The sequence below is a fragment of the Odontesthes bonariensis genome, chromosome 21, assembly GCF_027942865.1.
Source record: "Odontesthes bonariensis isolate fOdoBon6 chromosome 21, fOdoBon6.hap1, whole genome shotgun sequence".
NCBI lineage: Eukaryota > Metazoa > Chordata > Actinopteri > Atheriniformes > Atherinopsidae > Odontesthes > Odontesthes bonariensis.
Genome location: NC_134526.1, coordinates 30740077 through 30980023, shown reverse-complemented (window position 1 = coordinate 30980023; position 239947 = coordinate 30740077). Strand labels below are relative to the sequence as shown.

At 40.9% G+C, this 239947-nt stretch overlaps 2 protein-coding genes and 1 pseudogene across 7 annotated transcripts in view; 2 read left to right on the top strand and 1 right to left on the bottom strand.

Moving 5' to 3' along the window:
• The first annotated feature begins 38656 nt into the window (after positions 1 to 38656).
• On the top strand, positions 38657 to 220314 carry LOC142371619 (voltage-gated potassium channel KCNC1-like). 6 transcript variants are annotated; one of them, XM_075454327.1, is made up of 6 exons: positions 38657 to 39429; positions 108176 to 108307; positions 116546 to 117407; positions 119520 to 119630; positions 145853 to 146065; positions 214199 to 220314. In XM_075454327.1, exons 1-6 carry the CDS (start codon positions 38887 to 38889, stop codon positions 214210 to 214212), a joined length of 1875 nt encoding a protein of 624 aa, XP_075310442.1. In that variant the 5' UTR covers positions 38657 to 38886; the 3' UTR covers positions 214213 to 220314. The 6 variants fall into 6 exon arrangements, 5 of the variants coding, with proteins under 5 accessions (XP_075310442.1, XP_075310441.1, XP_075310439.1 ...); XM_075454326.1 differs by lacking the exon at positions 214199 to 220314 and adding an exon at positions 205667 to 206308; XM_075454324.1 differs by lacking the exon at positions 214199 to 220314 and adding an exon at positions 205664 to 206308.
• LOC142371836 (uncharacterized) lies at positions 111379 to 114343 on the bottom strand (annotated as a pseudogene).
• Positions 220315 to 231557: 11243 nt separating the features above from the next.
• The window catches only part of rras (RAS related), a 36666-nt gene continuing 28276 nt past the window's right edge, over positions 231558 to 239947 (top strand). The window contains exons 1-3 of the mRNA XM_075454170.1: positions 231558 to 231749; positions 231950 to 232049; positions 233208 to 233295. Of these exons, the coding sequence (XP_075310285.1) occupies positions 231963 to 232049; positions 233208 to 233295 (175 nt within the window). The 5' untranslated portion in view covers positions 231558 to 231749; positions 231950 to 231962. The remainder of the gene's footprint in view (positions 231750 to 231949; positions 232050 to 233207; positions 233296 to 239947) is intronic.

Below are 239947 nucleotides of genomic sequence, written 5' to 3'. Positions count from 1 at the left end.
TGGAGTTTGTAGTTCTCCCTGTGTATATGTGGGTTCTCTCCGGGTACTCCGGCTTCCTCCCACTGTCACAGGAAGAAAACCTCTGGAAGAACCAGACTAAAGCTGGATTTACAGTTTATGTGTCGCTCACGGTGGTGGCGGCCCGTGACGTCAAAATGACGTTTCAGGCCTGGCGCTTGCCTTGAATAGACGGCGCAGCGCGTTGTCGTGCACCAGTCGATTTTTGTAACTTGGCTGCGCCGAGAACGACAAACCGGATGGACCGATGTGAGACCAGTCTCAGTCAGGAGCTGGAGTCATCAACACCGCTCACGCTAGCCGACGCGACAACCATGCTAGAGGCTTAAGGAAGGGTGGCCATCCGCCTTAAACAGCGGGAGTTTGGGAGGACAGGAATGAGGAGACAACAAATACCATAACACCAGCACAGGGACACCTGCTGAGAAAGAGAAACACAAGTTAATGACAACAATGTTTTTCGTACATACAGAAAAAAAAAGAGCAGAGTGGGAGATGGTGTATCATAGGAGGCCCCCCAGCAGTCTGGGCCTATAGCAGCTTAACTATGGGATGTTTCAGGGTCACCTGAGCCATCCCTAACTATAAGCTTTGTCAAAAAGGAAAGTTTTCAGCCTAATCTTAAAGCAATACAATGTAACTTCTCAAAAAGCCCATTATGGAGCTCCCCCTACAGGCTTGGAGGTAATGTACGGTTACACTGTCGTAAATACAACACCCTTTCGCTTTCACGTTTCACGTTTGTTGACGAACCGGCGAGGAGTCAGAAGGTGCAAGCTATGTCGACCGAGAAGGTAAGAGTAATCAAATGTACCTGGGAGCATGAGAGGGGTCTATTTGTTTTTGCGGTAGGTGTGCCAGAAAGCAAGTCGAAGTACTTCCGCTCAGCTCCCGGGCCGGTCCAGCAAAGTTACATGGCGCAGTTATTCCAACTCAGACCCCCGAAGGGCATAGGAGACAGGCCAATCGTAATATTAAAACTCATTCTAGCCGCACAATTTTTTTCAAGCTGTTATTTTAAGGTAGGAATGTTACATAGTATTGCTTTAAAGTTAGAGAGGGTGTCTGCTACCCGGACATTTACTGGCAGCTGGTTTCATAAGAGAGAGGGGCCTGATAACTGAAGGCTCTGCCTCCCATTCTACTTTTAGAAACTCTGGGAACCTCAAGTAAACCTGCAGTTTGAGTGCAAAGTGCTCTATTAGGAAAATTTGAGATCTTTACAGTATGATGGAGCTTGGTCATTAAGAGCTTTATCTGTGAGGAGACTGTGATAGAAGAAAAAAAAGTGAGAATTTTCAGCCTACACAAAAATACACTGTGTAATTATAAACACTATCTCCATCCCAGGACAAGAGGTGGAGGTGATTGAGGAATACAGATACCTGGGGGTTTACTTGAACAGCAGACTGGATAAAAAATGCAACATTGTGGTTGTCTGCAAGAAAGGACATAACGGATTGTACTTCTTGAGGAAGCTAAGTCTGCAGCAAAATTTGATGTACAGTGACGTCCATAATGTTTGGGACAAGGTCCCATTTTTCTTTGAGTTACCCCTCTGGATATTGTGTAAAATTCAAAATCAAACAATTCAGACGTGATTGAATAGAATAGAATACAATAAGATAAAAAATACTTTATTCATTCCCTGTGAGGGAAATTTAAATTTTCATATAGCTTAATTAACATATTTACAATGATTGTTTGTTAGAACAAAAATAATGATAATAATAAATAAATACATTTGAGAAGAACATGTCAGCAGTCACTGTTAAAAAGCCTTATGGCTGTGGGAACAAAGGACCTCCTGAACCTGTTTATTGTTCACCATCATAGAATATAACTTCCTCCTCATCCGTTTCTCCACCACAGTTCTGAGAGGGTCCAGCTCCCTGCCTATCCCAGAACCAGCCTTTTTAACCAGTTTGTCCAGGCGCCTACAGTTTCTGTCTGTAGTGCAACTCCCCCAGCAGACAGCAGCATAGAACAGTGCACTCTCAGTGATAGTGTGATAAAACATGCACAGCATATCACTGCAGACATTGAAGGACCTGAGCCGTCTCATGAGGAAGAGATGGCTCTACCTGTACACAGTAAGTATGTTGGCAGACCACTCCAGTTTATTGTCCTACCACGCCCAGGTATTTGTAGGTCTGCTCAGTCTCTATCTCCTCTTCCCTAATGCAGACTGACTGGCATGGAGTTTTAGATCTCCTGAAGTCCACCACAAGCTCCATGGACTTGGTGGTGTTCAGGAGAAGACAGTTCTTTTTGGTCCAGTCAGTAAAGTATGTATGAATTGTAGGAACTTTGTGTGACGGGGGTAGTGGGTAATTAAGGCCAGGTGTGTCTAATTCCCAAGACACAAGCTAGTAGGAGCTGTGCTGCACAGCCAGCGAGGTGTGTTGGTGCCCTGCAGACATCAAGGTGTGTGGTTGTCCTTTATTCTCTGGTGAGCAGAAAAGCCACGAGCCAAGGTGACGGAGCCGTATTGTACCGTCAGACAGAGGCGACAGCAGGAGTGGCCACCACACATTTGGGAGTTGTTTTAGTAATGTTTTCTTTGGTTTTATTGATTTTATTTAGCAACTGTAACCCTGAGCCAAAGCAACTCGTAGCCGTGGTGGTAGTATCGGGAGACAGAGGCTGGGCACGTGGACTTTTATTTGCATGGTTTTACTGACAGTGTTTTAATTGCATGTGTGTCATCTGGTGTTTTTTTTTATTGTCCTACTGCTCAGTTGTCTGGTTTAGGTTCTGCCAACCACCTACAGAATGTTAACGCTGTTGTAAATAAAACAAAAACATCACAAATTAGCAGGTGCTACATATTGGCGTTGTCGACAGGACCACTAGCCCATAAGGTTAGAGAGGTTTTTTTTGGCATGCTTTGGTGATGGTGTGTGCTGAGTTTTTTTAGGGGTATTAGACAACGGCTGGCAACCTGAAGAGGACCACGGAGGGAGGAGCAGGATTATCTGCAGAGGTCTGACTGGGGCTGAAAAGGTCCTCAACGTTTGAACTGTTTAAGACTTTTCTGGACACCCCAGACACCCCAGAGACCGTAAATGCTCTAAATTCTCTGCTGCTCATGTTAAAGGTTATTCAGGGCTCTCAAGTTTTCAAGTTTGCTTGGAGTGAGATTCGGGCGGGACAGGGGCCGGGCCATGTGCGTGGGGGGGTTTCTTTCGGGTTTTTTTGGGGGGGGGGGGTCCCTTGCAGTATCCCATCGCCATAAACTAGCTACTTAAAGAACAAAGAAATTGTTTTATTTATACCAAAATCACAAATCTTCACTTTTACACTAAATTCTGCTATATTTTAAAATAAATTGTTTTAGGTATGCAAAGTCTTAACAAACAAAAAAAACAGACAAATTAAATTAAGAAAAACAAACATAACCCCAAATGGGCCCCTTGAGCAGTTCCTCTCTGTGTGTGTTTGTTTATGAGTGTTGGAAGTGTTTGTGGCAGATTTTGATGCTTGATGACTGATATTGGGGGCTCCCATTTAAAGCACTGTGGCTCAATGTCAGCCATTTTCACAGTCATGATGGATGACAGAGTTCCATTCAGAAACAAAGTGTTCCTGGTCTTGGTTTTATTGAGCCCCACCATGGAAAAAACCCTCTCTGCATCAGCATTTCAGTGCGGCAGAACTAATACCAGTTTGGCAATTGTAGATAGCCTTATTGGGAATCTGTTCATACCAGTCACCTTTGAAAAAAATTAACCACGGAAGCCTAATTACACTCCTATATATTTTTCATTTTTCATTAAGTTGCTCATGTCAAAGGGTGTGTGCTGAATATTTAGACCTACTACTCCAACGAACACTTTAATCGGCATGTATTGGTCTTTTACAAGGAGTAGGAAAACTATAGTAACTAATAAAAGATTCAAATAAATGAAGATATGACCTGCTGATGATCCTGACGGTTCTCTTCCACCTCCAGCTCGTCTACAACTTCTGCATGCATTCAAAGCATAATAGGCTATGTCCGCTGTGCATTCATGGGACGCGTGCTTGCAGCTGAAAGCTATTTCACACCCGGCAACAAGAAATTCTGTTTTCTGATTGGCTGAGAAATTCTATTTTGTGATTTGCCGATGGGTTGCTAAATCAAGACAGCTGTACCAGAGCTATAGTTCTGAGCTGTACGAGCGCACAGTAACCTGCCATTGACTCGTTTATAGTATCGGCCATTAGAATTTCTGTGCGACGAAGTTGATCATTTCTCAGCGTGAGAAATGGCATGTGTGGCGTGTGAGCGTGTGAACTTGTTGAAATGCGTGTGTCTCACGCTCATTGCGTGAGACTTGAGAGCCCTGGGTTATTTGAGTTTAGAAGAATGGGTTGAAGAGGTTGAAGCCTGTATAAGGGGCAGACACATGTCAACTGTAGATAAAGCATTGTTTGTACATGATCATTTGGACATATTTGAGATCAAATATAGGTCTAATACTGTGAGAGAAGACCCAGAGGAGATTTTCAAGGCATTGAGAGAAGTCTATGCACGTTCACAATCCTTTGTAACATTGCAACCAAAGTTCTTTGACAGGAAGCAACAGGAGGGTGAGTCTTTACAAGAATTTTCTCATGCATTGATGGCTATAATGGACCAAATTTCACAGGTTAGACCATCGGGCGTGCCAAGACCCCAGGATGTGTTAAGAGACCAGTTTTGTGAAAATGTGCGTGACCAGGGCCTGCGTCGAGAGCTTATGAAGCTGGTGCGATAAGATGGAGGTCTGTCCCTCCTTTATGTTCGCCGCGAAGCTCTTCGATGGGTTGAGGTGACCAACCTGCCCCGGAAAGGTACACCTGACATGCCGTTCGGACCTGTGAAGCTAGAAGTCACAGCCAAACTGTCTGATTTAACAGAACTTAAAGCCCTCGTACTAAAACAACAGGCCCAACTAGACCAGTTACTGAAGGCTACGCATTTTACCAACCACTTCACTCCCAGCTATAGTCAAGAGACTAGGCAGCTGAAAGGGAGTAATCGGTATAAACGCAAGCCCAATGGTCAACCTATTTGTCTGAAATGCAATCAACCAGGCCATATTGCTCGTTATTGTGAAAGGACTCACCCTCCACCGAACAGTTATCGCCAATCCAATGTAAAGTCTTCACAATCTCATTATTGGCAGCCCCAGGTTAACTCTCTGCAAGCAGATGTTGATCATGATTTTAATCAAACATCACCGAGTTACTCAAGGGTAAATGGGGAGCCAAGTAACCTGACTCAAGTGATACAAAATAACCAGCCGGAAAAGTAGAGCCCTCCAGTGGGTCGAGTCGCACATTGGAAGGGGGAACTGTAGGCTCTGAAGAATTTTTGAAGTTGGTTGGCACATGCCCGACAGTAAATGTGAAGATGAATGGTGTAAATGTGGCTTGCCTGCTAGACTCTGGTTCAATGGTTACTACCATCACAGAAAGTTTTTTTCTTTTCACATTTTGCTAACAAAGGGACCAGGGGTCTCAGGGATTGCAATTGGTTGGGGCTCACAGCTGCAAATGGGTTGGAGCTACCATATTTAGGTTACCTTGAAGTAGATATTGAGGTTCTTGAGAAAATTGTACCTAAACGTGACATCCTGATTGTTAAAGATCCTGTTAGTACAGTTCTAAATTAACAAAAAACGCATGTCCCGTATTGGGCATGAATGTCATCACATATTGCTTTAAAGAACTGTATGAAGAATATGGTCCCAAACTTTTCCAGTCCCCTCAGGTGCTAGCAGCCGGCCCAACATGGCAGCAAGCCCTGCGTGCAGGTGAAAAGATGGATGCTGTCGTCACTGCCCCATCACCCTTTCCAATTCGAATACAAGGGGAGTCCCAGATAAGGGTTTCAGCAGGTACGTTATCCTGGATTCCAGTGACCTGTCCCCAAGTACCCTATGTGACCCAGTTTGTTGGCTGCTTGAGCCACTTGGACCTGATGGAGGAGTTCTCCCTGGTGGCCTTTTAGTGTCCCCTTGCCTCGTAACAGCAACTGAAGGTGGCCTGTTTGCCCCAGTCACCAACGTAGGCACTACTGATGTCACCTTACACCCACAAACTCTGTAACCACCGCTCCAGAACCCAGAGAGACATGCCCACAACATTTGGCATTGGTTTCATCACAGTTAGCAGAACAAGTCACCTTTACATTGCCTGACTCTGAGGGTATCTCTGACGCAGAGACAACGGAAGCTAAAGCTCTTCTCTTAAAGTATCAGTCCCTGTTTTCTAAGGGGGAGGGAGACTTGGGATGTACTAATCTGATCACACACGAAATCTCTTTGACCGAACACACACCAGTAAGACAGCCCTATCGAAGACTTCCACCCTCCCAGTATGAGACTGAAAACTCATATTAAACAACTCCTTGATTCTAAGATAATCACAGAAAGTAGCAGTCCATACTCATCACCGATAGTGGTTGTAATGAAGAAAGACGGAACACTGAGACTATGTGTAGACTACCGCCAGTTAAATGCCAAAACGCGCAGGGATGCTTATCCGCTTCCAAGAATCGAAGAGTCTCTGGATGCTCTCAGTGGTGCAAAGCACTTTTCCACACTTGATTTAGCCAGTGGATACATCCAAGTGGCAGTGGACAAAACGACAAGGCTAAGACCGCTTTTTGCACCCCATTCGGCCTTTTCGAATGGAATAGGATGCCATTCGGTTTGTGTAACGCCCGTTGCACATTCCAGCGTTTAATGGAAAGGATGTTTGGAGACCAGAGAAACCAGTCTGTCTTGTTGTACCTAGATGACGTAATTGTGTTCTCTTCGACAGTGCAGTAGCATCTTCAGAGATTGGAGGAGGTTTTCTCCCGGCTTCATGGACAGGGATTGAAAGTCAAACTCTCAAAATGTCATTTTTTTCAGAAAAGAGTTAAATACCTGGGCCATGTTGTCAGCGAGGAAGGAGCGTCCACAGATCCTGACAAAGTGGCAGCTGTGCAGGAGTGGCAGCGTCCCAAAAATCTAGCAGAGCTGAAATCCTTCCTAGGATTCGCTAGTTATTATAGGAGATTTGTCGACGGATTCGCAAAGGTGCCAGCCCCACTGAACCGTCTGGCAACGCAAGTGAGCGGCTCAGAAAGAAAACACCACTACATCTTCTGTGGACTGAAGAGTGCGAATCAGCTTTTCAATCTCTGAAAATAGCACTGATCAACTCACCTGTTTTAGCATATGCAGATTTTCAGAAACCGTTTGTCCTGGAGGTGGACGCTAGCCATGCAGGCTTGGGAGCAGTGTTATCACAGGAGATGGATGGTAAGCTTTGCCCCATAGCCTTTGCTAGCTGGAGTTTGAGGCCTACAGAAAAAAATATGGACAACTACAGTTCCTTTAAGCTAGAGTTTTTGGCCCTTAAATGGGCAGTGGCGGAGAAGTTTAGAGAATATCTCTTGGGACATTCTTTTGTGGTGTACACCGATAACAACCCTTTAAGTCACCTCCAGACTGCTAAGCTTGGGGCAGTAGAACAACGTTGGGCCTCACAGCTGGTGGCCTTTGACTTCACAAGTCTCTCCAGACAGTACTTGGATAGAGTAGCAGCAGGGACAGAGGTACCACAGGACCTGAGAAGCAGTGGTGCCACACCACAGCCCACCATAACAGTGCTACACAACAAAATTTCAGCATTGTCTGGACGCACACAGGCTGACCTGGGACTGCTGCAAAAGAAGGACTCCGTCCTTGGCCCTGTCTGGGAGGCATGGAGCCTCGGCCACACACCAAATCCTGAAGAGAGAGCCAAGCTGTCTGCCCCGTGCAAAAAGGTGCTCAGTCAGTGGGAGAGCCTGGTAGAGCAAAACAGGGCCCTCTATCAATCCAGTCGTCACCCTGGAACTAACAGGGAAATATTCCAGCTATTGCTGCCCCATACATTGCCCGGACATTGCAACTCACACACAGCCGCTGCTACTGGCCAGGTATGGCAAAAGACATTGAAGCATGGTGTCGTAATTGTGAGAGATGTATTCTTGCTAAAGCTATACAGCCTAAAGTGCGCTCTTACTTTGGCAGTATCCAGGCCTCCCGGCCCCATGAAATATTGGCCATTGATTTTACTGTGATGGAATCGGCAAATGATGGTAAGGAAAATGTGTTATTCCTTACTGATATTTTCTCCAAGTATACCCAGGGCCATCATTCAGGTGACCCTGAAACATCCCATAGTTAAGCTGCTATAGGCCCAGACTGCTGGGAGGCCTCATCTGTCACACCTTTCCTCACTTTGCTCCCTTTTCCCCCGTTTAATTTCTCAAATGATATTATGTACATGTGACATTATTGTGGTTATTAACTCGTGTTTCCCTGTTCCAACAGGTATTCTTTGAATGGTGCTACAGTGTTTGTTGACCCCTCTTTTCTGTCTTCTCAAACCCCAGCTGGTCAAAGTGGATGTCCTCCCTTCCTGGTTCTGGTTCTGCCAGAGGTTTCTTCCTGTTAAAAGGGAGTCGTTCTTCTCCACAGTTGCCTCAGGCGAGCTCAGGACTGAAGACAAGTTTCGGTGCAATCTGTTGGTTTCCTTAGCTAGGAAATTGTTTTTGAATTGGCTCTATATGAACGAATTGCATAATTTTGAAATGAATTAATTGGATTTCATTGGATTACAATTTACAATGAATTGAACTCCAATTGCCTGGAATTGGACTATATTATTTAAGTGCCTTGAGATGACATTTGTTTTAATTTGGCACTATATAGATAAAAATGAATTGAAATGAGCAACCAGGGGAAATAATACACTTGATCATGTTTATTCAAATCCAGGGGGGCAATTTTTGCCTGCAACTCTTAAAAAAAGCATACCCAAAGTAAATTGAAAGCTGTTCTTGAACCACTTGGAGTAGAGGGTTGGTTGAGTTCTCTTTTGAAAGAGAACACTCTGAATTTTCACCCACCACAGTCAGAATCTCGGTAAGTACTTCTGTCACATAGTAAAATGAGCTTGAATACAGTGAAAGAGATGGATTTTTGAAAACATTTCTTCCCAAATATGTGTCTTAAAAGTGACTTTAGCATGCGGACTGACTTTAAATTTGACTGTAATACAAGAAAAACTGAGTATTTTGGACAGGTTTTTCTAAGGATAGAACCAGGCGTGCCAAAGCTGTGCCAAAGTTGTGCCATTTGGAGACCCTTGGGAACAAAGGCTGCCATTCCTGAACGCTTCAACACGCAGTCATGAATTTGGGCTCAAATGAAAGGTTTGTCAGTATAACTGACAAAGAGTAACGGAAGCACAAACACATTTTGTCTATAACCAGAGTTTTGTGCATAGAGTAGGAAGTCCAAACAAATAGTATGGTCTAAATGCAATTAGTTTATATACATAAATAATGAAAGAGCAAACAACACTGAACACTATTCACAATTTGTATTGACATTTTTTGCTGTTGGCAACATGCTAATTATTGTAGCAGTCTCTGCCTGGCACAAAGCAGAGAGGCACATCACATGTGGCACACTTCACAGGAGTCTTAATCTGGCAGTGTCTGCACATCAAGCATCCAGCTGTGCTGCGTCCTGATATGTGCACAGGTTTGTTTTAACTGGCAAGAAATGGCCCAGGCTCAACTGAGGTGTTAGACCCCGTCTCTGCCAACTCCAAGGCTAAGGTCTCCCTGAATGCCTTCTGGTGCAAAGGAGCCTCACCTCTGCTTCCGCCATGTTCTTTGTGCAAGATGCATTCACAAAAGCAACCTCCATGAAGTGGAAGAAGAAGGTCTACTTCTGTGTTTTGTGCAAGACCTTCAAGTATCTTATCAGGCCATCTGATAGGTCAACTCCCCACATGTACCTAAAAGGGCAGTTGGAAAAACAAAAAAGATCAAAATATGTCCAGCACACAAATCATTCAATTTCAAAAGGCAGAAAATACCCCCCCGTCTCCCCGAACAACCCCACCGTTCTCCCTCAACCTCGTGCTTTTGACCTTTTCCAGGAGAGGGGGGATGGGGCTCCTCTAAACTTTTGTTTTGTACCACTCTGTTTTTAGAGAAAATAGCACATGGGACCCCCCCTTCACCCACTTCAGACGAAGTATCTATCTATCTATCTATCTATCTATCTATCTATCTATCTATCTATCTATAATAATATTAAGTAAAATAACAATAACATATAAATAATACTCACTTGTCGACAGCATGTTTCCCTCTTCAGATGCTTCGTGCACTCATTACTGTCCCCATATGACGTCAGATGCATCACTGTCCTGTTGTAAACAAACCTCTGAGGCTTCCTGCTTACTGTATTTTGTTTTTGACGTCCGTTTAGCCATGTTGTAGAAAAATAAACGAATAAACTGCAGAATCTGAAATTTTGCACGACAATGCGTAATTTGCAAATCAAGAAGCTAGACTATTTCTCTGTGACGCTTTTTACGCGTTAAGTTTGCCATATATGGAAGAAGAGACCACCCCTCAACCGGCATACCATTGTTTTCAGAATTTCATGAGCTATTCAATGCGCCACTCCAAAGTAAAATCTGTCGCAACTGGTTCAAGCCGCACACATAAGAATAGGGGCAGATACTTTTGACGCATCAGTGAGTAATTAACTATTGTGCCCCAGCAGACAGGGTAAACAGTCATCTATTGGAGCAAGTCAGATGTCAATCAAAAGTGTAAAGACCAGAGCTGTTTCGGTATCACAGTGTGGCTAATACATGCATGCTAACTGAAGTTATGATCAAGAATGTGCGGTAAAATATGCATCTGACAGAAAATTTTGAAAATTTGCTGCCGCAGACTTTGTGTCTTTGTGGACGTAAGACTTGTTGAAGACTAACTATTTTACTGGAGTACATTCATTGGACCCATGCCAACGTAACAGGACCATTTATGTTGGAGTTGTATCTTTTCTTAGAATACTGTGAGGCTTTATAGGTGACTTTGACACTTTTTTGTATTTGCGACTGGTTTTACATAAGTGATTACTGTGTCCACATTTCTGATTGTGTCCTGCAATGCTATACATCATTGGAATTGCAAGACCCTTAGCTTTCCAACGGTATATAACATATTTAGACACATATAAAGGGGGTCTGAGGAAAACCCCAGATTTGCCCATAAGTATGCAACGTCCTGCCGGCGGGACGTAAAAACCTTAAGAATAGAATAGACTAGAATAGAATAGAAAAATACTTTATTCATCCCCCAATGGGGGAAATTAAAATTAGTCAAGTAGCTCAAAAAAAATTATAAATATTTGCAATGACTGTATATTAACAACAACAATAATAATACCAATTCTAGTAAAAATACTACTACTAACTAATAATTATAATAAATGACTAAATAAACAAATAAATAAATAAATCAATTTGAGAAGAACTCAGCAGTCCCTGTTAAAAAGCCTTCTGGCTGTGGGGACAAAGGACCTCCTGAAGCTCTCAGTCCTGCAGCTTCTCACTGCAGCTGCTCCTCTGTCCTGCAGGATACAGTGGAGAGGATGTTTATTGTTCTCCAAAACAGAATACAATTTCCTCCTCATCCGTTGCTCCACCACAGCACTGAGAGGGTCCAGCCTTCTGCCTACAACAGAACCAGCCTTTTTCACCAGTTTGTCCAGGCGCCTACAGTTTTTGTCTGTCGTGCAACTCCCCCAGCAGACAGCAGCATAGAACAGTGCACCACTCCAGTTTATTATCCAGCACCACCCCCAGGTATTTGCAGGTCTGAACAGTCTCTATCTCCCCTCCATCAATGCAGACTGACTGGTATGGGGTTTTAGATCTCCTGAAGTCCACCACCAGCTCTTTGGTCTTGGTGGTGTTCAGGAGCAAACAGTTATTTTTGCTCCAGTCAGTAAAGGCCTCCACAAGGTCCCTGTACTCTTTCTCCTGTCCACCGCGCACACATGCCACAACAGCCGTATCATCAGAATACTTCTGAATGTGGTAGGACTCTGAGTTGTACCTGAAGTCTGATGTGTACAGGGTGAAAAGAAAAGGAGCCAAAACAGTACCCTGCGGAGCCCCAGTACTGCATTCCAGTGTTCCAGAAACACATTTCCCCATCCTGACATACTGTGGTCTGGCAGACAAATAGTCTATAATCCATGATGTCAGGGAGGGGGCCACACCCATACCGAGCAGCTTGTCTTTCAGTATGGGAGGCCGTATGGTGTTGAAGGCACTGGAGAAGTCAAAGAACATGATTCTCACATATGAACCAGGCACATCCAGATAAGCATATGCCCGATGCAACATGTACAGAATCTCGTCTTCCACTCCTATGTGTTTCTGGTAGGCAAACTGGAGGGGGTCAAGAGCCTCAGCAACCTGCAATCTCATGCGACGAACAAGAAGTCTCTCCAAGGTCTTCATGATATGAGATGTCAGAGCCACCGGTCTGTAGTCATCCAGCTCCACCGGTTGCCCTAATTATGAGACAAGAAGTTTTCCACAGTACTGGGACTTTTTCCATCTGAATGCTCATATTGAAAAGCCTCTGAAGAGGGACTGCTAGTTGACCAGCACAGTCCCTCAGAAGCCTTGGACAGACTCCATCTGGGCCTGAAGCCCTCCCTGACTGAAGTCTCCTGAGCTCAGCTCCAACCTCCTCTATAGTTAGACACAGAGGTTGTAGCAGAGGGATGGCGACAGGAGTGATGTTGCTATCAATCATAGAGATGGGGGTGGGGGTGCAGCTGGACAGAGGAGGGCTAGTGGTGGGATCAGCCACAGATGTGGAGATGCAGCTGTGCTCAGGATGCCTGGTGGTGAAAGCTGCCGCAGAGGTGGAGGTGCAGCTTGGCTCAGGAGACCAGGCGGTGTAAGTTGCCGTAGAGGTGGAGGTACAGCTGTCATCTATGGGTGAAGACAAGGAACATAAAACAAAATCTAACAGAGGACTTAAAGGAGAATTCCGGCCATTTTACAAACATATCCCATCTGTTGGAGACCCAGGGAAGTTGACCAAAGGGAAAACCGCGAGAAATTTTCATGCCCGCTGCACAAAGTTGTCCAATTGCGCTGATTTCCATGAAAGCGGGCTCTTTCGGGCAAGCGATCTTCCTTCCCTCACCCCCCAGCTGTCCACACCACCCACACCTGTCGCTCTCCCACTCCTCCCTCCCTACCACCTTCTCCCTCACCTCCCTCTCTGTCCCACTTCTCTCCCCTCTCTGCAAATGAGGTCCTTCACCTTGTAACATCCAGCCACCCCACCACATGTTCCCTTGACCCAGTCCCTTCCCCTCTCCTTCATTCTGCTGCACCTGATCTTCTTCCTTACCTGACCCACCTCATTAACACATCTTTGACATCAGGCTCTTTTCCTTCTGCTTTAAGGACTGCCAGAGTCACTCCTCTTCTAAAGAAACCAGCTCTTGACCCTTCAATTCAATTCAATTCATTTTTATTTATATAGCACCAAATACAACAAATGTAATCTCAAGGCACTTAGAGAGTAAGTCCAATTCAAGCCAATTGGAATTCAATTAATTGTAATCATAATTATTCATAAAATAATCCAATTCGTTCATATAGAGCCAATTCAAAAACAATTTCCTAGCTAAGGAAACCAACAGATTGCACTGAAAACTTTTTCTTTTTCGGTCCAATCTCCCGGCCTGAGCGTGCCTGAGGCGACTGTGGAGAGAAACGACTCCCTTTTAACAGGAAGAAACCTCTGGCAGAACCAGACTCAGGAAGGGTGGCCATCCGCCTCGACCAGCTGGGGTTTGAGAAGACAGAAAGGGGGGGGGGGGGGGCCGCGGCGGCATTGTAACACCATTCAAAGGATATCTGTTGGCACAGGGAAACACGAGTTAATGACCACAATAATATCACATATACATAAAGAGAGTAAAGTGAGGAAAGGTGTGACAGATGAGGCCCCCCAGAAGTCTGGACCTATAGCAGCTTAACTATGGGATGTTTCAGGATCACCTGAGCCATCCCTAACTATAAGCTTTATCAGAAAGGAAAGCTTTAAGCCTGGTCTTAAAAGTGGAAAGGGTGTCTGCTTCCCGGACATTTACTGGCAGCTTATTCCACAATAGAGGGGCCTGATAACTGAAGGCTCTGCCTCCCATTCTACTTTTAGAAACTCTGGGAACCTCAAGTAAACCTGCAGTTTGGGAACAAAGTGCTCTGTTAGGAAAATATCTTACAATGAGATCTTTAAGATATGATGGAGCTCGGTCATTAAGAGCTTTATATGTAAGGAGAAGAATCTTAAATTCTATTCTGAATTTAACAGGGAGCCAATGAAGAGAAGCTAAAACTGGAGAAATATGATCTCTCCTGTTAGTTCTCATCAAAACTCTGGCTGCAGCATTTTGGATCAACTGAAGGCTTTTCAGAGAATATGTGGGACAGCCCAATAATAAAGAATTACAGTAGTCCAATCCTGAAGTAACAAATGCATGGACTAGTTTTTCTGCATCACTCTTAGACAGGATGTTCCTGATTTTAACAATATTACGAAGATGAAAGAAGGCAGTTCTAGAAACCTGTTTTATATGCGAGTCAAATGATAAGTTCTGGTCAAAAATAACTCCAAGGTTCCTCACTGTAGAACTAGAAGCCAAGGAAATACCATCTAGAGTAACTATATAGCTAGACAATTTCTCCCTGAAACGCTCAGGTCCAAAGATAACGACTTCAGTTTTGTCTGAATTTAGAAGCAGACAGTTCTGAGTCATCCAGGTCTTCATGTCTTTAAGACATGCTTGTAGTCTGACCAACCTATTGGGTTCACCTGGTTTTATAGATAAGTACAACTGGGTATCATAAGCATAGCAATGGAAATTTATGCCATGCTGTCTAATAATGTTACCCAATGGAAGCATGTATAAAGTGAAAAGAATCGGTCCAAGCACAGAACCCTGAGGAACTCCATGACTTACTCTGGTGTGTGAGGAAGATTCTTCATTTACAAGAACAAACTGAAATCTATCAGATAAATATGACTTAAACCAGCCTAATGCAGTTCCTTTAATCCCAATAACATGTTCAAGTCTCTGTAATAAGATACTGTGATCGACCGTATCAAATGCAGCACTGAGATCCAACAGGACAAGCACAGACACAAGTCCGCTATCAGAGGCTAAGAGGAGATCATTGGTAACTTTCAGCAGTGCTGTTTCTGTGCTATGATGCACTCTGAATCCTGACTGAAACTCTTCAAACAGATTATTTCTGTGTAAGTGATCACAAAGCTGAGCTGCAACTATTTTTTCAAGAACTTTAGACATAAAAGGGAGATTGGATATAGGTCTATAATGAGCCAACACTTCTGAATCAAGAGTAGGTTTTTTAAGTAAAGGTTTAATTACAGCAACCTTAAAAGTCTGAGGTACATATCCTGTCAACAAAGACAGATTGATCAAATCCAATATGGAAGTGTCAATTAATGGGAAAACCTCCTTGAACAGTCTGGTTGGGATTGGGTCTAAAACACAAGTTGATGGTTTAGAAGAGACTATTGCTGTTGTTAGTTCAGAGAGATCAACTGGACAGAAGCCGTCTAAATACAAATCAGGTTCTAAAGATACTTCTAAAGCTGCTGTACTTGATGATACATCACTGATAATAGTGGGAAGGACTCCATCAATCTTCTCTCTGATAGAAACAATTTTATTGATAAAGAAGCTCATGAAATCATCACTGCTGAGAGTTAAAGGAATAACTGGCTCAGCAGAGCTCGGACTCTTAGTCAGACTGGCTACAGTGCTGAAAAGAAACCTGGGATTATTCTTATTCTCTTCTATCAATGATGAATAATAAGCAGTTCTAGCTTTATGAAGGGTTTTCTTATATGTTATTAAACTATCTTTCCAGACTAACTGAGACTCTTCTAAATTAGAGGAACGCCACTGTCTCTCCAGCTTTCTTGCAGTCTGCTTTAAAGCACGCAGCTGTGAATTATACCAAGGAGCCAACCTCTTCTGACTGATTACCTTCCTTTTCAGAGGGGCAACATTGTCCAGTGCTGTACGCATTAAAACTATAGTGCTGTCAACAAGAGAGTCAAGTGTTGCTGGAGTAAAGTTTAGGTAGTCGTCCTCTGTCATATCTGCACATGGCAGTGAAGAAAAGGATGATGGAATTAATTCTTTAAATCTGGTTACAGCATCCTCTGATAGACACCTTCTATATGTAAATTTCTTCTCAGAAACTGTATAGTCAAGTAATGTAAACTCAAAGGTTATCAGAAAATGGTCAGATAAGACAGAGTTATGAGGGAACACTGTTAACTGTTCACTCTCAATGCCATAAGTCAGCACAAGATCAAGGGTGTGATTAAGGCAGTGAGTCGGTCTGTGTACACTCTGAGAAAATCCAATAGAGTCCAAAATAGAATTAAAGTTCATATTCAGGCTGTCATTTTCAACATCTTCAATTCAATTCAATTCAATTCAATTCATTTTTATTTATATAGCACCAAATACAACAAATGTAATCTCAAGGCACTTAGATAGTAAGTCCAATTTAAGCCAATTGGAATTCAATTAATTGTAATCATAATTATTCATAATCCAATTCGTTCATATAGAGCCAATTCAAAAACAATTTCCTAGCTAAGGAAACCAACAGATTGCACTGAAAACTTTTTCTTTTTCGGTCCAATCTCCCGGCCTGAGCGTGCCTGAGGCGACTGTGGAGAGAAACGACTCCCTTTTTACAGGAAGAAACCTCTGGCAGAACCAGACTCAGGAAGGGTGGCCATCCGCCTCCACCAGCTGGGGTTTGAGAAGACAGAAAGGGAGGGAGGGGGCCGCGGCGGCACTGTAACACCATTCAAAGGATATCTGTTGGAACAGGGAAACACGAGTTAATGACCACAATAATATCACATATACATAAAGAGAGTAAAGTGAGGAAAGGTGTGACAGATGAGGCCCCCCAGCAGTCTGGACCTATAGCAGCTTAACTATGGGATGTTTCAGGATCACCTGAGCCATCCCTAACTATAAGCTTTATCAGAAAGGAAAGTTTTAAGCCTGGTCTTAAAAGTGGAAAGGGTGTCTGCTTCCCGGACATTTACTGGCAGCTTATTCCACAAGAGAGGGGCCTGATAACTGAAGGCTCTGCCTCCCATTCTACTTTTAGAAACTCTGGGAACCTCAAGTAAACCTGCAGTTTGGGAACGAAGTGCTCTGTTAGGAAAATATCTTACAATGAGATCTTTAAGATATGATGGAGCTCGGTCATTAAGAGCTTTATATGTGAGGAGAAGAATCTTCATCTACATGAATATTAAAGTCACCCACTACAATGGCTTTATCTGTACTCAGCACTAACTGGGATAAAAACTCTGAGAATTCAGACAGAAACTCAGAATAAGGGCCAGGTGGACGATACACAACAACAAACACAAGAGGTTTCTGTGATTTCCACTTTGCGTGGGAAAAACTGAGAATCACAGATTCAAAAGAGCTCAAACTAATCTTGGGTCTGGGACTGATTAGTAACCCTGATCTGAAAATAGCTGCCACTCCTCCTCCTCTGCCTGTGGTTCCAGGAACATGAACATTTAAACAGTCAGAGGGAGTTGCTTCATTAATGCTAACATGATCCTCCTGCTGCAGCCAGGTTTCTGTAAGACAAAATATTGGTATTGGAAGGAAATGCACTTATGATTTCTTGTGACCTGAAGTTCTTTTGCCTACCGATGTTGAACGCACTTATTGTAAGTCGCTTTGGTTAAAAGCGTCTGCAAAATGACCGTAATGTAATGTAATGTAAAGACTAATTCCTGTTTTAACGTCATCCCCTTTGGGTAAATGAATCAGTAAAGTATCTGCTGTCTAAAACGTTGTAGGAAAGTTGAGCGCTGATGGAAAAAAGCTGGCTTGCATGTTCATTTGCTTCATTTAAAAGACCTTTCAGTTTCTTTTAAAAAAACCAGTTAGACATCTGAGGGCTGCATACTTCTCAAACCTGGTTTCAAAGAGCAGAGGTAATCCTAAAGTGCTATTCAACACTATTAATGATATCGTTAGTCATAGTCTTCCTGCTGTCCCAATTTTCCTCAAATGAGGATTGTGAAAAACTTCTCACTTTTTTATATTAGAAAAATACAGGAATTTGTGAAGCAATACTTCTACCTCAGCTTCTTTAATGTCTTTTTCCAGTCCAGCTCAGCCTGAAAATTAAACTTTTTTTTTTTTTTTTACTTGAGCTGGTCAGATTAAGTGAAAGCATCATCCTGTTCTCTTGATATTTTACCTACATCCCTACAGTCCATTGGTCCCTGTGTGATCACTATAATTAACTCTTCACTGGTGTCTGGTCAAGTCCCTGTTTATTTCAAGAATGCTGTCATCCACCCACTCTTAAAAAACCCAAGCTTGATCCTTTTCTTTTTAGCAGCTACTTTCAAAGTGACTTTTTTTTTGGCCAAGATTTTAGAAAAGATTGTGGCTAAACAATTTACAGCTGTTTTAGAAAAATACACCAATCTTGATGATTTTTAGTCTGGTTTTCGTATTGCCCATTCCAATGAAAAAGCCCTTCTTAGAATCCACAATGACATCCTGATGCGTAGTGATGCAGGTGAATGTTCTGTGTTGCAGATGTTGGACTTTGGACCTTTGATACTGTTGACCATCACATCATGCTCGATAGGCTGAAATACTGTGTTGGTATTTCAGAATCTGCTTTGGAATGGTTTTCCTCATATCTATCTGGACGATCATTTTCTGTGGCTGCTCCTAAATTCAGATCCTCTTCTTCATTCCTTACCTATGGTGTGCCTGTTTTGGGGCCTTTATTGTTTATTTTATATCTGCTCCCTCTTCAGCATATCTTAAGTTATTTTAAGAACATTTCTTATCACTGCTATGCAGATGATATTCAGTTACATATTTCCTTTAAACCCTATGATGTTGTTAAAGGTGGGGTATGAGATGTTTTCTGGAGCATTTTTTATTGTATTGTCTGAAAACCTCCTCACGACCCCATTGCACCCACTAAAATAGAATGTTTGGGGAAAAAAAATAACATTTTAGTCCATTGTAGAGGGTGTAGCAAGAGGAAATGTCTGACCCATAGAAGTAATGATGAGAGTTACTTCTATTGGATTCTGACACCGTCAGCCCCCCTCGCCCCTCCCCCCTGCGCGTTCACAGACTCGTGACTCGTTCATGTGTTTTGAAGGCGTGGTTTCGAGGGGTGGGCTGAAGGGAGAGGCAAGGTTGTGTATTTTCAAAAATATAGCTTGCAGGAACCGTTTTTCCAAGATCTCATACCCCACCTTTAAGGTACAAAAATTGCTCAGGAGCTTCGATTCTTACTATTTTCATTACTATTACTAGTACACTACTATTATTATTATTATTATTATTATTATTATTATTATTATTAATAATATTATCTTTATACGGGTGCTGGTGTTGGGTGTTTTCCACTTTTGTCTCTTTTGTACATTTCTGTATATAACAGTGCTGAGCGTGAGTGAGATGGAAATTTCAATTTCCCTGAGTGAACCTCCCAAAGGGATTAAGAAAGTTGTCTATCTATCTATCTATCTATCTATCTATCTATCTATCTATCTATCTATCTATCTGAAGTTGGATGGCTGACAATTTTCTTCAACTTAATGATAAGAAAACTGAAACTGTTAAACCCTCAGTAAGGATCCTCGGGGTAACTCTTGACTCAGCGTTGACTTTGAATGCTCATGTTCACTCTTGTTTTTATCATTTAAAATATTGTAAAGCTAAGTCCCATTGTGTCACATTCTGAGATGGAAATGATCACACATACTTTTATTTCATCATGTCTAGATTTTGTAATTCTATATTCAACTTGTTTTGTTATTATTATGTTTTTATTTTTTATTTGTCATGTTTCCTGCATTTCATTGTGAAGCACTTTGTCATTTTTATCTTGAAAGATGCTATATGAATATAATTTTACTTACTTACTTACTTACACTGACCCCCCCAAAGAGACTGTTCTCAGTAGAGGTTGTAAATACAGAGCGAAGAGAACGGCCACCGTGCATAAACCAACAAATATATTGACAGAAGCTTGTCGAGTGCATCTCAATAAGACCTTGTGTCAAATTGTGAAATAAAGAACACGATATGTCACCTTTACCTTATGTCAGAAGGTATCGATACTGTATTCCATCACTTCTTAAATACGCAAACACACACTCCGTGGGCAAATTTTGCTCTGTTATGTGACAATGTGCATTGATCAGAGTACTTTTGCCATTTGGTTTAGTAACTGGTTGTGGCCTAGAAGCTAAGCAGCTACGACATGCATGGCTGTTCCTGAAGTGTGCATAAAGTCATGCAAATGAAATTTGCATGAACTTAAACCAAGACAAGAATTTATATATGATAAAGATTTTTCATGTATATATGTGCATTTTCCTGTTATGTTAAAGGGAAGAGCAGAGAATTTATTTTAAGTTGTTAAGTGTTCCGTGGTTAATCAAAATTTTACGAACCATGACGCCAAAGACACTAATTATAACTATATTGTACACTTGTGTGCAGGCTTTGTTTCTTCGATAGTTGTTTTCTCCTGGAAGAAGTCCCTTCTGGGCATTGCATTTCATTTCCAGTTGGACTGTCATTTCTGATTGTAAATTTTTGCCATTTACCCAATTTGTTGGCTCAAAAAGGATTTATGACATCTGTCTTATGCCAACCTCAACTTTGACCGGTTGCTTATTTCTCTTCTAAGCTTGATCCTGTCACTGCTGGTCTCCCTCATTTTTTGAGGGTAGTAGCAGCAGCCTCATCTGAACCTTTTTTCTCTCTGTCCAATCTGTTATCTGTACCAATTGACCTCAGCCCATGTGGTCATGCTCAGGGGCAACCTTTTAAGGATGGAGTTTGGATTGGCTCTGACAGTAAACCTTGTTTGCCAGGGGCCCTCTTTCATACATATGCTAAGCTGAGTCATGGTAAAGATCATGTGGGGAAAAATAGAATATAGGCTGCTAAAAATGCTAACTGGTATGCTAAAGGTTTTTCAATATCTAATGTTGATTTTTGCAAAAGATGTGAGCGATCAAAGTGTGATGTGAGCAAGGTCATGAAATTTCACAATATTTGGGTTTTAACATTAAGCATCATTGTTCTTATCATCCACAGTCAGCCCTCCCACTAGTGCTTTTCCACTCAGGAAAAGCACTAGTGGGAGGCCCAGGACGGTGCGCCGTACGCGATGGTCGCACTGACGATGGCTCCGTCAACAGCGTTAAGTTATTTGTTTATTTATATATGTATAGTCTCTTCTTTTGTAAATATGGCACTGTCGCTCATTCACTATGACCGACAAGCACTTTTGGCGATCCGTTCACTACTGGATACGGACTTTTTAAACACTCCACAGTGCGCGAGCTGGGATCCCTTTGTCCTGCCGTTCCTACCTGGACGCCGGAGAAGAAGAAAGAAAAGAGGAAAACGGGCCGGTATCCTCTGCAGATCCCGATCGCACCGCAACAACCCGCCACTCCCGAGCATTTTGCTGGCCAATGTTCAATCCCTGGACAATAAATTGGACGAACTACACGCGAGGATCTCCTTTCAGCGTGATATTTCCAGCTGCTGTGTGCTGGCGTTCACAGAAACATGGCTGGATTCTTCGGTGCCGGATTGCGCCGTCTCCCCGACTGGATTTACTACCTTTCGTCAGGACAGGACGTCGGAATCAGGCAAAAGCAGAGGTGGGGGTGTGTGTATTATGGTTAATTCACGCTGGAGTACGGATGTAGCAGTTTTAACAACATACTGCTCACCAGATCTGGAGCTATTGTCTGTAAAAGCGCGCCCTTTCTACCTCCCACGAGAATTCAGCTGCGCCATCATAACAGCTGTTTACATACCCCCCCTGGCGGACAAAGGCAGCGCGCTTGAGGACCTGCATAGGATTATAACTGGACTTGAGAATGCTCATCCTGAGGCAGCTTTTATTGTGGTAGGCGACTACAATAGAGCTATGATGAGGAAAGTTTTGCCTAAATATCACCAGCACATTAACTTTCCAACTCGCGGTGACCAGACTCTCGACCATTGTTACTCCCTACTGCGGGGCAGCTACAAACCCCTCCCCCGCCCTGCCTTTGGAAAGTCAGACCACATTTCCATACTGCTTCTCCCCGCCTATAGACAACGCCTCAAACAAGAGAAACCGGTTACTCGAGTAGTTCAACGCTGGAGTGAAGAATCGACCTCCATCCTCCAGGACTGCTTTGAGACTACAGACTGGCAGATGTTCTGTGATGCAGCCGATGGAGACATCGACGAATATACAGACTCTGTCTCTGCCTACATCTCCAAGTGCATTGATGATGTCGTTCCGAAGGTCACCGTCAGGTGTTTCCCCAACCAGAAACCATGGGTAAACGGCAAAGTACGTGCCAAACTTCTGGCACGGTCGTCTGCCTACAGCTCAGGAGACCTGGAGGCCTTGAGGAGATCCAGATACGACCTCCAGAAGACCATCAGAGATGCCAAAAGAGCCTACAGGGACAAGCTGGAGTCTGTCTACCACAACCCTGACCCCAGACGCATGTGGAATGGACTACGCACCATCACAGGCTACAGAGGAAGGAATAGCAGTGATGCCCCGCCCGCCGCCTCTCTCCCAGACGAGCTCAACACCTTCTACGCTCGGTTTGAGGCGAGCAACGACACCCCTGCAGTGAGGCTAGCTGAGGACCAGGACGACCGCACTCTGACCCTGTCCACGACCGACGTGAGGAGAGCCTTCAAAAGAGTTAACCCACAGAAGGCAGCAGGGCCGGATGGCATCCCAGGCCGAGTCCTCAGAGCGTGCGCCGACCAGCTAGGGGGGATATTCACCTCCATCTTCAACCTCTCCCTGAGTCTGTCTGTGGTTCCCACCAGCTTCAAACAGACCACCATTGTTCCTGTCCCCAAGCAACCCTCCATCTCCTGCCTGAATGACTACCGTCCTGTAGCACTGACCTCTACCATCATGAAGTGCTTCGAGCGGCTAGTCAGGACACACATCTGCTCCTCCCTCCCCGACACCCTGGACCCTCTTCAATTCGCCTACAGGCGAAACAGATCAACCGATGACGCCATCGCACTGACGGTGCACACCGCCCTCTCCCACTTGGATAAAGTGGGCACATACGTGAGGATGCTGTTTGTGGATTATAGCTCTGCATTCAACACGATTGTGCCTGCCAAGCTCGTCCCCAAGCTCAAGATCCTGGGTATTAACAACTCCATCTGCAACTGGATCCTGAACTTCCTGACGGGCAGGCCCCAAGTGGTGAGAATGGGGAACCTCACCTCCTCCGAACTTACCCTGAGCACTGGAGCCCCCCAAGGCTGTGTGCTCAGCCCCCTCCTCTACACCCTGTTCACACATGACTGTGTGGCCACTTTAAGCTCCAACGTCATCATCAAATTTGCTGATGACACCACCGTCCTGGGTCTCATCTCCAACAACGACGAGACTGCCTACAGGGAGGAGGTCAGTACCTTAGCTACCTGGTGCCAAGAGAACAACCTCTCTCTCAACGTCAGCAAGACGAAGGAGATGATTGTGGACTACAGGAAACAGCAGGAGGGGCACGCCCCAATTCACATCAACGGGGCTGAGGTGGAGAGGGTTTCCCACTTCAAATTCCTCGGTGTGCACATCAGCGATGACCTAACCTGGAGTAGACATTCTGACATGACAGTGAAAACTGCCCAGAAGCGCCTTTATTTCCTGAGGAGACTCAAGAAGTTTGGCATGTCTACAAAAACCCTCACTAACTTTTATAGATGCACCATCGAGAGCATCCTCTCTGGCTGCATCACTGCATGGTTCGGCAGCTGCTCTGCTGAAAACCGTAAGGCCCTCCAGAGGGTGGTGAAGACAGCCGAGCGCATCACCAGCTCCTCCCTCCCCCCCGTGCAAGGCATCTACCACACAAGATGCCTGAGAAAAGCACGGAAAATCACCAAGGACCATAGCCACCCCTCATATGGACTGTTCAACCTTCTGCCATCTGGTAGACGCTACCGGAGCATCCGGGCTCGGACTAGCAGACTAAAGAACAGTTTCTTCCCCCAGGCCATCAGGCTACTCAACCAGTAACTCATTGGCACTCAGCCACTTTAGTTATGTACATATTCTCACATGTGTATATATATATATAGTTGCACATTTCACTTTTTTTTTTTATTTTTTTTTTTTATGCACAGTTATACTTGTTTTGTCTTTTTTATGCACAATTTTTCTACTTATCTTTATTTAATGCTGTTGGCGACGCCTTGTCACCAAGAATTTCAATGCACAGCATGACCCAGTGTCTCTCTGTACAAATGACAATAAATCTTGAATCTAGTGGGACTCAGGTCAGCTGGTCCAGTCCAGAGTCCAGACTAAACATAGAGAAGCAGCATTTAGCTGTTATGCTGCAAACAAGTGGAACAAACTGCCAGTGGAGATTAAACTTTCACCAAATGTAGACATTTTTAAATCCAGGTTAAAAACATTTCTTTTCTCATGTGTCTATGCATGAAATCTGCACGATATCTTTGAATTCATCTAGACTGTTGCTTGTTCCACGACAGGTGTGAATTTGTACATAATAAGGGATCTTCCTTCTCTCACCCCCCAGCTGTCCACACCACCCACACTTGTCACTCTCCCACCCCTCCCTCTCTACCACCTTCTCCCTCACCTCCCTCTCTGTCCCACTTCTCTCCCCTCTCTGCAAATGAGGTCCTTCACTTTGTAACATCTAGTCGCCCCACCACATGTTCCCTTGACCCAGTCCCTTCCGCTCTACTTCATTCTGCTGCACCTAATGTTCTTCCTTACCTGACTCACCTCATTAACACGTCTTTGACATCAGGCTCTTTTCCTTCTGCTTTCAGGACTGCCAGAGTCACTCCCCTTCTAAAGAAATCAACACTTGACTCTTCAGAGATCAAGAACTACAGACTGGTATCCCTTCTACCCTTTCTGTCCAAAACTCTTGAACGTGCTGTCTTTAAACAACTGTCCTCTTACCTCCACCAGAACAACCTCTTGGATCCCTACCAGACAGATCGCTCCTACCAGGTCACACTGAGAGGGTCTGTGTCGAAACCACGTAGGCTCACCACGTAGGCTCACCACTGGGGTTCCCCAAGGTTCGGTCCTGGGTCCTCTTCTTTTCTCCCTCTACACATCATCTCTTGGTTCTATCATCCACTCCCATAACTTTTCCTACCACTGCTATGCAGATGACACGCAGCTGATTCTGTCTTTTACCCCTTCTGACACCCAAGTGGAAGCACGCATTGCTGCGTGCCTGGCAGACATCTCGGGGTGGATGTCGATGCACCACCTTAAGCTCAACCTGGACAAGACTGAACTGGTGTTTCTCCCGGGGAAGGGCTGCCCGTTCCGAGATCTGGCCATCACCATGGATGACTCTGTGGTGACGTCAACTCGGACTGCGAGGAATCTGGGTGTGACCCTGGACGACCAACTGTCGTTCTCTGCAAACATCACATCAGTGACCCGTTCCTGCCGATCCTGCCTCCTCTACAACATCCGGAGGATTCGCCCCTTCCTCACGACAAGGCAGCGCAGGTGCTCATCCAGGCTCTTGTCATCTCCCGCCTGGACTACTGCAACTCCCTCCTTGCTGGCGCTCCGGCTTCTGCCATCAGACCTCTGGAGCTGGTTCAGAAAGCTGCTGCTCGTCTGGTGTTCAACCTCCCCAAGTTCTCCCACACCACTCCCCTTCTCCGCTCTCTACACTGGCTCCCTATAGCTGCAGCATCCAGTTTAAGACTCTGGTGCTGGCCTACAGGGCAGTGGAAGGAACAGCTCCTTCATACCTCCAGGCTATGGTCAAGCCCTACACCCCCGCCCGACCACTTCGCTCTGCGGCCTCCAGGCGGCTTGCTGCCCCGTCACTCGTGACGTGAGGGAAGTTGCGCAGGTTACCAGTTGAGCCTGCTTGACGTCAGCTGTAGCTTGCTTTTAAACCTGTTCATTGAACTCATCATGTTGACAACATCTTTACCCTAAATTTAATTCATTGAGCTCGCCAGTGAGATAAATCTAAAACCCACTGGTGGTCCTGTAGCTTTGTATGGTAATCCACATGTTTTGAAAGCCTCAGGAAGTCCTTGATTTCAGGCAGCAGCTCCGTAAATGTGGCCAAAAATTTACCTCTGCTTAACCACCTGACATCCGTGTGAAGCAGCAGGTCTGTGTGCTCAGCATCATTCTCCTCCAAGTGAGCTTGGAAAAGCCTTCTCTGCAGACTCCTGGCATGAACTGAAGACACAATCTTCATCGCAATATCCATCACTTCTTTCATATTTAAAATCTTTCCACACAACCCTTGTTGGTGAATTATACAATGATAATTCAGGAAATCCGGGAAAGATTCACTGTCTTTGCACAGTGCAATGAACCCACTGGTGCGGCCCAACATAACAGTTGTGATGGAGATCAGCTTGAAGAGCAGCAGTTTTGTCTCACTAACAAATCCCATGAAGGCATTGCAAATATCCTCCCCCCTGGTGTGTCCTTTTAATGGCAAAATGGTGTCGCTCATCGTTTGGTGCTCATGTCTTCAAAAACCATCCTGATGAAAACACACAATTGTGCCACATCCACCATATCAGTCGACTCGTCAAATTGGAGTGAAAAGCACTCACACGCGCCAATATTCTTCCTCAGTTGCTCCTCCAAATCCACAGCCATTCCCTCACATTGCCTTGTGGTAGTATTGCTCTCTGTTTTATTTTTAAAGTCATCAAAAAGGCTATCCGCTGCCTCGAGAAAGGCTTAGCAAGGACGTGACTGACGCTATAGGAAGCAATAGTCAATAGCAATAGCAATAGCCTTACCCTGGGTCTTCGGTTTGGTAAAGACTGACTGTCGTGCTGCAAGCTGTGCTCTCAAATCCCGCACTTCTTTGGCACATAAAGGCGTTTTTGCAGGGAAATCCCTCTCGTAGCTCCCGTGTACCGTTTTAAAATGCTGCTCCAGATTGCCTTTCTTTGCCAATGCCTGCATTGCAGATCAAACAAACAGGCTTTCAATGAGAATAAACAAAAGTATTTTACTCCCATTCTGGGTGAAAATGGTAGGTCTTGACTCGTTTCTCCTCAGCCATGTTAACGTTTAGGAGTGCGTAACTGCTCTGATCGCTAGCTGCTTGCTACTGTTGACAGCTTTCAACTTTCTGTCATGCATGTTGCGCGCTACCGTAGGTCAAACGTGACCCACTTTTTTCTTTTTCTATTTTTTCACTACTTTTTTTGTGGACGTGTCCACAACGCATAACGACAACAAAACAAAACATACAGATACACATAAAAAAAACTTTATTTTTGACATTTTTCCTACAAGACGATCAGACCGCGATCAACTGGTTGGGCACTTCTGTGTTAAAAGAACCGCAACTGCATTGGTGACAATGGAACATCAAGACCAACCCGATTAGTACCCTCTTCCAGACTGGATTCCTCCGTATTCTGAGACCTATGATAGTGATGATAACTCGGAAAAAAGTTTTTAATAACAGTTCCTACTTGTTCTATGTAGAGCCAATGATGCAATGTATTGAATCTTTGTGAATTTACATTGCTGAAGTTTTTGCTCCTCACTTATTATTCTGCAAAAGATAAATCAGTCGTTTAGTTGTCAAAATGACAAAAGGGAGGATTGTAATGGGAAATTAGGTTTTTTTGTTCAGGTGTTGTAAAACACTTGGTTTTCCCTGAACTATTATACAAACAGAACTGCATGAACTGCTTTAGCAAATAATGTTTAACGTCATATGGTTGATTTTCCAACGTGCTCTGTACTTAAGATGGAATTTGAACTGTCTGGACAAATATGTGTACGTGGTCAAGACTATATAAAAGGACCGATCGTACCATCAGTGGGTTGTCCAGACTCTTGAGACCCCTGTGGTTTAAAGAAGCTGTGCCCTATTCCGCTGAATAGTGAGACTTGGTCTCTGGTTTGATGATTATTTCTGACTATTGCTGGTTGTTCATTCTAGTTTGATTTATTATTCTTTAATAAATTCCTTAAATCTTAGGAGACTTTTTGTTGTCTTTGCTTCCTCACCATTAAGGAAACAGTTTTTGCCTCTACAGTAACAGTTGGGGATAAGGTGCTTGTTGGCACCATCAGGTGGATTTGTCTCTTGGAGGAGACGTTTCTTCATCCCAGTTATTGGACTGTTGGCTAAGGGTTTCTGTCTGTGTTGTCTGAGACAGTTAATTTGTGTTGTCTTCCAATGCTGTGTGCAACATTTCAACAGCTAATTGTGGCTGAGCTACAAAAAACCCACACTTATCCATCCATGAAGATTTGAACTATGCCTGTAACATACTTTAACTTTCCAAGTTTGTCAACTGATTTTCATTTTATTTCTATGTGTACTTATTTTGTTATAGATTTTTTTTTTCATTTTTGCTCAATGTTTTATACAACAGTAGTATAATTTCCCTTGAGTGATTAAATTTAATTGAACTGAAAAGAAAAAAAAAAAAAGTTTCTGTGCAATCTGTTGGTTTCCTTAGCTAGGAAATTGTTTTTGAATTGGCTCTATATGAACGAATTGGATTATTTTATGAATAATTATGATTACAATTAATTGAATTCCAATTGGCTTGAATTGGACTTTATTATCTAAGTGCCTTGAGATGACATTTGTTGTATTTGGCGCTATATAAATAAAAATGAATTGAATTGAATTGAACTGAAATGGCCCAAGGTGAAAGAACAGTCTTCAGTTATCAGGTACCTCTCTTATGAAACCAGTTGTCAGTATGCATCCAGGATGCAGACACCCTCTCTACATATGAAAACTTGTCTTTTTGATAATGCTTATGGTAAGGGATGGCTCAGATGAAACATCCCATAGTCACGCTGCTATAGGTTTAGGCTGCTAAAGGATCTCCTGTTATGGACCTTTCCTCGCTGCTCTCTTTTAATCTCCATGTACATATGACATAATTGTTGTCATTAATTTGTGTTTCTCTTTCTCAGCAGGTATCCCTGGCCTGGTGTTGTGGTGCTTGTTGTTCCCTCTTGTCCTCTCAGCCCCCATTCGGTTGGGACAGATGGCTGCCGTTCCTGAGTCTCGCTCTGCTGGACCTTTCTTCCTCCATTCCTCCATTTTTTCTTTTAATCATTGCCTTGCGCATGGTTAGGATGGGGTATGGAATCAAAGAGCAGTTTTCATGCTGTCTATTGGTTTCTTTAGCTCGGCAACTTTTTTTAAATTGCCTTTGTATGAGTTTAACTAATATGGAATTGAATTAATTTGAATTGATTGGATTATGACTGTTACAGTCAGAATTGGATTGTAATTATGAAGTGAATTGAATTATAATTGGCTTGAATTGGATTGTGTCTTTCAAGTGCCTTGAGATGACATTTGTTGTGATTTGACGCTATATAAATAAAACTGAACTAAATTATACTGAAAGTATTTTGACAGTAATAAGAAATGTCATGTAAAGTGCTTTAATGATCAACAAAATTATTGTCAATTTTATATAAATTGACTTAACAAACATTTGGTCAGCTGTCCTTATACAAATATTTGGGTATAATTGAAAACAAAAAATCTTAGTAAAGTATCTTTTCAAATTGTGTGTGTCATAGTGTAGTCCCATGCCTTTTGATAAGTATGTTGCACACAGTTAGCATACGCAGCTAAAAGGATACAGTTCTGTTATGTCTTTACCATCTGGCTGTCTTATTGAATTGTATAGCCTATGTTGTGTTGTGTTTCTAGTATTGTGTACTACTTTAAATATTATGGTTTGCAGAGCATTAGCATTAACAAGACATGGTAATTATGAAGAGCAGCTATGTTATTTTAACTGACTCTCTAGTGCAGAGGTCTTCAACAGGGGGTCCGCGGAGGTACTGCAGGGGGGTCGCGAAATCTTTGGTTGATTAGATGATTTTTAATATTTCTTTTTTTTTCTCACAAATTGTGTGCAAACGTGTGCCATCCACAGATGGTTTGAGGATTCATTGTCCCATCTACATGCATGTGGATTATTTGAATAGCTCAGTGTTGTATGCAAGATGTTTGTTTATAAATGTCAGTGGCATGGCCACCCTGTACCTTGCACATGTTTAAAATAAAAACATGAATATATTAACCTGTGTATTATTTGAATAGCTTAGTATTGAATGTACAATAACAGAGTAGCTATTTTTATACACGGCACTAGGCCCCGTTAAATATGAAACACAATTGTATGCCATATAAATAGTAGGGGGGTCCCTGCTCCAACTCTCCATCAGTTTGGGGGTCCCTGGCCTGAAAAACGTTGAAGACCCCTGCTCTAGTGTATGTTATGAGTGGCTATATCCAGGTGTGAAAAACATAATAATGACGACAAAGTAAACATTAATTTCAATGATTGGATTGGGGCATGTGTGGTTTTCTTGCCTCACCTGCATACAGTTTCCTACTCTGGCATTTAAACCAGAATGAGGAGTGCCCCAATGCTTTTATGGAGCAAGGAGCATGGGATGTACCAGGAGTAGGACACTGCATAGCCTAGTGTTGTTGCAAGAATACTCTTGGAAGATTTAGAAATGTAGGAAATCTGAATATCTTGTCATGACAATTTTATTTGTGATTTTAAATTCATGTAAATGCTTTGTGTATAAGTGTGCTTGTGTTGTATGAATGACTGTTAATGTTGGTTTGTCTTGTAGGAAGGGCTCCCAGTACAAAGCCGGGAGTAAAATGTCCTTGTAAGGGATGTGTGCAGCTTAGGCCAGGAAAGACAGCGCTGGAGCCTGTAGCTAAGGACCTAGTGTTTATCGTGTAATTGATAGTTCTAGTTGGTTCTTTTTGGAGACTTTTGTAGTTAGTTAACTTTGTTTTTTTCTATTTGTTATTTTTCCTCTACAATGCACCTTTACACAACTGCACATGTCACTTTATTGGTAAAAAAAAAAAAAATCAGTACCAGGTGAAGTCTTGAGTTAAGCCTCAGAATGCAGGTGTTATCGCTGTTACCTCACATCTAAAATGTTCCTGGTTTGAACCATGGTGGTGTAGAGTTTGCAATGTCTCCCTGTGCCTGAGTGAGTTTTAGTCAGGAAATCTGGTTTCCACCAATCCAGATACATGCATGTTAATTTAATCTGGAAATCTAAAGTAGTTACAGGTTAGTGTTAAAGGTAGGGTAGGAGATCCTGGATTTTGAGTCCAGCGAAGCTGCATTTTGAAAATACACAGGTCAAAAGTCCCAACCCCTTTCTTCAGACTTTCTCCCTGAAGCCACGCCTCTAGAGTACATGAACGCGCAATGCTTGTTCACGAGCACGAAGGTGCACGAGCGCTGTTCTGACAGCAAGCATCGATCGTTGCCGTATTTAGTATTTAGTATTTAGTATTTAGTATATGCTAACTATACGTTTAATAACGCTAGGTGCTAGCCAAGCTGGCTCTAGTTTAGGTTCCTGCCAAGCTTCTGGACGCGTAATTCGTTCACGAAGAAGGGTACGCGCACAGGGGGAAGGAGGGGGAGGGGGAGGGAGGAGCAGATTGCAGTTTGATAGACGCATCAGAATCCAATCATCGTTAACAGTCCGTTCAGTATGATTGGATAGTGTTTTTCCTAGATTGCACGTTCTAGAGGCCACTAAAACTTTTCATTTTTGTGTCAAAACTTTTAATTAATTGGTTGCAATGGGGGTGTGAAGAGTATTTCAAGCAATATGTAAAAAAATGCTCCAGAAAAAGAACCCATACCCCACCTTTAAGTGTAAGCATACATAGTTGTATTTCACTATGTGCTAGCCCTGTGATGGACTAGTAATGGAAAAGTAGATAAATGGATTTTTTATTGTTTCCATTGAATAACTAGACATATCATTTAGTTTTTTAAATGCGGTGGTTGAGTGAACCTACTTTGTTATATTCCACTGGGGGCTATTATTTCTATTTATTATAAAATTGTTTTTTCCATACACAATTTATTGAGCTCTGTATACTCTGAGTCAGACTGGTTGTCTTAATAGGTCATGTTCTGATGAAATTTAGTCTGATTATTAATAGGCATAGGTGCATGTGGTTGGTTAAGGGTATTCATTCACTGAGGCTATGGAAATGTAACATGTGTATATGTGCGTGCTTCAGTAACGTTGGAATGGACTCGCAGTGTACAGTGTGGAGTGCAGTACTGCAGACTGTTCTCAATAGGCTAACACAGCACATTTGCTCTGCACCAGAGAGAGAAGGTGGGGAGGGGGGACAAGCAGTGAAGATGATGAGGAGAGATGGAGAGGAAATGGAGAAAATGGAGAGAATAGCCTGTGTGAGAGAAAGAGTGAGAAAATGGGAGAGCACTAATGATCTGATGGTCTGCAGTATTTTCTCCCTTTTCTGTGGAGCTCAGCGAATACTTGTTCTGCTTCTGGTTTCCCCCTCTTTTCTTTAATTGTTGGTAAAGGTCCTATCTTGGAAAGGAAGCGAGAGAGAAAGAGAGCAAGAATGTGTGGTGGGCATGAAACACAGTACCATATCCTTTTTGCCTTGATCCAATTAAGTCAAGTGTTTTAGTAAATTGAAAGACTGTATTGAGAAACAGAATGATGCTGAGAAGAGAAAGGAGGATGAAGGTTTTTAAGGAGACTGATTTGGAAGCAGAAAACAAAGCCAAATGTTAATTATAATACTGTAATGTCTAACTTCTGTATCTCTACATAAACAGATTCACGTTTTTTATCACCTATGACATAAGAAATAAAAACTGCTGACAAATAACTACAGCTGTCAACCATTCACCAGAATGAGCAGCTTTAATGTTAGCTACAGTACTTCTAAAGTTCTGCTTCTCATTTCTTAGAACATATTCTTGTAGCATTGCTTATAAATAATTTTTTTTGTTTGTATCTCTGTCTTTTCCTCTCATTCCCCAACCATTGAAGGCAGATGGATGCCCTTCCTCCAGGAGATGGAAGAGACCTCCAGAAGGGTGTTTAGGATAACATATAATTGAACATGAAGCAATACAGTTATTTCCGCAGAGCTTTGATGTGTCTTTTCCTCTTTTGAATTGGTTTCTAATCATAAATCATTTTCAACACACTTCAGCTTAATTGTGGGAACAATAAATGAATGTGCATAATGGCCTTGGAAGACATAACCAAAAATTAATATTTCTTAGAGGGAAGTGAAAACCCATCCATCCATAATTGGAATGGGGATCCCTAGGCCGTCCTCTTCTTAGCCATCTCCAACACCTCTTCATGGGAGACACCGAGGAATTCCCAAACCAGCCAGCAAGTCCTGGGTCCACACCAAGGCTGCACTCCAATTTGAGTTTGCTGTTTCATACCACTTCTAAATCAGTACTGAAATCTCTTGATGAAATTGTTTTCCAGTGTAATGAGAGAAGGGAGACCCTTAAAGAACTGCAGGTCAACCTGAAGGATTGGTTATTTAAATCACTGAACCCAGAATCAAAGACAAAATTACAAACTGGAGACACCATCAAGTTTCTTAAGACTTGATCCGTTAACTTTGTATATCCATGAAAGAGTGCAAGCCAAAGACCCTCAAAGAAGCAGAAAAAAATAGTGGAGACCTTCTTAGCTGCTCACTATCCATCAAAAGACCACTTCTAACTCAAGTCCTAATGTTCCACACCTTGTAACAAAGTCAAATGGTAGTTATTGTCTATAGAGTTAAGCACATAAGGGTTTCTAGCCCACAGATCACAGCTGGGGACTCGGACTCGTGACTCGGACTCGAGTTGCACTTACGTCGCACTAAACTGTGACGTTAGACTTGACTCAGACTCAACCCCAAAAGACTTCAGACTTGACTTCGACTCGATTCTCAAGACTCGCCCAAGACTATTGAAAAAACGTTATTTCATGTTATTCTTTTTATTCTTGTTATTTAGCTGTCATTCGTCTTTTCCATTTGTGTTTAAAGTCCAACGGGAGTGCCTTGGATCAGTACGTTTGCATATAATGCCTTCAGGCAGTAAGCCAACAAGCTAACAGCAGTGTGCAAAGAGTGAAGCATAAAGATACACAGTCATGGTTCAACTACATCAAACTTCATCCAGCATCTGAAAACCCACCCAGACAGGTTAGTCACTTGCTAACGTGAAAAACGTTAAAATTAGCGATTAGCCAGTAAACTAGCCACAACAAACTGTGTGCTAATGCTGTGAACAGGCAGATTGCATAGCCCATTTTCTGTTGGCCATATGATGTGGAAGAATTTGGGTTAACATTTCATCAGTTCTAGCATGTGTCAGAAGATAAGTCTATGCCATTGTCTTAAGTTACAGTCTCCATAGTGTTGACCCAATCTGTAAAAGGGTGTTTAGCCAAGGATGACTTATCATGCGTATCCCCACCGTGCAGGTCTGTCAGCAAAGACACTATCGAATTTGATGTTTCTGAAATGTAAAAAAAGAAGATTTTCCAGGAAGGTGAAAGGGGTTTTCAGAGAGCCAGTTTTTTTATTTTTAAGTTAGCAATTTAAGTTAGTACAACTTCTCATTTTCTTGCACTATGGTTGGTGTGTTTAGTTCATTTTGTTGTACTTTACATTGTTAAAATACAGTTATGAAATTGAAATACTTCTTTCTTAAAATCACATTGCAGGAAATTCTATTTACTGAACCTACAATTGGTCTATTTTTGTACTGTCCAATATGGAGGATTGTGGACAGGACTTGGAATTGACCCTCAAAGACTTGAGACTTGACTTGGACTTGCAAAAAAATTACTTGTGAACACCTCTGCCACAATTCAATTCAATTCAATTCATTTTTATTTATATAGCGCCAAATACAACAAATGTCATCTCAAGGCACTTAGATAATAAAGTCCAATTCAAGCTAATTGGAATTCAATTAATTGTAATCATAATTATTCATAAAATAATCCAATTCGTTCATATAGAGCCAATTCAAAAACAATTTCCTAGCTAAGGAAAACAACAGATTGCACTGAAACTTTTATTTTATTTTATTTTTTCGGTCCAGTCTCCCGTCCTGAGCGTGCCTGAGGCGATCTGAGGCATAGATTCCACTAAATTTGAGTCCATAAACAAAGTCCTCAAACCTACTCATTTATGTGGCTAGGCTCGTCGTGTTAAAGCAGAGTCCTTCATAAGTACATGTCAGTGACGTTAAGAGGGAAGTTGTCTTTGAGTGTCAACAGAGGGAGCTATCAATAGACAGCTTTCTATGCAACGTCATCAGTGAGGTGCACGTGAAACTAAGACGAAGAAAGCTGTGCCCTTTGGGCAGAGCTTAACTCCTAAACAGATACAAGAAGGCAGTTAACTGTACCAATCACCCCCAAAAAGGGATAATAAAAATGTCATATAAAAAGTTGAAATTCGAAGGCAGAGTCCCAAGGGGACCACAACAATTTGGAATGAGCAGAAGAAGACTGTGGAACATTTTGTACATCAAGGCCAGTAGAAGAGAAGACAGCAGTAGAAGTTTCACGATACTCAACGGCATTAAAGTCTCTGCAATATTCATTTGTGTTTATCAGTGTACAACTCTGATCCCGTGTCATATGGCCTTTCTCTTATACACAGAGAATATAGATATCTAAGGTTTTACCTGCACACAGGAATCTTGTACCAAATATGCAGAGAAATTGCGAGTTCCTGATATTATTACTGACAATGAAAAATTGTATGTGTCTTATACAGAAGGTGTCAGGTTGTAAAGTATTACTTATCGTGAACAGTATTACATATTCATCCCAGTGAAAGTAATGTTACTATCATGCTGCTATTATGGTCAAATAAGGAAGACAAAAACACAACTAAAATTAAAAAGACAGGTGAGATGATTCAGAAACATCATCAGCTTACATCTTCCATGAGTCCATAGCAGTGGTTCCCAAACTTTTTGTGCCCAAGGCACACCAAAGGACAAGTAAAAATCTAAAGGCACACCTATTGTGCAAAATAGCCCTTATAACACGTGTTATCACTCATATCATGTCAAATATCTGTAAATGTGCATAATTATTTACTAATGCCAAATAAAATGTAACAAAGACAACTATATTACTCATGAAATATTTATTAACGAAATATTTCAAAAAATAATTTGAAACTTTATCAAATTAGCCTTCATCAAAGCAGCAACACACTCATATAAACCAGACTAAATTAAAAATGAGGCAAAGGAAACTCAGCACAGAGAACTGTCGATGGCCCTAAACTACAAATTAGAAATGCAACATTTCAGCAATCAGCATTGAAACATGTGCTATTGTAAATATTTTGCCTACTTACAAATTAGTGAGATACATGTCCCTGTCAGATTTTTTTAAATCTTCGGTGGCACTGAGCAGAGGGCCACTCACAAGTCCTGTTCAACAGAGAGCCGTGCCCTCCTGTTGTTCTTCATGTGAACCAGAGCAGAGAACGCCAACTCACACAGGCAGGTAGTGGGGAAAGGAAAAAGTTGCTCGATCACGTGGTTGGAAATGCTTGGGTACTACGATGCAGAAGCATTAGCTCACTAGCAGTTAAGTTAGCATTAGCTAACTTCTCCCGACAGGACGCACTCGGGCTGAGGATTGTTGACACCCCCGGTCCAACTGAAGCCATAAGACGGTAACTTTCATGATACTGTCAGCTGGCAGTTTTTTCCTCTTTTCTTTCGGTGGTGGGTTGTCGGCAGTCTCTGCTCTGGTGGTTGGTGGTTTGCTCTGCACCAGAAAGCGCTCCATTTCCCCTCTTTCTCTGTTTTAATTTTGTCCTTCAGCCTTTGACGTGTCACGGTCTCATAATTCCCACCTGCTTAACTAAGTTAAGAGCAAAATATGGGGTTCTCTGAGGATTTAAAAAAAAAAAAAAGGTTTTTAGGTATAGATTTTTTGCATCTGTATTATGAAATGATTGCATACAAAGTACTGATAAGGTAAATGAAAAAATAAGTGTGTGCCGTGGGCTTTTTTACTTTCGTATCACTGCATGCTGTGTAGAGCGTGCAGACCGAAGTGCAGAGCGAGCAGAGCGAGCAGTCCCCTGCTTCCGAGCAGCAAACACCGTAACAGGCGCGGCTGTCGGCAGGCGGCAGCAGGCAGTGATACGAAGGGAGAGAAAATAGGGCCAAGCGATTGTGAGGTCTGAGTTTTTCTGGATGAATGATTTTGTGATGCAAATGTATTACTCTTTTGAACGCATATTGTTTTGAGAAGCAAAACGCTTTATTTTTTAAGCCCCAGCCAACTAGCCGGACTACCTTCGTCAACGCTAAAACGAGGCTGGAACTCTGCTCACAGGACGCAGCAGGGGGTAAGAAAATGTTCATAAATGATGTTGCTAGTATGGGATGTCATACAGCTTCATGTCAGAAGGGGCGAACTATCCCTTTAAGATGTTGGTTCATTTTCTCTGGCTCTGGCTTTTTTTAGACTTTTTGATATTCATGTTCTGCATGTGTTGGCCAGACTTCCTGTTTTCTTATATTTTTTTTTATTAATTTTCCTTTATTTTTCCTTTTTGTTTTCTGGCCTGCTTACTTCTTAGCTGGTTTCACTCATTTGATTGTCACCATTTCTTTTGTCCATCAAGCACAAACTTAGAATTTGGACTGGAGTGGTACACACCATATGAGCTATTGTAATGGATTTGCTATATCGTAATCTCCAGACTCGTGACATTACTTCAATATAGAAAGATACTGCAAAAATGGGAAGACTTCAACTCAATAAAGCACAAGTTTACTGGGTGCACAATTCCATATGCAGCCTGAAAAGAAAGAAAAGACAAAAAAGTCGATATCCAACTCCTCAATTGTCACTGAATAATTTGCTCTCTGTCTTTAACATCCATGCCTTGTGTAATCTGGAACATGCGAGGTATAATGGTATACTACATTTGAACGAGTATGCATGATGAAAAGTTCGAGCTCCCATTGGATATCATATTAACCGTGTGTACAGTGATGATATGTGGAAACCCTAAAACCCAGAGGAGGCTGTAACAGCACAGCATTAATGAAAATGGTTCGGTTGTCATATAAGAGTGAGGTGCTTTACATAAAATAAAAGCATTGCAGCAGGGAGTGTAAGAAGCATTAAAATACATAAAAGAATATAAAGAGAAACAAATAAAATCATTTAAATTAATTTAAAAACAAGCAACAGTCCAGATAAATTAAAAGATATCGTGCAGATTTCATGCATAGACACATGAGAACAGAAATGTTTTTAACCTGGATTTAAAAATGTCTCCATTTGGTGAAAGTTTAATCTCCACTGGCAGTTTGTTCCACTTGTTGGCAGCATAACAGCTAAATGCTGCTTCTCCATGTTTAGTCTGGACTCTGGACTGGACCAGCTGACCTGAGTCCTTGGATCTAAGAGCTCTGCTGGCTTTATATTCTCTGAACATATCACAGATGTATTTTGGGCCTAACCCGTTCTGGGATTTGTAAACCAGATGTCTAATTGTCCTTCGTTTTCACTTTTCAGTACATCTTAATTCTTGCACTACAGTCCAAAAATGACTGAGAGAAGAAAGAAATATGCGTAGATAGTCAGAAGAAGCCGCTATTCTTCGATTTGTTAAGCAATAGATGTAAATTTGACCTTAACATCATAAAATGTCAAGGTCAAATTTGACCTTTGAAATTCCATCAGTCAGTGTGTTGTTATCGTCCAACTTACTGATTCTGAAAGTACCAATCTCATTCTCTCTCTGCCGTCCTCCTCTTTCTCTCTCTCTCCTCCACAAACACACGGGCAGACTCCTCCTTCCCATCCTCTCCTCTCCTCCGCTCTCCTAGCCCTGTGACTCCTTGATGAGATTAACAGTCTACCGAGCAGCTCCTGGTAGTGGATGGGGAAGAGCGGCGGCCACAGCATCAGTTGCGAGCACCGAGCGAAGCATGCCCCAGCGCAGCCATGACTTGCTCGGCGTCAGATAGCGAGAAGATCGTAATCAACTGCGGGGGGATTCGACACGAGACCTACCGGAGCACTTTGAAGACATTGCCAGGGACACGGTTGTCTTGGCTGACCGAGCCCGACGCGTACAGCAACTTTGATTACGACCCCAAGTCCGACGAGTTCTTCTTTGACCGCCACCCCGCCACCTTCGCCTTCATCCTGAACTACTACCGCACCGGGAAGCTGCACTGTCCCAACGATGTGTGCGGGCCGCTGTTCGAGGAGGAGCTCGCTTTCTGGGGCATCGACGAGACGGACGTGGAGGCATGCTGCTGGATGAACTACAGACAGCACCGCGACGCAGAGGAAGCCCTGGACAGCTTTGAGACGCCTGAGCCGGACGCACCGGAGGACGACCCGGCGCTCACCGGCGGAGCGGACGGCGACCTGAAGCGGCTGTGCATGCAGGAGGACGGCCGCAGGGTGACATGTTGGCAAGTGTGGCAGCCCTGGATGTGGGCGCTGTTCGAGGACCCGTACTCCTCCAAATACGCCCGGGTGAGTGGCCGGAGCGATGTGTAATCTTCTGTGAAATCTTGCGCCTGCATTCTGTCATCATGTGCCTTTCTTGTCTTCGGTTTCGCCACTGCGCACTTTTATGCGTAAATTGACCCCTTTAACAGTGGAAGCAATGGAATGATATCAAGCCCCTCGATGTGTTTCCTCAGAAAGTAGACAAACCACCTCGATGAGCTCCTGATCTCACCTTCTTATTTTATTTTATGGGGATTTGGCCAGTTCTGGTGCTGATTTGTCCGTGTGGGCTACATCTGTCCTTCCTTTTCCTTCTCACTCTGGTGTCACCATTGGTGCACCATGTAGGAAAACATTAAAGGTTTCCAAGGTAATCTAATCAGGTTATGCCCTCATTTGGAATACAGATGTAGGGATTAATGAATTATTGCGGTGAGTCTCTTAGAATTTGTCTCTTTGATTAAAAAAAACAAACAAACACATTTCTGGATTTTGAATTATTAATGACAGAAATGATAGAAATAAAAGCAAAAATAATCTGAGCTCTGAGCCGGAATATCACCTTCATTTGCAGGAAGACAGGTTTATGTGTGAACCAGTCAAACAAAATGTACTCAACTAATAATGTGGAATTCTGTTTTGTTCATTAAATGAATAGATGCAGCTAAAACTTTAGCTTCAAACATTTACCACATTGGCCTGGCAACATGCCCTGTGACTGTTACCACAATCTTACTTCCAATTTATGACATTCTGACGGTTGATCAGGAGCCTATTAGCTAATCCTTTAACTGTGTTTCTCTGATGCAGAGAGAGCAGCTCTACAGCCGCATATAGCTGCTGTTCCTTCAGTGCAGTAAGTGACGCACTGGGTGTACCAACAGTAAACCAGTCAAACCTTGAGACTGCTGCTCTTATTTTTTGGCTTTTATTTAAAGTCCACGGATCTCATTTATCAGCCATGTCTATGCACAGAAAACGTGTCGTTAGTGTGTAAGAACGTGCCCATGTAAAATATGGAATTGGCCAACGTTTTTTTCGGAATGCGTGTAAATAAGCACAGCAACCTTGTGCAAAGGGAAACGATGGCTCGGGTGCTCGCGTGCAGTCTCAACATCCACATTTGTTCTTTCTTTCCTCAAATGAAGAAATTGTGTTTAGTGGGAAACAGACATGTACCCTAACTGGTGTGAACAACTTTGAAACTGGTGTCAAAAATGTGAAAAATATGTCAAGGCTGATCTTGCTGTTTGAGAAGATTTTGCAACCCATGCGCTCTGCAGTGTGCTTATTTTCAGAGTGTGCTGGTCTGCTTGCTGAGAGGACAGAGTGGCCTCTCAGCAGATACTACTTTTCAAAATACATACTGTTAGATTTATACCATCATTTAGGACATGTGTTATAGAGACATACTAATAGTTATTCTAAACTAGTTTGAGTTGTCCTCTGTGTGCCTCTTTTTGCAGATATGTCTTGTTTGTGCACCATGACATGTTGTTTTGGAAGTGAGTTTGCTATTAAACCATTTCTTTCTTATTTCTGATGGTAATCTCTCTTCTGATCCTACAGAATCGGATCAACAGCATTTTTTCTTGTGCGAGTAACCCATATTTTTACACAGTATATTGTATGAGTGCACTGTTGAATAATATGTATTATCTGCCCATGCACTTCATAAGTGTGCTCCAAATGTGTTTTTCTTTCTATTTTCATTTGTGTAAAGTACATTGTGTTGCCTTATGCATTAAATATGCTCTATAAATAGACAGATGTTCACTTGACTGATCTGAGGAAAGTAAGCAGTGCCTTATAGTTGGATTTTACCTCAGCAACAAGTAATTTAATCTCCTTTTCAGCTAATTTTTTATTTATTTTTTTGCAATTTGGGCTATTATATTAGGGAGGAACATGAACAATTTATTTGTTTTTTTTTAAAAGGACATTTTGTTGCCAAATATGGTCAATTTAGGGTTTTTCAGAAATGACTACCAACTGGGTTAGGGTGGTTTGGAGCATGTGGGGATTATCAAGAGTTGTTTCTTTACTAATGTGCATAAGAATGGCATGGAAATGATTATTTGTTTGCAATGTAGAACATTTTCGATGAAAGATTAATGTAATAAGGGCAGGGTTCTTTATGTAGACATTCTTTTATTTTCTTCTACTGCTATACGACTGTGCTGCTCCTTAAAATGACTTTGTTAAGGTTAGATAATCAAAGTACTTGGTTAAGATGATGAAAATCTCATGATCAAGTGCTCACATACACAAAATACATTTTATTGTCCAAAACTTCTGCAATATTTCCCATGGTGCGATGACAAAACGCACAGCAATTATTACAATTCCAGCTCAGGTGACCCATCCAGGTAAGTGAGACTAACTTTATTTCTGGTTCAAGTATTACCTTTATGCCGGATTGTTTCATTTGACTCAACATACTACGTTAAATTAACTGTATTTCTGGGTTATTATGACACAAAAACAGTCATTTTTCTCTACAGGTTTATGTAGTGTAGTTATTCAAATAGTACAGCTACTGCTAATCCTACTGGAACTACTATTATTTTACATTCCATTTTTAAAAAATAATAGAAATGTAGAATAGCAAACATACAAACATATGCAACATAAAATATATAATGAAATGTTTGCAATCGGAATACATAAAATTCACATAAACTCACAATATCACATAAAATAACATAGCTATAACACATCCATTAAATACAGCATAGACAACAAAATTGAGCTTTTTTTTTCAGATTTTGTAATCTCTAAATGGTGGCACCTTTTTTAAGATTGAAGTATTTCAGAAGTCAGAGTAGATCATCTGATATCTTTAATTTTGTCATCTCTTGAAGTTCTACACGTCACTGGTTTGTAAGTTCAAATAAACTCCTTTCAAATATACCAAACTGGTCAAGCTTTTCCCTGTAAGTTGGTCTTGTGACATATCTGTTCTGGAAAGTGATGCAGAGCCTTGCTGCCTTACCTTCTAATCGACCATTGTTCCGCGTGTAGTTATGCATCACACTGCAGAGTTGGCCCGAACAGCAAAGACTTTATTCTGATGTTTAAGGATTCAGTTATGGTTAGTCAGCTAGCTCAGCTGGTCCAGCAGGTGCTCCATGTACAGAGGCTACAGCCCCTCTCTGCAGCCGGTCCAGGTTCCAGTCCAGGTTCCAGGTTCCAGTCCTGGCTCTGGTCCTGTGATACATGCCATTCTGCCACTCTCTGTGCCCCCATTTTCTGTCAAGCAACTTTGCATAAAAACCACTAGTGCCAAAAAGATCTTTCCCCAAAAAGAAAAAAATCTGCCACAGGCTCCTGTAAAGACACTTTGATACAGGTAGCTGATGTTCTTTTTTTTTTTAGGACATCCAACATAATCAGGTAACTGGAAGAAGCAGTTATATTTCTTGACAATGAAGTGTTGCTATGTTTTTCTAGCAGTACAGCTTGAGCATACTCTATCACTGATTGCACAGTGTGGAGGTACAAACATGACGGAACTGCAGAGAAATCTTGGCCAGTGTTTTGAATGTGACACAGAAGAGAATAGAAAACAAGTCCATTTATGATCCCAGCCTGTATTTCTATGATGAAAGTGCATGATCATTTAACTTGTAAAAGATACTGACATTGATATTTAACAGACATTATAATTTTGAACAATCCATCACATACTGTGTGAACCTTTGCCTGCGAGATATTGATTCAGAACGTTCCAGAAAGAGGAGGCACCTTCAAAGGTTCGTAGTCCTTGGTCCCAGAGACATAAGCTCTTCAGCACCACTGAATAAGACAGGTTGAAAGTTCTACATACCACATCAGATCTTGTTTTTACCCACTAACACATGATGGAAGACATGTATTATTTGATTTAAACCTCTTTTTTTTAGGCTTCTTCCCATTCCAAATTTGAGTAAATTGATGAGGAAGTGAATGACGTGAAATGGCATTTCAATGATGGCAATTAGCTCATGCAGTTTCATGGAATTGTTTATATCGAAGATGTCCAAGTTTTTATTCGTTTGAGAAAACGACAGTGAGTCAGACGGTGAGAATTTCCCTCAGAAAGTGACGGTTGGCTGTCAGACGAAAAGGAGAGTGATGGAACAGAGGACAGCGAGGGCAGTGACCTCAGCCTGTTCAGGAGGCCTGGCTCGAGATCGTTATGATGGCGGAAAAGGTGGCTGTGGGTGGTTAGAATTTTACTGGAAGCAAGTTTGTCAGTACTAATGACGACTGGGTCTTTTTGAATACTGAGGAAGGGTACCATGGATCAGACACTTTGATGAGCCTTTTGGCTATTGAGGGGACGGGGATTTGAAAAATATTGAGGCCACTGATTGTTTTGTTCCTCTTCATAACTGATGACTTCTGGATACCAAATTAAACTAACAGATATGAACAGTGAAGACATCAAGTAAGATTAAATCAACTATTGAAGGATTTGCCAAATGTGTTTGAACAGTTGTCGGTATACCATGTGGAGCAGGAAGATTTACAACGAGTTAGGCCATAGATGTACTTTTTAAATTACAGGCTCACGTAAGCAGCTTGCTCTGTTGTAGGTGGAACTGTTCAGATTCGCACCTGTGCCCTACTTCTGTTATCAGAAGATTCCACCAGGGGGCACACCAGTTGACACTATCCAGAAAAAATTGGCATCGTCCCCGCTCAGTTTCTCCAACATTTTTCTTCTTGCACGAAAGTTTCCATAACGGTACTGATTTGTTGCCTGCAAGAACATATTTGTCACTGTGCATTGGTATCGTAAAGACACAGGTAATTGCAGACTTTCCTAATAAGCTTGCGTTCAAAACGAAACAAAAAATGATTTTTTTTCAACTACTTTTCAGGGTTTCTTATGTGGAATGAGGCTTAGGCTCATTGTAATAGTACATTTGTTTGGAGCATATTTCAATGGAAAAAGTTCTGATCTGTGTGCCTGATTTATTTGCATTTTAAGGAAACATGGACTTGAAATGTGAACTGGATGCTTTCTGCTGAGATGCTAGTATTGATGTTTTACTATTGTGGTAAGCTAATTCCATTTTACAATGGACACTCTACAGTATTTTTGCTTTTCTTTTGTTTGAAATCGTCCCAAACTTTAGACATTTTAGACAAATCTATTTCTAATTGTAGTCCTCATAATTTTCTTTCGGTTTCCTCCATCATGCCATCAAATCAAATTTTCTATAAACCCAGCATGCGTGCAAATTGTGCGACTGTAATAATTGTCTATGTCAAATGGCATACCACTGAGAAGGCATTTTTTGTGAATTAAACAGCACATAGATGCATAATAATTTGCATCAAGGATATTTTGAAATTGAGTTATTCGAGTTACTAAAGGAATCTTTTTAGACCGAATGGATATGCTGTTAATTTGTGTTCTCGATTAGTGACACAAAGTCGTGCAATCGACGCGATTAAAGGTTTTTATCACTTGACAGCCCAAATTTATACATAAAAATGCTCTTTTGCACTTCACCAATAAAACAGTCCTAAAATGAACATAATAGTTATATATGTATGTAATACAAACTCGATTTAGCCCTACTCTGTTTTTATGTACTTTTTGGGTTTCCCCTTTATTTAGTACCATGTAACGGATACTTTGTCAGTACTGCCTCAGCTGACATTCCAAGTGTGCTGAGTACCTACTTAACATACTAATGCAGCTGACCTTAACTGTTCAGAGAGAAGCCTCACCTTTGGGTGTAAAAATGACTGCAGCAGCACCTAAAATCCAGCACTTACTGACACACTTGTCCTCTGAACTTAGCTTTTCACACATGTTCTTTGAACATAAAATCTTGCCATATGCAGCTTTTTTATGTAAAAAAAAAAAAAAAGACAACAAAAAATTAGAAGCACATATGGCATTGAAATGAGGGTTCAAAGAGTCTAAAGTGGGGTGACAAAATGAGTATGACAGCTGAGGTGACTTTGAAATTGTTGCAGTCAATACATTTTGTGCCAACACTGTGACAGAAAGATTTCGTTGGAAGGGTGGACAGTTACTGCAGAAGCAGCAGTAGCTGTGCTGAGGTAGGTTGAGTTTAGGTCGGTTGCTCAGTTTCAGGTGATCAGCTCGATGGATGGGGACTCATGAGAAGAAAAAAAAAGAGCTTGAGCGTGTCAGGTGTTCGAAGAATGCAATGGAAAAAAATAAAGGACAACGCAGTTATTCAGTCCTAGCATCTGCCCATTTAGTACACATAACATGATTGCAAAGGTGGCAAAGTTTTGCTTTTCTGCACTGTCCTACCCTATTTACCCTACCTTTTTCCCTGTCATCACCACTGACACCTCATGGCGCTTTATTACCACAATTTCAAAGATGAGTGCTGCATTGCTGATTATCACTACTGAGTCCCCCGCGCCAACTCTACACCGCATGTCCTATCCCTCCCCCTACCCCCTCCCCACCAACAACAACCCCTCAGCCCTCTACTTGTGCTATAGCGTAACACTGCAGTCCCCGTAGTAGCTGACTACGCTCTAGTCTGCTGCAGAGAAGGAGGGAGAGAGATACAGAGAGAGGGGAGGGAGTGACTGAATGGGAGGTGTTTTGGTTGGGGGAGTAAGAAGCAGTAAAAGAGGAAAAGGAGAACGGAATGGGCGACACTTTCTGTAAGCCATCGTTTTTTTTCATCCAAACCTTTCTTTTCTTTTCTTTTCTTTCCTGCCGATACGGGCATGCTGGGACATTTGTATCCATACACTGATGTGATTGTATGTCCCAGCTTGCTTCATTTTGGCAAAAACAACCTTCACTAACAGACCCTCTTCCTTCCTTTCTCCTTCTCTGACTCTCCCTTTTTTTCACATTGTGGGACGTGATCATTCACAATCCCTTAGAAAGGAACCGAATACTGTAACAGGAAGCACGTTTACACTACCATAGAACAAATAATTATGCATACATACATTGTAATTTGTGTTAGTGTTACCGAAATCTGACTTAAAATGGACGAACACCCAAATAATGTGGTTGGGGATCAAATCCCTCCTGCATTTATAGGCAAGGCAAGGCAAGGCAAGGCAAGGCAAGGCAATGCAAGGCAAGGCAAGGCAAGGCAAGGCAAGGCAAGGCAATTTTATTTATAGAGCACAATTCATACACAAGGCAATTCAAAGTGCTTCACAGCTACACAAGAAGGCAATAAAATCATTAAAAAGACAGAAAAAAAAAAATAATAATAATTAAAAATTAAAATTAAAAAACCCATTAAAAATAATCATTAATTAGTTAATTTAAAAGTGAAGAGTGCAGATAAAATACTTTCAGGTATTATACACTCCACTTGACTCAAATGGGCTCAGGCATTTTGCACATGCTTGAAAGTTCCATCTCTTTGTTTCTCTTTGTAGAAATAGTAAAATGTAGGTGTATATAAATTAATCTAAATTCCAAGTAAAGCTGCTCTCATCGATGTATTTTTTTCTGTTCATTTTGTCACATGGTTGAAATTGAGATTCAAATTCAGTCTTTAAGACCAGTTGTCGATTTAAAGTAGTTCAAGACTATCACTCTGACAGACTGTTTCCTGACTAAATTCAGGTAGATTAAAGATGGTGTTTGTGCAGTGAAATTGGCATCTACAATGATCTGCCACAGAGAAAGTTTGAAGCAGCAACGAGTCTTAAATGTTTTCTCATACAGTCCACAGTTTTTACCTCAGTCACTACCTTATCTCCCCTCCCATGCTTGTATTTTGTAATAAGAACAATTTCTGACAGCTAAACATGTCACAAATTGTTGTTGAAAATCAGGCCATTAAGACAGCTTGGAGTCACTAAAAGCCTTCCTGGACATAATTCTGTTCGAATAAAATTCTGCTTTTATTACCACAGCATAATCAGACTAAACTACCATTTTAGACAATATATGCAGTGAATTATATTGCTGCAGTAATATAAAACAAAAAAAATGATCATTAGTCGTTATCATTATAAGTAGTCATCGCGTAGGGCTATGCAGTGGATATTCTGCCGTACTATTCTTTGTACAGCAGAGCTGACGAAAGCTCTGACTTAACACCTTTGTTTATTTACTATGTCATGGAGAGGGTGCACATTTTTTGCCAATTATTTTGAGCAGCTTATGCAGCTCCGGGAGATCCAGAGCAGTTTCGAGCACAGAGCCAGCTTTCTTTATTGGTTTGTTCAGTTTCTCTGTCACTTATGCTACTACTTTAACAGGTAGCTACAAAGCAGATTGGCCTCTCCACCACAGTCTTACATAAGATATGTAACATCCTGCTGCAAAACCTGAAAGACCTAATCCTCTTCAAGGAATAGAGTCTTCGCTGTCCCTTCTTGTAGAGCAAAAGCCTCGGTTTTTGTATTTACAGTCTCGTCGATCTGTCGTCCCTCACCACCTCCGTCTCCTACCCTGGGATGAAAATAGCATTTGCCTTAATCCCGGTCCTCCTAAATTTTACAATAATCTCCTTTGTCTTGTCGACAATCAAGACGAGATGATAGTTCCCACATTATTCCACAAAGTGGTCAACTACTAAGATAAAAAAAAATCACGAAGAAGAAGCCATGAGTAATTTAGAAATGGCTGAAATAGGATAAAATATGATAAATGATAGTAAAAGTAATTTACTTGAATTAGGCTAAATGGTAAGTTGTTGAAAAAGATGGTTAAAAGTAAGTAAATACAAATAGCTAGCAAGCTAGCTAGCTAGCTAGTTAGATAGATAGGCATATAGATAGAAGGTTGAACCAGTTGATCAGATTCATTGCTTACAGTTGTCAGTATAAAGCACCATGCTTAACCGTAACATCTGCAGGATGTCTGTACTTCTGCACAAAACACTGACAAAAACAGGAAGACATTTAGACACACACACACACACACACACACACACACACACGCTTTAGCTGCTTCATAGTTCTCTTTCTTTTTTCTGTTCTGATATTATTCAGTGCATTTCATCTTGCCTTAAAAACCTTTAGCACTGCTCTCTCTCCCCCTCCCTCTGGTGGTTTTGTGCGCTATAAGCAATATATCCACCAGGGTCCCCCATCCCCCTCTGTGCTTTTCAAGATAATGCTGCGACAGAATATTCTTTCTCACTGTGTTGCCAATTGCAGGAGAGAGGACAAAAATGAGATGGAGAGAGAGAGAGAGAGGGGAATGTAAGAAGAGAGATTGCACAGAGAGAAAGACGGATACCGTATCATACTTGATGACATGTCAAGAAATAAAGTGTTTAACCTCTATGTGATCTCCATTGTCCTCTTGACTGTCCTCTTGCTTTTTTTGGAGTCAGTAACACAGCCGACAAAAACGTGCACACACAAACACACACATAGACACTCAGCTAAATTCAAAAGCACAAACTACAATAAACCAACTAATTGAGGATTGAAAACAGCATGTGGAGTAAGTCCATAGTCTTGATACATACAGTATGCACACACATAGACATTCAGCACAGAAGTCCAGAGGGATCTGCGAAGATGTGTTGGTCAATACATTTGTGTCCTCACAATTTGAGTGCTTGTGTTTACACTCTAAATATTTGACGAAAACCACAAGGAGTTGCTCATATTGCAAAGGTTGCAGAAAGCCTCCCGGAACTGCCTGTTTTAGCGAAAATTCACACCATCTCAAAAAAACTTCACTATCTACAAGTTTCCTTATTCTGTCAATACTCTAATTCTTTTACTCTGAAATGACTACTTTTCATCCCTGCCTGAGAAATCCTTTTGTTTTTAAGTTTTTTTATATGGGTTAATTTACCTATATATTAACATAACTCAACCAAGAGGAAATCATATTCTTGCAGGGAAAATTTTAATGTGTAGATGAATTTATATTCAATGCTTTATTGAGCAGTTCTTTCAACAGTGGCAAGTTGCAGGAAGATGACTGTGGAATAGATCAAAATAAACAAATAATAATGTGTGCGTGTTCATATGAATGATGATATATCAGCTAGTGCAAAAATGGATGATATATATATATATATATATATATATATGATATAAGACTACAAAGCACTATAATGCGAAGGAACCAAGGAATCTACCTACCAAATCTCATAGAAACTTTGGTTGCTTGATCTTTTCAGTACATGAACACGCTTGGATGTAATTCGTACTGCTTTTAATTGAACGGGAAGATCCACTCTACGATTTGAGATAAATTAGAGCTTGAGGTTTCAGCATTGGCTCACTTGTAGGGTAAACAACTCATGGATGACATTTGACACTAAAGACCCACAGCATGGACAGGTGGATCAGTGAGGTACATATGACTTCAATGACTCTTGTGAATGTGAATGTCCTGGACTTCCAATTTGGTAGCAAAGAATTCAATGGGGTGAACCACTCACTGTATATCTAGGAAAAAAACTGTTCTGGTATTATAAAAAGAATGTAACAAAACTCAAGAAGAAATTATAAAACATTGGAAATGAGGACGCCAGTGGAAAAGATAGAATCCAGCTCAATCACAAAGCTATGGAAGCTGTTCAAGCTATCGTCATTGCTGAGAAAAAGGTGGTTCATTCGGATATGATGAAAGAATTAACAGATGCTCTGGAAATATTTAGAAATGAACTTGTAAACTTAAGGGGTTAAAGTACCCGGATATTAACCACCATTGCTACTGATTAAACAGACACCACAAGAATTTTGGGAAGAGTTTGTTTAAAACCAAGCTGTCTTTCCCCAGTGCCATCATTGGAATACAACAATATCACAGTATGAGACCTGTGGTCATCCATATTTTGGAGTACAAAACTAAGGCACAGGTACTTCTCTTTGCTTGGAAAAATAAGGAGCTCAACTGTGGGAGGAAACAAATATTCTTTGAGCTAGACTACCCGACAGAAATTCCTCTGAAGACAAAAGGCCTTCTTTAACATAAAAAAAATGCTAAAAGGGGCTCCATTTCCAGACACTTCACTGGATGACGTTCAGAGTATTTTTTGACACAGGTCTAACCACCTACAGTAGTGCATTGGAAGTGATGGGTGTCTCCTTTGGAAGGTACATCTAGACTGGGGTTAAGACAACCCCCTTGGGAAACAGCTGGAGAAACATCACGCTGACAACACGAGCAAAATATTTCAAAAACATAATGCCAGACATGTTAGGTACCGACCACACAAGTTTTTTGCAAAACAGGCAAATCAGGACAATATAAGACAGACTCTATATCTCATTGACCATTTGAAAAGTAATAGCATTGAATCTGCATTATCAGTCTAGTCTTTATTTGCACATATGGGAATATTTATTTCGGCCACTTAAGAGTTTTTTGATATGATGATTGTGTGGCTGAGTGTTTAAAACTATCACATTACTGTCCTATAGCCAGAACTCTAATAAACAGGAACCCATCATGGGTGGTCAGCACCGCCGCCTCACAGTAAGGCGGTTCCTGGTTCGATTTTGTGTGTCATGTTGATTGGGGACTACAAATTTACCCTGGGAGTTAGTGTGAACAACCAAGTGTAAGCAGTGAATTGTTGTTTGTTTCTATGTGGCCCTGCGATGGACTGGCAACCTGTACAGGGTGTACCCTGCCTCTTGCCCGATTCCAGTGACCCTAAATTGGATTAAGCAGATTTAGAAAATGGATTGATGGATGCAAGTAATGCATAGGCTATGCATCAGCTAACGCAGATTGATCTCTTCCAATATGGAACAGTCCATACATCCTATCATTACTTTCCCCTTATCCAAGTTCAGCTCGCAGAGGCAACAGGTTCAGCAGGGAAATCCAGAAATCCCTCTGACCATCGACTTTCTTCAGCCCCTCCTGGGGAATCCTGTGGTGTACCCTGGCCAAAATGGATATTTAACCCCTCCAGAGCCAAAATGGCTCTGCTCGATGCCCTCCACACAGTTGGATGTGGCTGAAAAACCTCTAAAGGGATGCGACAAGGAGGTATTCTACCATCTCAACTGACCTTACTCTTTTTTGACGTTGGAGGAGCAGCTTTGCTCCATCTTCACAACAACTGACCAGTATAGCGCCCGCATTACTTCTGATGAAGTCCAAATCCTGTCACTCGCTCCAGTTTGCCATTCCTCTCGAACAAGAATCCAGAGGTACTCTTTCCTCTAGGCCAAGACTTATTCTTGACAAGGAGGGAGCACTCCCTTTTTTCAGGGTAATGGCTTCAGATATAGCGGGCTAACTATCATCTGAATCACACTCAGCCCTGACAGTCAGGGCTTAAAGAGCCACAAGGGTTGTGCCTTTGTTATTTGCTGCAAAGATGAGTTTTCCAAACCAGAACCCTCCTCTCTCCTACTACAGGATCAGATCATTTCCATGAAAACCATAGAGAGATTGGTGACAAGGGGTAGTCTTGGCATTCTAACACACACCAAGAGTTAGATTTTGTGCAAAGAATGCAGATATAGCTCTTGCTTTGGTTATACAGGGAACAAATAGTTTTAGTGTTAAATTTCTTAAGATCTTCTTCTTTTTTTTAACCCTGTCCTGTCCAGCATCATGGCAAACCAGAATCATTTTGTTAAAATTATATATCATTGCCGAACCTGACAGGGGGAACAAAGAAACAGAAAAACCAAAGAAAAGATAAACAAGATAGAGATGCAAAGGAATGATATAAGAAAACAAGACAAAAGTGGACAACAGGCTGCTCATCTGTAAAGAGACTTAACAGGCGGAGAACCATCAAGCCTCTAGCATGGCTGCTGCGTCGGCTCGCGCGAGCGGTTCTGATGACGTCACGATTTTGTGCCGGTTATTTATAGTGGTCGCGAGTCGATGCACCAGTAGTTGCAATGGGTGCAGAGGGCCCCAGGGAACCACAGGTGGGTGCAGCAGTGAGGACGAGCAAAAGTGACAAGCTAAAATTGAGGGACAGACAACCATGCAACACTTAAAGAGAGGGTTAGGCCACACACATAGCTCCCCACAATGACCAACCCGGCCCCCCAACCCAGAGAGACCACCAGAACCCCGTAGCCCTGAGGCCCCCCAGCCAACACCCAAATGCCCAGAACAGCGAGACATTAAACCCACAGCCCCCACTAAGTAAACAGCGAGGACCAGGGAGAATAACATTCAGGCAATTGATGTTTTAATGAAGCATACATTGTCTCCATGCTAATATGATCTGACAGAAGCCTTCAAAACCGATTGATACACAAATGATCTTTTGTTTTCCAATTAATGAGAATAGTTTTCTTTGCGATACATAAGGCAATGGGGACCATGTGTGCTGTGTTCATTTCCATGTTGATGTTGCCTAAGTCACCCAGTACGCACAGTGTTGGGCATGCAGGAATATTACACTAGAGCCATGTTGATAGGTCCTAACATAACTCAAGCCAAAACTTCTGCACTAATTTTGATTAGTGAGTCATTCATTTTGACTAATTCTATTCTGGTGCCCAAAACCACAAAGCAAGCACATAATCATTGGTTGTGTTGTAAGCACAGATTTTTTTCAGGTTTTCAAGATTTCTTGATTTTCTCCTCTTTCATTTTTTTATATATTACATTTCGGTGATCAGGGAGCAGACAAAGTCATTCTAGGGTTTTGGGTAGATGGCAATGGGTTGGAAGTGGTAGAGAAGCGTGTAAGATGTCCAAGTCTTAGTTTGTCATGGTTTCAGCTTTCTAGATATGAGAGCTTACCCATCCAAACTGGGATGGAGGCTGTCTCTTCTAGTCACACAAGGTTTTCCCCAAATAGTTAACCAATTATCTATGTAGCCCGCATTGTTTGCTCGACACCACTTAGAAAGTCAGTGGATGAGGGGATGACATGGGGCTAATCATATCATCACTGGTCAGATTTTGCAGTGGTAAAGAGAAAATGATGTTGTCCGACTTTGTTTTGGCAAAATAGCACACCATTACAACATTCATTTTAGTGACATCCAATTGGTATAACAGAGTGTCATTACCACCAACATGAATAACACTCTTACATAATGTATTTTTATCCTTCGTCAGCAAATTCACATAGGATTCTAGAACACCAGCTCTGGCCCCTTCAGTGCATATGACTATGGTCGTAGGTTTCTCGTTTCTCAGTGGGTGTGTTGATGAGTGGGGAAAATTGATTAGGAAGGGGATTGGTTTGTGGTGAACTACGGTCTTGTGCTTGGGACTATGTTACCCATCACTTAGCCAGGCTAGGTTTTCAGTGTCACAGGTTCTGCTGTCTGACAGCTACCAGGATTAGCTATGCTTGGTAGCCCCACACTGGCTAATGAGACTTGAATAGCTACGGGGTTGTTTTCAGTCGTGAAGAGCTGAGCTTCCAATTAATTTTGTTACAATTACCATTATCACTAAAGGAGGCAGAGAAGTAGCTAAACATACACACACCCTGCAAGTTAAAAAAGAGAGAGAGCCTTGATAAGCAAGCAGACTTTACCTTTACCCATAGAAGAATTGACAATACTGTCCAATTTAATTATATAATCAACAGTAATAGTGGTACGTGCACATTTAAAGAGATAAACAAAAAAGGACAGAGACAATCATGCCCACAAGCTGTTAGGTTGGAACTTTGGGTCAAGTATAATGTGAGCAATATCATAAAACAATGACCAAATATATATAGAGAAAAATAACATTGGATTCTGTTTTACCTACATTTCAGCAGGCATTCCAGCTTTATTGGAAAAGGGGTTTATATATGTGTTGAATCTATAACAGAACAGATAATTCAATGTGAAACAGAAGGCTTAAGAGCCTTACTGCATTATATTCCATAATATATTGAATAGTAACTGGTTGCTACTTTTTTTTACGCAAAAGATAAACCTTTTCGGGGCGGTCGGTGGCGTAGTGGGTTAAGCAGCCGCCCCATGTACAGAGGTTATAGTCCTCGTTGCAGCGGGCCCCGGTTTGACACCCGCACCGGGGCGGCCCTTTGCTGCGTGTCTTCCCCATCTCTCTGCTTCCTGTCTCTCTCACACTGTCCTATCATTAAAAAGGCAAAAAAGCCCCAAAAAAATAATTAAAAAAAAAAAGATAAACCTTTTCTACCATGACGTAATGCAAAAATGCCCAAGATGGGTAACAATTCGCCACAGTGCAAGTGCAAGAGAAACTTAGAGATTTTGTGGCTTTATGATAATATAATTCAATTCATTTCAGTTTTATTGGCATAGCACACTTCAAAGATACAATCCACTTCAAGCCAATCATAATCCAAACAAATGTATTTAGATCCAGATTAGTCCAGTTCATACAATGCCAATTTAATAACAGTTGATGAGCTAAAGAAACCAACAGATTGCATCAAAACTTCTCTTCAGTTCAATCCTCATCCTGAGCATGCACAAAACAAGGATGGAAGGGAAAAACTCCCTTTTAACAGAAAGAAACCCTCAGCAGAGCCAGACTCAGGGAGGGCCGCCATCTGTCTCAACTGGTTGGCACTTGAGAGGACAGGAAAGAGGGGTCAGCAAGCACCATAACACCTGGCTAAGAACACATGCTGACAAAAAGAAAGACAAGTTAATGACAACTCTAATGTCATATGTTAATGGAGAGTAGAGAAAGCAGAGTAAAGAAAGGTGCATCATTGGAGGTCCCCCAGCTGTCTAGGCCTATGGCAGCTTAACTAATGGATAAGGGATGTTTCAGGGTCACTGAAGCCACCCCTAACAATAAACCTTCTCAAAAAGTAGACCTAATAAAAGGTAGAGGTGGTGTCTTTTTCCCAAACTTGCAGCATTTTTGACAAGAGATGGGCCTGATAAATGAAGGCTTTGCCTCCCATTCTACTTTTACAAACTCTTGGAACCACAAGTAAGCCTGCAGAGCGAATTGCCCTATGAAATATACCAATGAGATCTTTAAGAAATGATGGAGCTTGGTCATTAAGAGCTTTTTATGTGAAGAGACAGTGACAGAAGAAAGAAAAGATCATTTTCAGCCTACACAAAATTACATTGTGCAATTACACCCTCAATCCCCACCCTCCACAATCTTAGCTTGAGCCAAAAAAAAAGTTCCAGTGCGATGGAAGACATCCTGCCTTGTTACAGTACCTACAAAATCTTATCCATCTGTCACCAACAATTATAGATCAATTGCGCAAACATCCCACATCATTAAATTACTGGAGAGATTGCTATTGGCTTAACTAAGTATTTGTTGTTAGGTCAATGATGAAGAAGCCATCATCAGCCTGCCTCACTGAAACCACTCTCATCTGGACAAAGAAGGCAGTGGTGTGTGGATCATGTTCCTTGATTTCTCCTGTGCTTTTTATACAATTCAGCTCCAGAAAATAAAGATGGATGCTTCCACAATCTCCTGAATTATTGACCACCTCACAAACAATTTACAGAAGAATTGTAGATTCTATTCTGGATTTAACAGCATCCTCTGATAGACACCTTTTACATGTAAATGTCTTCTCAGAAACTGTATAGTCAAGTAATGTAAACTCAAAGGTTATCAGAAAATGGTCAGATAAGACAGGGTTATGAGGGAACACTGTTAACTGTTCACTCTCAATGCCATAAGTCAGCACAAGATCAAGGGTGTGATTAAGGCAGTGAGTCAGTCTGTGAACACTCTGAGAAAATCCAATAGAGTCTAATATAGAATTAAAGTTAATAGTTTTCTGGGGGTTTTTTTGTTTTTTTTTAGGTTTTATGGATTTGCTCCTCTTGTGTTTATTGATTTATTTAATTTGGGTGGTGTGGGAGCAGACACAGTCATTTTGGGGTTTTGGTTGGGGTAGCAGCAGGTGGGTAGCTGCAGAGAAGTGTGTAAGACTTCATCCTGGTCCCAACCCTGGATTGTCATGTTTTTGGATGACTAATAAATTCCTCTATATTTCTAGAAATGAGAGCCGCTCCTTCCAAAGTGGGATGGATGCCGTCTCTTCTCATCAGACCAGGTTTTCTCCAGAAAGATTGGTTGGAGGAGGTTGTACATGGATGATTATTAAAGATAATTAAAATGTAACTTTATTGAACATATACCTTCCTGTAAATCCAACTGAAAGATGTGTTTTTTTATAGGTTGTGACTCAACAAATAATCTTATTGTAACAAGGGACTTTAATTGTACTGTTAATGATTTGGACGGAATTATTTAGAACCTAATGCTCAGTCAAGAAATATTTTGAAGTACATGATTGAGACTTATGAGTTAAATTATGTGTTTCGTTCTAAACATGGCGATAGCAGACAGCACTCATGGGCTCACTGTAGAGATAACTGCATTAGTTTAGCTGTTGTTGTTGCGAACATCACTTACAAATATTCAGATCTTGTTTTTAGAGTCCTGTAGGCTTCTCAGGTCATAGTACAATAATAGGAAAGGTCTTTATAGATGATGTGAAATCTAAGAGTGCGCATTGGCATGTTAATACTGTTCTGACGAATAATTGTTTTTTTAGAAGACATTTGATTTATTTTTGGAAAGGAAATAGAAATTCAACACTTTTATAATCAATACACTTGCAATGTCTCCAGACAGATTATTAAGAATCTAGAAAATAGAAATAGTGGCATTCTAAACATTAATTCAATTCAATTCAATTCAATTCATTTTTATTTATATAGCGCCAAATACAACAAATATCATCTCAAGGCACTTAGATAATAAAGTCCAATTCAAGCCAATTGGAATTCAATTAATTGTAATCATAATTATTCATAAAATAATCCAATTCATATAGAGCCAATTCAAAAACAATTTCCTAGCTAAGGAAACCAACAGATTGCACCGAAACTTTTTCTTTTTTGGTCCAATCTCCCGTCCTGAGCGTGCCTTAGGCGACTGTGGAGAGAAACGACTCCCTTTTAACAGGAAGAAACCTCTGGCAGAACCAGACTCAGGAAGGGTGGCCATCCGCCTCCACCAGCTGGGGTTTGAGAAGACAGAAAAGAGGGGACAACAACCACTGTAACACCATTCAAAGGATATCTGTTGGAACAGGGAAACACGAGTTAATGACCACAATAATGTCACATATACATAAAGAGAGTAAAGTGAGGAAAGGTGTGACATAATAGGCCCCCCAGCAGTCTAGGCCTATAGCAGATTAACTATGGGATATTTCAGGATCACCTGAGCCATCCCTAACATCCCTAATTAAGTGATTCCACATTAGATCAAAGCCATCTTCAGGCTTTCAAAGCAGATCTTCTAGGGTTTTGAGCACAGGGGGCTTTAGTTTGTTCACATTTTTAAAGTATTGCTGAAAATATTGCTCTGTCTATGTTCTTTAGTTTGGAGAGGAAAAATGGTCAAAATACTCGACTCACTCATTATATTCAATCCGAGGATGGAAAAAAACTCACAGAGTCAACTGAAACAAGAAAAGAGCTGTGAGCTTCTTTCCGAAGCTTTATGAAAGTGAATACAGTGAAATATTTTTTACAATAGAACAATTTCTGAGTGATAAACCTAAGATTTCAGCACAGGACAATGCAGATCTTGAGCATTCTTTAATTTTGCAAGAACTGTGAGTGGCTCTATTGGGTATGGAAAAGTATGGTAAAGCTCGAAGAATTGATTCTGATTAATTTTTTTTAAGTGTTTTTGGTCCACATTAGCAGAGGATATGCTGAAAGTTATAAATTATAGTTTGTCTAGTGGGAGATTACCTCTCAGTTGCCACAGAGTTATTCTTACTCTTCTCCAAAAACGGGGAGATATTTGTGAAATAAATAATTGGAGACCAGTTAGTCTGCTATGGGCTGATTATAAAATCCTTTCAAAGGTTTTGACAAATAGTTTAAGAAAGGATTGATCAAGTTGTACATATTGATCAGTCATATTGCATCTCTGGCACATCAATAAGGGATAATATGTCCCTGGTTTGACGTCTCTAGTTCATTGGATAAAAAGTTTGGTCTTTTTTCTCTCTCTCATCAATCGTATATTTTTGAGGCATTTGTTTTTTCCTGTGGTTTCATTGCCATGATTAAAACTCTTTATTGTGAGACTGAGTGAATTGAAGATCAATTTAAGTGGTGGTTTAAGTGTACCTTTTATCATTAAGAAGGGTATTAGGCGGGGCGGTCGGTGGCGTAGTGGGTACAGCAGCCGCCCCATGTACAGAGGCTACAGTCCTCGCTGCAGCCGGCCCCGGTTTGAGTCCCACACTGGATGGCCCTTTGCTGCATGTCTTCCTCCTCTCTCTGTCCCCTGCTTCCTCCAACTGTCCTATCCATTAAAGGCATAAATAAGCCCAAAAAAAAGGGTATTAGGCAAGGTTGTGCCTTGTCACGTATGCTTTATACATTAAGAATTGAACCCATGTTATGTCAGATTAGAAAAGAGTTAATTAGGGTGAAACTGAACATTTTTCTCCTTTCTGCCTATTTAGATGATATCATGGTGGCTGTAACAAGTGAAAGTGATGTTCAAAAATTAAAACAAATTATAGAATGTTTTGAAAAAATTTCCTCCTCTGAAGTTGGGTAGGAGTACAGCATTGTTAGTAGGTAAATGGTGAGGATAGATGAGCCTAGTTTATGGGACAATCTAGAGGTTTTTAAAACTTGGGATGGTGTGGTGGAAAAGATGGAAGAAAAGCTGAAGAAATGTCACTGGCTTTTACCACGGATGTCTTATAAGGCGTACCGCCTTATCATTAATAATTAATCATCATTAATAATTTGTAAGCTTTTACTTTGTGGCACCATGTGGCCACACCCATTTGTAAGAGCCCCTACAAAAGTTTTTTTTGGACAGACTACACTAAATTCCTAAAGTGTTTTATTATAGTCTTCCTTCTTCCTTCTGAGGAAGAAGGAAGACAAGGCTTTGTTAATCCGGAGAATAGGAAAGCGTCTTTTAGGTTACAATTTCTACAGAATTTTTAATTTGGGCCCAAAGTGTATCTTTGGAGACAAGTAGCAGCATAAATTTCTTGAATAGTTGGTAATCTGGGTTGGTTATCACTCTGAATTGTATGCCACCTTTTTATATGAGTGTGCTAAACACTACATCATTTTATTGGCTGCTAATGGCGCCTATTCTTAAAGGCACTTGTTTAGGTTAAACCTTGGAACAATGTTCTGATGATATCTGATCTATTATCAAACACATGGACAATGCTGTTACCCTTGTAAGAAGACTAGAGGTTCAATCTGTTCGAGTTGTAAGTTGGATAGTGGAGAAATTCAGAAAGGCTTTGTTGGAAGAAGAAAAAAAGCTGATATCAGGATGGTTTGCTCGACACAACACCCATGATTCTGACTCCTTTCTCAAGTTGGGCATCAGGCCACAGCATGCAGATTGTGATTGTCTTGGTCCTCTAATGTAAGTGGGCAGTAAAGAATGGACTACACTGGACTCTGTGAATGGGAAGACATTATATGAGAGGCTCTAAATAAGAGTAAGGAAAAACACCACGGAGAGATCATTTTAAAGTCTTTTTTTTTCCTTTTTTTTTTGCTGTACTCAGAGGCAACACCAAAGCCAAAGCCAGTGTTCTCAACATAGTTTGTAGCACCATTGTTTTTTTCAAAATACTTAAAAGTATAAATTAAAGAAAGAGGGGGGGGGGGGGGGGGGTGAATACAGAGGAAAGGAGAGATCTTGAAAAGATATCCATCCAATAGCCAAAAAGTAACCAATTGCTGCATCTGTGGAGAGAAAAGAAACCAAACTGCAGCCATGCACATGATTGTCAGGAGCACATGATTGTCAGGAGCACATGATTGTAAGGAGCACATGATTGTCAGGAGCACATGATTGTCAGGAGCACATGAGTGCCAGGAGCACATGATTGTCAGGAGCACCTGCAGAAACTTAAATGCAAAGAAACACAATAAATAAACAAACAGCAACTATAATACCAGCAGCAAGTACATGAGAAGGAAACTCACTGTAGATCCTGATTATTATAAAAACCATTAGTCACAATATAACAGTGGTTTGAGTATGTGAGTGAATGAATGCTTGTGCATATCTGTGTGTGTGTCAATTATATGCCAAAGGCTTTGCATGAATTGTGTATAGTAATAGGGGAAGGGGGCCGCAACCACACCCCACTTCAAAGATTAGTAGAATACAGGAAATGTCCCCAGATCTGTGAAACCAGTAACCCCATGAGGTAAAGAAGAGAGAAAGCAGGCAGCCCATCACAAGTAGGCCATGGTCCAGCCCAGTGGACAGCAGAGGAAGGCCACAGGTAGATCCCCCACAGCCAACAGAAGGAGCCAGGGAACAGGGGCGATGCACCAGCCACCTCGATGGACTGGCCAGTGCCTGGCCCCCAGGGAACCCCACCGACTTGAGGCGGAGTGGACACACCCCAGAGATGCAGCGAACCCAGAACCAGACGACCTGTCCCTGGTCCCTCTGTCCCGAGGCAAGCCCTGGAAACAGGGGTGTGGGAAGAGCAGGAAAAGCACAGTGGAGCAGGATCTAAGGCAAGTTACAATAGGCACCCCCGTTCCCTGTGATCTGCCGGACAGAAGGACTCTTGGTCCACCGATCCAGAGCCCAGAGCTACACCGCGCCTCCAAGAAAGCTTGATATGCTTGATATTTTGGCTAATAAATGGCAATTTTGAGATTTCTAAATCATCGCAAAATGTTTCTTCTAAGTCTAACCATGGTTCATCTAGTGGATAAGATTTACACCATTTGGAGATATACTGTGACCTCAACTCAACTTTATTTCCTGACTTTAATGTGGTAGTGGAAGTATTCTGGAAATTACAGTTAATGGACAGAACTGTGGATTTAGTACAATTGATAGAATTGTCAGAGATTGATGTTAATTTTTCAATGAGTGTGATTGTCTGAGAGAGAGACTTGAATTTTAGAGGAAAGGTAAAACATCAGCATAAAGACTGATCTTATGTTTTACTTTTTTGGATTGGATGCCTTTAATATTCTTATTTTGCCTTGATTGCGGCTTCTAGACGTTCAATAAATTTAGCAAAAAGTGGGCAACCGAGCTGCTACTTCTTTGAAGAATGAAGCTTGGAGAAGTTTGGTTGTTTTCGAATGGGTCAATTGGGTTTCCAAAAAAGGCTTTCTACAATGACAAGATTCACAGTACCACTGACACTCGGAAACTTTTTTCCACTTTCGAAATTCTACTTAATCCTCCGCCTCCGCCACCTGCTACCAATCTGACAGCAGACACCTTTGCCTCATTCTTTACTGACAAAGTGGCAGCTATAAGCAAACAGTTTACCGAACTGCCCACACCCGAACCGTGTGCCATAAAATCAGCATACAGAAGTCCTACTGCATCATTTTCTTCATTCACCCCTCTCACTGAGGACTGTGTGTCTAAACCTATCACATGTAGCCGTCATACTACATGCCCGCTGGACCTTGTTCCTACTAATCTGTTCCAAACCATCACTCCTACTGCTCCTACTGTAACTGCAGCGGTCACACATGTGATTAATGCTTCACTGACATCGGACACATTTTCTACCACATTCAAGCAAGCTTGGGTTACACTGCTGCTCAAGAAACCCCTCCTCCAACTCATGTGAAGAACTATCGGCCGGTCCCTCTCCTCCCGTTTCTGTCTAAAACCATTGATAGGGTCTTTAGGCAGGTCACTGATTTCCTCTCACAACACAACCTCCTCGATCCAAACCAATCTGGGTTTAAAAGTTGACACTCCACTGAAACTGCTCTGTTGGCTGTGACAGAAGCCTTAAAAGAAGCCAGAGTGACAGTTAAGTCATCAGTACTCATCCTGCTTGACTTATCGGCTGCGTTTGACACTGTCAACCATTGTATCCTTCTGTCCATACTCTCCAGCATGGGCATCACAGGGAGAGCACACTCCTGGTTTGAATCATAACTCACTGGTCTGTCATTCAAAGTATGCTGGCTTGGTCACACTTCTGCAGCGCACCACCTTGGGAGCTCTTGTCTTTGCCATATACACCACCTCATTGGGCCAGATCATCCCATCACATGGCTTTTCATGCCAATGTTATGCTGACGATTTCCAGCTCCATCTGTCATTCCCACCTGACGACCACACGGTCTCAGCACGAATCTTAGACTTTCTCTCTGACATATCGAAATGGATGAGAATCCATCACCTCCAACTGAACTTCTAAAACTGAACTGCTTGTCTTCCCAGCCAAACCAACCATACAGCACAGCATCTGCATCCAAACTGAATCCCTATCTCTTGCTCCATCAAAGGTAGCTAGAAACTTGGGTGTCATGATTGATGACCAACTAACCTTTAAAGATCATGTTGCCTCCGTTGCTCGATCATGACGCTTGCATTGCTAAACATAAGAAAAGATCAGGCAATACCTAATCCAACACGCCACCCAGCTCCTGGTGCAAGCTATGGTCATATCCCGCCTTGACTACTGCGATGCTCTCCTAACTGGTCTCCCAGCCTGTGCTGTGAAACTGCTGGAGATGGTCCAGAACGCGGCGGCGCGTCTGGTCTTCGATCAGCCGAAAAGAGCACACGTCAACCCTCTGTTCATTGAACTCCACTGGCTACCCTTAGCCGCCCGCATCAAATTCAAGTCACTGATGTTAGCCTACAAAGTCCTTAAAGGAACGGCTCCCTTCTACTTGAATGCTCTTGCATAGGCTTATGTCACAACTCGATCACTCCGGTCATCACAGGATTTTCGTCTAGCAGTGCCTACACCACGCTTCAGACAATCCAGACTCTTTTCATGTGTTGTTCCACGATGGTGGAATGACCTACCGAGCACTAACAGAACAGTCCATCTTCAAAAAACTCTTGAGGACCCAGCTCTTCAGAGAGCATCTCCTATCCTAGCACTTACCCTGTACTTCACTACCCCTTCGACTGCGCTTTATCTTTCTGTACTTCCCTCTATGTCTGCACTCTATCTACACTGTCACCCCTGTCACCTCTGACAGAGCCTGACTAGTGGTTTCCTTCTATGTAGCTTATTGTTATCTTTGATGTTAGCTGTAATGTTATATCCTCATTTGTAAGTCGCTTTGGATAAAAGCATCTGCTAAATGCATAAACATAAACATAGGTTCGGCTGCTGGCGCTGTGATGTCTGTTGCTGAAGCTCCTGCTGGTGAAGATGACATGGATTATGACACTGATTCTGATTGCACCTCTATTGCGGATTCACAATCATGTAGTGGAGATCTTTACACGCTTGAGATTAATGATTTTTTGGATAAAACGTTAAAATTAGTAAAAGTATCTGATTATTTTTCTGATATCGAAAAGTTTCTAAAGAGTGTGTTGACTCTGCAAAAAAAAACATAATATTGAGGATATTGAAGTAAAGTTATGATTGAGTTGATTATGTGTGTTTTTTTTCCCCCTGTCCTCCTTTCCCATTTCTCATTTATGCACAAGGTGAGGGTGGGCTCTTTGAATATTAATGGTGGGAGGGAGCAACAGAAAAGAGCAGTTATTTTGGAAATAATGCCCCAAAAAAATAGATGTAGTTATTTTGCAGGAAACACACAGTGACAAAGATAATGAGATAGACTGGATCTCAGGGAACTAATTTTATCTGACATTTATCTACTGGAGTGGTGTTCTTTTTTCTTCAAGGCTAAATGTTAACATTATTTCCACAACAGAAGTAATAAAAGGGCAGAGTCTTAGTTATTGAAGCATAAATTTCAAACATATATTTTGTTTTTCACAATGTCTATGCCCTAAGTCATGGTACAGATAGACTGGCCAGTTTCCATGAACTAGGACATTTGTTGAAACAGATAATCAACATGACTGTGCTAATGGGGGGAGACTGGAACTGTACTGTCAGCTTTATTCTAGAGAGAACTGGGGAGGAACCTCACTTACAGTCATCCACTAAATCAGCGGTTCCCAAACTTTCTCTGCTGGGCCCCCCTTTGGTACAAAAGAAAACTTTTGCGGGACATAACAGGACACACATACAGATATTTTGTTTTCAGACTCCATTGCAGTTTATTTCACACATTATAGTTAATAAAACCTCAACCTTTTTTGAAAAAATAAAAGTAAACTGCCATTACAACTTCTTTTAGAATGAGAATTAAATAACAAAATAACAACTGCCTTTACAGTGTAATTATTGGCTGCAGAGTCATCAAGCATAGTTGAAACCATGTCCATAGCACAGGGAAGTATTGCACGCAGCTTTTTACACTGTGCCACTCGGTAGGCAACTTTATACGAGGTGAGTTGAGGATATGCCGGCATGGATTCTTTAGTAAAAAATTTACTAGTTTTTGTCTGAGAAACTCAACTGGCTTGTCTTTTTGTTTTCTGAATGTTTTGTCTCCAAGTTGCATCTTAGCTTGTTCGGCTTCAAGCTGTCACAAGCTAGCGCTTTAAAGATGAACTGAAACGAATGTTCATCTATCATTCAAATGAAATTTTTGTCTTTTTCTAAAACCATCAATCCAACTTGAACTAAATTTTCCGGGCATAACTTGTTAAAACGGCCATTTAAAAGTGTGAATTATGTGGCCTTTGGTGCGAAATTGGCCACGTGACCGTGACGTCATAGGGTTGACTCCCTTATTTGCTAGTATGGCTGGCTGTGAAAACAACATACATTTGATGGACTTATATCTCATAAAGGAAACAAAATTCTGATACAAACATCAGCAAGTCGAAACAACACACCTCTAACATTATGTGGAAAAACTTTCGTTGAATTTAAGCCACACAAATTGATTTAGTATCTATATTGTAGAGGCTCTCTGCACCTCCCGTATGGGTAATGGAAATGAAAGTTACCATTTTCGGCACAGGATCGGCGGGCACAAAACAGCCATCGCTCCTACTACACGCTGATTATTATTAAGATGTTATCAATCAAATGACACAATAGTGTATGTTTGCTGTGGTAAACTGGAAAAGATTTGAACATGCCGGTTTCGCAGATATGGCATTCTGCTGCGCTGTCTTTGACACGTTGAAACCTAACGAAGGGGCACTTTGAAATCCAGCCACTTAAAAAAAACGTATGTGATAATAACATGGTTTTAATGTAAGCTTAATAAACAATGGCGTGGATTAACGGGTCGGAGATCCTCCAGTGCATGGCCCCATCTGCGGATCCTCACGGGTCGGCGGCAGGGAGATGGGCACCCGGCCTCGGCACGACTGACAGCAGTCAGTCATCGTTAGGACTGATCCACGGAGCCTCGGATGTCGTAGCCGGCGCAATCACCGGAGAGACCAGACAGCAGATGGCGAGCGTTGTTGGTGGAGGGCAAAGCCAGGTGGGCTTTCAGCCGGCATATTACTCCACCTCTCTTTCCACGTCTTCTGTGACGGCTGTTGCGTGGCAACCGACCAGGTAGATGCCATAGGTAAGAGGGTACAAACGCCAAAACAGGTGGCGGTGGCTTTGTCTGATCATTGATGTGATCGATATTATGTCCACAGAATCTCTGATTTTCAAGAGACTCAGGGGATCATGCATCAGTAGTGATGAAAACGATAAAAACATGACAAAACACAAAAAAAGGTAGCAGAGGTAGACGGCCAGCCACTCACAACGTCGCCAAATTATAGCTGGATATGTGTGTAGACCGAAGAGCAGAGCGAGCAGTCCCCTGCTTCCGAGCAGCAAACACCGTAACAGGTGCAGCTATCGGCAGGCGGCAGCAGGCAGTGATACGATCCACCGTGCTCTTGTCTTTGCCTTCTCCTTGTCAGCCTCAGTTCCAGTATTTTTTAGTTTGGGAAACATGTGCAGAGAGATGCCTTCAGTGAAGCTGCTATTTTTGCAACTAACACCATTTGTTCCTCCAGCAACACAATATTTTCCACCGTGCTTTGATGTCTTAGCCATAGATGCCGCCATTACAGTTAGACTACTAGAACTTCTGTGTCAACCCTGTGACGTCACGCATAAAAAAAATGAATTCGCACAAAAAGACAAAATGTGGCTCCTTTTGAGCCCGTTTTAACATGACTTCCCGGATAAATTATTATCCAGACAATATCTCATTTTAATCGCAAGGCTTGGAACCTTTAGAATCAGCAGCAAAAACTGTGAAATTCCAACAATTAAAATTCGTTTCATAAGTCCTTTAAGACAGACAACACACTGCGGTCTCTCCTCATTACCCACTGTTGTACAGGTGAAGTCAAAGGCAAGATACATGTCATCATATCTTCTTTTCTTTGCCATGGAAGGAAATTCCTTTAGAAGCACATTTGGCAATGCTTCATCCTCTGCTTGGCGTTTACGTGGGAGCCCCATCAAAACTAGTCCATGTTATGCTAGCAGTGTCATTTATTGATTGAGTCATTCGTGCATTCCATCTGTTCTCCGCCCCTGCAATTGCTCCGCCCCCTACTGTGGTAACCACTGCACCAAATGATCTCAGATCATTGGAGAACAGATTCTGAAATGATGTATTGTATGCATGGTAGATGTTTGGAAGGTTGAAAATCCCAGGTCAAACAATATACATGGGTTGGGATCACTGATGGAACAAGGCCAGACAGGTTTTAAATGACAGATAATTTTAGAAACAGCTTGTTATGCTCTTTTTTTTTTCCCTGTTGGGTTTACTGATCAAAATTTGATTTTTATCTAATCTTTCTTTTGCCAACCACAAGGTGTAGATCATATTGGCACTTTATTGTTAAACCTCTGCAGAAATTTTCTTTCTGGAAATTTTCCATGGAAACTGGGAAGAGAGCTCTAAGTAATTACCTGAACAAAAAGGCAAAAAATTCCAATTTAATTAAAACTCGACTCTCCACAATTAAGGACATTGATCTCCCTACTCAGTTCTTTTTTAAGCTGGAGATAAAAAATTAAAGTTAATAATCAAATTATGCACCTAAAACTTCCAAATGGGGAAGTTACCGCTGACCCAACAAAAATGCGGAAACTAGAGGCAAGGCAAGGCAAGGCAAGGCAAGGCAAGGCAAGGCAAGGCAAGGCAAGGCAAGGCAAGGCAAGGCAAGGCAAGGCAAGGCAATTTTATTTATAGAGCACAATTCATACACAATGCAATTCAAAGTTTATCTTCACAGCTATATAAAATCACAATAAGGCATTAAAAAGAAATAATAAAATAATAAAAAATAAAAATAAAAATAGATAAAATCAGAGAAATAAAAAGCATGATTTAAATTGTAAACAAAAAGAGAGAAATAAGAACAATATAAAATCAGTAGTTAAAATGTGATTAAGTTTTGAGCTTTATTCAAACGCAGCTGAAAATAGGTGTGTCTTCAACCTGGACTTAAATACACTGAGTGTTTCAGCTGATCTGAGGCTTTCTGGGAGTTTGTTCCAGACATGTGGAGCATAGAAGCTGAATGCAGCTTCTCCGTGTCTGGTTCTGACTCTGGGAACTGATAAAAGACCGGATCCAGATGACCTGAGGGGTCTGGAAGGTTCATACTGGGTCAGGAGGTCACTGATGTATTTTGGTCCTAGAGCATTCAGAGGTGGATTTCTTCAGTGACTTGTTTACAGCTGATACCCGTGAGGCTTCCTGCGTCTGAAATTCTGGAGGGTCTGCCAAGGCTTGTTAATGATTAGTCTTCCTGTTTGGAGTCTACTGTTTCTTTTGAGGAAGTTTCTGCTGCTGTCCAACAACTCAGCTGTGGTTGGTCCCCTAGAATTGATGGTCTCCCTGCAAAGTTCTATCAGTCCTTTTGGCCTTTGCTAGGAAAACACTCCTTTGATGTCCTCACAGAGTGCTTAGATATTGGGACTTTGCCAGTGAGCTGTACTCAGGCTGTTCTGACTCTTCTGCTCAAAGAGGGGGACCTTGGTATTTTAAAGAACTGGAGACCTGTGGGAAACAGGTCTGTACAGAAAATAACGTTTTGCAAAGGTTCTTGCTAATAGAATTATGGCGTGTTTCCACTATGCAGTCCCGTACGGGTCGGGTCGGACACCTAGCACACAGGACCGGTTCCAGGCTCTGCTCTCCGGTGTTGGTGAGGAGGCTGTGCAGCGGGAGCTCGATGGCGCTGTGCCAAACCAAAAAGTTTTCCAGCTGATTGCCGTAAAAATGGCGGAGAGTGGTTTCAACCGGACCGCGAGCCGGTGTGGCATTAAGCTGAAGAAGCTGAAGAAGCTTCGGAGCGATCGACGTAGTGACGCTTCGGCACGCACTCCGCCCACCCCTGAGGGTCCCCTTTGTACAGTGGGAACGCAAGCTGACCCCAAAGCGACCCGACCCATACCGTACCATTCCGAACCGACCCGTACCGGACTGGATAGTCGAAACGAGGCTTTAGACCAGTGTTTCTCAATTCCGGTCCTCGGGACCCACTGCCCTGCATGTTTTTGATGTTTCCCTCCTCCAGCACACCTGATTCAAATGAATGGCTCCTGATCAGGCCACTGCAGAGCTTGATGACAAGTTGATCATTTGAATCAGGTGTGCTGGAGGAGGGAAACATCGAAAACATGCAGGGCAGTGGGTCCCGAGGACCGGAATTGAGAAACACTGCTTTAGAGACTGCATGGGTACAGTGGTGCACATGAGCCAGACCTATTGTGTGCCAGGACGAACTATAATAGGCAATTTATTTTTGATTAGAGACATTATTGATCTAGCTAAATTAAAATCTTAAAAAGCTTTTGATAGGGTTGGTCACCAGGAGCAAATGTCCATTTTTGTTAAAGGTGGGTGGAGGTCTTAGCCGACCTGTTGCTTTCCAGATAGGTATTAGGGAGGGATGTCCTCTTGTCTGGAATATTATATGCTTTAGCCATTTAGCCTCACTTGTGTCGTCTAAGGCAGAGCCTTTCAGGTATGAGCTTTGTTGAAGAAGCTCTGAGTCCAGTGTTTCTGTCAGCTTACGCAGATAGAATAGAATAGAGTTGAATAGAAAAATGCTTTATTCATCCCCTAATTCAAATTAGTCAAGTAGCTCAAAAAATGTAAAATATTTATTTTATTTAATATAATTTACAATGATTGTATATTAGAACAATAATACTAATAATAAATGACTAAATAAATAAATGTGAGAAGAACATGTCAGCAGTCACTGTTAAAAAGCCTTGTGGCTGTGGGGACAAAGGACCTCCTGAAGCTCTCAGTCCTGCAGCCTCTCACTGCAGCTGCTCCTCTGTCCTGCAGGATGCTGTGGAGAGGATGTTTATTATTCTCCAAAACAGAATACAATTTCCTCCTCATCCGTTGCTCCACCACAGCACTGAGAGGGTCCAGCCTTCTGCCTACAACAGAACCAGCCTTTTTCACCAGTTTGTCCAGGCGCCTACAGTTTCTGTCTGTAGTGCAACTCCCCCAGCAGACAGCAGCATAGAACGGTGCACTCTCAGGTGTGTTAAAACATGCACATCATGTCATGTCACTGCAGACATTGAAGGACCTGAGCCGTCTCAGGAAAAAGAGACGGCTCTGGCCCCTCCTGTACGCTGCTTCTATGTTGGCAGACCACTCCAGTTTATTATCCAGTCGAAGGGAAGAGAGGCGGTTTATGGCTTGAGATAAATTGCTGTGGCTAAAAAGGTAATGGCTGTTGGGACATGGTTTAAAAATTGAGATTCTTCCGTTTTGTAGAACGTTGGTCCTGTAGACACCAAAGCTGGCTGACTTTTGCATCCCTCCAAGACAAACTTCTCCTACAATGATCCAACCAAGGTCAAGTCGTTGAGCATGTGGTTGATTGTGGAGTCCATTATGTTCAGTCAGTCTGTTCCCTGACTTTGAGCACGCACAAAATGTCTCTGCCAAGGAGGAGGAGCATTTTAGCGTCTGGATTTATTTCTGGGATTTCACCTTCAACTGACTTGAGGTGATGGTATTTCCGTTCTATCATCAGCTATCGTGTCACACTCTATTAGAGTAGGGAGGTGAAGCCGTGTTGTTCTATCCAGAGATTCGACAATGAAGTGACTGGCGCGTCTCCCTGTTGCTTCAACAACACCTGAGCATGTCTTCAGTGTATATGGCTCCAGATTCCCTTTGATGTCAAAGAGGTCGAAAAAGTCTGTTTTGGCTAGTGAACAGTTACTTTGCTCATCTAGAACAACATACATCTCGATCGCTTTTTCTTCTTGGCCTACAGGATACACTTTTACCAAACATATCTTAGAGCATTGTAGCGTTATTGGGCATTTATATATGCATCAAATATAAGGATTTATAAGACGTTCTCACTGTCTCAAATAAACCTTAAACCTCGAATTAAGGGCACCACCTTCCTATATTTTACTTGCTTTAAAGTGATACTCCGGAGTAGATTCAACCTGGGGTCATTTGAACCGTGATATCCAGCCAAGTAGCCCACCCGCAGTTTTTTCGATATTGGCTGAACATCAGCTGAGTTACAGAGTTATCCCGAATAGCTTCGTACAAAGTTAATGGATCCTGGTCCGTATCTCCAAAATTACCACACTAAAATCCCATGCCATGACACCAAACTTCTACAGTAGTACAAATATGGTCTGTACTCACCAAACGATGCATTTGGAAGTTTGAAAATAGTCCAGGAGTTAATTATTATCAACACAAGCCTGATAGCTTCTCTGCTGCTAAAGCTGCGTCGACGTCACTTCAGAGAGCTGGGAGCTTCAAAGTAAGATGAAGGTTGATTTACTACTGTAGACAACAAAGCAAGGCTGCTCAGTTTCTCCATTGATAAAATAACTTCACAACTCTACAACATAAAAATTCATAAAAAAAACATGTAGAATATAGCATATACTTTGTTGTCTACAGTAGTAGATCAACCCTCATCTTACTTTGAAGCTCCCAGCTCTCTGAAGTGACGTCGACGCAGCTTTAGCTGCAGAGAAGCTATCAGGCTTGTGTTGATAATAATAAACTCCTGGACTATTTTCAAACTTCCAAATGCATCGTTTGGTGAGTACAGACCATATTTGTACTACTGTAGAAGTTTGGTGTCATGGCATGTGATTTTAGTGTGGTAATTTTGGAGATACGGACCAGGATCCATTAACCCTTGTACGAAGCTATTCGGGATAACTCAGTAACTCAGCTGATGTTCAGCCAATATCGGAAAAACTTCGGGTGGGCTACTTGGCTGGATATCACGGTTCAAATGACCCCAGGTTGAATCTACTCCGGAGTATCACTTTAAGTTACAGTCAGGGAGGAAAACTGTTAAAATCTTACGATCCTGGTATGTTAAATTAATAATCAATTTAATAATCAATTAATAATCAATTAATAATCAGTCTCATATCTCGCTACTTTCGTGAAAGTTCTCGTTTGGTTGGACAGACATTACGTAAAGAAAGCATACGACACAATCTGTGATTATAACATATATATATAGATATATGAACTGTTTATTACAATGATATGATCTTAGACATGAACCTTTAAAACAAACAGGAGATGCATTTAATATGGGTGATTATATAAAACACTTAGTGAATGGAAAATAAAATATGGGGAATGGGGAGATACTGGATGTATTCAAATAGTTTAGGTTGGCTGACTATTTGACGCTAAATACTGACATTTCGGATTAATGTATCATTCTGTGAAAGCCTCGAGACATCCATCAAACCCACTTTAAGGTGAAAACGGGTCGGTCTTACTGTGCTGAAGTTCTGCTTAGTCAGCTCGGAACACGGCAGCGGCCACGCGGGGTCCGAGGGGATTTCTCTTCCGCTCTCTGGGCCTTCCTGGTTGTGGTGGCTGACTTTAGCGGACTTCTCAGTTGCTTCTTTTCACTGGGAAACGGGAACGATGGTGCCGAGGGCTGTGGTTAGATGATCAAATCCTCCGAGTGTCAGTGGGTCCGTTGCTTCTCTGATGAAGTGAACTTAAGTTCACAGAAGATTAATAAAAGGTTGCTTGGAGTTGGCTTCTTGGTAGGAAAACTTCATTCTGTTCTTATCTTTGTTCGGGTCTTTCTTTCTCTTCTCCGGGGTCTCACTGGGTTCTGGAGGGCTTCCTCCGGTCGTCCTCTGCATCGCTCATCCTCACGTCCTTCCGCTCTCTCCTGAGATTATGGGAAAACTCCCAAACTCTGGTGAGCTCTTCTTTCCTTCTCAAGTCATCTCCAAATCTCTCTGAGCAACTGTGATCTCTGTTCTGTTCTGAAACTCTGGGTTGAAACTCTTCTGGAACAAGAGGCTGTGTTTTTCGCGGGCTCCGGGTTTTGATTCTCGGAGGCGGGGCATGACGTAAGCTTACACTCCTCTTTCAGCCAATGATATGCCTGAACTGTGGTGAATGTCTGCCTGTGTGTCTTTGTGTAAGACGATCTTAGTCATCATTTTATGTGGGGATTTCTGGATGAGACAAAGAAATTCTATTTCTCCATTACTCCGTCTCATAGAACATTTGTCTCGGTGATTCTGAAAACACCACATCTTGTTAAGATATGCAGATTAAAGATATAACATAGACTTGCAATATAAAGACATCAAAATAACACACAACGTAATTGATGATTATGACTTTCAAAATTCAGATGAATATCTATGAAATCGTGACATATGAATAGTGAACCACACAATGTTAATTTTCTGTGTTAACAATGGGGATACCAAACAAATACCAAATAGATACCGAAGGGACATCGTTAGAAGTTAATAGTTGCATATATCTTGTCCATTTTACTGAGTCCTCGGGGATTTAAATGTTCAACTAATCAACACTGCAGACCACTAGGGGGCAATGTGGTTCCATCAGGCAGGTTGGGCATTTTCCACCAAGATCAGTTCTTTGTCAATATTTAAGCCAGAATCGTACAAATTGTCTCTATATGCGTCTTGTGATCAAGCTGGAAACCTGAAAGAAATTGTATACGGTTATCAAACACATTTAATATAGTTTTAAGGTTCGACTAAAAGTGAGTCTTAGTGAAGTCTTCTCAGTTCGTGTGTAGCCATCTGGTCGGTCTCTGGTGAAAAAAGGGTGTTAAAGTGTCAACTTCGATTTGTGGTGAAGATAAGATAGTAAGTCTCCCACATCTCCAACATAAAGATTCTTTGTTCATTCGAGTTCATCCCAATTTATGGCGAGCGTCTGTTGCGAGTTCGACTCCCCAAAAACTTTCAAAAGGGTAGAAGGTTGTCGTAAATTAGGCAGTTTCTGTCTCTTTTTCCTTTGTGGAAAGAAAATGGAGATCTGTTTTTTATCCACATACGTAAACATCCCCCACAGGAATGTTGGTTTTGTCAAAGTTTGAAAAACTCTTAATCCACATGGCACTGTGACTGCTACAGCATAATCTTGAGTTGACTCAGCCTCCACATATTTCAGTACACTTTGACATCACCTCAGGCACATTTGGGTTTGTTTGCTCCCCGCCATGATCCTCAGCAGTGACGTAGTCTTCATGCCTAAGTGGAATGGGATCTGGATGTATGTCTGTTGTTGCCACAAACATTGCATTGTACAGGACAATCTTTAGCCACGTGAAGAACAGAGGAACAACACTTGAAACAGATGTGCTTCTTTTTCAAAAGAGCCTTTCTATCCTCTAAAGTCTTACTCCTGAAGATGACATTTCCTAAGAGGGTGTGGCTTATAATGTAGTGGACATTGTTTGTTGGGGTTTGTGACGTGTTTGTCTGAAGATGTGTTTGGGCTGCTTCCAGCAACAGTTGAAATCTCCGTCTTCCTGACTGAAATGGGTTTTGGTATTTTGGTATCTTTCCTGAAGGTTGTATGGGAGCTTTGCCAGGATCGGATTAACTCCTCGTGCTGTGTCGAGATGTAAGAGACCTGGAAGATAACCATTTGTTTTTGCAGCTTCAAGCTCAAGCAACAAATCTCCCAGTTCTCTTAAGCGCTGGTTGTCTTTGTTTGGTAACCTTGGGAAATCCTCAATTTTCTTCAGCAACGCATGCTCAATGACTTCTGTTCTAACCAAAACTCTCCTCTAGCCTCTGCCACACCATTTGACGGCCTGGACTTGGGTTGTGTATGTATGCTGCTCTAATTCTTTTTGCCTGGGCAGTAGACTGTGGGCTGAGCCATTTGGAAATTAGATCCAGTTCTACTTGGGATGACAAGCTCAGATCTTGAACTGCACTGTTAAATGAAGCTTTCCACGCCCAGTAGTTCTTTGGTTGATCGTCAAATTTCAACAAACCAGAGCTTACCATCTTTCCGTATCAAGTATTTAGCCAGATTTGAGGTGTCAGTGTAACCGCCTATTATTGGCCTGGGAGCAAATACTTCAACCTTGGGCTGCTGACTGTGATAATTGCTGCTTGGCTGTCCTACTTGACCCAAGCTGTATGGTTCTCTCTTGGGGCCCAAAGCGCAGGTGTTCTGTGTTAAGCTGGATTTATAGTTGATGCGTCGCTCATGGCGCGGACAGCGTGTGACGCCAAAATGACGTATATCCACCTGGCACACGCCATGAAAAGGCGGTGCAGCGCGTTGTTGTGCACCAGTCGAAATTTGTAACTTGGCGCGTTCCATCGAGTGCTGGCACAGGAGGTCAGTTTGGCGGTGGTGGGCATATTTCTTCTGCACACCACATCGGGGCTGAACCTGACAAACCGGGTTGTTCCATCAGAACAATTCCAGAGTCTGGTCCAGGTTCAATCATTTCAGTCTGAGTGGGATTAGTGGAAGACGGGTACATAGTGATGGATATTAGAAATGGTTTCAAATTTATGTATTTTGATTGGACTATGTTGAGAGTTGACTAGGTAGGCAGTTGCCTCAACTCAGCTGGTAAGCATTCTATCCACTTGGTGAATGCACATGTCATGGTAAGGAAGTATTTGTTGCCTCTGGGTGATTTGGTGAAGGGATCCCACCCAATCAATTTGGAGGTCCGACCATGGGAAAGAGATGCCTCTCTTTTGCAAAGGAGCCCGGTGTATTGAGTTTGTTGGCTGAAACTCACAGTAGACGAGGCAACCTTTGATGTAGTTAGCTGCGTCTTTTTTCATCTATGGCCAGTATGCAATCTGTTTCAATACATTGTATGTTGCTTTGACACCTTTGTGTCCAGCAGAGGGAAGGTCATGCCATGCACAAGCATCACACCCATTTGGTTCCGAGGAACCATGAACGCCGGTGAAGAGAGAGCATCGGAAACAAGAACTAAGACACCCTTGACCAACCGCAGAGCTGAGCGGGTGAAGAGTTTTTTCAAGTCTGGAATGCTTTTGAAATCCAACTTAGACGGTTTGTCTGAGTGATCGGAAAGGTGTAAAACCATTTTGTTGATTGCAGGGTCAAGAGATTGAAGGGTTTTAAGGTCATTATCAATGAAAGCAGGTTTCACCAAGATGGAGTCGTTGTTTGATGTCCGGTCGGCAGAGGTTGTGGAAGCTTGGATTTCGGTGGGAGGGGGTTGAGGCGGCTTCGGGTAGCCATGAGGGGTCCAGTGACCAGGGAGTGTCATGCATTGCTCCCTGTTTAACCAAGAATCTGTCCGATTGTCCAGTTCTTTGTCTTGCCTCAGTACACGTGAGTTTACTTTTGATACAGACCGTCGCTTAAAGAGTGAGCTGAGAATCTCATCTGGTGGAAATGTTTGTCACAGTTGGAATATGCTCAACATGGTGCTGTGCAGTTCGTCAAATGGTGCCTCCTTTTTAAGCATTTCGGTTAGTGGTTTTGCAATACCTACATAGTTTTCAATGAACTGCCGAGAATGTTTGCAGATTCCCAAGAAGCTGCAAAGCTCAGAGACATTTGCGGGCGTTTTAATGTTACTGATGCCCTGAATGCGGTTCACCTGTGGCTTCACACCAGTTGGTTATAAGGAGACTGACATAGCCTACCTTGGTTCTACACCACTGACATTTGGAGAGTGAGATTTTCGGTCCTGCAGTTGTGAGCTGGCCCAGCACGTGATCAATTTGCGAATCCAAACTGGGACTACGAAGGAGGATGCCATCAACTTAGATGAGGTTTTCTCATTCACTGGCATCAGGACATGCTTTGATCAAGAAGTTGTTTTACTAATCAATCGTGACTCTCCATTTTCCATTAGGTTTCATGACTGGCCAGAGAGGTGCCGAATAGGTGCTGTTGCAGGGCCGGACGATTTCTTTTTTCAACAGGTTGTCAATGATTTCTTGTATTGGTTCCTGGGACGCCAGAGAAATCTTAAACTGGTGCACAAAGGTAGGTGGTGCATTGGGGGTAGGAAAGAAGCACATTGAGTGTATTGTAGTGAAACCACAATCCAGAGAAGCAAGGGAGGAAAAGTTCTAATACTTGAGAAGGACTTGGCGTACCTTTTCGTATTCTTCGTCATTGACAAGAGCGTTAGCTTGTGCTACAACTTCCTCAAGCTGGCCAGCAACTGTAGGGCATGGCCCTGTGGTTAAATCTTCCTGTGATTTAGGAATTTCTGGTGTTGAAGTAACTGCCAAGACATTGACTGTATGGAGAATCATTTGTTTGTCATGACTAAGATCAAGATTCATCGAGTCCTGGTCGAGAGTCATGACCGAGAAGAGTACTATTGCTTTTGAGGGTTTGGTGTAAATGACATGGGTTGTGGGAGCCAAAATAAGCCTTGAGGAGGCGGTAGTAGTTCTGCTGAGGCAGCTCATTTCGTCCTTGTTTAACCATCATAGCAGCGCTTGAACAAGACTTGGCCAACATCTGAAAACTCTGTTTTAACAGTTTGACAGTCGTTCCGGATGTAATCAGGTTGATGTTCAATTAATCTACTTTTCTCATGGCGGGATTTAATCTTAATCAAATAGATTTTGTCGCTAATAGATGCATTTGGGAACTTTTGCAGTTAGAAATCAATGTCGTTCAAGTATGCTCGGATGTCATGTGGTCTCCTAGGAATGGGTTCTGTGGTGGAAATTTTAGTAAGGCACAGAGTCAGTTATTTTCTGAGGAGATAAGAGGCTTTTATAATAATATCTTGCAAGAGAGAAACAACACAGTACAAAAATACAGAGGCAAAGACACTTCATTTATATTACCCATTGTCAGGTCATCACTCATTGGATATCTTTGTATCTTTCTTCTACCTTTCCTCCCCCAACTATAGTTGAGGTTACCCAGATCCATGTTGTAAAACTCAGCTTCATCCCAGTCCCCCTTAAAGTCCAGCTATCTATATCTCTATCTATTCTAACAAGCCCACCGTTGTAAAACAGGAATTAAAAGAAAACAGGACAGGGTGGTATCGTGCAGTGAGGTCATTTGCAGGTTATACACAGTATCACACACAGTAACACTCAATACAATGCATATAAGAATTCATTTTCATCCTTGTTGGCAATGTTGTAGCGATTTTTCAAGCTCCTTCTTATTTTCTTTTAATGGAAAATTTCTTGGTTTGATTTTGCCACCTGTGTTGTTAATTCTGTTCCTGGGCATTAGCTTGGCCAGCTGCCCTTTCAGTCACTTCAAGTCAGTGTTGGAGGAATTTGGTTTCCTCCTGTAACTGTAAAATTTTGTGTGACCGAGCTTTGAGTATGCCAGTAGCTTGTTCCATCACTTGGTATACATGTTTTAAAACGTACAAAGAAAACCACAGCTAAGCTACCTAACATTTTTGTCAAGGCTTTGGGCCTTTTAGCCTCTAACTCAGCCATGAGCTCTGACATGATTGTCCCGAGCTCATTGGGATTGGTGCTTGTTATCTTGGTAGCGTAACCTGGAATTAGCTCTTCAGTCAAGTCCATCATCATGTTTTCCATTGACTCAAAATGATCTGAGTGAAGCCATGTTGAGTTCACGTGAGGGTGTTATATCAGTAGTTTGTTGACTGGTTTGACAATTTATGTTGGTATTTATCAATCTATTTGCACAGGAATAAATGGTGCAAGCAGTTAAGAAAGGTATAGATTAAAACTAGAATATTTAGAAGAAAAAAAAAGTTTATTTTCAGTTATACTACTCTTGGGTTATTGATATGTTATTACAATTTAGGAAGGATGGATAAAATCACAAGGTACGCAACGAGTTTCTTCTTCACCTTGAGGTCAGTTACGGCTAAGATCATTTGACTTTGTATCTCCTTTTTTTTTTCTTCAATGGGTTTATACAAGACCAATGTGTTGTTTGTACAGAAGTTAAGTGTGTAAATAAATGGTTGTTTTTAATTCAAATAGTTTGATTAGAGAGGTTTAAAAGAATGTAAAGTGTGATTAACTAGTATTCAGATAACTGCAATTCATTTGTACACAGCCCAATGAGTATGATTTCTTCCCCTCCCCTTTCTCTTTTGTGTGTTTCTCTTTTTTCTTTTTTTGTAATTAACCAAAGCTGCCAGCAGATGACGCCATGGCTCATCCTTGTGTCACCCTGTAAGCGGGTCGAGAGGGAGAGAGAGAAGGCGTCGACGTCACGAGTGACGAATTTTAGTACCGCCCACTGATAGTTGTTCACGACTTCAGGGATCCTTTTGCAGTTTCCTTTGGGAGCGATAATGTCAACCTCTCTCATGCACACCTTTAAAACAGTGCACAAGGAAAGGCACGGTGGCCTTTGCTCTCAAACGTTTAAACAAGTAGCTTTGCAAAACTCACAATGCCAGACATCCCAAGTTCCAAAAACTCATTTCAGGGAGATGCTTATCGAAACCGCCCCCCCCCCCTCCCCCCTCCCGCGCCTATTTAATTTTGGGGGTTTCTAATTTTGCCTGTTTATCAACATATTAAATTGGGGATTTTTTAAAAGGCTTAGACAGGCTGGATATAGATAGTTAGATACTGTAGCTGGCTAGTTAGATATAGGCCTACACAATTTAGTAACTAAATGTGTATTGATACTTTAAATAAGTATTTGATACGTTTTGCTTTATTTTATAACATTTTATAACATATATAGCATTTAACCTACAGAAATAAAATGCAGATGATGGCGCGTTCAGCCTACCTCCACATGTTTTACAGTCATTAAGTCCGCCGTGGGCAATACTGAGGTCACTATTGCATACTGTGCACCTCGCCACGGTGTCATCATTCTTCACCTTCTCTACACATGGGTATACTTTAGTATATTCTGCTGTAAAATGAGTCTTATATTTTTGTTTTTTACTCGAGGATTCACCCTCTGCCATTTGGCAGGATGCACAGTTTTGAGTGGTAACTTAGGTGACTGTCAGAGAGTAAATCGAAGCCCTCCCACACTGAACGTTATTGGCTTATTTTGCTGACTAAACCAATCAGCGCGCCCTCTGACAAGCAGTCGCCTTGAACGCTCGTTGAACAGAGCATCGCTTTGGACACATACGCACAGGTTTCACACCTGTCCCCACACCCCTCTCTCTCGTGCCTGCGCAGTCCAAACGCGCATGGTGCACGAGTTATTGTGTAGCCTGCACGCTCTCACTCGCATTGAAAAAAAAAAAAAAAAACTCCCTCGAATAGTCTATAATCCGGGATATTTTATCCGACTCGCGGGCATCCGTGATTAACTATCAATATCAGGGAGACTCCCGGAACTTCCGGGAGACTTGGGATGTCTGCAATGCCTAGAGACACAGCGGTCTCGATTCAGAGTTTCTTTTCCTTTTTAAAACCACCTTTAGTTTAATAATAACAACTTCTAGAATCACCAACTCAAATGCTCTGCAACAAGGTTAGTTTGTCCACTAGTGCCGTTCTTATTACATTCAGAGCTCGTAAGCCTTTTAACTGTACTTACTGCAAACCAACCTCAGTTCTTTCTTTCAGACTGGGTTCAACAAGTACAGCAGTTTCAATAACTTTTCTTAAAAGCTTTCACAGTTAAACACAAACACAGCGTTTTGGCCGTTTATTAATTCAACAGTCACATTTAGATGCAATCACATCTTGCGGCCATGAATATTTCACGACTGATTAACTAGATATTGGTTATTTATTGAATATTAACCAGAAACATGAACCTTGAAATGTATTCATAAAAAGCGTGCGTAATAACAGCTTAATGGTAGGTATGGTAAATACTTTGTCACAGGGGGTGATTCATGACTTGGTGTAATGGCAAGAGAATAGAGAAATAGTTGAGAACTGGGCTCCTAATTCTTGTCACCATCTGGCTAAGTATGGGTAGAGGTTAATTACTGTTAATAAATTAATTGATATTTTAACTCAACATCTGTCTGGACACCAACCACATGCATGCAGCCCACTTGCTTGTCGAACAGCCTTTCTTTTCCCTTTTGCCACCTGTCTTGAAGAGCGATGTCCCTAAGGGTCTCATTCCTTAATGTGGTTAGGTATCTGTTCGTTGGCTCAGCGGCAGGGGCCCTCAGTGCATCTGGTAAGATGGTCGAGTTCTTCTTACTCTCGCATCTCGCAGCCAAGGATGCAACGATCAGGTAATGTCAGAAAAATCTTGCGTCACAACAACTAAAATAAAATGGTAGGGGAGTTCACCTAGGGGTTTGAGTTGGAGCTGGTTGGTTCAGCCGAATAATCCAACTCCAATAAGGTTAACCCCTCTACAAATAAAAACTTTACCAAAAAAAAGGAAAACTTTATTTTTTGGAATAAAATTAATTGCAGCAGGGTGGTTAGACGGATACGAAGCAGAAAAACATAGAACACGAGAAACAAAAGACTACGCCGAAAACACAAAACTTCGATCCTTTTCTTTCTTCTTTCTTATTCTAAATCTTTCATTCTTCTAATCTTCTGGCGTTGATCCTGAGCTTTTTATTTGTGAAGGCGGAGTTTGCGCTCAACTCTCAGCCTGAAGAGAGTACGTCTGAAAACTTCTGTCGAATAAAAAAACAAAGGTTTTATTTATTTGTTTATTTATCTTAATTCTTTAATTCATTCATTCATTTTTGAGGCTATCCTTGTGGCCAACACAGCGTCGTGCTTGTGTTGTCGAGACATCAAATCTTTGGTTGGTTATCGATCACTGTTACCAAGCAACATGCTTTAACATGCTCTGAGCAGTTTAGGAATGTTAGCCAAAACTGTGCAGGATCCTTTTAGTTTTTTCCTTTGATATAAATTAGGCCTTTAATTGTGAAGTTCAAATCACTGCTTTACCTTACTTAGAGCAAACAACTTTTCATGAAGTAATCAGCTGTTTTATCCTTTCCATTCCTTCCCCCTTGGTACAGTGTGTATATACTGTGTATATACTGTGCACATCTAAAATCAAAATAATCAGCAAACTCCCAAGTAGGGGTCCTTTAAAGGATTTCCCTCAACTATGGTGCTGGCATGAGAATGTCAGCATTAACGCTTTAATGCAAGAAACAAAAGACAGATTATCACACCCTGGCTCATGAGTTCTGACAAAAACAGGAAAGGACGCCAAAAAGCCAATTAAAAGTAATCATAGGAAAGCAAACCTAAATTGTAGGATGTGTTGGATCAGTAACATCCGTGATGTAGAAATGGATGAGTCAGTGTGGTGAGTGCCAGTGATGTGCTCAACAAAGCCGAAGCAAACAAAAACCAAAAGAAATCAAGCCCTGGTGGAGGAGGGTCGAGAGAGAGAAAGCTGCACGGAATGATGTCCCCCCCTAAAGTCACTTGTTTTCTCTTCCTTCATTCTTTGTGTGATGTTTATGCTCAGATTCAGTTTGGCTGGAACTTATGTCCTCTGTGCTAAGACACCATGTGCTCCAAATCTGTATGAAGGGCAATTAACCAATCACATCAAGTTCCGAGGGCAGACACAAGATCTAAACACGCTGTAAAACTTTAACATCAGGTATATTTTCTTTACTACTTGTTTTTGTAGATAAACTGAGCTCGTAAAATTTTATTTTCCAATTTAAGTTAAATGTTCAACCTGTTACAGATGGATTATTTCAAATCAGAGCATCTCAGTATCATCCCTTGATTATTTAAAATGTTCTAACAGCCACTCCTTTTCTCAGTTTGTTGATCTGGTTGAGTGGCATCTCTTAACTGTTAACATGTAAATACTGTTTTATTTCTATTTCAACCATTTTATTCAATGTTTACTGTTTAATTCATATTAATCCGTGGCTGTTTCTAAATGTGCCGTAAAAATAAACCTTGACTTGACTTGTTATGACTGATGATTGCTATGATATGCATTGCAACTACCTTTATATTTCTCTAAGTTTTCTTCTTTAAGAAAGCCATTGGTGATATCTGACTCATATTTCACACATTTTATTGCTGTGTTTTTGTAATATCCTAAACATCTCGCTCACTTTAAACCTTTCTATCATGCACTTTGCTGCTCTGTTAAGACAACTGCTTCATTGATCTGCTGTAGTTAAATAGTTAAATTATTTAATACGATTCATCATCATCTCTGTCCACTTGTCAACACATTTAATGACTTCTTTATTCAAGCTGTTAAAGATCTAACAGTGAAATTTCCTTGTGATATATTTGATAAATGACACAGCTCTAATAAATGCTGTAATCTTTGATGAATATGATATCAATTCCTTTAAGATTAGAGAAGTTAATCAATCAGATGTAATGAAAGCCATCATTTAGTTCAATTCTACATTTTCTGCTCATGTTTCTGATAAAACTTGTGATGTTGCAAAAGAGCTAACGTCAAATTTAGAAAAAGTATCAGCTTGACTTGAAACCCATCTGTACCTGAATGTAAAATCGAAGGGTGATCTCACTGAGCAAGAGGATGAGGAGAAATATCTATATTACAAAATGGAGCGGCATGGTGTTTTGGAGGTTATGTCATCAGAGAGCAAAAGTGTTTGGAGCTTTTAAGCTTTGTGATTTATTATTTACTGCGATGCTGCTCAGCTTGATCTTGAGGTGGAGACTTTGCTCTCAGACCTAGCTTCCAACTCTGTTGATCTTTTCTTTTTCTTTTATGTGGCTCTGTTAGTAGTGACCTCAGACAGTAGTCAGAGTCGTGGCAGTAAGGGCTACAAGCAAAGCTGCAGACTGAGGCTCAAGCTTTAATTGTGGGAGATGGAAGCAGTGTGTGCAGCTGGAGCACAAAGTGGTCTGCTTTCTCAAGGACATGGTCTCAGATTTATCACACCAAATTCTGAATATTATGGCTGCATGTCCAACATCAAAATGTATCACAGTGTTTGCGGGGAGCGGTGACACCATGAAACAACAGACTCAATACTGAAAGGGACTTGGTTAATCTTTTTTCTTTTTTTTTAAGCTCTTAGCTCTGTAAAGGCTGAGATGTTTATCTGGAGCTCACTTCCACCGTTCATTTGGAATTTTCTTTTCTGGCACAGCTGACACCTTTTTAAGACGGATGGAATTTGCCTGAAGAAGTTAGGAACAGTTTGAACACTTATTGGACATACACATCTGAAAGCTAACCAGGAACCTCTGACAACTTTATATGAATCATAACACTTCAGTAAACGATGACACTCGTGATACTGAAACATGGATTTAATTCCTGTCAATTAAATTTGGACTCAAAACCACACTTCGTTCAAAGCAATTTTCTGTCTCAACTAAGAAATGTGCATCTAACCATTTCTCCTTTTTGTCAGGCCCACAGTATCATGGAACATATGTTTAAACAAAGTCATCAAAAAATTGCTTTGACCCGTTTTGTTTAAATTCACCAATCATCCCTAGAAATTTGAAATTTACTTGTTAAGCTAATCACACTTCATTGTTCTGAATTTAAAAGACAGACGCAAGGTTGCGTTTAAAAAAAACAAACAAAAAAAACTTTTGGATGCCTAGGTTTAGGCTAGGCTCAAGCCAATTCTAGTCTAGGTTAATTTAGATGCTGCCAAATATGCCTATGGATAGGCTACTCCCCGGTACCGATGTTGATCTTAAACTATGTTAGCTTAGGAGGGCTATGCTCTAGGCAGTGTTAATTTTATGCTAGGCTAATTTACCTTGTAGAAACCGAAGACACTACAGTACGATTAAAAACATTATTGTAACATTTGATTTGCGGTCACAGAAATGAAAATAAAGCATTAAAGGGAGAGCTTTACAAATTTTCTCAGAAATCTCTTCAACCAAATACAATCCAAAAGCACATAGACCATCACTATGATCACCCCATTTCAAATTTTAGCTACACAAATCTGTTAAACCATTTTTCCCACTTGCAAAATCCTTCTGTCACGGCTAGATCCTAGCCGCCTGAAAACACGAGGACTCAATAACAGACAGGGGATATTCAAATGAAAGGATTTATTTACAGACAGTGGAAATGCCAGATGAAGACTGAAGTCAGGGGTCCTGGAGAGGCTGCAGGAAGAGGAATTAGGTTAGACGTAGCTCCAGGTTCCTGGGATGTTGCAAAAGGTGAAATGCTTGTCCTTATTTTAGTCCAGGTGAGATCCAAGCTGGAAGAGAGGTACAGGCTGTGTTACTTGGCTTTGAGTTGGCGACGGGGCGAGCAGGCAGGTTAATTGGAGTGGGCCAAATTACCACAATTAAGTGAGAACAATCTGGCGAAGACTGGTTGCTCCTGCAGCTCCTCTAAGTGTCTCTTAATGAGGGCAGACGAGGAACAGGTGTGGTAGTCTCCGCCCAAGACTCCCAGAAGACCTGCCCAGCCCCGTCTAGGACCCAGAAAGAGGCCCCCCAGCAGTCTGGGCCTATAGCAGCTTAACTATGGGATGTTTCAGGATCACCTGAGCCATCCCTAACTATAAGCTTTATCAAAAAGGAAAGTTTTAAGCCTAATCTTAAAGTTAGAGAGAGTGTCTGCTGCCCAGACAAATACTAGCAGCTGGTTCCACAAGAGAGGGGCCTGATAACTGAAGGCTTTGCAAAAATAATGATAAATAAATTTGAGAAGAACGTGCTAGCAGTCCCTGTTAAAAAGTCTTATGGCTGTCGAGACAAAGTACCTCCTGAACCTCTCAGTCCTGCAGGGCAGAGAGATGAGCCTCTCATCTCATCTGTCCTGCTAGGATGCTGTGGAGGGGGTGTTTAGTGTTCACCATCATAGAATATAACTTCCTCCTCATCGGCTGCTCCACCACAGTTCTGAGAGGGTCCAGCTCCCTGCCTATCACAGAACTGGCAATTTTCAGCAGTTTGTCCCGGCGCCAAGAGTGTTTGTCTGTAGTGCAACTCCCCAAGCAGACAGCAGCATAGAACAGTGCACTCTCAATGATAGTGTGATAAAACATGCACAGCATATCACTGCAGACATTGAAGGACCTGAGCCGTCTCAAGAAGAAGAGACAGCTTTGTGCCTTCCTGTACACTGTATCTACGTTGGCAGACCACTCCAGGGTGGCAGCTACTGCAGAGGTGGAGGTACAGCTGGTCCGAGGAGGCCTGACGATGTGAGCCGCTGCAGAGGTGGAAGTACAGCAGGGCAGTGGAAGCAGTATAGAGGAAGCAGCTGTAGTGGTGGGGGTAGAGGGAGCAGCAGCAGAGGTTTAAAAAGCACACTATCAAACCTGTTTTAATATTGGTTGGAAGTATTGGCTCTGTCCACATCACCTTCCACAGACTGAGAGTTCTTCAGTCTGTACCGGGTGATGGTCTTCATGCCCCTCCACACCTCCTTGGTGTTATTGTTCTCCAGCTGTCTCTCCACCTTTTTCTTGTACTCCACCTTAGCTCAATGTAATGTCTTTTTGAGCTCCTGTTGAACACTCCTCCGCTTTTCACTATCCTCGTCCTAGAACGCCCTCTTTTTCTGGTTTAGGGGGTCTTTGATGTCACTGGTGATCCATGGTTTGTTATTTGGATAGCACCTTACAGTCCTCACTGGAATCACAGTGGCCCTCATTTATCAAACTTGCGTAAGACGAAAAACGTGCGTAGGTCGTGTGTACGTTCTTTTCTGCGCAAAGGTTGGCATTTATCAAATCCATCGTGAGCGCAGGAAAGATGAAATCGCCACGACAGGTCTGAGGCCGTGTACGCACTTTTCCATTTTGACTTGCGGTGACTGCAATAGCATACATAAACAGCAGCGTCACTAGTGCGTGCCTTATGAGTCGCAACAAATCCCTTGGTTAAAATTACAGACTTATCACTTCAAAGAAGGCCCATGTTTTATTTGACTTCAACATAAATATAAACATAAACGCAAATTAAATAAATTAAACAAGTACAACTCCGTAATTGGAAGAGTGATGGCTCATTATTCAACCGCTCACCCTCACACCGAACAGGAGAGGCGCTTTAACACTGCGCACTGTGGAGAGGTTAGGGCACCTAAAGGGCAGGTGGATCTGTCTCTCGGCTGCGGGGGAACCCTTCTATATACGCCCGAAAAGGTATGTAATATTATTATTGCATGCGGGGTTCTCCATACATTGCCCAAAAAAATGGAGTGCCATTTCCAGATGTACATCCAGAGGACCCCGTACCCAGAGATCCCACCAGCCTGCAGGAAAAAAGACGTAGCTCCGATCAGGCCAGCCACCCTCTCCTCCAAGGCACTCAAATCCAAACCTGGATCAGAGCCCCCCCCCCCTGTTTGTGACATGCTGCGTCCGAGAGCTGCGACCTTTTTTGTGGCCAATTTCATATCGGACCACTTCTTCCTGATCTTATTGGAGAAAAAGTAAAACATCGTTCAATTTTAGATTTAATTTAATCTGGAGTTTATCACATTTTATTGACCATCACAGTAGGGGAAAATACATAACTCGTCCGGTCTGCGATTTACATCGCCAACGCTGTTGACAGCCGTCCCAGCTGTCAACAGCGTTGACAGCGTTTCTTTGCCGTCTTTTGTCTATCCATGTCGCAAATCTAGAGGTGCGGCCCTTTTATAGAAGGCGTGGTTAGGATCATTACGATGGATTTCACCCGCCAGATTTATCAACAGCCGCTCTGTTTTACGATGGGATTGGTGTGGTACGCATGTTTTGTAAATCTCACTTGAGCTTCTGCGTACGACGAGTTCTCCGCTCATATCTACGATGCTTTCTACGACGGCTTGATAAATGAGGGCCAGTGTTCCTACAGAAGTTAATGTAGTTTGTGATGGTGCTGACCCTCCTGTCCATGTCAATGTCCATTTCATCTTCCTCCAGCAGTACAGCCCAGTCTGTGACATCAAAGCAGTCTCTTAATGCATCATTCGCCTTTGGTGACCACTTCCTGAAAGATCTGGTAGTAACAGGAAGTCTTTGTACACACGGTCTGTATGTGGGTTGTAGATAGATCATGCTGTGATCAGATCTACCCAGTGGTGGAAGAGACACTGTCCTGTAAGCCTCCTTCACGTTAGCATAGAACAGATCTGATGTCCTTTCTCCACGTGTTGGACAGTCCACATACTGTACAAAGCCAGTCAGGCAGGAGGATAGAGAGACGTGGTTGAAATCCCTGTGATTACAATGAATGCTTCAGGATGCTGGGTCTGTATCCTAGCAACGGCGTCATGGATGACATCACACGCCGTTATAGGTGCCGCCCTCGGTGGGTATGTAAACAACTATGACGACTGTGTATGGGAACTCTCTGGGCGCATAAAACGCACGGAAACCAACTGACAGCAGTTCAATGTCTGGACAGCATACGCTCTCCTTAACGGTCACATTGTGGGGGTTAACCCATCTCTGATTTTAAAAAAAGCATAATGCCCCAAATAATAAAATGTCCGTCAAATTCTGGTCAAAAATAACTCCAAGGTTCCTCACTGTATTACTAGAAGCCAAGGAAATACCATATGGGGCAGAGGTCGGCAACCTTAAACACTCAAAGAGCCATTTGAACTTGGTTTCCACGGAAAAGAAAACACTGGGAGCCGCAAATACTTTTCGACATCTATAATGAAGATATTGTTTTTTTACCTTTATGCTTTGTATAAACAATTATAGTGTGTTGCTTACGAAATCCATGAAGTGAAACAGAGAAAATGAAATTTAATTTATGTAATGAACACATTTTGAACATTTTGAAAATAATAATAAAAAAATACACGCCGAGTTGAAGGTCTCTTTCTCACCGCAAATTAGGAATACTAGTAAGCCACTCTCGTCAGAGGTAAATGCAAATTAATCTGCCCAGGCATCATTAAATGTTCTGTTTTCTTCAGATATTTTTCTTTTCTTACATTTCTCCATATTTGGCCTACGTGGGGTTGAAAGTCTCAATAAATGCACAGCCTTTTGGCGGCTTTCGGCGAGTGTGACGCATATTTGACATACACGTATTTGACATACACGTATTTGACATACACATATTTGACATACACAACAACAAATAGAAGAAGATTTTGTGATTTCCACTTTGGGTGAGAAAAACTGAGAATCAGAGATTCAAAAGAGCTAAAACTAGTCTTGGGTCTGGGACTGATTAGTAACCCTGATTTGAAGATAGCTGCCACTCCTCCTCCTCTGCCTGTGGTTCCAAGAACGTGAACATTTAAACACAGTCACAGGGAGTTGCTTCATTAATGCTGACATGATGCTACTGGTCTCTAAAAATTGTCCTTAGGAGTGAGTGTGAGCGTGTGTGGTCGTTTATCTCTGTGTGGCCCTGTGATGGACTGGCGGCCTGTCCAGGGTGTACCCCACCTCTCGACCGATGACCACTGGGATAGGCTCCAGCACCCCCGCGACCCAACCGACGGATTCAGCGGGTATAGAAAATGGATTGATGGATGGATGGATGGATGATGCTCTTGCTGCAGCCAGGTTTCTGTAAGACAAAATATATCCATATGATGATCACAAATCAAGTTATTCACTAACAGAGACTTAGAAAGGAGAGATCTGATATTCAGCAAACCACATTTTTTGTTTTAGACATTGTTTTGTTCAATGTTTTTGTTCAGTAAAATATTTTTGTCTTCATTTTTTGGAGGTTTTCTGGATTTACTCCTCTTGTGTTTATTGATTTATTTACTTTGGGTTGTTTGGGAGTAAACACAGTCATTATGCAGTTTTGGGGGGGTTAGCGGCAGGTGGAAATCTGCAGAGAAGTGTGTAAGACTACAACTCTGCATCCTGGTCTCAACCCTGGGTTGTCATGTTTTTGGATGACTAATAAATATGTGAATATTTTTTAGAAATGAGAGCCGCTCCTTCCAAAGTGGGATGTATGGTGTCTCTCCTCATCAGATCAGGTTTATCTTGGTAGCCCATGTTGTGTGCTGGACACCATCTAGACAACTAGTGGCTAAACATGTTCGACATTGTTTTGGCAAAATTACACACCAATGCGACATTCATTTTAGTGACCTCCTATTGGCGTAACCGGGTGTCATTACCGCCAACAACTATTATACCGTATTTACGTCTATCCTTAGCCAGCAGTTTCAAATAGGATTCTACGTTGCCCACTCTGGTCCCTGGAATACATTTGACTATGGCCGCTGGTGTCTCTAATGCCACGTTTCTGACTATAGAGCTGCCAATTACCAGGGTTTTGTCCTCAGTGGGTGTGTCGCTGAGTGGGGAAAATCTGTTTGAAGCGTGGACAGGTTGATGGCGAACCACGGGCCTGCATACTAACATCACAGATCACAGTTCACAGTTCACATACACAAAACAAGGAATGAACAAAAAATGTACCAGAAGAGGAGTGGGATGCTTGTGTTGAATGTGCGGATAATGCAAAAACAAAAACAAAAACAAAGTGTGTCCATGATGAAGTGTGAGCAGTGCAAATGGGAGAGTGCATTATGATAGTCTGTGCAAATGGCTAATATAGCAAGTAGAGGAGGGTGTGTTGGATGGTTCACACAGTGAACACCATCTCGCTTCTCCTCTCCTTGCGTGTGGCGTTGAACAGCTGAATGGCCCTGGGGACAAAGGACTTCCTCAGCCTGTCCGATGAGCATGCCAGTGACCACAGTCTGTCACTGAAAATACTCCTCTGACTGTCCAAAGTTCTGTGCAGTGGGTGGTGAACATTGTCCAGGATGGTCAGCAGCCTGCTCAGTGTCCTTCTCTCCACCACTGTGATGAGGCTGTCCAGCTCAGTGCCCGTGACAGCACCTGCCCTTCTCACCAGCCTGTCCAGTCGCCCCGCGTCCCTCTTCTTTATGCTGCCTCCCCAGCACACCACAGCATAAAAGAGGACACTGGCAACAACAGACTGGTAGAACATGCACAGCAGTTTGTTGCAGACATTGAAGGACCTCAGTCTCCTCAGGAAGTAGAGCCGGCTCTGACCCTTCTTATAAATGGCGTCTGTGTTGGTTGACCAGTCCAGTTTGTTGTTGATGTGGACTCCTAAGTATTTGTAGGTGTTGACCACCTCCACCCTGACCACACTGACTAGTGGTCAGTGTGGTCTAGTACGCAATAGAGTTAAATATGCAAATGTGTAACTTATGAGAAGAAATTTATAGAAATTAAATAGTCCAAGAGAAGCAATAAGGTCCTCAGAACACAAACAAAGTAACAGGAAGTGATGCAATATGTGCAAAGTGTTTGGATGCCAGACGACTGGGAGCGTTCAGATTTTTCAACATTGATTTCAACATTGCTGTCTTCATCTGAGTGAAGATGGACACAGAATCAAGACAGACAATTACAGTCGACCTAAAACTGGTGTACATAAGGCATTGGACAGGTTGTTTACGACAGTGGATAGGAAAAGTCGCTATCAACTGAAAGAGTCATCCAGCAGAAACAGACACAAGAAGGGCAGCCATCTACCTCAACTGGCATGGGGTTGACCTTGCTATCCATACTCTCACAGCATCATGAAAAGTCTGGAAACTGTAACTTACTGTAAGAAAGTTTATGAGCCGCTTTCTTTGAAGTATTCTTAAGTATTTTGCTCGTCTGTATAAATGGCAAAGCCTAGGTTATACTGTAAGTTAGAAAAGTGTGTTAAAACTACATAGCCAACTATACTGTATGGCAGGGTCTTCAACGTTTTTCAGACCAGGGACCCCCAAACTGATGGAGACTTGGAGCAGGGACCCCCTACTATTTATATGGCATACAATTGTGTTTATATTTAACGGGGTCTAGTGCCGTGTATAAATATAGCTACTCTGTTATTGTACATTCAATACTAAGCTATTCAAATAATACACAGGTTAATATATTCATGTTTTTATTTTAAACATGTGCAAGGTACAGGGTGGCCGTGCCACTGCCATTTATAAACAAACATCTTGCATACAACTCTGAGCTATTCAAATAATCCACAGATTTTAACTTTAAACATGCATGTAGATGGGACAATGAATCCTCAAACCATCTGTGGATGGCACACGTTTGCACACAATTTGTGAGAAAAAACTGTTTGAAAAAAAAAAAAAAAGAAATGTTAAAAATTGTCTAATCAACCAAAGATTTCGCGACCCCCCTGCAGTACCTCCGCGGACCCCCTGTTGAAGACCTCTGCTGTATGGGATTAGACCTATTTCTTTATTTGCAGCAATGCATACACCTTTCAACCAAATAATCAAACTTTGTTATAGGGCCTTGGCACCCACCTTAAATTTGTAACACAATTTTCAAATAGCCTATCATCTGTCATGTTAAATTTTTTTTGTTTATATTTTTTCATGATTCAGTGTGCATTTTGGCTACTGACTATTAAATAAATGCTCAGTACAAAATGTTGACTTGAAATGACACTGCTAGCTGCAAAGCTAGCTTGCAGGACCCTGGATATACTCTGCCAAGGATCTCTCCCACCTGGTTTTGTACTGGTGGTCCGTAGCAGATGTTCGACAGTTGTTGGCTTCCTGGGCCTGGCCACCCATTATCGTCACTTTCCTCAGGATTTTCTCTGGAGCTCAACAGACTTGACATCATGGTGCATGAGTGGCCTGGGTGTTCAGATTGAACAGTTTGGATTTTTACAGTTAGTTCTCAGTCCAATGCCTTCATATTATTCTTTTTTATCTCATGTCTCCTGTTTCAAAATAACTTGTGAAACACCATCTACAGTGAAATATTAATTATTTTGACAACATACCGTAGAGTAATATTAATATTTATAGTTTTATTTTAAAGGTTGTTCCTAAAATCCTGTTCTTAATCATTTACAGATCTCCAGGATACTGTGCAAGTTTTATTGATGATTTTTCTGAATTATTGTCTGTTATTTCAACTGATTTTAACCATTTTATCTTGACCGGGGATTTTAACATTCACATAGATAATATGACGGATGGTAATGCCAAAGAATTTTCTTCTGTGCTGGACATGTTTGGTTTGTGGCAACATGTAACAGAACCTACCCACCTTCGAGGTCACATTCTGGACCTGGTCATTTCTAAAGGTGTTGATATTTCTTCTGTTGTGGTTATTGATTTGGCCTTGTCTGACCATTTTTGTATTTTATTTGATTTATTGATCACTCAAAATGTTCAAACAACTAGCTTCTCAGTTAAGAAGAGATACATTAATGAGAAAACAAGTGCTCAGTTTAGGGAGGCCATAGCTATGTTACCAACAATGAGCACAGAGTCGGTTGAAGGACTGCTGGATCATTTCAACTTGAAAATTTTGAATGTAATGGAAGCTGTTGCACCGATAAGAATCAAGAGCACCTTGATCAAACAGAAAACCCCATGGAGAAACACCACTACGGTCAAAAACCTGAAAAGAGAATGCAGGAGAGCTGAACGTAAATGGAGGAAAACAAAGCTTCAGTTTCACTATGAGCTGTACAAAGAAAGCCTGCGTAGTTATAACAATGAGCTGTGCAAGGCCAGCTGCATTTATCTGAAATGATTAATAAGAATGTCAACAATTCTCGAACTCTGTTCGTTAAGGTGTAAAAACTCACAAATCCTCCTAAACAGTCAAACCCAGACCTCCTGTCTACTGAGAGATGCAATGAATTTGCCAACTTTTTTAGCCAAAAATATCAAAACGATTAGACAAAACATTCAACTAATCTGTGTCTAAAACCTAGAAATAACTCTGGCGTTATGTCACAATTTAATATTGTTAATTTAAAAATCCTAGAGGAAACAGTTAGGCAGCTGAAATCAACAACTTGTTCTCTGGACATAATACCATCCGACTTTTTAAAAACTGTTTTTACCTCAGTAGAAAGTGTTCTCCTACAAATAGTTAACAGCTCACTGGCATCAGGCATTTTTCCCAAGTCACTAAAGACAGCTGCCATTAAGCCACTCCTAAAGAAGAGAACTCTAGACGCCTGTATGATGAACAACTACAGACCTGTCTCTAACCACTCTTTTATATCCAAGATTATTGAGAAAGTTGTATTTAACCAGCTCAACGACTTTCTGAATGAAAGTGGAAGTCTTGATAACTTTCAATCAGGCTTCAGACGTCATCACAGCACTGAAACAGCTCTGGTCAAAGTGTTAAACGACATCAGGTTGAATACTGATTCGGGTAATGTTTCAGTCCTGGTTCTGTTGGACCTCAGCGCTGCGTTTGATACTGTAGATCACAGAATCCTGTTGCACAGGCTGGAAAACTGGGTTGGACTTTCTGGAGCGGTCCTTAACTGGTTCAGGTCCTACTTTTCTACAATTAAATGAAGACAAAACTGAGATCATTCTGTTTGGGAGCAAAGAGAAGAGGGTCATCTTGAGACTCGGGCCCTTACAAAAGGGCCTTACTCGAGTGCTGATAGACTCAGATCTGACTTTCAGCAGCCACATCAAAGCTGTCACCAAGGCAGCTTTTTACCACCTCAGAAACATCAACAGAATTAAAGGTTTCCTCTCCCAAAAAGACCAGGAGAAACTCATCCATGCATTCATCTCCAGTAGACTCCATTACTGTAATGCTCTTTTAACTGGACTTCCCAAAAAGAGCATTAAACATCTGCAGCTCATCCAGAACGCTGCTGCTAGAGTTTTAACCCGGACTAAGAGATCTGAACACATCACACAGGTTTAAAATCTTTACTCTGGCTTCCAGTCAGTCAGAGAATAGATTTTAAAAGCCTGCTAATGGCTTACAAATCCCAGAACGGTTTAGGCCCAAAATACATCTGTGATATGTTCAGAGAATATAAAGCCAGCAGAGCTCTTAGATCCAAGGACTCAGGCCAGCTGGTCCAGTCCAGAGTCCAGACTAAACATGGAGAAGCAGCATTTAGCTGTTATGCTGCTAACAAGTGGAACAAACTGCCAGTGGAGATTAAACTTTCACCAAATGGAGACATTTTTAAATCCAGGTTAAAAACATTTCTTTTCTCATGTGTCTATGCATGAAATCTGCACGATATCTTTTAACTTATCTGGACTGTTGCTTGTTTTTAAATTCAATTAAATTATTTTATTTGTTTCTCTTTATATTCTTTTATGTATTTTTAATGCTTCTTACACTCCAATGCTTTTATTTTATGTGAAGCACTTTGAATTGTTTTGTACATGAAATGTGCTATACAAATAAATTGGACTTTGACTTTAAATATCAAGCGTTATCAATGCATCATTATCACCATTATCAGTGGTGCAAGTGGAACAACTTTATCCCCTTTATTCAGGGACTGTAAATTGAAACTGTAATCAGACAATAAACTCCCCCAAATCATGCAATTGAATTATTGAATTAGTCTTTAAACTTCTTATTCTACCAATATTCACTACAAACAAAAATAAGATCATTTTGTTTTTTTTATTTTTAAATCCCATACCCCAGACAAACACTACTTTCAGCTAGTTCTGTCCAACACATCTCATTGGTCACAGGTTGGTTTGGCAGTCAGTTTGTCAGTCCACAGCAGACCCACAGGTAGGAAAAGTGTCATGAAGCTTAATTGTAATAACTGATTACTGAATATGTTGAATGAACCTATTTACCCCACTTACTCGAACTTGAAATGGTAAACTAGCTAAAATTACAAGCGTCATGTCGCCAAAAGGTTTGTTGCAATAACTGCACATTTGTAACACAGCCATATTGATAGGCCACCAATAGGGAATGCCAGGCTACAATAGCAATTAATTTTACAAGTGGGACTAAGTGGGACTAAATAAATGCTCAATAGAAATTAAAGTATTAGCTTTTATATCAGACATCAAGATCTCTCCATCACTGGTGCCTTGCAGTGGAGCCGGAAAGGCATTGGCATCCAGGTTCCAGCTCCCCATCCTATACCACTATTTTTTTTTTTTAACCATGTCCTGTTCTGCATTATGGCAAGAAGAGTGGTGATCTGAATACCGTGTTGTGCCAAATAGATTTGCTTTCTCAAGGGAAGCGTTGTTGATATAGAGCTACCCTTGACACTTAAGGGCCATTTCAGACCAGGGCGGCAAAGCGTGGCGGAACGGAAGCGATTTTTACCGGCGGAGGTGAAAATACATGGAAACAGATCTGTCCTTGCACACCGAACACACCGCCTGATAACCAGCGTAAGACTGCCGTCGTTTCGCTGCCGCCACGCCACGCTCTGGTCTGAAATCGGCCTAAGGCACACTCCCAGTCCACCCCACTACCCACCACAGCCCCCCCCGAATAAACCCTGCGGACACTTCAGAGGCCCCAGAGCATCCACCAGGACCTTCACAACTTGGCCAAATACGTAGCCCCCCCCCCTACAATGACCAACCTTCCACCCACACCCCAAGAGACCACCAGACCCACAGCAGCCCAGGACCTCCAGCCAATGCCCAACTGCCCAGAATGGTTAGACAATGACCCACCACCCCACGAAGTGATGGAACTTATCAACGGGGGTTCCATGCTGCCTAAATCACCCAGTATGCACAGTGTGGGGCATGCTGGAATATTGCACTTGAGCCATGTTGATACAGGGGCACAAAACCACAAAGCGTGTACATAATCATTGGTTTTGTTACCTTTGCAATGTGAGCAGAGGTTTGAGTGTGTAAGACCCTCCTGAACATCCTTTGTCCTGTAAAATGAGTTCTGTGAAAAATGTTGTATGGTATAAGTTGTATATTTAGTAGTAAAGAAGTTTGTCCCAATTAAAAAATTACACGGAATGAGTGAAGACTTGGTTGTTTTAAGAAATTTCCACCAGGCTGTCAGAGAGGTGATGATGTGAATGCTTTTAAAACATTTGTGATGTTTGATGTTATGACTAATAAATGGCAGGTCAGTGATATCCAGATTATCACACAGGTCAATTCAATTTACCACTGTCTTAGATCTTCCATAGAGTTTTTAAACTTACACATTGTGGTTTGTTTTCTCAAAGAAATTTGGAGATGTATGAATCTAGTGACTTGAACCAAATAGAGGATGGTTTGATGGGGATCATTGAAAACAGGTAATTTACTTCCAAAGTGTAAGATCATCCTCTGTCTTTAAAAGCTGAACAAAATGTACCTTTGTTAGTTCTGAAAGCCCTGGGGGAAATGTTTATGCCTAAATATATCTAATAATTCTTGACTGTAATGTGGTAGTGGGTATATTCTGGCCACAACAGTTAATAGGCAGAACTGTGGCAATACATCATCAGCAACTCTTATCTCATGCTCACTACTTTTAGACTGAATGCCTTTAATATTTGATTATGTCTGACAGAAGCTGCTAGATGTTCGATAAGAATTGCAAAAAGTGAGGGGGAAAGTGCTCAACCCTGGCTGTTTGATCATTTGTCCTGACACATGCATTTGGGGAGCTCTATAATATTCTTATCCAGTTGATGAATAGAGCTGTAACAAAATCCGGGTTATCCGGTTTTCAACCCGGATAAATACGTCACCCGGGCAGACCGGATGGTGGCATGCATTTGATCCGCCTTAAAAAAAAAAAAAAAAAAAAGATTAAACCGGAATATATATATATCTATATATATATAGATATATATATATATCTATATATATATATATGTGTGTGTGTTCCCTCTTTAGTTGCCTACTAGGCTACGGTCTTTCTCAAGCATGGTGTTCAGTCACGAACACAGTCACAGACACACTGAGTGAAACGAAACCTAACTCCCGCCCCGTTTGTCACGAGCCGGTTAAGTGAGCCATGCCCCCTACTGATCCGTCCGGACTTGCGATCCGTCCGGACGGGACGAATCCCCACTGACTCGTAACTGCTCGAACGGCTCACTCTGCTCGCGCTCGGCTCTATCTCTCTGCTCGCTCGCAACTCTTAGTTGTATAAATGAGCCACACCACCACTTATGTTCCAACTTCGTAGCGTTGCATTTTTTTCTCTAGTTAAGCCAGCGCCACTTCATGACGGATCCTTGCTCGGTCAGATCGTATATTGAGTTGTTTCTGTGTGGAAGCGGGTGCCTGAGTCTGGCGAATCATGCCGGCTCTGGGTGACTCACGGCCAGACGAGTCACGCGGCAGAATCGAAACTTAAAAAGATCCGAGTTGGCATGGATTCGCTACTTGCCCGTCTGACCGCTGAGTCACCCAGAGCCCGCGATTCAGCGGTCAGACGGGCAAGTAGCGAATCCATGCCAACTCGGAGCTTTTTAAGTTTCGATTCTGCCGGCAGCAAGGATTGTCGACTCGTCAACCCATCTGACTGCTGAAGCCTCTGTAGCTCGCTACAGGCTCGGTTAGCGTGGCTTCATGCATCTTGTACAGCCGTTGAAAAAGAATCATTTAGTGATATAGGGAGGGCAAGATCATTCCATGTTGTTTACTTGTAGGTCTAAACTCAGCATTGCCTCACCTAATGCTACCACATTTGTCGCTGTGTAAATGCACACACTAGCTGTTGTGTCTGGCTTTCAGATAAAATGGCATTGAATTATTACTTGACAAAAATAAATGAATGAACTTGTAGCTGTAGGCTGCTCTTTGATTTATCAAAATGAATTGATAAATGGGACAAAAAAAAAAGGCGAGGCGCATAGCCACTAAACGGCAGAAAGGTTTTTGTTTTTTTTAATAAGTGACTCAAGTGATTCAAGTGATCTGTATAACTCGAATCCCCTCCTCGAAATGATCCAATCAGCCCGGATTGCCCAAAAGATTCGAGTTAAGCATCTCTATTGATGAAGGATGGCCCAAACGTCACCCAAACCCAAAAGTTGCAAATAAAAATGTCCAGTTATCTTAAAGGAGAAGTTCGTGTTTTTTAAACCTGGACCTTATTTCTGGCATAAAATACGTTCATCTACTCACCGACAACAGTTTGGTGAAAGTCGGCATCCTTTGGACGCTATTTAGATCCGCGTATAACGGGGGCATCGGCCGATGCAGCGATATATGAATATACGCGGGTCTAAATAGCGTCCAAAGGACGCCATCTTTCACAATGTAGCCCATTCCCTTTTGAAATGATTGAAATCGGGGTCTTTGAGTAAAGATGTATTAATTCTCCAATTTATAGTTGGTGTTTTGAGTCTCTCATTCATCAGAGTGAGACTGGTGCATGATCGCTGATAGTGTTGGGATAGATTTTGGTTTCTGAAATATCCCAAATCAGAGAGCTGCTAACTAAGAAATAACCTAATCTTGAATATGAGTGGTATACTGGTTTGAAGAAGGTGTAACCCCTAAGAGTGGGGTAAAGGAAGCGCCAAGCATGGCAAAGACCAAAATCACTCATGTGTTGCTGAACAGTTTGCCAATTCTGCTGACTCCCTGTGGTACTGAGCCTGTCCACTCCTAAGTGTAATATCATGCTGAAGTCCCCTCCAATGATGAGGGTGTTATCAGCGAGTGAAATGAAAAAGGAGTGAAAAAATGGGGGGTCGTCAATAGGGATGGGAATCGAAAACCGGTTCTTATTGAGAACCAGTTCCCAGTGAAATCATGAGAGACAGAGCCTGACTGGCTCAGAGCCAGAGGCTGGTGGTACTACCCCCAGTTCACCTCTACCTCCAGCTTCTCCTTTCACCAGAGCAGGAAGAGTTAAATTACCCAGGCCAGGATAGACCAATGTGGACCTCACCGTTGTTGGGTTTGTGAGGTCATGACTCGTGTTACTTCTAAACTAAACAAAGTTGATGCTAATCGACCGGTTTGTTGTCCTTTTTTTCCAAATGAGAATCGATAAGGGAACCAATAAAGAACCGAATCAGTAAGCAGAATCGAAAATGGAATTGGAATCGTAAAAATCTTATCAATTTCCATCCCGAGTCGTCAACATTTGGGCCATATATATTAGCAATGCATTTCTTAACATTTTGAATAGATGAGTTACCTATTATAAATCTACCTTCTGGATCTAAAATTTACTTTGCTGCCTATCAAACACCTCTTTATCTGGAGTTGTAACAGGCTGAGCTGTGGTGAGTACATCTGCTGCTGTCTTTGATAAATTAATCTCTGTAGTAAAATAACATCTGCCTGTGGATTCTTCAATTGATTGAACATTTTTAATCTCTTTGCCCTGGACCCAGCTCCAGGCACATGCCATGTGATAAACCTCAGTATGGTCATGCTCAGGCTATGTTCAGGGACGCCTGCTAAAAATGTGCATGCGTGTGCACATATGCGTGCATGCGAGTATGTTGAGTGTTTTTGTGTGGAGCATGTGCAGGTGTGTGTAAGCACACTGTCGTTGCCGTATGATCACTTTATTTCTTTGAAGATGGTGGGTTTGACATCGTTAACAGTTCTCTGCCAAAAGCATTCAACTAGTTTTTATCTCCAAAGTAATACTTCCAGGTTCCCTCTGCTCACTTTTTGTCTCAATTCTCGTGGTTATCAGTCACGTTAAGTGGTTGCTTTCAGTGTTTCACAGACTTTAAATCGAGTTAGGGAAAGCTGTATTTTTCTACACTGCACCATTGACTGAATAATCTGCTTAAAGATCTCAAACTACGAACCCCTATACCTATTGACAGATATAATAGTATCATAAAGAATATGGTGAGATAGACATATATATATATATATAAAATATTTGGAATCCAAAGTTATGAAATCACCCTAAACTATATGATTCAGAAAATGCAGCCAAAAATACACTTGAGATGGTCAGAGTTCCAATGTAATAAAGTTTATTCCACACAGCAAAATAAAACCAAGTATCCTTTGGAAAAAGACTGAACACTGTGCTCTTGAGCTATTCCCTTTATGCAATTCAACAGGGTGAGCTCATAATGTGCTCCATGCATTTAAAAAAAAAAAAAAATCTTGAATGTCTTTAAAAATATTGGTATCATAGGTTAGCTGTATTGTCCCACTGGGCCCATGCTGTGGCCTGCTTTTATCCCTTTATTGACTCATTCTGATGATAAAATACACAGCCTTCGCCCAGCTGATCTCAAGACCTCTGCTTAAGCATAGTCTCATCGTTTCGTTGCAGAAGAATTCTTGGCGCAGTCTTAGGTTTTTGACTAGCCTGTACTGACCGTTTCAGGTTAACCTCAGCTCTCTCCTGTATACCCTTATTTCCAGACGATACCTCTACAGATTCAGTAAATGGACTGTTTTTATACAGCTTTTTTACACTATAAGCCATATTCATCGTTTCACACAAAGAACACTTTTTAGTGTAGTGCTTTTTCTAAGTCACATACATTCAAACATCGATTCATGCATCAGAGGCAATGTAGGGTTCAGTGTCTTTCCCAACAACACAGTCCATATATTCTTTCTCCTGATCTTCAGCCACCCCAATTTCTGTGAATCTTTAAATAACATTAAGTACTGCAGATTATGAAATGTTCAAAGTCTTTGGAATTTTACATTGAGCTACTTTGTACTGACAATTTGTAGATGCAGTATTATCCCTGAACCTATGACAGCTTTAAGACTGACAGACTCTGCCTCTCAAAGAACCCTTTTTTTTTTTGCCTCATCATGCTACTGACATGCTACTTGCTAATTAACCTAGTTTTAAGATCTTCCTCCAACATCTTTCTTGTCAGTACCACTTACTTTTCCAGCCTTCTGTTGTCCCCATTCCAACTTTTTTAGACATGTTGCTGTCATCAAAATCAAGTTCTATGAAGTGGTAAGCTGCCTGAAGTTGGTTCTCATTTTTGTGTACCTTGATGCAACTCCACCAACAAGGTGCCAAATAGTTCTCTATACTCAGTTTGAAGTAGACCCTGGAAGCGCTCACTGTACAGATGCAGTTAGCTGCTGCTCATTACCTCCTCCCTCGTAAGTAACAGTTAATACCAGGGCTTTCTTACCTGGAAAAATACATCAAAAAGAGGTGCTTAACATGTACAGCATCTTTTAAAGTTTACAGTTACAAAATTAATTGAAATGTCCACACAGCACAAATGTGGGCTAATGTTAACATAACTTAATGTAATGAATTGATGAAGTTTTTCTGGACACGGATATGACGTAATATAATCGATTCAGGGGAGAAAAATCAATTTTTAAAATCATCCCATAAAAAAATCGCGATATGTACATGAACCTTTTTTTTCGCCCACCCCTAGAGGTTACCTCTGCTTGTTTGTACAACAGAGTTGGAAACTGCAACCTGCGTTGATCGAATAAGCTTCAGAATAAGATTGAAATGATGCTTCCATTTTGACAGGAGAGCAGTGAAATTAGAGCAATAAAAACCTCTCTGATCTCTTTCATAGTTGTTATGTATAAACACTCAAACATTAACACGGCAACAGAATGTTTCACTTGGTCACATTTTATTGTTAATATAGCAAAATTGGACTGTACCCTGATCAGTGGGTCAGTGCACCTCATCCATGGAGGATAACAGAGGCAGCAGCAATCATACTTAGAGCAATGAAAAAGTCACTTCTGACTGTTTTGCAGCACAAATAAAAACACCTCAAAGCCAAAAACGTGTGTAATATGAGCATATTTTAGTTGAATATAGCTGAAGCAAACTTCCTGTTGATACTACTGTACGTGATTAGGCTCAGCACAGCAGTGCTAGCCTCTGATGAGCGCTATTGGGATGGAGCAACATATTTCAGCTAACTTAATTTGTCTAATCTACCTTGAGACAAAGTAGAAATGCAACAGATCCTTGGGCTGAAATATTCTTTTAGGTACTGGAAAACAAGCTGTTCTGGATTCTGTTGTTCCAAAATGCAGTGGTATGGGGACATAGGCTAAGTTTAAGTAATGGTCAAACTAATGTTAGGTTTAGGTTAAGTGTAGGGTCAAAGTTACTTTCAGGTAACAAGAAGAATGTATGGCAAGGTAAAATCCTCTCAAGTAATGAACTGAAAGCAGTTGTGGGTGTATGTATTTTTGCAAATGCTCCAATGTCTTAAGTTGTGTGTGTGTCTGAGGGTGGGGGGGGGTGAAGGGGATTTAGGGCAGCTGTATATAGCATTGTTAAATTAGACCATCATAATAAGATGTGGGATTCAAAGTGCTCTCTGAGGCTTAGAGTTATACTTCATCTGTCTGTCTTCATTGCTGACCTGACACACACTCACACACACTCACACAGACTCACACATATGCATGTACATAGTGGTTAAATGTACACTAACATTTACAAATATCTCAGTAAACACTCAATGTTTTCTTTTACAGGCACACACATAATAATGACAGAGATGTACGTCCGAGGCCGAAAAAAAAAAAAAAATTAAGTCGTCCCCTTTGAAGCTTCACAGTGTGTTTCTCATTCATCCATTCACAACACCAATTCCAATGCTGTCAAACATGTAAATAAAAACAGAATACATTGACTTACAATTTAAACCAATGTTTTTGTCACAATAGAACATAGAAAACATATAATTTGTTTACAACAAAAGGGCTGGAAAAGTAAGTGGTACCTAAAAGACACAGCTGGAAGAACATGTTGCAACTAGTTAGGTTACTTGGCAAGAAGTCAGAGGCATTACTGGTTATGAAAAAAAAAAGCACCTTACAGAGGTAGAGCCAGTCAGATGTAAAGATGAGCAGAGCTTCAGCCATCTGTAAAAAAAAATGCTAAACAATCTAAAATTGTTGAGCAATTTTGGAATAATGTTTCTCAATGTAACATTTTGAGAAGACTTTGAATATTCCATCGTCAACAGTACATGATATTAATAATTGATATATTAATATTTGGGGAATTTGGTAATAGCTCTGCAAGAGACGTGGCTAAAAATCTAGATTTTCAGGTTCTACATTACTACATTAAAAACAGGCATGATTCTGCCATGAAAATTACCGCATGGGCTCAAGAACACTTGAGTGAAAATAAATCAGAAATCAATGTCTGAGAACACCATTCTTTGTAACATCCACAATTGCAGGTTAAAACACTATTGTGCAAAGAAGAAGCCATATTTGAAGACATTCCACCATCTCCTCTGGGCCAAAGCTTATTTCAAATGGACCAAAACAACGTGGAAAACTGTTCAGTGGTCAAACAGACTGAAAGTTGAAATTCTATCTGGACATCATGGAAGTCATGTTCCATTTTTAAAATGGAGAGGAACCACAGCTTTTTATCAGTTCCCAGTTCAAAATATCTGATGGTATTGGGACAATTTAGGGCCCATGGAACTGGTAAATGTAAGTGCTGAAAGGTATATATATATATATATATATATATATATTTTTTTTTTTAATGAACTGGTTAAGACCTTCAGTGCAGACAGTTCAGTTGATTGAATGAAACAAGCCAGCTGTGCTGGTGCAGGGTTGGAACAAAAACCTGCAGCCACACCGGCAGATTATCCTTAAATGTAGGATCTGAGTTCATGTGTTCCTTGCTGCTAAAATGAAGGATGGATGGATGGAAGACCCAGGACTGCTGGGCAGCTAGAATGTATTGTCAAAGAAGAATCAGACAACTTTCCTCTCCTTAAGGTCCAACAACTGGTCCCCTCAGTTCCCTAATGCTTACAAAGCGTTGTTAAAAGAAAAGAGGATGCTACACAGTGGTAAATGTGGTCCTCTCCCAGCTTTTTAAATACTGTGTTGGTGCTATCAAATTTAATATAATATTTTCATGAAATGATTAATGTCCCACTTTCAACATTTAGTGTTGTATATGTTCTATTTTGAATATCATATTATATCATATTCCCAATCATTGCAATCTGTTTTCTTTTTTCACAGCATCCCAACTTGAAATGTAGGTCGTACAAAGTCATTCTGTGCTTCGTATTCGATATATACATGGCTTTTTTTCTATCACACAAAAGCATGAACAGGCCTGTGAATTGGCTGAGCATTGAATTACAAATCTTCTGAATGAAAACAGTTCTCTTATCCAAGCCATGGCCATGACATATATATCACTTTTATTATTTTTTGTAACCAATCAGCATTTGTAACCAGTGTTCTATAGCTGAAAATTATCTGTAAAGATATTGATTACTGAACAGCATAAATAATTAATGTATACTAGAAAGAGCTGTTCCTGCGAAACAGCTGTGAGAATGCAAGAGCTGAATTACCATGCTAAAATATCTTAAGAAGCTAAAAAAAAGCTAAAACAGCTGAAGAAGCTAAAGCTGAAGTAGCTGAAGAAGCTAAAGCTAACGGAGCTGAAGAAGCTAAAGCTGAAGGAGCTGAAGAAGCTAAAACCTAAAGGAGCTAAAGAAGCTAAAACAGCTGAAGAAGCTAAAGAAGCTAAAAAAGCTAAAACAGCTCAAGAAGCTAACAGCTGAAGGAGCTAAAGCTAAAACAGCTGAAGAAGCTAAAGCTAAAGGAGCTGAAGAAGCTAAAGCTAAAGGAGCTGAAGAAGCTAAAGCTGAAGGAGCTGAAGAAGCTAAAAGCTAAAGGAGCTAAAGAAGCTAAAACAGCTGAAGAAGCTAAAATAAGCTAAAACAGCTGAAGAAGCTAACAGCTGAAAGAGCTAAAGCTAAAACAGCTGAAGAAGCTAACAGCTGAAGAAGCTAAAGCTAAAGGAGCTGAAGAAGCTAGCAGCTGAAGGAGCTAAAGAGTTAGAGTTAGAAGTTAGCTAAAGAAGCTAAAAAAGGCTAAAACAGCTAAAGAAGCTAAAAGAAGCTAAAAGCTGAAAGAGCTATGGAAGCTAAAAAAGGCTGAGAAGAAACAGGAGTTTGAAGTTGAAATGACATTTAAAAGATGAAAGTGTAATGATTTCGAGCTAGAAACAGTTGAAATGGCTGAAAGTATGCTTAATTTTGAGCTGACATGCTGGGGATTGAACCCGGGCCGCCCGCACGAAAGGGCGGTAGTGTTACCATTAGGCCATTTCGTTCTGTTAAACCGGAAGTGCATATAACCTCTTTAAAGACTACACAGACAGACACAGAGCACAGCTGCTGCAGCCGCGGGACAAATCTGAGGCGCAGACTGTCTTCTAACACGTTTTGTGAGAAAAGTTGAACAGCTAGAAAAATAATTTTAACATCGTTAGAAGCAGAAGGCTTAGAGGAACTTAGCAAAGTAGTTTTACATCTGTGGAGTCAACTATATTGAAATCGAAGCAGTTTGAACACACACAACATATATGGAGAGATGAGACGGCCGCCCGCCGATCGCGGGAGAGAAATGACGCCGAACACTGACTTCAAATACGTTTTGTGAGAAAAGTTGAGCAGCTAGAAAAATAATTTTAACACCATTAGAAGCAGAAGGCTTAGAGGAAGTTAGCAAAGTAGTTTTACATCTGTGGAGTGAACTATATTTAAATCGAAGCAGTTTGAAACACTTGAAGCTGATTCAAAAATGGCAGATTTAGTCAGAATTTGAGATTTTGTTCAAGCTTAAAGGCTCATAGTTCAAAATCTGTCCATGTGAGCTCTTTAGGAGTTACATTGGCTGAAAGAGGACAAGTTTTCCTACATTTTAAGATATAATTTGTTTCTCTCAGTTAAACTGTATGAAAGTTATAGTAATTTGTTTGAAAAGTTGAAACTTATCGGCACTGCTGAATGTCTCACTCTAAAATCCAAGAAGGAACTTAATTTTCATATTTTTTAAACTGTCATATTTCAAAATTGGCCGAAAATTTTTAAAAGATGAAACATTTTGTAATAGCTGAATGTCTTATGAACATTTTAAAATTTGAATGGCGTCTCTAGCTGAAAGTATGCTGAACTAGTTACGATTTGAAAGAATTTGAAGGATTTGAAGGATTTGAAAGGATTTCAAGATAAGGATTTGAAGAACTTAATTTTCATATTTTTGAAACTGTCATATTTCAAAATTGGCCAAATATTTTTAAAAGATGAAACATTTTGTAATAGCTGAATGTCTTATGAACATTTTAAAATTTGAATGGTGTCTCCAGCTGAAAGTATGCTGAACTAGTTAAGATTTGAAGGATTTGAAAGGATTTGAAGATTTACCATTACTTTTAATGGGGAAAAAAGTTGAACAAAAAGCTTAATATCTTAAAAAGTTGAAAAGTTAGAAACACCAAAAAATATTTCCCATCGAGAGCTGAAAGAGCTGAACATTTTGATACCAAATTTGTTGAAATAGCTGAAAGTATGCTGAAGTATTTGAATGCCGAAAAACGGCGGAAGAATATAGAATACGGAATAATAATAAAGAGAAACGGGAACTTAATAGTGAGAATGCTTAATGCATTCTCACAATTATTATTTTGATAATATGATGATTGTCTGTGTGATGTTTGCATGCAAAATATGTCAAATATTCACTGTCTGGTACCAGGTTGTACAAGGGATGCATTTGCTGGTTTCTGTGTTTGCTGTGATAGTTCAAAATCTTTTAATTTATTACAATGTAACAAAAGTTCTAAAAGTTAAATAGGTTTGTGAGAAATGAAACATTTTATTTGCTGAACATTATGTATTAGGTACTTACTGTACGTGCCTCAGAATGAGAGAAAAAAGGGGGAGGATAAAGAATAACAGGACAGTAGAGTGCTTTGGAAAATAATCACGTTTGGTGGTGTCGTGGCATGGAGAAGATAGGACACGGATGCAGATATTTTCAAACAAAAAAAACCAAAACAAACCTCGATTTATTTCCAAGGAGAACAAAAAGCGCGGCTGAGCCGGATGACAAAAACTAAACTTGGCAAAATCAAAAACCTGACTATGACTATGATAAAAACAAAAGGACAAACCTGACTTGACAAACTTGACTTGGCTTGAACAACTGTGGCAAAGGAGCATGAATGACGGTGAGGATCTGGCAAAGGGAATGAGGAAACCTGGAAACTAAATACTGAGGGAGTGATTGGTGAGTGAGTGCAGCTGTGGGGAAAAACACAGGTGATGTGAGTGAAGGTGATGGCAGGGCAAAAGAAACATGGCAAAAACTAAGACACGACAGAAACCTAAAACATGACCAGACTATAAAACATGGAAAAACTAAAAACTAAACAGGACCTAAAAACATAACCAAAACTAACAGACATGACAATAGCTTGGTTTCAGTCACGTGGTCGTAAGGGGGCGCGGTTTTCAGATGGTTGTCAGGAAGTAAATATGGTGACTACGTCAATGGAGGAAACAGTTCCAGAGAGTCCGTATTGTAGAGATTTAGAGCCAGTTTCTAGAATACGATACAAACAATTAGTGAGTAAATATGTTGGGCGCGACCCGTACCTCATGAAGATGTTACGTCACGAGAAACCAAGCTTTTAGGAATTCTCACAGATAAGCACTGCAGCAAAAAATACCAGACACATGAAATTATGTCAAGTAGTCAAGTAGCATAGAGGGTACATTGCTTTTTAAAGTAATACTATGTAACATTTCTACCATAAAATAACAGCTTGAAAAAAATTGTGCAGCTAGAATGAGTTTTAATATTACGATTGGCCTGTCTCCTGTGCCCTTCGGGGGTCTGAGTTGGAAAAACTGCGCTATGTAACTTTGCTGGACCGGCCCGGGAGCTGAGCGGAAGTACTTCGACTTGCTTTCTGGCACACCTACTGCAAAAACAAATAGACCCCTCTCACGCTCCCAGGTACATTTGATTACTCTTACCTTCTCGGTCGACATAGCTTGCACCTTCTGACTCCTCGCCGGTTCGTCAACAAACGTGAAACGTGAAAGCGAAAGGGTGTTGTATTTACGACAGTGTAACCGTACATTACCTCCAAGCCTGTAGGGGGAGCTCCATAATGGGCTTTTTGAGAAGTTACATTGTATTGCTTTAAAGACAAATCGATGATCACTCAATGTTCTTGTGCCCCCTTTCTTGCAGTCTCTTGGTGCTGCACAGCACTTGCTTAAACCCCCGCTCTTCATCTGTCAACGATAATTTGACTTCTAAAATGTTAACAAGAAAAGTTTCATCCAAACCAGAATCATTTTGGTGTGCAAAGAGTGACACTTTCAAATCATGCTATTTGAATAAAAATATAAGATTGAGGCAAAATTGTCAAACCTCTCTTTTCCCCATCTTTCTGTTTCTCTTTCTGCAGTATGTGGCACTTTCTTCGCTCTTCTTCATCCTTTTGTCAATCTCTACCTTCTGTCTGGAGACCCATGAGGCCTTCAACACCATCTACAACAAAACAGAGAACATCACTGTTGGCAACAAAACACATGAGGAGGTACAGTGAAGTTTCACAGAAATTGTGTTTTTTTTTAATTACATCTGGATTAGATTTATTTGAATAATGAATGACAAAAATATTAAATATTATCTTGTTCACAAATTCACTCATCCCCCTATAAATTTCAGTTCTGTTCATGGAAAGTCAACTTAATCTTTTTTATTTTTAAATCGAGTGTCTGTTTGATGTTCAGTACTCCTGCATTCTACCAAGAGCAATTTACATACAACTAAATCAAAATGCTAACATTAAAAATGCAGGTTCCGGAAGGAGACTTAGGACACAGAATATTAGCTACCAGATAATACAAATTTCAATAGATATTGATCAAAGTCAGACTGCAAAGTGGTGTGGTGGTTAATACTGTCGCCTGTCAGCAAAGAGTTTCCTTGTTTAAATCTCAACTCTGGTCTTTCTGTGTGGGGTTTGCGTATTATCCTCTCTGTGTACTCCAGCTTCCTCCCACAGTCCAAAGCATGGATGTTAGGTTGCAGTGGTGGCCGTGCATTTCACACCTAGGTCTTCAGTAGGTCTCCGTCTGAATCAATCCACCCTCAATAACTATTTTATGGCTGTAAAACCCATCTTTTTATGCAGAAATGCAGTATAAAGAACTGTTGCATCGCAGATAGATAACTTGTGTAGCCAGAATAAATGCATTTACTGAAGAAACAAACCCGGGGTACACACGTCTCCTTCTACTGCAGCTACAGCTGCCACCCACATAAAAAGCATCAATAACAACCTCATATTATTTATTAAAAAAGCAACATTTTACTCACCAAAAATCCTGATTATTTGTACACAGAATCCATCCTCCTTTTTTTCCTCTACTCTGTCGTACATATTATCTGTGCGTTTCAGTTCCATCAAGAAGTCCTTTTCTATCGCCATCGAAGCTAATGCTGAAAGTCGAGCTTGCCCTGTCATAATCCTGGCATAAGTTTCATAAGTTTTAAAGTTTTAAATCCATTTCTTCTCCTCCTTCAGCCATTGTGGGTTGACAAAACAACTATAAAATCAACACAACTTCTTTTTTTAGTTTTCGCTCTTGCAGCTCGCTACAAATGCAGTTTGCTAGCTCTGGCTGGTACAATCTCTGACTATCCAATCAAAGGGTATGAATATGCAGACGTTACCATACGCCTGCTAGAGCGCCTTGGTGTCACCAACTCAAAATCTGATTGGTTGAAGCAACAGTTTGATCGACTCTTATTTTATGCCACAGGGCCCGCAGAACTGATTGGCTGTGTTCGAAACCGCATACTTCTCCTACTACTCCTACTACTCATACTAACTTTAACTTTTTTAAGTTCCTGGATGTATACTAGATGCATAGTATGCATCACGAGGTTACTTGTCATACTCAAACTACCCAAGATGCAAGGTAACCTGACGTCGCCGATCGTCATTTCCTGTCAAAACGGCAGTTTCAAGCTAGCTACAATGAGGGTAGGTTCACTTCCTGTTTTCAAAACAAAAGCACCAATTGTATCGTAATGGTTTTCCCTATGATAAAAGGCAACGGGTATGGATAGGCTGCAGCCCCCACTTTCTTAATGTACAGTAGATATTCCTTTTACAGTCTAAATTAAAACAAAAACTTGTTTAAACCACAATGTAAAACGTGGATGTAGATTCTCAGTCATCCAGGTCATGGTAATCCTAAGACCTTGAACAAGGGCAACTCAACTTTGTACTTTACTTTACTGTGTACTTTACTGTTCTAAGAAGGCGCAAACATATTGTAATTACATATGTGGCAGGAGTTTCCGAGAAACTTAGAAGGATCTTCTCCAAACATGACATTCCAATGCACTTCAAACCCAAGAACACTCTCAGAACAGAGACCAGTTCACCCAAAAGACAAAACACCCAAATACAGACTTTTTACAGTACATTACAGAGTGCAGTGCAGTTCAGCGAGGAGTGCATAAACTTCTATATAAGAGAAACCAAATAACACCAAACCAAAATACAGTTTCAAGAGTGCATGGCACAAAATAGGAAATCCAGCTCTTCAGGTCAAGACTCAGCAGTGCACCTACATCTTACATACTGGAAAAAGAAGACGGATGGTTTGAGAGAGGACGTCGTTTGAGAGTCAACGAAGCCATCTACATTAAACAGGAAAAACCATCATTGAACTGAGGAGTTGGACTCAGGTATCACTTTCCCAGCACTTACAATGCAGCATGGTCTCTCCTCTATAGGCTGTTTCACAACCATTCACACCTTGGATCCTGTAACCAAGACTTGCTCTTTCAGACAGTTAGACCATTTATAGAGGAGAATGACTTAAACGACACGCACATTAGTCAGGGGGTTCAGTGATACGTAACCACCCACCAAGCGTGAATAACCCCTCTCTGCCTAAAGTTTAGAACTGAAGAAGCCTTTTGGATGAGACGTGAAATGCCTTCAAGATCCTAGAAGAAGTCCAGTTTTCCTTATTGAAGCTCTTAGGATCACAAAGAAAACAAAATTATAAGATGGACAGATTATAAGATCCATCTTTCTTATTAATTATAAAGTAAAGTCTCTATATAGTCTCTAAAATTACATACCCCTTATTAAAGGCACTGTTGAGCAGCCTTTTTCATTGATGATTATTACATTACATTACATTACATTACATTACGGTCATTTTGCAGACGCTTTTAACCAAAGCGACTTACAATAAGTGCGTTCAACATCGGTAGGCAAAAGAACTTCAGGTCACAAGAAATCATAAGTGTATTTCCTTCCAAAACCAAACAGCTAAGAGCAAAACTAGTGCTAGAGTAAGTGCGATAAGTCAGGTACCTCAGCCTCTCACCAACTGCACACCAGTCACAGCGGGGTGGGGATGCAAACCCTGGTTCGGGTAGGGGAAGAAATAAAAGAGGTAAGAAAAGCAGGAATGGGATGCAAACCCTGGTTCGGGTAGGGGAAGAAATAATAGAGGTAAGAAAAGCAGGAATGGGATTCAAACCCTGGTTCGGGTAGGGGGTAATGAAAATATAGAGGGTGCCAGTGGTGGAGGAAACAATAAGTGCGTAAGGAACTAGGACGGAGCAGGTGATGTCCTAAGAGGGCGGATCAGGGTAGTTTTTCCTGAAGAGGTGGGTTTTCAGCCTGCGGCGAAAGATGGGCAGCAACTCAGCTGTCCTGATATCAGTCGGGAGATCGTTCCACCATCGGGGTGCCAGAACAGAGAAGACGTGACCGTGTCGATCGTGCGCAGGGACCCCTGAGTGACGGGGCAGCCAGGCGCCTGGTGGCCGCAGAGCGAAGTGGTCGGGCGGGGGTGTAGGGCTTGACCATAGCCTGGAGGTATGAAGGAGCTGTTCCTTCCACTGCCCTGTAGGCAAGCACCAGAGTCTTAAACTGGATGCGAGCAGCTACAGGGAGCCAGTGTAGAGAGCGGAGAAGGGGAGTGGTGTGGGAGAACTTGGGGAGGTTGAACACCAGACGAGCAGCAGCTTTCTGAACCAGCTCCAGAGGTCTGATGGCAGAAGCCGGGGCGCCTGCAAGGAGGGAGTTGCAGTAGTCCAGGCGGGAGATGACAAGAGCCTGGATGAGCACCTGTGCTGCCTTGTCGGTGGGGAAGGGGCGAATCCTCCGGATGTTGTAGAGGAGGAATCGGCAGGAACGGGTCACTGATGCGATGTTTGGCAAGAACGACAGTTCGTCGTCCAGGGTCACACCCAGATTCCTCGCGGTCCGGGTTGATGTCACCACAGAGTCATCCATGGTGATGGCCAGATCTCGGAACGGGCAGCCCTTCCCCGGGAGAAACACCAGCTCAGTCTTGTCAAGGTTGAGCTTAAGGTGGTGCATCGACATCCACTCCGAGATGTCTGCCAGGCACGCAGCAATGCGTGCTTCCACTTGGGTGTCAGAAGGGGGAAAAGACAGAATCAGCTGGGTGTTGTCTGCATAGCAGTGGTAGGAAAAGTTATGGGAGTGGATGACAGAACCAAGAGATGATGTGTAGAGGGAGAAAAGAAGAGGACCCAGGACCGAACCTTGGGGAACCCCAGTGGTGAGCCTACGTGGCTTCGACACAGACCCTCTCAGTGTGACCTGGTAGGAGCGATCTGTCAGGTAGGATGAGAACATGGAGAGTGCAGAGCCAGAAACCCCCATTCCCTCCAGGGCAGAGAGAAGGATGTCGTGGTTCACTGTGTCAAATACTGCAGACAGGTCCAGGAGAATCAAGACAGAGGAGAGAGAGTTAGCTCGAGCAGTTTGGAGTGACTCAGTTACTGCTAGGAGGGCCGTCTCAGTTGAGTGGCCCACCTTGAACCCGGACTGGTAGGGATCCAAGAGGTTGTTCTGATGGAGGTAAGAGGACAGTTGTTTAAAGACAGCACGTTCAAGAGTTTTGGACAGGAAGGGTAGAAGGGATACCGGTCTGTAATTCTTGATCTCTGAAGGGTCAAGAGCTGGTTTCTTTAGAAGAGGAGTGACTCTGGCAGTCCTGAAAGCAGAAGGAAAAGAGCCTGATGTCAAAGATGTGTTAATGAGGTGGGTCAGGTAAGGAAGAAGATCAGGTGCAGCAGAATGAAGTAGAGCGGAAGGGACTGGGTCAAGGGAACATGTGGTGGGGCGGCTGGATGTTACAAGGTGAAGGACCTCATTTGCAGAGAGGGGAGATAAGTGGGACAGAGAGGGAGGTGAGGGAGAAGGTGGTAGAGAGGGAGGAGTGGGAGGGCGACAGGTGTGGGTGGTGTGGACAGCTGGGGGGTGAGGGAAGGAAGATCGGATATCGTTAACTTTCTTGTCAAAGAAGTCGGTGAAATCGTCAGGGAGGAGGGAGGAGGAGGGGAGAGGGGGTGGGGGTTGGAGGAGGGATGAGAAAGTTTGGAAGAGTTTTTTGGGGTTGGAAGCAGAAGTTTGAATTTTGTTACAGAAGAAGGCAGTTTTTGCAGCAGAGAGAGAGGAGGAAAAAGTGGAAAGCAAGGACTGGAAGGCAAGAAGGTCTTCAGGAAGTTTACTTTTCCTCCATTTGCGCTCGGCCGCCCTCACGCTCCGCCTCTCAGTACACACTGAGTCTGACAGCCAAGGGGCAGGTGGAGCTGAGCGTGCAGGCCTGGAGGTGAGGGGACAGAGTTTGTCCAGAGAGGAGGACAGGGTGGAGAGAAGAAGATCAGTAGAAGTGTCAGGGGATAGAAGAGAAAAAGATTCAGGGGCAGGCAGAGCAGAGAGAACAGAAGAGGAGAAGTCAGTGGGGGAGAGAGAGCGGAGATTGGGACGAGAAGATACCAAGTGGGTGGGGGGAGGTCGGGAGGGAGGAAAGGAGAGGGAGAGGGTGTAGGACATGAAGTAGTGGTCAGAGAGATGAAGAGGAGTGACAGAGAGGTTGGCGCTAGAACAGTGCCTGATGAAGATAAGGTCCAGTATGTTGCCAGCCTTGTGGGTAGGAGGAGATGGGGAGAGAGCAAGGTCGAAGGAGGAGAGAAGAGAAACAAGAGGGTGAAGCTTCTCTGTCTGGATGTTGAAATCACCGAGAAGGATGAGGCCGGAGCCATCATCAGGGAAGTGAGAGACAAGAGTGTCCAGCTCCTCCAGGAAGTCCCCAATAGGGCCTTGTGGGCGATAAACTACAGCGATGGTGAGCTTGACTGGGTGAGAGACAGTGACAGCATGAAATTCAAAGGAGGAGGGAGAGAATTGCAAGAGGGAACAAAGAGAGTATTTCCAGTCCTTGGAAATCAGCAGGCCAGTACCACCGCCCCGCCTCGCAGCTCTGGGAGTGTGAGAGAAAGAGTACACATCAGACAGAGCTGCGGGCGTGGCAGTGTTTTCTGGGGTGATCGAGGTCTCTGTAAGAGCAAGAAAGTTAAGGAAGAGCATGGATGCATAACCTGAGATAAACTCAGCCTTCTGCACAGCAGACTGGCAGTTCCACAGCCCCCCTGCCACCACTTGCTCAACATAAGTAGAGAGAGAAGGGTGGATGAGGTTAGTGGGGTCCCGGCCTCTGGGTCTGACCCTGTATCTGCGTGGGCACCAAGACCGAGAGGAAAGAACGGGAATGAAGCACATGGTTTCTTGAAAAATGGTACTTTACACTTACAGGGACCGTCCACACGAAGATCGTCCTTGAGGAAGTCGGACTTGAAAAAGTCAAGTGCCTTTGTACGACAGCCTTCGTTTGAAAGCTGACGCTTCCAACAACAGGAGTTGCTTTGTACTGATTCACTAATTGCTGATTGTCTGCAGGAGTGCAGACCCCTCCCACAGATTAAAAGACAAGTGGCCACTCAGGGCTGAAGCTAGTTTCAATGGGGCTGTTATCACACAGTGAAAAACAAGCCTCCGGTAAATTTACTTTTAGCAGTCAAAAATCTAGCAAAGATTTAGCAAAGATTTAGCAAATATCTAGCAAAAAGCTAAATGGTACACAAGATAAATGTAGCTTACGAATTCTGGATGAATCAAGAAGTCCACAGCTCCTCCAGAAGGTCAAACACACTCAAAAAGTCACAATACGATCTGAGCTGACTAAGGCGCCGTTTACACATACCCGGGTATTTTGAAAAACGCATATTTTCTAACCTTCGTTTTCAAAAAAAAACCCGTGCACACAGCCCCGTTTTTTTAAAAAACCCCGTCTACATTGATCCGGAGAAATACGCTATCAGGAGCTGTTAAATTACGCCAAGCCTGACGGTGGCAATGTTAGAACAATGAGAATTCCACACAAGCCAATCAGAAGCCTAATAGAGAACCGCTGACAGGCAACTTTCTTCACAACATCAACAGAAGCGCGCATGTGAGTACTCTCACCCTGGATGTGCGGGCGTAGCAGTTCTGCTAGGGAAAGGAGTGAAAATCGTGACATCCTGAAATTTTCCCTCCATTCCTCCGGGACAACAAAGCCATTTTCAAAATTTTCCCACCATAAAGCAGTCCGTCCGGGTCTAATCCAGAATCGCCGTCGCTGGCGGTGGTATGGCCGGGCTCTGTCTGCCAACAGAAGCTCCGCAATTGTTGCCCTCCACGCCGTAATGCGCCTTTGTTGTTCAATACTTTGTAGGAGTGTAATTTTCAAAATCACACAAGCGAGTATAGCTCTCAACAAAATAAATGCTGCTAGTACCTCCATGCTTGCCAGATAAACAATGAATGGCGTTATCCTGCCACTATGGTGGATAGGGGCGGGGCTCTGTACTATGACGACAACTCCGCATTCCATTCTGAAAACTCCGTTTTCGTCTTTCAACCAGTTTACACACAAACGCTAAACGGAGTTTTTAAAAAATCTCCACTTTTGCCGGAGTTTTTTTTTAGCTTCGTTTTCGGAGGAAAAAACTCCGTTTGTGTGTAAACGAAAGGCACAAACGAAGGGAAAGGTCTTCGTTTTTCAAAATACCCAGGTATGTGTAAACGGCACCTAAATAGGGGCTAGGGTCATGCAAACCCCTCCCACAGATCAAAAGACAAGTGGCCACTCAGGGCTGAAGCTAGTTTCAATGGGGCTGTTATCACATAGTGAAAAACAAGCCTCCAGCTAATTTACTTTTAGCAGTCAAAAATCTAGCAAAGATTTAGCAAAGATTTAGCAAAGATTTAGCAAAGATTTAGCAAATATCTAGCAAAAAGCTAAATGGTACACAAGATAAATGTAGCTTACGAATTCTGGATGAATCAAGAAGTCCACAGCTCCTCCAGAAGGTCAAACACACTCAAATAACTTACATAATTGGAGCTAAGACTTCTGGAACAAAATTCTACAACTGCTATCTCTAATAAGTTTCATTAGTATTTAAGTAGCATTTATGCTCATCTGTGATGGAAGGAGGTAATGAACAGATTAGTATCTTACGAATAAAAGTGATTAATTCAGTCTATCACAAGGCCCACAGAGAAACGAATTATCATGAATGCTCACAATCACCCCTATGGTCAATTTTAAATAATCAGTTAGCCTAAAATGCATGTTTTTGGACTGTGGGAGGAAGCCTGAGTACCAAAGGATAACATGTGAAAAAAAAGTTTTGCAAAAAGTTCCCAACCCAGACTTCCTTCTTGGTGCAAGTGACAGTGCTAACAACCATACCAGTGTGCAGTCATAAAAATTACGTTCATGTTTCAGAGTTAAAATGCATATTACACTGAGATGGTGAAAAAAAATGCCTGTGGGGTAATGTGATATTGTGCTTGTATACCTTGCAGTAATTTAATGAATTAATTGGTGAAATGATTAAATCTATTAATCCTTTACTTTTGTCTTTCACTCCACAGATTGTGTATGAAGTTGTCACAGATGGGTGGCTGACATATGTGGAGGGTGTCTGTGTCATCTGGTTTACTATTGAGGTAATATTGCGTGTCATCTTCTGCCCTGACAAGGCAGAGTTCTTCCGCAGCACCCTCAACATCATAGACTTTGTAGCTATTGTGCCCTTTTACCTGGAGGTGGCGCTTAGCGGCCTCTCTTCCAAAACAGCCAAAGATGTGTTGAGCTTCCTGCGTGTGGTACGCTTTGTCCGTATCTTGCGTATATTCAAGCTGACCCGCCATTTTGTTGGTTTACGGGTCCTGGGCCACACCCTGCGGGCAAGCACCAATGAGTTCTTGCTGCTAATCATTTTCCTGGCACTGGGCGTCCTCATCTTTGCTACCATGATCTACTATGCTGAACGTATTGGAGCTGATCCAGATGATCCAACAGCTGCGGCCCACACCAACTTTAAGAACATTCCCATCGGCTTCTGGTGGGCTGTGGTAACCATGACCACGCTGGGATATGGGGATATGTACCCTGAGACATGGTCAGGAATGCTGGTGGGGGCCCTCTGTGCCTTGGCAGGTGTACTGACTATAGCTATGCCTGTGCCTGTCATTGTCAACAATTTTGGCATGTACTACTCCCTGGCCATGGCCAAGCAGAAGCTCCCCAAGAAGAGGAACAAGCACATCCCAAGAGCACCACAACCAGGCAGCCCTAACTACTGCAAACCAGATGCTCTGGCTATGGCGACTGCCTCTCCACACAGGCTAATGGGCAATGTGCTCGGGCCAGGCATGGTGGGATCTGGGAGTATGATGGGTACCGGAGATTGCCCACTGGCACAGGAAGAGATCATTGAGATAAACAGGGCAGGTAAGTGAAAGCACAGATTAAGCATGTATGTTACATAGTTCCACAAAAGTCATGAAACTCCAAAATTTAAAGAAAAAATTTTTGTTTGTTTATTCATTATTTTATTGGACTCTTAAACGGGAAAATAAATTCTGAAATAAAGTTCATCATTAAAATGTCAAGGCCAACATAGGCATTATAAACAGAACAATTAAAAAAAATAATAGAAAAAAACTATTCATATGTTAATCTGATGAAAGGTAAATCAGTGGATATCTTTTACCTCGAGTTAAACTTTTATACCCTCATGTTTCATTAATACCAAAATCAATCTATGTTGTAGATTTCTTAGCACCTGTAATTTTTTTGTTTTTCACTTGTTTAGTTTAATGTTGCAAGTTGCAATGAAATGTTGAAAATCACGACTCTATGCCCTTGGCTCTCTTGGTTGAAAACCCATCACCAGCACCTAAGGTGCCATTGGTTTTCCAACAGCAGGCAATATATAACTCATCCCAAATTGAGAAAAATAAGAATTTAGAAACCTTACTTGCTTAGTATTTTATGTAACCATTTAAACGTTCAAATTTGAACGTAATTTGAAGGAATGTCAATTTTAGACAATAAAAGATGAAAAAGGTTACTCCGTGCCCAATTTGAGGCCGATGTAGAAGAGTCTTAAAGCTGGGTGTTTTCTACAGCTCTGCTCCCAATAGACTCTTATTAAAAAAAAGTCAACCTATACTAATACTAACTCATTTTTTTCTCTGAAACTCATTTGGTGTCATTAGCAAGATTCTCTTAGCCTAGCAAGCCAGACCCCTACAGCAAAAAGCTGTACAGGGACGCACAACCCTGCGCCCAGGAGCAAATTCAATTTGCGGTCGCTAGGGGCGTCTAGATTTCTAGGCTAAGATTCTCTCCCAATGTGTGTGGTAGTTAATTCTGTAGTCAGAAATCTTTTTTTCTCTACCAATTGTCCTATTCCATAATGTTGATAATTGGAATCTCCTTACTTGAAATGACTGAAAATAATATATATATATATAGATATATATATCTATATATATATCTATATATATATAGATATATATATGAAAATATGTAGTGCTTGAAATAATATCGTACTGTCAAAATTTCTTGTTCTCAAAATGCTGACTAGAGATTTGCTGTCAGCACAGTACTGCTCTGAAAAGTGGGTACCAAATTTTGAAACTTAATAAAGTTATGTCTGTTATGTGTGTGCATGCACGCAAACTAATTATACTGCTTCTTTCCAAAGTGAAGCACTGTCTGTAATGGCAAGTTTACTCATATTTAGCCCCTTTTATAGCTTGCGTATTATATGCTATAACATAGACCAGAGGTTCCCAACAATTTTTCCTGGACACATGCACACAAAAAGGATACTCTCTAATTAAACTCAAAATCAAATATCAAAATCTATGTGTAGTTTTGTGGCTCCACCTCTATTAAGTGAGTGCTTGCTCAAGGGGACACACATTTTGTCAGGGATAATGACGTTGGCAAGGAACCAGCCCTCTGAATGACATCTGACTGCAGGTCACCAAGCTCCCTGGGAAAGCCATTGACAGAAAAATGGAAATGTGTGGATATGTTATGTAGAACATAATTACTGTGAATCAAATGAGAGATAAAGTATCATTTTTTCTGATATACTGATGTGTTCTGTAAGTTCTTGTGGCGAGTGCTCTAATGGAGCTCTTGGTTTTATGCCGGGTTCCATCCATCCATTTTCTATACCCGCTTAATCCGCCGGTCGGGTCGCGGGGGGGGCTGGAGCCTATCCCAGCAGTCTTTATGCCGGGTTGAAGGGTTCAAATGTTGTTTTTAATGCAGTCATAGAAAATGTATTATTATCCGCACTTTATTTCAATTCAATTCGGTTTTATTGATATAGCGTCAAATGACAATAGATACCATCTTGAGGCACTTCAAGAATATAATCCAAATGAATCCAAATAAAGTACAATTCATTGTAATCCAATCATAATCCAATCAAATTAATCAAATTCCAAATGAGTCCAATTCATACAAAGTCAATGCAAAAAAGTAGCCTAGCTAAGTAAACCAACATTGGAATGATGGAAAGAAAAAACTCCCTTTTAACAGGAAGAAACCTCTGGCAGAACCAGTCTGAGGAACAGTGGCCACCTGCCTCCATCGGCTGGGAGTTGAGAGGACAGGAAGGAGGGGACAACAAGCACCATAACACTAGGACAGGTACAGCTGTTGAGAAAGAGAAAGACAAGCTAATGATGATAATAATGTCATGCATACATGGAGAGTAAAAGAGAATAGAGTGAGGAAAGGTGCATCAAGATAGCTCTGTCTGTCCCAAATTGTGAAAGAATTTATTTTTCAACCGGCTCAAAGAGTTCACATTTAAAACATGTTTAAAAACACAGTTAAAACATACATAAGGGGGAGGACAGAAATAGCAACAGGTACTGCTAATTCTATCTGATATTGTTCAAGGTGGTTATGGCAGAGGGAATGAAAGATTTTTTATAGATATTTTTCTGGGCCAGTGGGACTTTATGGTTTCTGCCTAATAGTAGCAGCTGAAAGGAGTGGTAAAGTGGGTGGGAGGGGTCCTCAAGGATCTGGGTGGCTTTAACAGAGGTGTTTGGGGTAAGGTGATTATTTTACTGACCTGATTAATTATGCGGGAGAGTTTTGTTTTATGTTGAGGTGGCAATACAAATTGTTGAAGGTGAGAATGGATTTGATCAGTGATTTGTAGACCACAGTTCAAATATCCTTGCTGACATAGAAAGTCAGGTTGAGAGGCTGATGCGCCTTTTAATACACTATGTTAGCGTGTTGTTTGAAGGACAGGCAGGTGTCCATTTCTGTTCCCAGGTATTTAAAAAACTGAACCTGCTCCACCACCTGACCCTCTGAGTAGGAACGAAGAGTTCTCTGTGCCCCCACAGCACAGCTCTTTAGTTTTGGAGATGTGGTGATCTAGTGAGTTTCCAGCAGAAGTTTGGACCAGACTATTGACTGTCTGCTGGTATTCAGACAGAGCTTGAGTTTAAAATGAATGTTCTGGATTAAAACCATTGAAAAGAACCTGTTGAGGTCTGTCCTGTAAAAAAACTTCTTATCCATAAAACCAGTGTGGGGTGGACCTGAAGATCAGAGAGGCAGTGCAGCAATATTGCGTATAGTATTAGAAGCAGAAGAGAAGTCCATGAATAAAATCTGAGGGTGGGGGTGTGAGTCCAAAAGTGTGAGACTTGCATCCTCTATACCACATTTTGCCCTGTAGGCAAACTGAGGTTGATCGAGTTAGTCTGACAGCATGTTTGACAGCTGATCACACACTACTCTCTCCATGAATTTTACACAGGACAAATGTTAGTAATCTTTCAGATCCTTTGCATGAGTTTTTCTAGGGATTCTGATGACAGTTGACTTCTTCCACTGGACGGGGACAGAGCCATAGTCCAGAAGATGCTGGAACAGCTTGGTGAGGACCCCACGTAACTGATGGGAGCAGTCTTTGAGCACCCTAACCCTAACCAGGTGGTTGGTGTGCTGTGGCTGTTGAAACGATTAAAAAACTGTTTAACTGCTCAGCAAAGGAGGCAGAATCCATGTGGTCAGTCACTGTGGGTTTGGGGGCTCTGTCCATCATGATGTTTAACCCCTAACATGCCTCCCTCTCATTTCCAAATGTTAGTTTCTGCTCAACCCTGTTCTTGTCGTTGATCTCTTTGATCTTGGCCTTCCTTCTGAACTCCTTCTCTAGTTCCCTCACCCTGAATTTGTAACCTTCCAAAAAAACCTTTATCTTCTGGACCAGGCAGATTTTCATGTCCTTTGAAATCAATTTTCTATTGTTTGGTTAGATAGTTACATGTTTGGTAGGTGTGAGAATGTCCTTAGAGAATAGAATATATGAAATCTGTTCTATCTATACAGACTTCAATGTACATCTGTTACTCTGTTAAAATCTCTACCATATCAAAAGGGAAGATACCGCAAACTCTGGTCCATCATGCTGGATTTTATTACACAAACAACGTTTCGGCCAGTGTGGCCTTTCTAAAGTTTTTACAAGTTTTTACAAGTTTTTACACAGCAAAGTGAAGACACCCCTTATAAATTGTCCTCTAGTTTTTTTTGCGGTATCTTCCCTTTTGAAGTGAACAAGTACCCGCTACCTGCACCTCGAAACTTCTGGTGTGCGTTGGTTTCTTCCTCCTAAAATCTCTACCATAGTCATTAGTCAACACAACCCCTTAATGTACAAACACTTAGGGCGTATTCAGACCAGGAAAGTCCGATAGTTCACTTGCTTTGGTCCGAACCTTTTTTTTTCATTTTGGTCCGGTTCGCTTTCAGACTGTACATTTCATTTCAGTAAACGGACCAAAATATGTCAACAAAGCCACGCGCCCTGAAGTCGTTCGGCTATTGGTCAGAATCAACACGCGCAACACAAAGTGCTAAGTTCAAAAGTGAATGTAGTCATGGATGCTTTCCGTGCCGTTATTGCTTTTAATATAATCAAAACTATATGTTTTTTCAACGTTTTGCTATTTTCACAACTGTGATTTGTGAGCGTTTTTATGAGTGCGCTCCAAATATATGATATGTGGGCATCTGCCCAAACGTCCACAAGAGCACGGGTCTCCTCTTCGGCCCACGTTTGTCCCCTACTCATTTTCGGTCTAGAAATATTATTTTCGGTCTTTCGTTAGCTTTACCACAGCCGGTCTAGTAATTAGAAGAACGACGCTCTGTTACCTAGCAGCAGACAAACGACGGATGCTCCCGAGGTACAAAAAAGCAAAAAGTCTGGTATTAGGTCCGGTCTGCTTTCACGCCTCCAAAAGATCCGCACCAGGGTTCGTTTGATCCGGACCGAGTCCGACCTTTCAGCTCGGTCTCGGTCCGCTTGTTTGGTCCGGACCAGAGTTCGGTGGTTTGTATTCAGACCATCCCAAAAGGTCCGAACCAACGAAAATCTGGTCCGTTTGGTCGTTTGGTCCGGACCAAACGAGGTAGGTGTGAATACGCCCTTAGATCACAGTGATCTGCGAGAACTGTCTTGGTACACAATGTGGTCTTAAAGACAGTCATTAGTTCATAATGTTTACGGCTGTCAGTCTCCTTAGTCTGTTCCGTATCCCTCCTCTGGTTCTTTCCTTCGTATCCACTTTCTTTTGTGTCGCCGAAGTAAGTCCAGCGTAGTTTAATCACAAAGACATATCTCCGCTGGCTTCAGTAGGTAGTCCCTTGGGTTGGTGAGCCTCCCTGGATTGGTGTTGATTGGCGGCATCCTTTTTGAGCAAAGTCCATTTACATGCCACAATCTAGTAATAATAAGAGTCTGAATAGATATATAACTGTTGGCATTCAACATTTTGACAAGACACAATCTGTCCGGGAAAACATATAAAACAACAAAATGATGCCGAAAATACACAGAAGCTTGAACCGTGTCAGGAGTTGCTCTCTTCGCACAGCAGCACTCCTGTGTCTGAGCCCCCATAAGGTGAGACAGGCTCTGAAACACATCAAACCCAACAAAGCAACAGGTCCAGATGGGGCTTCATGATGGGTTCGGAAACTTTGCGCTAGAGTTGACAGCACTTTTCACCAGTCTTTTTAACATTACACTGGTACAGACCACTGTCCCATACTACCTCAAGTCAGCTCCGGTCATTCCTTTACCCAAAAAGACAGCCATTACATTCCCGAATGATTACTGACCAGTATTCTTGACACCAGTGCTGATAAAATGTTTTAAATGACCAGTCCTGACACACATTAGAACCAACATTTTACCATCCCTGGATCAGTATAAGCTTGCTTACGAGACAAACATATCTTCTGAGGACTCTGTGTTAGTGGTCCTTTACAATGCACTCACATACTTGGATCAGAGAAACAGTTTTGTGTAGATGTTACTATTTGATTACAGCTCTGTCTGTAACACCATCCCCCTATAATCCAACAGCCTGGGCCTCAACACACAACAGTGCAACAGGGTCCTGAACACCCTCACCTGCATACCACAGACTATGCATTTGGTTAACATGTCTCACCTGCGACCACTCTGAACACTGATGTCCCACAGAAATATGTGCTGAACCCCCTTCCTCTTCTCCCTTTACACCTACAACTTCAAACCTAACTCTTTGATCAATACCATAGTGACGTTTGCAGATGACATCATTGTGGTAGGCAGAATCAAAAACAACAGTGAGTCTGCCTACAGAACAGAGGTTTAGAACCTGGGATGCTGGAGCAGAATCAACAAATTAATACTCAGCACCTCCACAACAGAGAAGGACAAGATCCTACATCCATCTACCCATCGACATCAGTGGCTTGATAGTGGAGGTTGTGGTGACCTTCAAATACAGACTTGCAGTGAACACCAGTCAGTACTACACTTGGTCCATCAACACCACTGTGATGGCCAATAAAGGACTTCAGATTCCATTACCTGACATAATTGATGACTGGTTTGACGTTGCGGGAGCCTGGAAGGTAAGTAATAGAAAAAGTGAAACGACCAAAAAAAACAGGGACCGATGGGCTTGGCGGGGGTTTAACCTTTTCACATTCTAGAGGTATGAAAGGTTCTTATGGTCTTTCCACACTATGAAGGGCTATTTGGCTCTCTCAAACCAATGCCTCTATTCTTCAAGAGCGAGTTTGATTGCTAAAATTTCCTGATTGCCTACATCATAGTTTTGCTCAGTGACGGACAGCCATTGGGAATGCGCAGGGGAGAACGGGAGACAGTACGGCACCCACACCTGAATCTGAAGCATCCATCTCCAGAGTGAACTGATGGTCGGGGTTAGGCTGAGGATGGTTGCAGAGATGAGTATATCTTTGAGGTGTTGGAACGGCAGGTCGGCTTCGGGAGTCCAGAGAAAGGTGGTTTTAACAGACGTTAACTTGGTTAGGGGAGATGCAATATGCTATAGTTGTGGATGAATCTGTGATAAAAGTTTGCGAAATCAAGAAATCCTTGGAGTTGCTTACGGTTGGTGGAAGTGTGACATTCTGCCACTGCCTTAATTTTGTCTGGGTCCGTCTTCACTGGAGAAGAGGACAGCCTAATGATTCTAGCAGCAAGAGACTCACAAATGTGGAGCTGCATGGTTTCGTGTTCAGGATTGGACAAGTTGTACATTCTCCTAGAAGGTAGGGGTGCTCCAGGTATTAGACCTATGGTGCAGTCATAAGTGCGGTGAGGAGGTAAAGATGAGGCCTTGTCTTTGCTGAGTTCATGGTACTTGGTCCAGACAGGTCCACCGGGTGAAAAGGGGAACCTGATGTTGGTGAACTGGAGGACCGGAGAGCCGATTTGAGGAAGTTAGAGAGGCAACAGGCTCCAACTCTCATTCCAGCAGTCAGACAAGAGGATGTGTGCAGGTTATGTAATGCGAGCCAGGGAAAACCTAGAATTATAACAAAGCTAGAGATGGGGAACAAAAGGAACTATTTTTTTTTCACAGCGGTTACCAGAAACAATCAAGGTGATGGGTTTGGTTTTGTGTATGATAGTGGTTAATATACCTCCATCCAGAGCCGAGACCATGATGGGTGAAGGTAGGGGTTCCAGGGGAAGATGAAGCTGAGAGGCCACACCAGGATCCAGGAGGTTTTGTTCAGCTCATGAATCAACTAGTGCTAAAAGTTCTTTAGTGGTATTACCGAGCTGGATGGTCACAGGTAGTGTTAAGTGAAGAGGATTATCATTCTTAGTACCGCCCACCAGTAATCCTGCTTCTACTGGTGGGCTCTGTGTTTGGTCGCACTGGAGAGGCGGCAATGAAAGGATTTTTAGAACTATAGTAGATCCACTCATTGGCCCTTAACTGGCAAAGTCATTCCTCAGGAGTGAGGAATGACCCCACCAACCTCTTTCTGCCGCCACAATGTGGAATTCAATGATGAATTCAGCCACTGACTGACTTCCCTGTTTTAGATTTAATAGTTTTTTGGCAGTATTGACTTTGCAAAGAGAGTAATCGAATGTTATCTTAAAATAATAATAGAAAATAACTCTCTATGGAACACAGGATTTCCACTGGTGAAGTGAGACAATCCGGTGAAAGCTGGTTGCTCCTGCAGCTCCTTAAGACTGTGGCTGTGTTCGAAACCGCCTACTACATACTACATACTTGCAAACGGCATACTCATTCGATCAGACAGTATGCAGAGCGTTTACACACAGTGCACTTCGCTCCTGAAGCAGATTTCGCTTAAGCTATAAACTCTTTAAATATATAACTTTAGCAACATTTGAAACATTTTCAGGCGAGAAAGTAGTCGTTTAGATCCCCAACGTGTTGAAAATCTGACAAAATACCGACTATTTACAATTTTGTTCCAACGAATTTGGCGCTACTAAAGCTAGCCGCAGTGAGTAACGCACTTCCGGTTATTTTCACAAAATGAACCTACCCTCGTTGTAGCTAGCTTGGATCTGCCGTTTTGACAGGAAATGACGATCGGCGACGTCAAGTTACGTTGCATCTTGGGTAGTTTGAGTATGACAAGTAACCACATGATGGATACTCAACATTTCGGCGAATCTAGTATGCATCCGGGAACTTAAAAAAAGTTAAAGTTAGGGGGAGTAGTAGGAGTGGTAGGAGAAGTATGCGGTTTTGAACACAGCACATGTCTTGAGGAGGACAAACAAGGAACAGTTGTGAAGGCTGGAGCAATCCAGACTCTGCCATGGACTTCCTGGAAACCTGCTTAGCCCCACCTAAGGCCCAGAAACCATGACAACAACACCACAGCCAAGCAGACACAGGACTCAGGGAGAATTAGAGTTAAAACAGAGTTTATTTACAAGTTGTGGGTGTTGAAAGTAAGTAAGGTTTATTAGTAACGTTTCCCGATAAGGAATTTGTCCAGACAATGGGTATATTTGTCCTTACTTGATCCAGGAGGGAATCCAAAGTGGAGTAGAGGGTGCTGGCTGTGGTGCAGAGGTTCTGAGTCGGCGGCGGGGCGAGCAGGCAGGTATGTGGAACAGGCTGGCAGGAGGAGGGTAACAATAGATGCCAGTCGGGGCATAGAAATCCAAGGCTTGGAGAGTGGATGAAGGAAATGGCGCTGAAGAAAACAAAAAGGCAATGTCAGAGCAAGGAGTTTAACTTGCAATACAACACAGGAGTCGGCCTAATTACCACTAGAGAAGTGAGACAATCTGGTGAAGACTGGTTGCTCCTGCAGCTCCTAAAAGAGTGTCCTGATGAGGGCAGATAAACAGGTGTGGAAGCAGGAGCAATCCAGACTCTGACCCGAGCTCCCAGGAAACCTGCCCAGCCCCACCTAAGACTCAGAAACCACAGTAAAAAAACACAGCCAAGCATGATCGTGACAGATATAATATAAATGCAATGATCTCTGATGTGTATGATATCAATCCCTTTAAGATTAGGGAAGTTATTCAATAAGATGGAATGAAAGTCATCAATAAGTTAAAATCTACATTTTCTTCTTATGTTTTCGGTCAAACTCGTGATGTTGTTTTAGAAGAGCTAACCTCAAATTTAGCCAAATTCAAACTTTGTGACTCCTGTCTAACCCAAAATACTAAGAAAACAATGTCTTAAGTCTTTTTTATGAAAAACCATCTGCATCTGATATTGAGAATGGAAGGCTAAATTTTATTGCTTTAAGATGATAAGAAACTGTCTGACATTTGACTGTGTGACCTTGCTGTCTTTAAATCCTGATATTTTCTGTCTTTGATTGTTTGCTTTGACAGTTTTTCTGTTTAAGGAGCAAAGATTTTAAATGATTTACCTGTTGATTTGAATCTTCTGAACTTCAACTCTTTAAGAGAGCTGTTAAATCTTACCTTGTTAAAATCAACAAATTTGTACTAATGTCTAGTTGGAAAACATTGTTTAACACCCTGGACAGGTCGCCAGGGACAAAGCAGACAAACAACCACACCCATGCTCACACTCACTCCGAGGGACAATTTTTTAGAGACACCAATTAACCTAACATGCATGTTTTTGGACAGTGGGGGGAAGCCGGAGTACTGGGAGAGATCCCACGCATACACGGGGAGAACATGCAAACTCCACAAAGAAAGGCCCCAGGTGGGGATTGAAGCTGGAACCCCCTTGCTGTGAGGCAACAGTGCTAACTACCACACCACATGCAGTCCCCATGTTTATTGTATTGTTGTTAAATGTACATTGTTTGATGAGTTTGAACACTGAGGGGCTCAGCATTCAAGGACTGTACTTACATTTCTGAATTTCAGCCAAATGCTGATAAAAAATCTTACCTAAAAATCATTTTCTTGCATTGGAACACAGAAAACTCAACCTTCAACTTAAGCCACAAAGACTAACCAAAAAAGAATAGAACAAACACAAAACACATAACAGATATTCAAAGAAATTATGAAAACAAAATACAACCTCAAAAACACCCAGACCATCACCGTAAAAATTCCCTATTCCATCATTTTAGCTATACAGCTCTGTTATGCCAGTTTTTCATACCATGGGACTCTCCTTGACTGGTTTCACCCGGCTGACATGGAAGTTGGGGTGGACTCTCAGGGACCGGGGCAAACGCAGAAGAACATAGGAAGGACCGATGACCTTGGACAGTGGAAATGGACCTACGAACCGTGGAGCCAGTTTCCTGGTGACGACATGGAGAGGTAAGTCCTGCGTTTAGAGCCAGACCTTCCGGCCACGCTTGTACGCCGGAGCAGGTCGGTGCCTCCGATATGCAGCCCTCTTCATGCGGTCCACACTACATAGGGGTACCTTGCGGGCGGCTGCCCAGATATGTTGGCAACGCCAGACCGTGGTGTGAGCTGATGGGACAGTGATATCCTTTTCAGCCTCAGAAAAGATAGGGGGCTGATGTACAAAGACACACTGGAACGGTGACATGCCGGTGGCTGAGGTGTGGAGCGAGTTGTGGGCATATTCCACCCACAACAGATTCTTACTCCAGGAAGCCGGATTCTGTGACACCAGGCACCGAAGGCATGTCTCCAATTCCTGGTTGAGATTCTGGCCGTTCGATTCCGGGTGATACCCAGAGGTAAGCCTGAAGGTGGCTCCAATGAGCTTGCAGAATCCTTTCCAGAATCTGGAGGTGAACAAGGACCCCCGAGCTGAAACAATATATTTAGGAAATCCATGGATACGAAACACATGAGTTGTCATAAGTTCAGCTGTTTCTTTGGCAAATGGCAATTTTGGCAAAGCAATGAAATGAGTCATCTTAGAAAATCGGTCCACCACTATTGGGACAGTGGTGCTACCTTCAGAGACCGGGAGCCCTGTGATGAAGTCCAGAGAGATCTCAGCCTAGAGACGAGTAGGAACAGGGAGTGGCTGCAGCAACCCCATCTGCACTCTGCAGGAGGTCTTGTTGCAGGCGCAGATGGAGCACGCCTCCACATACTCCCGAATCTCTCGTTCCATAGATGGCCACCAAAACCTCTGGGAAATGACATGCATGGTTCTTTTGACTCCCGGATGGCAGGTGAGCACCAAGGTGTGAGCCCAATGGATCACCTGTGGACACATATCAACAGGGACAAACAAGCGATTCACCGAACAACCACTAGGTGTCGGATTCTCACCATTAGCTCGCTTCACCTCAGATTCTATTTGCCAAGTTATGATAATAATAATAATAATAATACATTTTATATATGGGTGCCTTTCATGACACTCAAGGTCACCTTACAAAAAAAGTGCATTAGTTAAAAAAAACGAGTACAAAATAAAAAAAAACACGACGAAGATCTATATAAAATCAAGCAAACTGAGGATGGTATGGTCAGACAGAGAAGGCTAAGTAAAAGAAATGGGTTTTGAGCTGTGATTTTAAAGGAGGAGAGAGAGGTAGTATCACAGATGGATTGTGTTCCAGAGACGGGGGACAGCACGGCTAAAGGCTCGGGACCCCATCGAGGATGAGCGGAAAGAGGAGCATGGAGGAGGAAGATCGGAGAGTCCTGGAGGGAGTGTAGATGTAAAGGAGATCAGAAAGTTATGGAGGTGCAAAGTTATGAAGAACCTTGAAGGCGAGAAGGAGAATCATGTAATCTATGCAGTGTTTGATGGGTAGCCAGTGCAGGTCTTGAAGAACAGGAGTGATGTGTTTTATGGAGGGGGTTCTGGTGATGATCCGGGCAGCTGAATTCTGGACCAGTTGGAGTTTATGGAGAAGCTTGAGTGGTAGACCAGAAAGGAGGGAATTGCAGAAGTAGAGACGGGAGGTGATGAAGGCATTGACTAAGATGGCAGTACTGTGGGGTGTGAGAGACAGGCGGAGACCGTGGATGTTGCGCAGGTGAAAATATGCTGACCGGCGAGGTTGTTGATATGAGCTTCAAAGGATAGAGTACTGTCGAGGATGACACCCAGGCTCTTAACTTTGGGGGAGGAAGGGACTGTGGAGTTGTCGATTGTTATTGAGAAGCTGGGGGACATGGCCAGAGTGTGCTTGGAGCCAACAAGGAGAACCTCGGTTTTATTGCTGTTGAGTCTGAGAAAGTTTGAGTGAACCAGGAATTTACGTCAGTGAGGCAGTCAGAGAGGGATGACGGTAGAAGGGTGGAGGTGGAGTGAGGCTTGGAGGAGAGATAGAGCTGGGTGTCATCTACACAGCAATGAAAGTGAATACAAAATTTGCTGAAGATGTGACCCAGCGGTAGGAGGCAGATTATAAAGAGTAGGGGGCCCAGGACGGAGCCCTGGGGAATACCGGTAGTGACTGGGGTGAGCTGTGATCTGAAATTTGAACAAACTGAGTACAGTCAGAGAGGTATGACTTAAACCAGGCAAGGGGGGTGCCAATGAAACCAAGTGAAGCAAGTCTGTCAAGGTGAGTGATGTGAGTGATTGTGTCGAATGCTGCACTGAGATCGAGGAGGATGAGGATAGATAATAGTCCAGAATCAGCTGCCATAAGAAGGTCATTTGTGATTTTTACCTTTTTTATCGAGTTATTGCAAGTTATTATTACTGTTTTGAAGGATGAAGGAACAACACCAGAGGAAAAAGAGGACTGGATGATCTTGGTTATTAACACATTGACTCCCAAGTCACGTAAAACTACGTTTTTACTGCCCATGCGTTGGCTCCCACATGGTAAAAATACGTTTTTACATTTTTTTATGGATTCTGAATCTAGACATTCTAATGCACATTCTGTGTGATTTTTGTAATTATGTGATGAACAGAACTGACATAGATGGCAGTCAAAAACTGGTGTCATCATCTGGACATTTTGATCATTACGCCAATGGCTTTGCGTCAACTCAAGAACAATTTTGATAACGCTGCATTGATTGTTGTGCATTTCCGCATTTTGTCCAATCGCACGTGTCGGTTTCCAGAGGGTGGCGGTAAAGTAACATAAACAAACAACAAGAAGGAGAAGAAGACACGCGACAAGTCTAAGGAGGCGGTCTTATGAACAGGTTAGCTTTGCAACATGCGACACGACGCAAATCCTCTGACCCGGATATGTAAGTATCTAAAGTGCGACAGGCTGAAAGAGCGCACGTTTCACAAAAGCCCCGATATCAGTTTGTTGTTGATTTTGGTGGATACCCGCCTTGGTTTAGCTAAGGATAGCTCGCTAATGGCGGCACCTAGAGACACGCAGTTTTGACCCACAAAGAGTTTAAAGTCTCAGCTTTCAAACGAGCCATAAAATGTTTCAGTGGCCCTATCACATAATATGCTGTGACTGTACAAAAAACGTCAAAAAAATGGTTTAGAACGCTGGGATTCTACGACATAATTCTGTAAAAACCGCTGGTATTCAATGTGTTAAAGAGAAAAGGGAAGAAAGGCAGTCTTTAACCAGGTTGGTAGGTAAAAGATTAAGCTGACAGGTTGATGATTTAATTCAATTCAATTCATTTTTATTTATATAGCGCCAAATACAACAAATGTCATCTCAAGGCACTTAGATAGTAAGTCCAATTCAAGCCAATTGGAATTCAATTCATTGTAATCATAATTATTCATAAAATAATCCAATTCGTTCATATAGAACCAATTCAAAAACAATTTCCTAGCTAAGGAAACCAACAGAGGATACAGGTCGTTTAGGCCGCAGTCGTTTAGGCCCCCCTGCAGTCGTTTAGGCCACAGGGAGCAGTCATTTAGGCCAGGCTACCTGAGCAGCTGAAATCTTTATTATTGTACATTCGTTATTATAAGATATAAGTCAGCTCTACTGGTCTGTCTGGGTAGCCTACATATCTATGGTAAATAAATAAACACCAAACAGTAAATAGAAATACATTTATATTAATATCAATCATCTGATATTCATTAGTGCTGCTTATCCATTCTCTTTTTTTTCGTTCAAGACTATATAAATCAATCAGTGTTGTGCCAGTTCACAACTTTTCTGAACTAGTTCAAGTTCAGTTCTTACATGCTCAAAGTGAACAGTTCACGTTCAAAGTTCAATATTTTAATTCTGAACTAGTTCAAAGTTCAGTTCATTTTAATTTTTTCGTGAGATATTCAAATAAATACTTTTTTTCACACTACGAGCTAGAAATCACTATACGTTCTTTGAAACTGCTCATTGTAGACATTTGCTCATGACACTGCAATTGTGGGTTTCTTACCAGGTGATGAAACTTGCAGCAGTACAGACAAGGTAGACCAGTTCTATACTTAGTGCAATGAAATCTACCAGCATTTAATTAAAAAAAGAATATATAATATGAAATGCCGTCGGGGTCTTGGTTTACAAGAGTGTAAAATTGTTTTAAATGTTCATAAGGAGAATCGGTGTCTGTCTCCGTGCCATCACTTCCACTAGCCTTTTTTTTTTTTTTTTTAATTGCAGCGCGCTCTCTCTCTCTCTCTCTCTCTCTCTCGCTCGCTCGCTCCTCCAGCCCTCCGCGCTCTCGTCGTTGCCTGCTACGCGGCGTTGTTATGCCTTCCCCGCTCTGCTGCAATTCATCACGGGTAACGTCGTGCGGAAGTCAGTATGTTATTCAATTATTCTCAACCGGACACTACGTTGCCCGCAATGCATTGCGCACACAACGTCAAAACCATTTCTGTCTGGTGATACATGATTTAAGCGGCACCAGCGAGAATACAGGAGGGAGGAACTTTCTCTCGTTGCGTTTCAAAAGAGAAAACAGATGTCACTCAGTTTTCAATGGAAAACAAATTCCAACGTTCATTTACAGTGATGTCTGCCGTTCATGACACATAATGTGAACTCATTCACGTTCAAGTTCTTTATTAAAAAATGTGTTGCGTTCAGTTCAACGTTCACGAAAAAATGAGCGTGTTCAATGAACGCGTTCTTTTGAACTTGTTCACGCACAACACTGAAATCAATGCTAAATGTGTGTGCTCATTTTATGCATGCATTTTATTCACATGATAAGCAAGAAATAGTTGTTTTTTTTCTCAGCATACAGCACAGATCCACTCACACACATTCACTCTATCAAACTTGTTTACACATACACACACACACACACATAGTCTGCAGTCAGTCAGTCAAGTATTCCATTCAGCAAATATGATGCCTAATCTTCAAAATTGTAAGTAACATTTTGTTCCTTTTTCTTTCACATGTTCAAGGAGATATTGTCGTGGACAAAATATGTGATTATAAACATTTTAGTTTAGTCAGGGAATTACGTAAGCTGACATGCGCTTCATCAGCCTCACATGTGACCTCTAATGATATCTCCTGTAACAAATTAACGATCCAATTTGAACTATTTTATGAGGTCCAAGGTAACTCCATAGCATCTTAAGCAGATATAATAATAATATTCACACATATATTAATACACACCGAGTTTTCTTGAAATACTTTCTTGATTCCATCTTCAAGCTTTTTTTGCCCTCACCTCAAATTAATTATCTGTATCTGTCTGCTCCTTATCTAGTGGAAATAATTTCCACATGAGTGCCTTGATCTGTGGGTTATCTTCCTTCTGTGCACTGAAGGTTGGCCTTTGGCACCAAGACCTTTTTCACAAGCACATCTCACAAGCTGTTGTTTGTCCAATTATTGTCCATATTCAAACAATCAGCACCTCTCAACAGTTTTCCTGAATAATTTCAGCAGCCCCCTTGCAACAGAAGGGAAATAAGAAGCTACAAAACTGAGCCCACAACTTTCTCCTGTGCTCTTGATTTGATAGAACCCCAGAAGCTGTCACACTGTACCTCTACAGCAAATATCTGCCGTTTTAACTGGTTAGAAGAAAACATCCTACCTGCTGGCTCAGCTGCTGTGGCACAGAGGACTCACAGCAGGGTCCCAGAAGTCTAAATCATCAAAATAATGTTGTGGAGAAAAAACCCAGAGTAATTGGACTCGTCTGGGCAGTCTCTTTGAGTGATTTTTTTAACAGGAACAGATGAGGCATACATGTCACACTGCAGCATACAAGGAATTCCCAAAGACAGTAGATTGTGGTATTCTCTTGTACTTTCTGGTATACGTGGCCGAAACCCAATCTATGTCTGCACTGGAAAAAATGCCCCTCCAAAAATAAGTAAAAAAAACAGCAAATACAAGACGTTTTTGCTCGAAATAAGCAAAATAAATCTGCCAATGGAACTAGTGAAAATCGGCTCGTCAAGATTTCTTGAAATAAGATGTGATATTTAGGACATTTGAGATAAAAGTGATCTTGAAATTAGCTTAAAAAGCTCTTCAAATGTAAAAAAAAAAGCTTGTTTCATATGATATGTGACTCAAAACAATTTGTTTTCAAGACTTTTTCATTTGACAAGATATTCCAGATGTATTGTCTTCAAACAAGTCCCTATATCTGGCTGAAATAGTACTTGTTAGGCAGTTGTGTCTTATATTAAGTGTAATGAGATATTTTGACTAGAAATGAGACAAATATACTTGGTAAGACTTGGATTTTTCCAGTGTGACGCCACTGTCTGAGATTTCAACAAACATCTTCTGATGATGACCTTACCAGAGAACACCCTGACCCTAAACAATATGAGGCGTTAGCTGTGGTATAGCACTGTTCCCTCCCACAGCAGTAGTGTTGTTGGTGTGCTTCACCATGAAGCTAAGGAGTAAGCAGCACATCTGAAGAGGCAGATCCAAAAACGTCAAAGCCATATTTTGAATAGACTTTAACTATATGAATGGACCTCATCGTGAAACAACTAAATTACTGCCTAACATCCTTAAGGTACACACTCCCATATATGAAATTTTGTAAACCTTCGAAAAATCAAGTGAGTTTTTTTCTTCTAGCCATCTTTCCTTCGTCTCATTCTGGGATACTAAGCTGCCCCGAGTCCTCACAAATCCCCCCCAGATGTATCCTTGGTAAGATGGATGGAGCAAGAACACATGTAGGAACTTCGTACAGTACATACTTGCCTTGATACATACTTGCCTTGATACATACTTTGAATTCGAACAGTACTTGGGCTGAGACTGATGACATTTCACAAGTACAAGTATCCCTTTAAGCTATGCTTCCAACCTTTCAAAAGTTTGTAAACTGCTCCTCCAGAAAAAAGTTGGACTTATTCTATGCTAATGTAAAATATGCATACAGCTTCTGTAGCCTGAATTAGAAAAATTAGAGCACAATCTGATTCTCAGGAGACTGGAGATGAACTGCGAGGATGCTTTGAATCCACAGACTGGACTGCACAGATTACATAAATTGTTGTGTGGAGAGTGTTATTCCACAGGGACAGGAAGGTGCTTCCCCCAGTAAAAAACCCTTGATCACCAGTGACCTGAAAAAGCTTCTAAACATAAAACAAGAAAGCCTTCAGGGAAGGAGATGGGGAGTTAGTGAGTTGAAAAAGACGACAACAGAGTGCAAGGAGGTGTACAGAAAAAAGCTGGAAAGAAGGCTCCAGCAAAATAACATGAGAGATGTGTGGTCAGGGATGAAAAAGATTGTCGGCTCGAGGATAAAAGAGGATTGGACTGATGGAAGCCCGGAGAGAGCCGATGAGTTGAACATGTATTTTAATAGGTTCAGCTCAGATCCACACTCAGCATGCTACTCCTCTGCCTCCTGCAACATAGATCTCACAGGCTACCTGTACCTAAGGGCAGTTGGAGACATTGAACCAAAACAAGGCTGCTGATCCAGATGGTGTCAGCCCCAGGGTCCTTAAGGCCTTTGCAGAGTCAGGAGAAAGTTCCAGTGCTGTGAAAGACATCCTGCCTTGTTCCATTACCTAAAAAATCTCATGCATCTGCCTCAGTGACTACAGACCAGTTACGCTAATATCCCATTTCATGAAAGTTCTCTAGAGCCTATCATTAACTCACCTAATTAAGTATGTGAAAACCTTTCAGGATGCACCACAGTTTGCTTATCATCCTGGGGCTGGTGTTGGAAGATGCAATCATCTACCTGCTTCAGCGAGCCTACAGTCACATCTGGATAAAGCAAGCAGTGCTGTGAGGACCATGTCTGTCTTTTATGTAAGAATTTCCAAAAAATACAGATGGATTCCCTCACAATCACCTGGATTATTGGCTATCTGAGAAAAAGACCGCAGTTTGAGACTGAATGGTTGTGTGTCAGCAGCCAAGGAGAACCACAGGTGACTGTACTCTCACCATCTCTTCTCACTCTGTACTCCACAGCCTTCCAGTATAACTCAGACTCCTGTCATCTCAATCTGCAGTTCTTGTGTGTATCAGTGATGGAAGAGGCTGAGTGCAGGAAACTCGTTGATAACTTTGTGGCATAGGCAAGGCAAGGCATCTTTATTTATATAGCGCATCTCATACCACAGGCAACTCAATGTGCTTTAGATAAAAACAAGGCATTTAAAAGAACAGCATAAAGCAGCATAAAAACAAGCAATTTAAAGAGAAAAAAATAGAAGAAAAATTAAAAGCAATCAAAGAAGAGGGGAAAAAGGAAAGATATAAACTCAACCATAAGCACACCGAAAGAGAAATGTTTTTAACCTGGATTTAAAAGTGCTTACAGTTGTGGCTGATTTTAGTTCTGCTGGTAGTTTGTTCCAGTTGTGTGCAGCATAACAGCTAAAAGCTGCTTCACCGGGTCCAGTTTGAACTCTGGGCTCCACTATCTGACCTGAGTCAGCAGATCTCAGAGCTTTGCTGGGTTTATACTCTACCAGCATGTCATTCATGTGTTCTGGACCTAAACCATTCTGTGATTTGTAGACGAGCAGCAGAACTTTAAAATCTATTCTGTATCTGACCGGGAGACAATGTAAAGACTTGAGAACTGGGGTGATGTGATGTGATCTCTTTGTTCTGGTTAAAACTCGGGCTGCAGCGTTCTGAATGAGCTGCAGCTGTTTGAGACTCTTTTGGGGGAGTCCAGTCAGAAGACCGTTACAGTAGTCAAGTCTGTTGGAGATGAAAGCATGAATCAGCTTCTCCTGATCTGTTTGGGACATGAAACCCTTAATTCTGGATATGTTCTTAAGTTGATAAAAGGCTGATTTGGTGCCTGATTTGATATGATTGTTGAAGGTCAGGTCTGAGTCTATCAGCACGCCGAGGTTCCGGACTTGGTCTTTAGGTTTCAGAGGCATAGTGTGGAAAAACAATTGCCAAATCTTAACACAAACAAAACAAAAGAGATTGTGGATTTTAAGACAACCAGGTGTAAGCCGAACACTGTCCCCAGCTTAGATGAAGAGGTGGTTGAAGAATATAGATACGTGGGGGTTTACCTGGACAGCAGACTGGACTAAAAGTGCAACTTTGAAGCTGTCAGACTGTGCTTCTTGAGGAATATAAGGTCATTCAATTTCTGCACCAAGATGTTGCATATCTTCTACAGGTCTCTTGTGGAGATTGCATCTATTGGGATAGCAGCATCAGAGCCAGTGGCTCAAAGAAACTGAATAAACTGTCGTGCTGGCTCTGTGCTGAGGTTTGCTCTGGAGCCCTCAGAGCTGATTGTTGAAAAATGCAACACAAGTTGTTAAACATTGACGATCCTCTTCATTAGATCCTGTGGAAACAACAGAATGTGATCAGTCTTCAGCCCCACACGGCTGCCTCTCATCACAACTACGCGGCTAAGATGGACACTTCCACCGAGAATCTCAATAGGAAAGACCCATTGTCTCCCGTTAAAAACCAACCGTCCGCCAAAATGAAAGACCAGACTCTTGACGAAGGTATGAAGGTTGTCCTGGAAGTGATAAAACAGCTCATCGATAAAGTGGATAGTCGCGGTACCCAAATACAACAGAACTCAGTTATGCTAGCTAGCATGGCTAAAGTGGTTGAGTTTAAGTGGCGGAGATCACTTGAGGGTAGGAACATAGATTGACCGGTAAATCGAGAGCTTCGCCTTCTGGCTCAGCTCCTTCTTCACACTCGGCTGCGAACCGCTCCAGTGAGAGCTGAAGGTCACGGCCTGACGACGCCAACAGAACCACATCGTCCGCAAAAAGCAGAGACCCGATTCTGAGGTCGCCACAACTGACCCCCTCAACGCCCTGGCTGCGCCTAGAAATTCTGTCCATAAAAATTATGAACAGAATCGGTGACAAAGGGCAGCCCTGACGGAGTCCAACCCTCACAGGAAACATGTCCGACTTACTGCCAGCAATGCGGACCAAACTCTGACACCGGTCATACAGAGACCGAACTGCCCCTATCGAGGAGTCCGGCACTCCATACTCCCGGAGCATCCCCCACAAGAGTCCCTGAGGGACACGGTCGAACGCCTTCTCCAAGTCCACAAAACACATGTAGACCGGTTGGGCGAACTCCCATGCACCCTCCAGGATCCTGCCGAGGGTATGAGGCTGGTCCACTGTTCCATGGTCAGGACGAAAACCACACTGCACCTCCTGAATCCGAGATTCGACTATCCGGCGGATCCTCCTCTCCAGTACCCCCGAATAGACCTTACCAGGGAGGCTGAGGAGTGTGATCCCCCTATAGTTGGAACACACCCTCCGGTCCCCCTTTTTAAAGAGGGGGACCACCACCCCGATCTGCCAGTCCAGAGGCACTGCCCCCGATGTCCATGCGATGCTGCAGAGGCGTGTCAACCAAGACAGCCCTACAACATCCAGAGCCTTGAGGAACTCAGGACGGACCTCATCCACCCCCGGGGCCTTGCCACCGAGGAGTTTTTTAACCACCTCGGCAACCTCAGCCCCAGAAATGGGAGGCCCCACGTCCGCACTCCCCAACTCTGCTTCCTCATCGGAAGGCGTGTCGGTAGGATTGAGGAGGCCCTCGAAGTATTCCCCCCACCGACTTACGACGTCCCTAGTTGAAGTCAGCAGAGCCCCGCCCTCACCATACACGGTGTTGACGGTGCACCGCTTTCCCCCCCTGAGCCGCCGGATGGTGGACCAGAAACTCCTCGAGGCCGTCCGGAAATCATTTTCCATGGCCTCCCCGAACTCCTCCCAAGCTCGAGTTTTTGCCTCAGCAACCGCCGAGGCCGCGTTCCACTTGGCCTGTCGGTACCCATCAGCTGCTTCCAGAGTCCCACTGGCCAAAAAGGCCCGATAGGACTCCTTCTTCAGCTTGACGGCTTCCCTCACCACTGGTGTCCACTAGCGGGTTCGGGTATTGCCGCCACGACAGGCACCGACCACCTTACGGCCACAGCTCCGGTCGGCCGCCTCAACAATGGAGGCACGGAACATGGCCCATTCGGGCTCAATGTCCCCCACCTCCCCCGCGACATGGTTGAAGCTCTGCCGGAGGTGGGAGTTGAAACTCCTCCTTACAGGGGATTCCGCCAGCCGTTCCCAACAGACCCTCACAATACGTTTGAGCCTGCCAGGTCTGACCGGCTTCCCCCAGCAGGACGAGGGAGTCTCCCGGAGGAGCACTCTCCAGTGCCTCCTCCAGGGACTCCAAAAAGGGTGGGTACTCTGAACTGCCATTCGGTCACCGGGGTAAACCCCAATGTACAGGCGCACAGCTGGGGGGCAATAAGTATGCCCACACCTGCTCTACGCCTCTCACCACGGGCAACTCCAGAGTGGAAGAGAGTCCAACCCCTCTCGAGGAGGCTGGTTCCGGAGCCCAAGTCATGCGTCGAGGTGAGTCCGACTATATCTAGCCGGAACCGCTCAGCCTTGCGCACCAGCTCAGGCTCCTTCCCCAGCAGAGAGGTGACGTTCCACGTCCCAAGAGCCAGCTTCAGTAGCCGAGGATCAGACCGCCAAGGTCTTCGCCTTCGGCTGCCACCCAGCTCACAATGCACCCGACCCCCTTGGCCCCTCCCACGGGTGGTGAGCCTGTCGGAAGGGGGACCCGTGTAGTTTGTTCGGGCTGTGCCCGACTGAGCCCCACGGGCACAGACCCAGCCACCAGGCGCTCGCCGGCGGGCCCCACCCCTGGGCCTGGCTCCAGGGGGAGGCCCCGGTAACCCACGTCCGGATGAAGGTACACGTTCCAAAGATACCATTCATCATAGGGGGTTTATGAGCTGTTCTTTGTCTGGTCCCTCATCTAGGATCTGTTTGCCATGGGTGACTCTACCAGGGGCTTAACGCCCCGGGCAACATATCTCCCAGACTCATTGGGGCACGCAAACCCCCCCACCACGGTAAGGTGACAGCTCATGGGGGGGTAAATATAAACTTATATTAAATATAAGCCGCACCCTCTAATTTTAAAAAGAAAATCCATTTTGTACTTGTATAGGCCGCACCGGATTATAAGCCGCAGGTGTCCACATTGTAATATGAGATATTTACATCTTTGATCTTTTTTTTTTTTTTTTCTAATATTTTTTGGGGCTTTTTATGCCTTTATTGTATAGGACAGTGGATAGAGACAGGAAGCAGGGGACAGAGAGAGGGGGAATAACACGCAACAAAGGGCCGTCTGATGCGAGATTCGAACCGGGGCCAGCTGCAGCGAGGACTGTAGCCTCTGTACATGGGGCGTCTTCTGTACCACCTACGCCACAGACCACCCCATATCTTTGATCTTTTGATTAAATGCGTATGGTATCATAAACAAATACATACTGCAAATGCTTTCTTTTCGAACAGTGCCTGTAACACGGTTGGTAAAAAAAAATAAAAGTAGCAGTAGCCTCCACCGTCTCACCATCAATTCATTGATGCCAAGATTGCGTGCAGCAGCTCTGTTTCCTTCTTCATCAGCCAGATTGATTCAATTGTGATGGTATAAAATCTCTAATTGCTGAAGTGATGACTCTATAAGTTTCTATGTTTCTAAGTGGGTAAAATTTCAAATTCGAGAATTTTCCATTATTTTGGGAAATCATTTAACAGAAGTAACAAACTAGCAGAACTTTGTTTGATTAAAGAAATAAACACTTGTTTTAATAAAGCATCACCAACTGATGGTGATGAACAGAAAGTACTAACTCTGCAAACTAAACTTGATGAGATCTTATGTAAGCAGAAGGGGCTTACATAAGATCCAGATCTAAACCGATGGAAGATGGTGAGACAAGCACTGCTTATTAGAAAAAAGAAGGCAAGAGAGAAACTCAATTAAAACCTTATTGATTCAAAACCAACTATGTACAGATTCAACCTTATTTACTAAGGAAATAACTTCCTTTTATAATAAATTATACTCTTCCACCTTTTCTGTAACTGCTACAGATTTTTTTTCAGCCATATCAAAGATCTTATCCCCTGTATAAATGACGCTGTGCGAAGCTGACACTTCCATTTGTGAACTAGAAAAAGCTGTAGACGGTTTGTCTTAAAATAAATCTCACTGGCTGTGATGGCCTTACATCTAATTTCTACCGTCACTTCTGGGATCTATTAAAAAATCCTTTTGCTCTCATGTTGAAGGAAGCGACTGATAATATATCACTTCCTCCCACTATGAAACAAGGTATGATTACTTTCATTCCCAAACCGGGTAAAGACTCCAAAATATTGGATAATCTTAGACCGATCATGTTATTGATCACTGATTATAAGATTGTAACCCTTGTTTATGCCAAAAGATTAAAAAGTAACCGAGACAAAATTATAAGTGACTCATAATCTGGATTTATGAAAATAGATTCAATTCAATTCATTTTTATTTATATAGCGTCAAATACAACAGATCCATTCACAACAACATTCGATTGGTAATTGATCTCCTTGATTACAATCATTTAATAGAAGATGATGGCTTTATTTTATTTCTTGACTTTTATGAAGCCTTTGACTCAGTTGGGCATCCCTTTATTTTTCAGTGCTTAAAACTTTTAGGCTTTAGGAATACATTTCGAGCCATTATAGAATCTCTTTATGATGATGCAAATAGCTCTGTTTCACTACCAGGAGGCACATCACCAAGATTTCCTATCAAGCGTGGGGTCAAACAAGGCTGTCCTATTTCTCCATTTCTCTTTAGAATTGCCACAGAAATGCATTAGCCAGCTTGCAGATGATACGTCCATTTTTATGAAACACCTAACTGAGGTCCCCAAAACAATACAGGTGATTAACACATTTTCCAATGCTTCGGGGCTTAAACTTAATGTGAACAAATATGAGTTAATGCCAATTTATCCCAGTGATTTAACAGAAGCATACAACATTCCTATAAAATAAGTTGTTAAATACTTAGGAATACATATATCTAAAAACCCAGCTGAAAGAGAAAATATGAATGTGTGGAGTGTAATAACTAAATGCCAAACTAAACTGGTTATTGAGAGACATCAGTTTACTGGGCCGGGTTTTTCTTACTAAGATGGAGAGCTTATTGAGGTGTGTCTATCCAGCGTATTCCTTGGCCATCCCCAACAGGGCCATTAAGAAGGTCAATCAAATTAATTTTGATTATATCTAGAGGAAAAAGATACACTATATTAAGAGGACAGAGATGACCAAGGCATACAAAGATGGGGGCCTACAGGCTATTGATTTTGACTAACAATGGTACACTGAAAATGAACTGAATCCTTCCTTAACAATAAGAGCTTCTGGTATCATATCCCCAGAGAAATCTTCCAAAAACTTGGTTGCATCGAGTTTTGTTAAATGTGATTTTAATATTCCTAAACTTCCCGTTAAATTATCCCTGTTTCACCAGCAAGAAACTCCTGTACAATCATAACCCATCACAACACGCCCATATGGAACAATAGATACATTACAAGGAAAAACAAGTCGCTGTATATCAAGGACTGGATGGATAAAGGTATTTGGTCTTTAATTAATTTCGTTGATGATGAAAGGTGTGTGATGACATGAAAATTTTTGCCTCAAATATAATCTGATTACCAATCGTAATTCCTTTGCATCCATAATGAAAGCCATCCCTAAACCTACTTTAAATTTACTTAAAGGGATTGTTCCCAACTCGACTCCCATCACTCCTAATTCTCCACTTCTTCTTGTTGGAAATTGTGATTCGGAAGGTATTAAAATTCCTGATAAAACAATTGTAAAAATGTTTGATGACGTCCAGTACTTAATTTGTAAAGTGGGAGGTCCCGGAGCGCAGAGGATGAGTGGCTCCGGTGCGAAAAAAAGCGTGCGGGGGCGCTTTTGAGCAACCCTGTGCGCCACACCGAAAATAATCTGGGCATGTATTGTAGGCCTAATAACGATAGTCACATCAAATCCGGCGCCGCTTTACAAGCTCTCTGGCTAACTGTCCAATAGAACGGAAGTGTACACCCTCCTTTTCCGTAATATAGATATTTTCAAAATCTCGTTTCATGACAGAAATCACCAACAAGACGGATATCAAAACCAGACATTGACACTAAACAAACTTTAATTTATTTGTTTAATTATTTGATTATTTTTTTTTAAATAAATATTGTTTGTCAAGAGAGGTGGCGGATCGCGGATGATGGCTATAAATAGCTGGCGGAGCCAACGTCAGAGGTTCCGGAGCGCGCTCCGGCTTGCTCCCCCTCAAATTAAGAGCTGATGACGTCGCACACCCTTTATTGTAATTTCGTAACTCCAGTCAACAAACTTTCTCCAAAGAAGACAATTATTTGTTGCGTTCTAAATATTCAAAATTCCCCATTAATCCCAAAGTAAAAGAAATTAATTTTAAAATCCTAAATGGTGTATATCCATCCAGAGAGCTACTGAGGTTTGGTTTTTAATGGGATGGATGCGTGTTTTGTGGAGAGGATGATACTTCTGATCACTTGTTTTTTCAGTGTGTGTCTCCGGGGCATTCTGCATTGAATGGCTGCACACGGGGATCAGTCTCGAACCCTTTTCCCTAAAAGACATTGTTTATGGTGTTATTATGGTTAACAGTGAATAGGATTTTCTGGTGAATAACATATTATTATTTGGTCAATTTTTCATACATAAATGTAAATATTGAATGTAACACCCAGATTTTTTGTATTCCATAAATATTTTCTTTCTTTTACCAACGCCCTTAATATAATAGAAAGTAAAAATCCTAGCAAACTTTATTTATTTTATTTCATTTATTTTATTCAAGGATTCAAGGATGAAGATTTTTTCACATTTTCTTTTTTACATTATTCATATGCACCTGCTCCTTTAAACTGTATAGAGGATGATGTAAGCCATGTATTTTGTATATGATTTTGTATAATAATTAAAAAAAAGAAAAAATTTATTCGATTCGATCAGATTCAACTTTATTGTCATTGCACAAGTACTGAGACAATGATACGCAGTTTAGCATCTAACCTGAACTGCAAAGACGTAGAAAGTGTTGAGCATGTGCAGTAAGAGCAGACTTACTAAACTGTGACTAACTATAAATATAAGTATGAATATATACAGTAGGTACAGCATATATACACAGTAAAAGTTGCAGACTGAATGCAGTAAAAGTTGCAGAATGAGACACGATAAATAAATCTTAAAAAATTAAAGTACAGCAGTATAATGAAAGCTTGTAAAGATTGTTTATAACAAAAAATAAATATTGCAACAATATGATTTCCCTTCGAGAAAAATAAAGTCTTTTTTATTTAATTTTAAGTAAAATGTTCACATGGATTCATTGATATACAATGACTAGTAATAACTAGTAAAAGTACAGCAAGGAATAACAATATCCAGTTGAACTAAAAACTAAAAAAATTTTGTTCTTAGAAGCTGCTGAAAGTTGGTCACCCTGCATAGAATCACGCATGCGCATGAGTATTTGTTTGGGCCGTTGCAGTTCTAGCTTTCTTACATATATATATCTGCATCTCAGGAGTCCCTGTGGTAAATGACGATTTGAGCATATGTATTAGTACACACAAACACATGTACTGTATGCTCCTCCATCTTATTACACACAATTAAACTTCTGTTTTTTCACCTTCATCCTCATCTTTACAGTAGCCATATTAGAAAAGAAGGGCAATAGCAGTAGTTGTATGTTTGTTGCTTGTTTGTCTTTGTGTATCTACAGAATAGCAGTTTTCCATAATGACAGATGAAACTACTCAGAATTCTACCGTAAAGGCAGCTTTTAAGTATTTTGTTTATCTCTCTGAATGTGGACTGATTTAGTGTCTGTGCTAGGGCTGGGTAAAAAAATCGATTAAATCGATTTTGGATCGATTTCATTTAAAATCTTGCAAAATCGATTTGTAGGGCATGAGATCGATTTTTTTATTTTTTTATTTTTATTTTTTTTTTCTCATGAATGATTTTTTTCATGAAGTTACTGGTTCCAATCCACACGGCTACGGTAAGAACCGTGTGTTCCCCAGTCCAAGCAGTCATCAACCCACTAATTCTGGGCACCTGTAATTATACCTAGAACTAAGTGAGCTACCATAAAAGTGAAGTGCTCCCCCAAGTGGCTAAATCTAAAACTACACTAAAACCTACCTATAGGTGAGACTAAAATGGCTCCTACAATTAAGTAGGCTGTCACGTTGAATATAGTGTAAAATCTTGCTAATACTTCTTTCCACTGGGTGGCTTCAGGTGTTACTAATATAATGTAACAATCTGTTAACACTGTCAAGCCACAGCCCTTTGAAATATTGATGTCAAAATGCAACATTTTGGGGTTAAATCCTGGCGCCAAGAGGAGCAGATGGAACCGATTCGGATCGAATCGAATCGTGATTAATCGATTTAAAGCCCTAAGAATCGAAATCAAACGATCCAGGAACTTGGCAGTGATACCCAGACCTAGTCTGTGCTATATGCAGTCATGAAACATTTCAGGTCATGGAATTTTACAGGTGTGTAGTTGTGATTCATTTAAAATAATTTTAAATTGATTTAACATAGAATATTAATGACGATTGAGGACTCAAAGGCCATTAAGGCCACTGCCATCCTACCGCATGGTGGTCTTTGGTTGGGATTTTTGTCAGTTTTTCCTTGTTTTTGCCCTTTATTATATTTTCTTTCTTTTCTAATTAGAACATTTTCTTCTGTACTTTCTCTTGATAATATTGAATCACTTTTCCTTTCATTTTGTTACTCCCACTGCTGCTCCACACATTGATACAGTTTCAACTCCCATTTTCTCAGACTCTAAGCAAAACGGTGATGCAGCGACCAATGCAGCAGCCCTGGCCAACGAGGACTGCCCCAACATCGACCAAGTACTTGGGGATGAGCGCAGCCCAGCTACGGGAGGCCTCGGCTCCACCACAAGCCGCGAGCGCTACCCACATGACCGAGCCTGCTTTCTGCTGAGCGCAGGGGAGTTCCAGCGCACCACGGATGGGAATGTTCGAAAAGGTAGGGGAACACTGGAGTGGAGTGGAGTCGGAGGAGGGTGGCATTGGTTGTGAATGGGTAAAAACAGTGGGCTGTCACTTGAAATATGGTCTTGGTGATTGATGCGCAGACTGTGTAGTCTGCAAAAACATTAACACACACACACACACATATTGTATGTTCTAACCATATGCATTACCAGTGACAATAAAGACAAAGATCTCAAAGCAGGCAGGCACTATACAGCCAACATTGAATAATTAAACATATTGTTGTATTTCAAAAAATAAACTCCTAAAGATGCCTAAATTCTATCCTAAGATAAAGTAACCATTACACAAAATACACAATTCATCACATTCCCCAGTCATCATTATGAGAGATAGCTCAGTTCCAATATTCCCTTGAGACATAATAAGTGGTACCTTTTGGCACAATGCATCAGTCAAAAGTTTGGATACAACTACTCTGCATTAATATTTAATCTGACATTCTGGTCATTTCCATCTTAAAAAATTTAAAGTAGCTGAAGAAGTCCCCTTTACCTTAACTTTTTGTTGGTCAAAGAACACAATTTAGCTCAGACAAATTCAGATTCTGCACTGAGGTGGATTGATAGTCAACACTGGCTTTAGAGCTGGCTTTTTTAGTTTTTAGCAGTCACACGCATGGCAGGGAGGATAAAACAGGGAAACTCAGTTGGCTGCAGTCTGCATCTTTGCCACCAGATGACCATAAATCCTACACACTGCTCCTGTGAACTGTCTTCACGCGGATAATATTTTCCTTACTTTTTAATACACAGAGAGATATTGGGATACAGATAGCAACAATGGTATTCTAATATTCTTTTTTATTGCCGACAAAATCAGTGGAAAAAATGGAAGTTATTATTCAGCTGTTGATATAGCCTTATCTCAGTTTACCTGACATGGACCTCTTGTCGCAGTAAGTTATCTCTTTTTAAAAAAATTGTATTTGTATCAAGTGTAGACTGCATATAAAGATGGATTAAATCACTGTTTAACTATTTCAGCTCATTTCAATGAAACTGAGTTAAATTCATGTAGTTCACAACAAAAAACATCTGAAGGCACGTGACACAAAAAAACAGCAATTCCTGCCATAGGGCATATCGGTGCATTTGGCAACAGTGGGAAGGAAAACAAATTCTTTTTTCAACACTCAGGAAGGGGGACCATCAGCTCCAACCAGGAAGAGAGACAGCAACATCAAATGATAGATGCTGTGCAGCTAGGTTCAAGATGCCCAATAATGAAATGCAAAGGCATGCATTTATCTTTGAATATGCTGGCTGACTCATTACAAAGCCTATTTTATGTTCTACATTGTGCAACTATACAGGCTAGTAACAGGATGGAAAGATGCAATATCCCCTTTATTGATAATCATATTTACAGATAATCATAAAAACTTGTGTTGAGCTTAATACATAGAGCTTAACAAGTTCAAAGGATTTTATTAATGTTCTTCACTACAGTTGTTGTGATCTCCCCAATCACATAATCAGCAACATTTTCATAAATCTCCCTTGAAGCTGCAGCTTTGGCTGTGTTGAAAGCTAGCTATTCTTGTTTTAGGGCTGTAGCACTGACAGAATGACCAGTGATTTGGAGCTGTTTGGTGATACTAAGTTTCTGTCTGCTGACAGAAACTTAGTATCACCAATTGGGTTGCCAACCGTCCATACGGGACGAATCCGTTTTTCAAGGGACGGTTGGCAACCCTAATCCCCAAGGTACACTAAACATTTCAAAATTATTGTTTTTTGTTGTTTTTATCTAAACTAAGAAATAATACGAGAACTACCACAATGTAAACACTGTTTTGTGCTACCTTGTTAGCTGCTGAGTGAGTTGCACATATGCACTGTCATGTGCAGGCTACCTGCTAAGGTGCAGAAGAGAGACACAGGACTAGTTGAGAGACACAGAGCTAGTTGAGGCACAGAGCTAGTTGAGAGACACAGAGCTAGATGAGACACAGCTAGTTGAGGCACAGAGCTAGTTGAGACACAGCTAGTTGAGGCACAGAGCTAGATGAGACATAGAGCTAGATGAGACACAGCTAGTTGAGGCACAGAGCTAGATGAGACACAGCTAGTTGAGACACAGAGCTAGTTGAGACACAGCTAGTTGAGACACAGCTAGCTGAGATACAGCTAGTTAAGACACAGCTAGTTGAGATACAGAGCTAGTTTAGGCACAGCTAGTTGAGACAGAGCTAGATGAGACACAGCTAGATGAGGCACAGAGCTAGTTGAGGCACAGAGCTAGTTGAGACACAGCTAGTTGAGACATAGAGCTAGTTGAGACACAGAGCTAGTTGTAACACAGAGCTAGTTGAGACACAGAGCTAGTTGTAACACAGAACTAGTTGAGACACAGAGCTAGTTGTAACACAGAGCTAGTTGAGACACAGAGCTAGTTGGGAATTTATTTTCTTTCTTTCTGTCTTTTGCACTGCATACTGGGAGATTGGTGGGGTGAGCTAAATCAAATCAAATCAAATCAAATTTATTTGTATAGCACATTTCATGTACAAACAGTTCAAAGTGTAGTTATTGATATTTATTATTGTATAGGTTTGAGTAAATAGAGATTATTTGTCTAAAGTCATGTTACTCTCAGGGATGGTGTCTGCAGAGACGGCGACCCTGTCTCTGAGACACTGTATTTGGGTCCAGCCAGACCCTTTACAGTTTATTCCCAATTAAGCATTGGAGCGAGAGCTTGCAAGTGGTTTCCAATCTGTAGGTTTGGGCTGCAAAAATAAAAAACTGAAACATGCAAAGTGTCTGAGGAGACAAGTGTTCACATTTTTAAACTCACCATCACAAATGCTGGACATGTCATTCAGAGTTAAACATGGAGAGGGTCACTACATGGTGTACGCCAGTACAGGCAGCATGAAATGCTTTGAATGCGGGAATGTGGGCCACAAACAGGCAGCTTGCACTCATAAGATGTCGGAGGAGCAGGCTGAACTGTCAAACCTGCCCGCCGTCACCTCCGCAAGTGCTGAGGCCGCACTGGGGGAGATCTCCTCCCCACCAGCCAATATTGATACTGGGAGGGATGTAGTGGTTGGACAGGAAATACAAATTAAGACATTGGGCCTCATGCAAGAACATTTTTGTATTTTTATTCTAAATTTCTCTCACTTTTTTCGTAAGGTCTCGTACGAACATGCCACGTAAGATTCAACAAACGCTCTTAACTTCGGAAAAAGTGTGTAAACGACCTGCCTAAATGATGAATGCCACTCGTGCATATTTAAGTGCACGTGCGCGAGGATAATAGATTTGCATACTCCACGCCCAAAATAATATCATATTAGGCTACGTTTCCTCTCTCCTGTGCCATGAAGTGTTGAGTCATGAGAATGGCATCAAGGTGCATAAAGAACAACTTTAGGGGGTCTGAGGTTGAAGTTCTGCTTTCAGAGATCCAGAAAGGAAAATTTGTCATTTTTAGCAGTGTCAGCAGTGGAATTACGGGACCTGCTAAAGCCAAGAAATGGGAAGCAATTCCGAGTGCTGTTAATTCCGTGTCACCTGTAGTTCGTAATGTCACCGAAATAAAAAATAAATGGTTTGATATGAAAATGGATTAAAAAATAAATAAATAAATAAGTAAGTAGTACGTAAGCTTTATTTGTACAGCGCCTTTCACAGACCAGGGTCACAAAGCACTTTACAGTTACAACAGGCTGGATCAGATTACTGATGTAAGGTGGAGCCTGACCATGCAATGCTCTGAAAGTTAAAACCAAAATTTTTAAATTGATCCTAGAGGAAACTGGCAGCCCATGAAGAGCTTTAAGAATAGGGGTTAAGTGAGTCCTCCTATTAGAGCGGGTCAGAATACTCGCTGCAGAGTTTTGCACTAACTGCAGGCGAGACAGCTCCTTCTTGTTTAGACATGAAAACAAACTATTACAACAGTCTAAACGCAAAGACACAAATGCATGAATGATCAGCTCCAAATCATTTTGTGACACCATTTTCCTGAGTTTGGAGATTTCCCTCAGTTGAAAAAAGCAGTTTTTGGTCAGCTGTTTGCAGTGTGGCACTAATGACATGTCTTTGTCAAACACAACACCAAGGTTTCTTAGGCTCGGTTTAACAGACTGGCCCAAGTCACCCAAGTACTGGTTAATCCCTGGAATGGAGTCATCAGGGGCAATAACCAGTGTTTCTTTTTTGTCCACATTTAGCTGCAAGGTGTAATCATTTAGCCATTGTTTTATCTCCACCAAACAATGAACTAAGGAATTTAGCCTCTGGAGCTCACCATGGCAGCTCGATGACTTCAACTAAAGCCCTGCAATCAGACGGCACTTTGATGGGCTGGTGCATGAGGGGGGGTCCTCTGGCATGTTGTCTGCCTGGGCTGGTTCAAGTAGTGGGAGACCCTCATTCATGGCAATATTGTGCAAAACGCAGCTCTCTGGGTTATAGAGCAGTTTACCCCCCCCCTCCCACTGTATCGAGACACACCTACCTGGCCTTCAGCTCACTAGTGCGGTCCACAACGGCACGGGTGCTTTTATGCATATACGTATGCAGTCTATTATGTTTGGCAGTTCAGACATGGCATGATAGTCCCTCTTAATTTGTACTTGTTCGACAGTGCTGTATGGGATGATATGTACCAGCAACATAACATGGGTGATAAACTGATAGGAGCTTTGATGACCAAGGGGAACGCATAACTCACAGAGGACTGGGACACACCCGATCTGTCTCCGCAAGGATATCTACACGGTCTCGGAACACATGCTCTCTTCCAAGAGCACTGATGAGCTAAGGCATCCAAAAGTAACACGTCAGAGTCAAATTAACCTTCAATTAGTGCATAATTTAAGTCAAACAGAATAATGTCAGCATAATTATGGGGTATAATGTATGTATTTATTTATGATATCTTCAAAGTAATTAAATATACAATCCATTAGTCAAGCAAACTTGATTCGAATAACAGTGGACTATTTTACGGAAGTCCTACGACAGCTCTGGATCATTCGTAAATTCTGTTCGTACCTGATAGAAAACTTAAAATACCAAAAAATTGGTGAATGCGCAAATTCTCTTAAATCACTCGTACGCACGACTTAAGAACAAATCTGTGCGTACGAATGGTTGTTGCATGAGGCCCAATAAGATTAAGATTAAGATTGCTTTATTGTTATGTACACACGAATGTTAACACAAAATTACTCCTCCGCATTTGACCCATCCAGGTTGGCACCTGTTGAACACACATGCACATGCACATACACTCATGTCACACACTCATGATGCCATACACTGGAGCGGTGGGCAGCCAATCACGACGCACAGAGAGCATGGGGGTAAGGGTGCCTTTCTTAAGGGCACCTCAACCAGGAAAAAAGTGATATTGATCAAAAATAGAGAAGTCTGCTGCGGGTTTCCAGCTGACATAGGTTTGGCTGCTGGCGCTGTTATGGCTGTTGCTGGAGCTCCAGCCGGTGAAGATGACATGGATACTAACATCGAATCTGATTGCACCTCTTTTGCGGATTCACAATCATATAGTGGAGATATTTACACACTTGAGGAGATAAATTTTTTTTTTTGGATCACAGAATTTAGTCTCACTGAACTAATTTATCTGCTGGTGTAGCTATTCTTTTTTCTTCAAGGCTATGTAATAATGTTAACATTATTTCCACAACAGAAATAATAAAGGGCAGAATCTTAATATGTATGCCCCAAATCAGAGTACAGATAGAATGACCACTTTCCATGAACTTTTCTTGAAACAGATGAATCTACATGACTGTATGCTAATGGTGGGAGACTGGAACTGTACTGTCACCTCTAGAGAAAACTGGGGAGGAACCTCACCTACAGTCATCCACTAAATGATCTCAGATTATTTCAGAATCTAGTATGGTAGATGCTTGGAGGATTAAAAGTCCCCAGGTCAAACAATATACATGGGTTAGGATCACTGATGGAACTGTTAGTGCAGCAAGGCTGGACAGGTTTTACATGACAGATCATTTTAGAAACAGCTTGTATTGCTCTTTTATTTTTCCTGATGGTTTTACTGATCACCATTAGATTTTCATATTGGCATTTTAATGTTAAACTTCTGCAGAACTTAAAAGGGTTATTGCAGAGTTGGGAAAAGTAAATTGTTAATTTGGAAAATAATCTTTCAGGACCTAATAGTAACAGAAATCTGATTCTTGAAATTAAGAAAAAAACAGTTTTTCTCAGATAAAAAAGCCAAGTGGTCTTTAGTTAGATCAAGGCTAATTGGTATTTGGGACATGGATACTCCCACTTCCTTTTTCTTTAATTTGGAGAGATCAGTCTCACAGAAAAAGCAGATGGTGTGTCTCCGTCTCCCTGATGACACCGTGATGACCAACCCTACTACTATGAGACAACATTATGTTCTAAGGAGACCTCTTCCGGAAGGAGACAACAAATGGAGACTGTGTGGCTGAGCTGCAGCAAGGGCTTCATCAGCTGAGTGCTGCTGACAGAAGCCAACTGGATGCCACCATTTCCATGGAGGAATTATCCGCTGCTGTAAATCAGATGGCTCCTAGTAGAGCTCCTGGTTTGGATGGTTTACCAGCAGATTTTTATAAACAATTGGAGGTGGCTGTTTGAAGTTCTGCAGGAGTGTTTCCAAACTGTTTTGCTCCCAACAACTTGTCACCATGGAGTCCTTTAACTTTTGGCAAAAAAAACAGATTCTGCTGAAGAACCAGAAATATTCTTTTGAATTAATCATACACAGAGACCAGTCCAACTGTGCACCAGACAGATCAATTATGGAAAATCTTATTTTTATCAGAGACTTATTTGATAAATTGTATGGTGTTCACATAGGTTTTGTTTCTTTAGATCAAGAAAAGGCTTTTGACAGGGTTGATCATTTTCTTTTTTACACTTTAAGAGCTTTTAGTTTTGGAGACAAGTTTGTTCAGCTTTTGAGTTTGTATAACAGAGCTTTTTGTTTAGTTAAAATGGGTGGTGCGCTGAGCTGTCCAAATAAAGTTCAAAGGGGCATCAGGCAGGGTTGTCCTATTTCAGGACAACTTTATGCACTAGCAATTGAACTTGTACTGTGCAATTTACATTCTAAACTATCAGGACTCATACTTCCAAGGTTGTCCCATTGTCCTGCTCCAGTTCTGTCTGCATATGCTGATGATAATAATGTCTTCATCAAAAATCTGAGGGATGTTGAACACCTCTATAAAACTCTAGTCTCATATCAGAATTCATCCTCAGCAAAAGTATGGGAGAAAAGTAAAGCTCTATTGGTTGGAACATGGGAAAACCAGGAAAAGCCAAAACTATCAGGTAACCTCTGCTGGGAAAATCGAAGGATGAAAGTCTGAGGGGTTTTTCTGGGAACTTTTAGGGAATTTCTAGAGAAAATACTGGGAGGGTTTCATAGAAAGAGTGTATGCTAGACTGACTGCTACCTCAGCTTTCCTATCGGGGAACAGTTCTGGTCGTCAATAATTTGGTTCTTTGGGATAGATTAATTGTTTTGCGTCTTTTAGAGGAGATCAGAGAATGGTTGTAGATTTCTTCAGGTCTGGAAGACATTGGTCGAAGTCAACTGTGCTGTACCTGCCAGTGAAGGAAGGGGGACAGGGTCTGGTAGACCTTTCATCACGCATAACCGTTTTTAGACTGCAAACAGCTCAAAGACTGCTCTCAGTTTTGCTCTGCCATGGCTCGACACTGCATGTGGGTTCCTGTGAAGGTTTTGATAAACATCTATTCCTGCTTGAGCAACAGGCCTTGGACTAACTGGTTTGTCAGTTTTACATGTATGGCAGGTTTTGGTTTTCCAACGGGAGGTTGTTTTGACACCAAGGATGTGGCTGTTTGAGGAGCCTTTATATGGAAACAGTTTTTTCTCTTCTCACATGCTTACATCGGTCACAGCATGTAGTCTCAACTTAGGGGCGCTGGATGTTTAAAGATGGGTCATCTGATGAAGATTTCTGTCCCGAGACTCACTGAACTCCTCAATATAAGATCCCACAGACTGCCAGTCAGGCAGGAGGAGGTTTGTGGGATCATGTGCTGAGAACCGTACTCTGTCTGACCAATGGGATGATGTGCATGAGTATGTTTTTCCTTCCCTGACTGTTTCTCCTGCTGTAGGACATTGGGAAGAAGACATTGGTGACCTTTTGTCTTTAAAGACTTTAGAGTTGTCAAGGTTTGAAAGTTTGGGGAAGAAAACACAATATCTTATTAGTGTTTAGGTTTGAAACATATGCTCTCTGGCAGGAGTCAGGGTGTCGAGGTGGACTTAGTTTTTTGGGACAGATTCATCACCAAGGGGCTGTTGGTGGTCTCTGTTCAAATCCCCCATTGAGAAACAGGTGACCTCCAGTGGAGGATTGTACATGGGGCCATAGCTACAAACAGGTACACCTCAATCCTGGCATGGGGGTAGTTGTCCTTTTTGGTCACAGACAAAAACCATTAATCTTCTGCTTATTCAGTGTGCCCCATTCCTGAAAAGGTTATAGGAACTGCAAAAGGTTCCTACAGTGGGAATGCGCCTCATAATAGACGTTCTTAGGCCCTGTCATTCCCTGGAGTTGTAGCCATGATGGAAAAAGCTATCCTTATGTTGATTCTAGTTTGACCTATTTCTTTTTCCTCTTTTTCTTGCCCTTGTGGCAGTGCTAAATGTGGACGATTCAAGTTGCTGCTCTTTCTCTGCTATTGTTGTGCTGTCTGCTAGTGATCTCACCCTCTGTTCCTGCTTCATTCTGTGGCTGAAGGTGATTTAGAATTAAAGCACAGACAGAGTGAACACTGAAGGGAAGATAAACAGGATTAAGAGCTGGTAGACCATCCAGCTATTGCATATTCCCTTTTTTACACAGCTGTGATGGACTTAAATGATAGATTTTTTTCTCTCCTTTTTTTTCATGCAAATATCTGTCAAATAGCTGCCGGGATGTGACCATTGTCATTGAAATAATCTGAAGAGTTTCAGTCAGAAATTTAGATTACATTATAGCACTAAAACTTCAGTGGTAAAAGTTAAGAATGGTCTTTTTATGCCATCTAATAGTGGGCTTCTGTCTGTTCTGATCCTGTTGGATCTTGGTGTCACATTTAATATGAACAATCACAACATTCTATTACAGAGCCTTGAACATGTTATTGGGATTAAATTAACTGCATTCGACTGGTTCAAGTCACATTTTACAGATTCCAGTGTGCTCATATAAACAATGACTTCACTCAGAGTGAGTTATAGAGTTCCACAAGGTTCTGTGCTTGGACCAGTACTTTTCACTTTGCACAGTCTTCCATTATATTATCAGACAGCATGCCATAAACTTTTCATTTCTATACAGATGGTACTCAGCTATAGCTTAATTTCCTAGTAATTTCTAACAAGATTGAGCTTGTTGTTATTGGACCTGAGCGTATAATAAAGACACTGTCTGGCTATTTAGGTACATTAGATGTCATTACCTTGGCTTTAGGTACTACAGTGAAGAACCTTGTAGTTATTTTTTGCCAAGTTTTGTCCTCTTGACATAAAACAAGTTTCTAGGACTTTCTAGGATCGTTTTGAAATTGCCAAAATTAGGAGCATCCTGTCTCAGATTGATACACAAAAAATGAGTCCATGCATCTTTTTGACTCCAAGATTGCACTACTGTAATTCCTTACTATTAGGCAGTCGTAGACTAGGACACAAAATTCAATCCATAAATCAACCGATTTATTTACCCAAAACATTAAATTTACATTGGTTAGAAACATTTACTGTGATCTTTAAATTATATTAATATTCAAAGGAAAAAAATTCCAGACTCCGCAAGGCCCCCCTTGTCACTTGGGGCCCTAGTAACTCAGTCCCACTTTTCACCCCACTACGACACCCCTGTGTCATTGCAGTGGGCAGGGCCTTGGAGGAAATTGGCCGACTAACTAACTTACACAAGCATTTTCAGCCATAGGAGTAGCTAGAAATGACTAAAATATGTAACTCAAAAATAGCTAAATGAAATTTCATCAAAGTTGCTACATATTGATATACGTAACTGCAAGCACAAGGGAAAATTTGAAATACCCTCAGGATTGATGTATGTGGGTGTGGTCTAATCATCATCTTCTGGTCATAATTTTTCATTGTTCTTCAAATGTAGCCATTCACATTGCAATGGGCTTGAGTAAGCTGGAAACTGGAAAATGCATGTGCTAGGGCCCTAAGTAATGGAACATTGATTGTCCAAATGGTGACATGGTAATTAAGATTTAAAAATACAGTTTTTCAACGGCCATGTTCCAGACACCAAATCTCTTAATTTCTTCAAATTTGATGTGCAGCTCAATATGCTAGGGTTAGGGTTAGCTTCTTAGACCAGCATGTTGGACTTTTTGCTAATTTGCATTATATCAAAACTGTAATGTGACACAAACTTTATCAACACTAAATTTAGTACACAGGGTAGTGAGACTGGCCTGCATAATTCTATTACAAATGATGAGGACAGATTAAGGAGCATGGCTGCCATAGATAAAGAAAATTGCCCATGAGAGGGGCTTAATAGCAAACTGGCCATAGCTCATTCACCTATAGTCCAATCATCATGAATTTCAGTATCTATGTTGGGCATGTAATTATGTTGGACATGTGTCTAATCATAGGGTAATAATATGTTTTCAGCTCAACCCATAGGAGGCACTGTACATGCCACACTTACTTAACCTCTCCTGAACAGAATTTCTCCAAATTTGGTACCAATGATTTAAAAGCAAGTGTTATTCAGTATGAAAAGTACCTTGTTAAATGACTCATGTTGTCATTGCTGAATCAATAAATTTTTTTTTTTTACAGTATTTGCGACTACATAAAGACTTGAAATTTGACTAGAAATAAAGGACATACTCTCCAAAAAAAATTCTGTTTCCAAATTGGCAGTTTTCTGGTGGCACTATAATAAATGAAAAAAAACATTTTTAAAGTCTAGTAAAAAAATGGAAGAAACCAGATGGGCTTTTGGCTAGTTTGAATAATGTGAAATGCAAATTTTAAATTTATCCACAACAAAATTGATATGTTGCACTGGACTGTAGTTCACAATTCTTCTTTACATGAATTGTGATTGCTCATGATTGCTTTTAATACCCAGCAGTATGGTGACACTTTTATCTTATTTTATCTTATTCGATTTTGTTGTATTTTATTGCTTTCACTGTTCTTTTATTGTTTTTATTTGTTTTTACTTATTCTTCTCTTTATTTATTACCTGCTGTAAAGCACTTTGGTACATCGTAATGACTGTTTGTAAAGGGCTGTATAAATAAAATACATTTACATTTACATGAACAAGGTTTTTCAAACAGCACAAGAATCTTAGATGAAATTTTTTACAATGGGTGAGGCTTTAGATAATTCACCTTTTGCTCAAACATCAGAATTGTTGGGACACATCTTTAGGGGTCTGGAAATAAGTTGGCATAAGTTTTCCAAAACCCAACCAACAGGAGGTGTTACAATATGCTCCAGATAAGGTTACCTGAAAAACTAAATGAAAAGTATGCAGATTTGGTACACATGATCTGGGGCTGTGTATGAAGCAAAATCCGTCTACTATATCAATTAACACACGTGCGCCTGCCCTTGTCATCATTTTATGCTGTTTTGTGCCTTTGCTTAATTTAATGATTGTGGAAATGGAAAGAGACAAAACCTAACATTTGCACTTGAGCGGAGGTGTCTTTACTCCCCCCAAACATTTTAAGTCGACTGGCCAGAAGGTAGCACTGCTATAAATATTTTTTTTTTAAAAGAGCAAGTCAAAGGCCACAACATCTACATTGTATTTACAATTGACTTGAAATTTGATACATAAGTGCAGCTTAATGGGCTCTACCAACAAACTTCTGTACAGTCCAGGTAAAAAATAAAGATTTTTCAACTACAGTACTTTACATAATGTGAATAACACTAAATTGACTTCTAATATTTGGACTTTACTGAGGGAACACTAAATTATACACACCATATTTTGTGAATGACCTACATAATAATACTTTAAACAAGTAGGATTGGTTCTAAAGAATCTTGTGGGAAAATTTTACATAGCTTTATATAGGCTGTACTATAGGCTGTGTAGGCTATATCGAGGCTCCACCCAAAAATAATCAAATAAAATCCATTAGACCTTAAAAACCTCTCGATACAATTTCACCAAATTTGGTGCATGATGTTAGGGTTTAGGGCAAGAAGTGTCACCAGGAGAAAAAAAAAAAACGCCGCAAAATCCAGATTATTAGTCTGTGCTCACAGTTTTGCAATCTGTGGACATGGATTATTATTGCAAGACTGAGAAGAGGAAGAAGAAGAAGAATAAACACTACAGATAAACAATAGGCCTAAATAGCCTATGACCCTTCAGATGAGAGGTGAAATGTCTTCCAGAACCAAGAGGAAGTCCAGTTGTCCTCGTTCAAGCTCTTAGGATAAATGGCTGAAGTTCCAGATTTTAGTCAGCTGATTGAGGTTTTCACATTTTTGAGGAGTAAATTTCTTCTTATTTTCCTTCTACATTTAATTGTTTTTTTAATTGTTTTTTTCCTTTCTGGAAACAGAAAGTCAACGTTTATTTTGTGTTTTTTTTTTTTTAAACAATATACAAGGAAGTAAATTAGAAGTACAAAAAAACTATTCTGTCTGCTGCTAGTTGATTAGCAAAAGATGCTGCAACAGCTTGTGCTGTCTCAACCCAAATAGTTATGCCTAAAGTAACCATGGGAGATGTTTGCTCTGTGGACAGTTTCTAGAAGATAACAAGAGACTGAAATTAGGCAAAATCTAGATTAGACAAAAGTGAAATTCCTCTTGGACAACTATTTTTTGATTGTCAAGGTTTAACAATTGTTCACTGTAGAATAATGGCTAATTTTTAAATCCAGCACCTACTTGTTTTTGTATTTACAATGAAACTTGATTTTTTATTTTCCTTTGTATAGTCTCATATATTATGTAGGAAAAGTATTTTTATCATATGAACGCCTCATTTCACAAGAGGCCTTTTAAGCCAAAGCAACATACTCTGCAGCATAGTTCAGGGCATCTTAGCCTTTTTTCCTTTGGCCATTGTGGCTTCAATGGCTTGTTTCCACCTATGTGTGTGTTCTGTTTATTCCATCTGATGGACAGACTATGCCCTCTGGTGTTCATTGTAAGAAATAGCTTCTTCTTTTTTTTGGATGAATGAATTTCCCTTCAGCAGTAGGAGAGGTTTATGTCAGCAGATTTCCCACCCAGTTTATGGAATATGCACATGGAATTAACATGACAAAATGACATTTATGATACAAGGGGAGAAGTAAGTGAAAAGATATTGGTCTGCATCATAGTCATTTTTTGTGAAGGACATAAAAAATGTATGAACACCATGCATGCACTCCATATGTAACACAGCTTTCCATTATTCCAGTTCCAGTGTTGGCTTAATATGATCAAATACATCTGTCTGTGCTTTAATTGTAAAATATATCAAAGTTTGCACATAAATATGTTGAAAATGTCGTGATCAGTTTAACTGTGAGGCAAGTAGCTTGTCAGCATAGTCTCATCTCAGTGGGCTTCATGTTTGACTTTGGTGGTGAAGAATTTGGTTTAATACTTAGTCACAGAATGTGCTTGAGCTCACTCTTTAATGTCACAGTGTTGAATGTTGCACAGCCTTGGAACTAAACGGAAGTCTTTACACCAATGTATGGTGAATGTGCCAGTGGCAACTTTTTGTTTGCTTGGAACTAACCACTGTAAAACAGTGACCTGAACTGTTATTAAATCCATCGTGGAGCAGTTCTGATTGAACTTTGTGAAGAAATCCTTCAACAATATCAGTTTGATGTTCGATATTTGTTAAACTTTGTCAAGCCATGTCACACCTGCTCTATGCTGCTAAAAGAATTGAATTTGACCTAAATTAGCCACCTCCTCCTTCAGAGCTCAAGAAGTTTGAACCCAAAAATTGCAGTTTATGTCCATGATGTGATTGTATACATTTCCTCCAGTTTGCCCTTTTTGCTTGTCAGATAAGATTAGATTAGATCATCTTTATTGTCCAAAGGAAATGTATCTTGAGTACAAACACTGGCTGATGCTAAAATCCATAAACATCAGATAACATACACAAATTTATACACATCCTCCCACTGAATATTGCACACTGAATATTAAGATTATAAAATAAATTAAAACAATAAATACAGAGACATAATAAATACAGTATTGATAAATATAATGTATTTATATTTACAAAAATATTTTAACACATTGATACACAAATTGTTTAAAAAAATATATTTTTGGTAATTAAATCAAGTATAGGATGTCTGTATTATAATAATTATTATAACTGTAATATAACTGCATTAGTGTGTATTAATCAGTTTTAGACTAGACTGATATGGTAACAATAATTAGTACAACTGGAGTTTCTATTCAATTTGATAATGTTTCCCCAGACTTCATGAGATAAAAAAAAATATAATAATGATAATAATTAGGATTAGTGCAGGGAGTTATATGGTTATGTTTAACAAATAGATTACATTTGAATACATTTGCTTATATTAGGCTTCTCTAATACTATAGGTCAGGTTAAACTAATCTACACTGTTAACTATTGCGTTGATGTTAGATTACACAAGACCAGAAAAAAATTTATTTGATTAAACTTGCTTTTACTATATCTGACTTGTCTTCTGTAAGTCTGTGGTGGAAATTGCAATGTGCTTCACAACCATCTGTCTGTGTAGCAGCATGAGAATAAAAGAGCTCCGAGTGTTTTCAGAGAGAGGCTTAACTTTCCCAAGTTTAATGTACTCCCACCAGAAATAATGTCAGTATAATACAGAATATGAAGGCTTGCAGTACACTTACATATAATTTAAAGGAAGCATATAAGGAATATGCACACACAAACGGAGAGAAAGAGAGTTTGCTTAAAGCCATGTTTTTTGTCTAATTTCACACAATCATGCATATGCATAGGGACGTATGCATAATATTTGTGTAAGTGTCTGTGTTTTTCCAAGATGCCATTTTATTTCTGTAATAGTGTTAGAAATTGTTCTTTTTTTAAACAGTATATTACATGTTTCTACTACACCTTGTTACTGATCGTTTTGTCAAACAATTGCATCATAAGGATAATGACAACCAAGCTAGCTTTTCCAACTCTGGTATACCATGCAGCGCTCTAAAATGTCTTTTGTCATCTAGGACTAAATAATTACACAACCTCATTTGTCATTTTCCTTTTTGTAAGTTGTATTTTATAGAAAAGATGTGATCATTTTACAGCTGTGCTACGTACCTATAGTTTACAGCTATAACTAGAGGTAACTCAAATGTGTGATGAATTATATTTGAGTGAATGGAGAGACATAAAATAAAAAAAAACTGAAAACAGTTTACTCCACAGTATATGTTACACATTTACTTTACATATTCTATGAGTATAGATGCTCAAAAATAAATGGTGTGCAGACAATGGCAAACATAGGTCTTTAAATAAACTGTCCTGCAGCAGTATGTCCTGGCTGGTAGTGCTGGAGTTAGGGGGGGTGTTTGAAATGAAAACACTTTAGGAAAAAAATATTTTTGTGATTATTTTTCATGACTTGAAGAAACAATAGAAGTATACAAGAAGAAAGATTGATGAATTCATGTTTTCCTTTAATTCAATCAATAACCTGCAGCACTTGTGGAATCACACAATGCAACTTGTGATTTGTAACGGTTTTCTTCAACTCCTAAAATGTCAACCTAAAATGTCTCTCATTCAGTAGATGACCTGCTGTACTGACATTTCTAAGGTGCACCTCACATTCACAGAATATTATGCTTTTTGTTAGGGAGTTTTAATTCTATGATTTTCTACAATTTTGAAACTTTAAAACATAATTTCAGGTGGAGTGAACATCCAAGCAGAGTTGCTAGGCTGAGAACTGGCTGAATATTACAGACAGGAGCTTTATTTGTGAAATGTAATGGCTGTTTACTCAATAACTTCTTTAGAAATTGTTACCTTTGTGTTCGCTATTTCTTATCTCATGTTCATGATACAAATAAAATGGCATAGTTAGAAACCATTATTTAGGTTTAGAATTAATGTAAGATAAAAAAGTATCAGCAGACCTGAGGAAAAGAGGACCCTGAGGAAGAATCTTCACAGACTTAATAGCTCTATGCACACACATTCCAAGCTTCCCCTGTGTCATGACTTTGACCATATATGCATGTGTCTGTTTACTGGTCTAACTATGTTTGTGTGAAAGAGATATGCCTTCCCTCATTGCATCTACACTATGTTGTCACCACCAATGAGAAGAGGTCATGAGGAAGAGTGCATCTTCAGATGAAACTTTATAGTGCAGATCCATGTGTCATGTGTGCTCTGACTGTTGTTATTCTTATGCTGGCCCTGTCTCTTTCCCCAGGTTGTGCCAGGACATACTTTTGTATGTTGGCTCTAGTTTGTCTGTGTCACACTGTCAACTTTTTGTTTTTCTGTTTTTTTTCTCGTTCTGTACATCCATCCTTTGTCTGTTCTGTGTTTTGTGTATAGCTGTCTTTCCCTCCTCCTACTCCTCTTCTTCCTCCTCCTTCACCTCCTCTCACCCAATCTCTCTCACTAGGGTTAAAGGTACCATGAACCAAACAATCTCTTTTCCTCTGCTTCATGTGTTGACAAAACCATTTTAAACAACTTTGTCTGCAGATTTTTTTCAGTACTGTTTATCAATTTTATCAAATCAAATATTAAATACAAAAAGACAGAAAGTCAAAATCAGTTTTGTACAATAATTGAGTGCGGAAAAACAAATATAAGAAAAAGGAAAATTTGACAAAAATTTGATTGTTGAGCAATGGGTGTCAGAGTGACAGCGGCTACTGTGCACTGGTTAATGATTTGTTGGTTGGTCTCCTCTGTTTCTTTCTTTAGGACTGTGCTATAGTGAGTTAATATGTCCCAGCTTACAGAAAGATCTATTTCATTTGTACAGCTGACTGGGCGATTTTGTAGATTTGATTGAAAAATGTATTTCAAAAGCTCCCACTACTCTTATATGAGCAAATCTCACTTTCCATCAGGCTTGGATGGAACACTGTTGTGCTTTAAAGAAAAATGTATTTAGTTTTTTATGGAAACTAATATGATATATTTCTGAATAATTTATATGCACATTATTCAGCAAAAAATAGCCCAATGTGCCTGGCATCTTGTGACCAAACCATGTACTTAACTCCTGAAATGTTCCAGATAGCGATGACATATGTGAATGTAAATGTCCACAGCATTCGTTCCACAGTTCTTGCAGAGATTTTCCACAGAGAACTATAGCATCACATATATATCATATGTCGAGAGCACAGTAAAACATCCCCTATTTACCTAAAAACTGCGACTGAATAAAATAATGCTTGAGATTGGAAAACAATTATTGCCGGGGAGCAGTTTTGGAAATGTGCACCACAGAAGCACACTGTCAGCAGATTCATAACCTTTTCATACTTAAAGCAGCTCCAAACTTCTGTTAAAGGAGAGGAAAGTTATTATTTCCGGTGATAGCAAATCTTAACTTACCATCACAACAATGGTGGAGAAAAATAAGTCAATAATGTAGTGTACCTTCTCAAAAAAGAAAACACATTTGTTACTTTTTCATTTTTCCAATGAATTTAGTCTTAACAAAGAATGTCCGTTGCATTTTCAGTGTCTGGTCAATGATATTTAAAGAAAAATATATTTAGTTTTTTTATGGAAAACTAAATATACGTCCCCTCTGGGCTTCATTGGAAAAATGCATATCAGACAGCAAAATGACATCTTTGGGAAGACAGCTGATAATATGGAGTGTTGTTCTGCTGGTATACTGTGACTACGTCCTCATTTGGATTAAATTAGGATTGATATGATTGTGTAGGACAGTGCCCTTCTAAGTAGCATACATTTCAGTTTCATGGTGAAGGACTGTCATCTAACAGGAAGCATCTTAGATATATAATGCTAATATGTAGACTGAGCCATATTTAAAAGATGAGGGACCTACTGAAGAAGGTTTCAAATGTATATTTTGGAGTGGCTTTACAGTTAAATAATAGATCAAACCATGTTAATTCCTGTTTTGACCAGATGGGAGTTTGTTGTGGAGAAAAGAGTAGTCGGACTCACCTTTGCAGCCACTTATGGGGAAGTTATTGATCAGAACGACGTAGAGACATGTACATGGCAGCATGCACAGAAATTCCAAATGACCGTAGTTTGTGAGATCTTCTTATACCTCTTAATATCATAGTGTGTGTATGTGGCCCAAACCCAATCTCTATCTGGCACCTGCTGTCTGAGAATGCTACTACATCTTCGTCATTGTCTAGACAGGGTTCATTCTGGTCCTAAACAATATGCGGTTCGAGCAGTGTCAAGGCTCTGCTCTCCCCACGGGTTTTGGTAATGAAACAGTGTGACGTGGTTGTGTTCAGAATGGAACTATGACCATCAGTGACAGATGGTGGTGATACTGACTGGAGGGGCTACCAACACATGATGAAAATCAATTGATTACATTTCAAAAACAGAAGTACCACAAGATACAAGCTTTAGCAACATTATGTACCATTTTACCACAACCATATTTTTAATAAGCGGAGCATATCCTCAAAGAGGGCAGGGACCAAGACTGATGTGGGTGAGACCACATGGGCCCCTTCTGAGACAGGAACTGGAACAGATATAGACATGGCCTTCAGGGCACAAGAACAGCAACAGGCGGAGGCAAGCTCTTATGGGCTCCTGAGGTGTATAGGGGATGGTCGCCTTCAAACAACCAATGTGTAGATGGTACAGGAAGAACTCTGCTGACACAGACTTGGTCGAACATAGAAGTATTTTATTGGCCACGAGGTCCGTATCATAATTACAGAATGATGCATCAAGTCTGGAGAGATACTCTAAGCCCAAACGTCCACAGCAATCCCTCTCGTGTTGTGGATGCTTCTCCCTTATATAGAGTAGAACCCTCTCATATCTGATAACAATGTTAACAGGCACACTATTCAGTATACAAAGTATACATATCTTGTGACCCTGTCCATGAAGCCCTTAATTAAGGAATATGTTATGGTCCAAATGTTTATATATGTCACCATTGTTCCTCTCCTATCTGGAGCCACTGACCCTCTGTTGAGTAGAGTCAGATGACTCAAATTAATCAGACACCTCACTCCCTCAGAGAGGGAAGCAGGAACTGGCAGAGACGAGCCCTCCTGGACAACCTCTGGAGCAGGAACGGGTGGAGGCAAGCCCTGCAGAGCAACCTCAATAAAGGAACTAATGGAGGCATCCCACCTGGACCCCCACAGAGACAGGAACAGATGAAGCGAGCCCACTTTGACTCCCTCTGAGACAGAAATGGATGGAGGCAAGCCCACGGGCCCCCTTAGAGAGAGGAACAAATTGAGGCGAGCGCACCTGGGCTCCCACAGTAACTGGACCAGGCAGAGGTGAGTCCTTCAAGACCCCTTCTGGAGCAAGAACAGGAACTGATGGAGGTGATTCCCTCAGGCCCCCTAGAAGACAGGAACGAACAGAGTTGAGCCCCCCTGGGCTCCCTCTAAGACAAGAACATGAGGGTCTCCTCGGAGACAGGAATGTGAAGAGCGTCCTCCATCGGGACCTCCTGGGGAACAGGTGCAGGTAGAGGAGCGTCCCCCACAGGGACCCCCTTGGAAACAGATGGAGCTTGTGCCAACATAGGCAGCTGGTACCACGGGGCTGAAGGCTGGCACTCAGGAAACTGATGTTTTGTGGCACTTGAGCCTGATGCTGTGGAGCATTAAGCGCTGAGGGCAATAGCTCTTCAAATTGATGCGACAAGGGCAGATGTTCAGTTGACCTAAGCTCTGACATCTGCTGCACTGGAGACTGAAGCTGTAAAGGCTGTCACACCGGAGACTGAAGCTGTAAAGGCTGTCACACCGGAGACTGAAGCTCTAAAGGCTGTCACACCGGAGACTGAAGCTGTAAAGGCTGTCACACCGGAGACTGAAGCTCTAAAGGCTGTCACACCGGAGACTGAAGCTGTAAAGGCTGTCACACCGGAGACTGAAGCTGTAAAGGCTGTCACACCGGAGACTGAAGCTCTAAAGGCTGTCACACCGGAGACTGAAGCTGTAAAGGCTGTCACACCGGAGACTGAAGCTCTAAAGGCTGTCACACCGGAGACTGAAGCTCTAAAGGCTGTCACACCGGAGGCTGAAGCTCTAAAGGCTGTCACACCGGAGACTGAAGCTCTAAAGGCTGTCACACTGGAGACTGAGGCATGGGTGACTGCTCCACCGGAGAGTGGATGTCTGAAAGCTGGGGCATCTGAGACTGGTACTGGTGAGGCCGCTTCAATGAAGATTGAAGCTCAAAAGGCCACTTCTCTAAAGACTGGAATACTAAAGGCGGCAGGCGGCTGAGCTGGAGACTGTTGCAGCAATGGCAGCTGAAACAGAGACTGGAGCTCAGAAAGAGCAGAACTGAGCCGAAGCGATGACTCGGGACAGAACAAAGACTCCGATGAAGGCTTCTAATGGAACAAAGGCACGATGAAGACTCGGGAACAGGCGGAACAAGAAGAAGTGTGTGGCTGTGATGGTGCACAGGACGCGAAAGGTAACTGGAGCCTCGCATCCTTATGAAATGCCTCTTGGAAGGTGGCTGTTTGAGAGGAGTGTCTCTGCCGATGCCCTCAGAAGCAGGAAGAGGGGTGTCTAACTGAACCTCCATGGTAGCCACACCTGCCCATACACAGACAAGAGAGGTAGGCGACAACGTGACTGGAAGCCTGAACACAGGGGTGAACTTAGCAGGCTCCACGTTATAAATCACCCCAAGTGCTTCATGGTGCTTTGCCCCACCAGAGGAGAGAAGCCAGGGTCTTGTCTCGCTCAAGATCCAACTTGTTCCTCCAGACAGACATAAAAGTCTTTCAGAGGTCCACAAACCTCCTGCAGATGCTCCTGTGAAGGCTGACCCACAGGGTCCATGTCTGGTAAGATCTTTCTGTTATGGTTTGGTGAGAAGAGTGTTGGAGACGGACCCAAATTTAGAGATTAACAATACTCTCCTGTGTCACGGATGATGGAGACCGTTGACCCAAATGTGGACAAAGAAGAGGCTCTGGAACTGGTGGATATCCTTGAAGGTTTATTTACTGATATGGCGGAACACAAGAGATCACGGGTGACAGGGACAAGGAGGGCAAATGGCAAACAAGGAGCAATGATCTGACAGAGGACAACAAAAAATGAGGAGACAATATACTGAGGGAGGGATAAAGGAATCAAAGACGGGTAAGTGCTAATTAGTAATAATAAAGACCAGGTGTGACACTGAAATTAAGTTAAATTAAACAGAATATACAGTGAGGAAGACTCTACCAAATAAAACAGGAAACAAGGAGACTGCAGATGACAAAATGAACAAAATTACAAAACAGAATTTGAAAAATATAAACTAAGAAACCCAAAAACACAGACATCCTTGGACTTCAGCTTCCTGCCACCATCCACAAATTTGCATGTTGGATTGATTGATTATCCTAAATTGAGCCTAGGAGTGAGTGTATATACGCATGGTTGGTTGCTTTGTTGGTCTCTGTGTTGGCCCCATGATGGACTGGCAGCCTGTCCAGGGTGCACCCTACCTTTCACCCAATGACAACTGGGATAGACTCCAGCCCCACTGCAACCCTGAATTGGATTGAGCGGAAATACAAAATACATAGATTAATGGTTAATTGAGTATTCTTAATTGACCCTAGGAGTGAATGTGAGTGTGCATGGTTGGTTGCTTTGTTAGTCTCTGTATTTGAAAGTGCCCACAACAGCAAGGAGCAAGAAAAAAGCAACATACAGGTCAGCAGACCTGCCATGATGCACTGGCAACCTGTCCAGGGTGTAGGGATGGGAATTGATAAGATTTTTACGATTCCAATTCCATTTTCGATTCTGCTTAACGATTCGGTTCTTTGTCGGTTCCCTTATCGATTCTCATTTGGAGAAAAAGGACAACAAACCGGTCGATTAGCATCAACTTTGTTTAGTTTAGAAGTAACACGAGTCATGACCTTACAAACCCAACAACGGTGAGGTCCACATTGGTCTATCCTGGCCTGGGTAATTTAACTCTTCCCTGCTCTGGTGAAAGGAGAAGCTGGAGGTAGAGGTGAACTGGGGGTAGTACCACCAGCCTCTGGCTCTGAGCCAGTCAGGCTCTGTCTCTCATGATTTCATCTAAATGGAATGCCTGAGAAGGCATTCATTTAACCTTAACCGTTACTAACAGCAGCTTTTACAATGAGGCAAATGGTGCTAACATGATAGGCAGTGTTTGTTAGTTAGTTAGTTACCAGCAGTGTTAGCCGAGGACATGCTAACGTTACTAACGTTGCTGGGTTCAGATTCACCAACGTTAATCATTCATTCATAGTTATTGCATGTTGGTAGTATTTCCTCCCTTTGGTGAAATATTCACTTTACAAGTTGCCCTGTTGTCGTCTTTTTTAGGGATGTGTAATCAAACTTTCGAGTGTTTGTACCGCTTGGGCGCCATGTTTACTGTTGGCTGCTGGCTGCGCTGGACTCGCCACGCAACGTTGCGCGGTGACGTCATTCGCGCCCACTGGAATCGATAAGGGAATCGTTTGCAAAATCGCCAAACGATTCCAAGGAATTGAAACACTGGTTTTCCATTCCCATCCCTACCAGGGTGTACCCTCCCTTTCACCCAATGGCAGCTGGGATAGGTTACAACCCCCACAACCATTAATTAGATTAGGTGGGTAGATAAATTAAATGGATAGATAGATGGATAGTAAATCTATTTGAATTCCTACTACTGCAGAAATTATTCTTTATGATGATAGTTTTCCACTTGCAGTTTAATTCCATGCACTTGTACTACATACACGCACAGAGTTTTCACATTTGGTGTCTGTTTTTTTACAAAAATTTGCATGTCTGACTGTACTCTTGACATGATACAAATGTGACACAATATCAGCCCCCTAGTCTCCCAAATATTTACCACTGCTGAGCAAGTCAGCAAGGGAATGTGCTTGGAAGTGCTCCTTCATTCTCCTTTCTGCTGACCTGACTTGCTTTCTTCTTGCTCCTTGCTGTTGTGGACACTTTCAGATACATACAGTACTTATCTTACTCATCTTCTATATTCTCTGAAAAAATTAAAAAAGAACAAATGGACACAAACCAAACTACAGCGATTAGACAATGTGTGGTGAAAAGCATAAATGAAAATACATATGAACATCAGCTTTTGATCAAATAATCTAAGAAAGAGAAAGGATGCAGCACGCAATAGCTTGGGAGATTAAACCAGACATTAAGTGGTTTGATTAAAATGATATATGGACAGACAATAGATAATCAAATTCTCTCTACAGCAACTTCAAATTCATTATTGATTTAAGAGAATAAATTACCTCAGGAGAAGAGGCTTTTACTACTGTAACTTACGTTGGAAGAAGATAGATGGAACTCAAACTGCTGTGGTTAATTAAGGCATAAAAAACAACACATTGAGGTGGGTTCCCAGGAGCTCTTCTGTTGCTGGCTGAGTTCTGCTGATTGTGTCTTCCCGCAGACTTTCAACGAGTGCTGCTCTCTTACAGGAGTGGTCTCCCTCTCCCTCTCCCTCTCTGTCTCTCTCTCTCTCTCTGTCTCCCTCTCTGTCTCTCTCTCTCTTGCTCTCTCTGCTCTCAGGGATGAGTCAGAATCTGAAAAGAGGTGGCTTTTTGCAGTGTGGTATAATTACTCTGGACACATGACACAATAGTCAATAAGTATATTTATAGGACACTAGAAAAAAAAATTGTTGTGTTATTCCGACCAAAACCAGACTTTCAAAATAAACTTAAACATGTTAGTCCGATAAAATTAGTGCTATGTCAAGCTTCTCAAAACCAACCAACACACCAAGATATTATGGGTGAGAATCACGCCAGCATTTATATTTTCAATTAGATTCAAGTGGTCTTAGGTTCACTGCACTTGCTCCAAAGTTCCATTTTTTTGCTTCTTTTTGTAAAATGGTAAGCGTATATTGAAATGGCGAATTCCCAATAAATCAGATCTCATTCACATACCGACGGCTAAAAGCATCAGAAATTGTGAGTGAAAAGCAGCCAATGACACCCATGTGTCACCCATCACTCAGTAGTGATGAAAGCCAATTGTTGTTAGGTTCAAAGCAAGGTGATTATTTACACCTGGAAGATCTTCTGCCAAGGCAGCAGGGTATTGTTTTGCAAGGAGAGAATTTCTCTCAGCAAATTTTAGCATACCTGGGAAAATATTAGCCAAGCCCTCATTAGAGTGATAACATAATCTACTTGATGAAGGATGGATTTATTGTGCCTCATTAAAACACTGTTACACTGTACAACATATATATATTTAATGTAATATCATAATATATTTATTTATAACTTTGGGTGAATTCAAGTCAATTTTAAAGGACAAAGACATTAGCTCACCCAGTAATTTTCCTAATGTTTAATGCTATGTGACCTCTCCAGGGTATTTTTCATGAAATGGGAAACTGTTGTGTATGTTTTTGTGTATTTCGTCTTGTATTTTTGGTCTTGTAGTGTTTGTTTGTTTTATGTTGCTGTCTAGGCCAGGTCACTCTTGGAAAAGAGGTTTTAATCTCAATGAGTTTTATTTCCTGGTTACACAAGCGGTCCTGGCTAGATTTACGCCCTGGGCGAACAATCCCTTGCCCCCCCCCCGAAAAAAAAGACTTTCCCCGTTACCAACACAACAACATATTATATTATTTGTATTATTTTATAATCTTAAATACAAAAAGGTACAAAAAGAACTGAGAAAAAACACGATAAATAAATTAAATACAGTATATAAATATCAATCACAAATGCTTAAATAACCTCAAAATCCTAAAAAATAACCGAAGAAAGCTAAAAAAAAAAAAATAAAGCCTACTCTATGGAGCATAAAAAAAAAGATTCCTGCAGTTATGATAACAACAGCTCTCAGACTGTAGCACGCTGTTTTCACCCTGTTTAAAACTGGCATTAACATTAACTTGTTGTGTTGCTAACACAAAGTAGACCAGGTTGCCTTTGGGTGAAATTAGTTGCATGACATGATGTCTCAATTCTAATTCTAGTTCAGCAAAACTAAAAATCAAATACAGTCGTGGCTAATAGCAACATGTTAGCAAGAGGCTCACAGATAGCCTATAGCCTACATCACTCACGTCATTCATAGAAATCTGCATCCCTTTAAGTAAGTAAGTAAGTAACTTTATTTTTGTCCAAACTTGGGCAATTGTTTTGCAGCAGTAGTACACAGGCATACACTCGTACTTCCACAAGACATTATTAAGGACTTTATCCTTTGCCTGTTTCTCCTCTTCTTCTCTTCTTTCTTTCTAAACTGGGCACCTGATGGCTTCTTTGGTCTTTCACCATGATGATGATCCATGATGACTCCACATTATTACCTTTGCTTTTCCCATTAACACCATCCGTTCACCCGTCAATCAACCGGAGTCATGTGACGTAAACAAATTCACGTAGATGGCTGCAGATTTTTATTTTTATTTTTTTCACATTTTTCACATAACCCCAATGCCGGTTTGGCAATGGTATTATCCGGGACCTATCCCGGCCCAAACCATCGACCTGGGCTGCTTGGACCATGGGGAAAATAGTTGTAACTAATTTTTGTCACTTATCTTATTCTTGCATTAATATCAATTCAACTGTAGTCTGCATAAATTCACCATTGCAGCGCAGCCGCCTGCAGCATCACAGCAGATTAAATAGGTTCTACCATGTAAGGGAATTCTCTCCTCCCAAATGTTTCAGATGGTTTGGCCCATGGCTCGTCTTTTAAATAACAATGGCGCGAAACAGAGCGCGTCAGTGATGGAGGGTAGAAAGTGGCCAGGTGGAACAGAGAGGGCTAAGCTCAAAAAAAGACAGGAGGTGGCAGCCAAATGTGCCAAATTGACAGATATCTTCTCAAGACAAGCTGGTAGGTTACTGAGAGATATGGATAGTAGGCCTGGTTGTGAATTTGATCAAATAGGCTATAACGTGGCGAACGTTTGCAATGTCAACTCAACTGTCATCTGACAGCTTTTGTTGTTAAATATGTAAAATCTCACAATTTATATGATTTAGAAGTGTATTCCTATATTCAAAGAAGAACCGAACACTTTCTTTAGGCTACATTCCAGTTCTGATGAACAATTGCTTAACGCTTTATCACGCTTTATCTCCTCATCAACTGTAGCCTGCATTCCCACAGGCGCGCACATGTGGTTACTAACGCAATATTAAATAGGGGCGATCACATTTGTTGTTTGATATTTGTTATTAAATGCATCTCAAACATGCATTAAAATAAATATAATTATTTAGAAGGGCTGTGCAAATATTGTACATGGTTCGCGTGCGCAGGGGCAGCGCGAGCACGTTGGGGTGTTTAGTTGCCTTTTTTTAATTACTGGAGAGTCTGCACGCGCGTTCTATCCGCGGGAATAAGCATCATGTTTCATGTTCAAGCCTTCCCCTCCCATTTATTATAATGTGAGCTGAGCCCGCTCACGCCCGTGCAGGGAATAGACTGTTCTATTTTCAAGTTACAATGAGCACTTATCCGGACACCGCGCGGGCACGACGCTTTGATGTGAAAGGAAGAATCTGTTTTCTTGTTGATTTCTATCCATTTCGGACTGAACACGGATGCAGATGCAGACATGTTTACGTCCTGTGCTTGCTGTGTGTAAACGAACCGAACACTTGCTTTACATTCCTGTTTTCCATATTTTGACAAACAGTTTCAAGTGCTATCACGCTTATTTCGTCTCGCCGTCATATCGTGCATTTCCATAGAGGGGCGCACACTGTGGTTATCAACTAACAATTAAATATATATATTTTTTTATTGTTATCGATTGTTTTCTAGCATCAGATCAGCAGACCACTTCCAGTGCTACTGATGATCCCAAGGAGGGCACGACTACTGAAGGGCCAGGTAGAGGAAGATACTGTAGTTAGTCAAGATAGACATTTGTGATGTAAAATATTGGCATAGAGAAGAAAACCATAAGGTGGTAGGGTGGTAGACTAAATCATACAAATCATTTAACACAACCACAATTAAATAAATAAATGAATTAATCAGTGAATGAAAGGATAAATAAAGTGTGTCATGTTTTCCAGCAACATAGACAACTCTTAATGAACATTTTCTGTAGCCTCAGAGGATCAGGTGCAGTCTGAAGGAGAATGCACTCCATATCAGAATGGCCTGAATTTGAATTAAATTCCCGGACTGAGAAAATGGCCCACCCCGGCCCTGCATAACCCAGTTAATCACATGAAGGTATATGGGTCTATGTTAATTTTAGGAATGAAATACAGTTTATTTGGATAGGCAGCAGTTTGTGTTGTGGCCTGGGATCTAGTGATGTGTCGGTCGCGAACGATCCGGCTCTAAGAGCCGGCTCTTTGAAGTGAACAACAGGAACCGGCTCCACAATGGGAGCCGTTGTGGGATCCTATTTGGGAGCCGTTTTTTTTTCTTTCAGTATCTCGCCGTCTCGCCGCCTCCCTGTCGTTGCACTTGTGCTCTGCAAGTGCCACAGAGCCGACAGTTTTTTCCCCACTTAGTTTTTTTTGTCCTTCGGTGCCTCACTGTCTCTCCCCTCTCCCCCTCACTCTCCTTGCGCGTTTTGCTCTGCTGCTGCCAGTGCTAGACGGAGTTTTTTTTTCCTCGGTCTCCACTGCCCTCATGTCAAGGTGTGCTCCACACATCTGACCAATCACAATTTGGTCAGATGTATAATTGGTTATAATAAAACTTTTATTTATAAAGCATTGTTATGCAGCATATTTACTCATCATAAGTGCTTAACAATGTCAATAATGAAACAAAATGTAATAAAATTAGGTTTAAGCTATTAATGAATTAATAATGTATAAAATATATATGGGGAGCCGTTTGGGTGCCGAAAGAGCCGGCTCTCCACAGTAAGAAGAGCCATTAGAGCCGCATCTCGAAAAAGAGCCGAAAATCCCATCACTACTGGGATCAGTCTACACCCCCCCCCCCCCATCAATACAATTTTAATTTTGTTGTTTTCAGTGACATGCCTTCAGTCTCACAATATTTCAAATGATAGTATTGCATCTCACTGTAAAATTATGCCAATATAATCAGACTTACGTGTGCATGCAGGTATTCACAAGTATTCACTGAGCACATCCTCCATCGGTGTGCCCTCCATCATTTCACAATGTCTTCAAAAGATTTTTCGTCTCATGCAGTCTTTGTGTGTTCAGATATCTGGATGTGTCTTCTCATCACTTGTAGCACATTCACACATTCATTTATATTTATTAAACTGTTGGGGATCGAGCGGGAGCCAGATTAGTTATTACCAAATTTTATTAACACTTATTAAGTGTCAAGGGAAAGTTATTAATATGCAGTAGAATTATTAACAAGAGTCATTTCCTAAAGAGCACCACAGATGGAAGTTAGAAGCTAATAACTAAAATCCAGTATCTGTCTCAAATTGTGTTGGGCTGTACGTATCAATCTGTCCCAGACATGAAACGTACAGAACAGATATAAAGGCTAAGAAACTGAATACTGACCTTGGCAACCAGCAGTTATCACAGTGAACACCCACAATGACCACAAACAAACCTCCTTTAAAATAGTCCAGTTCAGTTCAATTCAATTCAGTTTTATTTATATAGCACCCAATCACAACACATTTCACCTTCAGGCACTTCAAAGATACGATCCAATTCATGCTAATGAGAGTCCAGTAAAGTGTAATACAATCATAATCCAATACAATACAATTAATTAAATTCCAAATTAGTCAAATTCATAAATTCAGAGCCAATTGAAAAAAAAGTTGCCTGGCTAAGGAAGCCAACAGATTTCACAGAAACATCTTTTCGATCCAATTTCCCATCCTGAGCATTTATGATCCCAGTGTTGTACACATTGAACTTGTAGTGCTGTCAATAAGTTAATAAAAATTAAGTTTTGCAGGAGTAAAGTTAAGGTAGCTGTCCTCTGTTCTATTAGCACATGGCAGTAAAGAAAAATATAATGGAGTTAATTCTTTAAAACTGGTTACAGCATTCGCTAGTAGACACCTACTATGAATACATTTCAACTCGGTTGCTGTCTGGTTACACTCTGGTTACACTCAAAGGTTATTAAAACATAGGTAGACAAGACAGGGATATGAGCAAATACTGTTAATTGTTCACTCTCAATGCCATAAGTCAGCACAAGATATAAGGTATGATTAAGAGAGTGAGTTCTATGTACACAGAAAATCCAGATGAATCTAATCTAATCTCAATCTAATTTAATCTAATTCAAGTTCACATTTAGCTCGTCATTTTCAGCATCTACATGACATACAGTTAAGAGTAAGACAAAGTAACCTCTGGAAATCTCTTGGTGTTGTCTTGTCTTGGATATTCTATGTTCTCATGGGAAACTTCAATACCCATGTGTATAATGATGGGATGGCTTCCATGATCTGAACCCAAGTTGTTTTGTTATTGGATTTCAATGCGAGTCAGGATTGTCCATAGCGGTTATACATTGGTGTTGGGGGGAGCCTGTTGCAGTAGCTCAGGACATTTTGTGTTTTTCTTTGCATCTTCTTGAAAGTTTCTACTTTGCTTTTTTCTTTGAAAACAGATTTTGTTTAAAACCCTTTTCTATGCTGATTTGGATGCTAGACTGCTGGAATGATTTCTATTGGTAACTGGCACTTATCTATAACATCTTTTATGACCATGGCAACGGGAAAGTGGTGTGCATGTGGGAGCAGCTGATTGAGCCATCCAAAGCCCAAGTAATGCCTGGAATGAGACCCCATGTCCAAATGAGTTGAAGAAGAGATGTCATACATTTATATTGTCTATTAATTGTTACTACGGTTGTTATCAGCTGTGGCAGTACTACGTAAGTAAGCAAGTAAAGTTTGTTTATTAAGCACTTTTCAAAGACAAACTATCACAAAGCGCTGGACACAAAATGGATAAAATGAATATGAAAATTAAGTGCCATAATTGCCAATAAAAGCATAAAAAAGACACAATAGAATAAACAGGTAGTTACAAATACAAATCAATAAAATTCTTAACAAAAGTCCTTTTTAAACAAGAAAGTTTTTAACTGCTTTTTAAAAGAGTCCACAGAGTCAACTAAACATAGTTGGAGTGGCAGACTGTTCCACAGCCTTGGTGCCACAGACTGAAAGGCTCTGACCCCCGTGGTCTTTAGTCGTGGACGGGGAACAACTAACAAATTCTGAGTCTGTGAGCAAAGACAGCGAGCTGTATTGTATTTTGTTAAAAGATGAGATATATAATCTGGGACCTTGCTGTTTTGTGCTCTATTTTTAAACAAATTCTAAAATCTATTGGGAGCCAACATAAAGAGTATGAAGTAGGGGTGATGTGAGCTCGCTTGCTGGAACGTGTCAATAGTCTGGCCAAAGCATTTTGTATAGCTTTGAGGCGTGAAAGAGATGATTTGTCCGTGATGTCGCTTAGTTTAGAAATGTTCCTTCAGTGTAAGAAACGGGAATGAGACAGAGATTTTACATGCGAGTCGAACCCCAGGGAAGAATCAAATATTACACCAAGATTTCAAATGCTGGACTTAGCAGTTGGATAAAAAGAAACAAGAGCCTGACTGATTTTAGTATGTAGTTCAGGAGGAGCTATAATCATGGGCTCAGTATTGTTGGTGTTTAAAACAAGATAATTGCTGGAAAGCCTACCACTAATCTTGGTTAAACGTTGGACTAGGGTGAACAGCCTAGGAGCCTAGGAGTTACGTCAGCATGTTTAAAATCAGATGGAACGCAACTTTGACTCAGTGAGCTGTTAATGATTGATAGCAATGAAGGACCAATGCTGGTGAGACTCCCAGACAGGACAGAAGGAGGTAATATCTCTGAGGAGCACGATGAGGGTTTCATTTTGCCGATAACTGTAGTTAAGTCATTAAGTGTAATTGGCGATAAATTAGTAAATTACATAAGGAGGACCATCTCCATAAAAGAAGGATCTCAATGAGACTTTATCTCTAGTCCATCACCTTATTTACGAAGTGATTAAGAAATGTGTTACAGTCATCATCAGAAAGTAACACAGCATGCTGAGGTGGAGTACTGTTGATAGTATCAAATAGTACTTTGGGATTACGATTTATGAGATAGATAGAGTATGAGTGGTGGTGAAAGTATTTCTAGTCTCAATACTTCTAGTGTAATTGTTATTATTACTGTTATTATTAATATTCAAATGATTAGTAGTGTTTCATTTCATTACAATTTGTTATTATTTATTCAATTGTATTTAATTTTTTAGTTGCTCATTTATATCATCTCCTGGATAAATAGAGTTGTACACACTCATACAACATACCATCATCGCACTACTCACTCCATTAACACCAGCTTTCACTGTAAATGTTTTTTCTTGGTCCTGTTTCTTGTCACTTCACACAGAAAAGCCCCCACCTTTTGCAAAGCCTCATTTCAGAGTGTCTGTATTTAGCCAAAGGGTAAAACCTGCAATCCCTGCAATGGCTGTAATCCCTGAGGGTCCTGATCAAACCAGGGCTTGGAGCCCTGGATGTGACAGTGGAAATCCCTATGGCCTAGTGATAAAAAAAGAATCAGTTTGCAGATACAAATGGCTGAAATGAGGTTCCTGTCTGGGTTCAGTGGCTGAAATACAGTGAGGAACTCATCTATCCGTCCAAGGGGAGCTTGGGAAAGAGCTGCTGCTCCTCTGCATCAAAAACATTTAAGGTGTTTCGGCATCTGATTCGGATGCCTCCTGGTTGCCTGCCTTTTAGGTTTTCTGGACACATCCAACTCTGGGGCAGAACCAGAACTTGCTATTCCTTCTGGCCAGCTTCTTAGTGTTTCTGCAGAGAAGCATGTCTGGGTTTCCCTCCTGGGCCTCCTGGGAAAATGAATGTTTGGACGCACTTGCTCTCCTGCTTTTGGCTTGGTAGTTCACATGTGGTTAATGTGCATCTAGGTGCACGGGACAAAGATATCAATTGGACTGCATGCCACATTATGAATGTAGAGTCCATGAAAAAGATCGGTGATACATTTTTTGGTTAGAATATCTTTTTGTTTCATTTTAACATGAAGCACATCCATCCATCCATTTTCGATACCGCTGAATCCGTCTGTCGGGTCGCGGGGGGCTGGAGCCTATCCCAGCGGTCAATGGGCGAGAGGCGGGGTACACCCTGGACAGGCCGCTAGTCCATCACAGGGCCACATAGAGACAAACCAGACAAACGACCACGCACACGCTCACACTCACTCCTTTTAGAGACAACATGAAACACATGTATATAGCAAATACACATTCACGTTTTCTTTTCTTTAGGAAAGATACATTAAAAACTTTTGAAAAATGTGTCCCCTCACACATTTTTAACTGAACAAACAAACAAAGCCTGTAGAATTGAATCTTTTATGATCCAAATTATTTTCTTTTTTGTTTTATATGTTTATGGATATATATATATATATATATATATATGTATATCATGATGATCCATGAACTAAATAGCTCAGCTTCTGATGATATGTTCCAGCATCTTTGCCAAGATACATCACCATAAGCATCCTTTTTCAGTACAGTCCAAATACTGAATATCTGCTGGAAAAAGTGACTTGGTGAAAATTGTACCAGTAGGCTGGGTGCCCTAAGAATGAGGGAGATCTGTCAAGCATACTGTAAAGACACTGGAATACTTGTTATACTTGTAGTTGTTATTAATAGCAACTTTTAGTAGAAAACTCTGCAGACGTTATTGATAGGTTATACATGTAAATACATAGAAATCTTGTACTGAAATTTGAGTATGTTGTCAAAGGGTATTTTCTGCTTAAAGTCTGTGTGTCTGTGAAGCTAAAATTGTTGTTTTGGAGAAAAGTATGAATATAAAGGTTATATAGCTCCGTCTATGGTTCACAACAGTTCACATTACTGTTTTGTTTTTTTTCCAAATTAAATTTTCACATCTCATCATTGTAGTGGTTTACCACCATGGATGCATTTTTATTTTGTTCAGTATGTGACACAAAGGTGTTTCATGTTGAGTTTCAGGCAAAGCACACTGCTGTGTCTGGTCCTTCCTTATTTCTGAAATACACATCATTATAAATGTTTTGTTTTGGACTAAATTGCCATCATCTGCTGTGCATGAATGAAGCTCGATTAAGGGTTGTTTGTAGAGCCGCCTTTTGCATTTCACCTGCAAGTTTCAAGTTGGATAAATGTCTGGGTTTGGCCATTCCAACAAATTGAAACATTTCACCTCAAATCTCTCCGGTACAATTTTACCAGCATGTCCAGGATCATTGTCCTGCTGGACCATGAACCTCCATCCCAGTCTCAAATCGCAAGAAGAATAAAACAGGTTTTTCTCAAGAATTTTCTTGTATTTAGCAGCGTCCATCATTCCCTCAGTTCTGACCACTTTTGCAGTCCCTGCTGATGGAGAACATCCCAACAACGTGATGCTGCAACCATCATGCTTTACTGTGGAAATGTGTTCTTGCGGTGATGAGAGTCGTTGGGTTTGTGCCAGACATAGCGTTTACCTTAGTTTACCAGTTACCCTTGGTCTCTTAGTTGCCTCTCTGATTAATGCCCTCCTTGCCTGGTCTGTGAGTTTTGGTGGACGGTCTCCTATGGACAGGTTTTTTTTTTTACTTTTTTTACATTTTGTGATGATGGATTTAGTTGTGCTGCATGGCGTTTTCAAAATGTCAGTGTAGATTATCAGTTATCCAGGTCATGGTAATCCTAAGAGCTTAAAATAGGGCAACTGGAATTCTTCTTGATTCTTGAAGTCGTTTCATCTCCTATCTGAAAGGCTTCTTTAATTAGCTGCTCATATTCAAGCCCCTTGGCATTTGCCAGGTGTTGCAGACTCTGGGGGCCTTTAGAACATATATCTATTTATATATAGATATATGGATATCTATATATCTATATATATTACCAAATGTATAAAATCATTTTCTGACTTTTTAGGTAAATTGGCAGCACCAGATCTTATTTAAGGGCTCCATAACAAATGAGCCATATGCATGCACCACTTTTCTGTTTTTAATTTCAATGGGCTTTTCTTTTTTTTCTTTTTTTTTTAAATTCACTGAAAAAAATTACATAAGTACAACATAGACGAAATGACAAGATCTATGTTGACAAAAAATGCATTCCTGACGTTCAGTATAGAAGTAATCAATAGTACAACCAAAGTAAAATGAAAAATTCACAAAATTCTGTTTGTGGTCATCAAATGCTGTGAATCATCAGGGAAAAGCTCACTTATCAGTTAAGCCAGGAGACATTATGGGTTTGTTCAGCCTACTGTTGGCAATTCTGTTACAATGAAATGCAAATAGATAATACAATACAATGGACTTTACTGGCTAGCGTTCAAGCACTTAAATAACGATGAGGCTGTAAGATAGGATGCAATATTTGTTCAGGAGATGTGGTTAAGACAAATATTTGATTATGTGATGCATGGCTATATAGTGATAAAGAAAGTTACAAATTCCGGGGGATATTTATTTCACATTTAACAAACTAAGGATGCCATACAGGGTCCTTCAAAATAGAAATGAGCAGGAATATCATTGATGGATGTATGGGTAAGAAAGGAGTTAGTGGTTATAATTAACTATCACAATCCATGTGAAAGGTTGTATTTTCCTTCTCTTCTTCAGGGTGCAAGGGCAAAACTGGCAGAAAGTAGGATGGTGTACAATGAGTTGGTTTGTATAACTGATGGAAAAGAAGCATCAGGCGTTACATTTGTGTTTAATGCTTGAGAAGAACTGGTAATTGGATCGTACCGTAGATTGGATACATTCAACTGTAGGAAGTGATCATTGCCCAGCCTTGTGTTCAAATTTAGAAAAGGAACTTTTGAGAAACAGATGGGACAAGCAATGACAAGGACTGACTTTTCTGGAGATTTTGGTGTAAAAAATAGAATGAAAAGGAAACTGTTACCATGGTGGAAGTGTCATCAGCTTTTCAAAAACAGTAATAGAGAATTCAAACAAGTAAAAACAACATGCAGATTTTGACTGAGTAAAAGAAGACACATGCAGTGGTGAGAAGAGCGACGCATCAAGCTAAGAAAGGTAAATGTAGGCATTTTTTAATTTTCAATGACTGTTGCAGTATGGAAAATGATTAAAGGTGATAGAAGGAAATTTAAAATGTAAATTTAAACTTCACCACAGTGTTAGAGGGGTGGGTGGCTGTGCAGTCATGTGTGTACGGCGACCACTGTGTTGAAAGCTGAACTAAAATCCACAAACAACCGCCTGACATATGTGTGTGGAAGCTCCAGGTGGGACAGTGTTGCAATGGGTGTCGGGGCCACTGGTCTGTAGTCATTGAGGCACCTGACTGCTTGCTTCTTGGGAATGGGAACTATAGTGGTGGATTTAAGGCATGTGGGTACTACACCCTGCTGACAGGTTGAAGATGTTGGTCAACACTCCTGCTAGTTGGCCTGCGCATGCCTCCAGTGGGTGGCCTGGCACCCTGTCTGGTCCTATTGCTTTGGTGTTGTCACTTTGGTGAATCTCACTTGGTGTTCTTGAAGGATGAGTGCAGGCTCATACTATGCAGTGGGAGCTCCTACTCTGGGGTGATTGTCGACCCATGTGAAAAACTGGTTCAGAGCATCAGGAAGTGTGGTGTCATGGCAGGGTGGTGAAGTGTTGCTTGAATAGATAGATAATTTAGCTGAACCAGTGGACATATTTTCAATATTTTCATATAATATAATTTCATTCCTGATATTTGTAAAACAGCTTTTGCACTCCCCTTATAGACTTGGACTTTCTTTATTGTCATTGCACAAAAAACACAGGTGAGTCTGGACAACGAAATGTCGTTACTTGGTTTCCGGTCAACAGCGCTAAAATTTTGAATGCTATTTTTGAGATTGATCAACTCTGTTCAACTCTACTAACTATTTGGCATAAGTGTATTTTGGGCACCACCCAGAGGGAGAAAAAGAAAGCTTGAGAACCTGCTAATAACTGTTCTTGTGGTTGCTCAGTTGCGTTATTAATATTAGAAAGTTTTTTCTTAGGCGAGGAGGTGCAGATGAGGCTAGAGGAGTTGGAGAATAAATTGTCTCCCGTTGCTGAGTGATGCACCTGCATCTACAAACATTAATGTGGAGAGATTTGTATCCTGTTAGTCTTCAGTGGCTCTGAAAATTGCTTTTTTTCCCATACAAGCAGATTATGTATCAACCCAAATGTTCCATGGCACACTTTACAAATGATTACAGTGATCTAAGATAGACTTTGTGTCAGAATGGGAAATTATTATTATGACTGAAGAGCACCAAAAGCTTTTACTTGATTAGTTTGCAACCTCTCGAATGCTGTGGTGCCTTCCCAACCGTGTTCAGTGAAGTTATTGCATGTTATGAGGGAGTCCTCCACTGCAGGTGTGCAGTGACATGACAGTCTCTCCTTCATCATGGGAGGCTCAGCAGATGGATCCTATCCAAACTCTCCCACATAGTTATTACACCGCATCTGGGCATAAGATATATAAGGCCAAATCAGGAGGAAATTCAGGTTGAGCTTGGAAATGGCTGAGTGGCCATAATCAAGGAACTGCTACTTAGTACACCATATGAGGTTACTGTTGAACACACTCTCAGGAGTCCGTCTGACACCAGGCTGAGCAGCAGTAAATTTGGTGTATCTGAAAGTTCCTGTGGTCTCCCTCACTGTCCAAGATGATAGATGTTGTCCAGGTGCTCTGGACAATGCCTCTTAAGGGGTGGCTCCAAGTCCTCCAGCAAAGGAACCTTCCTACACTGGGTTGTTGTCTGCCAGGAACAGGGCAGGATCAGCAGACTCACCTGGGTTGGGTCCGGTGAGGAACTCTTCTGGAGTAGCCAACACACCAACTATAGGCTCAGCACCAATCTTGCTTGGAACTGCATGCCTCTGAGGACAAAGAGCAGTCATGAGGACAAGTGGTGGGGTAGGCAATGTCATGATCTGTGTCTTTTTGTGTTTTTTCTGTCTTGTCTCGGTCCTGTTCACTTCCTCAGTCTCTCTTCAGTCTGGTCATCATCTCCACTCCCTTCACCAGTGTTATTTCCCTCAGCTGTCTTCACTCATCAATCCCCCTCCTCTGTATTTGAACTCCTGGTTTCATTCTCTCATTGTCAGGTCCTCTGTTTTCTCCAGGTTGTCCTCCCGAGTTGTCGTTGCTGTCTTTTTTCAGTTCAGTGTTATTACTGGCTTTTCAAGTTTGGTCCGCTTTTTGTTTTTGTTGTCTAGTGTTCTCTTTGGAAATGGTTATCCGGCTTTGCTTTTGTTTAAAATAAAAAGTTTTCTTTTCATTTTACCCCCTGGCTTTCAAGCTATGTCTGCACCTTGGTCTCCCCTCGTCGCCACCTCCCACACATGACAGCAGGATCTGACCAGACTATGGACCAAGCTGACATGTTCTCACATCGACCTCAGGCCTCTGCACAGTCCCAGTGTGTTGCTCCGAAGGGGCAGATGATTTTCCTCTGGAGTTTCGAGTGCAACTGGTACCAGCAATTACACCAAGAGCTGTCCTTGTCTCATTCTCCAAGGCACATAAGCATTTCCCTTCAGCCCCGGCCTGCCTTCCCTGCGCCCCGGCCGTCTCCAGCACCTCTGTCTTCACGCGCCCAGGTCTTCAGCCCCCATCAGTAACTCTGAGGGGAAATTATAACACTTTGTGAATCTTGGTTGGATGGCAGACAGGTCGGAAAGAGACCACTCACTCGGAACGGACAATAAAGAGAAACGTGCTAGAAGCAGGAGAGGCTCCAGGCAGATCATTCGCACAGGCACAGTCTCCAGCGCCCAAGTCTCCGGCCTCCATCAGTAACTTTGAAGGCTCCAGGCAGGTCCAGGAAGGTCCTTCACACAGGCACAGTCTGCAGCGTTGCAGTCTCCAGTGCCACGGCCTCCAGCTGCGCCACTTTCTACTCCAGAGGGAGTCCTAGGGGGCTCGCCTCTTCCAGTTCCTGTTCCGGCTTCAGAGGGAGCCCAGCTGAGCTCGTCATCTCCAGTTCCTGATCTCACTCCAGAGGGAGCTCATGACGGCTCGGCTCATTCTGTCTCTGTTCCTGCTCCAGGGGGAGCCTGGAGTGGCGCGCCTCCTCTAGTTTCTGCGCCTGCTTCTGATGGTGCCCAGGAATTTGCTTGCCTCTTCCAATTCAATTCAATTCAATTCATTTTTATTTATATAGCGCCAAATACAACAAATGTCATCTCAAGGCACTTAGATAGTAAGTCCAATTCAAGCCAATTGGAATTCAATTAATTAATAATAATCATAATTCATAAAATAATCCAATTCGTTCATATAGAGCCAATTCAAAAACAATTTCCTAGCTAAGAAAACCAACAGATTGCACTGAAAACTTTTTGTTTTTCGGTCCAATCTCCCGGCCTGAGCGTGCCTGAGGCGACTGTGGAGAGAAACGACTCCCTTTTAACAGGAAGAAACCTCTGGCAGAACCAGACTCAGGAAGGGTGGCCATCCGCCGCGACCAGCTGGGGTTTGAGAAGACAGAATGGGGGGGGGGGGCGCGGCGGCGGCACTGTAACACCATTCAATTCATCTGGTTTTATAGATAAGTACAGCTGAGTATCATCAGCATAGCAATGGAAATTTATGCCATGCTGTCTAATAATGTTACCTAATGGAAGCATGTATAAAGTAAAAAGAATCGGTCCAAGCACAGAACCCTGGGGAACTCCATGACTTACTCTGGTGTGTGAGGAAGATTCTTCATTTACAAGAACAAACTGAAATCTATCAGATAAATATGATTTAAACCATCCTAATGCAGTTCCTTTAATCCCAATAACATTTTCAAGTCTGTGTAATAAGATACTGTGATCGACCGTATCAAATGCAGCACTGAGATCCAACAGGACAAGCACAGACACAAGTCCGCTATCAGAGGCTAAGAGGAGATCATTGGTAACTTTCAGCAGTGCTGTTTCTGTGCTATGATGCACTCTGAATCCTGACTGAAACTCTTCAAACAGATTATTTCTGTGTAAATGATCACAAAGCTGAGCTGCAACTATTTTTTCAAGAACTTTAGACATAAAAGGGAGATTGGATATAGGTCTATAATGAGCCAACACTTCTGAATCAAGAGTAGGTTTTTTAAGTAAAGGTTTAATTACAGCAACCTTAAAAGTCTGAGGTACATATCCTGTCAACAAAGACAGATTGATCAAATCCAATATGGAAGTGTCAATTAATGGGAAAACCTCCTTGAACAGTCTGGTTGGGATTGGGTCTAAAACACAAGTTGATGGTTTAGAAGAGACTATTGCTGTTGTTAGTTCAGAGAGATCAACTGGACAGAAGCCGTCTAAATACAAATCAGGTTCTAAAGATACTTCTAAAGCTGCTGTACTTGATGATACATCACTGATAATAGTGGGAAGGACTCCATCAATCTTCTCTCTGATAGAAACAATTTTATTAATAAAGAAGCTCATGAAATCATCACTGCTGAGAGTTAAAGGAATAACTGGCTCAGCAGAGCTCGGACTCTTAGTCAGACTGGCTACAGTGCTGAAAAGAAACCTGGGATTATTCTTATTCTCTTCTATCAATGATGAATAATAAGCAGTTCTAGCTTTACGAAGGGCTTTCTTATACATTGTTAAACTATCTTTCCAGACTAGTAAGTAAGTAAGTAAGTAATTTTTATTTATAGAGCACGTTTAAAACAGTTTCCACTGACCAAAGTGCTGTACATATGATATGGCTAAAAAAAAAAAAAAAAAAAAAAAAAAAAATAGAAAAATAAAAGCAAATCAGAACAAGCAAAATATAAAAGCAAACACAAAGAGAGTAAGAAAGACAAATACAGAAATGCAATTGACAAATAGACAGCACTAACAAATAAATAGCAACAGAACAGAAGACACTTGAATATAAAGAGAGGAGAGAGATGGAAAGCTAGGAAGCAGGGAAGGCCAGGGAGTATAGGTGGGTCTTGAGCCTTGATTTAAAGGTGGTCACAGAGGGAGACAGTCTAACATCTGGGGGAAGACAATTCCACAGACGTGGGGCTGCTACTGCAAAAGCTCTATCGCCTTTTTGCTTGAGGCGGGTGCGGGCCACAGAGAGAAGACCCTTGTCGGCAGATCTAAGGGACCTAGATGCTGAGAGGGGATGGAGGAGGTCTGAGATATATGAGGGAGCCAACCCATGCAGTGCCTTATATACAATCAGCAGGACTTTAAAGTGGATCCTAAAGCTAATGGGGAGCCAGTGTAAGGAGGCCAATACAGGGGTGATGTGTTGATATTTTTTGGTGCCAGTTAGCAGCCTTGCAGCTGTATTCTGTACCAATTGCAGACGAGAAAGTTGGGACTGGGGGAGACCAAGATAGAGGGAGTTGCAATAATCTAACCGGGATGTAACAAATGCATGAATTACTGTTTCTAAGTCCTTGGGAGACAGGGAGGGTTTGAGATGGGAAATAATTCTCAGCTGATGGAAGCTACTCTTGATAACAGAGCTAATCTGCCTTTTAAAACAGAGCTCTGAGTCAATGGTGACACCTAGATTTTTGGCATGTGGCTTGACAAAAGGGGAGAGGTGGGCTAATTGTCCTTCGATCAGGGGCCTAGCTTTAGGAGGGCCAAAAATGATGACCTCTGTCTTACCATCATTTAGCTGAAGGAAGTTACTACTCATCCAGCGCTTAATATCCTGGAGACAATCCAGAAGAGGCTGAATGGAGTTATCAGATTTTAGGGGCAGGTATAGCTGGGTGTCATCGGCATAAAAGTGAAAAGAGATGTCATAACGCCGGATGATGTCGCCAAGGGGGAGCATGTATAAACAAAACAGCAAAGGGCCCAAAATGGAGCCTTGCGGGACCCCATAAGAAACAGGAGCTGAGGAGGAAGAGGAGCAACCAAGGGATACAGAGAAGGTTCTGTGTCTGAGGTAGGAGCTGAACCAGAGTAATGCTGTCCCCTTTATGCCTACCCAGTCCTCAAGACGGGATAGGAGGGTGTTGTGGTCCACAGTATCAAACGCTGCACTGAGGTCCAAAAGAACCAGGATCGCATTTTGACCTGAATCTAAAGTGAGAAGCAGATCATTGGTGACTTTTAGCAGAGCCGATTCAGTACTGTGGAGTGTTCTAAAACCTGACTGGAAGGGCTCAAGGATGTTATGCTCAGTCAGGAAGGGAAGCAACTGGGCCAGCACTACTTTCTCCAGTACCTTGGAAAGGAAAGGAAGTTTAGAGATGGGACGGTAATTATTTAAAGAATTTGCATCCAGGTTGGGCTTTTTAAGCAGGGGTTGGACCACTGCATGCTTAAAGCAGGCAGGGACAGCGCCAGATGTCAGACAGGAGTTGACAACTAACTGTATGGAAGGGCCCAGCACATCAAAAGCATCTTTAAAAATAAAAGAGGGGACAACATCACCAGGGGAAGATGTGGGTTTCATACAGAGGACTATGTCCTTGAGATCTGCCAGCGATACATCAGCAAAGTGACTAAAAGTAAATAAAGGGCCTGAAGACACCTTAACTGCGGGGGAAGGCAGAGGAGGGGGAGAGAACAGTGCTCTGATGTTTTCAATTTTATCAATGAAAAATGTCTTAAATTTCTCACAAGCATCAGCATTTGTGAAGGGAGCCGGTGAGAGTGGAGGGTTGGTGATTTGATTAATAGTGTGAAACAGGATTTTGGGTCTGTTAGCATGTTGATTGATAATATCAGAGAAGTATTTAGCTCTGGCTGCTTTGGCAGCTGCCTGGAAGGATGCTAAAGTAAATTTAAAAATGTCATGGGAGATTGTAAGACGGTCTTTTAGCCATTTCCTTTCAGCTCTCCGGCAGGCCTGCCTGAGTGAGCGGGAGGCATCATCTAACCAGACTTGAGATCTAAATTTTGGGCGCTTGTGACAAAGAGGAGCTACCATATCCAGAATGGCTAGGCAGGAGGAGTGGAAGAGAGCAACAATATCATCTGGGCTGGATGAGACAGAAGAGGCTGAGGACATGGTAGTAGCAATGGACTCTTTGACAAAAAAGTCAGAGAACTGAGCTATTGACTGAGAATTTATACAGCGAGAGTAGCGGCCAGTAGCTTTAGCAGCCTGCACAGGGTTAGAGATGACAAAGTTAAATAAAACAGGTAGATGGTCAGAGAAGGACGTTTCCTCAACCATAATATTGTCTACAGAAAAACCATAAGATAAAACAAGATCAAGGGTATGACCTAATATGTGGGTGGCTTGATCAATATGTTGACTGAGACCAAATGCATTCATAGCATCACAGAACTCTTTTACCATTGGCTTATCTGGGCAGCATACATGAATATTAAAATCACCCAGTACTAGTAACCGGTCATGCAATGACACAAAATGAGAGAGGAAACCTGAAAATTCAGCAATAAAATCTTTATCTGGTTTAGGAGGTCTATAAATCAACACACACACCAGCGAGTTCGTTTTAGATTCCACTGTCATGCATTGAAGTTCGAAGGTACTGTAAATCTCTGTTGGAAGCGACCGGATTTTCACGGCATTTTTGTATACAAGAGCTACGCCACCACCTCTTCCAACACGTCTCGGGGTACTAACAAATGAATAGTTTGTGGGACACAGTTCACCGAAGGCAGCAGACTCACCAACTCCGGCAACAATCCAGGTCTCCGTTAGAAACAATAAGTCCAGGTCATGACGGCAGAGAAAGTCGTTCAATATGAAAGTCTTATTTAGCACCGACCTGCAGTTGACAAGAGCTGCATTAGCCACAAAGTGAGCTGCGGCTTGATGACATGGCGAGTAGTCCAATGAACGAATGTTTCGGGGGTTTACTCCACCACTGCGGATGCGTAGCCTCGGTCGGGCGGGGATGACGGGCACTGAGGACTTCGGTGGAGCAGCAGAGACATGACAGGAGTAGATCAGATCCCACGAACGCCGAGTTAGGAAGATGTCATCTCGGCCTAAGGAGAAGGCATGGCACAGGTGGGGTCCTAGTCCTGACTGCGAGTGGGCAAGTCTCGCCCAACTCCTGATTTTCACCCGAAGGCCTCCACGATTGCCTCGACGCTTACGACGCTTCTTGCGGTGGGCAGAACAGCAAGAGAGCGGGCGTATGCACTCCAGGGACGGCTGGATGAACGTTGGATGAAACCGGTGATGAACGGCAGGATTAGCACTGGTAGAGTGGTCCAGTGAGTCCTTTATGTGGAGCAATAACTGGCGATCATAGATCAGAAGAGCAGCGGAGTATTTCCAGTGCAGCAGGAGGAGAAGCAGGAGCAGACAAAACTTCAGACGGACAGGTAAGAGCTCACGGAGCAGACGGCAGGCCGACGAGCACACTGGCGCCATCATGCAACAGTGAGTTTGTGATTGAGACTCTTCTCCTCTAAATTAGAGGAACGCCACTGTCTCTCCAGCTTTCTTGCAGTCTGCTTTAAAGCACGCAGCTGTGAATTATACCAAGGAGCCAACCTCTTCTGACTGATTACCTTCCTTTTCAGAGGGGCAACATTGTCCAGTGCTGTACGCATTGAAACTATAGTGCTGTCAACAAGAGAGTCAAGTGCTGCTGGAGTAAAGTTTAGGTAGTCGTCCTCTGTCATATCTGCACATGGCAGTGAAGAAAAGGATGATGGAATTAATTCTTTAAATCTGGTTACAGCATCCTCTGATAGACACCTTCTATACGTAAATTTCTTCTCAGAAACTGTATAGTCAAGTAATGTAAACTCAAAGGTTATCAGAAAATGGTCAGATAAGACAGGGTTATGAGGGAACACTGTTAACTGTTCACTCTCAATGCCATAAGTCAGCACAAGATCAAGGGTGTGATTAAGGCAGTGAGTCGGTCCGTGAACACTCTGAGAAAATCCAATAGAGTCCAAAATAGAATTAAAGTTCATATTCAGGCTTCCTGTGCCGGTTTCTGAGCGTGCCCAGCAGGGCTCGCCTCTTGTTCCTCTTCCCGATCTTGTTCCTCTTCCCGATCTTGTCCACTGTGGAGCAAAGGTGGGCTAACGTCCGCCAGGACGGCTGCAGCTTCGTCGCTGGGCATCTGCGCGCACCCCAGACCGCCACCGGCTCCAGGCTCCCTCTTCGCTGAACGCTTGGCCGCCCGCCCGAGAGGCCTCCTACCCGTCCCCCGGGCTGGTCCTCGTTCCTCTGGTCTCCTGCCCATCCCCCGGAGTGGTTCACGTTCCTCTTGTTCCCTAAGTTTTGGTCATTTTGAACTTTGAATTTTTTTAAATTTACGTTTTTTGACTGATCCCTCCTTCCGGGCCCCCTCCGCCCACCCAAGTTTGGCTGAATTATGGAATGTCTGAAACCATCCCTTGAGGGGGAGGGTTCTGTCATGATCTGTGTCTTTTTGTGTTTTTTCTTGTCCTGTTCACTTCCTCACTTCCTCAGTCTCTCTTCAGTTTGGTCATCATCTCCACTCCCTTCACCTGTGCTATTTCCCAAATCTGTCTTCCCTAATCAATCCCCCTCCTCTGTATTTAAACTCCTGCTTTCATTCACTCTTTGTCGGATCCTCTGTTTTCTCCAGGTTGCCCTCCCAACTTGTCGTTGCTGTCCTTTTTCAGTTCAGAGTAATTCCTGGCTTTTCTAGTTTGGTTCGCTTTTTGTTTTTGTTTTCTAGTGTTCTCTTTGGAAATGGTTATCCGGCTTTGCCGCACATTTTGTTTAAAATAAATAGTTTCCTTTTCATTTTACCTCCTGGCTCTCAAGATGTGTCTGCACCTGGGTCCTCCTTCCTCGCCACCTCCTACACGTGACAGGCAACTGGTGGATCATGAGTGGAGGGTTGTCCCTCACACCAGTTGTAACATTTTCTTTGTCGGGGTGTGGCACCATCCAGTGCATCCAATGCACAGCTTGACACTAATCGTTGACCACCAACTATGTTAATGGTGGGAAATTAAGCTATTGATTGTCCAAAATAATGTGGCCATTTAAAATAAGTGAGTCCTAATTCAATTCAGTTCTTTTTTGTATCGCACCAAATCACCACAAATGTCATCTCAAGGCACTTCAAAGATACAATCTAATATAAGCCGATTACAATACAATTCATTGCAATACAATCATAACCCAATCAAATCGAATGTATTAAATTCCAAGTATACTCCAATTCAATTGAAGCCAATTGAAAAAGAAGTTTCCTTGCAAAGGAAATCAACGGATTGCATCGAAACTTCTTTTATCCAATCCCTCATCCTGAGCATGCACTAGGCGATGGTGAGAAGAAAAAAAACTCCTTTTAATCCCTGAAGGAATGTCACTCGTGAATGGCGGCCATTCATGCACCTGGGGTTTGAGAGAACAAGAAAGAGGGGACAACGAGTACCATAACAACAGGTCAGGGATACCTGCTGAGAAAGAGAAACACAAGTTCATGCCAACAAAAGATAAATAAATGAATATGTACATGGGGAGTAAAGACAGCAGAGTGAGGAGAGGCGTATCATGGGAGATCCCCCAGCAGTCTAGACCTTTAGCAGTAGAACTGTGGGATATTGCAGGGTCACCTGAACCATCTATAAGCCTGAGAAGAATGATTTCTCCTTTAGAAATCTGGCTACAGCAGTTTGGATCAACTGGATTTTAGGACAGCCCCGTAATAAAGAATTATAGCAGTCCAATCTTGAAGTAACAAATGTGTGCACTTGTTTTTCTGCATCCCACTGTGGCAGGATGTTCCTAATTTTGGCAATATTACGAAAGTGAACAAAGGCAGTTCTGGAAACCTGGTATTTACGTAAGTCAAAGGACAGATCCTGATCATCAATAACTCCTGAAGCGCTCAGGTCCACAGACAATAACTGCCATTTTGTCTGAATCCAGAAGCAGAACATTCAGAATCATCCAGTTTTTATGAGACATGCTTTGTAGTCTAAATAACTGATTGGTTTTATCTGATCTTTCAGCAGTGCTGTTTCTGTGCTATGACGTGCTCATAATCCTGACCGAAACTCTTCAAACTGATTTTTTCAGTGTAGATGATCATAAAGTTGAGCTGAAACAATTTTTCAAGAACTCTTGACATAAAAGCGAGATTGGATATAGATCTATAATTATCCAAAAGACCTGGATGAAGAATAGTTTTAAGAAAAGGTTTAATGACCAAAACCAGAAAGGTCTATGGTACATAGCCTGTCAACAAAGATAGATTCATCAAATCCAACATGAAAGTATTGATTTAAGGGGAAAACTTCCTTAAACAGTTGGGTTGGGATTGGGTCTAAAATACACGTTGATGGTTTAGATTAAGGTCTTGTTGGTGTTAGCTCGGCGATCTCGATTGGACAGAGACGGTCTAAATATGAAATATAAAGTGTACAAAGCTGAATGGTCAAAAATTGAGCTTATAGAGCAGACATCAAGATTCAAGGTATGTTATTGTCATTCCGTGCTCGTATGAATTACATTTGTTTGTCAGAACCAGTGGCAGAGATGCGATGATAACAGTGAAATGAAACAATAAATAAAATTAAAAAAAGAAGAATGACGAGAAGAAGAATGTGCAATGGTCATTATGCATTAAAAACATTAAATTATTAAATAAACTTATTTTAAAGCATACTTTAAATAGCCTTTTTGGTTAAGTCAGAGTATGAAATAGATCAATAAATAACAAGCTAAGATTTAGCCCAACAATAAGACCAAAAAGTTGAAAACACATTTTTGTATATATTTATTCATATATATAGATATCTATATCTACATCTATATAGATATCTACATATACAATTGAAATTAAATATGTATATATACACGTCTGTGTGTGTGTCTGTGTGTGTATCTATATATACAGTATATGTGTTTGTACATATATATATATATATATATACATATATATATGTATAAACAATATAATTTACATATATATGTATATTAGGGATGTCACAAGAACCGATACTTCGGTACCAAGTCGATGCCACAATTCAAAAAACATGACAGTACTCGTTTTTCTACAGTACCGTAGGTACCGGGGATGCAATTCCTCCAGACGTGAGGTGGGCAGCATATACACCTACAAGTGTTGTAGTGGGCCCTTAAATGCCAAAGGAACCCGCAAGATGGCAAGACAGCTCTGCCTCGACTCGTCGAAAAGAAAAATAGTAAGAGTCGTGTCTGAAAGTACTTTGCGTTTGAGGCGGATGATCAGGGATTAATCAATTAATGAATTAATAGATTTGCAAAAACCAATATGCAAACGGTGCCAACAAGCTTTTCAAACGAAAGGAGGAAACACTTCCAATTTAGCGAAGCACCTCAAAGACAGACATCCAGACCCATTGTTCTCAGTTGAATTGCTCAACAAGTATTAATTGCAGAGAGATAACACGCATATCACGTGAAAGAACTGGAGTGCGCCTATCCAAAGATGGTAACCGTTTGTCTACGCAACGAAGTGTTATTGTTAAAAATACAATCTGAATACAGCTCTGCGCGTCCATCTCCACACTCATTACTCTTGTTTGAATTCTCACCAACTCCCCATCACATAGATATGAAATGCATATCACAAGAAACAGCGGAAACAGAGCTTTGCAAAGAGTATCTGTACATACCGAAATAATCACGTTTTGAACACAAGAAGGAAACAGAACAAAGTTATGACTTTGCAAAGTAATGGCTGAATAAGTTGCAAAGTCCCCGTCACTTCACATTACACCGTATATCAAAAATAAACAGCAGAACGCACCCTTTCCGAAAGTATTCCTTGTTTCTCTGTGACAACGCGAGTTATCCAGTTTTAAAATAGATCAAATAATGTGTCTGCTTACATTGCAAAGACTAAAGTTGTGTTCAAAAGACGGTAAGCTAAAGCTACAGTGCACATGCGCAATAGGTATTAAGCAGATTTGTTTTTTTAATTACTTAGTCATAGAATATCCCACTATCATGGTTCTGATATTGCCTGATTCCAGACAGTCTCTCCTACACAAATAGGACACATTGTCTCTACTGACAGCATTCTATGATGAGATACATGTAAAAACACAACAATTTCACAAGACAAAATCTTTTTTTCCTTCATATATAAATGATTAAATTAGTTTTATTTATTACTTGAACACTACATGCCAGTGCCACTGTTGTTTTTTATTATGTTCAAATATTTTTAAATAAATGAGTATGTTGAAGTACACGGAATTTATTATTTTGTTTTTGTTTTTTACCGTATATTGAATTGGGTATCGAGAATCGTGGAATTTCACTGGTATTGGTGTCGACTACTAAATGTCTGGTATCATGACATCCCAAGCCTATATATATATGTGTATATATGTAAAAGCATGCCATTCAGGAAATTAATCTTTGAATATATGGAGTGAATCCTTAAATATATTGAATGAAACTTTGAATATATAGAGTGAAACTTTGAATATATTGAATGAAACTTTGAATATATGCAGTGAAACTTTGAATATATGGAATGAAACTTTGAATATATTGAATGAAACTTTGAATATATGGAGTGAAACTTTGAATACATGGAGTGAAACTTTGAATATATTGAATGAAACTTTGAATAAATGGAGTGAATCCTTAAATATGTTGAATGAAACTTTGAATATATGGAGTGAAACTTTGAATACATGGAGTGAACCTTGAATATATGGAGTGAAACTTTGGATACATGAACGTTGAATAACATGTTCAAAGCTGAACATCCAAGATTCAGAGAGCCTTGTTTCCAGAGATCCAAAAGTACTAAATTTGTGTCTAAAAGGCAACATCATCACTAAATACGGTAGAGGGGGAGCTATACCTGATACACAAGAGAGAAACCCCCAGCAGAAACTGTTTACCTTTCCTTTCAAAGTCAAAGATGAGTAGCTCAAATCAACATGTGCATCTGTGGAGTACTTCACTGGTACAACACAGATGTGACTTGTGTCTGTCTTTTGTGAACAGTGATGGGGGAACTCATTTCCAGAGTTTCTGACCTTTGTTATTTGCTATACAAAAAAAAAATCATAGTAAGAACAGTCATAGTTCATTCAAGTGAAAAAAAAAGTGATCAAAAAAGGCATAAAAGGTACACTGTCTTGTGTGTACATCTAATCTCCCGGTCGTTTCTCTCTTTGTGTGCAGACATAGAAAAATAGATAATTTTTTTCTCAAACTGGTTTTGTGAACACACGTTGAGCATATCTAGTCCATTCATCACCTTCCCCCTAATTGTTTTCTCCATTCCATTCTAATAACGGTGTATCCATCCCACCTTCAGGCTTTCCTCTTCAGTCTCTCCCCCTACGTTGTGTTACTAAAGTGTGACAAGTAGAGGTATGTACAATAAGTCACCATCACAGCACTGCTATCAATTTATGCTGCTACCTCTGGCTTCTGCTTAAGAGACAATATTTTTTTGAAATGCTTCAAACACAGAACTGTTCTACGGCTAGCAATGACGCCATGCCTTGATCAGCACCGATCAGCTATCACATTAAAACCACTTCCAGGTAAAGTGAGTCCTTTTTGTCATTTTGTTAGAGGGCAGTGTTCTGTTGGGAAGAATAGTTTATTGAGTCAGAAATGGTTGACATGACCTTCAAACAACACAGATATCAATCCGATATTTGATTGCAACTGTGGGAAACCCATAAAGACCCCACCCCATAATCCCACCCATAAAATGTTTTGCTAGTGTCCTGGCAACAGTAACTAACACACCCTGTCCTCTTTTGGCAGCATGAACAGGACCAACTCAACATTAAAACAGCATATATGGCATCGTTGTTTCCTCCAAGAGGTAACATAGTTGTCGAGCTGTTGACATTATATTGATGAGTTTGAATAATATCAAAGTAGACACTGCCTTTTTGAAATGGTCAAAATGTTATAGCTGATCCGTACAGATGTAAAGCGGAAGAATCCCCTGACCTAATACTAAGATTGTGTAGATTTTTATTTCTTAATTTTTGCAATCACTTCTGATAACTGCATACCTGGACTATCAATAACTATTGATTTAATAGCTACAGGATTATAGTTTAGTTTTAAACTTGATGCATACGTCAAACAAGCTAAAGCAGGAATATTTGTTGACTGCACTGGATAAAAACCAGATAATACTTGTATGTAAGCTTTTCAGGTAATGTGCAATAAGGTTGCTATTTTAGCAGGCTGGACGCTGCGCTAAGCTAATGCATGCTAGAGCAAAAGTATTTATTTCAACCCTTACATTCAATTCCTCTTGAAATAACAGCAAGTCAACAAAGCAAAATATCATGAGCACCATTTTATATTTGTTCTCTTTTTAGTAGTTTTGTGTAAAATCTTCCCTATTTCCTTAGGTTCAATTATTTTATTGTATAATAACTGATTAAACTCTGGTGCATTATTAAACTATAGTTGTGAGAATATCACAACTGAAAAGTCTCTTATATTGTGGTTGCCAACGGCTACTAAATAGCATTTTCCAATTTTCTTTTGATTAAAACTGAATCAGATCTCTGGAGTTAAGGATTCCTTTGTTTTTTGGTCATTCACTTTATTCATATAGAACCAGGTGACAGCAAGTCATCTCACGACACTTTAAAGATAAAGTTCAGCACAAAGTCTAAATAGAATCAGAACACATTTAATCATAAAGAAAATAATTATTACTCAAGTCAGACCAAAAAAGGACCTTCAAAATGTACACAAACATGTTAGTCTGTTTCTGAATTAGACAACATGCCAACTCGTGGTCACTTAAAGCGTTTCAAGACTGCTCTGCTCTAATAAAATCTTAATTTTGCTACAGCAGCATGATCTGAAAACTCAGCATTCAAAATCAGTCGTCTATGCATGCTGATCTACTCTATCTATCTATCTATCTATCTATCTATCTATCTATCTATCTATCTATCTATCTATCTATCTATGATAATACCTATGTGGTGATGTGGACTATATTTAGTTTTTTTTTTTTTTGTATTTTGATCAGAGAAAGTGTGTCTTTAATGTTTTCTAACACTGCCCACAGTGTTGCAGCAAAAGACGTACTTCGGTCAGTAACGCAATTCCCCTCAATTCAATTGAATTCAGTTTTATTTATATTGTGCCAAATCACAAAAAATGTCATATAATAAATTCAATAATACAGTCCAATTCAAGCCAATTAGAGTTCAATTCATTGCAATCATAGTCCAATCAGAGACAGGGAAACACATGTTAATGATAATAATAAGGTCAAATGTACATAATGTCATATGAGAAATCAAACGGGGGGAAAAAAGAAAGTAAAGTGAGGAAAGGTGTGACATAAGAGCTCCCCCAGCAGTCGAGCCCTATAGCATCTTAAATATGGGATGTCACAGGGTCATCTGATCCATCCCTAACTATAAGCTTTATCAAAAAGGAGAGTTTTAAGCCCTCCTATGCATGGACACTGGGACAAGAACAGTGTCCCAATTAAATAGCCATGCCAAACTCTAACCACAGCATAACTCAACCGTGCATCTAACTGACAGTACAATCATTGGAATCCAATTCATTACAATTCAGCTGGATCTAGTGATTGTATTTTTATCACACCCATTTGTAATAAGTTGTCCAGCTAAGACACTGGATCAAATCCTCACTTTGATTCACTTCCCCATCTGGAGCATATACACAAGAGAGCAAGCTACGGTGGAGATGAAAAAAAATCAACTTTTAACAGGAAGAAACCTCGAGCAGAGTTAGACTCTGCTTTGACTGGTTGGGGGTGAGCCATCATACAGTTCACAATGATAAAGGCACATACTGTACATACATACTGAAGAGTGGTGCTTAGTGCATCATGGAAGGTCCCAGAGCCCTCTGGGCTTTTAGCTCCATAACTGAAATGATGGCTCAGGGTCAACCCAAAACACTTTGACTGTCAATGTAATGTAGTATACATGCAATATATAGCCCACAAAATGCATCTATTCAACAGGGTATGAAAATCCGAATTTAAAGAAATGTTGTGAAAGCTTAATCCTGAGTCAGTATGAATAAATGAGAAAACAAGCATCTCAAAAACTGCAATCCCCCACTACAGCAAAATTAGGAATAGTGTTCTCAACAATTTCAGGGAAATTGCCTTTTACTAAACCATTTGATCAAGCTCAAAAATGACTCCATATATGAGCTGAACGATACATCACCTCACCAGAGGTTGGACTCTAAAAAGCCAAGTGTTTAGAAACGAGGTATAAAACAGAAAACCACACAGCTGACGCACCCAGAATGGCCTCGGTCAGCTTTGGCAGGCTGCACATTAGATGAGCAGAAAATGTCCTATGTGTGGTCAATACTTTAAGCTTAAGCTAGATAAAAAAAGAAACCCAAGAAAGGCAGAGAATGAGCCCAATCTCCTCCAGCATAGTCTAATTCTTATCCATGTAACTATGACTTAATCCTCAAATACAGGCACCGACAGAGATTTTTCTCAAAGTATATGAAAGCGATATTATGAACAAAAGGCTGAACAAATGTGGTAGTGCTCTTAGAGGATGTCGCTGAACAATGAGATACCAACAAGAAAATGGTGGAGAAGCTGCTTGAACTTGCCATTAGACGTGTCCTGATAGATGACCAAAAACACGAACATCTTAGACCGACTGGGCAGGCTGCACTAGTCTTGGAATCCATCTGTGGAACCCTGAAACCGGTGGCTAATTTCACTGAAGTTATATCGAGGAAACATATTCTGAAGTCTGTGCTGGACCTTTTAAAGGGAGATCTTGATGTTGATGGCCAAATCTGGAAGAAAGTACAGATGCACTTTAGCACCAAGTCCTGCATCTGAGTGCTCAGCACAGCAAGCAACGATGTGATTCTTTTTATTTCTTATTTTTAGCTATTGATTTGTATATTTTGATAGTAGGTTTTATACATTTAAGTTGTTGTTTATGTCACTTCTGTCTTGTGTTTTTTTTTTTCACAAATCAAGCCTAAAACACTAGTTGAATTCATTTTCTTATGGTTGAGTTTTCTTGAGCCAGTAAGGATATCAAGGATGTGTCCTATTTTGACACTAGAGCAATAATAAACTATTAGTTTGGTTAGTTATTTATTTGCAAATTTCAGCAATAGGATTTTTTTACATCAAGTTAATGTTTCAGCAATATCTGCCTTGTGTATTTGTTTTTTTTCTTCACAAAGTTTAAAAGGCAGATGAAGGCATGATTCTTATAAGCTCAAAGGATGTTAGATGATACATCTCAAGGGGCAAACTTATTAATAATGTTTGAGTTGTCTATGCCAATAAAATGCAGTTATCGTGTAAAAGGTGCATGTGTATTATAAAATTATAATTAAGCTTAGGCTAAAAGAGTGACATAAAAATGAACAGACATAGAGTTCATAAATCAAAAGTATTCATATCATCATCTGCAAAAATGTCAGATTTGTTACAGCCCTTTAGCTTTCTTACTGGAAATAAAAGAATTCTTGAGTTTTTGGTTAAAACAGTGGACACATCCACTCATCAATGAAACCAACAAGTGGACCCACAGTCCTTAAATGAAAATACATGAAAAGATCCTTTATTTATATTCTGAATTATACAGTGCAAACACATCCTTAAACTGCAAACTGAAGTGCAGAGTTTAAAACAATAAACAGCGAGCCACGATGGCCACTGCAGACGAAACAGTCAGGTGGCACTGTGTTTGGGTTTTTGGACTTACTCTAGATTTACTCTATGCTTGGGGAGGAAATGAAGTCTCATTTCACCAATGTTGATGCAGAGTTGTTTTTAAAGGAATCATGGAGTGTTGTACCATGGCTATGATATAATGACATCATAGGAAACTTTACTACCACAGTTACAGTAGGATTGGCAGTTTGTAGGTGGTTAACAGAAATAGTGTAGGATTTTATGTTTGTCTTTTTATAAAGCTTTTTCTCTTGTTTTTTGTTTGAAAAAACAGAAAGATTAGTTATTTTTTACAACCAAACCATGAACTAATGCACACTGATTCAACATAGCAGGAGTGTCACATGCGTGCCGGGCCATGTTACACTTCCTAACCGTTTATAGTTAGAGGGGTTAATGGTTGAGTAATTAGAAAGTCTTCTTCAAAAAATAGGTGTGAGCACATATTTGATTGGAAATGTGGCATAATGACAAATGGCATTTAATTACACGGCAACAAAAGATGGATACATTTTTGTTGCCTACTTGAGCACAACACAGCGACAGAGCAGTTAAACACTGAAATGGATGACATGGACTGCTTTCACCATGTGTTCACCATCAGTGTGAATGCAGTTTTGTCTAAATGTGATATTATTGAAATGTAGTTGGTGATTTTTAACAGTGGCTCTCCCTTCCAGTGGTGTAACAGTGGCAATGCAGGGCTCTGGAGTGGTTCCTTGAACTGAAGTACTTGCTCGGTTAAATTTATTCCATACAAACACACTAATGTAGATCAGTCAAAAAATGAAAGAATATTTATCTCCTAAAGTTGTTTCAGAAAATCTATCACTTCTCAATAGAGAAACTGACTTCCCAGCTTTAGTGACTGGTCACATTTGCTTCTTGTCTGTACAATCCAAACACAGAGGCACCACTTAGTCCCCCCTAAAAGCTCTTACTCTCTGAATGAACAGTTTGGTTCCTCTTATTTGTATACTTAGTTTCAGAAAACTAAGGCTTTGATTTGTTTCCATCAGAGAAGAGAAAAAGTATGACTTTGGTCGTTAAAAAGTGTGTCATTACATAAAAATCTAATATAAGAATTACAGCCACATCAAAATTTTCAAAAGAATGTATAATTCTTCTATAATTACTTAATGTTTTAGTTTTTCATTTCAGTATGGATCCTATTTACATGCTACTTTAAAAACAATACTTGTTTAGACAACACAAACAACCTTATGCAGCAACGACACAAAGTGTCACCACTTTTTTTAAAATAAAGAGCAAACCAAAATGTAGAGAGATCACCGATCACTGTCACTTCAAACTACCTAAAGACACCCAAAAAATGTAATAACAATAATAAAAATAATAATAATTAATAAATGGAAAGGTATTAAATCTCATTTTTCTCACTGGTATTTGATACTACAGCTAATTGCAGAATGGTTTTTCTTTTAGCCAGTTATTCTGTCGAACACCTGGATCCTGAGATCCAACTGTCTTAAAAAGACAGTGAATGATGTTGTTGATTTCTATTTGGTCCTCAGCTATACATGATTTATTTACATCGTTTGCTCTGAAAAATCTAAAAAGAAAGAGCAGGCAGACAGCTGGTTGTACAAGTGCAAACATATTATTGGATGTATTTAGATGAAAGGGCTATGTATACTCACTGGACTTAGTTCACCCTCCATTAAACAGGTCATGCTGGTGCTGCTGATTTCCACCTCTAGGTAATTAAGGGATATTATGGCAACTAATAGCTGATTTTCATAACCCACATTCCTCTTTTGTCCTGTCTCTGTCTGTGTTTGTCTGTCCATCTGTTTGTCCCTCCATCCTGTCCGTCTTTTTCAAACTTCCTCCTTTGATCTATAATACTTTATCTGTTTTGGGCTGGTTTTTTGTTTGGAATCCTTTATTTCATACTTTAATTTACAAATGCTTGTAACCGTAACGAATGGTTTATCTGATGTGCTATGCTTTCATAACATTACATCGATGAATATATCATTATTTTCTGTCATGAACATGTCTTTCCATTTCAAATATTTGCCATTTCATGAAAACACTTGTCTGCTCATACCTGCTGTAAATGACCTTTCACCTTGCTCTAACCTTTGCCCTTTGACTTGTGCATGTCATGTAGCTACAGGTTATGAGAAGTCGCGCAGCCTGAATAACATCTCTGGGATGACGGGGGGCCCGCTGCGACTTACCCCAATCACCAATTCCACCTTTGAGCCTTTCGAGCCGCCTGGCCTCAGGCGATGCCACTCACCTATCCCATCCATCTTATAGCTTAGCCAGTAAAGAACAACTAAAATCATCAACAAAAACAAAATTGGAAGATGTCTATTCTCAAAAACATACGAGAGAAAGCATTATCACTGAAGATGGATCAAGTCATCAAAGCTGTTCTTTCATTCTTCATTTCATAATTCACGATTTCCACTTGAAAAAAAACGACAAAGAATTACAGTTCTCGGAGCCACTAGGCCAAATTTGAAATTTTAATACCAGAGACTAGCTAAACCATAGGGATTTAGCTATAATAGAAGCTTCAGCTAATATATTCTCAAATACACAAACATACACCAGCACGCCTGCCTTACTAACAGGGATAGTATCTAGAATAGTTCAAACTGAAACAATAGTTGAGTTAGTATTTTGTAGCTTTCCCTGTGCTAATTCTTTCCCGTATTTTGACTGCACTTTTACTTCACAGCTTTACCAGTAACACTTAAAGAGTAGCTATGTATGAGACCTTTTAGAATACGAGGTCTCACAATTAACATAATACACACACAGTAAAATATTATTGCAGCATGCATGGTTTAATTTATGTGAATTTTCAGAATAAGAGCATATACTATTCCTAGTACTGTAAAAAAAAAAAAAAAAAAACAAGAACATTATGAACATAGATACCCCCAAACTGTAGCACCTCTGCACCTTAGCAAAAAAAAATGTTAACAATAGATATTGAGTCCTTTTGTGGAAACTTTTATTTCATGGACACAGGGCAGAGGGAGTTCCCTTAAAAAAATCACCTCCATAATAAGCAGTATGGAAGATGTAGGGGGGGACATATCCCATAATCCTTTTGTTCCTGTTTGACAAAAAAAAAAAAATCCTTTCTTATGCTTTTGATAATGTGGGAGGTGTTGAGAGGCGTTTGTTATGGAGGTGGATGTCAGCTTGGGATCCTTTAAGCCTAGTTCACACTACAAGATTTTTCAGTCCAATTTTCATGTTGCAGACAAATTAACGACTGAGATCTGAGGCAAAAAAGGTTTGCAGTACAGTCAGCAGTCATCGATTATTCTTTGAGAATGTTCCAAAGACATAGCTGCCTGTACTCTTTAACAACTATTCTTTCATCTTTACATTGAAATTGTTACTGTATGCTTTTATCATAGTGAGAAAGTTAATGAGGTGAGAGACAGGCTGGTCTGCATGACAGCGGTCTGTGGTTAAGTCTGGTGAAACCCCCCCGCAGTGTGTTGTCCCCTGTTGGGGGTCAGCTGTGTAGTAGCGGCTTTAAAAATCCCAGAGAAGCATGTTGTGTAGTTTGAACAATACGATTGTCCGAAAATACAGTGACACTGAAAATCTTTTTGTGTGAACCTGGCTTTAGGAGATGTAAGATAAAACCTAAAGATGTACGGAATTAGTTTATAGAGCTGTAAAAGAATTCAATAAAAAAGTGTAAAAATCAAAGATAACATATATTTACCTCTCAACTGCAGATAGAACAAGAAGGAAACTTCAAAGTACTAAATGTATTAAATGTATATTTTTATAATGGAGTTGTACATTACGCTGAATTAACCACATTAATAAAACGTGTTACAGGATTAGGGTTTTGGGTCTCAGCCCAAGTTAAATACCTGTCCTAATGTCAAATCTAAAATAGGTCAATAAAAGAAATATCAAAATATACAGAATATCAGCTAAATAAAATTCATTAATGCATCTATCCACCTCAGTGTTTAGAAGGAAGTTAAGAAACAAAAGTAAGAACGGGAGCAAAGTGACATCAATAAAAGAGACAAGGTCAAACCCCAAGTAAACCAAAACATTTCCGCATATTTAATGTGAATAGGCCTGTTTCTTTCTTTCTTTCCTTCTTCTTTATTTTTGCTTTTCTAAGGGGAGGCCTTTGCAGGTAAGAAAGTTTCACAGTTCTCTCCAGCTTTGCTGTGAATAAAGCTACCGTTGAACATAGGACTAAATCTGGCGGGATATCGATAAATATTATTGCTTTGATGAAATACTTGAATGAGCTTATGTTGTCTTGCTACCACGTTAAAAGTTGTTCCCAAGGTGTCACAAGCCAAAAAGACATTCACCGCAGAGCTGGTGAATGTAAGCTTCACTTTGTTTTTTTCATATGAGAAAAAAAAAATGTTTCAAAAGACACATATTGAACTGACAAAAATGAATAGCCCCACCAAGGCTCACAGTGTCGTCACTGTCATAGAAATTAAAAGTAGGATCAGATCCTTTCCACACCTTCACCCTTCACCTGCCGTCCTCTCACCTGAGCTCTCATCCAAAGACTGAGCTGCAATGCCAGAAAACAGAAATGATTGCTTCCTGATTCTTTGTTGAACTTCATTTGATCACCAGCTTAGATTTAAAGTAACGATTCAAAGAAAGCTTATTTCCTGGTTTCAGACTATGATTTGCTAAGCATAAAACCTAGGAGAGACCTCGGTAGGAGGGAGTCCTGGCTCTATGCCTTATCAAACTGCCTGATCAATAAATAGATCTTTTATTTCGATAACAGTGAAACACAACACCATGGTTTGAAAAGGTGATTTTTCACGACAGCAAATTATAATGACTTTTTGAAGTTTTCATTTTTCTTTTTCAATTCAATTAATTTTAATTAATATATAGCGCCAAATACAACAAATGTCATCTCAAGGCACTTAGATAATAAAGTCCAATTCAAGCCAATTGAAATTCAATTAATTGTAATTATAGTTATTTATAAAATAATCCAATTCGTTCATATAGAGCCAATTCAAAAACAATTTCCTAGCTAAGGAAACCAACAGATTGGACCGAAAACTTTGTTTTCGGTCCAATCTCCCGTCCTGAGCGTGCCTGAGGCGACTGTGGAGAGAAACGACTCCCTTTGAACAGGAAGAAACCTCAATGTGACAACATGCAGTGTAAACATGGGCTCGTTATTTTACGTCCTTTTTATTACCCAAAGACACTGAGCTTGGAAAATGATGTACCATCATCAAAACATAGCTCTTACATACAGTGTAACTCAATCACATGGTGATTTTCCTTTAACGCTGTTATTTGTTTATTTATTAAATAAAAAGTTCAAATATGTTAAATTTGTAATTAATTTCTTTTCATATGGCGAAGCAACCTATTCTGTGAGTGTCTGGAAAAGAGTCAGACATTGCAGCTCAGCCTAAAGATGAAACGCTGGGTTTTCCTCAGGTCAGAGTTCATCCCACTATGACCATCACCACCACTGCCATCAATAGTATAATTACTTGCACTTACCCAAGTGTGACTCAGCAGCCAGTGGCAATATTTTTTGTTTTCTCCCTTTTTGGCTTCTCTTTCTTTCCCTATTTTTGCCCTGCCTTTATCCCCCAAACCCTCCCTATCCTTCCTCTTCTGTCCTTCCATCTTGTCTTTGTTTTTGGCTGCTTCTGCTCAGTAGGAGGCACCATGAACGGCTACTGGAGTGACAGCCCATGGTAGAAGAAGAGCGGATGCCAAATACCAAACAAGAAGACGTGAGAGAATGCAACAAGGACAAATATATGAAAATATGCAGTGTAATTGAAAAAGACAATGAAGGTTGGATCTGTTTTCAGACTTATCATATGTGCTCAGGCTGTCATTTACTTCTGTGCCAAGATGCACACATTTCATCGAAAAAGAAAACACATTATTTTACATTTGCTTCTGAAAGAAAGAGATAATTATTTCAATTTAGCTTTGATGTTTTTTGTGACTATAATTTTTCTGGATGTATTTGTTTGTTTTTATTTATTTTACTTTGTTGTTTGTCTGTTCTTTACTTATCCTATTTTGGTGTTCAATCGTATGACCTTTGAGTTGGACACTGCATTATTGAGCAGATATGTACTTGATTTCACACCTATGATACAGATTATTTTTCTTGTAGCACACCTGAATACTACTGCTGTTGGTATAGTATTGTATGTGTTTAATTCACCTGGTCTCAACACTTGTTCTTTGTCTCGCAGCTGAAATGAAACAGAGAAAAACAATTTGGAAGCTTTCTGGTTGGTTAGATTTTTAAAAAGGAAAAATCACTATCCACTGACCATACTCCTATTTTAGTCATTTTAGATCTGCAATTTAAACCAAATTTATTTCTGTAACTTATTGTCCTTTGACATGTTTGCACACATCATTTTAGCTACTAGCTGAATAACCCCCTTTTAATGGATACAAGCTTATGTGATTTGTTACCTCTTAACTCTTGGGATTTACATCAATACCTCACCGACTCTCAGCAAAAAAGTGAAGAATAGTTTTTCCCAAATTGCTAAGAGTTTGTTTAACACTTATCTGCGTCTTTTTTTTTTTTTTTGCCTGGTGGCCAGGCAATGATTTCAGTTCCCTATTTCACCTGGCTAGGTATTGGTTTCCAGTTTGTCTTAGAGGTGTGACTGAATAGTTTGAAGTTCTTAATCTAATGGAAGTTCAGGTTTACATTCTCAGGCAGAAAGTAATTTCAAACTACACTCATCTGTGTACCATTTCTCATAATTTCATCCTTTCCATAACCTCTTCTCACCTTTTTACATAAATTTCTTATCAGTGCACCTGTCCTTTCCCCAGAGCCCATTGCTGATTAATGGCTTTTGTCATAAAGATGTATATATGTAAAGGTTGTGTTGTGTAAGAGTCTGCATGGGTTTCCATCGCAAGCAATAAGGGTAGTCATCTGACTTATATTTTAAGATAAATGAATATGTATTGAACATTTAGATTACTAAGAGAATGCATCCATGTTTGCATTTAGATGCATACATATGCACTAGCAAAAGCATGCAGGACAAAAAAATCTTTATCTCTTTGAATCCAAGAAGAGAAGGTACAAGCTACCATTATGCATGCCAAAATGCTATGATGCTATTGATCAGAACAGATCAAGTTAGGTACTGTAATGGGGATGGGTAAAGTTTATTTTTGCAGGATGGGGAGGGGGAACTGTTTCTTGTAAGTCTTATATATCTGCTTTCTTATACATCTTGATACTTATACCACAAACAAAAACAAATGTAGCATCAGATTTTTCTTTTTCCTCTTTTTTGCCACTTTTTTTGGAGGACACGGAGAACTGTTCTGAAGATTCTGCATTGTCAGATATATGCAAAAAGAAGCATAACTGTGAACTAATGTAAATAGGGTAAAAAAAAAATCTAGATTCTTCCATAACTGTCTTTACTCCTACAGTGCAAGTGAAACGAGAGACCCTTTCCCAAAATTTCTCCCTTTCAAAGTCTCCCTGTCCATCCTGTCAGGACATCTCCTCCCTCATTATCAGCTCATATTAAGTGTTGTTTCCATCTGTCCTTTTTTATATCGTCTAATTCAGACTGCACATAGTTAAAGAGAAGACCTCTGCAATGCAAGAATGCAAATTTTCAATGCAATGTTAAAATAAAGTAGAAGAGGCAACCTGCCAGGTGGCCAACTGGACTGTAGAACTCCAATTCCACTGCAATCCTCTGAACATATACTACAACTATATAGTTTCCCTTTGGGTATTGACAGATAAATATTCTGTTCTGTACTGTTCTATTCTAGTCTCGTCTATATTTGTCTGTTTGTGAATCCAAATTCTTTCACAAGGGTTTCTATGAAAGCATGAATCAATATTTGACTAAATATCAGGAAAACTCAATTACAGGAGCAGAACATAAAAAAAATGAACCACTGCAGGCAGCACTACATGCTACAATATGAATCAGTATAACATGTACAGCCCTTCTAAGTTTCTGTAAACAATTAGTTGATTCAATTCAATTCATTTTTATTTATATAGCGCCAAATACAACAAATGTCATCTCAAGGCACTTAAATAATAAAGTCCAATTCAAGCCAATTGGAATTCAGTTAATTGTAATCATAATTAATCATAATCATAATTATTCATAAAATAATCAAAAAACCTCCATCATAGCATAGTTGTCAAGTGCAGTTATTGAGGAATTCTTAAAACAAAACTTTAAACTTAATTCGGTTTTGCCAGATGTTCTGATATCATTTTTTTATTGTTTATATATAATGGTGCACGTTACAAAAGAAATTAAACTAATTTTCAAAAATAATTACGAGATCGCTGTTGGCTGCTACTTTGCTTAGATGGTCATTCAGACTTCATGATCCAGAGATCCAGTATAACTCTAATTTAGTGACATAAGATGTCTGAAATATTTAACGATGTCTTGTACAAACATAATGTTGTAAAGTGAAGGCGTTTGGAAGTGAAAAATTGTCCTTACTCAACAAGTCTGAAAATAGTTGGAAAAAACTAAAAAAGTTTGAAGTTTTTTTAACAAGTTGCATTGAATTTCTTGCAAGAAACTGCATTGCTGAGAAACCTTTAAAAAGTCCAAGTTTGAAGCTTTTTTTAAAAACCATTTTCGAGCTGATTTTCTCCATCTGTTCTTCAGTTGAGCTCCTTTTTGGTTGTTTTTCTGTCTTTTTCATCTTTCCATAACTCTGGTATCTATTTTCGAGTGTCTCCTTATATACCTCTGTATTCCTGTTCAACTGTATCTTATCAATCATGTACAGCATGTATAAAAGATTTAGATACTAAGAAAAAAAGATGAACTCTTCTGTACATGTGTAAGCCATATACTCTGTTTTTTGGTTTGTTTTTTTGCCCCTCCTTCTAAAATGCTGTTTTACTTTCCTTGTTCGAGTGTGCATCCTGTCTTCTTCCAATGCGATCCCCTTTCTTTTCTGCCCTGTCTCAGTAATGGTGTCTCACTTTTTGTGAGACGCCACAAATTTCCCGATCCAGAGGCCTTTGAAAAACATAAAGTTGAATTGCAGCACCTTTGCACCTGCAAAAGCAAAACTTCACCTGAGAGTGGACTTCACCAAGGAAGAAGACAGGAATATACATTAAAATGGATTTAAAAAAAAAGACTGGAATGATAACTCTTAGGTCGGGAGGAGGGGAAAAATGCTCTGAAATGTTGTGTTCTGAGTGGTCTGTCAGCTGAGCAGCAACAGAGAGGAGATGGAGGAGGAAAAGTTCTGGGCAAGACAGAAAAGTGTGGTGATGTGGAGGAGGAGGAAAGAAAAACAGAAGCAAAATCACTTCTTCATGTAAGAATGTGAACTTCCCCGTTGTTTTGTACACTCTTTGTGTTGTACTTCCTCATTTCATCAGTGTGGGTATATATTGTGGCATTTTATTTTATGTCTTTGTTTGTTTGTTTGTTTGTTTGTTTGTTTGTTTGTTTGTTTGTTTGTTTGTTTTTTGTATGACACACTCTTTTACTCTCCCATCTGAGTCAAACAGTCAAACACTAGCTTGTTTTTATCTCACACAGATGCAGGTGAACTGTAGTTTGTCATCAGGGCAAACTATGAAACGAATGAGAAATGATCTTTCCTGATGCAGCTAATTCTGTTTGACAGTTTGAGAGGATGAGACAAAAAGCTTAAAAAATGTTGTCATGTAGTCGCGGTCTGGCTGTACATTGCGGGACACATCAACAAAGATCTTCTGCTCTCAGTTCTTGTTCTAGATTTGAACCTGGTCCTGGTTAGCTGCAGTTTAATCATTGAATACTAATATCTGATGATCTCCATAAAATAGCACCTAACAGTCTCTTTCATGAATCCTGCAGATTTTTATATTTGTGTGTAGGCTACAAAGACAAGAGTTAAACATAAATGTGTGTCAAATTCAAGCTCTGTGTTTCTGGTGTAGTTGCATGTTGCCTGCAAGAAGAAACTTTGTAATGATGTCTTTTCATTTTGCTGTCAAGATGTACTTTATCTTTCATTTCCTTGGTTAATTCTACTCTATTATGTTGCAGTATTTATTAGTACGAACAACTGACCACCGCTGAAAACCACAGATTAACAGCAGTCTTATGTGTTGTGATCTGTTTATCTTTTCGTTCTTTGCTTAAACTTGAGAGGACTTTGTTTAAAAGTCGTTCAGCTGTGATAAAGAAAAGTCTTTCTGTAATTCCTAACACTTACATGTCTCACAACTTCACGGGAACTGATGATTGCCTCTTTGCCAGCAGCATCTTTGGGATTAAATGTGTTGATACGATCACAATGGACAAACCAGTGGTCAACTTTATGGGCTTTGATCGTTGCACTTACTGTACTGTGCTTTGTATGTCATGATTAAGATACAGAAATAAACGTTATGCTTGCAAGTTTTGTTATTTTATTTTTAGCATTTTGCATATGTATATATATTATGAAGAATAAATAACTTATTGAACTGCTAATCACCTGTTATATCCTGTAAAGAGCAGATCTGATATCTCTCTTTGAGAGAAGGTATTGTGTCTACTGCACTATTTTGGATAAGTAAGAAGTTTTGGCAGCTTGCTAGAGAGCAGCTGATCTCTCATGGTTGCGACAGTTAGTTAGGGCTCTTATACACCAAGCCAACAATTTGGCCCTGAGGGTCATCTGAAGAGTCAACGAGTCTGTCTCTGTATTGTCAGACTCTGTCAACAACTTTTCAGCCAAAGTGTTGATTTGGCTTCAGGTTTGTTGGTGAAAGAGCTCGCTCCAATTGGCTGTTGAGCATAGCAAACAAAGCACATGAGAAGGGAAGACAACAGAAAGCAAACAGCTTACTTAACATGTCATAAACAACCTCCTCTTATTTCCCTATTTCTTCAAAGGGAAGAAGACCATGGTCACATGGAAGGAGAAAACTGAAGGCCAACAGATAATCGTGAGATAAAGACAGGAGAACAGATACTGTATGTAGAAGATTGCTGAAAATCACAAAGCAAACTTCTTTATTTTTTTTATCTCAGCGATTTTCTGAATTGTACAATGTACATGCCCCCGCCCCCTTTTGCACCAACAGCTATGATTTCATGTGCAGATATAGACTGAATGTCCTGACTAGTGCTCTTTTCAGTGTGTTCAAGAGCTTCTTGGTTGCCCAGATGCTGGCAACGTAAGGAGACACAGCAGGGGGGACCTCATTTTTATGTTGGTTTGTTGTAAGAGCCCTAAGAAATCTATGTGCAGATACAACTCCAGAGAAAGAATGTACTTTCAGCTCAGATTCATTTTATCAAACTTTTCAAAATATGTTTCTTTTGCATTAAAAGCCAAAATGGAATATGTATGAAAAATAAATTAACTTTCCCAATGTTGATGCTTTTGGCAAAAAGGTTGTAGTTATACATTGGTTTAGAATTTTTCAATCCGGCAATTTTTTTTTCCTTTTTCTTTTTTTTCCTTCTTGTGAGGGTGGCTAAAATAATTTTTGATTTTGCTTATTATTTCTCCTGATATATCCTGAAAGTTGGCTCTCTGCAGTCTAATTGATCCTTCAGCAGCTTGTCAGATGGAAAATGTGAATCTCTAATTGTATCATGTCAGTACCCACAAGGCAGCAACAGTTATTTGCAACCCATTCATTTAGAATCTTAAATAATTCAAAGGTTTAAAGTGACTACTTGCAAACTATCAGTTTACTTCATCAAATTGCACCATTAAAAGTCCTGCTCAAGCAGCTCCGAAATCCCCTAACAACTAGGTTTCTGCCATGTAAAAACCTCTCATGGCCTTACATTCGGTGCCTTGGGGATCTACGAATATGCTAATAAGTTCCACCCACATCTCAACTTTGCTCACGTTTTTTTTTTTTAAGGCAAGAATTGTGAATGAGAATGGAATAGACAGGACAAATTAGAAAAAGTAAACTTACTGCCTTCTAATACTCATGGTGTCTCCCAGATAATAATTGGAGTAGCATCAGTCTTTATAACAAGTTTAGTGGAAATCTCACCTTTTTATTTTTGTCAAATTCGAGAGCGAGGGAGAAAGAATTTACTCCAGGACAGAAGCTCTCTCTCACAGGGGAAGAAACTGCTCTGTATTGCTTTGCCCTGGCCAGCCAGAACTGCCGGCTATCTGCCCCAATATCTAGTAAGTGATCCCAGTGTCTCACAGAATAGCTTTAACAATGTCACACTTTATAGTTTAGCTGCAAAGCCAAGCTGTTTTTAGTGTCAAATTTGTGAAATGGCTTTCTGAAAAATGAAGACTGCAGATCAATGTCCTGTTTTTGTATTTTTGAAAGAATACTGCAAGGTTTCCAAATAAAGTAGATCAACTTCTTCTGTCATTTAACATCTTTGAATGAGGCATGAAGGCTAACACAATCTGATTTCAGTCACATCTGTAAGTTTTCCTCTGCAGCGCACATCAACTTGCTTCTCCACCTCGCTTATGTTAGCTTCTTCTATAACTACGCTGCACCCCCATTCAGCCAGTACAACCCTATCCTGCAAGTCAGCAGGATTGGCTCGCTTTGTGCTGTTTGCCCTGTCTTTCTGAGGCTAGTGCACTGTAAAATCTAATTAGTTGACCTTACTTAAAAAAAAGTATGCAAACTCGTTGCCTTAAAAAAATGAAGCCAAGTAATTTTAAGAATAGTGAGTTAGAAAAGCTTGTTTATTTTAAGTGTATAGTACTAAATCAAGTAGTACAACAAAAAAAGAAAAATTAAGTTCATGTAACTTAATAGCCATGCTTAGTGTTGTTATTTTTTTCATTTTATGTGGACTACTTGATACAAATTTAACCCCACTTAGAATTACTAACTACCTACAACTTACTACTCACTCATTTTTTAAGCTCACTTAACTTAAAAAAACTAATTTCCTTGAATGGGTCCTTGTCCTTCGTCTCTCTCTCTCTCTCTCTCTCTCTCTCTCTCCCTCCTATTTCGTATCTATTTTAGCTGTTATTACCTAATAAAGGTACAATGTTTCCCTGTAGTGGAGTAAAAGTAGAAAGTAATATGAAAAGAAAAAAAACTCAAGTAAAATACTTAAAGTCCTTTGTACTTAAGTGCAATATTGAGTAAATGTACTTAGCTACATTCCAACACATAAAATAACCACAATTATCAAAAACGTACTTTTTCTAAATGAATCCAGCTCAAGTAGACTGAGCTGGTGAGATTTTCCAACCACAAATTACAAGTAACTTACTAAAAGCGAGTGTTTATAGCAATTTGATAAAAACTGATTTAAGTCAATTTACTATTTTTAATTAAATACCATGTTTGCATTTACAGTGTGGTGGTGCTCTACAAATTCAAAGCAAAAATCATCAGAATTTTGCTTGTGGTATGTGGGGGACCTTTTTTAGTCCATTGTTGACAGCTGTAATATTTCTACGGTTTCTGATATGCAAAATAAATGTTGGATTACAAATTTAAAACTAAGATTAAATTTGTTAGGGAATGTTCAGTTGTTTTCTAGCATTTATTTCAAAAACTTTGAGAGGTAAATAGTTATTAATCAGCATTTATTAGATTTCAGGTTGTTTAAATTGACATAATCCTCTCGGGAACTTTCAGCTAATACATTTCATGCTAACTTTAGCATTACTCATTTTGATACACAAATTCTGAAAAGTGTTTACAAACTGTGAACACAGCCACATGCTCGGAAACTTGAAGCCGACGTTGAAGTGTCTTAAAGTGTTGAGCCACTGACCACGACTAAAAAAATCTGGCTCCAATATGCTTATTTAAGATTTTAAATAAGTGAAACCAAAGAAAACATTACTTTACCCACCTTCATCAGTCCACTGATGTCATCTTGATTTCAACCTGACCTTGAGGTTATTCGATCCATTTAAATTCTGATGAAAATGTATTTTTGTAGTGTTAAGTAAAATAATAACCAAAGGCTGCTTCTTACGTTTATAAGCCTTAATCACTTTTAACTAGTGTTGTTACTTGAATGTTTTTTTCTTTTTCCTTATTCAATTTTTGATGGATTTGTGTGTTGTTGTTTGTTTGTTTTATTTCGTTTTGCTTTTCCGTTTTGTGGCGACAGCTTTTTCAGTTATACCTCCTCGAGACAAGATGACATTCTAAGCAAAGGTCTGATGTCTGGAGGATCAGGAGTTGTGTGTTTATTGACTGCAAATGCTCACTAAATTCTCTTTTCTTTTTCCCTTGCAGTGCTGAGTTTCTAAATCAACCACTTTCACGACAAGAAGAGGAAAACTTTAAACTCTAAAGTGCTGCTCCTCCACTTCCCCCAAATGTTCTCATTATAGAAACTGAGAGCACGAGAGAGAGAGAGAAGAGTAAAAAAAAAGGTATCACTGATACTCTTAACTGATCATTGTCATTAAATGCAACAGAAAGGAAAAAAATCTTTTGATCTGATATCCGCCATTGTAACATGGGAGACCAAATAGTCCACCTCTTTTAAAGTGACTGTCCAAAGCAATCGTTGGAATTGATTTTCCCAGATGAGTAGCTGCAGCCATTGTTTGGTTCTGGAAAATGTGAAAAAAAAAAAAGCCTACTATTTCCACAACTGTGTATAATCACTTACCATAATGCTTCACTGGTAAGTCAAGAACATTCACATCTATTAACTTCCGGTAAATGTTCCTTTGCATTAACACTCAAAACACTATGAAAGGTGAACGGTGGTTCATTTTAATGTCTTATAGCACCTGCAGAGACTTAGTGGGCTTCCCTGCTTATCTTTACCGATAGGCTGAAGTCTACTTATGTGATACATATCAGAAAATGCAAGCCATACGACACAAATGTTTGACATAATCCTATGTTTGATATCATCCAAACCTTCCTATAGACTGTAAACTGAACATCTTAGGACTTCAATTTCAGGTGATTGTTTGAAATACTGGGATCCCTAGAATTTTGCCAAAGATAAAAGTGGATGAACGCGTTACATGGGATAAACAGAGACGTATATAGACATGAAATTGCCCATAAAATCTGACAAAAGTGGGTATTGCAGAAGACAAGGACGCGAGTGGTGCACTTTCTCTCGATGTTGTGCTCTATTTTCCTCCTAAGTATAAGATCTCTTGCCTGACCACCTCCACACTGTTCCCTGCATCTCAGCATTGTGACTGTTCCTCCCCTTTAACAAATATGCATGGCATGAATAAAACCTATTAAAACTAGGACAAGGACAATGAAATAAAAAAACCAGGAAGGATGCTTATGAGAAACGGGGAGAAAGGCCATTGATCTTTTTGTTTTTTGCTTTTTTTACTCAGCAATCATAGAGTAAAGACATCATCCTTGTCCCCGAGGCTACCCTTTTAAATCCCCAGTAGATTTTCCATTTATGTGTGAAAACAGCATTTTGTGCACCCAACTGTTCTGCCTGAAGAATTGATGAAGAATGAAGAGGGGCTCCCTCATCCTGTTAGAGAAAGTGAGAGGGGGGATTTTGAAGACCACACACCTCTTGAGATGTGGAGAGACTTTTTAAGGAATCAGGTGCTCAGCTAGAGAACATCTCTGCAAAACTACACTTGGGACATAACTGACTTTTCAGGGTATTGTTTAGAACACGAATATGTTTGCACAACTTCTGCAAGCCATTCCGATCTCATACGAATAACAAGGCTACAATTAATCATTTTAATTGGTATTTTAGAAAGGTAATGTTAAATACAAAAAGGACAAAAATGTATTGTGCTTGAAAATAGAAAATTTCACCCTTTAATTTGATAAAACCCCTATTAAGACAAAAAGCGTTGGACCATCAACAGTCGTCACCAGCACCAAGAATGTATTCAAGACCAAGTTTGTCAACTACTACTACTACTTCTACCTTGCATCTGACAGCTGTTCTGCTTTTTCTTCCTCTCATTCTTCTTCTATTTGTAGCCTTTTACCAAAATCCTTGATTTAAATTCTCTCTGAAGGCAGCTGTGGGTGCCTGTGCCATTCTTTATCTAGATTCCAGCCTACAATGTTTAACTGAGGTCTGCTGTCACTGATTCTGTGTATCTTAGTCAGAGTTGTCACTAACAGACTGACAGTTCATCTGAGGTCAAGATCGAGGCAAGAGAATGTGATAGCAAAGTGTTGAAGCTCCCTATGATCTAGGGTGGTCTTTAGATGAAAGGGTAAAAGATGGCTGCCTCCTCATCCAGAATTGTTGTTCAGCTAGCATTGAATTGATGTCTAATTATTTCTCGCTTTCAACAATAAGCTTTTTGGTTTTTATTTGATGTGTCTCAAGACTGAGGGACATAATCTTTTTCTCTATAAGGTTGGGGTTTATTAATGTTTTTCAGGTAAATATGAATAATACTATGTGGATTTCTGCAAACACAAGGGTGTACGAAAATATCCCAGCTAACCACTTCAAATCTTTTTCCACACAATTTAAAGAATATCAATTCTATTTACAAAAAAAAGAAATTAACAAAAAAAAAAAACATCCTCATAAAACTCTGGCCAGTCATAGATCATAAATTACACTCATGACGTGTCCTCAGGGGTAACTATAAGAAAGAAATGAAGCAAATGAAAAGTCGAGGAAAGAAACTTGTGATTGTGAAGGATAGGACTTAGTTGCCCTTTAATTGTCTCCAAATAAAAAGAAAAGGCAAAAGACCAAAAAAATGATCCCATAATAACTAGGTTGCTGTAAATGTCTCACTCATAAAATCTTTTCTTCAGCTTAAATTAACTTTAGCTTTTGCTTCTCAAAGCTGTTTTTCCTGATGTGGAGAAACATAACTAAAAAAGTGCACTTTCTTTCCTAAATTGAGTTGGGAATTCAGTCATTACTACATTAACACTTAATCCATTATATCAGTTTCATTCAAAGCCCATTTGACACAAGTTACACAATTGAGTGACAGTAGTATCTTTGATATCCTTAAATGTTGTCCATAAAACTTCTAATTTAGTAGCTAATAATTAGAAAAGCTAAATTCCTGCTTGAAAGCTATTCGATAGTGTTGTTAGTACCTGACTAACTGTGAGGACAATAAAGTGTGAGCAAGCTAAATTATGCAGATTCTGTGAAATACCTAAAAGTATGACAAAACATTTTTGTTTCTTTTTCAGTCAACTTGTTTTTCATTTCTTTTTTTAGGAAGGGTTGTGGGGCTATTCAATGTTTGTCTTTGCCTCAAAAAATATCTACGTGTAGGTTTTTCAATTGCATATTTTATTATCACAGAGGACTTTAATGTGAGCTTAACACCTTCTGAGTACTTAATGAGCTGCAAATTTGGACAGTCCTAGGTACTCACAGATTATGACTATTTCGTTTGCAAATTTGGTAGTCAACCTACGAGACCTCAAGTGAATCCAGGTTTTAAAATAGGGATTCAAGAAAGTGTGGTTAGCCCTCTGACAAGATTTAAAAAGTGCTATCATATTTTAGGATCAATGAATATAAACTATAGCATTTATATCATATGTAGCCATTCTAGCGACGTCCAGCAGTCCAGTGTTAATAATTGAATGAAGCAAAAAAAACAGGGCCTATCTCAGGAATATTCTGTATCAAAACTCTTAAATAGTCTTAACTATGTCATTGCCCCTCCACTTCTGTGGGCAGTTCCTTAATATATCCTAAATGGGACAAAAAGATATGTTTGTTTTATCTAATGTCAAACTGAATATGTCTTCCAGTCAAAAATAATATATTTCCAGTACTGTATTGTATCAAATTCAAGGTGAACATAACTCCTATTAGTGTTGTCGATTTTAGTTTACATGTATTTTATATACAAATACATCCATTCATTCATCCATCCATCCATCCATCCATCTTTAATTCAAGTCAGTTTGGAGGACAGGTTTAAAGCGAGCAGCCACAACCTATCCCAGCTGACATGGGGCCAGAGGTTGGGTAGACCCTGGACGGGTCAGCAGTCCATCACAGGGCTTACACAGAGACAGACATCCATGCATGCTCATACATGACTGTGGCCAAATTCGAATAACCAAATTAGATCATTTGTGTTTGTGGATTTGTCTGTGCACGCTTTATTCTAAAGAACAAATCAATATTATAAATTAAAGGCAGAATTGCAAAGACGCTTAAAAAAAACCCAGAGATAGTCACCTGTTGCTACTAAATAGGACATGCCAAAATCATAAAATACAAAATGCTTTTCCTAAAGATGCTTACAAAGTTTAAAATGATTAGGCGCTATGTTATTTTGTAGGCTCCAAATATAAAAATTACAACCTAAATAAGCAAAATATGTCTCCATTGGCCTATAAGATTCCTATAAATTCACTTGACACAAATTGTCGCTAGTAGCTCCATTGTCCACATTTGGTAATGCAGACTTCTGTAATACTTTGTGCCAAAATTTTTGCTTTGCAAGTCTTCCATTAAAACTGCATTCTCAGAGCTTAATCAAATGTAACCCTCATGGTATGATGTTAAAAATGTTATGAGGTTTTATAGAATGTATCATCTTTGTTGAATGAAGGTTTTTAAGAGAGATTTTGTCTGATTTTGAAGGTTCATTCTGTTAATAAATAAAATGCTGTGTACTTGATGATTTTTTTTGTCAAAAAAAGTCAAAATACTAGTTCCAAATTGAAGAATGAACCAATACACAATATATTTTGTCAGTTTGTTGGTAGTATGTAAGGTTCTAAAACCCTGCAACATTCTCTCCTCCTCTGGATCCCATTTTCCTCATGCTTCCTCTGTGTGTAGATCATCTCCATTCTTCTGCAACTTCTTCCTCAGGTGCTGTGAGGAACAAGCCGATTCTTGTTCATGTTTTTGTATCCTGTTTTCTTTTCATTTCTTTTTTTGTTTGTTTGTTTAAGGTCAAATCAAAATGCATGTGTGAGACAATATAAGTGGACATTTTGATTTTATTGGAAATGGTTTTGTGAAGGGAAGCCTCTCCTCTTTTGAATTAAAAAAAAAAAAGTATTCCTCCTAATTTTCTCTGTAAGTTAAGACCAGAAATCATAAGAGCTGGAATAAGGGCAACTGGACTTCTTCTTGGATCTTTAAGGCGTTTCACCTCTCATCCGAAAGGCTTCTTCAGTTCTGACAAGAAAGCCATGGATTTCTCTTTTTATTCTATAATGCTGGTGTGGGCATTTTCATAGAGCAGAAGTGCTGCATAATGGCAAGCTGGCTGACTTTCTTGAGTCAAGGCTAAAGGCTACTTATGTGTTCATAGCATTTTTATGGGCTGTAGTTTTTTCTAATTTCATTTTGGTGTGCCTTTACTCCTTTGTTGTAGTGTTAACTTCACTGTTTGATTAGCTTATTAACAAGTCTGTGGGTCTGTGGTTGAGATAAACTGGTTTGTGACCACAATAAAGAGGCGGGAAAAAAAGAAAAGGATGACTGAGCCAGAAATATGAGATGAAATTGAAGTTACAAGGAAACTATAATATGGCAGTATTTTTTTTCTCATTAATCACCTTAAACTATCATTTGGTATGGTTAAAGCTGCTGGCAGCAAGTACCTCCTGTATCAGCACCACTGAAGAAGCCTCCGACTGAACACGCTCTTTTGTTGAGCGTCTGCAGGATTGTCCATTATGCACATCAACTTGTAAAGCATTCTTCTTTAAACAGTCAGCCCCAGGGGCTTCAGCAGGGGCTTCAGATTAGTCCCCTGCACAAAGTCAGCCATCTGCATCAAATTGTTAAGTTTCTTTGAGTCACTGATTCTGATACATGGCTGCGATGCAGATTGCACTCTCCAGCACAGAGTTATAAAAGATGTAGCGCATCTTGGTGCAGACACTGAAGGACCTAGGTTTCCCTGAGAAGTACGCTCTGTTCTGTCCCATTATGAAGGCACAAAGAGGTAAACTCCCAAGCATCTGTCTTCCTTAACCACCTCCACTTCTTCTCCCAGGGTGAAGGCAGTGTTTGGCTGATTTCTGGTCCTCCTAAAATCCACAATCATTTCTTTTGATTTTGATGAGAGGCTTCCCTTAATTAATGAATGGGTTTTAGGCTATAATGATGATCTTATTTAATTGTCACTACAATGGAGAGAGAATATATGAAAAAAAATAAATGAATATAAAGAGTTGAGAATTGTACAAATGTATCTAGATGGAATGTCTAACTTGATATTTATTGTTTTTTTTAACATGTGAAAAAAAAAATTAAACTAGTACTTTCACAGATCTTGTGAAATGAGGTAAAAAAAATCTGTTGTTAAAAAAAAAAGATTGACGGATTGTGAATGCTGATTTACTTGACCAAAAACCCCCTTTAACTAATAGAATAAATAAAAACAGATTAATAAAATGAAAAAAAATCTCAAACTACAGGGGAAAAGCAGACAATTTGACTTTAATGAGAAAACCTCAGAAAAAAAATAAAAAGAATATAAAGTTGAAGCTGACTTTTGTGTGTGTTGCTTTTTTATACACAATTTATAGACTGTCATCTTGTGTTTTAGAGCTTTTATACATTTAACCAATGTCAAGAGCAAGTGGCCACCCAGGCCCCCTGCTGGGTATTCTCATGTCCAAAGCACTGGGGGAAAAAATACACTTGAACACTGCAAAGATTTCCTCCATTTACCAGCTTTGATGTATAATGTACGCATAAAGAGGACAACTTTAAAGTGCAGAGTGGTGCAGGAGTCGATAACTTATTCAGTAATGTTTTCAGAGACAAAATAATGTTTCTTAAAAGATGTTCCCCAATTCAGTTTTATTAAATATAGCGCCAAATTACAACAAATGTCATCTCAAGGCACTTCAATAATACAGTCCAATTCAAGCCAATTGGAGTTCAATTTATTGTAATTATAATCCAATCAAATCCAATTAATTGAATTCAAAATTAATCCAATTCATACAGCGCCAGTTCAAAAACAATTTCCTAGCCAAGGAAACCAACAGATAGCACTGAAACTTCTCTTTGGTCCAATCTCCCGTCCTGAGGCGACTGTGGCAAAAACTATGTCCTTTTAACAGGAAGAAACCTCTGGCAGAACCGGACTCAGGAAGGGTGGCGTCCGTATGCCAAATGAACAAAATGTCATATGAGAAATTAAACGGGGGAAAAAGAGGGCAAACTGAGGAAAGGTGTGACATAAGAGGCCCCCCAGCAGTCTAGATCTACTGCAGCTTAACTATGAGTATATCTGGACAATATATCTTACAATAAGATCTTTAAGATATGATGGAGCTCGGTCATTAAGAGCTTTATATGTGAGGAGAAGAATCTTAAATTCTATTCTGAATTTAACAGGGAGCCAATAAAGAGAAGCTAAAACTGGAGAAATATGATCTCTGCTGTTAGTTCTCATCAGAACTCTGGCTGCAGCATTTTGGATCAGCTGGAGGCTTTTCAGAGAATATGTGGGACAGCCCAATAATAAAGAATTACAGTAGTCCAATCCTGAAGTAACAAATGCATGGAGCAGTTTTTCTGCATCACTCTAAGACAAGATGTTCCTGATTTTAACAATATTACGAAGATGAAAGAAGGCAGTTCTAGAAACCTGTTTTATATGTGCGTCAAATTAAAAATTCGGGTCAAAAATAACTCCAAGGTTCCTCACTGTAGAACCAGAAGCCAAGGAAATACAATCTTGTCATGGCTATGAAATAGCCGATACTTACAGGGAGGGACCCAAGAACAGATTGAGAGATAGAAAGAAAGAGAGAAAGAAACTGATTTATTAGGACAATGGTATAAGGTGGGTCCACAGAAAAAATCCGGTCCAGCAAGAGCTCTAGGGAGAGAGTAGGAACAGTTAAGTGAGTCCAAGAAGTGTCTGAATATGATGGAAGGTTCCACAATAGAGCTTACTGTGTTTCCAGAAGGTTTCCGACACAGGGGAGGGTAATGATGACACAGGGGCTGTTTTCGAAACCGCCTACTACATACTACATACTTGCAAACGGCATACTCATCGATCAGACAGTATGCAGAGCGTTTACCCACAATGCATTTCGCTCCTGCCCGAGCCAAAATCAGCCGGCCTGAAGCTAATTTCGCTTAAGCTATAAACTCTGTAAATTTTAGCAACATTTGAAACATTTTCAGGCAAGAAAGTAGTCGTTTAGATCCCCAACGTGTTGAAAATCTGACAAAATACCGGCTATTTACAATTTTGTTCCCACGAATTCGGCGCTACTAAAGCTAGCCGCAGTGAGCAACGCACTTCCGGTTATTTTCACAAACAAAATACCTGTTGCCTTTTATCATAGGGAAAACCATTACGATACAATTGGTGCTTTTGTTTTGAAAACAGGAAGGGAACCTAACCTAACCTAACCTTGTTGTAGCTAGCTTGAAACTGCCGTTTTGACAGGAAATGACGATCGGCGACGTCACGTTACGTTGCATCTTGGGTAGTTTAAGTATGAGTAGTAACCTCATGATGCATACCCAACATTTCGGCAAATCTAGTATGCATCCGGGAACTTAAAAAAAGTTAAAGTTAGTAGGAGTAGTAGGAGAAGTAGGCGGTTTCGAACACAGCCTGGCTGTGGTGTGGTTTGGTCCGGGATGGCGGCAGGGCGAGCTGGCAGGTATGGAGCGGGGAGGCAAAGTGGAATGCTGGTGTTAATCCAGACAACAGGACAAAGTTGACGGAGGTACCCAAGGAACTCGGGAGAGATAAGGTTGCAGTGAGGAACAGAGGTAAATACACAACGACTCATAGGACGGTTTCACTATAAATCACTGAGAGAATGCTAGGGAGCCTGATTACCGACAGAGACTGAAAGACAATCTGGCGAAGTCTGGAATTCCTGTGCGTCCTAAAGAAGTCAGCGCTAATGAATGCAGATGATCAGCAGGTGCGCTGCCAGGAGCAGCCCAGACTCTGCCCTGGACTTCCTGGATAGCTACTCAGCCCCGCCTGGAACTCAAAACACAACCAAGTGCAATCATGACACAGCAAGAGTAATTATATAGCTAGATCATTTCTCCCTGAAGTGCTCAGGTCCAAAGAACTTCACTTTTGTCTGAATTTAGAAGCAGACAGTTGTGAGTCATCCAGGTCTTTATGTCTTTAAGACATGTTTGTAGTCTGACCAGGGCCAGGGTGTACCCCACCTCTCGCCTGATGACCACTGGGATAGGCTCCAGCCCCCCCGCGACTCGACCGACGGATTAAGTTGGTATAGAAAATGGATGGATGGAGTTACCAAAAATAACGAAGAAATCATTATTTTTTAAAATGACTGACCTGCTTATGGAGCCACATTGCCCCTAGTTGTCTGTAGTATTGAATAGTTAAATCCAAATGAAGTCAGTAACTGGACATTTATATGAAGTAATGCAACTGTTAACCGATGTTTCCTGCTGTTTCTTTTTGTATTCCATGGTTAACACAGGAAAACAACATTGTTTGGTTCGTTATACCTATGTCATAACTTTACAGATATCCATCTGAATTTTGAGACTGAGTTACCTATTTTATGTTATATTGTTATTTAACGTCTTTATATCATAAGTGTCATGCTCATATGTGGCTGTTGTTTCTGAGTTCTAGGTGGGGCTGGGCAGGCCTTCTGGAAGTCTGGGGCGTAGCCTTGATTGTTCCTGCCACCACAACTGCTCCTCGTCAAAGCTGCATTTTGAAGGCATGTTTAAGCGTTACCATAGCGACCAGAGAGCGTTAGGAGGCAGAGAGGATGTTACGTCAGGAGGACGCTGCTAATAAAGTTACACACAAGTACACAGTGGATTCAAATTTATTATTATATTTACTAAATACCACAGAGTCTGTGTTAGTTAGTGATGGGAAGTTCGTCTCTTTTCTGAGAGCCGGCTCTTTCAACTCCGCGAACGGCTCTTTATTTAGGATTTTTTATAGCCTATATTTTACCTTAACTTTGCAAAAAAAAAAAAAATCATGGTTTATGTCTTGAAAACCCTTTTGCTTTGAGTGTTTTTATGAGAGACCTTATAATTGCCTAATTCTTTGCATTTATTCTGTGACAAAACCACTTTTACATTTGTTTATTTCAATTAAACTTTTTTACTGCACAAATTAACAATAAACTTCAAACACATCCACAGAACAGAACAAAACTCAAGCTAACATTAATAATGTCCTCAATTAAACTTTTTTATTGGACAAATGAACCAAAAAATTTCAAACAAATCCACAGAACAGAACCAAAACCAGAACCAAACTCCTTAATTCTCACGTGAATACCACATGCTGGTCGCCATGCTGGCCAATCATAACAAAGCTCTGTCGTAACCAGAGCTGGGACTGAGCACTGAAAGTGAAACCTAAGCAGCGAATGGAAAAAAAACTTGGAGTCGGCGGCTCTTCTCATTCACTACATTACAAAGAGCCGGCTCTCAGAGCCGATGCTTGTGCGCATGACCCATCACTAGTGTTAGTTGTATTATTTTATTTTGTAGTAGTTATCCGCCACACCTGAAAGGCCGGTCCGTGAAAATATTGTCTGACATTAAACCGGTCCATGGAGCAAAAAAGGTTGGAGACCGCTGCCGTATTGAACTCAAACGAAGCGGGAAAAAAAAATAAAAAATTGATATGAACGTAAAAGCCGCATGACACCAGACAAAGAGCTGCATGCGGCTCGGGAGCCACCCCTGATCTACTCTGAGATAGAAAACTCTGAGTTTTCGGTTCCAGAAACGCTGATTTGAGTGAGTTTAATCAACTCTAAAGTTGTGGCGCACACGCAAAACTCAAGGTGAAACTACTCAAAACTACGCTATGTAATATATTAAGTCATTTATTAGCTCAAATCAACATATTCATTCATAAATTAGTCCTCATTGGTGTAAAATTATCTCTGTCAACAATCTCACTTATCCTCCTGAGTGAAGAATAACTTGTCTGTATCTACATAGAGCGGGCAAGCTCTATGGAGGCTGCCATGTCCTTCCGGTCTATGAAAAACCACGAAGTGCCGAGAGGGACATAAAGCACTTCGAATCGCGTTTTCCCCAACGCCAGGCCTGCAAGCGGAAATGACGTCATTTTGACGTCACGTTTGCACGCAGGTAAAAACAGAGCCAGTCTACGACATAAGACATTCTCTGTTCGCAATGGAAGACCATAGTTATGCCACAGGAGACGAGATCCTCGTCGCCAAAAAAGCGAAAAAGAAAATCTTGACACATACCGCCTGCCGTAGTTCAACAAGTTGCAACGCACATTTAAAAACGCGAGGCGCTAGAGAGCAAATTCATTCGACTTTGCAAAATAAAATTGCACCACTAGATGGGGGAAGAAATTACATAGTGTCCCTTTAAAAAGCCAGCATCAATAGAGTCCCGATTCGACGAGTCACCATGGCAACAGGGAAGAGGAGGGGCTACGTTTTTCACCAACCTCGAATTAGAAATCTTAATGCGCTCATACGGAGAGTTTCAAAACGTTTTTAGAAATAAATGCAACGCAGCTGCAAAAGCGTAAGTTTAAATGTAGTCCTTTGCAATCACAATAATATTACAGGGGAAAACTGCTTGAATGGTAACCCATTCATTTATTTCATTTAGGTGCATTCCCATGGGGGAGAAGCGCACTTGGCAGCAGCTTAAGATGAAAACTAAAAACATTGGGCCTCGTACGCACAGATTTGTTCTTAAATCGTGCGTACGAGTGATTTAAGAGAATTTGCGCATTCACCAATCTTTTCGTATTTTATGTTTTCTTTCAGGTACGAACAGAATTTACGAATGATCCAGAGCTGTCGTAGGAGTTTTGTAAAATAGTCCGCTTTTATTCAAATCAAGTTTGCTTGACTAATGGATTGTATATTTAATTACTTTGAAGAAAACATAAATAAATATACATTATACCCCATAATTATGCTGACGTTATTCTGTTTGACTTAAATGATGCACTAATTGAAGGTTAATTTGAATCTGTATATAACAAGGTCAATGGGAAGTGTAACCAGCGGCTGTCTTGCTACTTTTGGATGCCTTAGTGCGTCAGGCTCTTGGAAGAGACCGTGTGGAGACACGCTGACATCGCGATTAAGATTGCCAAGGACTGTGCTGCTGCAAATATGCAGCTTGCTAGAGCCACAACTCCAGAGAGAAACACGCCGATCAAACCCAATTCCACCACACGCCCAGGTCTTCACCACCCTTGGATTTTTGGCCACTGGAACCTATCAGAGTGAGATTGGAGACAGATCGGGGGTGTCCCAGTCCTCTGTGAGTCGTGCGCTCCCCTTGGTCATCAAAGCTCTCATCAGTTTATCACCCATGGTACATCAGATTCCCATACACCGCTGTCCAACAAGTACAAATTAAGAGGAACTTTCATGCCGTGGCTGGACTGCCAATCATAATCGGAGCACGAGACACATATACGCATCAAAGCACCCGTGCTGTCGTGGAGCGCACTGAGCTGAAGGCCAGGTGGGTGTGTCTCAATACAGCGGGGGGCCAAACTGCTCTATAGCCCAGAGAAGGCATGCCAGATTTGCACAATATTGCCATGAACGAGGGTCTCCTACAACCTGAACCAGCCCAGGCAGACCAGAAGGTGTGGTACCAGAAGACCCCCCTCATGGACCACCCCATCAAAGTGCCATCATGATGAGGCAACATCTGATTGCACGGCTTTAGTTGCAGTCATCGAGCGCCTGGCCATGGCGAGACGTTTTTTTTTTTAAGCCATTTTCATATCAAACCATTTCTTTTTTTATTTCGGTGACATTACGAACTACAGGTGACACGGAATTAACAGCACTCGTAATTTCTTCCCATTTCTTGGCTTTAGCAGGTCCCGTAATTCCACTGCTGACACTGCTAAAAATGACAGATTTTCCTTTCTGGATCTCTGAAAGCAGAACTTCAGTCTCAGAGCCCCTAAAGTTGTTCTTTTTGTGCTTGATGCCATTCTCATGACTCAACACTCAACACTTCCTGCCACAGAAGCGAGGAAGTACATCCTAATATGGTATAATTTTGGGCGTGGAGTATGCAAATCTACTATCCTCGTGCACGTGCACTTAGATACGCACGGGTGGCATTCATCATTTACGCAGGTCATTTACACACTTTGTCCGAAGTTAAGAGCGTTTGTTGAATCTGACGTGGCGTGTTCATACGAGACCTTACGAAAAAAGTGAGAGAAATTTAGAATAAAAATACGAAAATGGTCAGACAAACAGGTGAGACTTTGGTATGGAGGTACCTCATTTTGATCATGTTTTACACTGTTAAATATTAAGTGGCTATTTGACTGTGCAGTTGTTTATCCCCAACATAATGCTGTTTTCAGACACATAAATGTCTTCTCATCTATATCATGTTCTGTTGAATAAATAAGCCTATTTAAACTAACACAGACTTCTACTGAGCAAACAGAAAGAAGGCAGATACCCATAAAACGGGTGGTGTCCAGCACCGCCACCTCTTATTCACCCGACCCAGGCCGCTGGCTCTGGGTCGGGTTAATAGTTAATCAAACGGGTTAATAGTTTATCAAACGAACAGACAAATGAATGGATGCAGTAGCCCCCCTGCAAGCTTGTATACACACAGAATACAGCACAAACATCATAAGAGGCCACAGTAGCCGCTTTCGGACAGACCGTTCTAAGAAAGTAGTTATCAGAACTACCCTCCTCGAATTTCGTTCTGATAACTATCCTTCCCCAGCGGAACTGTTTCAGTCTGCATTCGCACATGAGTCGGGACCTGATAGGGACTGATGCGCCGCGCGCAGCCGTCTGCTTCAGTGACGTGTTAGCCGTTTAGCTCTACATTCAAACACAAAACAAAACGGTAAAAGTAAGGAGAGTAGAAAAAACACCACCAAGAAGCTAATATGGAGAGCGGGGAGGCCACTGTGTTTATGATCTGCATGATGGTGATATTAATCATGGACAATCACATCAGGCATCTAATATCGAGGCTGGAAAAGCTCACAGAGAGAGTCAGGAGACGATACTTTTTCATTTCATGTAGGAAGAAAGGAGAGCAGAGCGCTGCAGACAAATGAGACCAGTGTAAGTTTAACTTATTAAACACCCGCCGGTTGTGTCTGTGTCTATGAGGAAACATTTCAGCCGTGATAGCATGACATGGGGCGTAGCTACCGACCACCACACACCTCCGTTAGATTCGTTCTATAAGAACTATGAAAAGACCCGACCTCGGAGAAGGAGCTAAATAGTTATAGGAACTAAGGGAGAAAGCCCCGAGTTCCTGTATGTCCGAACACGGGAGAAAACCGCCCCGCGAATTAAAAGGTTATTAGAACTGACGAAGGTTCCTACAGTCCGAAAGCGGCTATTGATTTAAATCAAATTAAATAAAAACAACACAAATTCCTATGCCACTGCAGGACATATTTACCTGAAATTTAAAGCATGCATGTTAAATAAGATCATTTAACACATATTGGTCCCTCACCAGCCGACCACTGTCGTCATCAGGGAAGATTGCAGGATTGTCCCAGTCCATGGCTGGTGGCACTCTGGGGGCCCTCTCCTTCCATGGCTGGGGGGCCCTCTCCTTCCTCAGGCGGGTGGCACTCTGGGGGCCCTCTCCTTCCACATTGTGGAGGACAGCACAAGCCACAGTAATGTCACATGCCCTCAAAGGGTTGACCCTTAATTTGTGAAGACACTGAAAGCGTGCCTTCACGAGGCCAAAGGTCATTTCAGCTCTGGCCCTGGTCCTGGCATGGGCATGGTTGTAGGCCTGCTGTGCTTCCTGGGGTCTGTGAATGGTGTCAGAAGAAAAGGCTGGCAGACATACCCCCTGTCTCCCAGCAACACACCAGAGAATTCACCTGTCAACACAAAATCTCCTCATTACAACCTCATAAACAGAGGGACATTCTTGACACAGCCATGATGTAAAAAGCAGTTATTAATAGGGGTTGTGTGGCTCACCTTGTGATAGGCGCTGATAGATTTCAGAGGTCCGAAAGACTCTGGAGTCATGGACTGAGCCAGGCCATTTGGTCACAGCATTCCTGATCAGACAGTCAGCATTGCAGACCATCTGAAATCATAAGATGAGGACTATTAAACCAATCCATGCACATCACAAGCAATTGTGTCAATTGACAATATCAAAAAGTTATGTTCATCTGAACATTAATGCTGTGAAAGGATTTCCTATTCACAAAATCCGCCTCATGGGCACCTGAGGGGGATTTTATTCTGATGTGTGTGCAGTCCAGTGCACCAATGGCATTGGGGAAACCTGTAACACAAAGTAATGAGTATCCTACTATGCTTGTTAACAGTTGTCCTGCAATTTTTAGATGATCTTACCTGCAATCCTATAGAACTCCTCTTTGATGTCCCAGAGTCTTCTGTGGCCAGGGAAGGAGATGAAGACATCTGACAAAGCTTTGATAGCCAGACACACACTCCTTATTGTGTGGCAAATTGTGGATTTGCTTTGTGCATTTTCACAAGCAGAATTGTTACACAAACGCTCCACATTCCATGTTTGATTCATAGGCTACTTTATTCAGTTTTCAGAAAGGGGGGGGGAGAAAAAGTGGCAAGGAAACCATGGGTAAATTACTCGTCATCTCGAGAAAACAATCAAAAAAAGTTTATACGTATCACGTCCGCTCTGGGCTTCTGTATAAGAATATACACACGTGTGTATTTAAAAAAAAATTTGTCTCGATAAGTGTCCAACTTCTACCTGCTCCTTTTCAGACATAAATCCAATCCAATCCACTTTATTTATAAAGCACAGTTTAAATAAACACAAAGGTTTCCAAAGTGCTGTACAATAAAATAAATACAATAAAACATAATAAATAAATAGACTGTCAACCCCACCCCAAATAAAATATCTGTGAACATAAAATCAACAGCCTACGTAGTATTAAAAGCCAAGGAAAAGACGTGCGTTTTAAGAAGAGTTTTAAAATTAGACAGTTAGGAGGCCTGTCTAATGTGCAGTGGCAGTTCATTCCACAATTTGGGCGCTGCAACCGAGAACGCTCGGTCCCCTCTGAGCTTCAACCTGGTTTTGGGAACCCTCAGGAGCAGCTGGTCAGCTGACCTGAGGGATGGGCTGGATGTGTAGGGGTGCAGGAGTTCAGAGAGGTACACTGGGGCAAGACCATTTAGGGATTTAAAAGCAAATAAAAGAATTTTAAAATAAATTCTAAAATGGACAGGTAGCCAGTGGAGTGAGGCTAAAATCGGTGAAATGTGCTCAAACTTTCTTGTGCCAGTTAAAAGACGCGCAGCTGCGTTTTGTACAAGTTGGAGACGTGCAATGGAGGACCCACTAACCACCATATATAGTGCGTTGCAGTAATCCAGCCGTGTGGTCACAAAGGCGTGAATTACTGCTTCAAGGTGCTGTCTCTGGAGAAAAGGTTTTATTTTTGCCAACTGCCTTAACTGGAAAAAAATTGTTTATTCACATCATCATTGGATTGCTGTATGTCTGATAACAACCTCACTGATGTATTTGGATTTGATTTGTTTGAAATAAGTAAATTGCTTAAAGAGTTTATTAATAAGAACAGGCACTTTAAACAACCAATTATCAATTGTTGAAATGACCTTGAAATTTGGAAAACTGAATTTCCCCGTCTGTTATCATTTTAATTTGTTTTCTTTTTCTTTTTTATGGTAATGAGTTTGGTGAATTGTGTTTATATATATCTATCTATATCTATATAGACATATATATTCATATATACAGTATGAGTGTGTGTTATGTATCATGTTTATTTAATTTTGGAAATTACCATTTGTTTTGTGAAATATTGTTGCATTTGCACTTCATGCCCACAGTAAGCTGGGAGGTAAAGAACAGTTCACAGGAGAGTGGCTACGGGGCGCACAAGTCCTGGCCCCCTGAGAAATGTCCTGTCCATCCAAAGAAAACTGGCCAGAAAAAAGGCCACGTTTTATTATCTCTGTTTGTGTCTTGTATTGATAGAATAAATGCAGGTGGTGATTTTCAAAAAGCATATATCTGCAAAGTTTATAGCTTTATTTTTTTGTTATCGTGTCCCTTCATAAAAAGATTCCACACTGTTAACAAAATTGACGGTCATGATTTATGCTAGTGTGACCATATTTTCACTACCGAATTGAATTATTACTATTATTATTATTTATTTATTTATTATTATTATTATTATTATTATTATTATTATTATTATTATTATTATTATTATGCTTGAAGTTGTAGTAGTGGTTTTCCACCGATTGTTTTCAGGTATTGTTTTCTGCCCCCCCAGGATGAGCTAACTGCCCACCCACACATGCCATTCTGGTCACACCTCTGGTTCACAATGATCAAACTAATGTAATATGAAAGGCTCGTCCTCTTAACACTAACACCACTAATTGTACATTGCTGGTCTTGTTCAGAAAAAAATCCTGGAATCTAGAAAAAGTTTGTAAAGCGGAGAGAAATATCGAATTACTTAGAAAGGGCTGCTCTTAAACAATCCTGTGGGACATTAGGTTCAAATGAGGTAAGGCATACTCCAAATGACCAAATAAGGACAGTGAGACATTGGGCTTGTAATTGAATCTATTTGAAGCCCATTGGATAGCAGCAACAAAACAAACGTGAAGCGCCTGGGGTGAGGGGCACACCGACTCTGTGAATATGCATGCGCGAACGGCTCGCGGAAGAAACAGTTCCGCCCTCGGAAGTTTCCTGAGACCGAGAGAGAAGTAGCGGAAACAAAAGAGCAGGAGACCGTAGCCAACTTCAAACATTTCAAAGCCCACACCGTGGATTTTATTCAAATGAGTGTTGACCAGTGAAGCTATACGAGGACTTTGTTCTCAGGTGTGGCGCTGAACGTCGTCGCTGAAAACGTCTTTGTTGAACATTAGCTGTAGAACTTTCAGCGATAAACCTCCGCTGCGTTCTTTTAACAGTAATGGTAGCAGGCGGGTTTAGAAGTTCATTTGTTACTTTAGCTACTTGTAAACAGCAGGATTCAGGCTCTGGACTCATATCTGGATTCATATTTTTGTTCGGACTAGATCCTAGTTTAAAATGAGTGGAGAAGAGGAGAGATTCAAAGTGGTGGTGGTGGGAGGCGGAGGAGTGGGGAAGAGCGCCCTGACCATCCAGTTCATCCAGGTAGGAAACTCCTTACCCAGGCTGGGACCACCTGCATGTTTGGGGTTGGAACTGTCTTAAACAGTGTTCAGTCTTTTGTAAGGTCAGTGAGCCTAACAGAGTTAGAGCCTTACAACAGAGTTAAGTTAGGTCAGAGTGTAGAAGCTGCAACAGATGTCCTGTTACCAGTTATTAGTGGGCAACAGGATGGCATCTGGGTCAAACTCCACATCTGGTTGTGCCACACAGGAGTGATATAAAGTAACTGCTCAATGGACTTTAGCCAGGAGCTCTACAGCCTGTTTTCTATGTGATCAGGTGTGTTAGCTCCTGTGGGCTGAGCTGCTGCTGTCCCACAGCCTCTGGCTGTTCAGCTAACAGAATGTGATCAAACGGAATATGCTGAACAGTCTGCAACACATACAATGTCATCTTCCTCTGCTGCTCTCTCGTTTTCTCCATCTTTGACAGTGGTTATTTCCCTTCAACATGAGTACCATATTATTAAATTAGGATATACAGGGAAGTACAGCTGCCATGATTTTAATTCAATTAAATGGAAAAATACTACATCTATCCCAATAGGGAAATTATAAAGAATATAAGATTAAATAAATATAAGATTTGATATGGTTATAGATTTAAACTTTCACCAAATGTAGATATTTTTAAATCCAGGTTAAAAACATTTCTGTTCTCATGTGTCTATGCATGAAATCTGCATGGTATCTTTTAACTTATCTGGACTGTTGCTTGTTTTTAAATTCATTTAAATGATTTTATTTGTTTCTCTTTATATTATTTTATGTATTTTAATGCTTTTTCCACTCCCTGCTGCATTGCTTTTATTTTATGTAAAGCACTTTGAATTGTTTGTACATGAAATGTGCTATATAAATAAATTTGATTTGATATAAATCTTATATAAGATCTTACTTGAAAAATTGAAAATGAGATGTGAATCTGAACATTTGCCTATTTAAAGAATTTTGTCTAAATTTGACAGTTGTGTCACAGTCTAAAAAAAATGTGAGCTCATGTTAAATTTGACAGACCCTCTTTCTAAAACATTAAGTAGACATTTGTTTGGAAACATTGAATATCAAGTCGCCTTACTAAGTTACCTGTAGTCGAGTGCAGTTCTAAATGATTACTATTAACACTGAGTGTGTCTCACAGTCCTACTTTGTGTCAGACTATGACCCCACCATCGAAGATTCCTACACCAAGGTCTGCACTGTGGATGGAAAGGAGACCCGGCTGGACAGTAAGGCTGTCACACTGGACATGAATGTGACTCACTGTTTGTCAGGATGTTTGCAGGGTGTTTAAAAGCACAAGGTGTGTTGCGCTGTGGTTATGTGATGGGATTTGACACATTTATTCTGTTTGCTCTCGGGGTATTTCATTTCCTTGTTTCAACATGTACTGGGTGTGTTGTCAGGGTAAAATGTGTTGGGTTACACCAACTGTGTTTCACAACTCAGTGAATCATCAGTATACAGTTTAATTTTGCACGGCTGTTTGTATAATTTTATGCTAAATTCATCTCTGCATTACTCTACATCTTACCCTTCGTAAACGTAATGGTTTGTAATGACTGCAATGTTTTTAAGTCCATTGGCTGAAAAATGACCCAGAAGCATCACCACTTCACCCACGTGCTTGACAGCTTGTATGAGGTGTTTTTGCTGGATGTGCTGCGTTTGGGTTTTACTCAATATGGAGCTGTGCGTCATGGCCAAAAATCTTCACTTTAATCTTGTCAGTTCAAAGGACATTGCTTCATAAGTCTTGTGGTTTGTTCAGACATATCTCTGAGAACCTGAGCAATGCTGCCATGTTCTTCTCCTGGCAACCCTTCCAGATGAGCCACTATTGTTCTCTCATTGTTTGCATTCTCTTCTCATCTCTTTTTACCCTTTTACTTACGTGTTATTGGGTTTTTGTCCACTCTTTCACTATATAGTGCATTTTATAAGGAGTTAAATTCACCCCAAAATTCATATTCTCATTTGTGTTGCATTTCTGTCAAACAGTACACAAAAAGTAGTGTACGGATGATGTACACTTCAATAGTCGAAACAGACCATCATGCATTGCACCTCTTCAGAGATCGTAGAAATTGCCAGTTGGGTAACACTCAGACCCAGCCGAAGTATCAAAAATGTCAATGAAGCTTGTTTTCTTTGTTTGTAACCAGCCTTGTACCCACTGTTTCTCCTTGGACCACAGATACTCTGCCACATGGCTGCCTGTCAATCTGCCTGTAGTAAAACTTGTAGTTAATCTTCCTCTCACCTTCTGGATCCTCATCCTCTCATGACCTTGGAAAGGCCGATGACCAGTCCTTAGTAAATCTCTGAGCAAGTTGTTAATATATTTTTGTTTAACTACTTATCTATTATATTGTCTGCTATTTGGTCCAGCAAAAATTCAAATCAAATCAAATTTATTTGTATAGCACATTTCATGTACAAACAATTCAAAGTGCTTTACATAAAATAAAAGCATTACAAATACATAAAAGAATATAAAGAGAAACAAATAAAATAATTTAATTGAATTTAAAAACAAGCAACAGTCTAGATAAGTTAAAAGATATCGTGCAGATTTCATGCATAGACACATGAGAACAGAAATGTTTTTAACCTGGATTTAAAAATGTCTCCATTTGGTGAAAGTTTAATCTCCACTGGCAGTTTGTTCCACTTGTTTGCAGCATAACAGCTAAATGCTGCTTCTCCATGTTTAGTCTGGACTCTGGACTGGACCAGCTGACCTGAGTCCTTGGATCTAAGAGCTCTGCTGGCTTTATATTCTCTGAACAGATCACAGATGTATTTTGGGCCTAAACCTATGAGGTGCCACCAGGGACATAAATCAGAATTAACTTCCATATACACTTATGAAATTAAACTCTTCCACATACTATACTCAAAACCTTGCACAAACACTTGTGAAAAGCTCTCACATAAACTAGTGAAAACATTTACCTCTTATATAACCTACTCAAAAGCTCTCATACACACTACTGAAAAGCTTACATATATACTAGTGAAAAGCTTTACCTTTCATATATACTAGTAAAAACCTATTACCATATACAATGGTCAAACCTCTCATATACATATGTCAAACCTCTCATATTCACGTCAAATATTTGTGGATTTCAGTTGAAACGGAAGGCATTTCAGTGAAACAGGAAGGTGTTTTATTAAACCGGGAGTTGTAGTTTTAAACAGAAGTCATTCTGGTTAGCTTCGTGCGTTTTGTGCAATCTCCTGCCGGTATTTTATGAAATAAAATAAGCGACAATTGCTCAGCCACCCGCTGAATACCGCACAAAAACAGCAGCATTACTCAACTTTATTTTGGCTTTAACGGAGACCCTGTTGCGGATTCTGTACGATCATTGTCATCATTCATTGCTGCTATGTATAGATATTATCCTTATAATAGAGACATCATCAACACACTTCAGTTACTGATATTCAGTTATCCATGCACCGAAGCACTGTTGGGCTTGATAGCGAGGGGTATATTCCCTTCTGACTGCAGCTGCAGCTGGCAAAGGCATGCTGCACTGGCAGGACGGAAAAAGAGATGCTAAGCAGCTATCCACGGAGTCCGGAGCTGGAGTTGAAGTGATCGGTTGCTGCCCAAGCCTTGTAGCATTTGACAGGGTCCTGATCGTCTTCGTTGAAGCTAAAATATTGTAGACGCGCGCTCGATTTTCAAGTGTAGATAGCGTGACCGTGCCTTTCCGAAGCACAGATGGCATGACCGCTGAACACCTCACACAAGCAGTGGCATTACTCAACAATATTTTAGCTTCAACGGCGACGATCAGGACCCTGTCAAATGCTACAAGGCTTGTACAATGATCGTACAGAATCCGCAACAGGGTCTCCGTTGAAGCCAAAATAAAGTTGAGTAATGCCGCTGTTTGTGTGCGGTATTCAGCGGGTGGCTGAGCAATTGTCGTTTATTTTATTTCATAAAATACCGGCAGGAGATTGCACAAAACGCACGAAGCTAACCAGAATGACTTCTGTTTAAAACGACAACTCCCGGTTTAATAAAACACCTTCCTGTTTCAACTGAAATCCACAAATATTTGACATGTGAATATGAGAGGTTTGACATATGTATATGAGAGGTTTGACATATGTACATGAAAGGTTTGACATGAGAGGTTTGACCATTGTATATGAGAGGTTTTTACTAATATATATGTAAGCTTTTCAGTAGTGTGTATGAGAGCTTTCGAGGAGGTTATATAAGAGGTAAATGTTTTCACTAGTTTATGTGAGAGCTTTTCACTAGTGTTTGTGCAAGGTTTTGAGTATAGTATGTGGAAGAGTTTAATTTCATATGTGTATATGGAAGTTAATTCTGATTTATGTCCCTGGTGGCACGTCATATAAACTGTTCTGGGATTTGTAAACCATCAGCAGGCTTTTAAAATCTATTCTGTGACTGACTGGAAGCCAGAGTAAAGATTTTAAAGCTGCTGTGATGTGTTCAGATCTCTTAGTCCGGGTTAAAACTCTAGCAGCAGCGTTCTGGATGAGCTGCAGATGTTTAATGCTCTTTTTGGGAAGTCCAGTTAAAAGAGCATTACAGTAATCGAGTCTACTGGAGATGAATGCATGGATGAGTTTCTCCTGGTCTTTTTGGGAGAGGAAACCTTTAATTCTGTTGATGTTTCTGAGATGGTAAAAAGCTGCCTTGGTGACAGCTTTGATGTGGCTGCTGAAAGTCAGATCTGAGTCTATCAGCACTCCGAGGTTACCAACTTGGTCAGTGATTGTAAGGGCCCGAGTCTCAAGATATTTACCAACGCTGACCCTCTTCTCTTTGCTACCAAACAGAATGATCTCAGTTTTGTCTTCATTTAATTGTAGAAAATTCTCTCTCATCCAGGTGTTTACTTCCTCCAGACACTGACACAGTACGTCTGCTGGGCTGCAGTCGTCCGGTGACAGAGACACATAAAGTTGTGTATCGTCTGCATAACTGTTAATTAATTAACGTGTTAAGGATGTCTTGAGAGACTTTCTTAATCAGTTTTAGTTTATCTATATTAACATCTTCATCTTCTCCTACAGCCTTGAAGAACATGTCAGTCACATCTGCCTGGTCCTACAGAGGTTGTTAGAAAACAAGATGTTCTTGAGAGCAGAAAAGTTTTCATTGTACGCGCTCATTTTTCATGGCTACATTTTTAAAAGCACGTTGGTAAAGACCGATACTTGATCTGTGGGTTTTGAGTTTTGGTTTGTGTTATCTTTAGTTTTCTGGGGTTGATGTCTCATTTTAAATATATTTTCTGCGTTATTCCTGGTTGGCTAGTATTCTTTGCTTATGTTCAGCTACTGTTATACATTTAGTTCATAAATGCTCATGTTTTTGTTTTATTTTCAGTGGCCTTGTTTTTGTTGTCCATTCAGTTTCTAGTTCTAGTTGTCTATTTTCCTAGTTGTATTCCATTTTCTTTGTCTTTTTGGTGGATTACCATGTTCATGCATGAAAATCACTCACCTTGGGTTCTTTGAGGTTGATGGGAAGATGGACAAGACCTACACTGTGTGTAAGGTGTGTAGAAGTCAAATTAATTACTTCGGAAATACAACCAATCCACAAAACCACATTTCCCGATACCACTCAGAGTTTGGGGGAAAGCGACTCGTTCCTGATTGCAGCCAGAGGATAATTGAGCAGGCAGTGGCACAGCTGCAACCGAACTCAGATAGGGCCAAACGGATTACTAAATCCATTGCAATGGATTTAAGACCATACTCTGTTGTAGAGAACGTGGGTTTTCGGAAGATGGTGCATACTCTGGAGCAAAGGTACAAGATACCATCACCGACACTGCAAACCCAGCACTACGCTGAAACCAAATCAAAAGTTTTGGATACTTTGACAAGCGCTGGAAGAGTGGCTATAACATGCGACGCATGGACATCAATTACCACGGTGTCCTACGTTACCGTAACCACGCATTTCATCAACAATGATTGGCAGCTAGTGTCACTTGTGCTCCAAACACAAGCAATGTACGAGAGTCACATGGGCGCAAATGTGGCTGACTTGTTGAAGAGGGTAGCAGACGAATGGCATCTGAATGACAAAGACTTGGTTTTGTTCACAGACAATGCTTCTAATATGGTCGTTGCTGCCCAACTTGGAGGATTTATGCATGTATGATGTTACGCCCACACCTTAAATCTGGCCTGTCAGCGAGCACTCAAGTTGTCTGCTATGTCAGAGCTCCTGGCAAGGATTGGACGTATCGTTTCATTTTCCCACCGCAGCACCGTTGGCACATACCAGCTGGAGGAGAAGCAGAAGCTACTTGGTCTGCCGTGTCACAAACTGATAGCAGATGTCAGCACAAGGTGGAACAGTGCATATGAGATGGTGGGCCCTTTTTTGGAACAGCAGCCAGCTATCTGCGCCGATTTCCCTAGGTGAGGAAAGGAGAAGCTGATCTCTGTACTCTCACTGAGACGGATGTCTCCAACGCAGAAGATGTAGTTAAGGCCCTCGAGCCAATGAAAGATGCTGCTACACTTATATCAGTGGAGAGCAGCCCCCCAGTGTGCTTGATTGCCCCACTGCAAGCTCAACTCTGCCAGGAAACGAGGGACGACATTTCAGAATCTTCGATTACCCGCAAGTTAAAGCCGGCCATTAATGTGGACCTCAGCAAAAGGCACACCTCTGACCTAGAGAGAAGCACACTTGGTTCAGCTTCTGCTCGAGACCGGAGATTCAAGGGACTGCCTTTCCTTACTGAGGAGGATATAGAGGAGACATTTGGAAGAGTTGTTGCTGAGGCTGCATAACTTGTGGTGGATAATGCTATTTTATAATAACATTATTGTATGATTGTCAAGGCTTGCTATTTACTTTGTTGAATTGATACATTTTATAACATAACGGGCTGCACGGTGGTGTGGTGGTTAGCACCGTCGCCTCACAGCGAGAGGGTTCCAGGTTCAACTCCCGGCTGAGGCTTTTCTGGAGTTTGCATGTTCTCTCCGGGTACTCCGACTTCCTCCCACTGTACAAAAACATGCATGTTAGGTTCATTGGTGTCTCTAAAATTGGCCCTAGGAGTGAGTGTGGTTGTTTGTGTCATTTGTCTCTGTGTGGCCCTGTGATGGACTGGCGACCTGTCCAGGGTGTTTCTCGCCCGATGACCTCTGGGATAGGCTCCAGCCCCCCCGCTACCTGACAGATGGATTCAGCGGGTATAGAAAATGGATGGATGGATGGATACAACATAATGCACAATTAACGCATAATAAAATTTTGAACAGATGGGTTCAAAATTGGTTATGGTTTGAATTATTTTATTTTTTTTATTATTTTTTTATATAGTTACGATTGTAGATATTGACTTGTGGAAATGTGAAAATGAGGCTGCTGTGGTGGTGATCTCTTCTTATTATATTTACCTACAACAACAGGTGAGAGTGGAAGATGAGGAAAGCCAGCCCAACACACAGGACACCTACACCAGAGAGGAGCAGAACCAAAGCCCCTCCTCTCCCATGAGAAGGGCACCGTCCTCTTTTCAAAAGCCCTCTCCTCTTAAGAGATGAGCTTCATCCTCTGTGTTGGAGAATCTGCTTGGGAATACCTTCCCTGGTGGCACAGCTCAGCAGCAGCCCATCTCTGCCTATGCTGAAGCTAAGGAGGAGGTTAGCAAGTTCCGTGGTGCTCCACCAATTCCTCTCTCTAAGGACCCTCTCAGCTGGTGGAGAAAGTGAGGTGATGTGTCCCCTGCTTTCCAAGTTGGGTAAGCGATACTTCTGTATTCCGGCCAACAGTGTCTCTGCAGAAAGAGTCTTCTCTACTACGGGGGACATTAGCCGCATTCGGACAGAGCAGTTCTAAGAACG

What these genes read in the sequence shown, in the direction of transcription:
- LOC142371619 (XM_075454323.1), top strand. Translation starts at nt 38,887, where the DNA reads ATGACTTGCTCGGCGTCAGATAGCGAGAAGATCGTAATCAACTGCGGG. An exon ending in GCAACAAAACACATGAGGAG is followed by an intron (nt 108,308 to 116,545) that starts GTACAGTGAAGT and finishes TTCACTCCACAG; the next exon opens with ATTGTGTATGAAGTTGTCAC. An exon ending in GGATGGGAATGTTCGAAAAG is followed by an intron (nt 146,066 to 202,114) that starts GTAGGGGAACAC and finishes CATGTCATGTAG; the next exon opens with CTACAGGTTATGAGAAGTCG.